General features: G+C 40.4%; 4 protein-coding genes and 1 long non-coding RNA gene across 19 annotated transcripts; 3 read left to right on the top strand and 2 right to left on the bottom strand.

Moving 5' to 3' along the window:
• Positions 1–37,221: 37,221 nt before the first annotated feature.
• Positions 37,222–96,420, top strand: SNX9 (sorting nexin 9). 2 transcript variants are annotated; one of them, XM_068677197.1, is made up of 18 exons: positions 37,222–37,442; positions 53,612–53,698; positions 56,034–56,108; positions 56,844–56,966; positions 68,659–68,842; positions 69,616–69,766; positions 71,164–71,248; positions 72,148–72,273; positions 72,583–72,700; positions 75,337–75,467; positions 76,825–76,928; positions 80,801–80,904; positions 83,560–83,637; positions 88,759–88,835; positions 89,877–89,966; positions 91,339–91,453; positions 92,842–92,933; positions 94,411–96,420. In XM_068677197.1, the coding sequence occupies exons 1-18, from the start codon at positions 37,431–37,433 to the stop codon at positions 94,456–94,458; spliced, it is 1,800 nt and encodes a 599-aa protein (XP_068533298.1). In that variant the 5' UTR covers positions 37,222–37,430; the 3' UTR covers positions 94,459–96,420. The 2 variants fall into 2 exon arrangements, with proteins under 2 accessions (XP_068533298.1, XP_068533297.1); XM_068677196.1 differs by having other exon boundaries at positions 37,223–37,442; positions 69,613–69,766.
• A 2,872-nt stretch (positions 96,421–99,292) lies between these two features.
• Positions 99,293–112,347, bottom strand: LOC137854137 (uncharacterized). Of its 7 annotated transcripts, none has more exons than XR_011094980.1 (6): positions 111,610–111,751; positions 106,371–111,391; positions 103,988–104,185; positions 102,636–102,805; positions 101,660–101,761; positions 99,293–99,424 (listed from the first exon to the last, which is right to left on the bottom strand). It is a non-coding gene; the product is annotated as an uncharacterized lncRNA (long non-coding RNA). The 7 variants fall into 7 exon arrangements; XR_011094978.1 differs by lacking the exon at positions 99,293–99,424 and having other exon boundaries at positions 101,633–101,761; positions 106,371–110,596; positions 111,187–111,391; XR_011094979.1 differs by having other exon boundaries at positions 99,356–101,761; positions 111,187–111,391.
• Positions 105,029–175,954, top strand: SYNJ2 (synaptojanin 2). Of its 6 annotated transcripts, none has more exons than XM_068677188.1 (28): positions 105,029–105,158; positions 119,623–119,709; positions 127,957–128,227; positions 130,428–130,653; positions 139,163–139,246; positions 140,960–141,021; positions 141,261–141,296; positions 143,851–143,947; positions 147,347–147,519; positions 147,927–148,008; positions 148,228–148,377; positions 148,481–148,646; positions 149,239–149,430; positions 151,748–151,832; positions 152,471–152,611; positions 155,159–155,351; positions 156,968–157,126; positions 157,372–157,528; positions 159,573–159,690; positions 161,510–161,728; positions 162,866–162,944; positions 164,995–165,163; positions 165,517–165,669; positions 168,235–168,369; positions 169,473–169,585; positions 170,329–170,437; positions 171,783–171,985; positions 174,795–175,954. In XM_068677188.1, exons 1-28 carry the CDS (start codon positions 105,044–105,046, stop codon positions 175,587–175,589), a joined length of 4,569 nt encoding a protein of 1,522 aa, XP_068533289.1. In that variant the 5' UTR covers positions 105,029–105,043; the 3' UTR covers positions 175,590–175,954. The 6 variants fall into 6 exon arrangements, with proteins under 6 accessions (XP_068533289.1, XP_068533287.1, XP_068533290.1 ...); XM_068677186.1 differs by lacking the exon at positions 105,029–105,158 and adding an exon at positions 111,740–111,874; XM_068677189.1 differs by lacking the exon at positions 105,029–105,158 and adding an exon at positions 111,740–111,874 and having other exon boundaries at positions 141,270–141,296.
• A 2,899-nt stretch (positions 175,955–178,853) lies between these two features.
• SERAC1 (serine active site containing 1) lies at positions 178,854–201,833 on the bottom strand. 3 transcript variants are annotated; one of them, XM_068677193.1, is made up of 17 exons: positions 201,719–201,833; positions 200,514–200,602; positions 199,138–199,174; positions 198,697–198,833; positions 198,310–198,399; positions 196,948–197,079; positions 194,770–194,891; positions 192,854–192,982; positions 191,597–191,710; positions 190,849–191,011; positions 187,817–187,967; positions 186,822–186,963; positions 185,924–186,024; positions 183,789–183,886; positions 182,996–183,178; positions 182,391–182,534; positions 178,854–180,802 (listed from the first exon to the last, which is right to left on the bottom strand). In XM_068677193.1, the coding sequence occupies exons 2-17, from the start codon at positions 200,599–200,601 to the stop codon at positions 180,666–180,668; spliced, it is 1,968 nt and encodes a 655-aa protein (XP_068533294.1). In that variant the 5' UTR covers position 200,602; positions 201,719–201,833; the 3' UTR covers positions 178,854–180,665. The 3 variants fall into 3 exon arrangements, with proteins under 3 accessions (XP_068533294.1, XP_068533295.1, XP_068533296.1); XM_068677194.1 differs by lacking the exon at positions 201,719–201,833 and adding an exon at positions 201,327–201,695; XM_068677195.1 differs by lacking the exon at positions 201,719–201,833 and adding an exon at positions 199,809–199,943.
• GTF2H5 (general transcription factor IIH subunit 5) lies at positions 201,760–205,168 on the top strand. Its single transcript, XM_068677198.1, has 3 exons — positions 201,760–201,863; positions 202,011–202,107; positions 204,781–205,168. Exons 2-3 carry the CDS (start codon positions 202,073–202,075, stop codon positions 204,959–204,961), a joined length of 216 nt encoding a protein of 71 aa, XP_068533299.1. The 5' UTR covers positions 201,760–201,863; positions 202,011–202,072; the 3' UTR covers positions 204,962–205,168.
• Positions 205,169–215,521: the final 10,353 nt, after the last annotated feature.

The following is a 215,521-nucleotide window of genomic DNA, read 5'->3' on the forward strand; positions in this document are numbered from 1 at the left end:
GTTTGTGAAGCACAAGGGGTTTGGTGGCCAAGGTGTTAGATTCAGTCCTGGGATCTATTTCCTGAGCACTCTGCACTGTCAGCAGAGAGAGCAGGAGTGCACAGTGGGTGCACACGGCTTGTCTCTAGGGAATTTCACTTCTGCTTAAAAAATAACGCTGCTTAGAGGTGAGAATATTTATTTGATTCCATGTCCATGTGCAGTTACTGAATGGGTCTCACGCTGAGCGACAATTTTGTTGCAATAAGCAGAAAAGCGGTTGTAGGATTTCTTATGTTCCCCCCTGCTCGGAGCCTTGTCGCGGTGCGGCAGCTGGCTGTGGGTGCTGCTGGCGATGGGAGGGAGGAGCTGCTGGCAGGAACCACAGCTAGAAGAGCTGGGTGGTTGTTCCACCCCCTCCCACCCACCCACCCCAAAATGCTAAGTTTCCCGCTAGGTAGGTCACAGAAAATGAAAAACAAGCTCAGCAGAGCTGACTAACCTCCTCAGTTTCTAGGGTGCAGAAAATACCCAGTGTTTGTGCGTGCTTGGTTTTCATTCTAGATGGAAAGGAAAAAACAACGTTCTGAAAAGTTTCCACAGCTGCTGAAAACTTCATCTGAAAAAAAACCTTGTTTGGAACACAAATGGTGTTTAATCTTAAAATAAATAGTGAGTTTAGGTATTTAGTATTGTATTTAATGACCATGTGACTACCCATCTCTATTGAAATAATACTTTTACTATAGTATATTATATATAATATACTATATAGTGTATTATAACATATATTATATTATATATAATATAGTAAATATACTATATACTATAATATACTATACTAATATCTCAGAATCCTACTGTCATTGTCATATTCACAATGTCAGTCTTTTATTATAGCTACCCTTATGGAAGGAAACATGGTAAAATGCTTTTATTCCCTAGCTACATGAGTTGCAGCTCTTTCTAATATTCTTGTCTTACTCTTGAATATATTTTCTCATATCAAAGATTAGAATCCTCCTCCATTCCTACAGAAATATTCTGTAACACACCATACCTATCTTCATTATTTAATAGTCCTAAAACCAGTTTATACAACTAAATTGAAAAAATAAAAACATTTTCATTTTTTAAATACTTGTGTCACAAACCTTTACTGCACAACAGCAATAAAACTAGTGTCATTGATATAAGACCACCTCCTCCAGATTCCAGGATTTGATACTTGATTTATATTTTATTTGGATTCAGCAGTCAAGACTGATGATTGCATTTTTTCTGACATACATTTCGATATAAGTAAGGAGCACAGTGCTGATTAGAATACATATATAAAAAGTCTTAGATATGTATTTCTCTCAATGACTGTAAGGAAATAACATCAGACTGCATTAGAGAAAATAGAAACATTCCGTAGCTTTTTAGATTTTATCTAATTTTATATGAGTGCTGTCATATTTGTACACACTGATGCTTGTCTGTGGTTACTGGTATTGGTGAGAATGTAAAGAAAGTCAAGTTTAGAGATACTGCAGATGGTTAGTATCGCCTGTACAGGGACAGATGTATTGCGTATGATGAATGATGAAGACTGCGTTGAAGACAAGGGTGACACTCAAGCATACCTGTGACTAATGACTTATTTTTAAGTATGAGTCAGATACCGATTGTTTCTTGCTGATCTGTTGTTTCCTTCTACAGAATTCATATAGTTTAGAGGATAACTCAAAAATAAATGAAATGAAGAGCTTTACAAACCATTCATCAAGGTTATAATTAAGCAGCTTTATATAACTAAGATGACTAAAACGTTTGAGGGCTAACATGCAATAAAGAACGTTCAGTGTATGTAAAATGATGAGTTATTAGTTATTAAGTTGAATCTTACAATTGGCAAGTAATTTGGAAATATAACTATATATGTATCTGTGCGTGAAATCAGAATTTTGGATATTTCTCTTTAGAGTTCTAAAGTTTAGATAAGATGTGGAATTTCCAATGGAAAAATATATTTTGGTGGACAAAATTTCTGTCCCAGTGCAGGCAGCCCTCATGTATGCTTGCAGGACGCTTATTTATTTTGGTTTTACCTTCTGTGGTAAATGTATTTGCGTATGTAAGTGGCAAATAGTGTGCTGGTATATTATTAATCATATGTAGACTATTCTAATTAAATGACTGAGCCATGTTTTCTGAGTAAGATACAGGGCTAAAAGCAGAGTACTCTTCTCTAGTGTAGAAAGTCTGTTTGCTTTATTTAGAAAAACAAAGAATTTCAACATTCTGTGTCTTAAACATTGAATAAGGCATAACACAAATCAGCAATAAAGCAGATTTGGTCTCTCTGGTGCACCCTTTGATGCTCTGCTGACCTTGCAGAGCCAGACACTGTCCCAAGGTACTGTCATGATGTAGGTTTGAGGTGCTTTTCTGATCTCACAGCTTTAGGCAGTGTTTTGCTTCTTGAGTTTCAATGGTAAATCTTTTTCTAATAGACAATGTGATCAGTCAGTTCTGTCCCAAACAAGGAGCAGGAAATTGTTTTCAGTCTTCTTCTCCATCACTTGAGTTGCGTAGTTATGTCTGCAATATGTCACGTGCTTTTGTCTAGGTGGCAGTGACCAATTCCTGGTGTTTCTCTGTTCTGCTTTGTTTTTCTGATTTTATTGTAAGGGGATGCTCTACTAGGAAATTTCTTCTAAGCAACATTTAGCTGTGTTCCTCTTTTGATTTCTAATTACATCTCTCTGTAGGAGGAATCAGCCATAGATGTGGTTTCAGATGTTCAGTTCTTAAGTCAAAGAGTACGTCTGTAGCCTTCAATGGGGCATCAAACATCATGTTTTATATTTCAGACAGGACTTTATATGGTTGTTTTTTATTGTCTTCAGCTTGTGTAGGTCCTTATTAGCTTTTTAGTGAACAGAGGAACTTACAGGTATAGCAGGAATGCAGTTACTTACGACCAAGTGAGCAGATAATTTTTTTTTTATTTTTTTTTTGTAATGCATGAATTTAAAAAGCTTTCCATTTTGTATACATTTCTACGGTTGTATAGGTTTCAAAGATCTGGGAAAAAGCAATATTGTATTATCTCTGACAATGAATTATGTTTTTGAGGGAAGGAGGAAAAAAGCTGCTATACATTTCTGGGCTTTGTAAGTAGTCTTTTTTTTTTTCTTTTTCTGACCATAGTTACCTTTGTTACTTGCACTTAAATGTCACTTGGCACCACTACTCCAGTCAGTGTTTGTAATTGCTTCCTAAACTGGAAATGCACCTATTTGAAGGCTGAGCTAAGTAATAGAAGAACCTATTGTCTCCTTCTCTTCACATCAAGGCCACATGCAATCAGTTTCTCAAGTGAGGCTTGTATTTTTTATTATCCTCTTGCAACAGCAACCTGACAGTCTCCCACAGCCTTACAACACCACTTACTATAGTGTTGCAGGGGTTATTTTGTTCTGGATGCTGGAGTCTGCATGTGTCCTAGCTGGATTTCACAGGGATCCAGCTAACCCAGCTCTCTGAGAGGCTGCCTTGGGCTCAGCATGTTGGCTGCACCCCCATGCAACAGTTTGGTGTCGTCATTCTCCTGTGGTTTCAAGGTCATTATGAGGATGCACACTCATATGCATACATGCAAGTTCAGCATGACTGCATAACTTGATTTTTCCGTAGAAAACAAGTCTAAACTGTCTGTATAATTCTGCTTCATGCTTTGGTTTCCTTTCCATGCAAGTTCACAAAAGCATGGCATTTTAGCCACATGCATCTAATGCTTTCTTTTCTACTCTAAGAAAATATGATATGGCTTAGAGCTGATCTTGGTGTGCTTCTGTGCCTCCCCAGTCTGTCCAGGTTTCAACTCCAATTATTTCTTGAGCTGATTCTGAAAGTCTGCTGAAAGTCTGCTGAAAGCTGCAAGACAGTAGATTACTTTCTCTAAGTGGTTTGGTGGACGACCCAACCTATAAATGATTTAGTACCTGTCTTTCCAGAAGGGATAAATTTAGGTTGTGTTCTATAATTCAGAGAATATTTAACACTTGAGTGAACAGGCATATACAAAAAGAAACACGATTCACTCAGTGTTAAAGCAAATCTGTTGCTTGTAGATATTTTTTTCTTTGATCATTTGCTGGATGTTCAATGATATCAGGACTATAGAGTTATGGACCTAGGATTAGAAGGCAGAGGAACAACAAAAGCAGAGCTGTGTTTAATTGTGTGATTATGCTGGAGCATGTAAAACTTACTGGATAGAAAGAAAAAAAAAAAAGAAAAAATAAACACTGTGAGAGTTCCCCATTTTTTTTTTTCTTACAGAATAACTGCTTATTAGAGTGCAGTTCTGTTCAGTGATGTGCTAGTTCAGTTGTACAGAAAACATAGTGGTTCTTTTCCTGTGAAAACATATTGAATATACCTGTGCTATGAACATGTGTATGCTTATGACAACATCCTAAGATGCATGGTATTTCCATTAGTTAAAGTAAATGTTTGTTTACTGGATTATAAATAACAACCACTGTAAACTTTAAGAAGTAATGTTCCCAGGCAGTAATTGTGCCCACTTGCAACAATATGGGAAGTTTCTACTGCAGTTTTTTGCTAGAATGTTCAGTGAAAAAACACTCTGTGAAGAGGGCCCACACAACACTTGTCCGTGTCTGTAGTCTCTATCTCTTTGTGACTTTATTCTCCAAATGAGAGTTTCAATGGGAATTCAATATATTTGCCATTAAAAGAGAAATAATTACATTTTCAGGATCTGATCTAGACAGTTATGTAGAAGGCATTTCAGGCAAATGAAAAAAAGAGACCACAGAAAACTCACCTCTACTATTCATAACCATTTTTACAACAGTAGTGTATTTAAAATGAGCTTTTGTTTTGTAATGTGTTTTGTCCTGCATCAGCAAGCATTACAACCCCAAAAACATGCCTTGACTAAATTGCAATAACAGAAGAATTCATGAGTTGCTAGCTTATGGTAGTTCTCCAGTGAGTAGGAAAGAGTTTGTAGTCATTCATATGTCAAAATAAATAAATAAATACAGAACCCACTAAGGAACCCACTTCGAAGAGATCAGATTTTATCTGCAGCCTTTCTTCTGAAAGTCTTTTTCTTTTGTGCTGCAAAATTGATTAAGGAATTTTAGTTTTGCCCACTGTATGTAACAGGTATTAGAAAATAGCACACTCAGTATTGGACAAGATCTTGTCAACCAGTGAATTAAAGAGACAAGATTTAGGTAAGATTAACGATTAGGAGAATAAAGAAAAATTGCTTTTCATATGACCTTTCCATTGCTATAAATGCCAAAGTTTGAATCACAGTTGCCTCGGGTTAATTTTTTACGAGAACAATTAAATGAATAGGCTTACACTGATGCCAAGTTAAATTCTTAAAATCTACCATCAGTACTCTGCTGTGGTGAGAGCTGGATGCATGAATGAGCTAGTGAGCAGATTACATTTTGCAGTCCTCTGTAGTTTGTTGTTCTATTGTTGTCCTTGGTAAACTAAGATTTGGAGGTCTGATTTATCTTTTATAATTTACAAGAAAGCAAGAAGCTTTTGTATCTGGTTGGTTTCCCACCTCAAACCTCCCAGTCTCAAAATGGGGGCCATTTGTTCTTATTTAATCCATGTCTTGGGCTCTGAGAAGAAAAGATATATTTGTACTAGGAAGTGAAATGTATTTTTAATTGTTTTTTGTTGTTCCCCCCCTCTGTTTTCCCTGTGAGGAAAGTAAATTAGAGATATGTGGCCTATTAAAGAAGTTAAACTGCCATTAGTACTGCAGTACGTTGTATTTTACAGAAATCAAAAGATTGAGTGAAAGTGTTAAACCTCAAGTTAAATTCAGGAAAAAGTCATTAAGAAGCATTGCTGGAAGGGACCTGGAGAGCATCTACCCTCTCCTCATGTCCCAACACACGCAAATGCCTGTTCTGTAATGCCTGAAAGGATTTTGTTTGTACAGTGTGCAATGCCTTCCCAGCCTCTCCAGGCTTACCCCTTGCACTGCTTCAGTAGCCTCACCATTAGATAAACTTCCTCAGTGTATAAATGGCACGTCCCTTGAGGTAATCCACTCCCATGACCCCGTGTCGTGGCCATTTGGGGTGCACTGGGCAGGCTGCTCTTATCTCTGCATCAGCAGCTGTGTCCTTGCCCTGAGGCAAGTGCTCCGCTGGGCTGCTCTGGTGGGGCTCCAGCTCTGCGGCCAGAAGAGTGCAAGGCCTGTGGAAAGCCTGGCGCCAGACTCAGCTGAGCCCTCACCAGTGCTGAGTGAAGCAGAGCATCTGTCCACATAGCAGAAACCTATCCTTCCCTTACCCATTGGGACACTTGCAGTGCCTGTGCTTTAGAGAGGGATACTTTTGTGAGGTAGGATTTTTGTGCCCCGAGAGGGCAAGTGAGGCTCTGGTTCAGCTCGACGCTCGGCAGAAAAGTGTTTCTGCTGAGAAAGGTGGCATCTCAGTGAGCACGGATGGGAGTGAAGGTCCTCAGAAATCCTGTAAAAATTGCCACAGAAAGACCAGATCTCTGAACCAGCCACTTGGCTGAAGCTATAGATTACACAGGAAAAAATATACGAAGTAGGAAGCATGAAAGAAAAAAAAATATAGCAGCCATTGCTGTGGGAATGTGATGCTTCATATACACCCTACCCCTCATGATCTTTCAGGTTGTGCCGCTTCTTGTAACTGGAAAGAAATTAAAGTCTTCTTGTGAATACAGGACAGTAATACTAAAGGTTTTTTTTATTTTTTTGGGTTTCGTTTTGTAAATGAGAGACTTCAAGGCATGTTTGCACAGTAATTGCAGTGAGTCTAATCTTGGTGCTCAGTCAGTAGAGCCAGTCATCTGGGGGAAGTGTGCTGTGCAGATCCACTGTTGGTGACTAACCCCTAGGACTCAGGAAGCTGGATCACTGAGTGTGTGATCTCAGGCAAGTTGTTTATTGTCATTGTGTTTACTGTACCAGATGCTCTGCAGACTGGTTGGGTTCATTCTGGGAACTAGCATTGTGTTACAAAACAAAGATGCAGTTCCCAGGAAGAAAAGCAATTTAACTTAATCCTCTCTTTCCTCATACACAAAATGTGGCTTCTCACTTTCCTCATGTCCCCTCAGCGAGGAGTTTTTAGTTAAAATCACTTAGTGCAGTGAAAATCACTACCAGCAACTTATAATTTGGGAATTCTAGGGTTCAGGTTTATCATGTTCTGCATTCCCCCAGGTGCTCCAGGGGTAGTGCATGCTGTACTGTGATGTGGTTTAAGTATACACCGAATTACAGAGTCATCGCAGATCAACTATTTTTTACTCAGGCATTTACCATATTTGTTTTGCATGTGGATATGTACATGTACACCTTTACCTCCAGACATTGCAATAACTCTATGTGTGTGTAGACAAACGCGTTTTGACATTAGTAGTCACAGCAGGTCACAGCAAGAAAGTGAGGAAAATTGTTGCCCTACCTGAATTACAGTCAGGCATTAGACTGCCTTCATTCCAGGAGGTTTTATTCTGGTGCCATCCCATCAGGAGACAACATGTGAAAATGTGCACTTCAATACATGTTCATTTTGTTAATGTAAAGTGGCATTATGTTTCTAAAGTGGCAAGTATTCCCTATGGATCACTGCTGAAAGCAAGTCTGTGGTAACCTGGGTCACGATGTGTTAGATGCTATACAGAGATCTAATGGTATCTAAAACATCAGGAGATAAATTTAACAGTCTAATGGTTTACAAATTCTAGTCCTCAGACCATCTGTAATTCTTGGACTTCATGTCAGTAGACTATAAAAAATGAGCTGTTCTTGTTTGCCGTTGTTGCTGCACTGGACTTATATATATGGACACACACACATATCGCGGGCTTCCTTTATTACTGCCTTGATATGAAATATATGGCTGTCACTGCTGTAAAGGGGGTATCAGTCACTTGCAGAAGGGATAGCAGCCATCTTCACAGTCTAGGAACAGAATTGGCAACCTCTGGCTCTGAGGAACTTTTCCAGGTGGTGCTTTTCTGGTGTTTTTGATGTTGCCATCTGCCAAGTCACCTGATTTTACGCTCAGCTGAAACCTATTCCTGCCCTTCCCGCACCTGTGGGGACAGATGCAGTTCAGGTTCAGAAGATATTAGTGCAAATCTGCAGCTCTGTTGGCTTCATTATAGATTTATCTTCTAGATTACTGTGAGTTGCACAGGGGTTCAAACGTGCCAAGATGTTGAAATGCTAAATCGCGTCTCTTCCCCCCCAGCTGCTTCTCCAAGGCATAGGAGGAGTGCTTTTCTGAGGCATATTGCCACCACCCTCCAGATCTTGAAACAGTTCTTGCAGGGTCCTTGATGCTTATGTCACATAGGAAAAAAGGTGGATCCTACGCTCTGATCATAGGGTAGATGATTGTTGTACTCTTGGGGGGAAATTATACAAAAGTGACTTCAGACTCCAGTGCCCCAAGGAGTGATAGCTGCATGCTCTGCCACTTTGTGAGATGAATGCTGGTGTCCTTTAAACTGCTGCCGCCCAGGCTTAGCTGATAATGTCTTCAGAAATTTAGTGCAGTAGAAAAGAGATGGCAGCACGCAGGGATCCAGGCTTCCTCATCCAAGAGGAATGCAGTGCAGATGCTACGTGGTGCCACTGAAGGTCTAATCTCCAGCGTGGAGACCTTGCAATGACACTAGCCTTGGAGCCTTTTAGCCTTTTAGCATTACCAGGGTAGTTCAAAGCACTGACTGTGCAAGCCAGAATCCAGGCCAGTCCTTTTTTAAATAATATATGGGGTTGGAAAAGAAGGGGGAATATTCTGGCTTTTCTTACTTGGGCCGTGGTCGAAATACATCTCTTTGCTGGCATAGATCAACAGTATTCACTAAGGTCTGGCAAACTTGGCTGTTGAGGGAGCTGAGAAGCAGTGATGAAATGGTATTGTCCTAATGCTAGGACTGTCCTTAACAGATGTGGAATAGGAAAAGGAAGAAGGGCAAACCTACTTACAACTGTTTTCTAGGCAGCCTAGATCTAACTATCTCCAATGCAGAGAGTAAGTTTTCAGGTACCAGTAACTGTGGCTCCTTCCACAACTTCATGGTTAGCCAGAGTTGAATGTGTACCTGTGCTGTAGCTATGCTTGTTACTAGCCTTCTGGACCCTTTCTATTACCTCCTAGGAGGATGCAGACCAGTAGGTTTTGTGATCCATGTTTCTGCATGGTACACAGATCTATATCCTCAAAATAGTCTGATTTCTGCACATCACCTTCTGTCCTTTCAAGCCATGTTTCAAGATTATTCAGATATCTTAATGTTTGCTAAACTACACCTTTCAGGGAAGGCCGTCAATCTATATGTCTATTTCCCGTCCATCCTTAAACGTATTGAAACCCAAATGCTGGTTTTCCAGGTTGTAACTTTTGGTTGTAGCATTGGTCTCTAGTGGAGAGGAGTGGATTTTTGTTAGTTTGCTTTGTTTGTTAGATTGTTTGGCTTTTCTTTAAGTGAATCTGTTGTGAAAAGACAGGGAATTGCAAAGAGAGGATGGGCCGTGCCTTCAGTCAGCCAGTGGCAGTGCTACATGCCTATGACAGACATTGGAGAATGAGGACCAGCTGTAGCTACTTGGCTTACTGCAATGCTCCAAATGCCCAAATGAACAAGAAAGGATGTTGACAGCTCAGTAAATTTTATTTCATTCTGAAGCATTGGCTCTACACAAATTAGCTTACTAATTTTTTTTTCTCATCTAACGCAAAGGCTAGGAAACAGCAAACAACTTTTCTAAGTTAAGCTCAATTCAGCAAACTATGGGGAAAAAATAATTTTATTTATTTTTTTCCCGAGTACTAGTGTAAAAGTAATAGTTGTTAGGTAGAAAAGTTTTGATGGAGAGGGCAATTTCCTTCCCCTAGTCATCAGCTAGTAGATCAAATCTGCTCAAAATAAACTGAATTTAAATATATATTTCTTCTGAATTAATTCCCTGTCAGCAGGTTGTGTGGCATCTGCAGTGTCCTAATAAATTGTTTAGTCTAACTCAATCAGGTTTTGCGTGAAAATGTTCCCGGAACTGGTTAATTTATTCGCTTATTAAAGTAATCAGGATATTTTTAATCAGTTGAGATGTCTCTGCACAATTAATAAAATAGGAAATCAGAACATGTTTCCAAAGTAGGCTGAATTACAAATGTGGAACAGAGCAACAGCAATTATCAGGTCATTGATCTGTTTAGACCAGTGACGTTTGTTTGCAATAGCCTGAGGGAAAATGCAAGATATCCTGCCATGAGCAGCCAGGAAATAATCTCTCCTAGGAAGTGTAGGCCTGAGATGAGAAACCTGATCCTTTTCAGCCATTCCATAACATCCAGGATGATGACGTTTGTAACAAACAAAAAACCTGCAAGTATTTATGTTGTTTCCTAGAAATGTCTGGTGCTTTTGATTCCTAAGAAGATCACGGCATCTGTGATACATGTGGTAGGGAATTTCCCTAATTACTGAATACATGTCATTTCCCCAAATATTTTTTTCCTCACTTTTAAAGTCCATATTAAAGCTGATTTTTGTGTCCTTTGTGCCCCCCACCCCCTTGTTTTCTGAGGAAAAGTAAATAGGTGCCTGGCCTGCCCAAGGTTTGTTTGTGGTACTAGCTCCCCACTGGATTCAGGCTCCTGTGTGATTTGCTTACCTGTAGAGCTGGATGTGGAGGCAGTGCTTGAGAAGAGCAGTGCTTGCAGAGCACACACACGTTCCTCAGCTCCTACCCCTCTCAAGCACAGGACCCACTGGGCTGTCTCCAGAAACGGCTCTCTTTAGGACTGGCATTAAGATAAGTCACTTTGAAAAACAAGTGTTCAGCTGTCAATTTCCTTCACCGAGATTTCCAGGAAAACTCCCCCCAAATTCCTAGGCTTCAGAGGTGGGCCTGTGGTATGAAAACCTTTGTGCAGCTGCCCAGCAGTACGAGTAACTGTGGAGCTTTAACCTTTAAAGGGCACCTTTAACTGTACGCTCCTTCAGCAGAGGCTGAGAAAAGATAAATTCTGCTCTCCATAGAGGATTTTTCACCATAACACGGACAGGTGGTTTCTTACATGGCATTTTCACAGTCCTGGCAAAAGCAACAGAAAAGAATGAGCTGGGAGACCAGGTAAACCTCCCCAGCAAGGCCTGGCCATGGGGAGGCTGTTTGCACCATCACCTCCTGTGCCTTACCTGTTCTGTACTGAAGCTGACATCCATTTCATAGAGGTAGGTCAACCATTAGTAAATGATCAACTTACCGCCTGTGAAGTTAAAAAGCACTTTCATAATTTCTAGGAAATGTGGAAAGCTTCCCATTAAGAAACTGTATTTTAGATTTATTTCTCTTATTTTTCTTGTTATCAATATGGATATTTGTGTAAAAGCAGGTGGTTTTTTTGTTGTTGTTGTTGGTTTTGTTGTTTTGTTTTTGGTTTTGTTTTTTTTTTTACTCTTCAGGAGCTTGGGACTATTTCATGTTCTCCACCTGGAGGCAGAGTTTGCCAGTGCTGTTGTTGGGACTGGTTTCTTGCGCAGCAGTTGTCCTCATCCCCGTTCCAGCTGGACTCAGCTCCTGCACTATCATCACATCTATGGTCCAGAACTTTTGCTGCATGCAGGTCAGCTACATACAGCTACTATGTAATGAACAAATGCTTAGGTTTTTTGGAAAATAAGAAAAAAAAATGAAACAAATTTTGAAAAGAATGCATAAGGGTCAATAATTTTACATTTACACAACTGGCCTTTGCAATCTTTGAGGCTATCAGGCAATAGATACAACTTTTGCCTTGTCCCACATTTTCTTATCTTGTTGGTGGATGCTACATGGAGTCAGCAACGGAGTTGCTGAGCAGTCACTGTGTGTCAAACAACATCTGGTTTGGCTGTTTCTGTGCTGTTGGGATCTGTGTTGGGTGAAACTAAGGGTTACTGGGTAAGAGATACAAGAAATGGTTGTATCTTAGAATTAAAGCATCTTTTCCAGACTCCACTTGAAGAAGCTCATGTGTCTGTATTACCTTCCAATAAGTGTGGCAGGACATTCGTAGGGGAGAGTGGTGACTGTTTCAACCTGAATGCTTTACCATGCTGTATCTTCAGTTTCTTGTTATTCTGCACTTCTGTAAAATCAGCCGTGTCTTTGCCTGCTGATGGTAAGCCTCTTTGGGTCTATGCACCTGTTAGATCCCAGAATCAATTAGTTTTTGTGCTTGCTGAGGTCCTCTCATCCCTACTTCAAACTGCTGACAAAGCCACTAAACACGCTTGCTTACTGACACCAGAAAGTGATGGGGTACCATCATTCACACAATTTGTGGGTAACACTGGTTCACCCTGTGACTTCTGGCCCCGTGGTATTTGTGCAGCTGTGGCACAAACCAATATCTGTCACCCAAGCCCTGTGCTTCAGCTTCTGATGTGTTATTTGCTCTTAGGATACGCTTCTGTAAACCCACAGGGGTTTCAGCTCAGGCTACTGTAATTGAGAGAGCATTAATTATGCCAGTGCTTTTCCTTTTCTCTCCCCATGTACATGCTTTTACTGCAATGAGGCATTCTGGTCAGAAGGGCAGGACAGGTTGACAGCCAAGACTGGTCACAGCAGGCTCTGGGAGACCTGCTCCTGCTTTCCTCCAAGGCCAGCAAGAAAGGTTTAGCTGCAAATGGTCACTTGTATCATAAACTGCTCAGAGCAGTTCTGAGAAGGCAAAAATAGATTACCTGAATGTCCAGATTTTCCTACCATTTATGCACAAAGCTGGCTATTACCTAGCATTTTTAATAGAAGCAAGTGTATTCTGCTGTCTGCTGCATAGATATTCAGCTGGAGTAACTCTGCCAAGTCTAGTGAACAAAGTAGTTTTGTCAGAACAAGTAACTTTCTTAGTGAATAAAAGCAGAAGAGTCTCACTCTCAGCAGAAGTTGTTTTAGGTCACATCCCACACTAATGGCACTGTACTGTACCCTGACTACCCAACCTTTTGAGGTAATTCGAGGCTTGATCAAGTCTCTCTGCAGAAAGTATTCCCTAAGCAAATCACCCCCAAAATAACTGTGCTCTGAAATGACTTTACTTTTACCAAGATTGAATTGTGACCTTTTCCTTATCACTTTGCCATGCTCAGTAAGGCGTGCTTGTGGGTTCATTATTTCTTGGCAATTGTTCCAAACCTCCTTTAGGTTCTTATAAAAGACTGTAAGGAAAGCCACATTTGCTCATCTTATAGGAAAAAATCTTCTGGGTTTCATTTTATCTAGGTGATAAATTGTAGACACTAGACAGGACACTAAAAATCCTAAAAAGGATTTGATCATGCTATATATTCTGCACTCTTAAGCTGCAGTTGGTATACATCATATCTCTTTTCTTTGGGGTGTATTTGCAAGAAAGACCATTAGATTTACAAGGCAGGATCAGTATTATATCCCTCTTCCTTTTGTTTTACCTTTGAACCTAGAATTTGTTTCCTTCTGCCAAACTTTTTGCTGTCCTCTCCTGTTTCAGCCTGACCATGTGCAGTTTCTGCCTTCCCAAATGTTAAACTCAGTTGAGTAACTACTGCTTCAGTGCCAACCTGAGCCCTAACAGATTGCAAACCCACTGTGAAGCAGAATGTCTTTCTGCATGGGGCTTTCATATTCCAGATTGCAGATTTTTTCACATAATGATTCCTGTATTTGATATGAGCATATGAATTTATGGGGCAGTGTATAGCAGGATTTGTCAAGTGAAATTCATGGGATTTAATGCATAGAGCCAATTACTGTGGACACACTATTAATTAAATCCTTTCACTGCAGTATAGGCTCTGTGAGGAACAGCTTGCCCCAAACTCTACTTCTGAAACAGACAGTGAGTTATCTCTCCATGTGACATATTAGTCATTGTAAAATCTTTTAATCAGGCTTTTAATCAGCATGCTTTGGCTTTTCTTCACCAAAATGTGCCATCTGAAATGTTACCTAAGACCAAATTATCCTTTCTACAGGAAAAATAAATAAATAAATAAATAATAATGAGGTAAACTGAGGGGACAACAGTCTCTGTCAAGACTGCAGCATGTTTTCTGGCTGGGACAGGAGCTGAAGTTCAGTCACCTCCCTGACAGAGACGTAGCCCTGGGAGTTTCTGAGACCTCATGGAGGACTCTGTTTCTCTAAAGGAGCTTTCCCCATTTCAATTCCCAGATCTGTGCTTGCCTTAGGACTTTTGGTTGTTGTGGTGGGGTTATTACTTTATGGGTGGCAGCTGCTCAAACTCCCTTGCAGAGTTCCTGTGAAGCCTGTGACTTTGAGGCAGTGTCGGCGCAGGGAATTGAGGTAGGCCTTCCAAGGCCGATGTGCTACTTATTGGACTGACTTTCCTTTTCTGACCTCTGCCTGATCTCTTCTGGAGATGAAGGAAGTTAAGTCTTCTCTTCCTGACCCATTTCAGCTGCACTTGCTCCTCCTCAGAGCAAGCCCCTTGCCTTGTGGGCGGAAACAGTAAATTGAACCTGCCCATGGATGGTGGCCTGCACAGATAGGATGTGTGGGGTGCGCATGTGCCAGACTTCTTCCTGATTCCCACCCTTGCTGGGTGCTTCATCGCTGTGGGAGCGATAAGAATGATGAAGCAGTCAGCCAGCCAGCACCCTGGCAAGTGTTCAAGCAGTGCTTAGTGTGGCTGTCTTGGCCAGAACTGCTTAGTTCCCTGTTCCGCCTTCATCCAGGCTGAATAGACGCAGAAAGACACCCCTCAGTTTCAGAACATTTTGGTTCCTTCACTGTCACTTTGAAATATTTTCCCATCTCTTCTATCTGTTAATATTGGCAAGTGCCTATGTTGGCAGGTTCTTGTGTTGCCAGCTTTCGTGCTTTTATCAAACAGCTATTGAGTTGCTCTGCTAAGCTTCAGCTCCTGAAGCCAAAGGATAAATTACAACCTCTAGCCTCGTTTTTTTACAGCTAAGGAGGAAATGTCGCCGTATCAGAATTTAAAAATCTAGAAACTAGAAAGGAAAAGAACTGTTGTTCGTTGTTGTTAATTGTGATTAAAAGCCATGTTGTTATACTGCCAGACATATTATGTGTGAGCCACAGCCTTCACAAATCTACCTGCTAAACTGGCTTAGTTCGCTTGGAAGACTTCTTGCCAATGGTCACAGAATATACATTTTATCATGGCATGTTGCTAGAAGGAAATCTTCCCAACACAGTGACCCAAATCATCATTTTATTTTGTTTTAACCATTCAGGCAGAACTTCTCCTTGTCTCTCATGGTGTAGGTTTGTCAGTGTGCTCATGGGTACGTACAAGGTCCCTAATTTTTATCAAGGCTGCTTTGGGTATTTTCTGAGACAGAGAACTTCCCTTGCTCCGGGTGGTCTCTTATGTCCATGGCAAAGGTTGTCTAGTTGGTCCTACCTGCAGCCCTTTCTGTGACCCTGTCCTTCCCAGGGGGAAGGACAAACAGCTGCCCCCTCCAATTTTCAGTGTCATGCTGAAGCTTCATGTCTATTTTATGCCAGCTACAGGGAGCTGTGTGGTTGGAGCCCAGGAAAATCACTTCCAGAGGTTAAAGATTAGTAGTGGTATATCACTGGTCACAGTCTGAGTCTGCCCCTTGCACTTTGCTCCATTCCTGCTGTGGCAGGCTGCCCTGCGGGGAGAGCTGCTCCTGTTCTCCACAACACTCCCCAGGCTGGTTTCCTGAGGAGAGCTGTTTTGCCGAGTCAAATCCAGCTTTTTTTGGTCCTTTTTTTTCAGTGAGGGAACTAAAGGCAGAGAGGTTAAATGACTAAGTAATGCCAAATCACGAGTCAATACCAGAAGTCAAGCTGAAAACCAGGAGCTCTTGGCTTCTGTTGCTGTTTTCTCTCCTGCTTGAAGAGATGGGAAGTTGTGAGACAAGCACCTCTCAGAGGTACAGTGTGTTGAATAAATATGTGCTTGTGTGCGAGTGAACACAACTCATCTGTCCGTGGCTGGTGCTCGGAGAACCAGTTTGATGTACGTTCCTGTGACTAACTACAGAGCCAGATCCTCTCCTGCTCTGCAGCTGCTTTATACTGCGTGGGGGAGTGTGGTCCCAAAGCTGGCACTGCTGGGCAAAGGGGCTTGTGGTGCTCTGACAGCTTCACTAGGCACCACTGGAGGGCTTGTACCTGGGAAAAAAAGGAAAAAAGACAGAGGACATTTTGGCACCAAAGAAGGCAGTAGGGGAGCAAGCTGTGATGCTCCTCTGAGCCCTGTAAGTGGTGTGAGGACTGAGCAACTCACGAGCACGAAGTTAGAAGACAAGAAGAAGAAAATATCTATTGAATTAATACTGCAATATGAAAATAGCTCCTCTAAAAGTGCTGCATGCTTTTGGTTCGTATTATTAATATTATGAATCCAGAAGGTCTGATGCCAGATTTCAGTCCAGATTGGAGCATTTACAGCTGAGATCAATCCTCTCAATGAGGGAGTTGCTCATGGAAAGAGCAATAGACCTCAAAATGTGGTGAATGGCAATGTTGGAAATCACTTTTTTGCAGTGTTACTTTATGTGCAGATAAAATGCAAAAACATGATTGCTCTACATATTTAACATATGACTAATTTAAATCAGAATAATCTGTCAGATTCTTGATTTAAATAAAGCTGGGTTGTTTGTATTCTTGGTTCTGGCCATACGAGGTGACTAAAAGGTTATTTGTTTATCCTCCTGCCTTTTTCTTCCAAGATACTTTTGACTGTTTCCTGGTTTTGTTTAGTAGAAGCATCCAGTCCTGTCACTGAGCTAGCAGTCACGGACGGTGTCATGCTATATTTATGCTTTACGCAATATTCGTGTCAAAAAGTCTCAGTCTGAGCAGACCCAATGTCAGGAGAAGATGACCCTGAAATAAATGGAGAAGTCCCAGAAAGCTGATCTTTCCCAAAAGTGAGTAATGTCATGCAAATGGAAAATGCTGGTCTTAAACAACTCAAATCCAGCTGAGTGAATCTGATTAAAAACATCAATTTCTGGACATATAAACTAAATAGAATATGAAACATTTTGATTAAGCAAAGATCAGAGGAAACTGTTACTGCCTTCATTATGTTTTTAAATGCATTGGTATCAATTATCTGATGTTTTCAGTATCTACTTAAATAGACTGCAGTATTCAGAAAATATGTTCTAGAACTTCTATCCAAAATTACTTTTGCTTGAATCCAAGCTGGAAATTCCTATCCCTCTTGACTGTCCATCTCAAGATCAAATACAGCTGTTTTTCCTGCAACTCTATTTCTCCTGTCCAGCTGGCTTTCTGTACTGCTTTTTTTTTCTGATCTTGTATAGGTCCATCTGTAGTGTTGTGACTATACATTGCACTCTACATAATCACAGGAGAGTGGCTCTCCAAATCTTTTTATGTTCGTAGTAAAGTATAAAGTCTGAGGATATCTGAGGACACAGCTAGAGGAGAAAAAGGCAAAAGAAGGAAAACAAGTAATTTCAAACACAAAATACGATTACCAGTATATCTTAATTCAATTCATGTCATTGTGGATATACAATTTTGGAAAGAGCTGAAAATGCTTCTTGTATATAGGGTACCATTCTTCTTTGGATTTAGGGTACCCTTATTCCAGTATCTTCAGTATTTGTGTGCCCTCTGTCAGTCTGTACCTGCTTCTTTTCTGTTAAACAAAAAAACATACTTAGTTCTTCCGCTGAAAACAAATGCTAATCCCTAAGGTGTATTCTCCACTTATTTAACATATCAATAATTGTAATCATCTGCTTCTGAAAATGTGTGTAGTATTTACAGCCAAACTATTGGGTATGGGGAGTGACACCAGCTGCAGCACAAATTATTTCAGAAAAGATTGACAGTTCTTTCACAAATAACACAAAGTGCAATATAGATAGCACATTTTCAGGAAGCAGAGCTGCATAAACTACTCCGCTCTGCTAAAATTTGGGCAGGTGGCCTGACAGGGGATTCTGTGAAGCATGCAAGAGGCCAATGTTCTTTCTAGTCATGATGCATTCTGACAAGAAAGATAAAAATTTTGATTTAGGAACCAGTTTTCAGGAAATTCAGTCTCTGGTGAGCAGCTTGGGATACAGAGCAGAAGAGTACAGCAAATCAAAGCAGTATGAAATGTTACATGCTAATACCTATGTGTGGGTTTTAATAATTTATGTTAAAAGCATTCGTGAGAGAGCAGAGAGGGTTTGCTCCTGGATCCATCATGAAGTGGTTTCACAACTCTCCTGAAGAAAGAATAAGAGCTACTTCAGCCTTGACTTCTGTCCAATACTTTTCTGGGGGGCAATGGTGAGGTGGTCCATCGTGCACAGGGCAAGGGAATGTCCTCAGCTGTTTCAGAGGATGGGGGGGGGGGGGAAGTTGCCTCTGACCAAATCTATCTAAATTCATCTGTACTTACTGTCTCCATAGTAAGTTTTACAATCTCTGTAACAATGTAGAGATAACAGTTCAGTCCTAATCCCTCTGGCATATTTACCCTAAGGCAGACAAGGAGTTTAACCTAAATCTAGCATGATATGATTAAAAAAATAACTATATCTCTCCTTTATTTATGTATTTATTTCCACAAGTAAGAAATACAGTTCTGATGAGTGGAGAAGGTAGGAAAAGGAAATTCTTTTTATAAAAAATAGAGTTCTGTTAATCGCAGGATGCCATCCATCTTCTCAGGATGTGTCTGACACTGTATTTCCTTTACTGACTTGTGAAAAGAAATACCTTATCAAACATCCTGAAGTTTGCTCCTGCTTGGTCTAATTATGTAATTTGCTAGCAAGGGTGATTCTGTGATAGATAATTAAATATGCAAAGGTTGTGAAACCCCTTGAAGATCTTTTACAAAATTAGTTTGTAATTATACATAAAAAGAGTTTGAAACAGATGCATACAGATACAGCACGGAAGGTTGATTAAAGGTATGTAAATCATTATGGTGAGATTCAAGATTTGTTAGAGATTGAGTTGTGTTGGTTCATATTCTCACTGCCTCTACTGGATGCGACCTTGCTAGTTGCAGAAAAAAAAAAAAAAGAAAGAAAAAAAAAAGCCCAAGTATCTGTGTTAAATATATTCCTTCTGATGAAAATCTAATTATAATCTAAATTATATAAATTCTTGTTGTGTATAATAATTTCTGCTCCCTGCAAAGTATTTGGCCAGCATCATATCAGATATCAAAGGATGGCTCTTTTAAGATTTTTATGCACAGAGTGCAAAATGCTTTTGAAACCTTTTGTTTGCTTGTTTGTTTGTTTTGGTTATTGCTTACATAAAAGTTGAACCCTTTTGAAAATCTAAGTTTGGGTATATTTGAATAGTTTATGCTACGCTAGAAAAAAATGATCAAATACTTCATGTAGATAATCTGCATGGAGTCAACTCTGCTTTACTCATGTTTGTTGGATCATCTTCAGCACGAGTTTACGAGGACCTTACTGCAAGAATAGGGGACAGCTGACACTGTTCTGTAGATGAAGATCAGCACTGGAAACCCAAGGGACACCAGACCTGCACGTTTGCATTACTCCAGTATGCTCTGCCTCTCAGAGATAGGATCTTTCACTATGTTTTTCAGGCTCCTTCTGGCTTTCTTATCACATTGTCCTCATTTGTGGCTAGAGTTAATAGACTGTTTTGTCTGATAGTGGTGGAGGAAAGATTTGGCAGAGCAGTGTGATTCACTCCATGAAGAAATTTGTCCAGCAAAGTCATTAAATCACTCTCACACACACCCCTAGAAGAAAACATGTGATGCCCCCAGAGCCAAATATCTAGGGAGGATATGTAAATAACAAGCAGTGGAGAATCAATTAAATGACTGCTGGCCCATCAGAGGTAAACAGCCAAGAAAAGGAAGTTGCCTACAACTCAGAGCAAAGCATGTGATGAAATAGCAGCAGGCTCATGACTTAGGAATCCCTGAGCGGGTAATTTCAGCCTTTCCAGGCTGTAGGGGTGAATCACCGAATGTTTGTCTGGGCGGGAGCCTTCAGGTGACTGGAGGATGTTGGCTGGAGTAGAAGTGACCTCAACAAAGAGCTAGCTGGCACAGAGCAGGGGTGTTCCTAAACCAGCTAACCAGGTCAAAGGAGTATGGACAGGGCAACACCCTGCACACAGCTAGGCCTTAATTGCGGCTGCAAGGTTAGAACTAAGGAAACGTTTGTCAAGCCTTAGGAACGCAGCTCTATTACACGTCTGAGACTAGACAGGTGCTGTTAGCATCCACTTCAGCAAATGATAATTATATATGCTGCCTGCAATAGCAAAGTAATTTAAACTGGGATGAAACAAAGTTTTACCTGCAGCAGTGACTGGGTATGAAGCATGAGGGGATTTTCACTTCTTTGCCATTCTAAAGTCCTAATGGTGAGACATTCTTTTTTTTATTTTTCTTTTCTTTCTTTTTTTTTTTTTTTTAAGCTTATGATCAAATTTAGTACCATCTCAAAATCAATAGAGTTGCATTAAGGATAGATTCAGTTGCCTCTGATGACAGAATGCTGTATCCTTCTTAAAACTGTAACATTTGAACAAAAGGTTGAGAAAGTTTGACATGCTCCAGAGTCTTTAAAATGAATATATATACATTTATTTAAATACCTTCAAAAATAAGCTGTTGAAAAAGCAAATAAACAGCTAGCAGCTAATCAGTCTATAACCTACATGAACTACATGAAGCTCAGAAGAATATTCTGAGCTCCAGGAGAATAGGCATCCCCATGGCAAGCAGGGAGAGGACTTGCTTCTTAATGGATTCTTGAGCCCTTCAAGACCTTGTTGCAGAGAGAAGTTCCTGGTGTCTGGGCAGAGCCGCTGCTCATGTGGCACGCCAGCTCTCTTGACAAAGAGGTCTAAGTGAGAAGGACAATGAGGAGAAACTGTGTTAATACATGACAAATCACTGCCCTCACTCACTCTTACAGGAACTGTAAGAAATTGGAAAACATGGGATTTATTCCTATATATCTCCTACAGAGCCATGTAGGAGAGGAGGGTCCACAGACAGCTAAAGCCTAGCTCTGCAGCCTTCTGCAAAACTGGTTGTTCTGAAGGGCAATAAATTTAAATTTTATAAAAGGACGTCTCTGCCTGTTGACAGGCAATGACTGCCTGCTTGCTGTACCAAGACGTGCTCCCCACAACTAAGAGAGGCGGATCCATCCATCCAGCAGCTCTGACTTGTGGTTCGTGTCAGGCTTGATCCAAAGCTTGTCTACGGTCAGTAAGGTCACATGTGTCAGGAACATGACAATCATTTTTACTGATGAAATATTCGAATTAACTAATACTTTATTAAAAGACTTTCACAAGGGGGAGGGTATTTTCTTCTTGTGCCCAAGAAAATATCATTTACAGGCATTAACCTTTTCCTGTTCGTAAAATTAGCACAGTGTAACCTCTATACGCGAATCAAGCTTTACTGAGAGGAAATCTATATGAGATTTCCCAGTGTCAGAGAAAATCTGTGCAAGGCCTTTTTGGCTACAGAAAGGCCCACATAATGTTTAAGCTTTAGAAATCGACATGAAGAGTGCAGACTTGAGCAGAGTGTGGTTTAAAAGTGTCTGAGCGGCGTCAGTGCCAGTACACCAGTGAATGGAGTTAATTCAAGGATTCCTTTCCTCACCAGGCCCTAACAAACATAGCCTCTATAAACAAACACTTAATGTTTCAGCTCTATTTATGCTGTTATGAAAAGCTGGAAAATTAAACATAGGGGGGAAAAAAAGCACAAAGAAGCATTTTACAATTTCCTGAAAATTGAGAAAATGTAAGAAGCTTTATTTTGTCTTCAACTGCTGTTTAAGTGCAAAAAAAAGTAATTTTTTGTAGTCAGAAATTCTCTCTGCTTTAGTAAATCCCAATATACACATTCCAGCAGCTCAGGGAAAGCCAAAAGTGTTTGAAACTTGGCAGAAGGTTTTCCTAATGAACAATTAGCATTTATCTCACAAATAATATTGCTTTGTTTCAGTCTTACACAGGGCAAAAACAAGTCTGAGTTTTGAAAGCCTCCTCAAAAAATCATTACTGTAAACTTGAAAACATCCTTTGCACTTGAGAACAGGGAAAATAGTGTGGGGTGTGCTGGCTGTGCCCCCCTTTAATTCTCCCTCTCTCAGATGACCCTAGACAAAATGATGCTGCCTCCTACCCCAGCACCTGCCCTAGCATTTTTCAGTGGCAAGAGAGGAGCAGATCCAGTCTGGGTCCCTAATCTCTTGTGAGGACAAGTTATCCAAAAAGCCAAAAAGAGGTGACTGGAAGAGCGGAGCTGATACAGGGCACTTTGCAAAGTTGCCGCAATGCCATGGCTGAGCCACTCTCAGTCTTTTAGCACTTTGAATTTAAATACCACCATCACCTTCACAATTTTTTTCTTCCACTTACAAATTTTGCCATCCCTGAGTACATGAAGCCCCACAGAAGCTTTTTATTTGGGAAGTATATCAATCCAACAGTATCATAAAATATTACATGTGCATTAGAATATGTTTCCTTCACAGAGCTGGTTCGTGATTTTCCTAGGTCAGAACCAAGGACCTTGATTTAGAGGTAGACTCCATCCACCTACGTTGACACTCATCAAATCCAGGTAGATATCAGGCTTCACTCTGGTCCACTGACATCTGTTGTGAAAGGTCTTACTCTGGCTGTTGGATAGCAAAAAGTGGTTTGTGGGATCAGCTCCTCCACCCAATAAAACCCTTAATGTCACAGAGAAGACTTCACAGACTGAGTTGTGATTTCCTACATGGGGTCTGCAATTTTGGGTGATGCTTATCCACAAGTCCCTTTTTTTTTTTTTTTTTTTTTTTTTTTTTTTAGCTCTTTCATTCATTCTCTACTTCTTGCAACTAGATTATACCCCAGGAATTAATCTGATATTTTAATATTGTTCTACTTTTGCCTGTTTGATCAGCAGAAATACTGAAACCAGGAGGCTACTGATGGCCATCCCACGTGGGTTCCATGTAACAGTATGTACTGGGCATTTGGGCTGGGCAGTATCACCCTTACTCATATTAATGAGCAATTAAAACACTGACTGGGATGCCTGAGACATGAGCACGTGATCACTGACCTTAGGAAAGGTTGTGAAATCTCTTCTCTGCACCTGGATTAACTAGCAGGAAACTATAATTTAACTGCCCTGCTGAGCAGAGCAAGTTAAAACATCTTAGCAGCTTGAGAGGAAAGGTACTGTAGAGGGGCAGAGGACTGCCAGGATAAAGTTATTAGGTTCCTCATCTTGTGCTGTGGTGTTCTGCAGCCCCAGGAAGGCTCTCTCTAACCCCAGAACAGGAAGCTTCCTCTCAGATGTGAGAAATTCTGAGTCAAGGTCTAATTACTTCTTTCTTTCTTACCTAGCTTCCTGTGGAGCTTTTCCCTCAGATCAAGCATTCTTAAAGCTCATTAATTATTTTTCTTTGGAATATATTATGAAAAAGCTTGCCTGGAAACCATTCACAATACATTTCCCACAAAAAATAACCATTTGCTTGATATGTTTTCGCGTGTCTTTTTGTTTTGTGTTGTTTTTTTTTTTTTTTGTCAGTTTCCCTTTGGAAATCAAAACAAACAAACAAAACCCTTACTAACCAAAAAAACACCACCACAACAAAAATTCTCTGTCCAGCTTGGGAAAACAGGTCAGATGTGGGTTAACATATCCTTAACACCCCCAAACAACCTAATTTTCAATGTTATTTGAAACAGGTTTAACCTATCTCGGAGATCAGGATCAGTCTTTGTCTCTACCCTAGCTAGCTTGCTTTTAAATGTGACCTCCTTTTCTCATCTAGACACACATGCTCTTTGTCTGCTGGGACCACTCTGCTGTAAACCCATCCTGACAGCTACCTTGCTTCCCAGTATCTCCCAGAGGACCAAGACTCTTCCAACTGGTTTCCTCGGACTGAAAAGACTATAATTAGCTGCTTCCCCCTTTTTCCTCTGTTTAAAACTGGCATTATACATTCTTCCTATCTACAGCAATCTCCTCTCCCATCCTGTCCTGCTTAGGAATATATGTGAAAGGAAACACTATGCTGTGGGAGTAAAAGTGTATTGTTTAATGAAGACAAAAATAGCAAATTTTATAGTAAAGAATCAATATTTTCTTCCTTTCCCATTAGGCTGTAACTTACCCTTCTATTACCCAAAATGCATATTACCCTCTTGTTTCTCAAATATTACTTTCTCCACATTTTTCTAGATATTAATTCCTTGTTTGCTTTTGTAAGTTGAATGTAAGCTCTCCTTTATTGCTGTAGTATCTTGCTCTCTCCTATAGCTAAGTACTCACGTATCAAGTTTTCCTCTCTGTTCCTGTCAGTGGAGTGTCTTTTGAAAATGTAGATCCAGAAGCAATACTCCCACATTCAAAGATTTCAACTAAGATTGTGTTTTAAAAGAGCTCTGTGGGCAATTCTGGGGTCTTATAATGGATTTGAAGCTGAGAAGTCTCCAAACTCTTATAAGCAAAGAAACTCTCTTACAAGAGTCCATGTCAATGTCAGAGATATCAATGTTTGTTTAGTGGAAATAATGTCGGTGTTTAGTTTTAAGCTTCCCCAAATAGAAAATACATTTGCTAAAAACATGCTACAAATTTATGAAACTCATCTTAGTTAAAACAAATTATGCAGCAGCTTTTTAGATTTTCCCTGCTCAAATATGCAAGTCTTATAGTGTTCAACTCACCAAAAAACGACTGAAAAGCTATTTTAAGTTATTTCACTTGTCAGTTTATCCAAGTCAAGCTTTGTAATCAAAATGTGACAATTATCAGCATTCTTTTGTGATTCAGTACAAATGTATTCCTTTGTGATTTATTATAAATTTATTCCTTTGTAATTACTACAAAGGAGGAAATCTTTACAAAATAATTTTCTAGCTTTTTGTATAGGCTTTGGCAAGTACACTGTGTTTGAAAATAAATGTGCAGCAGTTCAAATAGCAATTCTGAATTACCATGAAAACATAGCTGTTACTATGTGGGGCTTTTTGGTGATTTTTGTTTTTGTTTTTGTTCTTTATCTGTCTAGCTTGGGATATTTTGTAGGACATGTGTTCACTCTGCTAATGAAAGCAAAAGCCCAAGCAGAATACTGCAGTTTGAGATTTCAAAACAGGAAGGGGGTGAAATAGGAAAAAATCAGTGAAATTCCAGACCTCGGAATAGACCAGAGAGAACATTTTCCAAAACGTCTATGATCTAGATACTTGCAAAAGCATCTTTGAATAATTGAAGACTAGAGGATGGGAATTTTCTTCAGAAGAAAATGTTTCCTCTTTAATAAATTATAAGATGCTGAAATTTTTCATGAGAGAATCTGGGCTGAGTTCATTTCATAGAAAGTAGATTTAAAATAAACAAAACTGTCAATTGTTCAAAAAATCCAATGTTTTCATTTAAAAACAACAGGTTTCCATTATCATAATCCTAAAACCAGAAACTATATAATTGCAGTCACATCTGAGTGATTTGGGCCTCATGTCCTATGTCCAGAAGTGACTCCAGGTCACTACTCCAGTGCAGGCACCTGAAGTATGTGAATCCCTTCTGAACTTAGGGCCTACACAACGACAGTCCTATGTCAGTCTTAGTCTTGAGAACCCCTAAATATTACTGTTCATTTCCACACTTCCTTCCTGTTGGTTATACTTTTTGGTCAGCAAATCCGAAGTCTTCCATTTGCTGAATACCTTTCCACCTAGTCCAAAAAGGTTTCTGAATATTTATATACGCTGATTTCCAAGTTAATTTCCCTATCAGACCCATAGAATAAACACCCATTTAAAGTTTTCTCTTTCAAACTACACAGAAGATCACATGCCAAACAAATCTTACTTATATCCTATCTACTGTGCCGCAGGAGATCTGGTTCCATCTTTTCTGCTGAGACTTTTGCCCTGACAGAGTCTTCAGTCAAACGTGAACTGGCCCAAATACACAGAGATACAGAAGCTGAATTTAAGCCACTTACAAGACAATGGGATGCCTGAGGAACATCATGGTGAATAAACAATGACTGTTTTAACCTTAGATAACTCTGGGAAGGCTTTGTTTGCCTACTGGCTACAATCATGATGTTCCAGGCAGCAGGCTAAAAAGGTGGGAGAGGTGGAGAAGGGCAATTGAGCAATCAATCAAGGACTTGGAGAAAACACTGTCATATGAAGACAGTGAAAAGGTGAGGCATGTTTTCCTCAGCAAATGAGATGGTGAATAAGCATTTCCATATGCTGATGGAAAGATGTCCATCGGGGAATGCATATGGAAAAAGAGAAGCTCCCTATATCATAATCCCAAAAATAAAGTGGATAGCTGGTGAAATTCAGATATCAAAGGCCAAAGGTGATAAGGTGGCAAAGAACAGTCACCTTCTTGGTGAAAGAAAGGAAGTGTTGCAAAATAAACAATGTGGCTTCCCAAATAAAATTAATGGAGGAATTTAATTAATTAATGGTTGCATTTAAGGAATAACTCTTTAACGGGGATCATCTAGGATGTGAGCATTTTCATAGTCTTTTGCCAAACTCATGGACTATACAGGTCTTTTTTTTACTCGTTATCTAAACCCAAGCTTATTCCTGAGTTTTGACGGTCAGGCTCTCTGGTATTGTACCCTATCTATACTAGTAAGCTATGTGTATTCTCTGTATACCCTAGGAAATTAAGTGCTGCTGGGAATGTCCCCAGCCACTGGGGCCAATTGGCATGGCATAGCTCTCATCCGTGCTCATACGTACTCTTAGCCTTCACAGGAACATGGCAGCCTGCAAAATGCCTGTTATGAATGGTCTCTGTAATATTATAATTTTCAAACTCTATCCACAAGTAGGTTAGGAGAGTATTTATTAGCTAAGGCCAAAATTGAGCCAGGGAACAAGCTACTTGTTTACCAGTGTAAATGTCTGCATTTAACCTGCTAGTATGGACAGTCACAGAAGACCAGAGAACCTCTCTGACCTGTGATGATAAAAGGAGCACTGCAGAGGTTTGGTTCTGTTTAATTACTATTGGAACAGCCATATCCTGCAGTGAGTGATGCTCAGAGTGAGAACATGGGTCCAGATCCACAGATTTTGTGACTGTAGTTAGTGTCGTAGTGAGTGAGCATCATAGGGAGCACTTATGATGAAGTTATGGGGAACCCCCATGAGCTGTTCTGCCATAAGAACTGCAGAGTAAAATGTTTTTCTTCTTGCTTGTCTGATGAGACACCTATTTGATTTACACAGGAATACACATGACATCATTTTTAGTGAAGAAAACTTTCTGTGCAAGAGGTAGATCAAGAGCAGCCAAATTGTGGTACAGGAACACAAAGCTGACATCAACAAGCAGAAAAGGCAATGCACTTTCAACTTTTATTTTTAAATGACCTTCAGCCCTTAGTGCAGCCAGGGCACTTCCCCGTGTACTTCTGCCACAGACAGCTGATAATAAGCCTTAGAGAGCAAATTGCAGCAGCAGCATCCCTGCCAGGGCCCAGCCCTGTGCTGATTCAGGTTGTCACTGTGCCAGCAGGAATTTTCATCACATAGCCATTAATCTACTGATGCTTCCAAACACAACAGCATCTTCCCTCCTCACTTGAGCGGCTTACTGAAAGCCAGCAGCAGAATCTGCTGGTTTAGCTTTCCCACAAGACAGGACCATTCACATTACTTTGATGCTGTGAAACCTGGACTCTGCTAAGCGGGTAGGAAAAAGAAATGCCCGTTAGGTTACTCTGAGCCATCTGTTGGCATTCATGTCCCAGAAGCCAACGAGTAAGGACAACAAATATACAGGGCTGGTTATTTCGGAAACAAAATACATTGGTTCATGGGGGTACCTGAAGGAGGCATGCTGTCAGATGAGTGTAGTTGGACACAGCCTGAAGTGTCCCTTCTCGCATCCTTCAGTTAAAGGTAACAAAAGTCAAGATTTCTTTTCAGACAAAACACCCATAGAAAGGACTTACAGGAAAAGAAATGAGAAAACTATCCCAACATACCACAGCCAAGGCTGTAGCACAGCCAGAGGCTTCTGACCAAGCACGGGAGCCAGCAGTGACTGCTGCAGGGCAGGCCGCTGCAGCCCCAGCTGCAGCCATCCCGGCAGTCAGCTGAAGCAAGGGGAACAACAGCATCTACGTGGGCTGGAGGCACTTCTGCTGGTTCAGACCAGCACCTTCCTGCGGCTAAATTAAAGAAGCAGGCCTCTCCGTGTGAAGGAAACATGTCTGCCTGTCACATACACAGGGACTGATCTGTCTGTGTCAGGGAACAGCTCTGGAGCCCAGAGGAACAACTTTTCAGCCCAAGTTCCTCTCTGCCTGTTCTTCATCCTCTTCCAGATCACACGACTGAGAGCCTGGAGAGTTCAAGCATACAAATCATCTGGCCTGGAGGAGAAGCCTGCAGTTATAGCTGCTTTTGTACAAGGAGGCTTCTGAGCAGCTGTAGCCTGAGGGAAAAACAACAAATGGTTGCTGCCAGCTGGGTCAGAGCCGCAGCTCAGCAGGGCCTGGCTGGGGCCAGCCCGGGAGAGGCAGTGGGAGAAGTGGCCTGGAGGATGTGGCCACAGGTGGGATTCAATGTGGGGGACAAAACAGCTCAGCAGGTTAGAAACCCTGTGGAGACCAGCGAGGGAAGGCCCTGATTTTTGTCCTGCGGTACCATGCCAAGGCCTTGACTTACATGCACAGTAATGATCTCAGTTGCAACCAACCCAGCTGCTGAAGTAATATAATGAGGAAAACTTCTCTTGCTATCTGGGAATGAAATAACCAAATACATTCCTTCAGCCTGAAGTACCCAAAATGCCTAGATAAAAATGCAGACAAAGAAGTGTAGCGATGTGATTCATCTAGTGGATGGGGCACAGCCAGGTAGAGAGCTTGTGGTCACGCTGCTCCAAAGCATCTGTCTGGATCATGGGGGAAAAAATAAAGTGAATGCTACAAGTTCATGCTGGAAATCAAAGCCTGGAAATAGAAGATTCACAAGCAAAATTCCAAATAACAGTAGGTTCCATGCCTCACTGCAGTGCCCAAAGGTTTGTTTGTTTTGTGTATGTGTGTGTGTTTTTTTTTTCTTTTTTTAAATGTCAGATTCCAGGCCCATTTCCTCTTTCATTTGTTATAATAACTGTAAAGGAGTATCCTTTCCACTTAACCCTTCTATGACAGCTTGGTCTGTAGCAACATGATCTTAATGTTGCAAAATCTTGGAGTGACATGGCAATGACACGCAAAAGACAGAAAACTTGTGATAAAGAACCTCTTTTGGGTAAGCACATTATGGTAGACAAACAATGATGTGTTATGGTGAAAAATGTACAGGTGGGCTCAAGCAAATTAGAAAGGGTGTTTTGTGCTACAGCGGGTCCTTTTCATCACCAACATTTCTTAGATAAACTCATAGCAGTGGGTTCAAAATTTCATCTGTTAGCTGGATAGCATACAGATTTTATATATCTATTTTTGATATCTATTTGTATATTTATATTTAATAGATAAATTTATATAACAGATAATATTTATATAGATATTTTATATCTATTTTTTATGTCGAGACCAGCTGTGTTCAGTCTTTCTTCTTTTAAACAACACCAAAAAAAAAAAAAAGTAGAGCTTAGCTCTGAAAAAATTGGCTTTGTGTGGCTAACCACAAGCAAGGCACATGACTGAGTGCTACATCTGGTATGTCCCCCTCAAGTTCAAAAACCTTGGACAAGAATATTCTGTAAACTTAAAGAGGAAGTCTCGTTTTACAGAATGCATTTCTTGCTCCTCATTGAAGTAGATGTCAGATTTTTACTACCTACACCCCAAAAATTAGAAACTCTGCAAAAGAAAGCTGCAGAATTTCTCTGTCTCCTTTCTTTAGCCTCATTATAAGAGTCAGATTTCCAGGAAATTTTTGTAGATTTTTGGACACCTGCCTTTAGAGGGTAGGAAAAAATACTTCTAGGGCTGGTTTTATTAATTTGAAGAAAAGAACTATCAGCTAGTGTGAACATCTTGATATTCACATACAGAAAGATATGAAGCACTTAAATCCCTAGGGTATCATTTTTATTTTAGCACTGGTAATAAATGAACTGCTTGACTAGACTTGCTACTAATAGTGGATTTTCAAAAGGATTTGAAAACCTGTTTCTAAAACGTGTCTTGGAAGTGCCAACTGCAAGTTAGATTCTCCTTCTAATGAACTGTCATGTGCCCTGCAACCAAAGAAATTCTTAATTCTTTTTTTGCAAACCCAAATCTGAGGCAATGATTATAAATGATTACTTAGATATTTAAAATTTTCTGATCTGCCCACAGTCGCATAATTCCTCAGTAAAAATGTAAGGTATGCAGCCTACAAAGCCTGTTTTGTGGACGATCATCCACAGGCTTTGCTTTTTCCTCTGTTGTACAATATCTTTACTAGGGTAATGTGGTTTTATTGGCTATAACTTGCAAGACCAATTCACAAAAAGTAGGGTAAAAAGGGACTTCAGGATTCCAAGCTCATTCCTTAAGACAGGAAAAACATCTAGTTATACAATAATGAAATTCATGAAGCCCTTAGTTTATCCCTTTTCTTTATTCCTTTTTGGGGTTGTCTAAGACAGTTTATGCACTAGAGATCTAACATGGGCTGATGTAAGAGAGAAATATATGGGCATTAGAAAGAGGCTTCATAACTCTTCCTCTAGCTGCAGGACATTTTAACCTTACTATAGAAAGCACAGATCGCTCCTGAAAATTAACATTAATTTGCATTTGCTTTCTTTTCTTCTTGACTTGTGTTCATTAAACATGGGCATGAATCCTGGGGGTGTACTGATCAAGAATTTCATTGTCAATTATTTCTCAAGGAAACAACAGGTTACAGCAAGATTTAAGGGGCAATGGACACTAAGGCCTGGTCCAGTCTTTTAGTGATCTCACCATAAAAATGCCACAGCACTGAATTTCCTGTGTATGGAAACACAATCATCTAGAGACCCTGAAATCTCCCGAATTTCCATGATGAAAGCACAAAAAAATATTGTAATGAAGTAATAAGTCTCTTAGGATTGGAAAGACACAGGCAGTCTGAAAACTCAGAATCACATTACCACAAAATGTCTGTCTGTGTCACAGGAAAAGAAGCGTGAAGGCTGCATGCTGGAGGACTGGAGAACAAGTATTAAACCAAGGAAAAAGTACATACAAGACCCATGTTTGTCATGTAGGCAAAATGCTAATTCTTATTTTTATAAAGGAGAACACCTGAATTAGTTTATTTATAGAAAAAAAAAAAAAAACAAAAAACACTAATGACAAACATTTTTCCATAGGGTGTGCAGCTTTATTGATCACTATCACACTGCAGAGCATAGTGATCCTTACTTTGGTTTGATAAGTACTGTATAGTTAAATAGGGCATAAATGAAATACATGTTGAGGTCCCCTAGGCCTGTGTTTGGTGAGCTTCCTACTTTTATGCTCTCTTGCAACCTGCAGCCTAGTGCTACGCTGGCAGGCTCACGGTGTGCCACAGCTCCCCACTGTGAGAGCTCAGAAACCAGAGCAAGAGGGCTTGGATCTCTAACATTAGTCCTGTGACCTTCTGCAGCTTTCTCCTCTAAATCTGTAGTACAATTGGCAGCCTGTGTGTGTGTTGCAAGACAATTTGGGTGCCATCCTTGGCTTTTTAAAGTTAATGGGACCTTTAGATGTCCTCGCAGTCAGTAGGAGCACGGAGCAGAACATGCTCCTCTCCTATCACTTTGCTAGTTGAGCTGCAGGTCTCTGATGTTCCACAGACTTTCCAACATGACAGGAAAAATACGGAAATAGGCCGCAGGCAGTCAGCATTTCTGATAGAGGGAGTCTGTAGTGGTAAGGAGCGATAGCCCTGCTGGTTCCTCACTTTTCATAAAGCTAGCAAACAGCAAATTGGAAACAAGGCATTTGTACATTTTCAATATTCTCTTTACCAACCTGTATTCAAGGTTTTTGAAAAGCTGAGTCCAAAACCTATTGCACTCACCAGTCATTGCGCTGAGACCCAAATGAATACAAAATATTAACAAAAAATCCAAATGCAGACCAAATGAAGTGTGTGATATGTGCACATGTATATATACGTAATATACTAACAATCAGTGTGCAGGCCATAAAGGAGTGCAGGAAGTAAGATTGATATTAGTGTTAGATGTTTCAGGTTACCTATTTTCTTGCTTGCAGAAGAAACCATGACTTTTTAATATTTTTTTTTCAAAGCTTATACTGCTAAATATATATATATATATAACTGATTATTCTGCTATAAGGGCAGAAAAAGAGTAATAGAGCTGGTAAAAATATTTACTAAGTTTACAAAAAAAAAAAAAAAAAAAGAGAGAGCAAAAATGTTTTGCACACTGTTATATAAAGGAGTAGATTATCATGACCAAGCAAATGCAAAACCGTTGCAGTCATTGTCACCCACAAAGACCATGACCTTTGTGATCAGCTTCTCCACCCTCCAAGAACAAAAAAAATCAAGCAATTGACAGTGTCCAAAAGCATATTGCAACAGCATTTTATCTCTGGAACACCCCCCCTTTTTTTATTTTTCAGCGTTTTCAGTGTAACTTTTTCACATCTTCAATAGTCAGCAGTTTTTACAATGGGTTTTTGAAAGGAAAAATTGAGTCCAGGAAGTCCAGCGTGATTTAAAACTGTTGGTTTTCACAAAAATGTGTTTAAAAAAAAAAAAAACAAAAACACACACACACACACCCTCAGAGCACAGGATTTTAGCCTAGCATAGCTTAGTGTTTTCCCTCCAGCATAAAGAAAAGAGTATATTCATACACAATACAAAACCAATCCTGGCTGTGAATGTATTAAAAATATAACTATGTCAAATCTAAACATAATACAAAAATGACCACATAGCATGCCAGAGTTCAAATAATAATGGTGCTCAATTGCCAGCTCTAAGGATACAAAACCCTGAAGTCCAAAGCAAATGCACAAAACACATTTTTTTTTCAGAACTGCTTATTCAAAGAAAATTTTGAGACTGAAAAACTCAGAGGAATTTGGATACGATTCTGGGTGAATTCATCTAAAGCAGCATTTATGAGCTGGGGAAGTCTTAACCTAACATCCTATGGTATTTCAAGATTGGCTGGCTTGCTGTTTTGATAGTGATTTTTCAGCATCAGCTGCAGGGTATGATTTAAACGTGTGTCTGCAATTTCTGGAGCATTGTTTCAAATGGGCACAGAATTCTGGCTGAGAGGCAGTAGTGCTTTGGTGCAGATATACTATATGATTCAAGAGTTTGGAGCCTTTCTGGCCAAAGACTCACCACATAAAACAAAGGAAAATGATCATATCTTTCCTTCAATTGTTTCATTAGATATATTTTTTCATATAAAATGTGCAGAGGATGCCACATTGTACAGAGCAATGCACACAGGGTTCACCAGCTATGATTAGGTTTCATGTATATTTCTGTAGAGTTTCGGGGAGGGGAGGAGAGGGAAGCTAGGAGGAAGCAGTATTTGATCCATATTGCTCTCTGGCAAACTTCTCAGAAACACCAAGGAAATAGTGTTAACCCAACTCCAAAACAGAAACTCTGGTCAACTGAGAGGAAACACAAGGATGCTTGAAGAACCTCCTGGGTCAGGTAGGTGAAAACATGTGCGTGGCTTCTAGAGATGAAAATATCCCACTGTTATTTCTGATTTATAAATTAAGTCATTGTCTAAAGAGTTCATTTCAAGGCTTTGGGGATTTGAAATCTGTACCCCTTTTTAAAACAAAAACAAACAAGAGGTGTATCAGGTGATTAAGGTAAACATCACAATTAAGAAGGAGTGCAAAAAGTTTGAAGTCTTTTTTAATTAATCCCTAGTCACTGTTAGGTTTTCCCAATCAACATAGTTAGAACTGGTTTTCATTCTTGAGTGAACAGCACATAGTGTGGAACTGATTTTATTGTCCACATCCCATTGATAGCCTCTCAACCAGAAAAGAAGAAAAATCACTTCTCACTTCATGAAGCACCTTTGAAAATGAAGGGCTGGAACAATATAGTCTCAGTATGTTTCTTGCAAAGACTTTGACAGTATGTGTGTTTGACACCCTTCTTCATTTGCAAAGTTGATGCCACTTATTCATCCAAAGATAATTAAATTGTTCCATAAAATGAATGCTGAAGAGTGTGAATTTGTCAGTGTCACCTGTCCTCCTGGGGGTCATCCTAATTGCGTTGTCCGGGTGATTGTAAGGGCACAGCCTGTAGCAGGGAGAAATCTAAGGTGCACCACCCCATGGCACTCCTGAGGCCAGTAGATCAGAGACACACAGACCATAGTTCTTTCTCTGGATGGTTTCAGCTTGAAGTTTATCAGAATAACACTATTTTTTCTCTTTATCATTCCCTACCAAGCTTGCATAAGTCAGCAGCTATGAGGACACTGACTTGCAGTGTTCTTGAGGCTACGGGCAGGCCTTGTTCAGCAGAGAACAGTGTTTGGCAAATGTTCTCCATATCCTTTCCCAGAGTCCATCTTTAATTAAAGAAATTTGCATAGCACTGTTGGTAGGAGCTTTTTACTTCATTAGGGTCTGCAGCAGATCACTTCCACTGAACTCTGCAGCAGCAGTTGTTCCTGGAAATTGCTGCAGACAAGTTAACCACAAAAATACAGACTTAGTAGAAAATTATAGAAGGAATAGTAACAAATAAATAAATAAATTAGGCTCTTGGTAAAGAATCTTCTTGTGTTGTTGATGTATTTTTTTCTGAGGTGCAGATATTTAACTATTAAAGCATACTTTAGGGCTTTACTGCAAAGTGCATAATGAGCCAACTGTGTTTGCAAGCTGATAAGCTCCATGCAGAGCGCTCTGTTTCCAGCCTACAAAAATGCTTACGCATCTGAGCAACCCAGCTGAAGTCACCAAGGTTTCTTGTATGTCCAGAGCTAAGCAAACATCTAGCCTTAGTTACCTAGGACTCAGCCTGGTAGCAGAAAATTAGCAGATTTAGAAAGTTTTGGAAATACTAAGTGACCATTGTTGGCAATTCATTGTTATTTGGCCCTTCCCATTAAGCAATAATAAAATTTTCAGCTAGGAAGAGATGCATTTATTTGCAGTCCAAAGTGATTCCTAAGAATGTCTTTGTTAATGCAAAAATTAAGGGCAATTAATTGCAAACAGTGCAGGAAAGAAAACATCAAAACAATATTCTCAGAGCATTCTTTCACCCTGAACTTCAAACTTGTCAAGCAAGAATTATTTTTATGAGCAATTCACAGTGGAAAACTGTAAACTGGAGATTTCAGGCACATAGACAGACTGAATAAATCATGGCTTTGTTCTTTATTCCCCAGAAGGGCAAGCAGTGCTCTGTTAAAACACACCGGTTAGCAGCTGTCAACCAAGCTTTTCTGGCAGTTATCCCGACCACAGGTGAAGAATGACACAGGCCCCAAAAGGTGCAGAAGCCACAAGTTTTTTATAAATCACATACCAAAACATAGCATCAGGTAAATGGATAGAGGGTGCCTCACACACCTGTATCAGTTGGGGAACCCTAAATAAGAAGGAAGTCAGGCCTAATAAGTTGGGCCTCTTGATTTCACACCTCCATCATTTTATAGGATTCAAGGTTCCCTCCTGCAGCCTGCTGCCACACCTTACGCCTGTGAGAATCAGCCTTTAACCCTTCTCCATGTCAGGTTTGGCCCACTTTTAGGAGAAATAACCTAAATCTCCACATTGCTCAACTCTAACCTACCTAGCTAACTTGCTGTTAAACCACTCCGACTCCCTGTCAGCCAGACAAATTTGCTATCCTGGGAGCAAATCCTCAGCAGTGTGGACATGAGTGACTTACTCAAATCAGAAATCAGAACCATTCTCTTCTTTCCTTGCTAGCACTATGGAGATAGCTATGCTTCCTTTAAACTGTGGCAAATTTAGATGCCACTCCTGTCTAGGATCTCTGTCCCAACAGCTCATGCTATGAAGAAGGCCTCCATCCAAGCAGACATAAGCAGTAAATTCTGCTCTTTTACCCAGAAGCTTCTTTTTTTTTCTGGCCCTAAAAATGCTGGAGACAAAATAAATCTGTAATTTCCACTGAACTTGTACTGAGCGCTGCAAAAATCCTCACCAGGTCACCACCAGGACCAACTTCACAATGTGCAATGCTGAAAAGATTGCTAGCAAGAAAGTGGAAGGGTCCCTAAGCATAAAAAAGAAGCAGGGCTCCAGGGAGGTTTGCTCATGAAGAGATGCTGAAGTGGATGAAACATCAGGCTGGGAGGGACCACACAGTGAAACCGGTCCTCAGTGTCATACCTTGTATTAAAGGCTGTATCATAAAAGGTCTTTTGTGGTCCACGGGCAAAGGTTTTAATTTGGATACTGCTGTCATAAGGAATAAAAGGTTGGAACCATTGTACGCATTTAAATGAATTCTGAAAAAGTTAAATGAATTCTGAAAAAGAACTGAAGAAATCGGTTAATTAATTGGTTTGATAGTTTGACAAGGAGTGGCAACCACTCTGGATTCTTCTCAATTCCCTATCCATGGATCTCTTGATGCTGTTTTCCACTCCCAGTAGCTGCCGCACACCAAGGCCCGGCCACACCGGGGGTCCTGGGTGAAGCACCTCTCAGTGACAGCTGCAGAGGGACAGTCACTGTCCTCACTGACGCTTCGCCAGGGGAGTTTTAGGTTAGATGTTAGGAAGAACTTCTTTACTGAAAGGGCTGATAGGCACTGGAACAGGCTGCCCAGGGAGGTGGTGGAGTCACCATCCCTGGAGGTCTTTAAAAGACGTTTAGATGTAGAGCTTAGGGATATGGTTTAGTGGGGACTGTTAGTGTTAGGTCAGAGGTTGGACTCGATGATCTTGAGGTCTCTTCCAACCTAGAAATTCTGTGATTCTGTGATTCTGAAAAATTTTTTATTCTTCAACATTTTTACTCAGAAGCCACTGAGGTACGACGACCCCACGGTCAGGAGCTTCCCGCGGCCCCTGACGGCCGGAGCGGCACCGGGCTTTGAGGCCAAATCCCCCAGAAACGGCCAAAGCCTGCCTCCCCCGGCCGAGGGGGCGGCATCCCAGGAGCCCTCCCCGCTCCGGGGCGGCTCCCTGCGGGGCCAGGCCGGGCACAGCCCCCGCCTCGCCCAGCGCCGGGGCCGGCTGCTCCGCCGCCCTGCGGCCCCCAGGCGGCGGCGGCTGCTGCTGGGGGACGCCGAGGAGGAGCCGCCTGCGCGGCCCAGCGGCGGGCGGGCCGGACACGCCGGGCGAGGCTGAGGGAGGCGAGGCGAGGGGAGCACCGCGGGCCGCGGCGGTGACGGGGGAGCGGCGGCCATGGCCACCAAGGTGAGCGGGACCCGGCGGGGGAAGGGGGGGCCGTGAGGGGCGGCGGGCGGGGGGGTGGCGGCCGCGGCCGGGGCCGGGGCGGCGCTGGCCGGGGAGAGGCCTGGGGTAGGCCGCGGGGCTGGCCCCTGGAGGGGCTGCGGTGTTTTGTCGCTGCCCGGGCCGGGGAGGGAGCTGTGGGGGGGCTGCTGAAAGAGCCCTGGGTTTGCGGCGGGGTTTGGGGGTTCGGCCGGGTCCCTGCCCGCACGGACTCGGGTCCCACACAGCGCGCTGCTTGTGCTGGCTCTGGCCGTCTGAGGAGATGGCTGGGAGTGTTTTGGTGAACTTTCAGATGGGCTGAAGCTGGTTCGGGCTCAAAATCACGCAGTTAATTTTAAAAAAGTACTAATACAGGGAAATTCTTGTTTTACACAGGCTCTAAGATATCGTTGCTGTATTTGTTTAGGATATTCTTAGAGTTTTATCCTTGGTAATTTCCACTGATTTGTGGGATGTGAGCGTGAATAACACGTAAACACCTTAACCTACCTACAGCAGGTAGCACCAAAACACCCAGGAATATATATATATATATATAACACACAGCACCCTGAGCAGACACTGTGCTAAAACAGCTCACAGCTCTTTCACCTGGCTCTGAGCTGCTGCATCCTCACGGGCTCACACGAAGCCGTTTTGCCCTGATATTTGAAAGCTTTCGCTTTGCTTTCCACGGAATAAATTTTTGTGGTCGTTACGGCCTCGCAATAAAAGGTGCGTCATTTCTTACTTATGAACCGGGGCTGTATGGAAATCAGGCTTTTTCATTCCACGTTTTGCAAGTTACAGCAATTTACTTGAGCTTGCGTGTTGAAATTGGGAAGTGATAGTCAAGACTTGGTATTTTTTTTATGTTGATACGCTGGTAACTGAGAGCATTGCTGGAGAGAAGCTTGCTTTATTTTCTGCAGGCTTCACCCATGACTTAGATCCCTCTCAGCTGCTGTGGGTTTTGCTTTGCTGAATTTATTGGAATGTCAGCTATAATAAAGGATACATTTTTGCAGTAGTGTAAGGGGGTGACTGGCTCAATGAATAGCCTTTAGAAACTCTGCCAAGTAACAAGTTACCATTTCACTTGGAAATTAAGTTTTGCTTTTTAAATTGTAAACAAACTTGCCACCTTCTACTTGCTCTCCTTCCAAAATATCTGTGGAATTTAAAAGAAAAAGCTTATTGGAACCGCACAAGGAAATGTTAACAAAATTAAATTGTAACTAGTCACCTGGAGTCTGAGTTTCTGAAACTTTTACCAGCATTAAAAACTATATTAGCTTGTAGGGATAACCAACAACCAGACTGCAGAGGCTATTAGTGCTTCCTGAATTAATTCCTGTTTAAACTAGAATATACCCTCCAAGAAGGAGGGGGAGAATTCAGTCTTAATTTGAACACTTCCCGTGCTGTGAAGTCCAGCCTTTTTTTTTTTTTTTTTTTTTTTAAACCATCAACTCTCTTGCTGTTGACACTGCTTGTTTTGAAGCTAAACCTGCCTAGCTTCCGTTTCCAGTTTTACCCATTTTTATTTATGCCTGCTAGGTTTACAAAGTCTCTTATCAGTGTTGGGGTTTCTGGGGATGGGCAAGGAGAAACTGGGTTTTCTTTCGTAACTTGTTTGTAAACTCCAGCTAGTTTTCTTGCCTCTCTCCTTGATAAACCATGTCAGTTGAGTTCCTAGAGCGCTCCAGTCTGATGTACTCTAGGAACTGAAGCACTGATGTGATTTAATCTCCTCATCTCCTGCTCCTTCCCTGTGCAAGGAAGGGTCGTAGGCCCCACGTCCTCTGAAGGCCGTAGAGGTTGTTGCTGCTGTGAGCTGACCCAGCAGTCCCCACAGCTCCTTCTCCTTCCCTGCACTAGTCCCGTGCTCTCTGTGCAGGAGGTGACTCCAGCAAGGTGACTTATCAGGCCTGTCCTCGAGCTGTTATAAGTTGCTAAAACAGCAAAAGATTACCTGAAGGAGAGCAGCGAGACAGTTTCATCCAGTTCCAGCAAGTAAAGTAGCTAAAAGTTTGCTCAGAGCTGATGAAAAGGTTTGGTGGTGTAAGGTATGTGTGGAGCGGGGCAGATTTTCATGGCGAAAGCTGCAAGTATAGCTGGAAAGTAGGAAACAGAGGATCTGAGGCTTCTCGTGGCAGTTACATCAGCTGGAGCCTTACTGTAACTTACTTGGCAGTGGCCTTTCTGATTCCCTAAAGTCTTTCACAAGGTCACATGCTCTAAAAGCTGAAGCATGTTTTTAAAAAAAAAAAAAAAAAGGATTGTTTACGAGATCCTAACTTCCAAAGTTTTACAGTAACGTAACTGAACCTGACTTTAGAGGTAGGCCATTTCATATCCATGTTTAAGAACTGATGCATCAAGTTGCACGTGTTATTTTGGATGCTTCCGTCAGAAATGGAGCTGAGCTTACAAATTCCTTACTTTTAACTGTGTAATTAAAAGGTGAAAAGCTTCAGAGCTTAAAAGCATGTAATGAAGCTGAAAAACTTTTCAAAACTCAGTCACAAAGAAAATGCAATATCGTAAATGTGTTTCTCTGATGTTTGCTTGGAGAAGTTGCGTTCTGAATGCTTCTGTTTTCCTTCTTGCCTTCCCTGGACTTTCCTCTTTCCCAGCAGAGTTAGCAAAGTCCCAACTCATGTCCTTTCTTTTGGTTTTGAGATTCATTGCATAGGGAGAGCTAGAAATCTCAGGAAGCGTTCTGCTGACTTTGAAATAACATGCTCCCTACCTTGGGCTATTTTTAGAGGCATTTGTTTAAAAGTGCAGGCAAGTCCATTTCTTGATAAGGCCCAAGTTTTGCCCTTTGAGAGGCTGGCGTTTCAGGAGCGGGCACAGGTATCAAAGGAAGTTGGTAGGTGAGTGCACTTTGGTGGTCAGGACAGCTCTTCTGGAACCTGTGCCACTAATTAATGTGCAGTAAGAGGTTTAATCTCAAAGCTGGAGATGAAATAGGAGCTGATAACCTCTAATTTCTAGGAGCTGTGCTATCGAAGCAGGTGAAATTACTTCCATAAGATTGCCGTTCCACACGGAGCAATACACCTGTATCCCACCATGATGCTCTTGGCTGTTCAGTGGTCTTCAGGAACTCAGTTTTGTCTGGTTCTGGTTATAGGACTGGGTCCTTTTTCATGGGAAGAAGACTCTTTAGGTGAAAGCTATTAAGCGGGATATTCCGTTCTTATAAGAAGATGTAGCTTAGCTTTTTTTTTAATACATAATATTTTGTTGTTTAAAGCTTTTTGTCCATCTAATGGCCTTGGAATAGACTTTGTGAATGTCATTAACCAGGTATAATTGAATTCAGCATGGTTCTTCTAATTGTCTTGAGTGGAGCTCACTTTACATATGAGAATTTCAGATAGAAATAAATATCAGTATTTTAGACTTCAGTAATAGGAAGGGTTATCTTTAATTTTTCCATTCCTGTACTCATGTGAGGCTCACCAAAAGAAGCCTCACATTTTCATTTGTGCTGTCGTGAAGCTGTCTGTGTGTTTACTTTATGAATCAGGCAGAAACAATTCTTTGTTCTGATTTGCAGCTGGGAAGTGAAATATCCCTCTGCGCCGAGTGCTCCAAACTACCCAAACTTTGTGCTGTGCAAGTCTGCCTTCTGTGTTGTCGTAACTTTGACAGCAGTAAGTCTCTCCTAGGAAACTGTATTTTGGGAAAATGTTGAGTTAATCAATCTTAATGCTATCTGTGAGTTGGAAAGAACTTAAACTGTGCAGATCACTTCATACCCTAGCCAGCATGTTCCACTGCTCAAATTCAGCAAAGTAAGACTTGATCAACCACAACTTCATTCTGTGCATTTACAAGTGTGGGCTGTGACGGAACAAAACTGATTAGGTTAAATAGTCATTTCAGTTTAATGGTCTTACTTACATTAGAAGTTGTGGGTTTTGTTGTTTTTTTCTGCTAAGCTATAATTAAATAGGTATAAAAATATTTCATTTATTTTTTTTAGGGGCAATGAGAGTACGAGAGTGGGTGAAAATGCTTGGTAATGCAAATTTACTTTAAATATCTGACCTGTTGATATAGTGAGGTGTTAGTATGAGGTCAACCACACAAGAACTGACACTGAGACATTTTATTAAGATGCAGTTTTTCTGTTCTTTTGCCTTTGGCTTTCTGATCTTTTAAAAGTTCAGTGATAAGTGGGTTACTTTACATCCCAGCAATTATTAGTGCAAGGCTTCTTGTTTGACAGCCGGCTGTTGGGCTAGGAAGCGGGCGAGTTGATGGGGCTCTGTATGATGCTATGCTTGGGTAATGATTCCTCTGACTCAATTTTTCAAAGTTATTTTAAGCACCTGGGCATTGAGTCATCAGAGGCTCATTACCAGAGGTCGTCACTTTAAAGTATGATTACAGTAGTGAAGGAGGAGGAAATCTGGTATCAGATGCTATCGTGTTTCATGGTTCATCTGGTTTATATGCTCAGTGATTCAGATTTTCATGCTGGTTGAATTTTTCCATGTATCAGTAATGTTTGAGCAGTAAGTCCTTAAAGTTAACTGGGGCTTGGTGATAAAGTTTCTTTGACTCCATTGTTTCAACGTTTTTCTTTGGGAGTTGTCATCTCTTTCAGAACCTTTGTTTTTAAAGTCTTTGAAAATCTGCTTAAATTAGAACATCCGCACATTCTTCTGTCTATGAAAACTTCCTTATTTGATTAGGGTATCTGGCAAATTTCAAAAATCGAAGTTTACAGAGAGGCAAAGGGAACGTATATGGGAATTTTGCTGTTTTAAGGATATCACTTCCCTCCTATAATGTATTTACCCTCAATTGCAACATTGCTGTTGGAAGCAGGCTTGCGAAAGATTTGCAAAAGCAGGTAGCAGAGCCTGTAAAATAGTGGGAGTGATTTGTTTCAGCCAGCACTGCAGTAAGACAGATTAAATAATCCCAGATATCTAAACGTTAAAATGAATAATCATTGCAGTGTTCTGCATTTAAAGCTGCAACTTTTCTATGTCAAAGCACGTTTTGCAGTTAGAAGGTCATTTAACTCCTCAACTTTTCTGAAAGGGGCAAAAATCAAAGCTTGTGCTTTTACCTCCTTTAGATGTATTCCAGCTTTCTCAGCAATTTGTGATGAAAAAGGAGCTTCCCAAGTAACAGAGTTCAAAAAGCAAGGCGTTCTTGTAATAATTCAACAAGCAAAGCTCAAGTGCTCCTGAGGAGAAAGATCTCAGCATCCTGCTCACTGGAAAATTGAATCGGAGCTCTGAGCCTTATTTTTTCCAAAACAGTAAGAGGAAAAGGGCACGAGACACAAATTTTCTTGTAGGGAGTTGCCTTCGTGCAGGCTGCTCCAGCTGTTCGGGGGCCAAGAGGGGACCTTCAGGACTTTGCGTGGTGTGAAGGTCACACGAGCAGTCCTGGGCACTGCTCGTAAGAGGGTGTGTGCTCCTCGCAGGTCAGAGCAGTGCCTCTGTGTGAGCAGAGGTTTTGTTTTGCTAAGTTGGTTAGTGAAACTTGTATTTTCCTCCTGTATTTCAGAGCAGCTCTTCAGAAGGAGGCAAAGGGCAGAGCTTCCCCTGCCAATAAAAGCAGCTGCTTTACCAGAGGGTTTTCCAGTATGCAAAATGCGGCTGGAAGGAGGAGGGGGCCGCAGGGAGATGCTGGGTGCTGCACCTTAAGGCAGGTCCCGGGGGAGTCTGAGCAAAACAGCTGCTGGTGGGGACGGGCAGCGGTGCCTGACCTGGGGTTTCTGCAAGCGGGACTTGCCCGGGTGAAATCATTCAGGCGCCTCTCTTGTAAAACGTGGGACTCGTGTGCAGCCCAGTGATGGGTGTTTTCTCCCGACTTATCTCTGGGTTGCTGACTTCTGCTCTGACTTGCCATCTGTGCCTCCTTGGCGAAGGAACTGTTGTGCTTGTATTTTGTGCCTTCGCGCGGTATCTCTGTTTATACACAGCAGGTTTTGAACTTGCTCTCCTTTTCCCAGCACTTAGACACTGCAGTTCGCAATGTTCAGAGCAAAAATAGCCTGGCCTCTTCGTTCTAGTTAAACTCAAACGAAATGTTTGATTTCCTGGCTGATAGATAAAAATGGCTAATTTTCAAGTTTAAAAAAAAAAAAAAGCTATAAAAATTCTCTTAGGATGTCTGGTTCTCTCCTCTGTATGAGAGTTTTTCCCCTTTGTCACGCAGGCAGGCGATGAGACTATCACATTTGTTGTCTCTGCCGGCTCTGATGCCGCACTGGCATTCCACGAAGAGCCCGCACAATCGACCTTTCTGCAGCGCTGGGGCCATGACTGATGAGGCAATTCATTTTGTCCCAGAGCTTGATCAGAATCGGATCTGAGAATCAAGCTTACGTGTTTTGTCTCTTCTACTGGATTAAACATCATTTTTCTTTTTTCTTTTTTTTTTTTTAGCGACACAATTCTTTTAGCAGTACTGTCATTTCCTCCCTTAACAGCCCTGTATTTGTCTTCTGGAAATGGAACACGAAATGAAGCATCTTTCTCACTGCAGATACCTAGGCCAGATTTCTGGAAGTTTGTGTACAGGAGCGGAATTGTAACTGCTGTATCAACAGCTCTGCCACCTTCTGTCAAGCTTCCAGGTTTTCTATAAACTTGTAAGGGAGGAGCAGTTTAAGCTTTCTTTTCTGACCTTTTTTCATTTCTTTTACCAGTAACCTGTATAGCGACAGACACAGAGTTTCTGGGGTGTCCACTTCAAATCCATTCCTAGATAATGGAAGATGGTGATCTGTAAAAGAGAAACCTCAAAAGGTGTATGCCTTGCTGCAATGTGGCTCTTTCAGTTGTCACTGAAGGACTGTTTTTAGCAATGCTTCTGTCCAGGCACTTTTATTTTTTATGCAGTGGGATAGGACAGTGCTGCTAGCGTGCTGCTGCATGAAGTAGGTGAGCGATGTCCGCTTTCAGCACTGGCTGTTCTCCAGCTGGGCCTGGTGACTGAGCTCTGCGCACGTGAGCTGCTGCTGAAGGTGACAGGTTCGTAACTCCTGGGCTTTTCTGCAGTGTCAACAGAAAAGCCTAAAATAGCTGTAAGCTGGGGGTATGTTAGAACCTGTAAAACCCAATTTGATTTTTTTTTTTTTGCTTTTTTTGCTTCTTGAAGGACTAAGAGATCACACAACATGTAGTGTCTTGATTAATGTTGGTTACTGAATTAGCAGAGAATTTAGCAGAACTTCCGCGCTGAGGATCCGCTTTGCTGCTTTTTTTTTTTTTTTTTTTTTTTTTTTCTCGGATGTCTTCAGCTAGAATATTCCTGAGCACTGGTTTCCCAGTTGGTGTTATCAGTGTCTGGCCTTTTGGAGTTGTAAGGCTGTTCCATTCTGTGATTTACCTGGAAGCCGAGTTGTATTTGGAGTAGCATCATTTTAGCATGCAGGTTGGGTGCTCTGCAAGTTCTTCATTCGCATCTAGGTTGGCCTGTGCAGCTGGCGCATGGAGATGCACGACCTGTAATAGTGTGGTGAGTCTGCAAAGGCTTGGAGTTCATTAGCCTGCCTTGGTGAAACTTTGTGTCTCTCTAATTATTGGGATAATTACAGTTCTATAATCTCCCCTCACAGAGGAAGCACTCTTGTGTGACAACAGGCTGTCTTCATGAGTAGGTCAGGACGTGACAGATTTACTCGTGAATGCTGCAGGCTTCTCCTCAAAACCTTTGCCTCTTCCTAGCTTTGTTCTTCAGGGACGGGATGGCGAGGGTTTAATGCCAACTATTCCATGGTCTTAGGCTAACACCAGGAGTCACCATGGCAGGCTCCTGAAATACACGGTTAAACTTTGGGTCAGCAAACAGCTGCAAGAGACAGGGTAGTGATTGAATCTGGGCAGAGATTGTAATCACCCTTGAGATAAATGTATCCTGCCTAACATCCGTAAAACAAAGCCGTGCTGCACTCACTCCCGTTGAGCGTACTGGTGTAACTGGAATTAATCTTCTCAGATTGGCAGTTGTTTAGTTGGGGACCTGTTACAGATCTGTATTCAGAAAGGAGCAGATGAGGCAGTGTGGGCATGTGGAACAGGGCACTAAATTGGTTTTGAGAAATACCTTCTGACAGAGTTGGAGCTCCTCACTCCTGGTTAAAGTATTGCAATGCATTGTTACTTGATAACTGGCTTGTAACTAATGTTTTAAACTAGTTTGTTGTTGTTTTTTTTTGTCCTTGTGCAAGTGCTTAACCCAATAGAAGGCTCAGATGTGCTGAACAGGAGTACCTAAGTCAGTATTTGAAAACATCTGTAAATCACATGGGTGTGATTCATGTATTTCTGCACTTGCATTTCCTTTGCACCTGTGCTGCCCGGGTGTGTGCAGATCCTGCTGTCTGGTTCCCCAGTGCCCCATCAGTACATCAGTATGGGCACTGCAAAAGGTAACTGAGAGCTCCTTTTAAAGGAATTTTGTGGTTAAAACTTCAAAGTGCACGATGGCTCTTTTGCAAGTACCCCATCCGAATGCTGCTTTTTAAAACTACTGAGCTGCTTGTAGGTGATCCGCCAGCTTGAAAATCCCGAAGCTTGGCCATGAGTGTGCAAATAAAACCCGCTGTGTTTTGCATTGTTGCTGCTCGTGGCAGTGGTTTTCTACCCACCTGTATTGCGAACTGCAGGGAAAGGAGCTGTAATTCCCTTTAGCAGATCTTAAAATCTTCAAGTCTTATATTCCAGCACTTGTTCAGAGATCTTTAGTCTGATACCTTTGAGTCCTTACAGTGCCTCAGTAGCTTGTAGCCCCAGATGCTTGGGCTGAGCAGTGGGATCCCCGAGGTGTAGGAATCCACCTGAGCTCTCAGCAGGAGCGCTGCCTGTCGTGCTGGCCAGCAGCCTGGTCATGTTGGCGCCAGGTGTGCCGATGTTTGCTCATGGGTAAACAGCTATAAAGAAGTCCAGGGTCTGTACATCAAGAGCGAGGTATGTAACCAGAAGCAAGCAGGACTCATTTAACTGAATGCCAGTCTTCCTCTCTCTCTGAGAGCTGCTGGGAGTATTTGGAGGGGCTTCTTGGGTCCCTCGCCCTCCTGGCCTTCCAAGCTCAGCCATGGGATCCCTAAATTTTGGCTCTGCCAAAGCTGCCTGTACTTCAGCTTGGTCCTTTCACAGAGCTAGTGCTCACTGCAAGGAGTTAAGTGCCTTATTTTTCTCATTGGGAAATGCCCTTGGATGTAAATAACCAGTTTTCCTCGGAAAGAACCCGTGCCAAGAGCCACGAGGAGCTTCCAGGGGTTATCAGCTGTGGGTGTGCCTGGGGAGATTCATAGCAAGCAAAGAGCCTTCTTTAGGAGCTCCGTCTTCCTCAAGTCTGAAGAGCCAGTCTGTCCTCACACAAGGAAGGCATGAGTTGCTGAAGAAGGTTAATAAGCCGTTGTCCTTATGACTAAAGAAAATGTTTTTCAAGTCTTTCTAGCACTTGCAATCTTGCCTAGTCATTTGTTTCTCACAGAAGAACATCAAGAAGTAGCTGTAAGGTATGCATATCGAGCCTTTATTCTAATTTTAAAGAGTTGTTGGTTTAAGCCAGGTGCATTTTGGGGGGAATCAAGTATTTCAGTACTGTCCCTTACCTCATAAACGCTTCAAACTTTGCACCTTGTACCTTTTGGAACCTCTTTATGCTCTGTTAACCTTTCCCTTGGATTACGAGGCAGGTCTTTTAATCCAGTGCCATTATTTAATTACGTATCTGCCTGAAGTCCTGGAGGCACGTGCAGCTTCTGAGGGCGAAGCAGAGTTCCCTGCCCTCTCCTCTGTCTGCAAGCATGTTTTATTAGCAGGATGAAATGATGCAAGTCCTAGTTTCTTTGCTTTTTATCTGTGTTTAATTTGCTCCTAATGTGATTATAGTCAGCGTTGTTACCTCCAAATGACTAGCTGCGGGCTACTGGACTATTTCAGAGTTGAAAAATTGCTCAGAAGAAAGCGAGCCAGCAGGCCGAGAGAACACTTTTCAGTCTGGATTTGCAGAGTAATGGGAGGATCCTGCAGCTGCTGAGGGGACTTAGGGTAACGATAGCAGAAGGCTGTGATCCCTGCTGCTCCAGAAGTGGAGCTCTTCGCTAAACGATGTTTCACTTTTTGGATGAGTTTGTTTTAATTCTGATGTTGTTGAAAGCAAAAAGCCAATTGTGTGAGTAAAGAATTGTAGTGCTCAAGGGAGCTTTTTATTGAACAAGTGAATTTTAGCTTTTAGTTGCTCTTTAAGAAAATTATAGTATGAAACAAATTTGAAGTTTAGTAGGTAGTTTAGTTTCTTCAGCCTGGGTAGGTAGTGAGCACACCTACAAGAACAGCGATGCCTCACATTACACAAGCAATACACATTTTCTCAGTCTCTGTATTAGTTTACATGTTAAAATGATCCTAATCTTTTATTTTCTCTCCTGTAGCCAAGACAGAGAGTAGCTACCTTTCCAGGCTGAGAGGCATAAGCACTTTCAGAGCCATTTGAGGTTTCTGTTTAGGCTGTCCAAATATGCACTTAATCCAGCAGTCTGATACAATTGTGATGGATGGACCAACATGAAGAGGCAATTTTGTTAAATCATGGTGCCAGGTGTTGCAGTTGCTGCAATAACAAACATCTCAGTCCTGGAGTACTCAGGGGCTTTTGGGTGAGCCTGGGTTTTAGGGAAAGAAAAGGGGGGAGAAGGTTAAATATAGCTAAAAGCCACTGTTGGAAATACACTGAGGTGGGAAAAAAGGGATGTTTCCTACTTCATGTTCCTAAAGCATTTTTCTTCTTGTTCCTGAGCTCTTTGGACACTAGTTGTTTTAATTCTTCACCTGCTGAACCTCATTAGGTTCACGTGGTCCCACTTCGCAAGCTTGTCCAGGTCCCTTTGGATGGCATCCCTTCCTTCTGGTGTACTGACTGCACCCCTCAGCTTGGTGTCGTCTGCAGGCTTGCTGAGGGTGCACGATCCCACTGTATGTCACTGCTGAAGGCATCAAACAGCACCAGTCCCAAGATGGACCACTGAGGGACACTACTCATCACCAGCCTCCACCTGGACATGAAACTTTTTTTTTTTTTTCTAGAAACAGCATTGATGGGAAAAGCAATTCTGAAAATATACCTTTTAGTTTCAGCTGGTTTGGGATTTTTAAAGAGTTTTGCTTAAATTAGTAATAAAACTAATCTGCCACTTGCCAACATATTTATTAAAAAGGCTTTCTGTATGCTAATATCTAGTTAAGCTTTATCTCTGATCTCGATTCTTAAATCTAAGATTAATATTAATCTTTCTGTGCGACTGAATAAATGAGTTACTGCTTACAGCTGCTGAATCAGGAGTAGTCCTCGTCTTTTTGCGAGTTTGGTGCGAGAAATTCTAGAGAACGATGAGAGATGAAGAAGCATAGGAAAGAGAAGGAGCCAGTTTATTGGATCTTCTGTGCTTCAAGTCTGCCCACTATCATGGTTATTTAAAATTTAAGGAGTTTAGCTGAGAAGAGTCCTAGCTCAAAAAAAAAAGTCAATGCTTTTTTGAAGACATTTTGCTGGGCTTCCCAATTCATGATTTCTGCTTCTCTAGTGGGTTGCAGATTTCTTTGAAAAGATATATCTGCCCCAGTTTCTTCATAGAAACGAAATAGGGGATTTTTCTATGAATCTGGGAACTGCTGCTACTATCAGCATAGAAAATAGGACACAACACTGGAGGGGAAGCATGAAACTGAAATCTATTGCTCCCATTGCTACTGTGAGGCTGCAGTTGCCTTTAAGACAAGTGGCACCCAGCAGGCTGAACTTGTGAATCCCTGTCCCTTGAGAAGTGCAATACCGAATGGCTGAAGCTCCGAACCATGTGCTATCTGCTAAAAGGAAGGTATGCGTTTATTAGAGGAATTTCATGCTTTGAACCTTTTATGGATATTTTCATTGCACTGTGTGCTGCTGCCAGCTATCCTAGAGAAGATGGCATCTTGTGGTGTAAGTTTCTTAAACATTAACACGTGGCTGAAAACCATGACTGGCATAACAAGATCTCCTCCTAATAGAATGAAATCCTATCCGTGGGGGAACTGTTTTCAAAGATTAGCTCAAATTTTGGGTGGGTATCACTGATGTGCTCCAGTTTTGATGCTGTTCTCAAATTTATGCTGCTGGTGGACTGTGCCTGTGCACATCAGGATTGTCAGACCTGGGGGTAAGCTGCTCTTCTGCCTGAGCTTATGTCTCCCTGCTGATGCACCTTAGAAAAGGCAGAAAGCTTCCTCTTAGGAGAAATAGGAGCAACTGTTCCCACTCCTCCTCCGAGGTGCTGGTCCACTGGGATGCCTGTGGAGACCTCAAACTCACATAGCGCAGTGATAACGCGATCCTTTGTTAGAATTTCATCTTAATGTATCTTGCAGCCAAATTCCCCCCATAACTGATGTTAAGCATCCTGACAGGCTGCCAGCTGCAGTTTCCTAGCCTTATGTCTGTTTGCAGAAATCAGTTGGCAAGTGGTCGTGGTTATTTTTTTCCTCTTGGAAAGCAAGGGGGTGGGAGGAGCAGAAGGTGTGCAAGTCCGACAGATGTAAATAATGGATACAACTCCAAATGTGCAGAGGAACAGCGCTTTGACTAGGCCAGGTACTGCTTTTCAATAGGAAGAAGCTTTGTAGTTTAGACACTATTAGTGCTAATAATGCTTAGACACTGTTACTGTAACTTTAAAAAGCTGGCAATAATTTAATAATTTAACAAAAAGTTATGATTGTACATTAGTGGTCCTTCTGTATTATTTGGGATTGTCTTTGCTGTTTCAGCAGTTCCCATTTTATCGGTGTTCAAAATGTCTCTAAGCAATATCCAATTTATATATTGCAGTACCCAGGAGCTAAAATCTTTTTCTGGTTAAATGCTTTCTTCTCCCCATATACTTGTGCTATTTTGCAATAACCCCACTCTAAGCTACAAATACCGCTTGGATGCAATATCTGCGGCTAGTAAGTAGGAAATGGGTTATTGCCAAACCACACCATTTTCCTCTTTCATGTTTTGGAACTGATTGTCAAAAAATCAGATAGGTGTGGGGCTGCTGCCTCAGTGCAAGGAAATGCCAGAGGAAGGGCTTTTTCCACTGCTAACAATGCACTTGTTAGATGGAGCGAGTCACTTATAAACTCAACCCATTATAATTTTTATAAAAATTATATATAATATAGTCCAGTTTTGTATGGCTATGAATCCTTTCTTCAATTTGTCAAAATGCAGGAAGGCAAAAACTGAGTTTGTACTTTCTTCCCTTTTGCTATTTCTCTTTTAACAACTTCTGAAATTGGAATCTGGAGCAGGTGAATTGGTAGATGTGGCACAAGGGTTTTTATTAAATTCTATGCCTCTCTCTTGGTCTTTCCTTCCATGTGTGCTGAATACTTCCAGATTTCTCTGAATAACTTAATCTCCTTGGAGAATGAAATATTTGCACCTGATGTCTAAGTTGTTAGACACAAATATTCAAGATTTTCAGTCTGGTCAGTACTGTAGGTTGTTGAGCCACTTCTCCTGAAGACTAAAAATCTGGGCATGTCCTGGTGAACTCCTCTTTCTGTCAACGAAGCCTCAACTTGCTACTGTCTTGTACTGCTTGAGGGATGTGAAGAAGGCTGCTTGCCCCGCAGGCCAGATGCCTGAGCTGTGTTCAGGTTGTATAATGGGGTACATATGGGTAACCTGCTGCAAAAATGACATGTTCAACACCTTTACAACTTAATGCTGAGGAGAGAGGGCTGGTGAATGGTGCTTCTTACAGCCCTACCTAAATTGTTCCTGCAGTTCAGAAAGCGTGTTTCTTATCTTCAATGTTACTGCTTTGAGGAGTGAGATGGGCTGCTCGTCCATCTGCAGGGAGGCCTGATTTTCTGCTGGGAGGAAAGCAGTGCTGTGATCCAGAGCAGTTTTCTCCTGTTCATCGTGGTTTTGCATGGCATAATCCGAAAGTGCTGAAAGCCTCCTTTCCAAAGGAAGAAGGATAATGATAGGAAGCACTAAATGTGCTTAGGACACACAATTTTCTGAAATGTTGTGCTTCTCTAGTAGAAAGGACCAAGTGCTTGACTTGTGCGCGTCGCTCCTGATTTGCTTTGTCAGCTGAGCTACAGGATGTGCATTTTCCTCTTTTGTTTTTATTTACGCTGAAGTGAAGTATCTTGACCAGACAGAAATATTTCCCCATGATACTTATGAAATTAAGATGTGGGGAAAGGAAGCTGTGTTTTTTCTGGTTTTATGTCAGAAGGGATGCCTGGAGGGGGATCGTAACAACCTCCAGTTTTGAGGCTTGATGAATCTCTGTCTTCTGGTATCTTTTTTTTTTTTTCTTTTTTTCTTTTTTTCCTATTATATAGTTTGCTTTTAACAGGAAATACTGATTTTACTGTGATATTTATGGCAAAAACGATTTGTTTCACTTTTTTCTTCCCCGACCTCCAAGTGCAAGAAGGCCCTCGTTGCTGTGAGCAGTGTCTGACGTTGTCAGTAATGCTGTCATAAACTTGGTGGTGGTGGTGTTTCTTCTGGCTTATTTCCTGCTGGTAAAATAAATTCATAAATCCAGCTTGTGTAGGAGCTGAGGTAACTAAACCTCATGGTGATGGAGGTGAGGGCATGGTCTTGCTTCTTCCCAGATGTGCTAGGGAAACGGATGTCTTTCCTGAAATAAGCTTTCTGCTGCTTGTAATCCTGTATGAGCTGGTGGGGAGGGGGGTTCTTTCCTTGAGGTCTGTTCTGTGGATTTGGGGCCTGCAAAACCATGATTGTGCTACCAGTTTTAGAGGCCTTGGTATACACCCACAAATCTTTGTAACTTTGTTTTTAGAAATGACTTACCTCCTAAACTTCAAGCTACTAAAGACTTTTTCTTGTTACTGGGTTTCTAGCTTGTTACTTTAGTTGCACAAGTAAAGCTGTTTGTTAGCAGCGTCTGGTAACACCCATACTTTTCCTGCTTGGCCTTCCTGACCAGTCCTCTAGCTTTCTGGTTGCTGCTCTGTGATATGCAGCATTGGCAGCAATGGCATAAAATAAGTATTGATCACTTCTGGCACACCTGGTTGGCCTGACAACTTGAGATATAAATTATAAGGTTTCTATTTATAAGTTCTGTTAGTGTGATGAGTTTTATTTCCAGGAAAGACAAGCATAGATAAACTTTAAACCTGACCAAACAAGACAGCAAGAAACCCTTAATCTAATATGAATCTTCCTTTAAGATTCTAGAGTGAACTATGTGTGATTTTTATCAGATACTCTCTGTGTCAATTTGAAGAGTTTGTAAGAAAATAGTCACTTTTAATTCCCGAGAGCCTTCTCTACTTTAGATTGGAAGGTAATGTAATAGAAGACAATGAAACGATAATTGGGAATATAACCTTACCCCATGCCACAACTCTGTATATAAAGCAGCTCTGTCCTTTAAACAGAAACATTGACAATGTTGTCTAATAACATTTTTTTAATGTTGTGCAATTGCAGTCAGTACACAGTAAAGACTTTTGTGTCTAAATACTTGAAAATTAAGTTGTTCTTTCTGTTTGTGTTTCTCCCCCCTGCCTGTGCCAGTATGTAACAGGCCCGCTCTGTTTGTGCATTTCGTAGAATCACAGTTCCTCCTGATTACTGAGAATCTCAAAACATCACTGTGCGTATTACTATTTGTGTGCAGCAGTGACTACTCACATGTGCAATCACTTCTGATTTCCTCTGTCCGAATTGCTTGCTCCATGAAACAGTCCCCTTTACCCAAATTGGAGTTGGAATGTGTCTCATAGGATAAAATATTAATTGGATTGTTTGCTAGTTAGATGCCTTTCCTTCTTCCCCTTGGAAAAAGCTGTACAGACAATTTTGGACAGGGCAGAGAACAGCAAGCTTGATATTGTGAATCTTCCAGGAAAAAAGTGGTCATCTGTAAGAGCAGTGCAGGAGATTTTTGTCTCATAAAGTTTGCTTTAGTGTTCAGTTTGGAGTTCTAATTTTGGAGATAATAGCTTCCACCGTGCTGAATTGCTCTTCATACATCCAGCCTCTCCCCACCTATATAACAATGCTATTTAACAAGGAGTCTTCTGTGCAATCATCTAAATAACATGGAAGGCTCACTGGTGTGTTCTTTTCACTTACAGGCTCGTGTTATGTATGATTTTGCTGCTGAGCCTGGAAACAACGAGCTGACCGTCAGTGAAGGGGAGATCATCATTATTACCAACCCGGTAAGAAAAATGACATGGAGACAGGGCTTCCGTGCACTGTCCTGACCTAATTCAGCAGGTGAAGGAAAAGCTGTGCTAGGTGACTCTGTGAATCCCTGACCACCTTCCACTGAAGAAGTAGCACACAAACTAAAACCAAAGAATTTTCTAACAGTGTTGTGGAAACAAATGCAATGAGCAGGATTCTGGATGTCAGGGGCCCTCTCAGCCTGTGCCTACATGCTTTGGAATTCTTTGCTCAGCTTTTTTATTCTGTTAAACAGATCTGAGTGCCAAGGCAGAAAGAGCTAATGATAGTGATACCCTTTACATCTGAGTGTTGTCTTTTTTTTTTTTTTTTTGTGCCTAGTGTTCCACATTTTGTGTTTATGTAGTCTTTCACATTTGCCACTTGAATTTAAATAATTCTGACATGCCAGCTCCCTTCAAGTCTTTGCATTTTTTAATTAATGACTTCAGTATTCCAAGTTTCTTTAAAGAACTTGTCACAAAATTTCTAAATACATGTTTCTAAATCTGTGCATTCTTCCATAATCAAAGCAATGTGCACAAGGTACAGGGAAGGAGTGGGGAAAATATTAAGGTAATGCTATCAAGGAAAATTTCAATTATTCTTAAAGTATGTTTGAGCAGTGCTCTTTGATTTATTAATGACAGCATGCTTTTATTCTCCTATATATTTCTTACAATTGAACAACAGAAGTGTTAGTTGAATCTTCTGAATCTTTAGTGATATGGCTCAATGAATAGGCTTTCTTTTTGAAACAAACAAAACCCCCTCATCTGGATGCCAGATTTTGTTTATCTGGTTGCATAGGAAATGTACAGATGAAACAAATTTTTGAAAGAGCATAATCATGTATTACCCTGATACTTTTAATTCCACTGACTTTAAATATTTGAAGCAGATATTTAATGGAATCAGCACCCTCTTGAGTAGGATGCTGTACTGTAGCAGAGGTAACTTTAAATAATTCAGGAGTTTTATGTCATTTCACAATAAACAGTTTACAGCTTTTAAATTAGCTTTTCCTGAAAAAGCTGTTTGTGTGATAAGACAATATGCCTAAAACCAAGTAAAAAATTACTTCATGCTGTCCGTGATTGAACTGCATCATAAATTGCCACAAAGGTTCTAGAACTTTTTTGATAGTCTTTTTTGATAGTCTTTTTTGATATAATAAGTTCATAGAGAGCAATGGAATAAGTCATGAAAATCCATTGTTGGAATGCTAATAAGTGCAGTGGTACAAATGTGACTTCTGGCGTAAGATGTCATTACTCCTATAGATTAACCAAACTAGTTGAATTTTTAATCTGAGATATCTAGTTCTTTGTGTTCATAAGTGTAATCTATTAGGTATATAAGAAAAAGCAATTGAAAGTTTGTTATTTCAATAACTGATTGATCTTTACTATTTAAACTCATAAATACATAGGCAGACTTCTCTTTGTTATGTGCAGAATTAGAGAACTTCTAAGTAAAAAAAAAAAAAAGAAAATTGTGCATAAACAAATATATCAGTTAAAAAGCAAATTAAGAACCTGAAATTCAGTAATTGCTGTCTAGCATATGTGGTTCCAATTCTCAGCTTGACATGTAACTTGAATTAGCTTGACATGTAACTGTTCGAGAAACAGCTGGATTTTATTTTATTTTTAATCAGAACTGGCTTATTCCAGATAACGTCTTGGAATTGACTTTGTTTAACTGCAAAGTTCTGCAAAGGCTTTCTAGTGTGTGTAGAATGTGTTTTAAAATAAAAAAGTCAGTAACAGGTTGCAGCACTGAGGTATGAACTGTTAGCTTTTTCCAAATTGATGGTCTGAGACCTGCCTCTGTGGCATGCGTCTCTGAACTTTGAGATTATCCTTAATGTTCTTGTGTTACAGCTGTCTCTCATCACACACCTTCCATGGGTGAAGTCCAGATTATAGAAATGTTACCAGTAGCTTAATTCCCCAAGTCTCCTTTCTTTCTAATCTGTTATTGAATAAAATGAATGCTTTGGTAACAGCATTCTGATGGCTGTGCACAGAATTGGCTGTGCATAATGCAAAAATGATTGAGTGCTCAAAATTAAACCTTTTTCCATCGTGTTCGTTAAACCTGAAGTCCTCATTGCCATGTGAAACAAGCACTGCCTGTGTTCTGTTTAAATGAGTATCTGCTTATACAGTAGATTTAAGCGAGCTTGTTCATGGTCATATAGTCAGACCTGTCTACTGAATGTTGCATTCTGCATTTGATAGCAAGCCAGTGCTCCTTTCTGAGTTTAAAGCATGCCGTGGGATCCATCTAGCAAAAGTATTTCCGTATTATTATTTTTTTTAGGATGTTGGTGGAGGCTGGTTAGAAGGAAAAAACAGCCAAGGAGAGAGAGGACTTGTTCCAACAGATTATGTTGAGGTAAGTGACTGCATCGCTATGCACTAAGCAGAACTACTGAAGAAGCAATCCTTTGGTTTGCTGATCAGACTCTCAATGCTCAAATGTGAAATGTCCAGTGTTAAAGCTCAGAACATATAATATCATTGAAGCAGCTGTAGCTGACTTCAAAGATCAGTGCAAATGTGTCATCTAAAGCTACTGTGCTTCTTCGTGGTTTCCCAAGAAATGCAACAGGAGGTTAACCACAGCGAATATCAGTGATACACGGAACATGAGCGATGTTGAGTTTGCTTCTGGTTTTGTGCCCCATGATTTTGTTTTCCTGTCTGAAGACGCAGATGTAGAAGTGCAATGAGTAATACAAATTACACTGCTGTTGCTGTGGATGACTTGCCACATGCTCATAAATCTCTAGAATGGAAATGCATTTCTGGGGCTCAGGATATGGGACCCCAAATCCAGGGATTGAGTTCCCAGTCTCCAAGCAGAAATGTTAGCTACCTTGTTAATCCCTTGTTAATTTATAGATAGGTGTCTACTGCCACAAATATGTTATGCTATGATAATGCAAACCAGTTCTCCTTGTCATGGAAATAAATCCTCTAGATTTTCTTCAGTCAACTTCTTGTAAAAGATACTATTGAGTTTGAATTCAGGGTATATGCTGTCATCTTAACATCTAGTGTTAGAAGGTTCTATGTAATTGGATCAATGGAAGCATAAAAAAATCTCTTGCAACTTTTTCCATTTCAGATTATAACCGACAGTACAAAAGATGGACTTAGTTGTGGTAACTCATTAGCTGACCAAGCCTTTTTTGATTCCCTCTCTTCAAATACAGCTCAGACCAACTCGGCTGCAAAAAGCAGTAATCAGGTACGTCTCCATTTTTTTTGGCAACAGTGGTCATGGCAGGTTCTGTTGACATAACTGCTTGCACTTCTCCATTGTGCTGTACCATATTTGTGAACCCTCATACAAGTACTAATTAAAATAATTGTGTTTTCCTTAGGGAACACTTCTGTTGAATATTAATGGTTTGTATGTCTCTTCAGTTACTGTCGCTGCTAGAAAAAGGAGCATTCTACTACTTTCAAAAATAGAGAGCATTTTATTTTTTTTCCTGTCTGCAACCATTTAAATCCGTGGCTGCCTCAATCTCTGTACCCCAGTTGTGTATAAATCACTCCTGGTAACCTCTGTTAATATGCTTACATTTTTAAGAAACTATGCTTTTCCTTTCTTTTCCTTTTCTGTTTTTTCTTTTTAATTTCTACTATAATTGGGTGTTCTACGCATCATCAGCCAGTGATGTATATACACCTTGTTCAGAATTTGGGTAAGGTTTGTTTCTTTGATTAAAAAAAGATAAAGTAATTTCAGGCATTAATTCTGGTTTGTTGAAGAAGAGGCTGACTGTTTTTGCTGGAAGACTGTTTTCTTTTCCTTTTCTCCCTTTTTCCTTTATTCATGGTGTTCTGTCCAGTGTCAATTTATCAAGCAGCAAGTATTCAGTTTCATGTTACATATCCAAGGGCAGACATCATCTTAACACAGGCTGTTTGTTATGGTCTACATAGTACTGCATGTCTTACACGTAGGAACAGTTAAACATGTCAAAGTCCATAGGTCAATAGGAGAATGAAATCTCTATCAGCAGCATGCAAAGGTCTCAGGTGTTAGAAAGTAAATGCTTTAGTCATTGTAGCAGCTGGGAACACACCTAGTTTGTAGAACACTTAAAAATCAGTTATTAGTTTTCTGAGCTGTAACTTGCACCACAGGACTTTGAGATGAAGTGAGATCTCTTGAAAAGTGTGTGTTGACTGTCATGCAGAAATGCCCCGTGTAACAGTTCACTGACTATATTGCATTTAATTTCTTCTGTGTATTGAGCTAGGCAATGCCAGGAGTAATACAAGTCCTCCCTAACTTTTAAATAAAAGTTTCTAACTGTTCTTCAGTGATCATTTGTAGTTCGCCTTGTTGTGACTGTCAAAAATAAAAGGTGGTAGAGTAGGGGGGAGATCCCAGTGGTACTTGTAAGCGCTCTCTGATGAGATCCTCCGGGCAAAGTCACGGGAGGAAAAGTTAAAGCAAAGATGTCTGTTTTGTGGGAAATAAGGAATTAATGTGTCTGTGTAATTTTGGAAGATGAATTTTTAGAGGAGGGAAATGCTTGAAAATGCAGGGATCATAGGCTTGGTAGTTTACTGACTCTGTAATACAAACAAATTTACTGTTTCTTCATAAGATTTGGAAGGGGGTAACTTCAGGTGAACAGCTCGCCCCATCTCTGTCAGTGCATTATTCTTATTTGTCTGATCCCTCTCCATTATTCTTCAAATGCTTCAAGAGACAGTTTGGAGAACCTGTGTACCATGGTGTATTATAATAAAATTATACTGCTAACAGCAATAGGAGAGAGGGGAGTGTGCATCTGGATGCAGGCAAGGTCATGCAAGATGTGGGGGAAACTAATCAATTCTCTCAAGCTAGTATGTCAGGGGTTTCTGTTTTCCTGCTTTTTCATTACAGAAACCATCATGTTGCATGGTCAGGATTTTGTCATGATTTCAGTTTTCTCAAGTTTTTTATTTTAACTGAGTTCAGTAAATTGCTGTTTGTTTTTTTTCATATATATATACACACACACACACACACACATATATATATATATATATATACATATATATATATATTATATATTATGATATATATATTATAATATATTATAATATATAATAATATAATATAATATATAATATTATAATATATATATTATAATATATATAATATATTATATAATATATATATATATATATATATATGTAGATATAGATACATTCGAAAAGCAGTAGGTCTTGCTTTGAAGGTTTTTCAGCTTCTGACATTCATCCGGTAGCCTGTTCCTGTAGTTTATTGGTAATAAGAATTTAATTTGTATACTGAGCAGTTGGCTTCAGCTTTTGGCTATTATGCCTTTCTCCCAGATTGGAGAGCTCTGTAGTTCGTGGTATTTTCTCCCTGCGGAAGTTCTATGGTTAATTGCCCTCATGATTAAGAAGCTCTATCTGTTTGTTTCTTCATGCAAGAAGTTTCTTCTTCCATGAAAGTCTGCCTTCTGCGATCTTTCTGATCTTGTGACTCATCTGTAAAATGAAGATACTGGAATTTTATGCATTCTTCCTGTGTACATCACATGGCTCAAACCAGAGGTTTAATATTGCTGTTCTGGTATAGAAAAGCCTGATACACTAAAAGATTGCATTGGCTCTTGTCGCATTGCATCAGGAGGTCAGAGTTGTTCATCCACTGTGTCCCAGCTTCTTTTTTAGAGCTGTTGCCTGTAAGAATACAGCCTTCTGCTTTCTGGGTGTAGTTGTTCCTCAATGCATTACTCCACGCTCAGTTGTGTTAACATTTGCATTTTTTAACGTGAGTTTGTTCAGACACTCTGGATTCAACTGTTCAGGCACATCTGGATTCAGATGCACAGTTGCAAGTAATTGACTTATTATTTTCAAGTTGATTTAATGAGTGACTGGGTCAATATACAAAGTGCTTCATCTACAAATGCAATTTGCGTGTTCTGGCTATGGAGAGCACAGAAATATGACAAATTAGTTGCTAATGTAAACAGAATTGATGAAGGAACTGCTACAGTAGTAGAAACTAAAATGTTCATAGGTAACAGTCTTGTGCACTGAATAAGAAATGTCAGCATTCCTAACTGCTGACATTTTGTTACCTGCCACTTTGTAGTAACATGGGATTTCAAGCTTATTACAAGATTATATAAAAGCACTTGTAAATGAACAGGGTATTCTTAGGATTTTTCATACTACTGCTGTATTAAAGTCGCTTTAACATACATCTAATCATATAACATTCACGGCTCCCCGATTTTAGTAAGGCAAAAAGACATCTTAATTCTTGAAATGCCTACCGTTCTTCTAACAGTAAGGAAAAACATGGACTGTTACACAGCCTTTCAGTACCAAACCTTATTAAAAATAGTAGATTTATCTAAGTTACCATGTTAGCTTATTTGGTTCCCTTTTTTAAGAGACCTGCTTTTATCAAGTAGCAATGCTGTATATGATACTGACCCTTAAATCATGGCAGTGTTCCCAAATCTGTTTGGGGGGGGGGAACACTCTAACTTGTTCCCTGTATCTATAGCCATCCCCTTTTGCTTTCCAGGCAAACAACAGACCTTTGGTTTCCCACTATGGCCCCTTTTTCTTTTTGGTGTTTAAAAAAACACAACATGTCTGTCTTTCCTTTTCCAAGATGTGTTGTTGTCATTCAGGGAATTATCTCCTGAGAAATAATTAGTAAGCAATACCTCAATGAGCTCTACTGACTTCTTTTTTTTCCGCTGAGAAATATATAATGTCCACAGTAACATTTTGGTTTTGTGCTGTATCTAGGTTTGCCACAAACGTGAAGTGACAATAGAAATGGAGCAGAGGTACTTCCTGAAGAGAAGGGAAGAATTTGGCACAACTTGGCAGTTTATTCTTCCCCAGTTAATTCCTGGAGTCAGCAATGTCTCAGCAATAAATGTCTTGGTAGAACTTGCAGCTGCTCCTTAGGGGAGTCTCAAGCAGATAAGAGACTCACACCCAGATAGCCAGAAAGAGGTGAATGTTTCCAAGAACTATGTGTAGAAAACACTGGGGGAGATGAAAGCAACCAGAGGAAGCACTAAAGCTATTTATATGCAAACAAGGAAAAAAATTGCTGAGTGTGACTATTTTTACTCCTAGAGAAGAAAAGCAGATATGAGATCTTAATGTTACATTTGCCCATCGTGTTTGTGCTTTCATATCTGAAAAGCCTTTGGATAATATTAGTCAACAAAACATAATCTGAGTAACCCCTAGCTGGCAAGGATGGGGGCTGTTACATGGCTCTCCTACTGTCTTGACCTTGTAGCTCTTCAAAGGAAATAAAGGAATGAAAAGTTCTTCTCTGTCAACCCACTGTTCCTCTGAGTGATAATTCAGGCTTGCTAATTTTTAGTCATTTGAAACAACCAGTGAGTGAGTATATCAGCACTCTGTTTTTTTTTTTTTTGTTAGAATTGCATATATACATTAAAGAAAGTTACCTGTGAACTTTTCTGGTGTTAAAATAACACTGGTAATAATGGCACTGGAATCAATTTAACTTACTGTAATACATCAAACCTGAAATTTCTCGATTCCGGTGAAGAACATGTGGTGTTTTTTTTTCTTTGTGTGCTGGATTGTTTCCGGGGGCTGTAGCAACAACAGATATCCTTTTAGGCACTTTTGTTTAATCTTTCTTATTGCAGTTGTGAGCAAAAGTTGTGAACAAAAACAAGCTTGCCATTTTTAAATGGTGTATATCTGACTAAATTACAGTTATGTTGGCCCAAACTAGTTCTCCTTTTTAAGAAGCTAAGCCTTTTTTGTTCTGAGCAGTAGTCTCACTAATGGTATGTAAACAAACCAGCTATATATGTAAGAGCTGTAGATGTGGCTTCACCGTACTTTTAGATATAAAAGTAATCCTTGCAACTAACCATAAGTTGCGTTTGTAGAGGAGTTTGTTCCCTTTTCTTGACGTTGATTTTCTGATCGCTGCCAAGTCCACTTCTGTATACAGATGACTGTACAGCTCTTTCAGTTCTAGGTAAAACAGGTATTCTGCAAGTTAGCTTTTTTGTGAATTGCTGATTTGTCAGTTAATTCCAGAGTGACCTTGGTGAACCCATGTGTAGTATGTCTTCAGATATGTTGTAGGCTAACCAACAAGGGCCCAGGAGTAGGTACAGGAAGCAATTAATAGGAACTTCTTGTTCATCTTGTCTTATCCACTGTAAGTGAAACCACTTGGGATGGTTTCTCTCACAGTTGAAGAGTATGAAAATATACGGACTGCCTTAAGTGCAGAAAGTCCTTTCCCTTCAGAATACCGTGGGACTTCTTTATGGGCAGGACAAATCAGCAATAGTAAAAACCATCTAGTTTGGTGTGCAGGAGCTGAGGCAACTCCTAAGTTATAAGATGTGTAGGACATACATTGTTGAACATGCATAAGGAGGACACTGAGAAGGCTATTCCCACGGTTGTGCTTCACGTCTTCTCCAATTCTTGCAGCTTAATGCAAGTTGTAGTCATTAATTTGTATACCATGCCTGCCCATGAACTGCCATGAAAAGCACTAGATATTAAGAGTTAAGAAGATAAATATAATTACAGTGTTCTTACTAGGAGTGCATGATTCTGCTGCTGTGGAAATTGGCACGTGTGTTACTGTGTTCCTGGAAGAGCGTTTCTATTCTCTGACATTGCTACGTGCGTGCAGTGAGGTACGAGTATTGTTGTGAGAAATGTCTGACGTACTCATGTTTGGTTGAGTCCGGTCTGTCTTGTTAAACCAGTATGCTAAAATATAACATGTGCAGCTAGGATCACCGTGAAAGTTGCACTTGTAATTTTTGATGGACTTTGCAAACATGCTTCCCTAAATAATAAGCCTTAACTCTATGTAAATGTGCATTTTTGCAAGATTTTAAGTGCACACAGAGGTAACTTTACATTAACCATGTCTTGAAGAGTTTAGTGTAAAAGTTGTCTAAAGAAGTACAAGCAAAACTAGTGGGTTAGAACTGTTGGTAAGCCACAAAAATACCCAGTGTTTTATGCTAGTTTGCTGGTTTTCGTGTTTAGTAACTTCCAGTTCCTGTTACAGATGATGACACTACAACATCCTTCATTGCTATGTGTAGTTTGAAATCAATGCGTTTTTCCCCACGTCTAAGTCACTATATTGTAGTCAGACCTGTATCAGGAATTTGTGACCAACTCTTTTTAGCAAAAATACCAGGCAGCTTATGACTTCCATAAAACACTGGAAACGCTGGTTTGCTTGCTCTGGAATTAAATGTATTTACATACTAAAAAATAACTGTCCAAAATAAGACAATGATTATACCTTCCCAAATTATGGAGCTGTCTTTTTTTGAGTGTCCCAGTGGAATAAAGGCTCAGGCAGCAAGTTGTTAAACTATAGATCACTCTTCATCTTCATCATGCACCCATACCATCAGGCAAAATCTGAATATTCCTGAAATAATCTTCTCACAACTTAGTGTTTGCATGGTCTCTCGTAGACTTGTTTTCATTTCATTTCTTGTTTTGTGAGCTAGCCTTGTTGTGTGTGTGGTATGCTGTTGCTGATTTTTAAATCTCTTCTTGCTCGTTAAATGCTTCTTACTTTTAAGGTGATATCTTTAGCATTTGTAATTGAGAGTGGTAACCTGAAAAGTCTTGGCTAGTCACACTCTTCAACTCTCCTCCTCCAGAAAGCACAACACGGGAAACCCATGTTCTGTTACAAAATAAAATAAAATAAAGCCTTGTTTAATCTTTGTAGCCTGACCTTTGGATGTCTAGAGAGCATCAAGGAGGAACAGGGAGTTTTTCTTCTGTTTCTGGCTTTGCTGTGACTGCTACTTGAAAAACTAAGTGAAATTCTTCATCTGTGTATTGAGAAGCCATTAGGGACTGAAATGAAGTCGAGAGAAGACAAGGATAGGGAGGTGACTTGGTTGGCGTTTACATATTCCTGTGTGGGTAACAAAAACAGAAGCGTGACAGAACCTCCCTGAATAAACATGTATGGGATTTTTAGTGACAAAGGTGAAGTTAAGCAGACTTGAGAGGGGGGGGAAAAAATCGACTTCCTCTAAGCAGTGAGGGTGACAACAGACGTGCTTTTTCCCTTGCCTCACCCGATCACTGAGGTGTGGGGTGGTTTTTGCTGTTTTTTCCTCTCTCAAGTCTCAATGATGTATCCTTCTATAAAGTCCACGCTCTGTCACAAACTTTTTTTTTTTTTTTTGAGTTAAATCAGAAGATAATAGATGGAAATCCACCATGAAGCAGCTTCTAGGTTACTTTGTCAGTGAGTAACTTCACAGGTAAAGAAATGGGATTGGAATTGGGAAATGAACAAAAAATGACCTGCTTTGCTCTTCGTGGTATGGTGGTAACCCAGTTCTTCCACCTGGATGCGAGGAGTGGCCTGTGAGTGGCCCTCGGCTACGTATCACGTGTGAGCAGGCCAAGGCCAGCTCCTTTACAGGGACTGCTTTTTGGGAAAGCGGGGGCTGGAAGTGGAGGTGCTGGGTACTGGTTTGCTCTGGAAGGAAGGAAAGGTGACAGGAGCAGCTGAGGAACAAGTATGTTCTTTGGACAGCATTGCTGCTGCCTTGCCAGCTGTGTCTGGGGGTCCTCTCCTGTGTTCATCAGCAGCAATGTTCCTGTATGTGAGCCCAGAAGGGTGGTTGTCCCTTAGCCAAGCCCATTCCCACTTTTTGTTTTTCCTGGAGGATTTCTTTAAGGACAAAATGCATTTAAATGGTGCACTGGAAAAGAGGTCCTTCCTTCAGGGGTTAAAGAGGTGCCCACAATGCCGGGGTAATGATCTACCAGGAAGTAACCCTGGACGTAAAGCAGCATGGGCATGACAGCCACTTCAGTGTCTGCTGATGTGCTCACTTGCTCCATGGTAAATACAGCTAGTGAGCACAGCTGGGGGGTGGCTGCACAGCAGGCTTCTCAGCCTTCAAGTTCCTTCTTGAAGAAAGTAAGTTGACTTTTTTTAGGGTGACTGTCTGTTTACTCTTTGTATGTACCTATTCAGAGGTGCTGTTATCCAAAGAACTTGAGGTTAATAATGTCTGAATATGCCAAACACTTCGCCTTAGTCATGTGCATGGAGACATCTGTAAAACTGGACGATAGCAAAGATATCACTTCTTGTTTCATTTATGATTCACTTGTTGAAGATACTGACTTTCCATCTCCAAGCTGAGGATTTTCCTGTTGTGGTGGAATTCTTCTTCTCATTCACCTATAATTAGATCTGTAACAACACACTAGACTTCTCCCTGCCATCCCCTAGCCCCCCACCAGTAATGATCTGGTTCTGAAGTGAATTTTAATCCTCACTTGAAGGAGGACTCTTAAAATATTTAGCAATGTGTTGCCTCTATTGTCTTTTCCCCAAACAGCTTTTTTTTTGTTCTAGTTTTTCTCCTAGAGCAGTAGGAGTGAGTCAAGCAAGGCTGTAGTAGTATACCCAAGGGAAAATTGGCTGCCTTTAAGGAGTTTATCCTTGAACTTAATCTGTTTATTTGTTTGATGTTACCTTGAGGAGCAGAGATGTAACATTTCATTTGAAGGTTGATTACTTTCTTAACTGTGCATGATGTGGCATTTTCCTTTTGTGCTTTTGCATTGGAGATTGTTTTATGTACTTGGATGTTAGGTGTGCTCTGTCAACCTCTATTGATTGAATAGTTTCTTGCAATGACTTTTTCTCTTTTCTGTGCTGACTAAAGAAAGATCAAAGCATTATCAATTTCAGTTATGGAAAACTAAAGGTGTGAGAACTTGTAATTTAATCACTTATAAAATACTTGCTGGCTTAATTAATGTTTGTTCAACTGGAGCTAAGCCACAGAAATGGTTTCTCTTACGGAGTTTGTCAGCTGCTGAGATCTGCAAAACTGCTGAATGGAGCAGAGATTACCCCTTTAACAAATGTTGTGTCTTCGCACGGGCCTCCGTGGTGTTGTGGGGGACTTTGAGGTAGCAGGCTTTTGGATTGCTTAACCCTTCTCCACACTTACTGATTTTTGGCTTCCACATAGAAGTGTCCACAGCATGTCTCTGTCTGGGCAAACATTTGACAAAACACGAAAGGAGACCTGTAAATGCTCCTTGGGACATATTGTCTATGTCCACATCCCTAACCCATCTCTCACCCTCTTCCCCTGTGCCTTTGAAAGAACTATGGGCCTGTCAGCTGAAAGAAGCTGAGTGAGAACACCATATTCCACACCTTTTATAGCCTGAGAGTGATGTGACTAGGAGAAAGAGCTTACCCCGAGCTTCCTCAGGCACCTCAGAGGTAAAACTCTGATTCGGATAGTTCTTCCTTATAGGCACAGGTGTAAAACATCTCAAAGAGTTGTTTGAGTAATCTACTTCCCCTTGCTGTATAGCATTTAATGTATATCAGCAACTGTCTGCAAGTTCAGTGATGATCACTTCTGACAGTCATTCTTCAGTGCTGTACTCAGTATTAATATTATTGCCTCCCCCTTGTTTTGCAGCAGATCTTAAGGTTTCACTGCCACCCACTCATGTACCAGATTTCACATCAACCACAGAGAAGAGGAAAACTTTACTCAGCCTCTTGGCAATCATCCCACTTCTGGGCTTTCAGTTGCCAGTGATCAGTACAACATCTATTGCAGAAGTGGATGCAAATGAATATTATGTAAACTATTATTTTCTAGATGCTCTAAGTTAGGAGTGGGAACACTTTTCGATGTGGTTGAGTTCCAGCATGTGTCTTCCTTCAGCAAAGATGATGAACTCTGATGACATGTATTTTTTTTCCCATTATGTAAACTGGTATGAGGTGAGCATCATAGGATGAGCAGGCTGGTACCCTGTAAGCTACCAGCAGCTTGTCTGTCTCTGCTGAGAGTAGGCGTCAGCTATCCAAGAATTAGGTAGGCCTCATAAGAGGCCTCAAGAATTAGGTAGGTTTGTTTCTCTCAAGTCTTCTGAATGGCAATTTCCCCTCATCTTGAAATTTTGGGCTTGATTTCCAGGTCCTGGGGACTCTGAGCCTGAAGAACAGGTGCTGTGCAGTATCAACAATGTAGGTCCAAAGCATTATCAAGCGTTATGGGTTTGGTAGTGTCTTTCAAATCTCAGTGTCAGGAGGCTTTGTTTTAGGGGAAACTAAAGCAAGAGCTCACATTGCTAAGGATTACCTCAAAGAACTATTGAAAACTAATGGATCAGCATAACTACAGCTGTGTCTGATAGAAAAGAGTGTTTGTTTCTCTGAGTGGTGGATGAAGTGTGGTGTTCTTATTATCGAAACAGCTTTGGCATTTGGTAGGATCAAGTAGTATAAAAAGAAAGTCACAGGTGCAGCTGTTTAAGTTGCATGCATGTTTTAATGGATTGAATACCTGGAAAAACTTGTAACGTTTACCTTTCGAGCATTTGTTTGTTGCGCAAACAATTTTTTTGCTCTTGTTGCTTATCAGAGAATGTTTCAAACTTGTGTAACACACCAGTTCTTACTCAGAAATTTGCAGAGAAGTGGACTTATTGGTAAGCTGAAATAAGAGTGGAGAATTTCAATGAAGAAAAATGGAATGTAGAATAGCTGCATCTTTTTTTTTTTTTTTGTAAGAAATAAGCATTCAACACTTCTGCAGGATTTGGGGAGAATAAGTTGGCTTTTAGTGGGAGTCTTATTAAATCTTCTGGCAAATGCTCTAAGCTTTGTGTCAATGTTACAGTTTCACATAAGTTGTTAAAGCAATTAATTTATATTAGGCATCACTTCTTTGATGTGCTGCTTCATGATACAGACAATGCACTGGATTTTGTAGGCTTTGAGATTTCTTTTTTTTTTCCTCCCTTACAAAACACAGTTCCTCCCTCTGCTGAACAAGACAAGCTTTGTAGGCTTTGTTTTCTTTCCTTCCCCTTCTCCTCCTCCTTCCTCCTACACTTTGCGTGGGGGGTTTTGATTTGGTTTGTGGGTTTTTTGTTGTTGGTTGGTTTTGGTTGTGTTTTTTTTTCCTATTTCTGCCACCTAGTCTGCTCCAAACACTTAGTGCACAGACTGTATTTAACTACTTGATGCTTTTTCAAAGTGTAGTGTTAAAATGAGGTTGCAGAGCAGGATGCTAAGCTATTAATTCAGTTTACTGACAGGTAGGCCTGAAAAATTAATGCAGCAGTTAGAGACACATCTGCTGTATGCTTTTTCCCTGAGGTTTCCACCTCCACAGCAACACCAGTAGAAGGGCATGTGATTACCTTCACATGCAGATTATGCAGAGGGAGTAGGTCTACACAGAGATGCTAGACTGTTTCACGATAGGTTTCTGTTTCCTTTCCTCATCTTTGCTGTAAATGAGGTAAGCTCTGACAAGGACACTGGGCGAGTTGCTGGCCATAGCTGACACACCAGTAGTGATGGTGTGGGTCATTCGCTTTTAGTAAAGCTACTAATTTGCTTTTGATAATATAAACATTCAGTTCAATACTAATCCTTGACTTCTGACATTTTGGTTCAAGCGTGCTAATTAGCATGTGAACTCTAAGTACATAAAACCATAGACATTGTACTTCTGGTTTTGGTATAAAATAATTACCATGGGTAAGAGTGCTTCTTCACACTGTTGGCTTCAAAGGCTTACGTTCCCTAAGGAGATGTAACAGATGTAACAATTATTGCCATGTACTAGCATCCCATTGCTGGAGAGCTGATCGGTTCTTCCAGGTGCTAGCTGCATTTAAGAGCTATGTAGCTGGGAACATACGATTTGTCTGCTGCTATTGAACCAAACAAGTGTGAAGTGCTCAATGCAAGCTCACAGCCTTATCAGCAGGAGATCAAAGACTGCAGGGAGAAAGTAAGTGGTCTTTATTCACTTCTTCAGCAGTTCCTTCCTTACCTTTTGTCTTCTGTTTAAACAATATAGGCAAACAATGCCAGTGATCCTTGGTCGAGCTGGAATGTTGGGAAGTCTGGGAACTGGGATAATGGAAACTCTGGTGACGGCTGGGCGACGAAACCTGAAAGTGCAGGTGGCCAGAGGAACAGTGCTTTGAATAACTGGGATACAGCAGCAGCATTTGGTCATCCCCAGGCATATCAAGGACCAGGTGTGCTAATAATACTTTTATTTTTAATAGAGTAGGTGGACAGTAGATGTGGGAACTGCCTCATCTTTCGTAACTATAGAACATTTTTTACTTAAATACAACAATAAAAAATAAATACTTTTCCTGGTAGCAAATTACCAAGTGGATAAACTGAATACTAAAATAATGCTTTTCTTTTAATACTTTTAAAATTAATTTCATTTAAAAAAAATCAGATCCACAATAACAAATGTCTCAAACCTGTATGGAAATCTGGCAAGCCAAAAAGTCTTGTGCACAAATGATCTATTCTCAGGCATGTTGTTCAACTTGCATTAACTGGAACTTAAACGCAATTGAATTTGTACCCTCAGGCCTGTGAAGTAGAAGTCTCCAAGTCCTTGATTTTTGGGAAGTATCTAGAAGTAATCTATCTTTCAGAAGGCTCCTCACTTTTTTTGTAGTAAAGACCTAAATTAGAGGAGAACTCATAACTGGGGAATACTAACCTGGAGTATATGAATGTGTAAGACCAGTGATTTATTATTTTTTTTTAACACACCAGCATCTCTCTTTAATGTCTACCTCCCTCCTCCCCTCCAATGGATTTCTAGTGTAGTGTTTTGCAGGATGTATTTGATGAGGATGATGATAACTGAAGAAGAATCAAAAAATACAAGGTTCAACTAGCTCATCAGTATTATTACATTGTTGATTGTGTATGAATGCTGAGGAGGTTGCTTCTGCTTTTTAAAGAGAAAACATTTAACTTTTTTCTTCCCCTACGTTAGCAGCTGCTGATGACGATGATTGGGATGATGACTGGGATGACCCAAAATCATCTTCACCATCTTATCTTGGTTACAAGGAGACTGAGTCGTCAGAGGCTGGGGGTCCTCAGCGTGCAAACTCTCGTGCAGCTGCTATGAAGTTACCACTTAACAAGTAATGGAAAATGCAGGATGAATGTGTATTTAATGAATTGGAATTCGTAGAGTTGTATAAATGTATTCCTATTAAACCTTATTGAAATATGCAGTGTAGATATTAGTTTGGGGGTTAAAATTGGAGGTAGATTCAGCACTGACTATTTGTGATCAGAAAATGCACATTCATGAAAGCCTGAAAGTACATGACAACCTATTTTTGGAAATGTTACACAGGCAAAAGATGCTTTTACAAGTGCTGAATTTCTGGACCCGCTGTTCTTTAAATTTTTAATTATCTTTAGCACTATATGTGCTTAGTGAAAATGAAAGGTGATGGATGGCGTGTGCATACAGCAAGACTAATCAGGCATGCTGCTACAGAACTATTGAGCAATTAGTGTTGCTAGGAGTGGAAAGATTGTTCTGCTGTCTTGTGAGTATCAGCCCAGGTTGATTCTTAAGCCATAGGAAGCTTGATTTTACTTTTGGATTGGCAAATATAGATAAAATCTTACAGTAGCATGAAGTTTGGTCTGTTATATATTATTTTATGTTGCAACTTAATGTTTGTTTATTCTAAAATTATTGTTACTCTGAGAAGTTACCCTGTGGTAATCTTTAAATGAATGAAAGCAGAACAGAAAACAGTTGTACAGTGATGGTCTCCCCAGGTACATAACTAAAATTAATGACTGGTCATGCAGAGATGGTTGATTTTGTTCATCAGTGGATGTTTTATGCAGTCTTGCAAGAGTACCTCTCCATCATTCTGACATCTTCTTGTTGCAAACTCATTTAGTTTGACCGGCATAAACACGCTTTAAGAGCATTATTTGTCTGTAAAGCAAGCCATACTTCTAGTGTTTCTGCAAGCAAACAGTAGGTAGGCAGTACTTCAAGGGCTAAGTATCTTAATTAAAAAAAGAACCACTGTTTGCTTTCTGTAAAGCTTTTTACAGACTTTAAGGACACTATGGTGGTTTTTATGTGGTTTTATTTCGAATTATTTAACTCATGCTTAGAAGTACTTGTTAAATCTACAATGTGTTGTTCTTTTGGATGATTGAATTCAAGTTGTCTGAAACAGCAAGGTTTGCATGTGTGTGCACGCTTGCAGACTGGGCTGCAATGAACAAAGTGGCAAATGCTGCTTCATGTTCTGGTATTATATTTGCTCTGATGGTCTGCAGAGCACATGTAGCTACTTCTGCCCTTCAAGAAGTGGGCTGCATTCTGTAGATAAAAGCTGGCAGTTGGTAGCTCAAACTGTTCTGCTTTTTCAGGGCAAATAGTTGATAATCCATGGTACAGTTTTCTACTCTTGAGAAATGCTAAGCTTTATTCTTAGTGGTTGGGAATTCTGTACGTGTCAAAAGGGAATGCAGAGTAAACTTCTCACTTTGTTTTCATTAGATTTCCTGGATTTGCAAAACCTGGAATGGAACAGTATCTGTTGGCAAAGCAGCTAGCAAAACCGAAAGAGAAGATTCCCATAATTGTAAGCTCTGTGTGTGTGGCTCTTGTTTGGTGGGTTGATGGTTGGTTTTTTATTATTTTTTATTGGGGGGGGGGAGGGGAGGAGGTTGAAGAGGGATGTGAAGGGAAGTGGTGGTGGTTGCTTTTTGCTTTTTTTGCTTCTGTTTTTTCTTTTAAATCTCCCCACCCTTCCATTCTTCCCCATGCTAATTGTTAGGCTTAGGCTAGTCACATGAACGTGGGTTAGGTGAAATGGGTGCTTAACCCATAACTAGAAATACAACCATCATCATGAAACTACAATATTTAAGCATTTTAATGTCACATAGATAACACTTCAGAGTATCACTGAGAAGTTTCGTCAGGGTCTAGTCCTAACTCATTTCTTCTAAGTGTGCTTATATTTTTTTTTTAAATTCTTCTTAGTTTTTCTTACCTGCATTAATTGTGGTTGTGAAAATAAGCCTTTTTGAGGTGAAGGGTGCAGAACAAATTCATTACACTGTCTATCAGCTTTTTAGATAGTTGTCAATTACAGTAGAACTGCATTCAAAAAGGCTTGCAATATTCAGTCATGATGGCCAGGTCATCTTCTGATCTAATAAACAGACTGTTCTAGATATATGCTATTATAATGAAATGTGACTGAAGTAGCAATTTCTACAATTCACTGTTCCTTAATTATATGGGAAAAATTGTAAAATACAGAGAACATGAACACAACTGTGGTGAATTATCTTTGGCTGCAAGAAACTCTTGTGTTTCCTGATTCTCAGGCTCTCACTGAAATCAATGGAGAGAATTAGGAACTTTATTTTCAAAATACTCTTAATTCATACTGAAAGTATTGTTTTCCTTGTTTGCAGCTGGAACAACATAATATGTTGAATTAAATGCAGTAATATTTGCAATTTCTTGCAGATTGGTGATTATGGCCCAATGTGGGTTTATCCTACCTCTACATTTGACTGTGTCGTGGCAGATCCCAAAAAAGGTTCTAAAATGTATGGTCTCAAGAGCTACATTGAGTATCAGCTGACCTGCACTGTAAGTGTATCTGAAACAGGATCATCTCTCTCAGAGATATGGGTCATTTCTACATATAATACAGCTCGTGTTATTTAGTAGCAGGGTTGTAAGTGATAGTTTTTACAAGTTTTCCACTAGGAAAACTTGTAAATATTGTTTTATTTTCTTGTTTTATTTTCTAGCATTTCAAGTTCTTCTGTATCTATAGACTCAAGGCTGTAAATCAGATTTTATTTATATTCCATATATTTACTGTTCTGGTCACACTTGTTTCATGTCACTCTCTCTTGATGCCTGTCAAAATTCAGAGTTGTCTTTCTTTTACAGAACACTAATCGGTCTGTCAACCACAGATACAAGCACTTTGACTGGTTGTATGAGCGTCTCCTGGTTAAATTTGGATTAGCCATTCCAATTCCATCTCTTCCAGACAAGCAAGTAACAGGTAAATGTTTCCCAGCTGTGGGTTCACAGGAAGAGAAATCAGGAGATAACTTCTGTTCAACGTTCAATTATTTCTTACGATTTGTGTTTTTTTCTGTATTATGTTTAAAGAAGATATTAAAAAAAAATACTTTTGCTAAAAAAACACCGCTACTAAACTTAGGTTTTTTATTTAAATAATTTAATTTTAAATTATTTAAAACTGGGCCACTTATTTAAAAACAAACAGTGGATTTAAAGAAAAATCCTTATTATTACAGAAGAGAATACTTACTAGAGAGAAGCGATAACTGCTTATGTTCTGTATTTGCAGTTTGTCTGAAGGAATGATTTTGAGATTTTTGGTGCTGCTTTTCTTTTTAATTTGATTGCAAAGGTGTGCTGTGTTGTAGCACCTTTAAAACAAATCTCCCTGAGGAAAGGGAGCATCCTCCTACAAATTGTTCTTAGCTTGTAAATAAAATGTTGCAGTTGTTCCTCCTACTGATTGATTTTTACAATTGTTTTAGAAAGCATCTTTCATTTGTACAATGCTGTGCTCCAGTTTCTGCTCAAGCTGGATGGGCATCATTCTCTGAAGCCTATGGAAGTCTGTTCTTAGTTCAAGGAAAGTGGGATTGGACAACTTAAATGATCGTGAATTCAGTCACTGCAATTGAATATGCTAATGCCTGTGCAATTTCAATGGTCTCTAGCTCATCTTTCTACAAGGGGGTGTGGGTTTTTGTGAAGAAACAAATGGGCACCTGTACAGAAGGAAAATGCATTACTTCTGCATGTTTCTACTGGTGTGTTTAGTTGTAGGATTTTTATAAAGCCTTTAGGACAGCCAGCTAAAACCAAACGTACGAAAAAGGGCATGTAGCCAACCATGTAGCTGTGAGCATAAAAAATGCAGCATCTCTGTCGTGTTTGAAGAAAGATAAGCATTGATGCAAATGCTGGGATAAATGCCGAGGAAACTGAAAAGTGAGGAAGTGACTTCCTCTCCTCCCCTTTGTTAGCCTCGTGTTTAGAATTCACCAATATCTTTAGACAAACTTGTGCATGTGGAGTAAAAGGAAGCCAGAAGACCTGGTGGGGTCTGTACATTTCATTGTAATTATCTTAGGACTCAGGAGTTTGGCATCTTAACTAAACTTTGCCTGTGGCTTTCTGTCTTTTGGGGTCTGTGGGAGAGGATAACTTCCCTTATTTCTTTTTGAAATGTTACAGGAAACACTGAAAAATGGTGTTTACCTTTCACACTTTTGAGGAGGGTTCTTTCTAGACTGTCTAGAAATGCCTCTTTCTGTCCACTAGTCTTAGCACTGTGAGATTCCAGCTGTCATAGCTCAGAATCATGACTTTGCTGGCAATTATATGCCTAATGACTAGCACAAAACTTCCAAATATTACTTACAGGAATGCTGCTATTTCAGTATAGTTGAAGGGTGGAATGAGGTACGAGTGTGGGTTATGTAATCTCTCTTACATAGTACTTGATATTTTTTTCTAGTTAATTTGCAGGAAATGTACCTATACTTCATTTTTCACTAATGGTGTTCTTTACTTGCTAGTCATGCCAATTTCCATATTTGCAATTGAAAATAAAACCTCACCCTTGTAGAGCTGCTGCCATAGTAACTATACAGTAGAATTACATTGAAAGTATTGAAAGTACATGCATTCAAGTTTTGTCATCTGTGCTGCTATGGAAATTAGAAGAGTTGGTGTGCTGGAAGGATCTCTCATTCCTTTCAAATACATCTTATTCACTCAGTGCTCTAGAAGTCTGATATGGTGCTTTTCTTTTTTTTATTAGAAGTGATTCTCTTAAGACTCTCCTAAACAATTTGTGTTAAACTAACAGGTTCTTGTAAATGCACAGTGCTGAAGCACTACTGGCTTAAAAAATATTTTTGATTAGTGCTAAAATCTAAATGCCAAAAAATCAGTTACTAAGTATTACATGTATGTACTCTAACCAGTTTATACATATGGTTCATTGAGATTTTTTTTAATTACTTTCAAACATTCATGGTAAATGAACAGGTAATAGATAGAATTATGTTTGTTGGAAGTATCATCTTAAAATCTGTTGTTTAAAATTGGACTGCTTACATACAAAGGCTCTGTTAGCTAGGATATGATGTCTTGGGAAGTGGGTAGTTCCTTTTTCTCTGACTCTTATGAAACTGACACTGACCAAGAATTTTTAAGACTGACAGAAAAATGCCTTCATTCTGAGTTTGTGCCTAGCTTTTCTCTTGAGTCATTTGACTATCTAATTTTTCCATCCACATGTTTATTAATCTTTTTTTTCCAAAAAGCTATTTGAACCGTGGGTAAGGATTATGTCCTTTTAGTGTTTCCTGACTATCTTTAAAAGGAGCAGTTCCCAGACTATAATCAATATACTGCACTCTAAGGTTCTGATTTGTCAGCATAATGTAAGTCAAGAACTTACTTCATGTAAGTTCTTCATCAATTTAATAACTCACTAGATGAATTACAGGATCAGTGTGTATAGATATCTATATATCTATATAGATATGCACTAAATGTGTGTGTTATGTTCACATACATAAAAAAAAAAAAAGACAAGCCGGGGTTGTTCAAGTGGAAACGTAACAATTATTGTTCAATGTGTAACAGGGCGCTTTGAAGAAGAATTTATCAAAATGCGCATGGAGAGACTGCAAGCTTGGATGACAAGGATGTGTCGCCATCCTGTTGTCTCAGAAAGTGAAGTTTTCCAGCAATTTCTCAATTTCCGAGATGAAAAGGTAGGAAAGACTAGGATTGAGGTTCTGCTCCCCCCACCCCCCTCCTTGAAATACGAATTTGGCTCCGTAACTGCCTCGTTCGTCTGCCCCCCTGTGGGCAGTAGTGAAGATCTGTAAACTGCTGGGCTTGGTGTATTTAGCTGACTGATTAAAATCAGGCATAAAGTTACTTGTCTGAAATGCTCTATGCCATTCTAACAGATGTGCTCTTGAAAGTAGCTTTGCTGCCAGTCTTTAAGAACAGTTTGTGTCCTCCAGCAGAAAGGAAACACATATAAGAGATCTTTTGGCTGTTTTCCCTAATGCATCTCTGTCAGACTTACTAATTACTGCAGTCCTCTGACTGGTACTGCTTTGCTAACAGAAGCTGTTTCACAGCGGAACTGGCGTGTCTGATCCTGTATTATACTTAAAAACAAACAAAAAAAAAATCCCAAATGCAGTTGTAGATGGAATCAATGGTAATAGGATTATGCTGCAGTCTTATCTGATAAAAGAAGCCCTTTTGATTTCCTCCCTGCCTCCTCCCTTCATTTCTTTATGGGTTTGTTTTTTTGATTTAGTGTTTTCACCTTCAGTAAATAATAGTTTCCTTGTGATTTGAGCTGCAGCTCCATTAATAATTTAGCTATCTACTGATGAGGAAATAAACAGGAAAATTCCATTCTTTTTTCCACAAAATAATTATACTAAATACACAGACATTCTCCTCAAAAAGTAAATGATCCTTGGAGGTTTTTAAGACCAGACTGGATAAAGCCCTCAGGTCACACCTGATCCTTTTTGAGCTGGAGGTTGAACTACAGACCTCCTGAAGTCAATTCCAAACTTGATTATTCCATTAAGTAAAGGTTTAATAACATAATAATTGCAGTCCTAATGAAGTGCTGTTTGGATGGCCAGTGGAGAGTTGTATAATTGTGCTAGTTAATCAGTGGTTCTTAGCGTCTAACTTACAGAGTGATGTAAAAAGAACAGATGTGATACATCTGGAATATTTTTTTTGTCTGTTCCCATTAAGAACTTAATATGACAATTGCATAATAGTCTCATGATCATCTTGAGTAGGTTCTGAAATCAGCACCATCACATGCACATACTGCTGAAAATAATTGTCCTTAAACTGTATTTCAGTAATATACAAAAAGGGTCTGTTTACCCCCAGAATCTAGAAAACAAAATGCACAAGGAGGGGGGAGGGTAACTCTAAGAAACATTGTCCCTACTGAAACTTCAGTTTAAAATGTTTTCATGTATGGGTGGTCTTTGTCCAAGAGATTTCATTCACTGCTTCAGCACATGTCCTTAAAGTTTGGTGAAAAACAGTGGTCAATTTTTAATTTTTTCATTCCTCAAGGAGTGGAAAACTGGAAAGCGGAAGGCAGAAAAAGATGAAACTGTAGGAGTCATGATCTTTTCTACAATGGAACCAGATGCTCCTGACCTGGACATGGTAGAAATGTAAGCTGTTGGTTTGGGTTTTTTTGTTTGTTTGTTTTAAGCTGTTCGATTGTTTCTGTTGGTTGGTTGGTTTTATTTTTTGTTTTTGTTTTTTTTCATGGGTATTATGTGTTTGTATAGGCAACATATACTGATTTAATATAAAACTAAAATAGTAAGTATGCACACATACATTCTTGTATTTGTAAAGGTGTTTATGAAGGCAGAGCTGCAAAACTTCTTGTGTGAGATCTTCCTATAAACTCTCCAAAAGGTGGAATTCTGTGTGATGTCTCTTTGACTTCAGTGGCTGAATACTGATCTTAAAAATATTTATGCATAACTAGTTGATGAGGGATTACTGACAGATCCCATGGAATTATATTTTGTACTGCTGAGGGGCTATATTTTGTTCTTTAATCCTTCAACTGTGAACAGTTCTGAAGTGTGCTAGACCTGTCAGGTAGCTTAGGATAACAGCAAACCATCATGGAAAGCAGTATTTCTGTGTTTAAGAAACAAACAACAATAAACTACTACTTGAGTAGAATACACGCACACTATTATTCTAACGGCTAAAATGCAGGGAAAGCAATTACAAATGAAAAAATATTGAAATGATCAAACCTCATTTTAAATGGGTTACTACATTTTTGGTATTGTCCTGGAAGTGTAAATGGATATATATTTCTCGTGTGTGTGTGTGTAGCATACCTGCACTGTTTGTGTGTAGTTCTCTGTGGCAGACCTTGGGTTCCACTCTCTATGGAAGACTGGGTTTACTCTGCAGCCTTTATTTCACTCCTTCAGGCTTAATCATTTTTCTTAGAAGATATATGTAGTATACGTGACACACTTTCCTTGCTGTTGTGGAACACAAAAACTTGGAAAATGTTTTGGGTCTGAAATAGTGGATAAACTAGTGGGGCAGAAAGAGAAGTGTTTATAGCAGCAAAACAGTGGCATGCCTTCACATGGAAACAGCCCAGCATATGGACTTTATCCAAGTGGTGCAGTGCCTTTTAAGGTACGTGTAGTAGCTGTGCTGTGGCAGTTGTGTACTCATAAAAAGGACAGATGTTTGTAGGTCACTTCCACTTTATTTCAAACTTTTCTGCTTTTCTCAAGTGATGTGCTTTCATTACCCCCGTGGTATGAAAGCTGAGGAGGTGAACCAGAGGGAGGAGTTTGTGCAGAAGGGTACTTCTAGTGTATACCTATAGGCATACAAGTTAAATCCTTGTAAAACTTCATTCAGCGTGCCAGCTTTTTCTGTTGTTCATACACGGGGCTTGGGTGCCTGACACTGAATTGCACTTTAGGTATCTGAACATAAATGGCTTGAATTCCTCCTGATATACCTGAGAGGGAACACTGATCTGAACACTAGCAAGAAGCCCATCACTTCTCTGATGCTGGCTGAGGCTGCCAGTAAGACAGGCTTCATGTAGTGGCATCACTTTGCTGCTTCTAGGCCTGACCCCATCAGTCTTGTTACTGCTTCTGTGGGAAACCCCCATTGCAAAATGGGCGACTCCACCAGAGCCTGCTGGCAGGTGAGCTGTGCTGGAGAATATGACCAGCTTCTGTGCTGATAAGCAGTCCCTGGATGCTGAGGGCAGGCGAGCTGCCTATGGGGAATGCTTGCCAGAGGGTTCTGGCTCCTGGGCTGGGGCAGGCAGCCCGGGGTGGTGCTGGGGGCCTGGCTGCCTGATTTGCTGGGGGGCCGTGGCACCACAGGCATGCACACCACGTTCCAGAGCCTGGGAACCTCTCAGGGTGCTATTGGAAAACGCACGTAGGAACACATACTAGTACAGGTATTGTCATTTGGCTAGTCTGCTCTGTCACTGATCCTATGCTGTTAACAGTAACAAAGAGGTGGTTGTACACCTTAATCAACATTTTTTTAGTTGGGAAGGAATAGTTAAAAGGGGAGCCTCCAAGTTTAAAGGGTAAGGAGGTCCTGATTCGTGTAATGAAAGAAACTTGAAAAGTCTACATAAATGTATCTTAGCTTAACAGATAACCTCATGGTTTCTTTTACTTCAAAGAAAAGAATATTGTGACTGTAACATGCCAATGTTTCCCAAAGTCAGCCCAAAAATAGGGCTGCTTCTGTAATCACTTAAAGTGATGGCATCTTCTGGAAAAACAAGAATGAAAATAATACAGTGAGAACAGCTTGCTGAATCTTTGAAACTAGTCAGCTTTATAGCGTTGTTGGTATAACATTAAGTATTTTGGAGAAAGCTCTTTCCATCTTGATTTTTTTCCTTTTTTTTTTTTCTTTAGTTCAGGCTCCCTCATTTAATAGTTGTTCTAAACTTGTGGTGTTATGCATGAAAAGAGAAAAGCAGCTCATGCATGAGCTTCAGCAGACAGTTTCATAATAATCTTAAACTCTTTGGCCATTGTTTTTTTTCTGTCACCTTACCTTTCTATTTTCTGTACAGGGGTTTTTGTTGCTGTTGTGCCAGGCTGGGAAAAGGAAGATGCAGTGATCTGTCTACTTAGTTTCCCAGAAGATCACTTAGAGCATCTCACTAGTTCTAAGCAAAGTAGATACAGTAGTGATAGTAGTGAAGACTGCATGTAAATCTTGATGCTGCATTGAGGGCCTTGCTGGAGGTCAGTCAGGTGTCGTTTCTTTCTGTGAAACTGCACAATTTCACTTTGTTCACCTGTGTTATTCCATAGTCTATTTGGGTGTGCAGCTGTGGTGTATTTTTGTGTCTTTCCTCCAATGGTTTGTTCTCTTCCCAAAGAGGATAACTTTGAATAAAACACAAAATATTATTTTTATAGTCTCAAAAGCCATAACTTCCATAACTGGGCAAGCCAACTTGATAACAGTTCCTAGGTGAGAATTCTTCAGTGTTGAATAGTTCTTGAATGAGAAGATGCTATTTACTGAAACAACTTTGGCAGTCTTTTGATCATGATACCATTAAAAGAATGATTTGCTACTGGGGAGACTAGGGTAAGACAAGGGCTTCTTGGAAAGTCCAGGTTGTTTCTGTGCAGGTAACTCATCAGGCAGAGTCACCAGCTGAGGGCAGGAGGTGCAGATGGGGCTATGGGAGTTTGGGCTGGAGCTGCTGGGACTCCGACTCTGGGGGTTTGCAACAAGGGTCACCTTGTTGAGAGAGCGAGAGGCCAAGGAGCTGTCTCGTACAGGCTTTGGTTGAGAGCACTTGTAAGATCTGATGTAGTTTGAATAATTCACATTGAAAATTACAAAACGTGTCTAGTTTTCTTTTGTAAAGTTCATGAAGTATTGCTGTGTATTCAGTGCTACATTAAGTGGAAAAGTTTTGGTAGCTGTATGAAAACAGAGGGGTAAAAAGACACATGCAAATAAAGAATTCTCTTTTGAGCATAACTAATGTTTTTTTCCTCTCTAACACAACTGAAAACAGTAGTATTGTCAATACAATATGTAAGCTTAAGTTTATATTTCCCCAGAAGAACTACTGTAAATTTTATTCCTGTCAACGTGGGGTGCTTCTGCTTGTGTTCAGTGCTTTAGGGATGCATTCCCTTCAAATCAGATTTTGCTGCTCTGTTCTTTGATCCCAATGTGGTGGATGTTTAACTACTAGTGTTATTTGTTTGCTTGCTTTGTTTCATCTCCAAGGTAAGAATCAATAGTAAGAATGACAGTCCAGTTCTACACGTTTATCAGAGGGGGAGAAAAATAGAATGAAAAATGCCTGGAAGTGAAGATGGAAATTCTGTCCTCAGTGAAATGACAGTGATTTCATGGAATGTATTTCTTTGATTTTTAAAGCATAGGTGACACTCCTAAATATTTCAGTATTGCGTTTAAAGTTAGAGTAACGCATCTGTTTAAACTGCTTTCTGTTTTTCCTTTTTTCCAAATACTATAGAGAACAGAAATGTGATGCAGTGGGTAGATTCACCAAAGCAATGGATGATGGAGTTAAAGAGCTGCTGACAGTGGGACAAGAGCACTGGAAGAGGTGTACAGGGCGTAAGTATTCCTTCTGTGTTTTCAGTCTTGTTTCTCTGATGTGGGTTTTTTTTATATATGGAATTTGAAACACAGCTTAAAACTAAAGGAAATCCTAAATTATTATGAGAATCGTATGTCTTTCTTGCTGCTTTCAGTGTCTGAAAGTATAAGTTATGTTTTGGTTTGTCTTTTTTCCCATAATAGAAATATCTGGTCCCTGCCCATAGTTTTAAAAACAGTATAAGTTAAATAATTCTAATCATCCATGTAAAATCCTTGCTGTACCTGTTCTATTATGTCATTCATCTGCATTCTAGTGACATGGGCAAAGTAGATCAGTCTCTTTGATCAAGTCATAAAAGGTTACACTTTATTAACACCTTATTCTTGCATGCCAGGAGGAGTAATCTAAAGATGGAAAGAGTTTAAAAAGCAGGAAAAAAAAAAAGGAAAAACAAAAAAAAATCAAGAAACTTGATTATAACTTATCCTTCAGCCCAATTCTTTTTCTTTTTTTTTTTTTTTCTCTCTCCTATCTTGTCTCTTCCTTTCTGCAGATATTTAGGGTTGCAGAACTTCACACCAAGTCCCTATGACTCTGCCTGGGCTCTAATTTCCTAGTCCACAGCAGTATTCAGTGTTTGTGGCCACCACAAGGCAGCTATTGAAAGGAAGCAGGTACTACAGCTGAGGATCATAATAAACACTTCATGGCAGGCTGTAGTGTCTGGCTACCAAAGACCCATCACATAAATCTCCTCAATGTTTCCCCCCACCCCTTTTTGTTTTGTTGCCTCTCCTTTTTAATTCTCACCATAAAAAAAAATAAAATATATATATACATATATATCCCCAGCCTAGGAGTAAGTACATCTCCTGAGCTATCTCTTTGCTACTACCTGATCTTACATTGCAGTTGAATATCTGGGGCTGACCAGAAAGAACAGGAATGTAGGAGCTCAGTTTCTTCTAGCAGTGATTACGTTAGCACCTGCAGGATACTGTTTTAAATTATTTACACTCTCCACTTGATTAAGATTGGAGAGTGTAAATAATGTAAATAATAATGTCTTCTATACATCACTGACCTTTCTGGTTCTAAGGTCAAAGACAGACTAAGCCTTAAATCTCTTATCTCACAGGACGCACAGCTCTAACACTGTACATCTCTCACTTCACAAGGGAATCACTGAGGGGAAAGCAAAAGGCAGGGGAAGGAAGAGGGTCTCAGGAAAGACTAGAAGAATAGTGTTGCTTTGCAGTCACGGTAGAAATGACCAAAACACCATAGTTAAGGGATGGCTGTGACTTGTGCTTACAGTGGGAATTCAGTATTTTGTTCACTGCTAAAATCTCCTTAAACGTATGGCAGTACTGCTTTCTGTATGGAATGATTCTTCCAATAGCCACAGCTAATAATTAGCTTGCCTAAATACAGTAAGTCAAAAGTGATAGTGTTGGCAGTTTTAATTTTTAATATGTTCTTACGGAACAGAAAAAGGAAGACTTGCAAATCTGGACTTGCAAAACTGAAGAATTTCAGTAGTCTCTTAAAAATTGAATTTCCATATCAGCTCTAGTCACAACTCCTAGTCAGAATTATTTTTGGCACTTCCTGAGCAATACTTAGGTGCATTCCATTTGATAATATTTAAATTGACTGACAATGGGAACTTCTAAAATGCAAGTGAGGAAAAAACAGGATGTTCTTCACTGACGTTATCACTGCAGATTCAGTAATGAGTTAATGGCTGATAACAGAGCTTTAGGAGTCTGAATGGTACTTGTTCCATAAGGAAATATTAGTTTTCATAACTCTAGCTCCTGGCAAAGAATTTGATACGAGATGATCAATAAAATCACACTCTTTTTTTTATGTTAGGGTCCCCCTGAAAACCCGATTATGAGATTCTGGAGCAACTGAAAAATGCTATTTACCCAGACAGCATATCCTGTGAACACAGTTGTCTGACAATAAAAAATTACTCTTTTTTTCTACTGACATAGGTAGTTTATAAAACAAACAAACAAAAAAACTGACAACAAACAAGCTGTTTTAGCTCTTCAGATTGTTTTTTAGGCTTCTTAGGTGGTGGTAGTCAAAATGTTAATAATGAACACATACTCAAATCAGTTTATTGACTTCATTGTGAGGATGCAATTTATGCATGCATTTTTAAAATTCACTTTATAAATCAATTTTATAATTCAGATCCCTGCATCAACTTTTATTCCTTGATAATCTTGGTTTCTATCAAATCCATGATTTGAGGAGAGTTTAGGTATTATGGGTCTGTATGATAATCCCCTCTTTAAAATAGTTAGATTTCTGCTTCATGTCACTGTTGCCCTTTTTTTATAGGGGGTGGGGGAGAAGAAATTCTCACTGCCTAAACTGGAAGGCTGAGCTGGGAGTGCAGTGAGATTTTTACAGCATTCACACACTGTTATTCAACTATTTGTGCCTTTTGAGAATCCAATAGCTTTATTCAGTTTTGGAACTTGTGTAGCAGGAAAGGGGGGGAATGAGAATGCAATTGTAAACACTTCACTAGCACAAATGTACTAACTGTTTTCGACATTAGCTTCTATCAAGTTTTGGAAATGCTACAGACTTAATCTTGTGTGTTTTGCTTCTGTTTCCCTCTTTTCCCATCCCTTTATCCCTTTCAGCACTACCTAAGGAATACCAGAAGATTGGAAAAGCACTGCAGAGCCTGGCGGTGGTCTTCAGCACTAGTGGATACCAAGGTAATTATTACAGCTTCATTTGTACTTTACTTTGCAAAAGATATTTAAATTATGTCATGCAACGTTTTTTGGCAAAGGTCTCAATGCTTTCCTCTTTGAATTTAGATGTCAGTTGTGTTTCTGGAAAAATACCAAAACCATGTATATTACAGGGTTTCTTATATTCTAGTCTGTGGTCTTGTTTTGTTTTCTCTCGTTCTGTAATCATGTGGTGGGTTATTAGTGGTAGAGTTTAGTTAGATCTTACTAACGTGTAATCTGCTCACTGACCCGACTGACAAAACATGCTGTAGCATTTTAGTGACCTATATTTCTGTCATATCAAACAAAAAAGGAGAAAATGCAGCCTTGAAAATAGCTGCCACAGAAGTACTTGGTGACACAGCAATTCCACACAAGGATGGAAAACTTTTGTATGCCATTATCTGAAGTGGAGGGTTGACTACTGTAGCCTGTTCTTGTCTTTCACCCTTCTCTCTTTCTTTGAGAGCCCTGAAACAGAGCTTGTCACATTAGGCATGAAAGCTGCGGGAGAGAAATGTAGGGAATCAGTTGCAGTTTCTTTTTGCAAACTTCTCAAAGTTCTAAAATTTAGTCTTTAAACAAAGTTACAATCGTGCTCTGTTATGCTAAATTCTGCCACTGTTTTCTATTTATCTGGAAAACATTTTTCATATCCTAAAGGAAGCGATTTGGGTCTGTTTTCTCTGCGATTCTTAGATCAAATACATTTTTTTTCCTAGATTTAATAGCAAAATTATTCTAAAACATAGCATAGAGGCTTACTCTAATCTTCGTATCTTAGGACTTTTAGTTAAACAGTACCTGTTTTGACTACCTGTCTATCCCTTGCTCTGTACTCTTAAAACTTGTTGCCCCATAATCTATATATTAAAATGCAACTAGTTCTGAAACTCAGGAGCTCTGCTGCTGGAAATGCTGGAAATAGACATTGTACTCCTTGTAGTTTGTTCTCATCTTTGTACTTGCTGAAAATGTTACTTTTGGATGTAAGAACCAAGTAGTGGACTTGCCTGCTTTTCTAACCCATTGTGGGTTAGAAAACTGTAAACTTCAGACAGATCTGTGCATTGAACGGACTGGGCAAGAGACCTAAACTCCTGGATTTAAACTGATGGATGCAACTTTCCTGATCTCAATATTCAAAGGTGGTACTGGACCTTTTTCTTCAAACGAAGTACTATCTAGGCTGAAGATGGGGTGTGTTTTTTTCTGGGCTGTTGTTGAAGAGGATTGTTTCCTTCAGCCATACTTAAAGGCACTGAGTTCCATTTCTCTTAGTAGCTGAATCTCTTCATCCTCTTCTTTGTAATACTGACTCAGATACCCATCTCCCTTGTGCATATGTACCTTTGAGGATTAAGTTCTCAAAGTTTAAGTGTGTAGGTCATTGAAGGTGACAACGATTGATTTGGTTACATGAACGATTTCAGCTACTGGTAGCTGACTTCTAACAATGTATCTGGTATGTCAGGTGGTTCATTTGCACAGTTCGTATGGGACGCATCTGTTGTCCTTACCTCTTTCATCAGTGCTGCCTGCTTGCTCTGCAAAGCCTGGTGTGGTGAATGTCTACTGCCTTCTCCCCGATCTTCAGCCTAAAATGTTTAAGATAGCACTAGTCTAGAAGGGCTTGTTAAACTGACTCTGTTACACAATTTTTATTATGCTGCTGAATGAGTCTTATCAATTTGTTCCCACCCACAGTGCATATAAAAAATTCGGCCCCAGTATTTGTGGAGGTAAGGGTACATTTAAAACTGTTAATGACACATTAAAAGTGTCTCCTTTTATTTCACCATGGGCCTATACACTGCCAAGTCTGTTTTAGGCACGAGTGCTTTTTAAGTGTGATCCTGATCCCAAAAGCATATTGGACAGTTCCAAAACATGACTGGAAGTGTCACACAGCCTAGCACTACATTGCCTATCTTGTTGCATCGTGTGATGCTCTGAGGTTAATGCAGCATGGCTTCTCTTCTGTGGTGCCAAATCTAGGTGAGTTTTCTATACTAAGAAAACATGAATGGCTATGGAATGCCATTCAACCATAGTGAGATCTCCTAATCCTACATCACCCCTGAAGCATTTTCCTGGGCAGTTGCATGCAAGTTTCACGATAATACCAGTTAGCAACAGGCACATCTTTCTTTCTGTGCTGCTTCTGCAGTGAATGATGTCAATCTCAGACGTACTTCTCAGAAAAAATATCTTGCTATGTGTTGTTCCGCAGTACATCAATCATAATCTTTTTTTCTACTCCCTGATTTCTCTTCAAACATGCTTTGGTGGAGAGAGAATGTTTTTTTGGCAAGAGTTTTTTCTGCCAATCTGCTATCCTAATAAAGCCTTGCAGATTATTAGTTCCCTCAGTATGCCTGGTGTATTCCCAAAAAGGTGATTACCACTGCCATTTATCAACCAGTTAAACTGATAAGAGATGCTCCTCAAAACATCTCCCTAAGACTCCTCATACTTCTACGTCTTCCTTCATCTCCCTTCTGTCAGCATGGCAGCTTGTGAAGCAATGAAATGATCAATTTCTCCTTGTGGTTGAGCTAAAATATCTGTAGAATATTATCAGCCATTTTAACTGGTCTTTTTCGAAGTGTCTTTAACTGATGCTTCGAAGCCTTCTCTGTTTCTCTTGGGGATACAGGTAATGCACACTGCTCTATAGTTTTGTTGTAAATGTCAGTAGCATGTTGGTTAGGGCTTTCTGCTTTTCTTGTTGATGAAAGCGCCCCTGACATCCTGGTACAGCCTTGCACTGGGACCCAGCTCAGTCCTTGTGGTTCAAGTTAAGCAGCCCATTCGCAGCTTCACATCTTTTACAGTTCTCTAGAAGGTGAGAAAGTTAGAAATGTGACCTTGTCCAAGTAATCAGATTTTTAGCAAAACCCATGCTGACAACACTTAATGGCAGCAATCTGCTGGTGGAATTCAAGTTGCGTTGATGGGTGAGCATGTGGAGTGTATGCAATAACTTCAAAAAGTGGCGTGGTATAGGGAGTGACTGACTGAGCATGGCATGACTCTGAGGATACATATTAAAACGTGAAGGATGCAGCAAGCAACAGGTGAAATCTGACTCTTTAAGGCTGCCCTGGCGTGACCTGAGAAATAGACTGTAGAAGACCAGGATGCAGCATGAGGAGCTGCAGATACTCATCTACCACTTGTGTGCCTATCTATTGTTGGGATCCGCTGTCTGGAACAGTTTTTACATCAAGGGTACACTTCTGTAGGAGAGTGAACACCTCTGCTAGTAGTAGAAATTCTGAATAAATTCTGTTCCTTCTACAAGCTGACTCTGTGCCCCACTGCCCCACATGAGAGAGATTTGGAGGGTTTAACTAGATTCTTTGCCACTGCAGTCCCATGGGTGAGTTCTGCACACAAGTGGCAAGTTACTTTTTCTACTCAAATACTCTTCTTCCTTCTTTGTATTCAGGTAGGACAAGATATTTTCTTTTTACAGCATTACAACGTGAATAGCAATGTCTAGACCAGTCTTGTTTCTGAATCAAGCTGAAGCCATGCCATGTTTTTGTCCCCAAAACCTAGCAGTTGCCTAAGCAGCACTTAAGCTAAAGTCAAGGTTTTGTGGTTACTTCTGTGTAATTCCAAATTAATGAAATAATTTCTCTACCTGATTGAAATTGATATGTTTTTTTTTTTATAGTTTAACATTGAGAAGATAACTTCCAAATTCTGCAGTTTTTAGGTCTCACAATGAGATTCGTGTTGTTTTTTCTTATCCAGACCGGCTTAAATAGTAGAAAGCCATTTTCTAGTGATATTTGTATTGCTGGATTTACTAGTGCTGAGGATCAGTAGCTTTCTGTCAAAGCTTTTGGCTTCATAAAAACAGTCTAATGGAAAAAATTGATTGAAAGACCTGAAGCAGTATTTAGTCATTACCCTGTTTCCTTTAGGACACGCTAAAAAGAAAGAATCCTATATAATAGATCTTCAGTAGATTATTTTCTTTGTCATAATAAAATAAACTATTCTAATGTTCAAACCACTCATTAAAGAAATCAATGTTTGGTAATTTTCAGTTAAGTCACTGATTAATGTCTATGGAATGAAAACAAAATGTTCTTAAGACTATTAACTGTGCCAAATACCAGAAGATGTCTGAAAGAATAACTTTTTCTTAAGCTAATATTTGGTATCTCAAATTATACCTTCCCCCTTCTCTACCTCAATTTGCGTTCCGTACTGTTGACCACATGCTTTGGACAAGCTAACAAGGACGGAAAAAAATGGTGTTTTGGGAAGGTGAAGTGACATGAAAAAACAAGAATGTAAGGCTTGTTTCCGTCTTTGTCCCATGTAGCCATGTCCTGCTAGCAATACAGTGTTATGAGCACTTGTGGTGTTGTCTAGCTTAGGATTTGTGGTGATGTTTGTATTTTTAGATGTAGCTTGTGGGGCCTTTGCTTTATTTCACGTCACAATAAAAGTTAGAAACTCATTTTCAAAAAGATTCTTACAGAGCTTGAGAATGTTATCCAATAGTTCTCTAAAGGCCGAAAAATTTTGTTGGCAATGAAAAAAAAAGTTATTTGAGCCTCCTTTTCCCTCTCTGGCCTTTTAATAATTATGATCCAGGACTGCTGAAGAGCTTAAGGTTATTTTCACTGCTCCATAGGGCATTGTGGAGAATTTACTGCTTATCAGGTATGAAAATCACTTGTTAAAAACCAGAACAGTGGATCTCTTTGGAGCTTTGGTCTATCTTCTGGTGTCACCCTCCTTGTGTTCCCTTCCTTCCAGTTCTGGTAGGCTTCCTGTTCTCCCCTGTGGGGGAATCCCTGTGTATTTAAACTACATAAAGCTATGAAATGTGGAGCTGAATAGTGTTACTATAGTAGAACATGTTACAAATAGTCCCTTCAGCATTCATTTTGTACAAGGTCTTAGAAGTTTTCCTCCTTTAATGGTATAAAACCAATGTTTTTGCAACCTCTTTATTATTCCCAGTTATAAAATGGTGAGTGGATATTATTATTACAAAATAAGCTGTTTTAGAAACTTGCCTTGAATCAAGATATGACCTTCAGTAATTTGAAAACTGGTGTTTACTTCTAGGGGAATCTGATCTCAATGAAGCAATAACAGAAGCAGGGAAAACCTATGAAGAAATCGCCAGTCTCGTAGCAGATCAGGTATAAGCATTAAGAATACATTGACGTAGTGTGTACAAACATGCCTCCTGTGTGGAGAACTTCTGACTTGTCTGTTTTGCTTTCCTGTTAAAACCTAATAAATGCTAACGCTGCAGACCGCTTAAGTGAAAGTACTGTTAATGCTTTTAAATGCACCCTCATCTTCTCTAGTATGTCTGCCCTGGGGAGAAGTAATGGGGAGGGTATTTTTCTTGGATCAGAAAAATGACATTCTGCTTTCTGAAACACAAAAAGGTTTGCTTTCTCTTTAAATGTCCTTGTTTCCTGATGTCAGTGAACTGTCTTCATAACTGATACAACAGAGTGAGATTTAATCAACGATGGGGTTTCGATTTTTCTCTGCATTGCCCAAATATCTACAGGATCCAGATCTTGCTACTTTTCATTGTCTGGACTTGCAATTGCCTGCTTCAATAACAATATGTCTTAAATAAAACTTGATTTTATGTCAGTGTTCAAGTTATAGATGCGTTTTTACAGTGTGTTAAGCTTAGTCTCTATACTGGGTCTGGCTGGGATGTTAACTCCCCTTCTAATGAGGGGGCAGTGAGAGAGCAGCTGTGGTGGAGTTCAGCTGCCTGGCATGGTAAAACCACCGCAGCCTGCAAAATATAGAGCCTGTCAATTTTGATGTTGAGTAAGTTGTTTTTAACCAGCTTTCCAAGTCAGCAACTAAGATGATGTACCCATGCATGTAGGTGTCCGTATGTGCAAGGACATCATTGCTTGAAATTGCCATTGCTAGGACTGGTAACTCCAATAAAACGTTGAGGTAAAACACCTCACTTCGTAAACCAGTGTTAAAACAAAGATCGGAGGCATCTGCTCTCTGGTGCTCAGTGCCTAACTCCAAAAAGCTTGTATCTCAATAAGGACCTGTTTAACTATAGAAAAATCTGCAATAAGCAGTAGAGATTTTTCTTCCCTCTATTCTTTCCTCCCCTTTTTTGGCATCGTCATTTCTGGGTCTGTGTTATTACTGTCATGGATATTTTTACTAATGTGTACTTTGTTTATTAGCCGAAGAAAGACCTGCACTTTCTGATGGAAACAAATCATGAATATAAAGGATTTCTTGGTTGCTTCCCTGACATCATAGGAGCTCATAAGGTATGTGAGGGTGCCTTTCCTGGAAAGGGTTGGGCAGTGGGAAGATCTGCATGGGGAGCAGCAAAAGTGGTGGTATGGATCACTGCATGTGTGTGACAGCCTGGCCCCTGATTCCAGTCACACGGAAAGTTTCTGTGAGACTGGCGTGTTCATTATTAAAATGTTTGGGGGGTGGGGAGGAGGGGAAGCTAGAACTTGTCTCAAGATTTGAGGATACCTCTACTGTCTGCTATGGTAGAACATTAGAAGCTTCAGGGTTTTCTCCATGAGCGCTTTGCATGCCTACATGGTGAATAGCAGTAGTAAAAATTTCTAGTATTTAGGAATCTTACGTGGTTATTGATAACACAGCATAGTGGTATTGTAGGAAAAAGTGTGTACACTTGCACGTTTTGCTCACTAATACATGATAATCATGGACTGCCTAGAAGTGTCTTAATATTTAAAAAAAAAAATACTTTGTTCCCTGTACTATGAAAGTCATCAAATAGTAAAACAATAAAATTGGCTATTATGTCTAGTTTTGAATATTCTGATTTTCTATTTTTATCCTAGAGTTGTCCTCATGTTCATGTGCTCACTGTTTTATGTTTCAGGAAACTACAAATACTTGAAGTATTAAACACGTACACACAAATATTTTTTCTACTACTGGAAATATTAAATGTATAAAACAACACATTTTTGCAAGACCAAAAACATAAAGCATATCAAATCTATGTGCATTCTTTCTTCAGGACTTTAATGGTCCCCAATGGCACTGAAAACCTTTTGAGGAAAGTAGCATAAATAAAATGCAGAAAAAATGTGCTGAAAACCTGAATCACAAACCTTCTCCTAAGAGATATGTAAACAGATATTTTTGAATATTGTTTGGCATGAAGAGGAAAGTGCAATATAAATATATTGTGAAGGGGAAGGCATTTCTTTTTACCCTTTTTCCTTGTGACATAAGGATTTTCCTGAATCACATTTATATATTGCAATGAATTGTAGTCTCTTGGAAAGCAGGGCATCTTTTAGAGGTGTTTGATAGTTTGAAGCTTTTGGCATATCCTGTGTCAGTCAGCTGAATTTTGCAACCTGCTCCTTTTTTCTGTGTATATATCCTTGTGTACTACTGCCTTTATCGATCTTTATTTCTTGGTGACTGTGTTAATGCCTGCATTTTAAGTCAATTCTTGCAAGTTGTTAAGACTCTTGAAAGCAATACAGCAAAATAACAAACCTTGGGTGAACATATGGGAAGGCTGAATCAGTCATTGCATGCATACAATGTGCAACCTCAAAATGTTGGCCAGTGACGTTTTTGTGACTATAGAGACCTTTCAGTTGGCTACTCTTTTAATCTTCCTGCATTTGCTTTCTACAGGGAGCAATAGAAAGAGTGAAGGAAAGTGACAAATTAGTTGCAACCAGTAAAATAACACCACAAGACAAACAGAATATGGTGAAACGTGTGAGCACCATGGCTTATGCACTACAAGGTAAAACAAATTTTGGGGGTGAACGGCAATATTGTAGACCTGAAGGGCATCTCTTAAGTAATGAACTTTGACAGAGAATCTTTGTTCTACCAAGAAAGATGATAATAGCTAGGTATTATTTTTTATTACGTTTGTTTTCCTAAAATTGCAGTTATTTTACTGTCCTGTCCCCCCTCCTTAAAAAAGTTGCAGTTCCAAAGCATGCATCTTCTGCACTAGTAAAGTGACGTTTGAAATAAAAACGCCCTGGGCTACTAGTTTTTCATTTTGAAATGTCAGTGAGTCTCAAAGAAAAAGCACAGGCCCTGATGCAGGAAGCACTTAAGCACATGCGTAAGTGTTTTTCTGACTCATGGTTTAATCAGATGTGATCCAGTTGAGATTAATATTCTTGTGGATAAGATTTCATTTCCTGGATGTTCTTTGAACTTTTTCTCTTCAGGTTAGAGATGTTGTAAGTGAGATTCAATAGTCTTCAACTGAAAAAATGGGGAGTGAGGAGTCAGGGTGCAGTCCTGCAGGATACCAGGCCCATAACTACATCCTGAGTCTTCAGTGGGATTACTCATTGCTGAGGGAGTTCTGTCTTCTTTAGCTGACTTAAAGCTAAGATTTTAGTATTTTTACAGGACAGAGTCAGAGCAGAACACAAAGCCAAATAAAGAAAAAATAACAAAAATATTCCCCTTTTCTTTCCTTTTCTTCCTGGGCAATGCAAAAGGACTTCACTTAAATGGTAATCATGAGAAAAAACCTCCAGGATTGTTGCAGTCTCAAATATTTCTTCTCCCTCTATTGGTATCTCAAAATATATTCAATTTTTTTTATTTTGACCATAAGCTGTGATCTGACAAGAGATGCAGAAAGTAGTGAAAAGTGTTACAGACCCAGTAATGCAGTTTCTCAGGTTCATACTGAAACAACAGCACTCAAAAATGGGTCAAACACCACTGGCTGTACCTGTTTTGGTTTTTTTTGAACATTTATAGCTCTGCCTTATAACAGCTACAGCCTTGGAAATCTGAGGGCTGCAGTTACCAAATGCTGATTGAAAAACTTCAGAATAGAACAGTTACGTTCAGTAGGACAAAATTGTGCTTGTTTTCTTTACCAAATCTTTGTATGCCAGACTGTTGTAACAAGAACCTGGCTTTATCCAGGAAGTCCCTGAATTTTAGCATGAGTAATTGACACCCTACCAATTTTATGAACAGTTCTATCATAACTTGAGTATTGCAGGCAAAACAGATTGGAAGCATGAGAACAGTAAATACACTGCCAGGGCTGGACACTGAGCTTGTTGCACACTACCCAAACTGAACTGAGTGAAACTGTTCCTAATTATGAACGCTTCTCTTAAATAATTTGCTTTCTGGGTCCAATTACAGCTGAGATGAATCACTTCCACAGTAACCGGATTTATGACTACAACAGTGTCATTCGTCTTTATCTGGAGCAGCAGGCACAGTTTTATGAAACGGTAAGATGTAGTAGTTCAGTGCCATTCTCCTGGCACATACTGTGCTGCTACTTTTATGAGAAATACTCACTGTACTTAATCATCTTTTTGTATGAACCTCTCCCAGAGAGCAGATATTTGAAAAAGAATTGTAAAAGGGGAAGAAAAAAAAAGCCCACATAAAAGAAGAATGAATTGAAAAAATATTTTCTTGTAGATGCTATTCCTATGTGCATGGCTATATGATATTAGCTTGGTGTTTCTGGGTGTGGGTTTGTTCTTTTTTTTTCTTTTTTTTTTTTTTTTCCAATTCCAGTACTAAAGTTACAAAGAACTTGTTCTAGTTCTGTGCACATAGGTTTTTTCAAAACTGAGTTTGGATAATTTGCTGTAAGTAAGATCTGTAGCAATGAATACAGCAATAAACCATTTGGATGAAACTTCTGTCCCATGGGTTAGAAGGACAAAGGGAAACCTCTGAGACTTAAAGTCTGATGCATGGATGTGTTGGGTGAGGGATCAGAGCGGTTTAGTGACTTACGATGACTCAACTCTGAGCACTAAACCTACAACCTTAGTTCTCATTTAACATTGTTCTTATGGCTGTTATTTGTATTTTATTAAATGAAACTTGAGAACAATTTTTCTAATGTGCTAATTCCAATGTGACAGTGAACAGCTAAATCTGTATAGATCCTCGTTTGGTGCCCATGTTGTATGTGGAAATAGCAGCACATCTGCTTCCTGTGTCTCAGTATGCAGGAAAAAAGCTGCAGAGAATTCATACACATTTGTAATGACCATTGGTAATAGATCTTTAACTGGAGGAAGAGCTGCATCAGACTTGGAACCAGGCCAGAAGCCTAGCTTCACTGCTCTGCCCTACCAGTGTTAGTGCCAAGACATGAAGAGGGATGTAGCTTACAAATACGAGAGTTGGAGGAGGAAAAAAGACTACTACTTCAGTTTTCCTCATACCTGAGTGCGCCTGGGATTTTGAACTAGAATGTCTGCAGTAAAACAAATCAGTTATTTTCTTTGTGAGACCAAGTTGAACAGCGGGAGGACTGCTGGCAGCTTGTAAACTTCTTGTATCAAAGACAGGAACACTTTTAAGTCATTACCAACCACATTTATTGATTACATACTTTTGCTGAACAGATGATTGCTTTCCAAGACCAAAGCCATGCATTACCACAAACTAAACAATGCTTTTGGTGACAGCTCTGACATTTGGTCTTTTCAAGAGAAGGCAACAGCAGGTCAGAATTGGAGTACGCTGACTGCACAGCACTCCCTGCTCAGATGCCGTGTTGTATCTGGCAGTGCTAAGAGAGCAGCTGAATGTAGCGTTGTCGATCTTGTACACATTAAGGGTACTGAAAGACTACAATTTTTGGAAGACAAGGGAACAATCTGTTTAATCTCAGCCTGAAATCTTGTTTCTGCATAGGGTGAAGTGACTACATATTAAATATGTTCTGTTTCTTTGTTTCAGATTGCACAGAAGCTGAGGCAGGCACTCAGCCGCTTTCCTGTGATGTAGAGAGTAACGAGTAGCCAACAATGAAGAACAACCCCGAAGTGCTTTTCTGATTTGGGGGCAATGCCAATAAACTTGTTAGCCTTTGCCAGCCAAAAAAAAATAGTTGTGGGGAAAAAATGAATTATTTAAAATGTTTACTTTATCAGCCTCAATCCATAAGATAAGATTCTTTATCTTCAGTGCTCTACCCTTTGTATCATTATTTAAGTAAAAACAGCTAGAAAATGCTGTCAGTTGTAGGGATCTAAATCATCTAACTGGTATGTTGCCATGGACTTCATGAAGACTTGCATCTATCAGATGTTCTTCCAAAAACCCTTCATCAGTGTCAGAATTACAGTTTTAAGTGGGGAAGTAGACAAGCCTCAGAAAATGACTTTACTGCTCATTATGTTCAATTTTGCTTTCTAGCAGTTCAGTAGCTGGGAGGAATTATATTTGTATGTTTCTGGTACATATTGATAATAATCTCCTGAACAAACACTTGTTCTAGGTTTTGCTTCCCATATGCAGCCATGGCAGGGGTCATAATGAGTCCCATTATGACTTCTAGTAAATATCATCCCTAATCCCCTTTCTTCTTTTCCTTATAACTAAACTTTCTTCTTGTGGCACAACACCTCAGAGCTTATGTCAAGGCTCTTTCTTTCTTGCTATGCACTGTGCAAAACGACAAAGTACAAACATAGAGCCATTCAGTATGGTGTGAAAAACAGTTTTCCATGCCAGCATTTTGACACCCACGCAATGTTATGCCATAAGGCACTGGTGTTCCTCAGTGCTGTACCTCTTAGAGAGTTTTAAGTGTTTCAGTGAAGGGGACACTGTCACATATAACACAAACTGATAGGAGTCCCCAAATTCCAACAGAGCTCAGGTTTTCACAAAGCAGTATGGTATGCTATTGGCTTGGGTTTACTTTTGTTACCTCCTGATGCAAACTAAAAGGTGACAAAGGTACTGAAGAATGTCAGTTATCACACAGACTCTGTGCTGTGATCATCGTCTCTTATCAAGTGCCCCGCTGTCATCTTTCTTACTACTGAAATATCACTTGAGGCCTGGGCTTTTTTGACCAAAAACCCCAGCCTCAATCCTGTTCAAGATGGGCACCAACTACAGTAATTCATTTAATGTCATAAGCAATCAGAAAAGCCAAAGTGCAATTTTTGCTAAAAATGTGCCTAGAACGTAAACATTTTAGCAAAAAGCTAACCTTAAAGCAAAGGCATTTTCCCACAAGCCATTCTAAGTGACGGGTACAGTCTGCTGGCTGAATAGTTGCCTTACTCTATTTCGCATTGGTGTTATTTTTGTGTGTTAGAAGGAAAATCTAGGTCTGCCTGAATAACCTGAAACCAAAATAAGCAAGACTTAAGCCTAAGTCCAGATGCTTCTCAGTGTCACGGGTCTTGTTCACGTTTTATAAACCTTGTCTTTTCCCCCTCCCAATTTTAGTTGTTTGCTTCCAAAATTCCATAGCGCAGTGTTGTTTGATACAGCCATTTAAATATGTACAAATTGTAAAGAATGTGTATAAATGTTTTACACCAAATGTAAGATCTGCTTGCATGTAGAAGCAGCTTATATAATAAATTGTTACAATGTGTACAGTAAATTCTGAAATCACTTTTTCAAGCCAGCATTTTTTTTAGCTTTTGTATATTCACTTTTTGGTAAGGATTTCTCTTTGTAACAGATTCTCAATTTGGGAGGGGGAACGGGGGTAAAAGACTTTTTTACCAATCTTTGAATAGCTCCATATGCACTACAGTTGAAGGTTCTTTATCTTGAATAGATTGTTTTGGAATTTAAGTGTAAGTTGTGCGTTCCCAGTGCAGGGAAGCTATGATAGTAGCAACTGTGTCAGAGATGCAACGTTTTGGCAAAAAAAGAAAAACTGTTTAAGGACTTCTAGTAAAAATGAAGTAAATGATAATAAATATTTATGTATACCCACAAGACTATTTTTTTTCTTTTAAATCACCACATTGCTTTTTAACAGGGTGAGGGAGAATGAGCAAAACCTCTTTATAAGCTTTTCATCAGCTTACGGGCACTGGCTAGTGGAAGAATGAAAAGGCATCCATGTGCCTTCCCTAAAGCAGGCACCAGAACATAATGGTGTAATAGTGCTAGTTGGCTGCCAAACAGCAAAAGCTATGCGTGTGTTGTAGGATTTCATTATTCAGGTCAGCCCAGCTCGTGGTTGATGGAGCCCTCCTGACTGCAAATAAGTAGGAGAGCACAGTGCTGCTGTGTATTCCTGGCTTTGTGTCAGCGTGGTGGTGACCCAGAATAGAAATTAGGTTGTCTTCGGTAGTTGTTTTTTTAATTAGACGTGAATAGTGGCATAGTTAAGTTGAGTGATTTGGGAGCAACAGAAAATCTTCACTCTGAAGACGCAGTCATAAAACAAAAACAACTTAGAGTAAGACTCGAGCAGTGCCCTTCAGTATTTCATTTGTCATAGCTGAATAACTAATCTCTGGAGTAGCAAAAAGCCTTAAAACTGTTTCCTGATTTACGCTTTTCCTGAAAGGTGAGACATATCCAAACAGTGACACCACCCCCAATGACTGTAAAACATGTCAAATGCCTTAGCTGTTTGGTTTAATTTTATAATTGTTTATCTGTTACAAAGTTTATCATATAACAACAAAAAATTAGCTGTACAAAAGGAAGTGCTACATGTATTTCTTGTCTGCAGCAACACCTACCATGTCGGGAGTAGACTGTAGCAGTAGATGACTTTTTTTGGAAGAGTACTTACTGTCTATTGCAATTAGAATATTCTTTCATGTTATAATGAGGCTTAGCTTTGCATGAATACTGAAACTTGGGCATTATTGAGCCATTTGTTTTTCAATAACAAAGTTCTTCAGCAAGCATTACCTTATCCCACACTTTATACTGTACGTTATGATGAAATAATATACATGAGTTTTACTGCTACCAATATCGATTTTGTACAGGGCAGCATGATGGTTCAGACTAACAGCCTTGTAAAGAAAGGAGGTGCATCTCCTGGGGTGTAATCTGAAATAACACCACACAGTCTGGGCGGTCCAAAACCACTCCACAGCCTTGTGGTGTGCATCCGTCTGCTGGAAGCAGAGGATGGCAAGCATCTTGCTACTGCAGCTTCTGCCTGCCTCAGTGCTTCATGCTGAGATGGGTGAGCACGTGCCAGGGGAAGGTGAGTTATCTGCAGTTTTAGAGTTTTTTGTTTTCTCCACTGAATGTACTTTCCACATTTTTCTGTAAGTTTTCTTGTATAATTAGTACTAATGGCACTAATAAAATTGCAAACAAGCATGGAACAGTAGAGGTAATGTGTTCAGCAGGAAAAAAAAAAATCTAAAGAATCCTTAATGAAACCAACGTCATAGAATTAGAAACATACAGACTGGATGGAGATCAACCTGTATGCCCCATACTATGACAGTATCAATTACAGCCAGACTATTTTAAAGGACACATGAGTCACAGATGCACACTGTGTATAACAGAGATTCCAGAACATGCCAGCATAGCCCTTTTCAGTAGGCCAGCACGTTACCACTTAGAAAGATTTCCCTTGTATCCATCACTTACCTAAGTTGTGTGTACATAAAATGCTACCTTTAAGCTTTTATTTTTTTCAGCTAGACAATGTTTAATAATACTTACGTATTAGATGTCTTACTATATCCCTTCAGGAATCTTTTTAACGTAAGCCATCCTGTTTTAGTAATTTTTTCCTCATATCAATGTGTATCACCTCTATTCCCAGGGGTGCATGAAACAAACAAAAAGGAGTGTACTTGAAATTTTTCTATGATACGTACGGTGAGATCTGTCCTCTGCCTTGTGCAAGCACTGTTATTACATTCCAGAGTGAGGACTGTAGTTCTCACCTTCTGCCATCTCATCACTTTATGGTATTAACTCCTGTGTTGCTCTGCTACACTGCTGCCTGGCTGGGTGACTTCCATACAGCGTTCAAATACAACAGAGCTTAGTGCATTAAAACAAATGAAACATAACTCCCAGCCATGTTTCCAGTTTATGATACTCAGTTCTGTCTCTCTCTTCAACCCAGACCAACCTGAGATATTTTTTTTTTTAGCTTTAGATAAGTTTATTAATAATTATATTCCAAGTAAGTCAGTAAGTCCATTTTAAGCTTGTTTTATGCCTACCTGGTAGCCATCATGTTTAGAATATGTTCTTTTAAATTTCTTATATCACTTGAATGTGAGAAATCTCTCAAAATTAGTACTAAAACCCTCCTGTATTGTACTTCTATATTCCCTGCTTTTAGTTTGACTGGAAGATTAGTCTGAGGAATTTGACTGTTTACATTGATTCCTCTCAACAAACTCAGATTAGCCTTTTTTTTTCCCTAATGTTTTTATCCTATGGCTGTTTGCACATCAATTGTTTAAGTATTGTTCTAGCATCCTTGGTGTACTGAATTTAAGCTGATGTAATTTATTTGTTTCATAAAGATAAGCAATGTGTTTACTTACTTTTTATTTCTGGGCATTTTAATCTTTCCTAATTGGTCATGTTTTCTTAAACTATCATAGACAGATTGTGGAGACTTTTAAGTACTACGTTTGGGTTACTTTTCAGTTTTGATCCTGCCCCCAAGGCACTGGCCCAGAGGAACAGAGGACACGCAATGTGTCTGTGCACGTATGCAGTGAGGTGCAGTGCTCGTGCTAGGTAAGGAGGCTGAGCAGTCCCAGCGGGCTGACAAGGCTGTGCAGTGAGTGTGGCAAAGAAAGGCATCAACGTGGAAAGCAGAGCTGCCAAATGGGCTAGTAACCAGGCAGGGTCTTTGACCACGTAGCAGAATTGGTAAAAGGGAAGGAGGGCTATGGAAGAGAGTACTTGTCATCAGGCAGCTCAGAAGAGGGTTGGCCACAGCAGTGGAAAAGCATTGCCTGAAGCACTTGGACAGGCAGAGACTGTGACTCTGGAGTAAAATAAATAAATAGTCTGTTTTAGGGTTCTGACATCCTTTTTAGGGATTCCTGAAAAGATTCTCCCAAAGGCAGGCCAGAAGCAGTGAGAGATGGGGCAATGGTTAAGTTACCTTTTAGCTGTACGGGTGCTGCCAGAAATAACTATGCTTTGGAGTCCTGATGCACTTTCAGCCATGATACATTTCTTAGGAAAATTTTGTTGTGTTGCACTACATAGAAGGGGTGTGCTTAAGATGTTGGGATAAAAAAGAAAGGGGTGTCCCTGGTTCTGGAACTGTGGAGAAGGTGGGTTGTGTACACAGAGGGGTGACAACAGAAATGCTGTGTGTATATACATGGCACTTGGTGCGGGGAAGGAGGAGCGTGGCCTGTTACCAAAACCAAAAGTATCCTGGGACAGAAAGGTGCCTGGGGCACCTCCTCACCCTCTCTACCCCTTCAGCTGATGTCTAACTCCAGAGCTCCTGGTGGCTTGTAAGGATAAAGTTTCTGACACAGGCAGAAAGTACCTCTTAAATTGCCTGTCACCGTGTCCACCCACATCCAGCTGCAATTATATGATGCCTCGGTGACTAATGAAGTTGGTCACCCACAGGCACCTCGAAAATAGCAAGGCAGCAGACTGGAGTTTACATGATAGGGGCTGTCAAGAGCATGCTCTTATTCTTTCTGTGCTAAAGGAGAGGATAAAAGGACTGAAAAGGGGACCTTTATAAGTTGAGGGGGTAGCCTTTCATTTGTAATCAATTATAGTAGAAGATCAGTCTGTTCAAAAAAAATGTTACATTTGTGGATGAAACGGGATGTTAAACACATCCTGGTACTTCTAATGCAGAAGCTAAGTATCAGGCTTTCAGATTTGTGATCACATCAAGATAACTAGGTTACTTAAGGTACTCAAGGGTAGTTAAGGTACTCAATGTTGCACTCTATAGCCCTTTGTATAATAGAGTGGTGGCATCTTAGAATCGTGGAGTCATTAAGGTTGGAAAAGACCTTCAAGATCATCTGGTCCAACCATCCCCCTACCACCAATATCACCCACTAAACCATGTCCCTAAGCACCATGTCCAACCTTTCCTTGAACACCCCCAGGGACGGTGACTCCACCACCTCCCTGGGCAACCCATCCCAGTGCCTGACTGCTCTTTCTGAGAGGAAATGTCTTCTAATTTCCAACCTGAACCTCCCCTGGCACAACTTGAGGCCATTCCCTCTAGTGCTACCACTGGGTATCTGCAAGAAGAGGCTGACAATTTCAGGTAGTTGTAGAGAGCAATAAAGGTCTCCTAGGACTATGAATTACCCTAGAAAAATAATCAGGTTAAAATGATTTATGATTAAAATATTTCTGTTTCAAGCCTAGCTCAACAAATCACGAACTCTTTGTAATGTTTGTAAATCTAGATAGAATTAAGAAGAGGTGAACTATCTATGAGCTGAAAAAGGTAAGTAAAATGCATCCCTTTGTTCTGGTTCCTCTTTGCTTAATCCTTTTTTGGGGGAAGAGTACCTCCCTGCTCCCATGTGATCCTTGTGCATTGTCTGCTCATCTAGCCCTTTCTGGACTTGTGAAAATTTCTTGCATGCCTAATGTAAATTGCACTAGATTCACTTCGCTAACATCACTGAGATCCTGTGTCTCATAGGGCAGAAAGATGTCATTGTTAGCACGTTCTCACCATTCTGTGCGGCTGTCTTGAGGGCTTTAGTTAGCCTTAAGGTTCCTTATCATAATACCCACAGTCACTACTGTACTAGGAACCTGAAATATTTACTGGCATTTCTCAAAGTCCCTTGAAATGTCTATATGAGAACCCTCCTCCCCCCACCCACTTTTTTTTTATCTGCCACTATAATTTCTAACGACATGCTGGAAGCACAGACCTTCAGAAGCCCAGAACAAGACCCCCTGTTTATCCCCTGTTCATCTACATGTATTTTACTATTTTTAATGAAATTCTTTCCAAGACAGACCCGGGATCTCATCAAATTTGGTGCATCCAATAACTCAATGATTCACCAAGTTAAACTATTGCCAAAGGGGAAGGCACCTCAGAAGTGAGGGCTGTACGGGGGTCAGGGACAGCTTTCTAACTGATGATTCATTTGTGAGCAGCTGACTAGTATTTCTAAGCTCAGATTTTGTTTAAAAACTAAACAGCTGGAAGAGAAGTAAGAAGTTAAATATAGCATCTGATGCACTGTAGTAGCAAAATACAAACCACGCAACTTGCTGTTGGGGGGAGCTGTGGAGCTTGACCCTTCCCCAGGAGTTTCCCTCTGATCCTGCTCCACAGAACTGCATCGCTCAGGATTCATCGTGCCTACGAAGAAAGATGAGAAGGAAGGAAGCTCTGCGTTTGTCTTCCCTGTTTAAATAGCGACACTTTCCTGGCTGTTCCCCAAATGCACCTACCAAACGTACAGCAAGGACTTTTTTATCTGAGGCAAACCTTTGGGAAGAAGGTAGGAATAGAAAGCTTCTTCCCCAGCTTGAATGTGCTTATGTTTACTTGGCAATAGGTAAACTTTTCTAGTAAGAACTAGTGCCAGGCTAGCTGCTGCTTATAAACACAGCCTTCACTCTTGGCAGAAAGGAGAAGAGGAGGGGATTAAAAAAAAAAAAAAAAAAAAAAAAAAAAAGCATTCATGAAAGTCTCCCAAAATGTAAACCAAATCCACACTCAGTAAAAGGAAGTTGCTAGCTAAAGAATGCTATGGTGCAAAGTAAATCTCCAGCAGGGCTGTGTGGCTGCTATTCTAACGTGGTGCAAATCCAGCATGAGAAAAGGGCAACCTGCAAGGGCTGCACTGGTTTCAGAGGGGATCAAGGGTCAAGAACGGTTCCCAGAAGAGTTCAGAAAAGCTGCGCTTGTAGTTGCTGTCTGGCACCCCTCCTCTCTGAATGAGCTACTGCATTCATTTTGTAATTATCTAGTGTTAGTGTCTGTAATAAAAGTGATTAGTAATAAACCTTTCTCTGGTATGGGGAAAGCCAAGGCGGACGTGTGTCACCTCTGTCTGCTTTCCCTCAGCCCCAGGATGCAGAGGCACCTGAGCTGCCCCACGTGCAGCCAAAGACCTTCCAAAGCCTTTGGGCTCTGCTCTGCGCCCTGTAACAGCAGCTGTGTGAGGTGGCTGCTGGCCAGGTCAGCCTTCTGAGCAGCAGCTGCTAGGACTGAACCAAGCTTTAGTTACCTTATCATTTAGGAGGCATTTTAGGCTCATGGAGCATCTCTGCTTTTATTTGGGCGCACTATGAGCTCTCTGCCTCAGTCTTTCCATGTGGAAAAGCTCTGCACCAGTCCTGGCCCTTCTGTGTAGCTTGCAGTAAATCTCCAGGCTCAGACGAAGTTTATTTCCAATTTCTGGAAGGAGTAAAGAGAGAATTCAGCTGAACTCCTACCAAAAAATATGCAGAGAAAGCTACTCTGAAAGAAAAGCACATGAAAGCTGTTGTTCTTTTTAAAAACCACAGGCAGCAATCGCAGGGATGGCCAAGATGCCTCTCCCCCCATGCACCAGGATCACTACTAACAGAAAGTAAAGACCAGGGGAGCGACTGGACAGAAAGCAGCAGAGCACAAAGCAGGGAGAAGGGAGGGCTAGCAACGAAGAGCAAGGGTAATGGCAGTGGAAGGAGTGGGAAGCTTTTCCAGCCACACTCACAAGTCCCCTTTCCACTCTCCCTTGCTCTAATCATCCTGCTGGGATTATTCTGGCCTGCCCAGGTGCTGTGCTCACCCCTTCCCACCTGGAGTATCGGGAAGTCCTGAACAGTGGCTGGGACCAAAAGCCAGCAACTATCCTGGGAACAGAGCGCAGATCTCAGGGAACAATGGTTTCTCACCCCCCTTCTGCCCTGCAATTTTTGAGCCCCATTCCCTGGAGTAAATGCAGGATAACAGCCTTGATATTAGTTTAGCTGTAATTCCTGCAGCTTTCAATCAGCAAGGTCAGGGAGCCCAAGACTAGCCTACCCACCTAAGTGGGGTAAACACTTCTGCCATGTGTGCTGTGAGCAGTCCTCACACCAGCAGGGATTGCAGGAGGACTACAGACAGTGCAATCCAAGCCTTGTGCACTCTGGGGTAGGAATGGACTGTCCTTAGCCAACCTCAAACTCCCCTTATGCTTTGTATGTTAACAGCAGCCACAGCAAGGGTTAGAAGTACAAGCAAATCTTTCTACAAAAGCAATGCAAAATCTTTTTTACTGGAGCAGAACGGCACACCTAAACAAACAGCTCACGTTGTCAAAAAACAAATACTGACAAGCAAGCCAAATGAAAGCCTCTCTGCTCACTTGTACCACAGTCCGTGGATTTAACTGGTGCATTAGGAATAATACAGCATACCAAAACAGTTGTTCAAATAACTCTAAACCATGGTATTTCCTCAGCACTTCTCTCTTCTGGTCCATTCCCCTCACTCACACGCGCTGTGCTATTTAGCCAGCCCCCCTTCACAGCAGTGCTGACAGAAGCAGCAGATCTTCCTGGAGAACTCCTTCCCTTTGAGGAAAAGCAATGCTACTCACTCTGCACTCACAATGTAGATGCAAATAAACTGCAGGGCTGTGAAGGATCTCGGCTCCTTATCCAGACTGCTCCTTCTCCTACACAGCCTAGCACTTCTCCAGTTTACAGCTGGTGTTGTACTGAGGAACCCCATTGAGGTTGCTGGTTTGAACTGGCTCACGTTCACTGTCACTTCAGACTCCTCAGTCTAAGTCAGTTTGTCATACAGCTGCTGACAAGAAGAGGGACACTTGAGATTTATTGCCCAATGCCATTTTTACAAGCCTTACAGAAATTTACAGAAAATATTTGGGAAAAAAAAAAAAAAAAAAAAAAAACTTAGTCTTTCAGGTAAATGAAAATGTTCTTCTTCCTTCACATTAATGTGTTATTACACTGCCTCTTGCTCCCCTAACTCTCTGGTCTGAAACTCATCCCAAATCTGAAAATTAATGGGCAGGGCTCTCTAAATCATGAGACATAAATACCACACAGCATCTGTTTATAGAATGAAATGAGAGGAACAGGCTTAACTTGAACTTAAAAGCACCACATATGTTGTACTGGAAACAACTAAAATGGAAAAAAATGTTGACACAATGTGATAATAGGAGAGAGAAGCTGCAAGCACAGGACAGTTTGGGTTGTTTTGTGAGGGTGACTGAATACATGGCATTTTTCTGTGTGGCTAATATCTGGTATACAACCAGATCCAGGTCCATTATCAAAGGCACTGTCTAGAAATCCTGTATTATAAGGAATAAGCAGCAAAAAAACTCCTGAACCTTGCACGTCAGGAATGTTTCCCATCAACCTTAGGAATGAGAATTGGGTTTCTGGATTATATGTAAGATTTGGGAAAAATTACCCTAATCACAGAGATAGGAGGCTCCTTTTGTCAGTGGTTGCAGGGTGGTGGTACTGGCTGCTAGATAGCGGCTGTGTTCTGCCATGCTCCTGGCACAGATCACTGCTGCCACATGCTCTGTTTAAAGCAGTTTTAAAGAAAGACCTCGGAGACCTTTCTGAAGAAAAGCGCAGAAGAAGTAAAAGTGCTGATAATATATTCATCCACACAAGAGGAAGTATGAGTCAAAGAACAGCAGTACACTTTTCTGCCTTGCATTCTCCGAAGTGGGTTACTAATTCTTCTGGAAAGCAGCAATCTCCTGCACTCTTGGTACAAATCCATGTCTCACAAGGTAAGCGCTTAGCTTCTAAAAACCTACTGATGTCACGATTTGATCGCATAAAAGCGGTGCTCTCCAAACAGACCATTCTCTTCTCCTTCCTCCCCACCCCTTTTTTTTCCTAAATATTTGAGCAAATCTGAATTTTTTGTCCTATTGGAAAATGCTACAAATGTAACTAGTAAGCAGTGAAAATATATGCAGTTAAAGTGCTCCATTATCCTCACAAGTGTTCAAGCAACTCTCACTAATGCTTATACATTGAAATTCTTCAAATATGTGCTCCCTCAAATGTCCAATTGCACTGAGGGCAGACTGTAAATAAGCTTTAAATAAATTATCGCTAATTAGAATCACATATTGAGCATGGAAGCTCTGTTGCCCTTGCCCTCTCTTCCCAACCCTCGTTTTTAAGTGCCTCATTGGAGGACCCATCTGTTCTTTATACTCCTCTTTTCTGATGTGTAGTCTGTGCATTGCCCCATGGAACAACTCATGGATTGACACTCTTGTGTCAACGTTATTCATTTACATATTAATCTCAGTGAAAGGGAGCAGAAGCTAACATTTTCTCAAGAAATCACATACTGTGTCATGAAAATCATCCCTGCGTATATGAAACCCTGCTGTGACTTGACTGGCTTTATTTTCTCCTCAACTTTTCCAATTTGGTATGACGTGGTTATCTAAAAAAAAATAATAATATACAAGCTTGTTTTCTGCTCTTTTTAATTATTTACATGTACATTAATCTTCTGTATCATAGTCAGCTTCTAGTTGTATCTGTGCCTTTTCTATCCTTGTATTCACCTGCTTGTCTGGCTAGCTGTAACACCTCAACAGACAGTGAAAGTCACGGATTTTAAACCACTAGGAAATCTCTACTCTTCCTTCTTACAAATATGGAAAATTAATAGAAAAGCTCAATTCTTATTTAGGATTTAATTTAGGCATGACTTTGCTGCATTGGGCCAGCATTTTGTCTCCTCCTGTACTCCGAAACACCAGTGTGTGCCATATACTAGAGAAACGCCACACCAGGCAGTCTGCGATTGCATCTTTCTGAAATTTTCTTCATAGTTGGCTCACGGTCAAGAGGAGGGCCTATTATGCCTTATCAAAACTATACACCTTGATATGGGTAATCACAAATCCGCTATCGCTGTTCACGTTCAACAGAAGTGTGCACAATTTGTCAGAAGATAAAAAAGACCTTTTGCTCACCAGAAAAAAGTGCCAACTTACAAGTGACATCTCTGTCCGCATAGATATTGAGCAGTTCACTTTAAATCTGAACTTTCTCTTTTACCAAGCATCTTGGTTTTCCTATAAGGAGTTCCAGAAGTCTAGGCAAGAAGCTGTGGAAAACTTTGTGGCTTCCTAGTCCTTTGAACATGAGAGAGGAGTACCTACAACTAATCACAGGCATGTCAGTCTGGAAGAAAGAACAACATTTCTATCTGGGTGTCTGGTCACTATTACTGCCTGAAAAATGCCGCCTGCCTAATGCTGCTCATCTGCACATAGTTTTGGGATGAAGAACTTTAAGCTTTAAAACAGCTGCTGTTACTGAAAATAGTGCCTTAGGAAAAGGCTGGTCTGTGCAAATGCAGCGCCTGCTTCACTAGAGCTCTGGCTTAGCGCACACAGTTAAACTGCAAGTGGAAGAGGAGGTGAGAAATTCCTCTGACCTCCCACCAACACTTCACGCACAGCTTTTTCATTAGCAGCCTTTACAAAGGGTCAGCACTCCACCAGAGCATCCCTCGGCCACTGCTGGTACAAGTTCAGAGCCTGAATTCACAGCCCAGCCTTCTGCCCATCCAGGACAGCCTGCGGCCGGGGAGGCTGAGTCTAAAGCCAGTTGGCTCCCAGTCCACCACCTTCAGCAGCTGAACCCACGATGTTTGTTCATTTGGCGAGTCTCACCCAAGAAAGGTGCTGTGAGATTTAGTCTACTCACCTAGTTAAAGCTAGGCATATGTTTAAGTGCTCTGCTGAACTGGAAGAGCAGGTCTGCTTTATTAACCCACCCCTCTCCCTTCCAAATAATTGGTTAAAGGGTAACACCGATACAAAAATATTAGTATTAAGTTTCTTTTTCCTGCTGTAAGGATCACAGATTACAGTAGCGAGGAGTAAGGGATCCTTGTTGTGAAAGGCTGTAAACGAGGGGCATGTAGAAAATACTGCTGCTGTCTTAAGTGCAGAAAGTGTCTCTGCATCACTCCTCTTACGCTCCTGGCAAGGTCAAATGTTCCTTGTCAGCTTCTAAACAGACAAATAAAGCATGCTAATTTATCGTGTGTGCTTCCTACACTCCCCAGAGTTATTTTAAAGGAGATGTTGTTGACTTTGCTGAGAAACGGTGACCTAGCTCCAAGCACATCAAACTGTTTCTGTAACAAAGTACCAGATGTCTTTGCACACAAAGTTCTTTACACAGGCAAGACAAGCGTAACCAACGAGAACAGAAACCTCTTCCCTCAATTTCACTGGGAACGTAAGAGGTGACAAAAAAACCCACAGCTACATTCAGAGCAACACTGGAGCGCTTCAGCCTCCAAATTCTTCTCTGTGGCAAATTCAGCTTCAAATAACTCACTCCAGTATCAACCAGAAAATGTGAAAACAATAAAAGGCTTTGCATACTAGCAATGCTAACTTGTTGTTTTTGATGTCATGCAGGAAAAGCTAGGCTGAGATATTTCCCCTATTTCTTCTTTGCTCTGTGTAGTCACAAGTTTCTCGGAAAAAGGCAAAACCCAAAATATTTTCCATGACCTTGCAGGCGCACACATTTCCTGAGGAATTTGTGACCACTAAGGCCATTTGTGACCACATGTCAGGTGGCTGTAAATCTCCAGGAAATGCCCTCACAAATAATCTCTGATATTTGGTTTCAGAGCTTTAAAAAGAATTACCATTGCTTCTTTTTCCACACTGATTTTTGTTGGTTTCCACTGTATTTCAGCATTTTTTGCACAAGAGTCCCCCTGTTTGCATAGATCACTCAATAGCTCATAAAGACAAATGGGTTCATGGACATTCATCTGTTCCATGCCCCAAAGCCTAAAATATGGAGCACACACGGCTCTTCCAGGCACCCTAGCAGACAGCTGGGCATAACACAGCCAGCTCTCCCTGGTTCTGCCCCACTCTGATTTTTAACACCTCTGCTGTTCCCCTTCTGTGCCCTTCTGACCGACGTACACGATCTGTGTCTCTGGACCGATGTTCAAAGCCACCTGCTAACCAGCACGCAGGACTCCTTGTCATTAAGGTGGTTATCCAGGCCTCGTAAACATCCATTTCCATAAGGACCTAGGAGTGGAAGTCATTAAATGCATAGCGTGTTTCAGAGGTAAACAAGGAGCTGGGGAGGTGAAGGGACTGAAAATAAGAGCGAAATGAGTAATGACTTAGAAGAAGATGGGAGTGTTCAGAAATCACAGCTGTCCATAGCAGCTGGGGTAACATCTGAATTTCTAATTACAGCAAAGAACTGGGCTTAAAAATCTGTATAAATACAGTGAATATATTATATTCAACACGCTTTGCCACAGGTGAGTTAACAGGAAGGAAATTTTATCAGCTGAACACTATCCTACCACAGAGGCTACCCTTCTAACATATCAGTGCTGCAATTTAGTTTGATTTGCCTTTCACATAACTGCGGTCAGCAAACAAGAGATCTTAAAAATTCCTCCCTGTCTGATAGGGAGATAGATAGAAGGATTTCCCTCCCTCTCCTGCAGATACACGACTTGCAAACGGAGTTGGAAGGAAAACAGGAAAGCAAAGGAGTGTTACTGCTGTCAAGAGATAATCTACTCTTCAAACACTCCTGCTTTTCCCTGCATGCAGAACAGTTGAGTTAGCCCACTGACCTGTTGCTTCTGTCAGCTAGAGGCAGCAGAGACATCAGGTAAATACTGAGAGGCAATCGTCTATGAGAACATTCAGACAGATAATGATGCAAAATATCTGTGGATGCTCAGAGGTAGAAAAGTGATTTCAAAAAAAAAAAAAAAAGATGAGAATGTGAAGAGGGTCAAAGAAACTGATGCGACGAAACCATCAGAGCAAATGATTAAAGGAAAGAAAAAGTTCACTAAGAAAGGAAGATGAAATGAAAAAAATGCCAAGGAGTTGATAAAGGTTTATGGCCCATGTGAAAACAGCTGTTCTGGGAAAGAGAATGATTTCACCTGGGGGACTCCTCAGCTCAGCGATTAATCAGTTTCTATGTTAGTCACATACAAAAGCTCCACGGCAAAAGACAGCTCAGCTCCAAACATCACCTAAATGGTGAGCCATTAATCTCAATATTTTCACGTAAATATGGATTTTTGTGTTGAATGACGGTTGGTTTGGTTAGATGAAAAGATTTTGTCTGCTATAAAACACAGCAAAGAAAACCTTTGCATGTCCCCTTTGTATATCAGTCAAGCCCCTCACTGTCCTTGGAGGTCTTCAAAAAAAAAAAAAAAAGACATGTTCCTAGGCAACCTGCTCTTGGTGACCCTGCTTGAACAGGGGCGTTGGATTAGGTGGGCACCAGAGGTCCCTTCCAGCCTCAGCCATTCTGTGATGTTTCTAAGGCAACTGACCTGTGAGATATCTAATTAACTGACTTACTGCTTTTTCAGTAATTGTGGCATCACTCCTTTAAAAACACATCTTTCTGTACTTTGGATGTTTTGTACCCAGAACCCTCCAAAAAGGTCTGATCATAGCAGGTTGAAAAGGATTCTGTTAATGAGCTTTGTCACTCATGCTGCTAAGGGTGTCCATTTTTCCACCTTCATCTGAGTTTTCCTCTCACATCTTCATTTCCTCACATACAATTGAGGTACTGAAAACAATATTATCCAGGGTGCACCAGTTCTTTCACTTCTAGTATTTTGTTCAACAACTCTGACAGTATGCTTTTTTATTAATAATCCTTAATTATGTGTTGTTGTGGTTTAACCACAGCAGGCAGCTAAGCACCACCCAGCTGCTCTCTCCCTCCCCAGCTGGGATGTGGTCTCCCACCTTTCTCATTCTCTTGAATGAGAAAGGTAAAAAGTGTGAGAACTTGTGGCTTGAGATAAAGACAGTTCACGAGGTAAAGCAAAAGCTGTGGTGTACAAGCAAAGAAAAACAAGGAATTCATTTGCTCCTTTCCATTGACAGGCAGGTGTTCAGTTCTCCAGGAAAGCAGGGCTCATCGTGTCATGGTTTCTTGGGAAGACAAACGCCATCACTCTGAATGTTCACCCCCTTCTTTACCCCAGCTTTTATTGTTAAACGTGACACCACATGGTGTGGGCCATCCCTCTGGTTATTCTGGATTCCCTGTCCCACTTGTGTATCCTTCCAGCAAGCTCTTTGTGCACTCCCAGCCTCCTCGCTGGCAGGGCAGCATGAGAAGCTGAAAGATCCTTGACCGTGCAATCAGTGCTCTGCAACAACGAAAAACATCCGTATGTTTTCATATGTTATCATCACCAACTTCATAAAAAATCCCAAACACAGCATTCTACACGCCTCTGTGAAGAAAATTAACTTAACTAGGAGAATGATGTGTTCTCGTGAGTTGCTGCAAAAAGCACTACTAACAAAACTGCAAATGAATTACCAACATGGGCAAGAGTGACATGCCAGTGCCCTCAAAGTGATGGTTTGCTTTCATAATGGAGTTTAGAGGATGATGAAGAATCATTCCTCAAGGGCAAAAGAAACATCAAAAGAGACTTGTTGTTATTTTTAAACACAGAAGTGAATGATCCAGGGCAACTTTTTAAAATCATATGATGCAGCTGTCTTTGGCAGCTCTGGTTATTTGAGCGATTCTTTCAGCATTTCATCGAAAGTAAGCACTTTATGAAAAGGGTTCACAGGGAAAGATGTAAAGAGATTCCCGGTGTGATTTTTCCGTAAGTCAGCTGTAAGAAAGCCATCTCTCTTCTGTTTAAAATTGTGTGTGATTAATTTGCACTCTTACATCCTCGGAGACCCCCAGACTTGGGGCAAGCTGCGTGCTCTCACTCACCACGCTTGTTTCATCCATGTATAAACAGGATTACTCTTTCTGATGGAAAGCACATCGGATCGCCTCCCATCCGCACGTCCTTGCATGTGTGTGTGCCTAACCTCCTCGATCTGTTCCTTATGGCTGAACTCCGCAAGCCCTGAGCCCTGCAAACACTTCATCCTCGGCGGTCTCGGCGTGGATTCGTGACAGGAATCCTGCGAAACTAACGAAAAAAAATGGAGTATTTTTACACGAAGGGGCACTGTTTTTGATGGTTGATCACACCAAAGGGGACAAGGGCGCCTTGCGGCCCCCCAAGCCCTGCTGCCAGGGGGCGTTTCTGAGGCGACGGGCGGGCGGGGAGCGCCTCAGCGCCATGGCGGGGCAGGCCCGGCCGCTCCGCTCCGCCCGGCTCGTCCTCCCCGCCCCGGCGGCTCCTACCTGTCCCCGGGGAGGAGGAGGAGGAGCTGCCGGCAGCCGGAGGGACAAAGTTGACTCTCGAAAAGTTTCCGAGGGACCGCGGGTGGGGAGGGGAAGGAAGGGCGATCCCGGGAGCGGCAGCTCTCCGCCGTGCGCCGAGCCCCCATGGCGCTGAGCAAAGGGCTGCGGCTGCTCTGGAAGCAGGAGCCGGGGCCGAGCGCCCTGCTGGAGGCGCGCAGCCGCCGGGACTGCCTGTTGCTGGAGGCCGGCACCGTGGCGGCGCTCAGTAAGTGCGAAAAAAATAAATAAATAAAACGAAAAATAAAGGGGAAGGTGTCGCGGTGGTGCCTGGTTTGGCACGCAGCGCTTACCTGCGCCTGCCGTCGTGGTGCGGAGGGGGGCTGTGGGGCTGTGGGCAGGCGCCCCCAAGGAAAGGGGGGGGCTCAAACACTGATTTTTTTTTGGTAAAAAAACTGTCCCTACGTTGAGCTTGGTGCGATGCCGGTCACGTTGATTGCTGAGGAGAGCTACGCGGCATGAGGGAGCTGAATCAGATCGTCCACGGCAGGCTGCGTGTGGCAGGACACCCGGGCCAAAATGCCCCATTTCCAGCTGTGAGGGGTTATATCAGCGGGGAGAGACAACAGGGGCTGCGGGAAGCCAAATATTTGCGTCAGAACAAGCTCCAGGAGTGCCAATCTTCTGACCTGTCCTGATAAAGATGTTGTTATTGTCACAACCTGCATGCTTTTAATTGCTATGGGAATGCTATGCTGTGTGATACGTTGGGGGTTCACTTTCTTGTTAGATTCATTGGTAGCGGTGGACATTAATGTGCAGAAAAATGTTACATTTTTCTATATGTTTTGCTGTCCAAGTTTAACGAACTGTCAAAGTTACAGTTCTGGTAGTACTGACCAGCATTTTACCCACTTTCCCTGGTCCAAAACGTGTGGACATTAAAACTCTCCATTGACAGCAATGAATTTTGATCTTTTGTTATTCTGATATAAATCCAAAGCAATTCCACCGTCTAAAGCCAATGTGCATGAATAATGCTGACAGACCAGCCTTCATCTAGCAACCACCAAGACATTTGAAAGACCAGTAGTTGGGAAGATTATTTGTAATCTTACTAATTTAAGGAATCACCAACTTGAAATAGATGTTTCTTTCCCACTGTTGCTGTCCTCCATCTAAATAGCCATAGCTAGAAGTGATTGGAGAATTGGTACAGTCTTTTTAAAAATACACATTAATTTGGTACCTGAATTTTGAAGTAATGGTCTGTGTGGTGGCTAGCGTAAAAGCTTGTTTCTCCTGCCTTTTGAAAGTCCAATGTCACCTCTTGAGATAACTGTAATCATCTATGCCTTGACATCCAGCCTACTCCATGTTAATAGCTTTGTTATTTTAATTCATCTGGTTTCTCTTCCTGCCTTGGTTTGTTCTTGTACTGTAGGAAGAGCTAGTTTGTCCAGTCGAGCCTGTTTAATTCATTTCTTCTCTTTATGAAGCAAAGGACCAGAAAAGGAGGGAAAACCCTCAGTAGGTATTGTGATGGTAAATTTACAAGAATTGCAAAGAGGAAACTCTGCAGCCAGGGTGACAACAGAAACAACGCGAATTCTGTTTTGACTGGCTTTGGGTTGTTACTGGCCGTAAAACACCTCAGCAGAAGATTAACATTTCTGAATAGTGATGCAATATGATGGCCACACAATTTTCAGTGAAACAGTATTTTTAAGGACAGTAGGTTTTTTTCCCTTCTCCTTCTCATGATGACACTGTAGGGTAAAACATGCTGTTTTGAATTTAAAAGTAGATTTTGCAACCCTAAGGCTTCAGTCCTGTCCAGAAGGATGGGTGACAGCGTAAACAAATCTTCCAGGAATTCGCTGAAGTAGAACATAAGTGAGTAGCTCCTGTTACAGAAGAAACTTACAGTTGTGAAGATTAAGGAAAAATTGCCGTTGATTTAGAAGCTTTTGCTTACACAAGGGGGAATATAGGTACAAAATGCTGTGCTACTTTCAACACATTACAGTTTTAACACTTCATAGATGAACTGAACTCTATACTAAAGCTATAGTGCTGAAAATATAGTTATTTAACTTTATCATAGCAGGTGAAATGAAATCAACAGCCCCGTGCCTCTCCCGCGGCCTCGGTTGCAGGTAGAGCTGTGTGGTTCCCTGCTGGTGCGGGGGGAAATCAGAGCATGGCCTTGCGGGGCAGGGATGCAAAACCAGGAAGTGGCAGGTATTTACCTACGGACCAGAAAGCCGTTTCTGTGCTGTGTGTACAGTCAGTGTTTACAATTAGTTTTAGCTTGGTAATGATATGTACAAATATGTCACTGAGCGGGGTTTTTGAAATCCAACGTTAATACTTGTGCAAACATATTGTGAATATATTTCTGTGTGCTATCAAAAACAGTGAGCCCTACAGCGTGACTCATTTTACTCTTATGCCAGGATATTTATGCAACTAGTCTCCTTATTATATTTGTATTTCTAAAACTTACTACAATTTTTAAAAAGAAAAAAAAATATGTTTTTTTTTTAAGAAAAAAATCATATATTTTTTTCTGTGGTTTAGTGATGTTCAAAACTTTTCATGTTTGTGGATTCCTACAAATCTTGTAGTAGAGATAATCTACTTGACAGAAGCCTTGCCTTTCTTTATTACGCTGTCAATGTTTCTGTGTTAATATATGTGATATACAACAGGAACCACATGGTCAGGTTCTAGGGACATGATTTAGGGGCTTATCTCTATATTCCTGACTGCCTGCAGACCCCAGGAGTGGCCAGTACAAACCTGGTATTTTTATTTTTATTTTTATTTTTATTTTTATTTTTATTTTTATTTTTATTTTTATTTTTATTTTTATTTTTCTAAGTCCTTTCTTCTTTGGCTGTGAATAAATATACTCACATACAGGTATGAAAACATAATCCCTTACTAGAATCAGTATTTTCAATCTAATATAGAAAGCCGGTGAGCTGAGCTTTCCAAAATGCCCCTTTTTTGATTTCTTTGCAATGTTTTCAAGCAGACAAAAAATACGCTTTCTAGGAAATATATATGGTAAATATATTGCTTAACATTTTGAATATCGAGATTCTCTGAACTGTAACTCTGCCCACAGACTTCTTCCCAACCCTGTATTGCTTGATGTGTATGCTATTACATAATCCAGCCTGACTTGCACAATGCCTACCTGTCTTGGACTGGATGTGGATGGGAAGACTTTAGTAGTGAAAGATTATGAACGTAAATGAAAATACAACAAAGTGCTTTGGGTTTGTCTGAGGATGACAGAAAACAGGAGCTGGAAGCAAGTTAATGATATGAACTCATATAACACCAGACGTGGGATGTATTTCTACGTTACGGTGCTGGACATAGTAACAATTTTTACTTAAGTGTTTTTTTGTACAAAATTTGTTCAGTTATGTATTTATTCCTTCTCATAAAAAATCACACCTCTGTCACCAAAATGCTGAAAGAAGCACAAATAAAGGAAACAAGCTCCTTGATAACCTTGTCATGTCAATCCAATTGGACTCTACAGATACTTAGAAACACTTCAGAGCATGTATGCATGGCTGTACCTACGGCTAAGCAGGTGTCCAAATATTCCCAGAGTCAGGCTAAAGAAAAAGGGGAGAGACAGCATCTGTAAACCAGTCCCAGGCTTTTTTTATTAAAGAGCTCTTTCTGTGGTTTTACGTGGAAGTTGTAGGTGTTCCTGTGCCTGTCCTTAATGTTAGGCTTGGACTGGTGGTACCTCTCTGCCCCCTTCCTGCGGTCGTGGAGCTTCCTGGGCACCACATCTGAGAGCCCTGGTGGCACCTGCTGAAGCCTGGGAGATCAGCCGTAATTAAGGGTTGGATAAAGGGAACTGCATATGCCCAGCCAGTTCCTGCTAGCCATTAAATCGAATTTGCAGCCCGTCTGAGCAGGAAGTCACGCTTGGATAGCAGGTATCTGTCTTCTCATGGTGTTTTCCTTTGGCTCTGAAACATTTTACGCTTGGAAAAAGGTCACTTTCAGCTGAGTTTATTATAACTTGTTTTTATTGAATTATTGTTCACCTTTTGTTTTGCAAGTTAGTAATTTCGCCTAAGATGGTAACCTTATATATAATTTACATCAGGAGATTTTAAATAATTAACATTAAAAAAGCGCTTGAGGAATGCACGCAGCATGCAGTTCTCTAACGCTGTTATGAACACACAACACGGTTGTAATTAGTGCAGAAGGGTGGATTCTCAATTATATGTTTAGTGGAAGGAAAGATTGCTAAAAAGTATTAGTGGGAAGCTTTTAGCGAAGTTTGGTAATTACCAGGTGTACTCTGTAGTACCTGAAGCCATTATTAAGCAATAAACAAATGCACCGTGTATTTGGAAAACTCAGCTTGTAAGTAGACATCTTTGTGGTGAATTTCAATAACTTCTGTAGCACCCAATTCCATTAACAATATATATATACATATATATATATTTCCATCTTTTTTTGTTTGAAAAAGGAAGGATTTTACCTGTGAGTAGAACGTAGTTAGACCTCCATTATTGATCCCAGGTTTTTAAGCAGACGGCACTCGTTGTCTCTGCATTTCAGGGCTTTTATGAAAGCTGTTACAGAATGAAAACTCTGACAATGGAAACTTCAACAGAAGAACACATAAATATTTTTTTTGTTACTGATAAGAAAAGAGCTTTGTCTTGGGACATACCCAGCTGTCAAATGTTGTCACTAAGGCTGTATTTACAATATTGTTCAGCCTTGTCCAATATGTTTTAAATTGTCCCTGTGTGTCAACAATCCTGTAGTATTTTTTCCCCTGAACTCTGCTCTTTGTTCAGTGAAGGCAATAGCATATAGGCTAGCGTTGTTCTGTTTCTAGTCACTCGCTTTCTGATGCTGTCTCTATTGTCCTAGTGTTGCTTGCAAATGGTCTAGGAGATGCGTAAGGCCAGGTTTTGGTGAAACTTGAGATTTCTTTTAGAAAATTTAAAGATTTTAAAATAGTTCTTTTTAATAATAAGCTATGAAACTGGCTCAAGCCACGTGTAATGTCCTTTAAAGTCAGGCTTTGGTCATCCTGTCAGTGTATCACTTTTTATAGTGGTTGTTGGGGATTCTCCCTCCTCCTCCCTCCAGAAAGACCAAGATGGGCTGGGATACGTGTGGATCCACCTAGGGCTCCCCAGCACTTGGAGGGAAGGCACTGTGCTCTGACCTGCCCACCATGAGGGCATGCAGGGAGATGGGGCTGAACTGGGGGGCACGAGGGAGGAACGAGCCCCCCAGGCCTCGAGGGGCCATTTTGGAGGTCGTGCCAGGGGGCACTGTGCCTGACCCCTGCTGCGCGAGGCCTGGGCCCTGGCCCAAGCAGAAGGGCAGTGATCAAAGTGATCTCAGGAGTTTGTGAAGCACCTGGGTGTATAATGGGACTGGAGTCTTCAGTTTCTATAACAGATTGTATTTTTTTTTCCACACAAAATTTGGTCTCTGCACAGTGACATACTGTGGGCTGTCTGCTTGCTGGGTGAGGCCTGAGGAGCGCGCTGCTCTCCAGGGGACACATGGAGGTGGTTGAGGGAAGATCTCTTTGTCTCTTCTTTGGTTTCTGAATCCAAATTGTTTCAGGGAGCAAAATGAACCCCAGAATAAACAACAGGATCTGCTATATGGTAGTATGGTGGCCAGAAAGAGAGGCAGCAGAGCCCAGAGCTTTGCACTGGGAGCCAGCTCCTCTGTTTCAGGCAGCTTCTCTGGTACTGATGCCCTGACCAATGCTGCTGGGCTGGTAAATCCTCCTTTAACTGGTCTGCCCAGGACACAGCCTGTTTCTGTACCGCTGTCGGCAAAACCCAGCTGTTTGTTTGTCTGTGCACTTGGAGAAGTGCCGTGCCAAGAGCTGATGTGCGTGTGATGCTGCTGCCTTGACCAAGGAAACTTTGGTGGCTTCTGTACGTGCCAGTGTCAGGTGCTTCTTGCCATTAGCTGCATGACTTTTGTGTTGCTTATTTCCACAAATTCTGTTCTTTTGGATCCTGTGGTTACCAGGCATGTTAATGGCCAGCTTTCCAACTCGTAATTTTATTTTGAAGAGTATCGTTGTGCTTTCAAGATGTCTCTTAAATGCTTTCAGGTTGTGCAGAGCCTGCAAGTTTGCAAGGTCCTGCATTAGTCTGAGATCTAAATCTCTCACTATTTCTGTCATTCTCTATTTCTTCCTAAAAGTGGAATGTTTGGAGCAAGCATTTAGTGTATGTTTTTTCTTTTTTCTTTCAAACTATAGAGTTTGAAAGAGGGGAACAAATTTAAGAAAAATATCAGTATCTTTTTGTTGTTTTTTTTTTCTAGTTACTGAATATGACAGAGAGAGAGAGAGAGACATTACTTTTTTAACCTCCTTTTGCCTTTTTTTTTAATACATGAGGAAGGCCTGACAATCTTTTTTATTTCTTGGTGAGATGCTCTATCTCAACTGTCCTTGCAGAAGTTTTGTCTGAAGTGAGCTTTCATAGTCTCAGCTCTTAAGAGATGCTCTTACTGAATATTTGAACTGTTGATGTCCAGAGGTTTACATTAAACAATAAAAATCCCTTTATTTGCTTCCTGTTGCTTATGTTTTACTTCACTGGCGTGTGTGGTATCAACATTTTGCTGGGTTTGTGTGATTCACTCAGTGTTTGTAAGGAAGCAAAACAGATTGTGAAAGTCTGGTGGCAAAAATAAAATTGAGAAAAGAATTAACAACTCTTCCTTATTCAACACAGATGCAAAACCAGAGACAAATGAGTTTTCATTTCCTTTGGGGGTTGCCTCTACTAAGGTCTCTACAGGAATTGTGCAAGTAGAAGTGTGCTTGCCTTCACTTCAAAATGTCAGAGAGAGATGAGATACTTATTTCTTTTCCATGCTTCTCACTGAGCTACTTGTCTCTTGATATTTGTAAATAAAAGTCTGCTTCTTTGTTTACTGTCATCCATTGTGAGCAGTTCAGCTTGTCATTTATCGTCCAGGGGGTTTTAAATTTTTTTAACTGCTGAAGTTTGCAAGGAGCACAAGATTTTAAAGTGTTAGCTAACCTCTGAAAGAACCATGTTTCTGTTTATTTGCAGTCAAGAAGTAAATGGATGTTTGAGGGTCACAGTCTTGTTTTACCCATTCATGAGGCTAAATTTGCTCCTCATTAGGAAATATATACAAAATGCAGGCTTACTGGTTCAGGAAGCACTTTATTTTTGCCTTAAGTAGCAGTGTACAAGCTTGGGCCATGTTCTGGCTTAATACTCAGTCAATCTAAGTGTTCAGCTCATGCCCATTGAAGTCAGTTATTGCAGAAATACACAAATCTTACAACAGCATTTGATCCTCTGATTGTATTTATTTATTTTTAAACAGTTCTTACTTGATTGAGATATAAGTTTAGTTCCTCTTAAAATCAACATCCAATTTGCCTATATCAAATTATATTATCTTGCATAAAAAAAAATCTGATTCTGTTTGAAATTAGGCTGGGAGAATCTGGAAACAGAAACCATCTCTTCTTGTACATCAGGAAAAGATGTATTATATTTTAGCTTATGGCCAGACTTTTTGTTGTTGTTGTTGTTGTTGTTGCTCTTGTTTTTGAACCGTGTGAAGTTTAAATGTGTTTATACATTTCTTTATACATTCTGAAACTGGTACCGCATCTGCTAACATCTCCACTGTAGAATTAGGGCATTACTAATAATTATGTGTCCTGGAAAGGTAGTGCGTGCCCTTCTTTTTTCTAGGTTGGTGGGAGGAGAGGCTATACGTTTCTGTCCCATTGCTTTTTAATGTTCTTAAACACTGAAACAACATGTCGTGTTCTCACAGCATTTTAACCCTACCTATGTAATTTTGTTTTCTGACTGAGATCAGCTGGGATGGACTGGTGTAGACTATAGCAATCTTAAGATTTCTTAAGATTTGATAAGGACCAGAACACTAAACTTTGCTGTCTTTTGTTTTGTATTGCAGCTCCAGAAGAAAAGGATGCAATTAAAGGACAATATGAAAAACTCATGGATGCTTACGGCTGTTTAGGAGAGCTTCAGCTTAAATGTGGTAAGTGACCATCTGTATGACTAAGATTATTTCACAGAATCAGAGATAAATCATTATAAAAATGTCCAGACAATGCTGGCATGCTGTAGCACCAAATGGCTGAAGTTGTCCAGTTCCTTAACATTTCAAAGCTAATTGCAACTTGTTATGTGTAGTCTGGAAGAGATCTACTTCTTTTTCTATGCTGTGCCAGAAGCATACTGCCAAGTGATAGTCTAAGCATTTTTGGATTTTTTTTTTTTGCTTTTGTTTTGTCTGACATTCTTAGCTGCCTGAAGATAATTGTTTTTTTCTCTTTTTTTTTTTTTTTAACTGCAATCGTCCAAGGCAAACTATGGTTTCTCACTTTTTTTTTGAAGGATCATATTTAAACAGTGATTAATCATTGCCACCTGAAACTGCAGATTCCTAGTCTTTGCTATAATGCCCATTAATTTTGTAATTCACATGGAAAAAGGTTTGCAGAAGCAGTCCTTGAACTTTAACTAGTAAGCAATATTTATTGTCATTACTTTAATTTTCTATACAATTTGGGAATCTTGATTTAGCAAAGGATTTGCTATTACACTGCCTACAGGAATTTTAATGGAAATAGCATGTTTTAGGCACAGGACTGCAGTCACTGATTCAAAGGTAATAGTACCTTGCACAGCAGACATCAAATCCAGTGATGAAAAGGATACATTAAAATAAAAGGTTAGTGGCATTAAAACATGGTATAGTTCAAACTTTTTCTGCATTCATTATGGAAAGCTGTATAAGACTTGATCTCATAGTCTTAGAGTAAACCTTAATTTTGACTTGGAGGAATGACAAGATTGATTTTCATATAACTTAGTACTTAATCAAGGAATCTGCCGAAGGCAACAGTGCTATAAGCACTGGCTTATTTAGACCAGTACATGTAAGTGTATCTTTTCATAGCTCACCTACCATTTTATGGCTCAAGGAATATGATGCAAGATTGATCTGAAGAGGTGGCTGCAGTCTGAAAGACTTCTGTGTCGTAACTCTAGGCCCGTCTAGTCTTTTAAATGAGTGTGGGCTTTTTGTTTGTTTTGTTTCTTGTGGAATTAATTAGGCATTTCTATGGAGATGTATATCAATTTGTTAATGCAATTAAAAATGGAGGATTTGTGTTTGTTTTTTCTTGGCACTTGGACCTGTTTTTCCTCATAGGAGTCTAATTAATCCTGTTGTAATAGCAAAGGAATGCAGCTATTGAAGTCAAGCTCTTCAAGCTACAAATGAGAGTAGTTTCTTGTACGTGATGTGAACTAAATATATCTGGTTTTAGTCTTCATATTAGAATGAATTATTTCAGTTGGGGTATGGAATATACTCAGCCTTATATTTTCTTCTTTTCTCCTTCTATTTCTGTTTTGCCATGTCCTTGCTTCTTTTTGAACAACGCCTGCTTAACTTCAGCGCCTGTGAAGCATGAGATTTTTCTTCTCTGAGCTCTGTCACTGTACCTTTGTCTTGTCCTACTGTTAAATTACAAGTCCTGGTACAGGACTTCCTTTGGAAAGGATTGTTTAAAATTGTATTGGTAATTGGATAAAAAAAAAGTTTACTGCTGGAGGTCAGCTCCTAATTTTGACTGAGTGAAAAGTCAGGAGGGTCATGCTGTAATGGTAAGCAAAGGTAAGCAAACATTTTCTGCTGCTGAACATGTTTAAAAAAGCACAGATGATTGCCTGCCTGCTATTTGACCAGTAAAGAAGTAGCTCGATTTTTTCACAGTCTCAGTTTTTCCATGTTGCTCGTAAGTATACGCCATCCCTTTAGCTGTTGCTTACAGAAAAGATTAACACTACAAAATATATATATGTAATATAACTTTTGCTTTCTGACGTAATGTATTCTATGCAAACAAGGGCATAATTGGCCAGCTCTTCACTGACCATCAGTTAGCAGATACACTTTGGCCAGAAGTATCACTAGTCTTCTTTTTACAGCTGGAAACCTGCAGATCATAAGTACTAAATTAAGTGAAAATATTTGTATAAGTACATTCCACAGGGATATTAAAAGAGCATATTTGTAGAGCAGAAGGGGAGACTTTTTCAAGACATGAAAGATGTCCCTGAGCACTTCAATTAATCTGTAAATATCGCTACTTAGGAATCCAAATAAATCACATTGTATGCTTGCCAGAATAGATCATGCTTTTCACGAGAAAGTAGATGAAATATGTGAAGCTGACTCACAAAGTTAATGTTTCCCAGCAGTGATAACATTCACTTCTATGTACTTCTGTCTGTTAACATGACTCACTAAGTTCTTCTGCTTTCTTTTGTGAGATGGATGGCAGCAGAATGAATTGTACAGTGTTTCGGAGCTGTATCTCAGCCAAGGTTTTGCTGCCAAAGAAGATCTTGCAGTGGCAAATACATTTTAAGCAAAGTGTTAAGAGCTGACTTTGCAGCATTTGGTTTAAACACTGTGATGTCAGGAAGGGGTTCATATATAAAGCAGTATTTTGACAACATCACTGTGTAGGTTGCGTTGTTTAATACAGCTGCTGTATTTGGGGAGGCGCTTTGAATTAACTTGTCTGTATATACTCTTGCTTTTGTGTATACAATGTGTTTGATGGTCTAAGGGAAGAATTCTCAAAGGCGAAAAGGACAACTAAGTACCTGTTTTCTATTCCTCTTGATCATTTCCTAATATATAATTTTAGTTAGGAGAGGTAGAAAGAGCATTTTTGAGGCTAAAACTGTAGTTTGGAAAATCTTGGTTCTTTTTATGATTCTGCTATAGATTTCCTCAGAGATTTTCAGCCTGTTGCTTAGAATCAGATTATCTGCTTTGCTCTGTGGCTAATTTTGAAGGGAGCTGAGAGGCGTAAATACTTTTGAAAACTGTTTTTCAGTGGACTATAAAGTGAAGTGGAGATATGTGGGGAGTGAAGATGAAATGCAGTGGAAACGGAACATGCTGAGGGAACATAAGGAAATGGTATGGCTGTTGGAATGGAGAAGGAATAAAAATTTGAGTGGATTCATTTATAAAAGGAAAAGGCTGTGGAGTGAAACATTCACGGTTAAAAAGGACAAAATAAGAATTGGATATTGCCTTTTCACTGTAGCTCATAATGGGCAGCTCTGAAGTCATGCCATCAAGTGCAGGGGAAACAATTGGCTGGAGTCATGTAGACAGGTTAAATACAGAAGCTGCAGCTCATTAGGGTAGGTGTGGCGTACCAGAACCACGTTTCCTGTGGCAGGCTTGCTGAACTTCCATTAAGTCAGTTGGCTTCACAAGAGCTTTTAGAAAAGAAGAAAGGATACAAGTTATTTTCGTCTTGTTTCTCTGCCAAATATTCTCCCTCTTCTGCCTCCCTTGCGCAACCCAATGAAAGGGCATTCAGTGCGTATTGCTGTGAACAATACATTTCTAACATTTCTTTGAAAGGGTTCTTTACAGATGGTAGTGGTGATTTGTAGCTGTAGCAGGGCAAAATAATGAGCTTGGTCACAATACATGAACATTTATATCCATATATCTGAGATCAAAATTTGATCCATAAATAAATTTTAAACATTTTTTTTTTTCTTCAGCACTTTGAGTGGATCTTGCTTTTTCATAGGTGTATTGCTATGGAAAGAATGGGCAGTAAGGAGCACTTCACTTCTTGCTCTGATCTCTTTCAGAGATTTCTTTAAAACATTCAAGATAGTATCCCAAGGAAATGAGAGACATTTCTGCAGTTATGATCTTCTATTGCAATTCTTATGTTCCTAAATATAACTTTCATCTATGTGAAAGTTTAGGAAAGCTAATAAAAAGTGGTACTGTACATTAAATTACTTGTAAAAGGTGGTGTTTTGTTTTGATATTTTAAAGAAAAGATATTTGATTTCTAAGGTGAGGACATAGTAAAGAGTCCACAGCTGATACGGTTGTTGGTACAAAGTCAAGGGTAGGAGCCACACCTGGAGCCTCGAGCACTTCACGGGAAAAAGGTGTTCTGGGATGTTTTTCATTGACCTTAGTGCTGGTCCCACTTAGCGTGCACTTTGAAGCTGTCAGCTGAATGCAGCATGCTTTCTGCTACTGTATGGCACGTTGACATCAAGGAAAAATTACCATAAATTTCCTCCCAGTATCCTTAGTTACTTATTTTGTGATAACAGTTGTGGGTTTCTGTTTTAAGAAATAAGACTGGAGTTTCGTCTGTCTCCTGGTCCAGATATGCAGGGAGCTCCTGAGAGTAGGAAGCTTTGGTTTCCCTCCCCATTTTTTTAAAAATCCATTCAGCTATTGATGTTTTGGACAGAACAAACATGAATACCCTGCATGCTGTTTAACTCCTTGCAAAGGCTGTAGCCCCATATGTGCTTCATAATGCTGCTGCCAGGTGGATCTGACTGGACTGTAGGAAGTATTTTTGTAGTGACTGGTGTTAGTATGGGACTTCAAGTGCTACTTGCATAAGAACAGCTTCACTGGAAACTTCAGTGATATTTTTAATGCAATGGTAGTGAGCTGCAGTTTTGAAAAAGTTAAGGCTGCAGGAATTAATGGAACAGTCTTGGCTGTTTTAAGGGGAAATACCTTCTAGCTTTAGGGAATGTCTGGGTATTTCAGTTTTATTTATTTCATTAAAATTGTGATATTTTCAGAGTTAGCTCAGCAAACCCAATTCTTTTAAAAAATCCTCTCTTTCTCATGCTGTGGCCTCACAAATCCTGATACTGTAGGAAATTTCACGTTATGTTGAGAGCAGGAGATTTTTTGTGGGGGAGGGTTTAGGAAGCCGGGAATGCAATTTCTTGCATTCTTTTGTGAGATTTACTGAATAATAAAATTGAATTGTGTAGGAACTAAAAGAATTTTTCAGTGAATTCCTGTCAGCTAAAAATGTTATTTTCCCTCCATTGAATGAACAATTACCAAAGAACTTAGCATGTGCAATTCTTAGAAAATCAATTTTATTTTGCTTCTTACAGAAGTTACTTACACCAGGAACAGCATCTGTCCTGGCTGGAGCAATTTCCCCCTGTAAATTTAATTGCATTTAGGTAGGGTTGTGGTTGATACTTCTGTTTCCATGTTAAGTAGTTATTTTTCAACAGGAAATATTATGGCCTGTTGATGTTTACATACCAGAAAAGAAACCACAGTGACTTTTTAAAGTTTAAATTTAGATGTAAAAGGATTGGTTTGTTTGTTTGATTGTTTTAGTATATCCATGATGATAATCAGACTTTCAGTGACTAACAAATAAGCAGATGCATTTGCGCTATGCCTGGTAACGTTAGGTTTCTGCCATACAAGGGACTGTTCGGAAATATAGCACTTCTGTTTTTCCTTTGAAACAGCATTTTATAGCTGAGAAAATGCCTCAGTGAAACCATGAATGGCCATAGCTTGGTTATCATTTCCATCATAAACTCGTCCAATGCGGTTATCAGGATATTTACAAACATTGGCAGCCTGGGTCAAAGGGAGAAACACAGGGGCAAGAATGTGAGAAGAAGTTTGGGGATTGAAAGAAGAGACCCCTGTGTGTAAACTGAGGTGCTGGCAAGGAAGGCAGCACAGAGGAAAGCAGTATTTTGCTGTGTACGGCTGCATAGCTTAGTGATAAGGAATCTCTTAGGGTTTAATGGAGACATGGTTAGAAGGTGGATAGCTGAATAGTGTTTAGGTAGCATTGACGTTGTCGTGTGATGCTCTAGGAACAGGAAGGGTTGACCAGAGCCCTGTCTCTGCTCAGGGTCCCTTGGTTACATCTAAGGAGTGAATGAAGAAGGGGCAGGACACAGGTTTGAGCACTGTCAGTAGGATGTTGGGATGAGGATGCTCCCTATGCCAAGGGCAACACGTGAGGCCCTTCCTCACCCGGACAGTGCAGGGAGAACCTCAGCTGATTCCCAGGGATGCTGGGGTGAAGGTGGTATCAGGGGAGGGGGCTTGGGGCTCTTCTGAGGCTGTCAGAGACATTTGTGTTAGGCTGGAGCTGTGATGTTGTAGGGTTTTTGCATTCTGGCTGTCGTATAAGCATATCCGGAGTGGTTTAAGCAAATCAAAGGGGTTGAAGATGATCTGAACACCACCTCAGCTCACAGAGCAGTCTAGGAGGACAGAGCAGGCCAGCTTTATTGTAGCTTAAATCCATTTGGATCATTTTCTTGAACTTTTTCTCCCTTTGTCCTTTTTACCCCATTTTATTTTAATGTTCTAGGTCGTAAGTGTGAGGCATAACACTGCGCTCCTTTGCCAGCCTGTCGCAGCTCTAAGGTGTCATGAAAAGTAGGTGAAGGATGAAGGCTTCTCCATAATTTGCTACTGCTTTCCAAGTCCTGCAGGTGGAGTTACTCTGTGGATGTGAGGGGCTACTGCAGGGTGGCAGGGAAGACTGTCACAGCCTCAGAAAGCTGCCGGTCTCCTCACGCATCAGGGACAAAGCGGCAGCTCCTTAGCTGTGATTTCTATTTTTGAGCTCAGTAGCTAGTGGTTTGGGGGAGGAGAGATGCTGGACCTCTGCGTGCATAAATGTGACTCCCTTGCTGAGAGCGAGTAAATAAGTGGAGGAGGTAGTGAAAAGAGTCTGGAGTCTCTGCCAGGGATTAGCAAGCTTCTAGGTAAGGTGATATCAAATCTACGTATAGATTTGCTCATCTTTTCCCTCATGCTGTGCTTTTTTCCTACACTGCCTTCCTAAACTAAGGAATTGCTTTGTTTAGACCCAGTTATTTCCCTCTGGCTACAAGCTCCTTGAAGGACAGAACCACAGATAATGAGCCCACCAGTGCTAAGTTTTAGTATTTATTGGCTATTTGAATGTCAACTTTCCCGCTCCTTCTCTTCTGAATCCTCTAGAACAGGTCGCTGAAGCCAAGGAGAACACAGCAACCCCTTGTTACAGAAAGAAATGTGGTGAACAAAGCTTTCTGATAAACACCACCTACACTGGGCTTTATGCAAAACCAAAGTCAGCAGAACAGAATGAATGAGGTCTAACCTCCCACCCTGTCCTGCTGTCCAGCTCCATGTGCCTACACAAATATTCTGGCCCTGCTGAAAACCACCCCGACTTCAGTTTCTGTAGCCCACCTGCGATCTGGAAGCAAGGGCTCCCCTGCTGATGTTTCAGGAACAAACCAGTTGTTGCGTGAGAGCTGCTCTGTGCTTTTGGACTTTTTCCACCATGGTGTGTTGAAAAGCAGTCCTACAAAGCGTGCCCTGAGGGCACGGTGACAGGCTATTGGCAGGTCAGACCTTGTTTCTGCTTTGGCAAAGCAATAAATCTTGGCTCTCTCCTACCTTTTCCTGCTAACTGGAGTGCCTACAATGGCATTGTGTCTGTATGAGACCAGTTCAAGTGTATCACAGAATGGTTTGGGTTGGAAGGGACCTGAACAATCATCTAATTCCAGCCCCCTTGCCATGGGGAGATTGGGGGAGGAATCAAATAGTTTCTTCCAAGTAAAACTAGTGTTGTAAGAACAGCCGTTCTGCTACTTAATTACTGTATCATTTCAGGGAGAATGAACAGAGGTTGACATCCCTCCGTGTACTAGAAATCTGATGGTGGTGGTGTTCTCAAGCTCCAAAATTTGTCTTTTTGTTCTGGGGCTCTGGAATTCAGCTGCTTTGTGATTTCATGCTTTCCTTCACAACGGCGAGAGCTAGAATTGTTTCTAATGATGCTTGAGGTTGTCGGCTAATTGCATACACTCTACTTTGTGACACAAAAAAGTAAAATCTCAAGAACTGATAATACTGAAACTTTTTGAGTGGCTGAACATGGCTGGTTTAAGAGGAAACCAGGAAGAAAGTTGAGTGCTTTATATTTGTAAAATTCAGAAGTCAGTTGAAAGATACATAGGGAGGGTCACAATTTATCTCATAATTGATCAGAGTTCTTGTCTTTTCCTTGAATCAAATCCAGTGAAAACTGTACGCTCTCCAGGGGGTGAAATCTGATTTTGAGTAGTGATCCAATACAGAGCTCACCCTAAGTGGGGAAAAATGCACTCTAATAGAGCAAAGGATAGAAATGTGAAAATATGTGGATCATTATGCAAATTTTCTCACTTACCTGCAGTCAAGAGGAACTCAGAAATGTCAACGAGCATTGGTGATGTGCTTGTGGTATTCTGTATTCTTTTTCCTGAAGCAGAGATACTGTCCTCTGCTGGAGCCCTGTCAGATTACATATGGCAGGACTGATTGGAAATGACAAAGCCTGTGTCCTCCTGTAACCCTTCTGTAACTATCGCCTTCTAGGTAACGCTCGGCTGCACTTTCTGGTCCTGGTGACAGGCTGTACGTCGGTGGGAAAAATCCTGGACGCTGAAGTTTACAAAATTACTGCAACAGATTTCTGTCCTCTCCAGGAAGAAACAAAGGAAGAGGAGCGCGTCACTGCCTTGAAGAAAATACTGAACTCTGGGATGTTCTATTTCTCCTGGCCTAATGCAGGCTCAAACTTTGACCTGACTGTGCGAGCTCAGAAGCAGGGTGATAACCACTATGAATCTGGTAACTCCTTCTTCTGGTTAGTACTGCATGTTTGTACCAAAGTCTTCTGTCAGCCCCATCCGTATGTTAGTGGTCACACACCCTCAGAGAGAAATGAACAGGTGTATTCCAGGTGTGCCACCTTCCATTTCATTGCCATGTCACTTTACAGGGCCTGTGGCCTTACTGAATTCAAAAAGGTAGCTTCTATTTAACTAAAATTAATCTGACAGTGAAATGCAGTTCTTATAACTGGATTTTTGTGTGTGTGTGTGTGTTTTTAAGAAGAAAGCACAAAGTTTCTTGTTCACAGTGCAGAAATGTTTCTCTATGTGTTGTGAATAGTTTCCCTTGTGGTAATAATTTGCTTTAACAGTTACCTTTTAAAGTAACAGTAACCTGCACTTGAACCATTCATAATCACATCATCTGTAGACATTTATTTTTTATTTTTTAAAAGAGTGTGAGTTTAAAGTCTGCATTTCAATCTCTCAATAATGTGCCCTAGTTTTGTGTTGAAAGCATCAATATTAATATGTTTGCAGCTCAGTGTAAACGTATGTTGCACAGAAGGAAACTCCAGTGACCCACTGCTTTGCGATTCTTACTTTCTTGTGCTTACAAAACAAAGGAAAAGTATTTCTTGTAAATATTATTTAAGTGGAAAAGAAAACACAACTGCTGGGTTTTGTCTCTATTAGGTGGGTTCCCCATTAAAGTAATTCAGTTTGTTTGCTTTACAAGTTCTGGCAGATTTGTTTGTTTGTTTATTTTAAACAAAAAGGTACGCAGGAAACAGCTGTACTGGAAACAAAGGAGGGCTGTATGGTGGTGTAGGTGGGAAATAGCTGCCCAAGTTTAATGTGGGTGTACTGCTAGAATGTGTGATATGTCTTGTGGCCTAAAGTAGGTGAATATTAAATTGTCTAAAAAGTTCATAATGGGTGATAAATAAACATGAGAGGAGCAGTTCAGTCAGGTTAAATAGTCGTTCTACCTTTCTCTTACAAGTGGTAAGATACAGAGTTTTGAGTTTCACTCAGAAGGGAGATAAATAAAACTTGCTTTCAGCTGTGCTAATTACTCGTTCCTCTCAAAAAGTGCTCTAAGCATGTCAAGTCTGACACGTGGCACAAATGAGCGGTGTTCCAGTGTAGAATCTCCTAAGGTGACATCTCTTAACAAAAAAATAACTCTCTTACCTGTCCCATCTTTTGAAATGTTTCATCTCAGAAGATAAGTATTTGAACTTCTCTTTGCTACTTCTGACTAGTCTAGCAGTACCTCATGAAGAGCTTCCACGTTCCTGTGTGTTGTAGAACAGGCACAAATGGTGATAATGTCATATTTAAAGCAAAAAGATGTTCCAAAGAAAATTGTGAGGGATTTATGTGATATGAGGAATGTTAAACTGAGCAGCAGATTCTTGGAAAAAGCACAGTGGAATAAATGGTTACACGATGAAAAGCTTCAGACAGCCTTAATTATAAGCAATGCAACCTGTCTCTTAAATGAACTGCAACAACAACAAAAAAATCTACTGGAATTCGTCTGAGTCCTCACTGGGACTTGCTCTTTGAATAGAGCTAGGAAAAGGAGGTGGAAGAGATACCAAAAATTGTTTTAGAGTTGCTTTTTTTAGTTACATATGTAGTTTAAAAACATAAGATTGACTTGCATCCTGTCAGAGAAATGCTGTACTCTAGAAGAACAATTCTTCAGGGGTTTTCCAGAGATGTAATAAGTCCTGTATAGATCTGCTGTTGAGCAATAAATGATCATAAGAGGGATTTTCTTGGCCCTCATCTGTGACTAAAGTCACATTTTGAAAAATGAGATGAGGAGTAAGTCATAATAGAAGAGACCAGCATTTTAGGTTTCTTGGGTTGTTGATTTTAAAATAAATTGAAGGTTAAAACAGACATTCTTAATTTCAATAGCGCTTTTTGTGACATCTGGAGTTAAAAGAGGCAATGTTTGCATAAGCTGAATTATAAGGCAGTGGGGCAAGGAGAGCAGTTTGGCAGTAGCTGAGCTATTAAAATTTGCCACACTCTTTTCATTGTAGCAGTTCACAAACATTTCCTACTGATATTTACTCATTTCAGATAAGGTATAACTACAACAGAGAAAGGAGCACAAAAGCTTGCTTAAATTAGTGATTGTTGCGGGATGGGACCATGCCTGTCAGTCTTACTTTATTGAGTATGCCATATGTGTGATGTTGAATTTTACAGGAACCAGCTACTGCACGTCCCCTTCAAACACTACCAGGTGAACTGCTCTGACTGGCTGCTGAAAGTGATCTGTGGTGTAGTGGACGTTCGCACTGTTTACGCTTCCCATAAGAAGGCAAAAGCCTGCCTTATCTCTCGGATCAGCTGTGAGCGAGCTGGTGCCCGGTTTCACATTCGAGGGGTCAATGATGATGGACATGTGTCTAACTTCGTTGAGACAGAGCAGGTAAGCAAATGTATCCAATAGCCTTGAATAATTCACTCCACTCTAGTTTAGCTGGGACAGGGTTTCCAACAAGAACTAAAGGAGTTTAGCATTTTTTCCCCCAAGACTATTTAAAATATTATTGCACATCAGATCTATTTATGCCCATTAAGCATTTCTTTGCAATCTGTTCCTTTTCTGTATTTCTGGCCTTTCCATGCACAGCATTTTCATTCATACTCTTGATTTTTTCCTGAATGTGCAAGTCACGGCCATTTGATACTGTGGTGAAATATAAACATGGGTTTTTGAATTACTCAGAGCTGTGGGTGTTAATTCATGTGAAACCAACATGTGTAACAAGGAGGTTCTTGATTACAAGAGACCTGCTTAGAAGTATCAGTCATGAGGCCCATGTGTTAAACAAACGGGTGTTTTAAAAGCTATTCCAGAATAAACGTCATGCTTTTATACATTCTATGTATGTTTTAAAGTAGTGTTTTACTAAAATTTGTCATTCTTCCCATGCTAGAGGACATTGGCAAAATGTTCTCCCAGTGCTCAGATATATCATACCAGGCAGGAGAAAGCTGCCCAGAGACAGAGCTGTGGTCGTTAGGAGGAAAGTCATCTTTGGCCAGTAAAGAAAACAGAGGAAAAACAGAATCTTCTCACAGTCAGGCAAATTTCAGTGCAACTCATTTTGGAATGGACTTTGCTTTATATGCCCCTTTAATTTGTGGGTCAGTTCCCTCAGAGAGAGATGGTATGGCACAGGTTTTGTAATTTTTTGGTAGAAACCTTATTTCCATATGGGTGAAATACACCCAGCAGGCTCCCTTGATTGGCAGAGCAAAGCAAAATAACACAGAGGTTGTTGGTTTTACTGTACATGGTTTAGCTTACTGCTTTGAAAATGAACAAAAAGCACTGGACCTTGGAGAATCTGAAATCTTTTGTGCCAGCTGAAATGAGTGGTTTCCTTTTTGAACAGCAACGGAAATTACTAGCAGTCAGAGCCATCATACTTAATATACAGAAATAGATGTCTCCATAAGTGGAATAGATAAATGGCTGGTAGGAGTTCTCCACAAAGGGCAAGGATCTGCTTATAAAATTTAGTTTTCAGTGTCTTCTGGGCAGCTCTACAAAACCGTGTATGTAGCATAACATATTTTTCTATATTTTTGTGTCTATATATGTGTGTACAGGTACAGTTGAAGTAGATTACTTAGGGGAGGCTGGTAAAACCTGTCTATGTGACATGGTTGAGTGAGGCATAGAGATTCTTAACCTAGCTGTGTCTTTACTTGTTCCAGGAGAGCTTGAGCTGCATCACTGTAGGACTGTCTGATTGCTGAGGTTGATGACCTGTCTCCAGAGTGTCCCTCCTGGAGCACTAGTGTTTCCTCGTGGCATTGAGCGAGTGTAGCAGCTCACGCAGTTCTGTCACTTATACATCTCTTCTTTTCCTGCTTTGCCTGCATTTTCAGTAGGCTGGCCTGGCTGCTTTCTACTTAGTGTTCAGGCTTCCATGACTTGTGTTTTTTGGATGCCAAACTCTTCCCCTGCAGCGTTTGGGTCTCTAATGCCAGCCAGGGAATTCTCTGCTAACAATTCTCTTTTGTGCCTCTGCTCCAAAGAAACTTCAAGTTGACTCCTGCAGCATCTACATCTTTGTAGAAAGTCATTTCAAAACACACTGGGAGATGCAGATAGGTCTGCTCACCAAAAAGTGGAATTTTCCTCTAGGACTTGGAAACAGAAGAAAGGACGTGTGCCATTTAACTAATAACTTCGTACAGTCTGCTATTTTAGTTGAGTGCCTTCTCACGAGCATTAGTGCAAAGTGCATTCCACAGGATCTGAAGAATGTTCTCGCACTGAAATGCAAAGGAAAGAAAATGTTAAAGAAGGTTGTCAGCTTTCTTTTAAGTCAGTCTCACATTTGTGGCCCTACAGTTAACAGTTGTCTAATTATAGGAAGTACTTCTGCAATCCTGCTCACGGGTTGGGTCAAAAGTTGCTCATTCTATTGAACTACATTCTTGGAGTACATTATGTTGCAAATGATTAGCATGAAAAGTAAGTTGGCCTTTGCATCACAGCAGAAACCCTGAGGATTGGCTCCTGGTGAAAGGCAAAGCAGCACTTGGTTGCTAATGCTTCCCTTTGCTGGGGCTGGGTCAAATTCTTCACGGGAGCTGCTGTGCTTTGTTCCAGTTCAGCCAGGGGCTGCTGTGAGGTGGGAGGACTGAAGGCTTTTGAGCTTTGCAATTGGTTAAAAAAAAGAGCAAGAGTGAAATGGTTGTAGGGTGAACGGCTCGAATAGGTTGAAAATTATCACAAGGCTTTTCAATTTTAAAGGATTGTGTTTTCATTTTTTTTTTGGTGTTGCTTTGTTTTTAAAGAAGAAAATAAGTTTGCTGTTGCTAGTGGTGATAAACACTAGCTCTACCAAGCTAAATGTCCTAAGAAAGCAAAGCTGGGCTAACCACCGGGATGCCTGAGATCTAGTTCAAGCTGGCACCCTCTTAGCTGAGGAAGGAAGAGTCCTAGAATAAACTCTCTCCTACTTTCATAGTAGACTACTGACTAATCGCCTATGAGGTAATACCTTGGCTGCATAACATTTTGTTTCCATTTGCTGGGGCCTCTACAGTATAATGGCATGCTGGCTGTGTGCTTTCAGGGATAAATAGCACCCTAGGATTTTGAAAAGCCAGGACTTTTCCCCCCTTTATAGGAATTACTTCTAACATTTTGCTGTTTTTAGAAGAGGGAGAAACAATTAGTCTTATCTCCAGGCAGCTCTTTTATGCATGGATGGTATGCTTTTGTCTCCCACTGAGTTAGCCTTGTGGCATTTCAGCTCTGCAATGAGTCATTTTTTTGTGGGCTCACTTAACTGCTGTGACTCAGAGTGTTTGAGAAGAAGGGGGAAAAAGTTAAATATCTCACTTCACTTTTGCTTTTCAAAATAAAGCACCAAAACAAAGAGAACCAACAACCCTCTACCAGTGGATCTCTTGATCATTTGGCTTGCTTCTTTACAAAGAAAAAAAAAAAAAGAAAGGAAAAAAAAAAAGCAGGAAAGACAAAAATAAAGCATGAAGGGAGGGCTTTTTGGAAATCCCTGTGATGTGTACTTCCAGCTTTGTTGCCAGTTTTAGAAGGGGCTGCCATTCTATTACAAAGTGCAGTGTTGCAGATAAACCTCAAGTAAAGTTGTAAAATCAGTTTCCCAGTGATAAGTTAATAAATTTTTGCTTTGTTCATGTTTGAGAGGTACCTGCTGACAACAAAGTTTTCTTTCCAGGATTTCTCCTTTCCCATCACCTCCGCAATCAATCTGCTGAGTTGAGACTGTATCACATTCTTTGAATTCTTCTCTGCTGATAACCTTGAGAAGGCATGCTTTCCTCATTTAGTTGTGTGCCTGTCACTGTTTACATTTCTTCTCCTTCCCCAGTTATCCTCCAAAGAGTGGGGGTAAGCTCTTAATATCTTAGCAGATGACGTAAGGGGAACAACTCTAATTTAACGAAGATTAATGAATGCTTTCATTTGTTCTCCCCTTCATGGAACTGTTTGATGAAGCATTTAAAATGGAAACCTTGACAGACATCAAAAAGAAATCCCATGAATTGGATTAACTTTCCCTTTATACCAGTTTGAGAAAAAGTGTTGGACACTGATTAAGAAAAATGATCCCCATTTCACAATAACTCTTAGAGCATGTTGGATAGCTCTCCAGGAGAGGAATGGATGCAATCATGTGGTTAATTTATTTTCTGGATCCAGTCTTACTGTGGCCCCAGGCAGGACAAAGAAGATTATTTTGGCAAGTATATCATTGGATCCTGTGGTCTGAGTTAAAGGGACTCATGGAGAGGTATGTTTAGGCCATCTGTTATCCATGCTCTTTGTGAGTTGTGTGGCAGAGCTGGAGATCTCAGAAAAAAAGCCGTGCAAGCATGTGTTGTGTCTGTATTCCTTGAATATGTGATGAATTCTGCCACTAGAAGTTGTGATTGGATAATTGTTTCCTTCTAATGAAGCTGGATGACAGATAGAGGTTGGTGAATATATTATCCTGAGCAATGAACAGGAGCAGCACACTGGGACTAGAACAATGGCTAGATGAAATAGATACTACCTTTGACCAAGAAGCAAACAAGCAGTACCTGTACCTGAAGCATGAGCTGTCATTGTGTACCAGCAGAGGTGCTTGGATCAGAGGGGTGAGGTCTGCCCCTATACAACTGAATATAAAGGGTGAGAAACTTGTCCTCCTCAGTTATCAGCACCCTTTAGGGTCAGAGGAAGAAGCCACAGAAAGAATCTAAGATGGCAGGAGTCAAAAGAAACACATGGCAATTTCTAACACCACAGGTCAGAGGACAGGGAATTTATTATCAAGGCAAAGAGGTCCTCCACATGGGTTAAGCATCCAGTTGCTATTATGTTGTCTGATTGGAAACTGCAAGAAACGTGTCTGAAAATCCATCCAGCTAAATGGATTGGATTGTTCTGTGGGCCAAGCCCTTTGAGATCAATGAAGCAGTCCTCCTTCAGTGTTTTGAGGATCTGATGGGAATGAACTTTCTCCCTGGGACAGGTAGGCAACAGCTTGCTGTCATTTTGGAGGTAAGACAAAAGATAAGAGTCCACAATTGGGTAGTTCTTTGAAGCCTAGGGACAAAGACATAACATTAGCAGTATGTATCAACCCTAATGGCAAAGTGTTGTCCAAAATGTAGGTGATTGTTGTTGAATGCTTAGAGGAAAACCCATGTGATCTTCTTGGATGTATTTTATGTCTGTGACTTAAGGAAAATAGAGGACAGGAAAATTCTGGAAATAAACAATTGTTTAAGAAGGAATAGCTTCTTTTCTTAAAGCACTGTTCGTCTTCTGCCTTAGAATAAGAGAAATGGAACTGCCAGGGCACAGGGCAATAAAGTCAAAATTAGAATGACGAAAAATGCAGAACTGACAGATGTGTGGTTGTAGAAAACAGGGTGAATGATCAAGGGTTGGAAGTATAAGATAAAATAAATTCTATACTTACCCATGCATAAATGCTAGAATTACATAAGCAACAGAGTTGAAATCTTTTATTTATAAGTGTAATTTTAACCTGGATGTATTATCAGTGCTAATTTAAGAGTTTAACAAGTGTGTTTTATTATAGTGTATATAGGTGTTAAGACAGTGTCTGTTCCTGAACTGGGAAGCCTCCTTAGTCTTGGTCTTTGAACCTGCTCAGTTAGGACGTCTGCTGGTGGGGTGGTTCTTGCCACTGTTATTGTTAGGGTCAAGGGGTGTGCATAGCAGAACGCAGTGTCAGGATCAGGGGTCATGTTCCTTGTAGTGGTGAATGAAGGACAATGGATATTGCTGAAATTCAGGGAAGGTTTGCGCAGTTGTAATGCCTGATAAAATGTTTACAGTCTGTTTAGGAAGAAATGACTTGCAAAAATAGTGTTACCCTCCCACTCATTAAAAAAATACTAGGTCTTTTTCCAACTCACTAGCAGCTTTGAAGAAAATAACTTTGGATTCATCTGGGTCACAAGAATGAGGTGAGAGAATTGTGGAAGACCACAGAATTGCTCCAGAGAAAAGAATGAGGAGCCCTGTAAAAAAAAAAAAAAAAAAAAAAAAAAAAAGTGTTAATATGGAGAATTTTCTTGTGAGTGATCTGTACTGAAGAGGCCATGCTCCCAGTTCAAAAACCTCACCTGAATTGCTAAAAGCTACATGTTAATGTGCGTAAATATCTCACTTTTTAACAAATGCCTTATCATCATAGGGGAGTTCTATATTAGACCTCATCCTGACAGAGGACCTCCATCATTCACATTAGGTTGTGGGCATCGTGTTTTTACGTGACAGAAATGATTCACACGTAGTTTGAATAATTTTTTTTTAGTTCTCCAATGGACAGCTTAATAGAGCAGAAAACAGAAGAGGTAATGGGCGAGAAACAGTGAACAGAAAACGTGAATAATAATAGAAACAAACATCTGTTATATCTGACAATGTTGAATCACTGGTAAATGGAACTATGAGCAGAATATAAATTCTATTAATGCGGAAAAGCAGAAATGTTTGGTCAGTATTTTTCTTCTGCATTTGGCATAAAGAAGGCAGGAGATGTACTCACGGTCTATAAACTGTGATGAAATACTTGCCATTAAAATATAGCCCAGGAAGATGTTAAACTTCAGGTATTAAAATTAGAATTCTTGTTATTTTAATCAGTAGGTCTAGAGAATTTGCAGCTGAGACTTTAAAAAGAGATGGCCAAAGAGATATTTGAGCTGTCAAGTTTTCAGTTAGTTATGGAAACCAGGATACTCCAGAAGATTGTAAGGAAACTGAACCTCTGTGGTAAGCTGTTTGAGTGGCCAGATTGTACTTCCTGTGAAGCTTTGCCTTTAGTCTTCATCGTCAAGTGTTAAGATTTTGTTTCAACTCATCACTAAGGTGATTATTGTCAAATTTTGAAGTGAGCCAGTCTTATCTGGTCTTTGTGTAGATTCAAGACCAGATCCTTGCTTAGTATGAGTCAGGAAAATGCTGGGGCTGTCAGCGGAATGGCACAAATTTACTTTACCTTAGAGTTGTCTCCTGAGGGTCCGTGACTGTGCGTGAAATGATGATTCAGTGTTCAGAAGTCACTGACTCACCTTGTGACGGCCTGTCTCAGTGAGGAAATGAAGAGGAAGAAGGTGGGCCTGCTCGCTCCTCCAGCAGTCCTGCAGGATGGTCATGGAGCCAGGAGCTGGCCTTGATAGTCCTTGTGGGTCTCTTCCAGCTCCGGATATTCCAGGATTTTGATTCTGTTGTCTCTTCTGAGCACAGAAATGCAAAGGAAGAGTGTTGCCATGGTAATTAGTTCTTGCATTCAGGTACAGGCAAATTTAAAAAAATTTTGCCATGAGAGTGTGTTTTAGACCCATATTTCTGAAGCTGTGAGGTAGGCCTCGCAAGGAAGCTTCTGTCAGCAACAAATTAATGTGAAGCACCTGCCCTCTCTTCTAGGAGTTGTAGGAGGATGAGATGCAACATAGAAGGGTTCTTAATTCCTTGGTGTGAGGTGAAAAACATAAAATTTTGCAGTACATCTGGGCTACCTGTCATTTGAACACTGTGTTCTTGGCAAAGCCACTTAAACCTTTCATCTTAGTGAAATCGGGGCAATTGTGAGTGCTCTGCAAAAATACTGTGAAGATAATTAGATAAAACTGGTGGCAGGATATTTAAATATTTAAATACCTACCTCTCTAATGTAAGTACATACTTCTTTTCATATGTGTAGCTTTAAAAATTGTACGTTGGGGGTAACATCAAGGTTGAGGTTCAGGTAAATGAACCTCGTTTTTCTTGAGCCACCCAACCAGAACACCTAGTGGCAAATCCCAAAGCACAAGCCCCAGTAAAGTGGTATGGGAGCCCATTTTCATGTTCTTTTCTATTTTTGGGGGATACCAGCCAGCTGGCAGCTGTTGTGCTAAATGATATGATGCAGTTAGAGAAGCAGCTACCTGGGTGACCTGTATGGATACCATGCCTCGCCGGGGCTGCAGAAGACTCGCTGCGATGTAGGAGATAACAGGGATGCGTATCGTGTGTCGCCTGTGGAAAACAGCCAGGATTCCACTGCTAAGTATAGGCCAGGAGAGAGAGCCAGGCTTTGCACAGTTGCTCTGTGGTTATGCCCTGTCTGAAGATAGTACCTTTTGTGCTAAGTTAACATATAATGCAGTGCTTTGCTTGGGGGTGGCAGAGGGGGAAGGTAAAGGGGAAATTGTCTTTGTACTTCATATGAATTTGATTAGAAATCAGTTTGTTAGCTGTGATCATAAAAAAAATATAAAGGGAGAGGTTGAAGTCTGGTCTGGGAATAAAATGGAGAGTTTGGAGCCTCTCACTAGAAACCTTGTTGAAGAGAAATAGATCACATACTGTTCGCTGGATCTCGGGATGGGAGTGGCGAAGCTGCTGGTTTCACTGAGATTTGTTTGGGCACTCTGACATGCAGGACATGCAGTGAAATAAGAAATAGTAAATAAAGCAAGGGATAAGCTTATCCCACACCTGACATTACCCATCACCGGTCACAAGGAGCAATGACATTTTGCAGTTCAATTTTTTGAGGGAGACAGAGGGAGACTATGTCCTGGTCTTCCCGAGTCTCTTCACCGGTAGATCAAATCCATCTTCATCGTGGCTGAAAGATTCCTTCCACATTGCCAGCAGTGGTGTTTTAAATTCTCTCTTATTTCTGGTGAGTAGTGAATTGAATCTGCTGTGATGACATGAAAGCAAATACGGTGTGCTTTGTTCCACTGTGTGTGAGACTATGGAAAAGCGGCTGAGCGGTAAGGGGATACAGTGAGATACACCGTTTACTTTTTTTACCCTTCGTGTTCAGTGTCTTAAGCTGTCACTTGATGAAGGAGACAAAGACTGATAGCTCTAACTGGAGAACTCCTTCCATTTGTTTCATCTTTTTCAGACAATTTACTTGGATGATGACGTCTCTTCCTTTGTGCAGATCAGAGGTTCTGTTCCACTGTTCTGGGAGCAACCAGGGCTTCAGGTAAACAACTAAATCAAAAAGCCTACGTTGCTTACCTCTCTTGCTACTTATAATTTAGAAGTTCCATAAAATTTATGTACTTTTTAAAATAAGATGCAGAGCTCATTCTTTGAAAATGCTGAACTGCTTCATTTTAGGTTTACTTTGTAAGAAATTATTCATGCTTAGGTAAACAAGGAAAAAAAAAAAAAGAAAACAAAGAAACAAACACCAACAGGCAAATAGCTATAGTTATTGAGGTTTAACATTTTCATGTGTTTGTGTGCCTCTGCAGGAAAGTCTATGTCAGGGACTGTGTCTTGATGTCCTAAACTGCAGGTTACAGCAATGCCTTTATAGTATTTTTTTATTTGATTTGGAATAACCTTTCATTCTGAAACGCCTGGTTAGCAGGAACATTCTGCTATTTCGTGATACTGACCTGCAGAATAAAATCGGAGTCTCTATCAATACCAGGAGTACTTTAACTTCAAGTAAAGTATAATGTTTGGATGGTGTGTTTGCTAGATTTTGATCATACAGTAATGATCTGATCTTCTGCAAGGCAAAGCTGTAGTGTTTCATCAGGAGATAAATGCATCAACTGTAGCAAATAAGAGTCATCCTAGCATGCTTCATGTTCTCTGAGCAGAGGGATGAGCAACTAGACTGAGTACGCACATGTGTGCATATGTGTTAGTGGAGAGAAGATGTTATATAACTTTTTTTTCCTTTAGATTCTTCAAAGATCATTTGATACTTTTTTTTATCGTTAAATCTAGCACTTTAGAACCATTCAGGACTACTGGATTTAGTACAAAAGATGACTAGAAGATCTGTGTTCCCTCTGTTAGCACCATCCAGGGCAATACTTTTTTATAAAGGAGGTGTGTCCCTGTGACTGTGCATGCTTCCTTCCAATCTAGTAGCTGTATCCAGGACTGTTGTTCTCTATGTTATGAAGTCAGAGAGTTTTTTCCCCAAATATTTTTGGCTTGTGTGCAGCATCTTCGGTTAAACAGAATTTTCAACTTTTTAGCAAGGACATGATCTGCATTTTTGCTTAATCTGGACTAGAATATGCAGCTTTCATTTATGTTGGTGAATACTAGTAACTCTTACTCCTTGGGTGTGAGTGCGCTGGCACTGGTGGTGAATCTGGTGGTGAAGAATTGCATAAACCAACCTCATGAAAAATAAAGAAAGATGATGGCGTACAGGAAACAATACATGATCTTAAAAACAATTAGCAGTGTAGATTGATGGTACGTGATTTTAACCATCAAGTTTTCAAAGGACTGTTCCAATAATTTTTAGCTTCTGTAAATAACAGAACAATGAAATAATTCAGTACACACAGTCCAAGCAAATGGCATAACTGTAGCCTTGTCTGGTGACTGAAGGGCAGGAAGAGTGCTGGGCACACAGCATATTCGTGTGATACAGTGTGGGATATTTGCTAGAGAAAGTTGGCAAGGGGATATGATTTATTTGGCCATAAAAAAGATGTGTAGATATCCCTTTGCTTAATAATAATCCTGTTTTCACTTGCAACTGTAAATGTTGTCTAATAAAAGCTGTGGCTTTTGTGTTAAGTATATTATGTGTGTGGGTGTATGGAGTCTGTTAGGGGTATCTGGTGCTGTTAAAGAAATGTTTTCTCTGAAGGAAAAAGGGAGACATCTAGTGATTTAGGACTTCAGCAAATTTCTCTTCTTTCTTTCCATTATTTAGGTGGGTTCTCATCATCTAAGGCTTAACAGAGGCCTGGAAGCTAATGCTCCTGCCTTTGACAGGTAAGCTTCATTCAACTTTGGCAATAACACAGCAACCTGGTATTTAACCAAGATTCCACAACTTCATGCCTTCCTAGTAAATCCTCAGAGGTGTGAAACATCCCTTATATGATGTAGCCAATCTCCCAGGTGTTGCAGGATTACGTGGATTTACTTTATTTACTGACTTATTTTTATGCGTTTTCTTTTCCTCCTTCAATGCTAATTGAAACAATCTGGTCTCCTACCTTCTTTCTGAGAAACCTGAGAAATGCTGGGTGGTATGAAAAAGAAAGGCCTGTGTAACCCTTTGTAACATTTCAACAAATGTGAATTTACACTTACAGCATGCAGAGCATGTGTTCTTCTTTACCTCTGTAAGCCAGGCAATTAAAAATTAAACACTGCTTCCAAACCATTCAGGATTTGCTTTTCACTGTTGCACTGCTACACAGAAATAACAGCATGTTATTCTCTAACCAGTGTTGCATGATGCTGTCATGCTGATGGTCTGCTTTACCCAGAGACTGGCTTGTAAACCTTAAGCCATTAAGACTGCGTGGCAGCTGGAAACAGTAAAAAATCCATCTGTCAGCATGATTTCTTGGAATATCTGACTGAAATGCTGTCCTTTAAGGACAAACTCCCATGGACATCAGTGAAAACATTGCCTGAAGGATTTGGCCTCTTGGAATATTTCAGCTTTTAAGTGCCAGGTCATGTGGTTCATTTCTGTTTTGTTCTGGTTTTGGCAAATGAGATCTTACGTCCAAGCTAAAAAGTGCTTTTAGATGAGTCCTCTTAATTCCATGACTCCATGTACTGCAACTTTTACCAAACATGATCTTAGGAACTGCTAATAGTTTTGCAGCACAGAAGGACCCCAGACAGGGACTGGAATCTAAATGGTCTACGTACCATAGCAGTCCCTGCTCCAAAGGGACTTAGTCCGGGTTCTGAAAGCTCTTTTAAGACTCATAAATCCTATTGAATTCAAATGTGTTTGAGGCTAGTGATCTTGCTGTCATCTGGTGCCATGTTAAGTTGCTTTGCCAGTTTCCTGAATCTTCATCTTAGAGGGTTGCATTCCACAGCAGAGATAATCCATGTAAGAAGAAAGCAGTGACTTGTTAGTGTCTTCTTTGTGCTTCCCAACAAACTGGGAGTACCTTAGCAAGGAACAACTCTGTAATGCCATTTAGCTCAGAGTATTTGATCTCCATGACCTCAGTGCAACTGGTGAATGAGTTTCTTCTAAGAAACATGAACGTGAGGATCAGCTCACACTATTCTTTCTTCTCCCTGTACACAGAAAAGCCTATAGTTTAGGTGAAGTTAAGAATCTCTCTGCTTACAGAACTGCAAAAGACAGTCCTTTGGAAATGGACAAAGAACAAGCAACTACTTATATGGAAACAGGCACCGAGACTTAACAGCCTGCTGCAGTGTGTTGGAGTGGGTTTAGCCTGTTAGATTTTCCATCTGATAGGTTAATGTGTTGAGAAGGCACTGTGAGAGGGGAATGGCAATCTTGTTAGTGGATCTTTTTTCATCCCCTCTTCCTGATAAACCCTTGGGGAGTTCTTCTCATAGTACTCAAGCAGATGACCTGAGTGTCAGCAGGTTTGTTCTTCAGAAATAACGTAAGTGGAGAAACACGATCTTATGGTGTGATCCGATGTGTGCAAATGTATAGGAGGAGCTGGCATGCAGAGAACTGGCTGCAGAACCAGAAGCACAAACAAGACCAGAGAATACATTTTCCATGTTTCTTGAAACATGTGCTGCTAACTTTTTCTTTAATTTCTCTATTTCCATGTTTTTTTGTGGCTTATTTCTGGTTATGGGATTTAAAGACACATGCTATAACATGCGTGCTTGCTGACTTTCTGACACTTGGCCACTCATTGTCACTTTGCAGTATACAATAGCTTTTTATTTGTGTGGGATATTTTATTTTTCTTGTCTATTCTTATCCATCTTCCTCTTAAGTATCGGTGTGGTGGTAGTATGTGGCATAAGATGTCTTTAAGATCTAATTGTTTATTAATAAACTAGCACAGCTCCTGTAGCACATGCATACAAAATTGAAAAGAATGTGCTGAGGAGAGAATGGGTGCCTCTGTATCTGGCTAAAAGCTCTTGACTTGGGAGTCTCTAAGTGTCAGGCTGGCGATACATGCTAGACGAAATATCACTTTATGCTTTTCCTGTTTGTGTTTGTCCTGAAGGATCTGGACCAGGCCACTTGGCTAAAGGGACGTTTGGTCTGATCCACTGTAGCAGTACTTCCGTTTAATAACATTCCTCCATAATTAAAAGTAAGCTGCGAGTGACTATTTCAGGGTTGCAGTAGCTCAGAAATACTTGAGCCCTGTCACCTATGAGATGTTCACGCCTCTCTGTCCATTACACTGGAGTCCTAGACCTCATTGCTGCCACTGGCTCTTTGTTGGCTCATCTCTAAGATGCAGGACAATCCCTGTTGTAACATGTTTTCCTCTCTGGTTGTCTTTCCTGTGCAGCCTCCAGGCTGAGAGCCAAGAGGTAGGTGCACACAAGGACAGTATCAAAGCTAACAGTGACATAAAAGATCTGGGGCCTGCTTTCTAAGACGCTTCTTTATTTATAGCACAAAATAGCGTGTTCCTTCATTTCATACTTGCACAACTTGCACTTGAATAATTGATTGCAAGGAAACTGAGGAGGATGTCTATAGCTGCTGTGGCTGAAACCTGCTAGATGGAACAACCAGCGATCTCCAGTTCTGTGGTTTGCAAAAGGTAGCAGGCAATGTTCCATAGTTTTGCTCTGTATGTTCTGTACTTACTGTGGTTACTTTTGCTGTAGGCATATGATGCTTCTGAAAGAGCAGTATGGAAAACAAGTGATTGTTAACCTGTTGGGAAGCAGAGGAGGAGAGGAGGTGCTTAACAGAGCTTTCAAGGTAAAAGCAATTTTTATTTATTTACTTATTTTTGTTAAACTGCTGACTTCTGGAGCCTCCGTGTTCTGTTCCCTTTCTGGACAAGTACATGATGAATACTACATCTGAAGAAATTATGTTCTCTCTTTACTAGATATTAGATACAGGAGAATGATGCTTCATAGTCTCAGGGGCTTGATTTCCAGCATTTTCTTCTTGCTTATTTCCTCATATGTTTGTAGACACTCTCTTCAGCCAGACTTTTTTTTTTTTTTTTTTAATAAACAAACAAACAAAGCCCTAAATGTCCTAAGAAGTAGTGCACATTTGGAAAAATGAATTGTGGTCAGCTTTGTCATAGTATGTAGACACCAATGCAGTGAGCTGTAGTCAGGTGCCTCATGGGATTGTCAGAACTAGCACTGGGATGGGTTGCCCAGGGAGGTGGTGGTGTCACCGTCCCTCGGGCTGTTCAAGGAGAGGTTGGACATGGTGCTTAGGGACATGGTTTAGTGGGTGACATTGGTGGTAGGGGGGTGGTTGGACCAAGTGATCTTGGAGGTTATGATTCGATGATTCTCTGAACTGCTTTGTGGCCAGTCCCTGACCCTACTTTACTAAGAAGAAGCTCTGATTGTAATGGCAAACAGCTCTCTAGTACTGGTTGTGATGGGAATTAACTGCCACAGCACGAAGTCACAGCCTGGTTTATATTGAGAGAGGTTTTCCTTCTCCATAAATGTCCCTAGGCACAACTAATACCTGAAAGCATCTGTGTTGTCTTTTCAGGATGTCAGGCATTGTAGAATTAAAGCTGCACTGAATTTTAGTGCAGGATGGCCAGATTTTTAAAACTAACGTGTGCTTGAAGCTAGGGATTTTCACTCAGTAGGATTTGTGCAAGTGCACAGCTGCCTGCATCTGCCTGGAGGCTGATGGCAGTCTGCCTCCTAAGTGCCTAATTGCTTTAGAAGTCAGACCTAGATACTTTGGAGTATATCTTACAAAGAATAATATGAAGGATGTTTGTAAGTACACACCTATAGTAAGTGTTACATTTATTTATCATTGGTAAAGACTGATACAACAGTTCTGAGTTCAAATGTTTACTCTGTGAAATTACGCAAAATGAAAATTTTTGTTAAGTTATAGTTACTGATTATTTTATCTCTCTGTTGGAACAATGTACTTGACACAAGGAGCATTTTAATGGCAGTTTTTCTGTGTGACCATTTCCTCCTCTTCTGAAAGAGCGAGTAGGAATCACCAGCTTCCCCACTGAAAAATGACTCAATCAAGGTGCCCCCTGTATGGAATACGGCCACAGACAGTGGCTGAAGTTAGTGAGCCAGTGAGGAAGGTACAGAAATGAAGTCGGGTCCTAGCTTCTGATTTCAGCTTTTTACTGAATTTCTGCTTGATGCAGCTAAGCCTCGATAGCCTATTGGTTTTGTTCTCTTTAAAATAGTTGTTATAGTTTATTTTGGAAAAACATTGGAATTTAGTGGTAAGAGATGATAAGTAAAACGTTGAAATAACTATAAGGATACAAACCTGGCATTGCTTGTAAATTTAATACCAATATTTTATCAGATATTTTAGTTCTTAAAAACAGTGTTCTGGTCAGTATCATACAGCCTGAAATTAAGTCAGAAATAGGACATTTCTGGAGTAAACACCTTGCATTCATTCATTTCCTTTAAATAAAGATCTTTAAAAATAAAAATCAATAAAAAATTGTTAAACTTTATACTTTAAAAAAAAAAAAAAAAGAAAGCACTTTCTTGGATGAAAAGGGTTAGATTGACTTCATTGGGAAGTGAAGATTTGCACCAACTGAATCTGACCAACTCATAGTCTTTTCTTTACCTTTGTGATTTAATGAATGAATTATTAGAAAGCATATTTATTTTTTAGTTTGATTTTAAACAGCTTAGTTTAAAAGTAAATAAATTATAGGGAAATCACCAGGAATTAAAACTTTTCTTCTTTCCTGTCATTAGTTTATTTCTTTGTTTCCCCATCTTCCCTTGTATGCTTGTATTTTTTACTCTTCTCCCAAAGGTTGCTGCAATCTTAACATGCCTTATATGAGTTGGTTCCAAATATCAAAATATTCTTGCAATTACTGACAGTGCTACTGAGTTCACATGCTCAGAATGCCTGCACTACCATTAGGTTATGCGACAGAAGCAAATGAAAAAATTGGAAATCCCCAGCTTAACTTCAGTTGTTACACAAATCAACTGTTACCAGGCCAGACATCAATAGTGTTCCCAGTAATGCTGTTCTTCTCACAAGCATCACCCATAACAGATGTAATTATGTTTGCAGTAAAAGCACTGCTGTAGTGTACACCATGATTTACACTGAGGGTAAATGCATTGCCAGTGGCTCTAGCAGTGAGTTGGGGTGTTGACAGAAACAAAACAAATTCCAAAAGTGTTTTCACTTTTGTAAAGTGTAATAAAATATATTTTACATTTTCCTCTCCGAACATCACACAACACCTTTAGATTTGTTTCTGGAGGGAAGGTTAAAGGGATAACTTGATACAATTATACTGGTGTAACTGCTGCCTACACTCTTAACATAATATCAGAGTGGTTTTTGGTCTTAGTGGTCTAAGTGGAAAAAGGATCCATCTCTTGAGATGAGAACATGCAGATGGGAAGAGCATAGACAAAGGTTTATATAGTTAGAGTTAATATAACAATTCTCACTGGCTTTGCCACGAAGAGCAGGATGTATTATTGTTGTATCTGTTACAGATACATTAATGAAATTTGTGGTGATTACGGAAATGCATGTGAGATCATAGAAATAGGAGATGAAATAATGAGGCTATTTATGTCTCTTCTTTCACTTTTGTGGTTTACCACAAAATTTTATAATATGTTTCTTGGGACATAATTTCTCTCTTATTTCCTCCCCAGTCACACTCCACCTAAATCTAGGGCCACATTTTCTCATGTCTTGGCACTTAAGGAACGGTTACAAAATAAACCTGTGCATGGTTATGTTCACATACCTTAAGAAGCTCTGGACATCCTTCCTATCAGGGCCCTTGTCCTGAGTTCGCCCAGATCACCACTGTTTTTGTACAGAGGTAGTAGGCCACTGCTGCAGGGCTGCCACCAGCCAGGGCACAGGCAGCAGCAGTTCTGAGGCAAACTTTGCAGCTACAGTTCGAGTTCCCTTGCAGGAAATTTGGGGTCTAGCAAACCAGTTTACTTTCAGAAAGAAAACAAATAGGGAATTTTCACTGCTGTTTCCATATCTGGTATTTCTAACTTGCGAACTTGTCAAAACTAAAACTGTGGTAAACTGTCGGAGTTTACCAACAATGAAAAGCATGCTGGCATCAGTCCTTATGCTGTGGCTTGAGCAGGATGTGTTCTTCTTTCAATTTTTAAACAGAAACTGCTATGGGCCTCTTCCCATGCAGCAGACACTCCCATGATAAACTTTGACTACCACCAATTTGCAAAAGGTGGGAAAGCTGAAAAACTGGAAAATTTACTGAGGCCTCAACTGAAGTTGCACTGGGAAGACTTCGGCATCTTCGCAAAGGGCGAGAATGTAAGTCCACGGTGAGTGTACCCTGCCTCTGTGTCTAAGCATAGCCAGGCAGCATCACCCCTCCTGGCCTTCCCTGGTTCATCATTGTGTTTGGACCGTGAACATAAATGACAATCTTGAAATATAATCTTGAGATAAAGTGTAGTCTTGGTGCTAAATAGATTATTTATCTGAAATGCATCTGCATTGTTTAGAATGTGGAAAATTGCCAGTACGTGCATTTGCTGACACTGTGTTGCAGACGTAGTCAAGATATGTAATGGAATACACTGTGCTTGCACTGTGAAATTGTGGGTGGGAATAATCAGGCTGAACACTTGATGATCTTGTTCAATCAACTCGTGATTAGATGCTATTTTTAAAAATATACCTTTTTTTTTTTTTTTCCCCTCTCTCCTCTTTTGTTTGGTTACTGAAGTCTGCAGACAGGGACTTTTCGAATGAATTGTTTGGACTGCCTGGATCGTACTAACAGTGTACAGTCCTTCGTTGCACTGGAGGTGAGTTTGTCACAGGACCTTTCTTGATGCCCCATGCTGTGTAAGTTGTCAGTTCCACAGGGAAGACAAGAAAGGGGGCACAAGCCTCAGTGACACAAGTCTTTCTTGCCAGCTCTGTGTTACAGAATGATGTTGGCTGGAATACTTAAACTGAGAATAAAAAGCAAAAACATATTAAAAAAAAAACATTTTGTTTTTGTTTTTCTGCACCAAATCTAGGTCCTGCTTACTCAATTAGAGAGCCTGGGATTGAACTCTAAATCTATAGTTGAGCGCTTTGTGGAATCGTACAAAGCAATGTGGACTCTCAACGGTCATAATCTGAGCAGAGTGTTTACTGGCAGCCGTGCCCTTGAGGGAAAGCACAAGGTAAAGAAAACTGGCAAAGCTGTTCCCTCAGAAGTGACTGTAAGGAAAAACATCTGATTTACTCTACATTGTCACTTGTGCTGTTGCTCTTGGTCTGATGTAGGTTGGGAAACTCAAGGATGGAGCCCGGTCTGTGTCTCGTACCATTCAGTCAAATTTTTTTGATGCAGTAAAGCAGGAAGCCATCAAGCTGCTACTCATGGGTGACTTCTTCAGTGAGGAATATGCAGACAAAGGCAAAATGCTTATGGACCACACTGCGCTGCTGGGTAAGGCCAGTGTAAACCCTCCAGTTTTCTTTGTGTCTGTTTTTGTCTGTCAGATATAAGCAATTGCATCCTTTTGAGAAAATAAAAATAAAATAAACGACTTTAAGGACTTCTGACCAGGCTAGAGAGCCATGACAGTGCTAGTTTTGAAGATGTGATGTGAGACTCTGCTACTCTTCACCTTTACCCCCGCTCTAAATTTCTTACGGCTTGGATTTAAGTCATAAGCTGTGGCATGCTCAATCTCTGTAGGCCAAACTGATAAGGCTAAGGGAGGAAAAATAATTTGTTAGGTCACTGCTGGAAGAAGTGCTGGAAAACATACTAAAAGTGAGTGACCCACCTTTCACAGATACAACTGCTTTGATAGGGTGCCTGGTTTCCAGAAGAGGAATTGATGGCATCAGCCCCAATTATCTTAGAGTTACTGCCATTGCCACTGGAGTCAGTCTTTAGCTTTTGCGTTGTTGCCGCTAGGGTAATGTAATTACTTCACAGTGACTTACATGTCACTGCTGGCTGTATCCTTCCTTTCCTTTTGCAGCACATTTTTGTTTTACATGCCCTTTTTCTCTCTCCCCTCTTCCATCAGTAACTCCGAGTATTTTGAAGGCCATGTCAGAGCGTCAGTTCGAATTCACAAGCTTCAAGCGTGTTCGTGTTGCCATGGGGACCTGGAACGTGAACGGAGGGAAGCAGTTTCGAAGCAACATCCTTGGTACCAGCGAGCTGACAGACTGGCTGCTGGATTCTCCTAAGCTCTCCGGAGTTTCTGAATTTCAGGGTAAGACTTTGTTATAAATGGCTCAGTCTTCAAAATAGGATTATAATCAAAGTTTATAATTTATTAAAGGAATAGAGGTAAGCAAACAGCACTGGGTGCACCAGGAGTCTCCGCTCCACCAGGACGCACACCAGTTACATCAAGTAGCTGATTTTTATGCTCCTAGACTAATACATATTCATTACTACTTCTAAAAAAAAATAGGTTATTATAATTAGCTTCCGGGGTCCAGTCCCTCCTACTGGAGCATGCGCATCAGTCTCCGGTGGTCCCCTGGGGGTCTCTAGGGGTCTTTCATGCTGAAGGCTCGTAGTCTTCCTCTCCAAGTTTTTTTCCTGTCCTTCCCCTTTGTACTCCTTGGCAGCATGTCAAAAGCTTACACAGCGTCCCCTGCAAGTTTTGTCTCCTAGCCATCATTCAGCTTCTTTTTTCTTCTCCTTAATCTCCTGGCCACCTGGCCAGATATCAGGGGCTTGCATAGTGTCCCATTCAGAAGCCATAACAGTCACTAGTTGTTAGCAGTTGTTCTGAAACCCCCAGACATCAGAGACTTCAAAGAAAGAACATACAAACACAAATAGCTGTCTTATTGACACTTCACGAGTAGTTAAAACATTCCTCACAGGCCATTCACAGGGACAGTCACACCTATAGCAGCGCTAAATCAACCACAAAGAAGAAAAAAAAGGTTGTAACTGTTAGAAATAAGAGTTCGGAATAACAAAAGCAAATAGGCTTATGGATTTGAGGAATATTTCTGAAGATTTGATAATTTGACTATAATGAGGGAGAGACTGGGACACTGGGAGGAAAGGGAAGAAATGTTCCATACTGACACGAATCAGATGAACATACATAACAACTTCAAAGTCAAAATGCACAAGAAATACTTGCATTTATAGGAACAGCAAGTTGGGACACCAAATTGGACCAGCTGGTCCTTAGAAAGTCAAGACATCATCTAGGATGGCATTTTCTGTCAACTCTAAGGGATGTATTCAGCTCCACTTGGACTTGTTCAGCCTTCCCTCTGCAGTGGAGTGGTGTGTGGAGGGCTGCTTACAGTCAGAACAATTTGTGGGTCTATAACCTACAGCAGGTCAGAATTCAGAGATCTCTTTCATGCCATCATGGGGTGTATCTGATTATTTTTCATCCTGTGGTCTTTTTTATTCCTTAATTTCTCCATCCTGGGTTCTTCATTTTGAGTGGGAGTATGTACTTAAGCGCCCTCAGAATAATATCTCCTTGGTCTTTATCTGAAGCTAAGAAGGCAGAGTTAGGGTATGACTGTGCAAATGGTTGCATTCGTGGTAATGTCAATGCAGTTCATGCATAAATAGTTAAGTGTTCACAAACAGATGCCCAAAATTATTAATGGGAAGTAAGTAGTTAACATGACAGTGTTACATTAAGCCAGTGTTAAGCCAATAAGCAAGGCTAGCTGGCATCTGCTAGTTTGATACTCGTACCTGTACAGAGTAGTCGTATATTATACTTCCCTTTCGGGTCTTATTTTCTGAGGCTGGTCTGACTTCAGTTCCTATGGTTTTCTACCACTCACGTGTTCATGTTGAATTAAGTTACTGTTATCTTGGGCGTATGGCTGTTTAAACAAACAAAATCTAAACCAAACAAAACATCCCACAACCCATCAAGCAATGGACAGACCTGATGTGTCAACAGATATGCTTCATACTATTATATGAGAGCATTTCATCTTTGGTGTTTTACGTGGCAATATCCACACATTTGGGCCAGGGAAGGCAGACTGTTCTCTAGAGTGACCTAACCCAGGAAAATAAGGAGAAACTTTGAAGGCTTCCTTAAAATCACAGATAAATTTACTAAATACATTGAGAGGGAAGGGACATACTGGGGCATGGGCAGTAAGTTCAGTTACTTAGGAATCAGTGTCAAAAAAGAAAAGGAAAAGGATAAGTAAGTTAGGTGAAAAGTGGGTGAAAAATGGTGGGTGGTGAGATGTTGGGTCTTTGGTATGTGTGGGGTGAGGGAGAAAGAACAGTGAATATTTTCTCATCTTAACACTGCTACAATATAATGCTCCGTTCTGAACCGCTTCCTGCGAGAGAGAGATGGAGACCAACTGGTGGGAGAAAGGCAGCAAAAAAAATTCAGAGGAACTGCAGGGGTTGTTTGTGAGATTAGATTAAAGGAGCAATGAATATGTATAAGCTTGGCAGGGAATACACAAGATAGAACTACAGGAATGATCTCTGACAGAAATTAGAAAACAAGTCATTAGAAGAAACAACAAAATAGTAACTCTTGTGTGACTTTTCCCCCTTCTCAACAGATGATGAGAGCAGCCCTCCTGACATATTTGCAGTTGGATTTGAAGAGATGGTTGAATTAAGTGCAGGGAATATTGTGAATGCCAGGTAGGTTAAAAAAAAAAAAAGAAAAAAAAAAAGCCCCCTGTTCTTCAAAAGAACCATCCAACAAAAGCCTCCGGAGTTGCGCTTTGTCTGGTCAGGTACACAGAATACTTCCTTCCAAGTCTGTTGCATGTTATCATAGCTAGAAATATGTTTAACAAATGGCACTGGGACTGTGCTGGAAGTGCTATTTCAGCCTCCATATAGTAGGGCATGCTGGTTTTTAAGTCTTTTAAATCTTTGCGTTGGCAGAAAAGGATTCTGATGTTTGACATTGTTTTAACACTTGCCCTTAGACCCCTGTCTAGTATTGGAAAAATGTGCTTGGTGACTCTAAACATAATTGACATTCGTGTGGGAATTCTAAAATGAACAAAATGTCCCTGTGGCTAATTGTATTTGTGAAAATTATTGCTCAAGGAGCTAAAGGCAAAGCCTGAGCTTGGCATGCCAGCATATACAGTAGGTTGTGATCCATGAGCTGTCTCTGACATACATCCTACAGCACTTCCAGCTCCGGAGTCAGCATGTGTAGAGCCTAATGGGTTGTCTGTAAAACCTAGAGTACAGTTAATCTGCTCATTTCATTGATTGTACGTGGTTTCTTTTGATTCCATTAAATGATTTTTTGTTTGTTCCAGTACAACGAACAAAAAGATGTGGGGAGAACAGCTTCAAAAGGCAATTTCCAGGACTCATCGCTACATTCAGCTGACATCAGCACAACTTGTTGGTGTTTGTCTTTTCATCTTCGTACGGCCCTTTCATGTCCCCTTCATCAGGTAATAAAAAATAATTAATGAAGTCTGCATCTTCACTAATGTCTGCTGTTGCAATTTGGCCTAAGAGGGCAGAAGTGACTTTTCAGCTTGACAAGAATTGTACAGACCCAAATTCCAGTGTGGGAGAGACTTGTTTCCAGGTAGTATGTTTGGCTGGGCATGCTCTAGGTGTGCACTTAGGGTTTACTGTCTTCTTTGGGAAAAGAATGACCTGACCCAAGAGTGTTCTGAGCATCAGGTGAAGGTACGTGCCTGTTTCTGCCTGAAGAGCAAGCTTTTACTTTCTAGCCCTCTCCTTATTGCTTCTGTGCAGAAACAAGTCTGCTTCCAGACTTGAAAAGAATGATGGAAAAGGTGGAAAGAGGCGGTGAAGGGAGAGAGCTAATTTTGCCGGCTGACATGTTACAGAATTGAGAGCTACAAGAGCCCATTAAGTGTTTGTCTCTACCAGAGTTCACATGAAACAGAACTGTGTGCCTACTTAGAAGGGTGCAGAGATGCTTGTCCTCAGCTTGCTAGCACTGATGTCCCTGGAGCCTGACCAAACTCCTCTTGCCCCTAGAAGATTCTCATTTTTATTGAAGAGGAAAGGTAAGAGTACCAAGCCACAGGGATTTGTGCATAAAATGCCTTTGCCACGGGCAAGAATTATTCACTAACTGAGAATTGGTAGGAAATGAGTAATTAGCCAGATCTGTCCTAAGGCATCTATCTGTCCTGAAGTCTAGAGTGATCTAAACAGCGCTTTCCATTCCACATTAGGAGCACTGCATTTTGTGATTAAAATTTCAAGAGATGCCCTCTCTTCCCACTAATCTCATATCTACGGAAAAGATCAGTGCAGAGCTTGTGCAACAGCAAGTGCTTGCTGTAGGCTAGGTAGGGTAATGCCATCCTGGTAAACCTAATGGTCTTGCATGGCTGCATTCACAGTTATATTTCTTCAATTTCTTCAAATTTCTTCAATTGCTACATTGTGAGTGTAATCAAACCTAACCTGTGTGGTTCTGTAGCTCTTTCATGTCCGGAAAAGGAAAACAAAAATGATCAGAAGTGCAAAAAAAAAGCTTCTGTACTTACAGAGATTGAAGAGATTCAGGCAGAAGTTGGAGAGTAGAGAATTAAAATGAGAGAATGGCAGGAGTTTATACAGCACTGAAAGGACTGGGGAGATACAAGCAGTTGAACGTACAGTGGGTTATCTCAACGTAACCTTTGCCATGAATGGAAGTCAGATAAATATCAGTCAGCAATTGGATAGGCAGGCAGCAGGAAGGGAGAACTCCTTAGAGTGAAAAGACTGAACACTTGCTTCTTCCAGAGCACTCGAAACCCAACTTTTCATAGAAAATCTTCATGGTCCTCTTTTGCCTCCCTGAGGGTGTCTTCTGGTGGTTTTCTGCAGTCAGGAAAGACAGGAAAATAAAGAGGAAAAAGAGAAAGGAGGGTAGAAAAGACAGGGAAAAGAGATACAAAAGATGGGGGGAAAAAGATGAAAACAAAGAAAGCACAAAGAGCCTGTAACATCTTGCATCATTCAATCATCAGTCAATGCCTGACAGCAATGACTTAGGGTTTTTCCCCCTGCCCCTTGCTTAAAGCCAGTAATACTCTAGTCTAGAGCTACTTGACTTCTATCTGGAAAGTAAAATTTTCTCAATGGGAAGAACGTATACATGGTGCTGGGGTTGATTTACAACTGTGATCTCATCATTTGCTTATCTGATCAGACAGGCATGGTTTATTCTTCAAGTAGGCTGTCTGTCTGAGAGAAATTATCCTACAAGCAGGTGGCCTGCTTTGCCAAGCAGGTCACCTTTCTCCAGTAAAGAGTCTAAGTGTATGCTAATCATGACAGTGAAGTACTGTGTAATTAGCAACGTGGAAGACCTAAGCAATTTGTCATCAAAACAGAACTCATCTTAGGAGTTAGGTATAAACAGTTGTATCCAATAATCACTGATTTTATTGTATCTGATTTAGCAAATTATGGGTTTTGATCTGCTGCTTTTTAATTGACTGAAAAATGTGGCACCAGCTGTAAAGTTGGGTTTCAACACGTAGGTACACCAGTTGAATTGTTAACTGTCTGAAAATGGATTCCCATCTGGTCAAAATTGTAAAGGGGAATGTGATGGTAAAATTAGTTAATGTCACTAAGATCCTGATAAAGATAAACTTGAAATGTATATCTTGCAGAAGTTCCAACCCACAATTTCAGAAATAATATTTTGCTGTATTGTTTGAGAAGAGGGTTGGGTAATATAATTTCAAGTAGTTTTATTTCTAGGCTATTATATTATACTTTATTTGAAACTTAAGTACATGAACATCATCAAAAAACGTCACAGTCTGAAAGTTGTGCCAAACATCAGAAAGCTTTCCGTTCAGCTCTCAGTTCATGGAGGGAAGGGACATCGTACTGTAAACAGGCTTTAACTTGCTGTTGTAGTGCTGTTGTAGTAAAAGTTAATTGAATGTTTGTCCCTGCAGCCATTTACTCTCCTCTCCTCTCTCTCTCTCTCCCCCCCTCCCTTTTTTATACAGGGATGTGGCAATAGACACTGTGAAGACAGGAATGGGAGGAAAGGCTGGAAATAAAGGGGCAGTGAGCATTCGTTTTCAGTTCTACAGTACCAGTTTCTGCTTTATATGCAGTCACTTAACTGCTGGGCAGACTCAAGTGAAGGAGAGGAACGAAGACTATAAAGAAATCACGCAGAAACTCAGCTTCCCAATGGTAAGAGTCAGTGTACATATGCTGAAAACATGGGAGGTAAAGGCTGTATCCTTACATTGTGAATGTTGGTCTTATGCTGTCTTTGCTGTCTTAGCACCCAATATGGCACTCCCTTTACAAAAGTTTTACACCTCTCAAAAAACACAGGTGCTGCAGTGCTTGGAAAGTCCTGGCCTTTGGAGAGTTATCAAGCTGATCTTTCAGGACAGTGAGGCTTAACTGACATTTGTAAGGCCTCGTGGATGATATCTAGGTGACTGGTAGAGGCAGAGAGCCTGGTATTGGGAGCTCTTGCTGGCACTAGTTAGTAGGGGTTCCTAACAGACCATCCGTGCAGCTCAGTGCATCGGTGCTTTAGCTGCTCCTGCTTGGGTATGGTGGACGAGTTCTGGGTCACTGATAGGGGTACACTCCATTCTCTTCATTTCATCCTCTGGAGTATGTCGCTGTCAAGGAACTGCTGGCATTTTGCAGTGTGGCAAGTAGACACTTTTGGTCTGTATGGATAATTTTTCCTCTGAATGGTGTCAAATCGATGACTCTAGTGTTTTATTTCACACTTACCTCCTCAGGCCATCAGTTAACCCATGGGATGTGCTTCTTTGCCTCCCTTAATGTTGGTTGCTGTCATTTCCACAGTGTTTTCTTTTCTAGACCCCTTGGGAGAGGTCCTAAACCAGGGAGGGAATGGACCAGTTTGTGTATTCTGGGTAGTCAGTAGAGAAGGGCATTTAGGTTGCAAAGCATAAAATTTTAACTCCCTGTGGTTTGCAAGGTTTAGAGTCCTGGCACATGCAGCATATTAATTAGTTGTGTTTTATGTAAGAAACAATACTGACAGTTTGGAAGTCCTGCATAGAATATCTGTTCTACATGGTCATAAAGTTGTGCTTATGGTAGTTTTTCCTTGTAATCCCTCATTAACTGTTTTATGTCCTCTGCCCTTACAATAGCTAAATGTACCTCGTGTGTATAATACATATAAAGAGTGCCCTCTAGTGCTATGACAGCTACAGCTCTGAAACGTTTCCTTTAGGAATCCCCGGGTTTTAGGAGGTTTATAGATTGAAAGAAAATGACTGGATATAAAACAGGATGGTAAACTTAGGACTGGAGTGAATTTTTATTAATACTTTATTCTAGTACATTTTCAAAACTATGGCATGTGCACCTAAAATCAAATTTGGAGTTTGTTTTTAATTAAGATCTTTGTTGCTGAATATGCCTTGGTCCATGTAGCAAGCACATTTTGTGTTTTATTTAGAATAAATAAATATATACATGTGAAATGTGCTAGGAAAACAAACAGATTTTTTTATGTATATTCATGATAGCTAAACTGTGAATTTAAAACTGATGTCCCAGTTTAGACATACCTTCAGAAAACAGGGGGCAGAATCTGATACTCTTGTTTACAAAATTCATCTCAGTAGGATGCAAAAGTGAAGTAACTAGTCCTTTCTGAGACGAATTTTAATACGTAGAATATGATAAGTATGTGGTTCAGTTTGTAGTAATCCAGAGAGACTGAGTTGTACATTTCACTTTAAAAATTGTTTTTCTTGAACGTGATTTAACATAAATAACATTAACCATGTTATTTAACTATAAACTAGGGACGGAATGTGTTCTCACATGACTATGTCTTCTGGTGTGGTGATTTTAACTATCGCATTGATCTGACATATGAGGAAGTCTTTTATTTTCTCAAACGTCAAGATTGGAAAACGCTTCTGGAATTTGATCAACTGCAACAGCAAAAATCCAGTGGAAAAGTAAGGCAGCACGTCTCATTTGCTTATGTTTTAAAGTTGTTATTTTTTTGAATACCTGCATGTTGGCTTGTTCTAATTCCATGAGAGAAAGAAAAAGACACATTTTCAGACATTCGTTTATAGTACATGAATGTAGCCATTTGTTTAAAAGTCAGGATGTTGTTTGTTCACAAGGAAATTGATAGATTACAATGTCACCTACCTCATCTGTGACTTAATCAAAGAGATGTTATTTCTCTTCATAGATTTTTAAAGACTTCCATGAAGGGACTATCAATTTTGGACCAACATATAAATACGACGTTGGCTCAGAGGCTTACGATACAAGTGATAAGTGCAGAACCCCAGCCTGGACTGACCGAGTTCTTTGGTGGAGAAAGAAACTGCCTTTTGAAAAAACAGGTGCGTAGGGTCTTTTCTCCTTCCTTATTTGAAAATTGTTTCAATTTTCATCCAGAAGCCATGTAAGGAAGAGGGAGTTTGTGAACTCTGGGCTTTGAGAGCCGTCTTCAGATGTGTCTCCTAGGCCTAGTCAAATTGCTGTGGCCTTACTAAAGCAGCTGTTATTTCAGCTTCACTGGAGTAACTTGCAGAGATAGAGAGCCCTTTATTCTTGAGTGTGTGAACAAAGACTTCACGATACAGGCTGAAAAGGTGCTAGGAGCTAGCTGAGGAACTGAAAACAACCAGGCTGTGGCAATCTAGAATTACTGTGTTGCTTTTCAACAGAATTATTACTCCACATAAAGTTCCCATGCTATAAAGGCTAGATTCATAGTTTGTCTTGTCCTCAATAGTTGTGTAAGCACTTTTCTGTAACTTCTTGTGCCTTGGTAACTCCTAGGAACATTTCTGCTAGTTTCTGAAGTGGGGGGAGATTTCATTAATCGGTGCTTATAAAGTACTTGGAGATCATATGTGGCCAGCACATCAGATGTGCCATATGCAATTTTCATTTCTTATTCAGAAGATACAATAGCAAAGTGAGAAAGTATTTCTTTGTGTGTCCAGGGACAGTTTTCATAACTGCTCTCTCAGTCTATAGGTACATCTGTGTCCAAGTATTCATAAAGTCTGCACAACTTCATATTAAAAATGTTATCACTGGAGAAGTAATTTGGTTTGTGCCTGCAGATGTGATTTTTTTTCACATGTCAGGGAGCTACTGCCTGTAACCCAAGTCATACCATGAGCACTTCTAATTAAGCATAAAAACTACAAAGCAATATGGAGAATACATGTTGATATTATGTAGAGTTATTCACACTTATTTAATAAAAAAAAAAAAAGTAAAACAAGGAGCTTAAACCGTTTACAGAGGTGTAAGGAGGCATAATGAAGTTAAAACAATAAGTGAGCATCCCTCTTGTGCAGGCTGTTCTTATTTTAGGAGAAAGAAAACCCTTCAGCATTTTCAAAGCTTGTTCTTTATTTTGCATGGCAAGACCAGCCCCTGGGAGGACTTCAGTTAATGGAATGCACACAGAGTGTGGGACCCATCCAGCTGCTCTGCAAGAGCCCACACCATGGAGTGGGGGCAGATTCCTTGCTTTGGAGCTTGTAAGCCTCCTGCAGGCAGCTCACGTGGGGATATGACTGTTCAACTGCCTGCCCAGCCCTGCTAGGGTTTTCTAATCAGTTTGTCACCAGAGTTTTCCTTTCTGCTGGTGGCAAAGCTCTTCTGCCTCTCAGCTCCAATTCTTTTCCCTTGCTTTTTTTTTTCTTTTTCTTTTTAGCTGTAGGCTAGAGGACTGTTTGCTTTCTAAAAGGAAAGTGCAGCCCCAATGTGAGTGATTAGGGAGAAATGCCATATTCCACGTTAACTCATTTTCAACTCCTCAGGCAAGAAATACAGTTATCCATTAGCCCAAACAGTGACCTAAAACCTTTTATTGTCATTGACAGCAGTGTAATACCTCACTGCAGCATAATGTCTGGAGCACTTGCTGTCACCTTAGTGCATTGCAAAGAAAGTATTTTTAGTTTGGATTTGCATGAGGTTGCTTTTTCCTTTTTTCTTCACTGCTTGTGTACTGTTCAGGTATGCAGCATGTTTCACAAATACCGTGTCTGTTTCCATGCTCAGTAAGAGGCCAGGAGGAAAAATACTGATATGACCCCAATTGTGCAGGTAATTGACTGAGGGGCGTTCAGATTACCATTTTGCAAGTGTCTTAATCTAGTGATCACCTGTCTATTTTATACTCCTTGTCCTTTCTGTATTTTGTTTTCTATTTCCTAACTTATAAATCTTTTGGGATACAAGCTCTTCTTTGAATGGCATACGCTGGAACAACTAGGGTAAAAAAAACAAAAACAAAAACACAACAACAAAAAATATACCTCCCACTGCTAGGGTATACAAAGTGCTTCCTAATAAAATACCTCTTCACTGTTAGTAAAAACAGCTTTAAGTGTGTTTGAAATTCTGTTTTGTGCTGCACAGCTGGAGAGATCAATCTTCTAGACAGTGATCTGAGTGCAGATACCAAAGTCAGGCACACGTGGACCCCTGGAGCCTTGATGTACTATGGGAGAGCGGAGCTACAAGCCTCTGACCACAGGTAAAGCCCTAAGCAAATAATCAGAAGTGCCCCAAGGCTGGAGTGTGTCCTACCCAATAGTACCTTCAGAGTGAGGGATGGAGTCTGATTCTAACATGCTTATTATCTGTTCACTGTCCTGTTTGCTTGGACTTCTCTTTTGGTGTTTTTTTTTTTTTTTTTTACCATGGTGGAAAGTATCTGTGGTTCTGTATTTATTTCTGCTCTAATCTCAGCAAGGGTTGGTTAAGTTGCAGCAACAGAGTAGTAGTGTTAAGCTTCTGGTCTTCCCTTAGAAATGGAGGTTGCAGAAGGAGGTGAAAACAAAGACCAGTGCCTCTGGCTGGTCTGTATCTCATTAGCTTCTCTTTAGGGATATGAATGACCTTTCTTTGGTAAACTTGTTACTGCTTCACTTCTGTGAAACAAATTCTCAAATAAATACACCTTGCAAGTGCCCTAGCGTTCAGAATAATCTTTGTCATGGCCCTTCTAGCCCTCTGGAAGTCCTGCGATATTGTTCCTCCCAGCAGTGCTCGGTGACCCACCGTAACCAGCTCTGTGCTCCTCATGGCACTCCTGCATGCGAGGGCTGTTCTGTATTCCTCCAGCAGTGAAAGAACACGCCTCTCGCAATCAATTTCTCGGTGTCAAGGCTTTGACATTGCTGTGTTCGGCAAAGCACGGTGGAACTGCTGCTCTCATTATATAGGACCCTGAGGATGCAATCTGTGAAACACGGCTCTTGTACATTGGTTTTCTATCTCAGCAAACTTGACCGCAAAAAGTGCTTTTTAATTACAGTCAGCAGGTTTGTTTTCCCAAGGTTTGTGCTGGAAGAAAAAGGCTCAGCTACATCTTTGTGACATATGGAAATGCACTGTGATTCACTGTGTTTGTAGAAATAGCTAACTTTCCTATATACCTTTTTTTTTTTTTTTTTTTTAATAATGAATGGTGTAAAGCTGAGCCAGAGGAGGTTCAGACCAGATATAAGGGAAAATTTCTTTACAGTGAGGGTTGTCAAACACTGGAACAGGCTTCCTACCGAGGTGGTGGTTGCCCTATTCCTGGCAGTACTCAAGAGGCATTTGGATGATGCCCTCAATAATCTGCTTTAACTTCTGGTAAGCCCTGAAGTGATCAGGCAGTTGAAAGTCCCTTCCAACTGAACTCTACTGTACTCTACTCTACTCCCATATTATACACACAAAGAATTTTGTCCTTAGATTTTGGAAGACAGACATCTTTATGTGGCCATGTCTAGCAGAAAATAATGCATTGCCTTCCTGTTCTGCGGGTGCTTTGGGAAACATCTGTTTAAGAATGAGCAAAATATCCTGATATTTTTTGTCTAGGAGTTACACAGAAGTGCTACAGACAATTGTTACTTGAATTTGTCTGTAGTGTGTCCTTACTGTTACACTCAGCTTGTGCAGGACTGGTGAATATAATTAATTGTACTCGAGGCATGGTTTTTTGCTGCACGAAAAATGAAACAGTCCATCAGACTCCATACTTCTGGGCTGTATTGCCAGCTGCAGTGCTTTCTTGCTGTCAGACCTTAAGTAATTTGTTCTGCCTCTCTTTCTGTGTAGAAGATAAACAATAATCGCTTCCTTCTAAGGTATACCAGGCTTAATTAGATATTTGTAATGAACTTTGACATTGTGGAGTTAAAAATGAGCACAGATACATAGAGTTAAACTATATAATGCTTGTCCTTCACACAACCAAATTTTTGCATGTCCTACAGTTTAACATTGTCTTTAACGTTATTTAAGCATCTCCTATTGGGTGATGTTAATTTTAAATAAACATTTTCCTTTGTTTCATATAGGCCTGTGCTAGCTATTGTAGAAGTGGAAGTTCAGGAGGTTAATCAAGCTGCTCGTGAGAGTGTTTTCCAGGAAGTGTCATCTTTCCAGGGACCGCTGGATGCCACAGTAGTGGTAAATCTGCTGTCACCAACGCCGGAAGAGAAAAACGATTTTCCTGAGGATTTGCGTACAGAGCTCATGCAAATGTTTGAGGATTATGGCACTATTGTTCTGGTCAGGTAAATGTGGGATCTGAGATGGCATATCATCGTCGTTCAAAAACACAGACCAGCAATTCCCTTTTTGGCCCAACAGAATTAATTTTGCATTAGAAAGTAGTATGTGGAATTCCTTTACTGTGTGTTGAATTATTCATTAGAAATTAAACACACGTGTTTTGAGTATCTTTTACCTCTCATCAGCCCATTAAAGAAAAAGTCTACCAGCACTCCTGTCTGAATGGAAGAGAACTTCATTCAGCATAGCACTGCAAAGCAGAGGCTTTGATGTGAGTCATCACCTTTAGACTCAGGCCTCATTTACGGGCACTGCTTCTGCTGGCCTTGCTTCACTTCCCCTGAAGAGGTCTGCTGCCTTCCAGCACTCTTTCACGCTCACTAGGATTTCCTGGCTGGCTCTCATTTCTTCTGGGGGTTGTTTTGCCTGTTTTGGGTTGTTTTTGAAGAGTATGGAGGATGCCTCATCCTGCAGAACACCGCAGAGCAGTTTAGTTTTGTTCTGGTTGATTCAGTACAGGGCTCCAGCATAGTTATGGGACTTCTATTTTTGAGATACACAGGCAAAGCTGGACAAGATCTGAAAGGTAACCTGGAAAACAAGACCCACTTATTGATAGAGAAAAATGATGACCATTGGGTATTATGAAGTACTAAATGTAAGTCGAGGGTCCAAAAGCAGCCTCACAGGAACAGCAGCACCACTTGCTTGTGAAGGAATGGAGCAAGAAAAGCAGATTCTTTGGGTTCTGTTTTTGTTTTAAATTGCTTGACAGCTTGATGGGATACTAATCCTTGGGGACACTGCATGCTCTCTGAAGTGAGAGAGATGCAGAGCCAAGGAAGGTAGTACAGAGGGAGTATGGTTAGCAGCCTAGATATTCTATCAATATCTGCTGAGGTGTTAGCACTGCTGCTTCAGGGACAACCTGGTAAAGGGCGTGATGCTGGGGTCACACAGGAGAGGATGGGGGAAGAGGAAGAGCTCAGCTGGAATTCATAGGTCACTTGCTCTTCCTTAAAAAATTGTGAGTAAAACACAGTGAAAACCAAAGAAATCACTGTACTGTGGTTGCATTTAAGGCTTTCACTTGTGAAGTGAAATGTGCTGTTTACTCTCCTCTGCCTTTTTTTTACTAGGATCAGTGGAGGTCAAATGCTGGTGACGTTTGAGGACAGCCAGTCAGCGCTTCGTGTTATGGATATAGATGGTGTCAAGGTAAGACCACCTCAAATCGTAATTTCCTACAAGATTTCTCAGAAGTGGTTACCTAGAATGAGATAGTTTCTAGCTAAATCGAGTGACGTTATTTTAAAGAAGCATAGTGCTTACAAAGTCCTTAGCTTTCACAGCTGCTGAGGCTTTTAATGAAATATTTATTTCAGGAGGGCAGGAAATGACTTTTCTTGGAGCTCGCAAGCAGTGCTTAGGAACTGGGCTGTGATAACACTGCAGAATACATGGACTTGGTCGCTGTTTTGGCACTTGAAGCAGTTCTCTAGAGGTTATGTGACTCGATACTGTTGCCAAAGCATCCTCACGATTATTGTTTAGAGATTTTTGTTTCTCTTAAGTGTCCGAAATAAACTTCTCCCAAGCTGGAACGAGGTGATTCATTGCCCTCCACGGTAAACTCAGCACTAGCTGTAAGCGTTTACCTTGTCGGCCCCTGCTCTTCCTTCCCACACACAGACACTACAATTCATCAGCCCCCTCATTCATGCTGCCTGTGTGTGGGGCTGCACTGTAAACTTAACACTGAAGTAATGGATTTAACCCTTTGTTCTTCTTTCATATTTGGAGTTTCATCTTTGAATTGGGCCCATTTAATCAGTTAATCTATAGCACAGAATCAAACACAGTTGTACATGTACAACATGTCAAGAGACTCAGAACCTGAGACAGGAACTTTCCAAATGAATGTGGCTGCCAAAGCTGCTGTTTTAGATACACCTTACCCCAAAACGTCATGAAGCAACACATATCACAGAATCACAGAATCACAGAATTTCTAGGTTGGAAGAGACCTCAAGATCATCGAGTCCAACCTCTGACCTAACACTAACAGTCCCCACTAAACCATATCCCTAAGCTCTACATCTAAACGTCTTTTGAAGACTTCCAGGGATGGTGACTCCACCACCTCCCTGGGCAGCCCGTTCCAGTGCCTAACAACCCTTTCAGTAAAGAAATTCTTCCTAACATCTAACCTAAAACTCCCCTGGCGTAACTTTAGCCCATTCCCCCTCGTCCTGTCACCAGGCACATGGGAGAACAGGCCAACCCCCACCTCGCTACAGCCTCCTTTAATGTACTTATACAGAGCAATAAGGTCACCCCTGAGCCTCCTCTTCTCCAGGCTGAACAAGCCCAGCTCCTTCAGCCGCTCCTCATAGGACTTGCTCTCCAGGCCCCTCACCAGCTTCGTCGCCCTTCTTTGGACCCGCTCAAGCACCTCGATGTCCTTCTTGTAGCGAGGGGCCCAAAACTGAACACAGTACTCGAGGTGCGGCCTCACCAGAGCCGAGTACAGGAGGACGATCACCTCCCTAGCCCTGCTGGTCACACTGTTTCTGATACAAGCCAGGATGCCGTTGGCCTTCTTGGCCACCTGAGCACACTGCTGGCTCATATTCAGCCGACTGTCCACCATCACTCCCAGGTCCTTCTCTGCCTGGCAGCTCTCCAACCATTCCTCTCCCAGCCTGTAGTTCTGCTTGGGGTTATTGCGCCCCAGGTGCAGGACCCGGCACTTGGCCTTGTTGAACTTCATACAGTTGACCTCAGCCCATCGGTGCAGCCTATCCAGATCGAAGCAGCTACAATCTTAATCTGTTCAATAATATACTTTACATATACACAAACCATCGTATCTGGGATTTCTGAGGAGAGTCTCTCTCCTTACAGATTGGAGCAGGCAGCAAGTTTCTGTGTGTTTCAAAGCTACCGACTCAGAAATGGAAGCCTCCCACACCATTATTACTATCACAGTATCATTTTGATGATAGCTGATGTTTCACCTATTTCTCAAGTAATTCCCTAATGCAGCAGCACGGCTTTTGAGCTTTGAAGCTAATTTTCTTTCAAGAATATTGTTATTACAGTCTGAAAACTTGGTTATAGGGGTAGGAAGTGTGCTTCCTTTTCGTTTATCTTCTGAGATGGAGCTTTAGTTATATCAGTTTCTGTCAGCAGTTGCTTATTTTGTTCAGGTGTACTTATTTTGTGAAATTGCTTGGAAAAGGGGAAACAATTTTGTCTGTTTTAGGTCAGAGGCAGAACAGTGAAGATCCGACCCAAGACCAAAGACTGGCTAAAGGGACTTCAGGAGGAAATTGCTCGAAAACGGGAAAGCATTGTCCCCATGTCCCCCACTGCAAACTCCTGTCTTCTGGAAGAAAATTTTGACTTCTCAAGTTTGGACTATGACTCAGAAGGTGAGAAGCAGGTTCCTAAGCTGAGCTGTGAGAAATTGCTTTGGTGACTTTGATTGCACAGAGCAGGTACAGCAGAAGTGCAATCAGGATCTTCATTTGCAATAAAACCACACTTCTTAAAAAGAAGATTGTAATGAAAGCCATGCTTAGGATTGTCCTAACAATTTAGTGTTATAAACTATGTTAGCAAATCCTACGTGTGGTACAGTTGTCTGCGTAGAAACAAAATGTAGTGAAGTGCAGGTTACGAAAAAAGCTTGCCCAACCTGTATATTAAATTAATTTGTTGATAATAGGGAGAGATGGAGAATGTATTTGCTCATTGAATCTGTGGATTTTATGTTTTAATTCAGGTGATATAGTGGAGGATGAAGACGATTATTTAGATGATGCTTTGTGTCAACAGTTGGAAGCAGACTCAGCAGAAGATTTGCCTGATGGCTCTGGACACTTTGCATCCGCAGCTTTTTCAAGCAAATCTGGACAAAATCCACAGCTGTACAAAGGTAAATTATGTACATTCCTTAAAGTAAGACCTGAATGCTTTTTGTTTGTTCTCCTCTTGTCTGTATTCCCCTGTTCATTTATATTTTGACTGTAAGTCCTTCAAAGATAATGATCATCTTTTTGATACATGTCTGTACGGTGCTCAACCCCTATCAAGTGTGTGACTGTAACTGAGGCCCTCAGGCAACAAGAACAATACAAATAAAAAAGCTTAGATTCTTCTCTTCAGCCCAGGGCAAAGTAGTAATGTTTACAAATGCTGGTTTCCTTTTAGAGTCATGAGAAAGTAAGTCTTTTTATCCATTTGGTGCTGTAATACAGCACCAGGGCTGTACAAAATACAAAATCATCTGTACTTTATTTTCTTATTGGTGAGGGACAAAGCAAAATCAAGTGAAAGGATTGCTGTTGATTTGGTGATGGGCTTTGCTCTGCCCTTTAAGCAATAGATGTGGCAGTGCAGTCTGGAGTAAGCTGGACTCTCCAGGATGTTTTGTTCAAACTGACTTCAAAAGAAGCCTAAAATTACTCCTTTGCTTCTGTTTTTATTTCTGAAGAAGTCAAGGTTCACGCTGCAGGCATATTCATTCTTCTGGTGCTTTGCAAATGTGTTGCCCTTTTTATCTGGTCACCTGGCTTGTTTGCATATTACTACGAAATTACATGGCAAAGGGAAGTTAATGCTCTGAAGAGAACACTGATACAAACTGCAGCAGGAACTAGCCACAGCAGCAGTTTCATTACGCTGGGGTGCGATCAGGACATGCTCTACCGGCCAAGCACAGACAAGATGGATCACACATTAAACCCTTCCCCAGTGATTCAGGAGCTGTCCTTCTGCACTCTCACAGAAGCGAGCTTTACAGCATTAACCTGCAAACTTTCATACCTTCAAAGGGTGAGTCAGAAGCAGAGTTCACAAAGATTAAATAAAACTGCTCAGTTGACACCGACAGATGTCCCAAGCCGTCCCGGTGATGTACAGCTCTCCTGCCCACCTTCAGTCACGTGCTGCGTGCAACGGGAACAGACCCAGAAACATAGCCCCGAGCCAAGGAGTGATCTGTTGTTATTAAACACAGCGCAAACAATCACTTTGTGTTACGGGATGAGTTGCCCTCCAAGCACCTCTGGCCTGCTCTGTGATGATTCATTACGCCACAGAGCACTGCAGTGATTCTTTTCACCCACGCTAACTCTTCTCCACCAAAGATATCAAAAAGTAAATAGAGGCTGTAAAGTATGGTTTGAAGGAGGTCAAGGTGGGGGTCACGATCTCCCACAAGTCAAAATATGATACACTCAGTCCATCTTGGAAGTCTCTGCAGTTTCAGGTGCCTCCATAAAGCTTCCAGTTCTACTCCAGTGTCTCGTAATCAAAGGTATGGTGATTGTAGAGCTGGTCTTAGATGCAGATGGAAACCGAGGACAGGAGCACAGTGGTGTGTGTGTGTGTTTCAGAGGTCAGAGAATGGCCTCACAAAACTGATGTTCCCGGGAGCCACTGCCAAAAAGCAGCAGTCTTTTAAGGGGGGGGGGATCGAATGGCGATGGCTTTTTTGTCTTCTGCTCAGTGTTACTGCCAGAATTTCAAGCTGTGCCTTTGGGTGTCTGCATGACTCCCTGGATCCTACTGGGGAGGCCGTATCTGCTGCTTAGAAGTCCAGAAAATGCAGAGGGAAGAGGGGGGCAGGCTGGGCAGATCACAGGCTGCGTCTCTGCGCCTGCCAGCCGGTGCTGAGTGGGAGCAGGAAGCTGTGAGGCAGCTCAGCACTCCCCGCAGAGCATGGCTTTTTGAAAAACAGGAATTTTTGTACAAATGCCTAAAGCGTGAGGGACTGCTGCTTCTCAGCTCCTTCCCCATCCTCTCCAAATCACAGGGACAAAACGAAACCCAGTGGATTTATGGATTTATGGCCCTAGGGACCATATCTGCATGGCTGGACAGGGGAGGGAGGTGAGAGAACCCTCAGTGCAGCCGACTGGGAGAACAAGCAATCCCTGCTCCTCTCCTCCAGCTGTCAGAGGGGCTTAGGTGGGATGAAAAGGCAGTAGTCTGATCAGTGAAGGTGCAGTCGAGGGCTGTCATGTTGAGGCAGGTGTTCCTGTTATGAAACAGTGCTGGGAAGCAGAGATGTGATGAGTGAGCGATTCTGACAGGCTTTTCTCTGGCATGAAAACAGTTCTGAGCGAGGAAAGCTGCCTGATCTTCAGAGGGAACCTCAGTGTTCAGGAAGGAGGAGCAGGGAACTGAGCATGAGGAGCCTTCTCGTGGCTGCATGTCACAGTTTGACTGGTACCAGTTGCTGAAATCTGCCTCTGAAAAGCTGCCAGTGTAACGAGGTGACCAGTAACCCTGAAATCGAACGCGGGCAGTCGTTTTGTCAGTGGCAATGCTGATAAATGTTGGAAAAGGAGAAAGAGAAACAAACGTTTGACAAAAGGGTAGGTGGTTCTTGAAATGGGAGACATTTGGGGGAGCAAAACAGTACAAAAGGAGCCTCCCAGGTTTGGTGCCTTTCCTCTGTCAAGTATCTGATAGACCTGTTCTGTAATTTCCCCAGACGACACAGCCCTGGCTGACCTGAAGCAGGAGCTGGAGCGAGGCGGGGAGCGCCACCACCGCTCTCCCAGCAGGTCCCTCTCCGTTCCCAACCGGCCTCGGCCGCTCCAGCCGCCGCAGAGACCACCTCCTCCTGGTGAGTGCCACTTTCTTAACAGGGTGATTTTCCCAACTGAACAGGTTTTTGCCTGCCATTGCGGGGTGACAAAGCAAGTAAAGTTGTTCTGAAAAGTCAGGCTGTCCATACGCTCCCTTCCCCGTCTGTTTCAGTCCGACTACGGCTTCAGCTAGCACTGGGGGAAAGCCTGTCCTCAGGACAACAGATGCTTCACAAAGAAAGGCCCTTGTGCTAAATTTAGTGAGGATGGAGTGCCCTTTCTAACTCATCACTCAGCCAGCTGACCAGCCACTTTGCCACAATAAAAATAGTACCATTATTTATCCCTGCTGGCTTCAAAAGTTATGTTTTTTTATAGTTCTTTTGTTTCTGACTTACTTGTAATCTTCTTTCTAAAAGCTTTGACAAAATTCTTGTTCTGCACAAGCATCTGTCCTTTTCTGCTCAGCAAGCGATTCCTGCTTGTTGTTGTGTTCAGTGAGGCACGAGGAGAGTGGTGCCGTTTACCCAAGCTCTGCTCACCTGAGGGGCCATCAGTGCTCTACGGCTCCTGTTTTTATGGATGCATCTGGATGAGTGATGGTTGCTAGATCAGCATAATCATGCTGGCCTTCTGCATGACACAAGCTATGCACTGCCTTTTTTTTTTTTTTTCATCCACAAAGCCTCTCTTCTTTACATATTTTCCAGTCTTAATTTAAAAGTTCTGTCAGACTCGCTGGTATCAGTACTTCTGTGCCTGGAAGGCAGCGTTAATGCCCAGCTGAGGTACCCAAATTGTTAAACGAAAGCAAAGCTAACGAGGAAATTGCCTCCTGAGACAGTTCAAGATTTCATCGCTTTATTTTTTCACCTGAGACTAAACCAGTAGCAGTTGCAGCCCATGACTCCTCCTAGATCAAAGTGTTTTGCTCTTGGCACCAAGCCAGAGGGACTCAAGCTCCTTGGTGTCCCTCAGGAAGGTCTTGCCTAAATGTGCCCGTTGCCTGGAGGAGCAGGAGGCTGACAGCATCTCCTTCATTTCCCAAAAACCCCTTCAAAGAGCATGGGGTTTGCGCCATAGCAGGTACAATGTTGTACCAGCTGCTGAATCTAACAGGCCGTTTTTGTTCCTCTTTCAGCTGGATCATCAGGCAAAAAGTCCTCCTCGGATGGCTCCCTCTCCTCAGGAACCCACGGCACCTGCTCCATCTTGGCAACAGCAAAGCTGCTGCCTGGAGCCCCACAGCAGCCGGTGAGCCCTGCCCCTCTGCGGCCACGTGGCACCATCCCCACCTCCCCATCCACACAGGCACCGAGCATCACCCACACGATGTGCCTGTCATCATACAGGGAAGGAAATGGATTGCTTGCCTGAGCTAGAAAGGCCAAGAGGAATGTGTTGTGCTGTCAGACCAGACTGCAGGACCTGCTGCACCCCAGAAAAAAATGTATTAAGCTGACAAGGATTAGAAAGGCCAAAACGGGGGAGAGAAAACAGTGCACAACCAGGGCACTCTTGGTTTATCTTAGCATCTGTCAGAAAGCAACACCTAACTTGAATTTTGAGCACCGTGATAATGTGCTTTAAGTCTTTTCTTACCTCTTTTGGATGGGCTACGCTAGTGCCTAGCACGTGGGAAAAGTTCCCCATCGTCAGTAAGGCTGCCAGCCTGCTCAGCAGGGAAACCACGACCTGAACGTGGAAGCAGCTGCCCCCTCTCTTCTTAGGTGGAAACCCTTACACATTGAGCAAGGGATGGCTGAGGGGCCAGCTGTGGCCATCAGCCATCCGTGTATCTCCTCAGCAGCTAACCAAGACCTAATACCTTCCAAAAAACTCCCCACTGTTTCCACAGTATTCATAGATTGTTAAATAGCCACTGGCAAAACCAGAACTTTACAGGTGTGTAAGCTTAGCTGTAAGGTTACAGGTGTACCAGAAAGAACAGTTCTTTCCAGATGACTCATTCTTTTTTTTTTTTTTTTTTTTTAAAGCCTAAAGTCCGGACTGGGATAAGCAAACCTTACAACGTCAAGCAGATCAAAACCACCACAGCTGAGGAAGCAGAAGAAGCTATTAGATGTCTTATGGAAGCTAAAGGAGGTGAGCACAGCTTCGTAACGGACTTCCAAAACTCTTTAAATAAAGAAGTCTGTAGGTGTGTTTATCTTTCCCCTGTCATAGCCCAGATGCATTTATTTCTGTTCAGCAGCTCAGCTGAACACTGACACACACGTTCTTGTAAGATTGTGCTCAGTGTTATCTGTCAGGTTTGATAACGCTAGCCTTTTTTTTTCCTAGATGAGTTGTGTATTTTCTTGTAGAACCTGTTACTAGGAGCAGTTGGGTTATTTATGTCCAGATCCAGTCTGAAAAACTGAAAGATAAAGATGGGATCTTCCTCGGCTGCTTGTGTTACCTGCGAGTTGCATAAGAGATAGTTGCCGCTCCATTTATTGAATGCTCACTATTCCAAGCAGAATTTACAGAGCATGTACAGCTGTGGGGGAAATAACCTGGGTTCTACTCACAGTTGAACAGGAATCAGAGTCGTTACCTAGATAGAAGCTTGTGCCACTTTTAGCTTAAGTATCTGCAGAAAGGCTACTTCATGTATTAGGATCTGTACCAACGCCCTGGAGATAAAAGGGCAAATTAGAACAGGAAACGAGGTAGAGCTTCGTTTCTGAAGCTCCAGCCCTGTGAGCACACCCTCCAGGGCTGGAAGTAGCCTTGTTTTTGCTGATGCATATAAAAGAAAGAATGCAGGAGGTTGCTATGAGAGTTTGCAAGGCTCTCTGTTTACAAGAAAAAATTGTCCCTTTTTGTTCGTACATACAGCTAATGCAGCCTGGAACAATCCCATTTAATTAGAAATAGCTTTAAGGCATTTTGATGTTGGTTCCTCAGAGAGCGCCGTGCCTTTATCTCTGAAGTCAGATACACGCCCTGTTAAGTCTGAAATTCACATGAAGGGTTTCACTCAGCTTGTGTAAGGAAACTCACCTGGTCAGCATCACTTTCACTTGCCTGTGCTCTACCACCAGGCAGCATTCACAGTTCTCCACCAAGTGACCTCCAAGAGGTGCTCTGTGCTGTTATCTTTTTGATCCAGATCAGGAAACACGGGCAAAAGGAGACTCAGGCCTTGAGCCCAGTAGGGCAGCACCCCCAGGCAGGGTTTATCCGCTTGGCCAAATGGTGACACAGCGCTGCTGTGCTGGCATGAAGCATTTCCAACAAGGAAGGTTTTCCTTAACTGCTCTTTACAAACATAAACATTCTAGAGCCAGGCTTGCCAAGGTCCAGTTATTTCTAAACCCTACATTCCCTTCCTGAGCACTGTTCCCTTCAGGCATGCACGTTTTGGAAAACATGTTTGTGAAAGAAATCATCTTGATGCTATGTTTCTGATCAGGCCAAGCCAGTAACTGGTTTTGCTTTTCAGGATTACAGGAAGATGCGCCGAAGCCTGCTCCAGCTAGAAACCAAATGTTGACCAAAGCCGAACCTCTCCCCGGCATCACAAAATCACCGTCCTTTCCAGGGGCGCAGGCAGGACCAGCGCTTGTGCCCCACCGCCCGCCACCCAAAGTTCCAACCACAAAGAAGCCAGCCCCACTGCAAAGGACTGGAGTCAAGATGGAAAATGTGAGTTGCAGCCAAAGTCATCCAGCCTTCGTTACACAGGGCGAAGATGGCGAAAGGGGCGGGCTGTTAAAGTTTTTAGGAACCCTGTTATATAAAGTGTACCCCGTGCTTAGTCAATGGGCACTGAAATGGTTTCGTGCATTGCAGGCTTTAAGGGCATAACAACATACGGGGCAGTCAGAAAGGAAAGGAGCCTGAGTTCCCTACTTAGCTTTTTGGTTTGTTGGTCTCTTCTCTTAGATTTTGTTACTTGTCTTCTGTTTTGTCGCAACACTGTTAAGGTGAGTGGAACGGAATGTAAAAATGGCTCGTCTCCAATACTCTGCTTCCCCTCCAGATTTGGAGGGGAATGCTATCTCCAGATTGCATCATGATCATTTCACAGAATCACAGACTGGTTTGGGCTGGAAGGGACCTTAAGGACCACCCAGTGCCACCCCCCTGCTATGGGCAGGGACACCTCCCACCAGCCCAGGTTGCCCAAAGCCCCATCCAGCCTGGCCTTGAGCACCTCCAGGGATGGGGCACCCACAGCTCCTCTGGGCAGCCTGTGCCAGGGTCTCACTGCCCTCACAGTGAAGAGTTTCTTCCTTACATCTGATCTCCATCTACCCTTTTTTAGTTTAAAGCCCTTCTCCCTTGTCCTACCCCTACACCTCCTGCCAGAGTCCCTCCCCAGCTTTCCTGCAGGCCCCCTCTAGGCACTAGCAGGCTGCTGTGAGGCCTTCCTGAAGCCTTCTCTTCTCCAGGCTGAACATCCCCACCTCTTCCAGCCTCTCTTCACAGGAGGTGCTGCAGCCCTCAGATCATCTTTGTGGCCCTCCCCTGGACTCATTCTAATAGCTCTGTGTCCTTCTTGTGCTGGGGGCCCCACAGCTGAACGCAGGGCTCCAGGAGGGGTCTCACACAAGCAGCACCTGTTCCTAAGGACCACCCTTATCACTGATCTCCACCTGGACACCGAGCCGCTGGCCACAACTTTGAGTGCAAGCACCCAGCCAGTTCCTTACCCAGGGGGTGGTTCAGCTGTCAATTCCCCGTCTCTCGCCTTCAGGGACAAACATCATGTGAGACAGCGACAAGTGCTTTGCATCAGTCCGATCAGATGTCAGGTGCTCTTCCTCTGTCCACCAACACTGTAACCCTATCGTGGAAGGCCACCAGATCTGTCAGACAAGTTACTTCTAGGCCAATGCACCAAAAAATGCCATAATCTCATTTGGGAGCCATCTCCCAGAATGCTTTTTCTCTTCCTGTATTCCTACTCTGATTATGAAGCATCAGAACCATCTTCACAGCACACGTATCTAGTTGTTCTAGTAAAATTAGGAAGAAAGACTTCCTTGCTGTACAAATAATTAGTATTTCAGTCAATCTCAACAGTTCTATTTTTTATTTCTGCTATCTAAAGACTGCAGTTCAAGTCAGAGACAAAACTGCTTAGAAATCTCTGATTTTTTTTCAATACCAGCACTCTTCGGCTGAGTATTAAATTCAAGCACCGAGCCTAGCTGCCTTACTAACAGGCAGAGCAGGGGTATACATCTGCAGGATAGAGCTCTGTCATGAATCCCGAATAGCGAGAGGCAGCTGATGTGCAGGGTTTAAGACTCATCCCTTCTTTTATCAGTGTTTGCTTTTAATCACACCATGAGTGTTCCACTCGGTATCGTGGCAGCTTCCTGATCCATAGACAGTTCTGCGTCCTGCTCAGAGACATCCAACTTTTCTCACATGCCTTATAATGGGATTCAGCATTTCACTTTGGATTCTACTCAAGAGTTGAAGTTCTTAAAAATACTCACCCGTAGGCGTGGGTTTTTAATCTGTCAGGTCTCTACAGTGGCTGTATTTCTTCACCTCCTAGGGCTGCTGAAATGATTGTTTAATAGTGAAAGCCATTTAAGTTCCAGAGCAGCACAAATGTAACCTTTCAGATCCTGCCTTTGACAGAACCTCAGCAAGCTTTGTTTCAGGTTGGTAGGAATCCTGCCTTACCTTCCTTTGCCAAGCCATTCACCCCTCTGTAATGGAGTTTGTGCCATCTCCACTGAGCAAAATCAAAAAGAAAAAAGACACCAGTGTGTGCTTTTTCCTTAATCATTCAATAACAAGGAGTGATCCAGTTGTTTTCTATTTATCTTGTACCCACTCCCAGGGCACTCCTGCAGAGTGCTACCTTGGTGTTAGTTATATGAAATCTCTTGCAGGAATTTCTCTATTTCAGTTTGACTCTGGTATCAGGCTTACACGTTCCTCCATCCGCGTCCTGTACGTGAACACCTCTCTCCAACCCACCACTATTTCTATCGTTCAAACAGCCACGCACTCAGAAGCATGTGTTATTGCAGACAGAAATGACAGGGGCTGTGGCATGACACGAGCTGATGGCCCCCCGTTAATACAGCCCCCCCCATGCATTCTTGCTTAAATAATATGAGTCAGCAGGGGGATGTAACAAATAACTCCTCAGAACTGTGTCAGTTTGGCCTGGAGCTAAATCCTGACAATGAAAGAGAGATGGTCACAGAGAGATATTTCTCATACAGGGAGCGAACAGGCTGTAGGATCCTTGTCCTCACACATCACTCTGTGCATGAACACTGGTCCAAGGCACGATGGCTGAGGCAGAGCTAAGCAGGTAGAGTTTCAAATCGTGCTGCCAAGCCTCCTCTTTGTACTGCTTTTTTTCTTCCAGAACTGTCAGCTTTTCTCGGTAACACCATAAATAAAACTTGCGCTCCAAGTGACTCACAGTTCAAGGTACCATTTTTGTTCTCAAACTTCTGGTTCCTTTCTCCCCCCTCAGGCCACGTCTACAGACGAGCACTGTGACCACCAGGCAGCACAGAACCCTTTTGGCTCGACAGAGCCCTGTCTCGAAGCCGCAGCTATTCTCAGTCCGACCAAGATTACTCCAGTCCCCAAGCCCAGAACAGCACAGCCTGGGAAGCCTCAGGAGAGCAGCGAAAAGCAGCTCCCTTCGCCAAGCACAGCCGAGGCCAGCGCACTGCCTGCGCAGGGCACAGCCTTTGTCCCGAAGGTGCCACCGCGAAGAAAGAAATCGGCTCCTGCAGCTCTTCACCTGCAAGTTCTGCAGAGCAGCGACAACCCGCTTCTGCGAGGGCTGATGTTCAACTCCAACAACAACAACCCTGGGCTCTGCCCCCAGCCTCAGGACTCCGCTGTCCTCCACGCTGCCCCCTCGCAGTCCGCCCTCCTAGCCCCTACGTTCGCTGCCAGCCCAGAAATCACCACAGCGAAACAGCTGGCACCAAACACTGAACGGATCGCCAACCTTCGGGGTCCTCCTCCTCTGCCAGGCCAGCATGCACAGCTCCCAGACAGCAGCTCCCTTGCAAAGAACACCGGTCTTTTGGACCTGGACTCTTCCTGCCACCTTTCCCTACAGGCAGCATCAACGACTTCTTCAGCACAAACTCCAGAGAACTTAAAACTCCCCGGCTCAAAAGATTTCAGCCACTGGGTTACGTTCAGTGATGACGAAGACAGTGGTGTGCCGTCGGAAGGGTTTGACAAACTGCTCATCTCAGAGCAAAGCAAAAATGCCTTGGTGAACACAAATAATAATTTAGAATTGTAAAGTTTGTCCCCTTAATGTTAATCCCCATAATTATGATGCAAAATAAAAACCTTTTGCACAAAGCTCCATTAAGGAAATGCCATCTGTCCGTGCTACATTTCATTGCTGTGTTTGAAGACAAAGGTACTGCCCCTGGAGGGAAGTGTACAGAGCAGCCTAACGTCACCTACAGTTTGTTTGAGAAGTTCTTTATTTTAAGTTATTTCTCTTTATTAATCCATCTTAAGGTGTTTTATTTCAGCTATGAGTCATGTGTTAGAACATGTAATGATATATGGAAAAAAAAAGATATTAAGAAAAACATTTTCCTGTACAATATATATTAACCTATTGCTGTCACCTAAAATAAAGCACCCTTATCTTGACTAGCTAGACCGCTACAGTTATTCTGGAACAAACGTCCCTAGGGGGAATGCACAGCAGCAGAACTTAGAGCAGTAACCCCGCTACTGTTCTGCTGAGTTTCCACTGGGAAAAGCTTAGACATTGTCTTCTGGTGATAACTGCAGCCGTGACGACCCCCAGTACTTACCTTGCTCACTCAGTCCTGTGTTGGAAACAGGATGTGAGTGCTATGAGCATGGGAAGCAGAACTATGAGCGGTGTTGCCCAGACATCAGCCCTGCAGCCTGTTTATTCTGTACCTGGGAAGAATCTGCCACCTGCTGCATGAACCTCAGCAGCTTTTCTTGAGGTTTTGGTAAGGACACCCCCGGTGCTAAATTGTCTGTCAGCTGCTGGAGCTGTGCAGGCTCTTACCTCGCCTGTGCAGTACAGCTGGAGAGCAGAGGGGCCGTTTGTTTGAAACAGGCAGTGAGAAATGATTGCAACGTCTCGTGGTGATTTGTTAATTTAATAATAAAAGATCTTGATGCTTCGCCTAAGGAGAATGTTTTAAAGCAGTAGGTATGGCTAAAACAAAAAAAAAAAAAACAAACAAAAAACTCTTGTTTTCAGGTTTTCTGCAGAAAAGCTGTATTAAAAGAAAGTTCTGAGCTTTTTTTTTCCCTGCAGGAAAATTATATGACTTGCTCTCAGTTGCTTGGAAACTGGGATTCAGCCACTTCCCTACTATTAATACCTCGCTATCTCACTGCCGTGACCAAATTTTGAACACACAGCATCCTATAAGAGAGGATGCTGCCTCTGAGCACCTGCCTTCCTCCTCTCTCTTGCTCCCCAACACCGATAAAACCCAGAGCTAAGCTCCTTACAGACGTGCCCTTTTAGCACAGCAGCCAGCTGGTGAATCACGAAGCGGCAGGACAGTCAGCTCCCTACAATACGACACAGCCCCTTACCCTCCTCATCCTCCCCTTAAAACATAGCAATTATTTACGGGTACAGTTCAGTATGAAACACTAAGAGCAATAAAAAAGAAAGAGTACCTTATATGACCACAGCCAGCATCTTCTGCAAAAATAATTAGCAGCTCGAGGACAGCCAATTTACATGGTAATGAAAGTGTTAGCAGGAAAGCCAATTAAAGTGGATTTACACAAGTCAAATAAAATCTACTTCATTACTCTCTTTGACTAAGGAAAATATCTGCCCTTTACCATTTTCCCTTACGTCTGTGTATGTGGCAAGCTGCCCGTTAGACTACAAATCCCTGTTTTCCACCACCAGTGACAGCACACGCTGTTCAATCACAGCAAACCAAGGGAAAGTGACAGTCCAGGTGAAAAGGATGGAGCAAAGAATGAAGAATCTGCTCCCTCACTGCATTACCCCTCACACTGTGCCCAGTACCTCAGCCAGGAGCTTTTCAGAGGCAGCTGCTTGTGACCTGGGCTCTGCTTTTAACATCCAGGACAAGGGAAGCAGGGCCAGGCTCACTGCATTTGGGAAACCATCAGGCTGCAGGAGGGGGGGATTCTTTCCTGCTTGTTCTGGACTAAGCCCAGCCCCACCACAACATGAACAAAGGCCAAGTGACCAACATTGTCCGTACCTGCTCCCCTTTTCTTCTCTTGAGATTTGTTTTCATCAGCTTCCTGCTTGCATCACGCTACGGAAGTGCCATTTCCAGCAGGCGCGCGATTTCTGGGAAATCACCTCCTTTTCTGGAGGCAGCACAGCAGCGCTGATTTTTGTAAAAGATACGGAGAATAAAAAACCTCCACAACAATCGGTGCAGTCACACACACAGAAACTTGGGAAGTAAAGAAAAGTGGGAGCTTCACTCAAGTTTCATTTGTTCTCCATCTCACAGCATTAATGTTACCCATGACATTCTCAGTAGCTGTTAGCACAGCCACTGCTCAAACTGCAACCAGCAGAGACCAATGTAAATTTTTTATACTGTTGGTCAGTGTTGATTTAATTAGTAAATGCATATTTTGCAGCAAGAGCAGTGTCTCATTTTGGAACAGCAGAGCAGTAAGATAGGGTGGGTAAGAAATCTTCCTTCAGCACGTATACTGTTAATGCAAAGCATCTTTCTCAACTTTCCTTCAGGGATAAAACAACAACTGTATTTTACCAGCTGCAAATAGCCAGCCAGCTCCTTATAGTCTGATGGGCTTTGTAGGTAGGTGATCACTGAAACAACAGCGAAAAAAGGGAACCAAAACCGAAGTATTTTTTTTAGAATTTCCACTCTAATAAAGCTGTATTTTTATTGTTCCTTTTTTGGGTCCAAATTTGACATTTTCACCAGAGTGAAAAGTTGTCCTTTCCTTGATAGCTACACTGCCTAGCACCACAAAGCACAAATCACCGTTTGCACTACTGTAAAAACAGCAATTAAAACTTGATTACTGTTGCTACCAGAAATACCAGCATAGGTACACAACAGTGCCGGACAACCCCAAGCAGGAGAGCTGACAAATTCCCGTCAACGTTCCCTTCCTGCCTTCCCATTTGTGTCTCAGCGCAGACAGCTCCCACACACCTCCTAGCCACACCTGCAGCTGGGTGGGATTAAGGACAGTGTTTGAGGTGTAAGACTGCCCAAAGGCTCCATGTTCTGAATTAACGCGACACCAGAGGAGCACAAGAGCTTACGTGTCTAACGGGAAGTGAACAAGAACACTGCAGCAGACCCATATGGCTCTAGGGCCAGTACGTGATTTAGGAGGCACTTTTGCAAAACCTAAAGCACAACTGCAAACCTGCTCAGCCTGGCAAAACCCCAATGGCAAACTGTACCCCTCAATGCTCTTTCCTTTAGACAAAGGGTAAGCATTACCTTGCTCCAGCACGAGACAATCACTGAGAAATACTGCAGGTCTTTAATAAACATGAACACGAAGCAGAGCCATGTTTTCACGGATCGTTCACCTTTAATACATTTTGTGGCATGTCCAATACATTTTTAAAAACACAATTTAGTTACTATACGTGGAAGAAACACCCTGAAAGTTAGTTTTAAAAGTTGCACATATATACACACAATAACAAAAAGGAGAAAGTTGTCTCACAAGTTCCAGTTACAAAACAGAGATGCATTACTCAACAAGATTAATGTTATGTCATTGATCTGAGTCCCTCGAAGCCACAGAACTCTATTAAAATCAATACAAGACTTGTCAGACTGAGCACAGTTATTAGAAGTCCTGTCTATTGACAATGAATTCAACGTACCTCTTACTTTGTGAATACAAAGTGTGCTGATATATTTACACTCTGAAGTCTGAACCACGGTGTAAACAGGATAAACCTCTAGAAATTAGGGAAGATTGGTACATTTTCTATTTGAAATACTGCCACCTAGCGATCTTTCCTGTATCTTGTTTAGGGGGAAAAATGCTTTTTTTTGTTGCTAGTACAGTCCTGCACCTTCTCTGTACTACTGTGAGCTGTGAATTTTACGGTGCAGCTGCAGCAGGTCACAGCTCAACTTCCAAAGATGTGTTTTCAAATACAGCATCCTCCTGGACCAGAGTGCTCGGAAGTGAGAAGAGCTGAGGGGGCCTCAGAACCTGGCAGGACTGCAATGGCTGCTGACCCCTGCGCCGAGCCCACGCAGAACTGCAAGGAGCATTGCACACCTGACAGCTTTCAGGGCCGTAATTCCTAGGCCAGGAATATCAGATCCATCACATAAATGCTACGAGATGTCTTCAGCCTGTCATCAATGCAGGCCTTTGCAACAACTCGTCAGCCAGGGGAGCACAGCCTAATCATAGCCTATGCTCATCTTCAGAGAGAGTTGGGGGTGGAAGGGAAGGAAGGAAGGGGACCACAGTTCTGCTAGCTTCTCTTAACTATGTTGCAAACTAGCTGTGCCTTTAAAAAAGTGGCTGAGCAGTGCCATTTTTCTCTAAAAATAATTATTTCTCATCAGTACTGTTAAGGTATCCTTAACATAAAGTCAAATAAGACACCACTAATTCTTTCGCTGTATCTACACCAGTAAACAGTTGGGCCTCCCAAAACCAAACGTTTGGGATCCTCTGCATTTTCACCAAGGCAAATTACAAAAACACCTGTACTTGGGCCACTAACCAAAATGCTGCCTTCACGCACTTGGATAAATGTCCTCAGGCTTCTGTCACTCTATTAACATGGGCAGTAAACCAAAGCTTGAAGACAGCCACGTGCGTCTTCCCCCTTTTTACTCAACAAATAGCTATCTCAATTAATTGTTTCTGATTCTCAATGTAAGACTTTAGTCCCAGATAAATACTGACTTTAATGAGACTGCCTGCCTTCAGAGCAACCTTTCCTGGCTAAAAGGAGATGCACAGGCACCCTCCACAGTCCAGTTATTACTCCAGAGGGACATCTGTATACTGAGTGAAACTTATCTTCCACTGCCTCCCCATCCCTCCTCAGCCAGATTGCTGGAGAATTTGCACATATTTTGTCAACAGACCATGGTTACTTGAAGCCACTCGCTTTCTTTTTGCCAGGTTTATGGGAGTGTCTTTCAGTTTGTATTTCTTTTGACTGTATTTTAGAAATAAAGTTAGAGAGGTCTCTAAGTTGGAGACGTACTAAAAATTGTTTTAGCAGCAGATACTACTGACACACCATCTCTGGGGTTGTGCAGATCTTCTAACAAGTGTTAGGAGAACTTACTGTGGTACACCAAATAGTGGAAATAAACAGACAAGGATGGCAAAAACCTCAGTCTCCGAGGTCTGTGGCTAAAACGTCCTGAATGAACTTCAGCGTCCGCTGGTACAGGAAAGCATTCTTATTCTTTGGCTTACAAATATTAAGGTGATTTACATCCACTGGAATAAGGTCTCCAATACCTAACCCTTGAAGAGAAAAAAAAAAAGAGAAAAAAAAAGATGAAGAAAAATCTACCAAAGTTTGTAAGATCACCTAGACTGAAAAGCACATGTTGCGTTAGCATTTTCTCTCTCAAAAGCAATTTCGCTTGCCTTGTTTAACTAGCTTGGCTCAGTTATTTTTTAAACGTGCTAAAAGCATCAACACATGCTGTCAATAACCTGGTAGGCTGTACATTGCTGCAAAAGCCACACTGGTAAACTATTAGGTCTGGAGTTCTTCTGTATTTATCAGGAACTCAGAGATGTACATTCCTCCATACAGACAACTTTGAAGAATCAAAGCTTCATTTAGCAGCACCCGACCACTGGTTAAGTCCTAACTGCACTTTAAGCACTGACACGAACAGGGACAGGGTTTAACCCAGGGTACCCGCATTCTGAAAAAGTCTAAATCAGTGCTGTTTTTTACATCACTACTAATTGCCCTTATTCCTTAAGAAATACTGTGATGTGGAGACTAAAAAGAGAACTAGAGTGAAGCTGAAATATGCCACAGATCACTACACACATTTCCAAGGAGATTAAAAGCTTGCCTTACTTGGCTGTAGAATACAAGCACTCCATTTCCACTGACAGATCTTGGGGCACACTATTGCATTTACTCTTTCCTGACAGCTATCGCTACTAGTTTACATTTCACTTAGGTTGCTGTAACTGCCACATTCCAGTTTATTATCTATTCATTCAATTTCCTGTGAAATCCTTCATTTTGCTTGGAACTGTGCATTTCAAGCCACACAAAATTACTCTGGAGCAGAATCAAGGTTTGCTTCCACGTGCACAAACACGTATGTAAGAAACACTGAGTATATGGCTCATCAGCCTGATTTCTGAAAAAAAAAAAAAAAAAGAGTGGGGTATCACTGAACTATCATGAACCCTAAAAATACTTTGGAGAGAGCTCACATGCTGCACTGTAACATCTCTAGAAGAGAAGTATACTATAAAATCATTAAGCACACAGTGCTTATTTGTGCATTCTTTTTTTTTTTTTTTCTTTTTTTTTTTTCCTACTGAAGGCAAAACTGGAGAGAAATCTTCAGGAGGCAAACTATGTTAAACCACATTAATTAACCACCTTAAATATGGAAGATAAAGGCTTCTTAACAATGAAAAGCAAGTTAGTGACTTTTTATTCCTATAAACAGTTTGCTGATTTTCATTGCTATTTTTTAAAGGAGAAAATAGCTGGAATTTTCAGGAGCTTCTGAAACACTCTTCAGCCTCCCTGTGCAAGGATAAACAACAGTTACTCATTATCATAAAAGAAAGGACTACACCAGTGTAACACTAGACCTGCTTTTTGCAGTAAGCAAGCTTTACTGGCACTTGGAACAAAAATCAAACAATTGGTATTGTAAGACACAAACACGGATTCCCTCTGATCTCAGCTGGAAGATTATAGTTTAAATTCAGCCAAAAGCTTAAACAAATAAACAAAAACCACAACGAAACATAACACGTGTATTTTTCTAGGTCTTTCTCCCTTAGAATCCTTCCTCATAATAAATGCCACATGAATATGTACAAAAGTAAAGAAAAGTTGACTTACTTGCTGATTCTAGCGGTACGACATGCAGTTTTATCATGCTGCCTATGTGTGTGGGTAAGGTTTCGGCAAAACTCAGCACTGGAAATTTCTCATCTTTGGCAAAAGACAGGAAGTCATCGTTCAGCTCTTTAAGGGCAGGTGAATCTGAAAAAGAGTAACAATTTTTGCAGTGGTATCTTGAACAGAAGATTAGAACTTTTGTCTGAAAGACTCCATTCCCAACCAGATATTCTGGAAAAAATAAAGACTCCAGTAAAAGGAGTAGCTTTTTTTTTTTTTAATTTCTTTTTCCAGAAATCATATGCAACACACTGTTTACTCCTGGATTGCATGTAATCTATTTAGGATTCTGAAACTTAGCACGTTACCTTGCTAAATGAACTAAACTATTCTTCTATAAACTTGCTCTGACTCCCTTTCCCCTCCCCCACATCTGCCATCAAAAAAAAAAGTTACTCTTGTCAATTCAACACAAACATAAACATAAGGAGGGTGTTTGTTGGGTTTAATCCATTTTTTTCTGATAGCATGATAAAAAAATTGATAAACATCATGAACAGATTAGCACAGATCCCTGCTGTTAAATGGAAGCAAAGTGAGCATACCCTTGCTGAGTTCTTTAACCTCCACAGAAGGAAAGAGAAGATATCTGGCATTTATGGAATATTCAGCCAGCTGGGACCCATGGTGAGGTACGCTATAAAATATGATTCCTCTTGTGTTGTTTACAATTTTACCCATTTCTGGATTCTTGGAAGCATCCACCAGCATCTTTTTGACTAGAAGACCTGGCAACAGAAACTGAATTAATGCAGGAATTTAAACCACCATGAAAATAATGATCATGTTATATTATCCATGAAGCAACTAAAGCATATTCTTGCCTCAGTTGATTAGTCCTTGGTTTGTCAAATCTGTAAGATTAAGTCAGAAACAACGACTGAGACATTAAAATGAAATGTCAACGAATGACGCAAATCCATTTCTACCAACTTTTACGATTCGCTTTAAGTCTGCTAATGACATTTAATGTATGCCAGATCATGGAGAAAAATTTGCCTCTGAATTGCCACTTATGTGGATTTCAACTCATTAATTTTGTGTTTTTAAATCAACACAGTACAAACAACAGGAGAAAAATCCATTTGGAATGTGTGTGCTACTGAATATAATGCAACAGGAAATCAGAAATCTATTCTGCATTTTTAGATCTTTGTAATTTTTTTTTTTACCTAAAGTTTTTTTACATAAACTTAGTTTAGGTAAAAATCTAGGTTTTAAACCTAGTTTCACCTAAACTATTCAGAATAATTGCCTTTCAGACTGAATTTGGTTACCAGCTTATTCTGAAATGTAACAGCAGATATGTACATTCTATCAGACAGGCAATATACTCACCACCCATGCTGTGTGACACCCATACTAGGGGTCTGTCTCCAATCCCAGCAGCTCTGAGCTTCTCAAGAAGCTCATTGCTCCTGTACGCAATTGACTTCCTGTAAAGAATAAACAAACAAGAGCACAATGAAGAAGTTGAATGGCAATGTTAAGCAGAATAAATTTTCAGTGCTGCAGGTTTATGAAAGTGAATTCAGTAGATAAAACATTAATTACTTAATTATTATTACTACATTGAAAACTAAAATTGTCAAAAACTTCTGCAATGTCAGCTTCATAGGGACGATAGGAATTTAAATACATTCAACTTCTTGGTCTTGCCAGAAAGTGTTATTTTAATTTCATTCACTTCCTATAGCTTTAGTTCTGCAAATCTCTTTTAAATATTTTAAAAGCAAGTATTTACACAGTTTTACAGAATTATGTTTTAATTTTACAAAAGCATCATCAATGCATAATAAAATTTATCCTCTGAACCAAGAATATGCCTAATATCTGACAAAAATGTACTTTGCTAAACAATGCTCAAATTGTGGAGCAAAGTTATTCAGGAAATTAATAACTAATCGCATGATCAACCATTACATTTAAAAAAAATCAAAGATGATGTCTGTAATACTTTTCCAAATAATTATCTCTAAATTCTTTGTATTAGAACAGGTTAAAACCATAATGATCTCCACTTTATAACTGATGAAAAGGATAAGTAAGCTACGTGTTAAAGGTTGAAAATGAATCTTCTGTGATAGAACCACAACAAAACTGATCCCAATCCCCAACCTAAGCTTGAAAGGGTGAAATCATCACTCCTTCCGTGCATGATTACTGTTACACTATGCAAGAAAGACACTTTGATAATGGAAACATCAGGATATGGGGGCAACCACTGTGCAAAGCCTAATTCACTTCATCTCTACTGGTTCTCAGCATTCTCACTAGAAGTAGCTCTAAGATAACACATACAAGGACACACAGTTGTGTTTTTTCAGCTAAGTAATAGGCTTTAGGATAGCTGAGGGACTTAAAAACCTCAGTAAAAACTATGTATTTGTTACTGTCACTCTTCTGCCTGATTTCAAACAGAGTTATTAACAGCCACATCTTCCTTATTTTTTCCTACTTATGTGTTTACTTCCATTCAATAATTGCATCATTTTGTTGTGTATCATTAGGGAGGAGGGTATTAACAAGTGCCAAGCTCTCAAGCTCTTACACACATGGTGCTTTTTTTCTCCCCTTCACAAAACGTAATTAATTTTCAGATTCTTAATTTGTCAGCAATCACACACGTGCTTTTATGGAAGTCCATGAGTTGAATCTAGTTACACACTGATGTATCTGCATAACAGATTGAAGGATTCAGATTAGGATTTGATTCAAAGATCACTGAAGTCAATTACTAAGTCTCAAATCCATTCAAACCAAATCATCTTTACAGGCTCAAAGTATTTTTATTTTTTTGATGTAACATGTTCGGAGGTAGTGTCTTCCTCTAATCTATCTGGTTCCTGGTCAGTAAAATACAATTCCTCTGTCAAGGGCAGTGGTTTTATTACACTATCCGACCAAACCTCAGCGTGAGTTTGAGATTTAATCAATTATTTCTTAATTTGTGTCTAAAACTTAATTTCTTAAAACAATCCTAGTTTTATAATGTCTAAAACACTCTTAATTTAAAACAGTCTTAAAACAGTTGCTGCATTTCATCTGTCGAAGACTTATTGGAATCTCTTTCCAGGAAATAACATTTCTTGAATAAAATAATATGCTTTGTTTTACCATGAGTAAAAGTCACAGTACAGCAAACTGAAAGACAGTTGGGTCATTTATAAGTTTAAGAAATACTCGCCTTAACATGCAAAACTGATGTTCTATTTACATCTAATAGAATGGTTTAGTGTCTGCTCTAAACATGAAGCAGAACAGGCTGTCAGAAATTAGGAAGTTGCAGCAGTTTAAATCATGTGGTTAAAAAGCTCACATAAACATGACTGTACCCTAGTTTTTTCTAAGCTTGATTTTCAAATACAGCAGGAAAAGTTAATTTTACTGTTTCACCCTAGGTGAAACAAAGGATTAGCTTTCTAGGTCTCCCTCTGGATCCCCCTCCAACCTGCAGACATTTCATTTGTTACCTGTGAGGCTCAACAGGACATTTTGCTTTCCAGTCACTCAAACGTGTGTCATATTCCACAGATATGATTCTAAGGGTGGGACAGTCTGAAGCCAGCCATGTCTAAATTAAAGAAAAAACACCACCAAAAGGAGCTTATAAATGAAGTACTGAAACTCTTGCAAGCACTTTATAAGCAACGGAGCAAAGTTGTTATTATGAGGACAGCATCAAGCAAGATTTCTGCTCTTCATTAAAACCCAAACACATCTTACAGCTACACTATTATTCTTTTATTGCATTCTGGCAAACTCTAGCCAGCTCCTTAGCCAAAAGTAGGCAGAGGATGGAGATGGATTACTAACTTGTGCATTCCTGGCTCCATCTCCTGGGTGACACAAAAATTACAAAGACTACTAAAGAATGATTAGTTCAAGTCTTAAAGAGGTACTTTGGTGGTTATACCAACGTGAGTTGCTTGAAGCAGTATTGACTTATTTACCAATCACATTTATGCAGCAATCTGCACACACTGAAACACTCACACACTGACATAAAGAAAACATAGTTAACTTGTTTAAAGATGTAATTTTATGTATCTTTCCAAGCAGTAACATTCCATCAAAAAGAATGAGAGCATGAGGTAGGTGGACATCGCCTCCTGTTTCACCAGCAGAATGATGTTGACACCCCTAACTTTAGCAGGGATTTTCCTTTGCAAGAACAACCTGCTCAAGACTTCAGCTTGCTAACAAAAACATATGAGGAACTCAAAAAGTGCTACTTGCATAACAGATTAAAAGTCATTTGATTCAAAATAGACAACTGCCAGACAGCATAATTCTAGATCATCTGGATCATTTCTCCTTAAAGAGAAAACACCAACTTAATGTGAAAATGTGTCTCTTTTTTTCTTTTACCTTTGGCCAGCACTGGCTGTACTCCTCTTCCACTTCTGAAGCCTTTTTATCCAAAGGCTGATCAACGTCTTGCTGTCGCCAGGTTTTAAATGCTGCTCCCAAAAGACCGTGAACAAAAAGGATATCTGCTCTGATGGGCTGACTGATACAGAAAGGAACTATTAAAGAGATGTGTGGTACATATTCTTTCAGCAAATTAAATTTACACAAAACATTTAACCTAAGGGGTACCAAAATGCTATTTCTAACACCATACACGATTACCTGTCTTATGGACAACACGTCATGACATTTCATGACATTTTAAAGAGGATACTCAGATCAAGACAAACAGGAATCCACCCAGAAGAGAGATCTAGAAAGAGGTATGGAAAGTACCAAACTCTTATTTCATATATTTCCATAATGAAAAATGCCATTCTCTGCACCTACTATTGATGCAGCTTCCTAGTTCCTGGTTTGTCATCAAATTAGACTTTCACTAACTGACTCCCCTGTCTTCAGTGAATAGCACCAATGACCCAGGGAATAATAGTTACTAAGTGACATACCACGTTGGAGACTGCTTCAGTCCCAGATAAACAATCACTACTAAAAGAAGCTGATGAACAATCACTATTAAAAGAAGGTGAGGCTTCTTTTACTGCAGCTTAGGCCAACGTGCAGCTGCCAGGAGAATAATTGCAGGGCACTGTGTCTCAGAAGACAGCCAGTGCAAAGGTTAAACGTATGCAAAGCAATAATTCATCTCATGATTCATGTCTGGATTTTCCAAGCAACACAATAATACTCCTCTCACAGCTATGGGCTGCTCTAAAGCACTTCCATTGTTCTCTTATTTGAGGATCTAAATCAAAGTCACCTCAACCCACTAAAAAGCCAGAGGAGCAAGTGACAGGAGTACAGCTGCATTCTGACTCAACTCTTCTGAAGTTTTAACCGAATGTTATAGCGAGTAACTAAAAGTCCAGCACGCACAATTCCTTCTGCTTTACCTGCTACGATATTGTGGATGTAAGATGTAAACACCATCTGGATACTTCTCTTGTACTGTGTCCCTGTCTAGATTAGCCAAGGCTCTGGATGCATGAGAAGACTGAATGACATGTGGGGATTTCATTACTTCAGCAAGCACAGAAACCCAACCTACATGGAAAATATAAAGCAGCAGGTTAACTAATTAGAAACATCAGCCAGACAAGAGAACTCAGAAACATCATCCTTCAATAGCAGTAATCGTGAAAACAGACATTAGAGCATAAGAATGGTAACATCACATCAAATTATTTCAACCCACTTCTCTTTACTACGGGAAAGCCAGCACTAGGTAAGTGGAAACGCTACTATTAAAAATCCAGAGTGGTGAGGAGGCAACGTATTTTACTACTATTCAGCTTATGATCAGAAGCAGAACCTCCTCTCAGAAGGAAAATAAAGTGCATCAGCAGGTCAGCACAGTAGTCACAGAGAGAGAACAGATCTCAACTCTCTTTTTGCAGGTAAGATGCAAGAAAGACAGCAAACAGAAATGTCCTCAAGAGAAAATGAAACTTGAATCACAGGAAAAAGAAAACAACCCACCAGAATCATGGCAGGTGGATAAACTGATGCTTGCTGTGAACAGCCATTTCTAATTTTAAATACCAGAGTGTGTAAAATTTGTTTAGGGAATTAAAGGGTTTTATTATTTACTATTCTAACACTAACATACTATTTATATTTGTCAAACGTAAGAGAATAAGTGACAGAAACCTTTGAATACATTCCTCAAAGTTTTAAGTCATAGCTAACTCCAGAAAAAACAGACACTTTATAGTATCTCACCTAACAAAACTTACAGTTTCTTAGATACGGATGAGGATGTTCATAGACTACTGAGAAATGCAAAGGAATATCTTTTACACAACCACACGCACAAATACAGCATTTAAATGTTTTAAGAGAAAACTGAGTCAGATTGATTGTATGGATCTGTGATGAATGAGGAAAAAAACATTAAAACCTAGGCAGACAAAAACCAACAAAGTATTCAGAGCACACATCCACACAAAATGGGAAAAGGGTGAAAATTTGACATGAAATTTTTTCGTGAAGAAAAATTTCCCAAATTAAAAATAAGCTTGCTCCTAGAGTGGACTGAAGAATATTTTAAGTGCTGCCAAGGATGTTGCAGAAAACATCCTCAGCAGGGGATAAGTGGGTAGGGGTTAGGCTGCAAACTGAAACAGCTGTGAGAACATGATGCACAAGCAGCAGGACATGAAGGAGCCCACAGGCACCAGAAGTTACACAGGCTCATCTCTGCCTCCTACCACTGTAACAGTTCTGGTTTCTCACACTCCAACTACCTCACAGAGAGACAGCAACACTGCTCCTGGCAGTCCCCAGGTTCCCCTGCTCTTTCTCTGCCTCTGCTTTCCTCTCCACCACGGTGTAGCCTCAGCATGAGGACCAAGCAGACTGGGACAATCACCTCTCGTGACCTGCTGACAACTCCTCATTTGATGCAGCCCATGACCCTGTTGGCTTTTGAGGCTGCAAGCACCCACTGCTGCTTCACATCAAGCTTTTCATCCACCAGTACTCCCAAGTCCTTCACCACGGGGCAGAGGTTCTTCCTTCCCATGCATCACCCAGCAACAAATGGCAAGTCTTACTGGTTCATCAGCAGCAGCATCCAGCTGCTCATCTCTGGAGTCCAGTTCTGTCTAAAATTCTGTTTATACTAACAGCTTTGTCCCACAGACCTCCTTACTTTTCTGTTTTGATCTCTTCCTCTATAAATATGGTTTCATCAGTCACCACAGTAACATAAGAATGGTCCTACAGCTCACAACAAAGGCCTTTGCAGTCCCAGCTGTCCTCTAAGACAGCAGTAATGGCAGTTGTGGAAAGATAAAAGAACAATAAAAGGACAAGTAGATAGTGCTGATTTTCCACTAAAACTTTTCAGCTTTCTGCAGTCAGCTCGGGGTTTTCTGACATATAGACAGTATCTCTGCATTTTTCTTTCCATTAATTTTTCTAATCAATTTTTCAAAGCTCTGCAAGTCTTCAGCAACCGCAATATTTTGTATCAAGTTTGAGTTTGGTTATATGTTATATGGAAAAAAAATTCTATTTTAAATTATCAGAAGTTAAAACAAATAATGTAAGAGAATCTTTGGTCCAGCATTACAAGAAACAGCAGATGATCGTTCCCCCTTTGCCTTCTCTACCCCCATGAGCACTTTACAAATCTTCTCCTTCATTTTTTTTTTCCAGGCAAAGTGTCTTTGTCATTTGTTCTTTACACCACAGACATTGAAAATTTTCAGTCATCCTCATCATCTTTCCTTGTACCTCTGCTACTTCTCCTTTTTGCAAAAATGCACACTGTGGTTAACAGGTAGATCCCAGCCTGGATGCATACAAAAAGCAGAATATTTATGTTTCCCATTTTTCTTTTTATTCTTTCCTATCAAAACATTGGGAATTATTTGTTTGGTACAGAACAAGAAGGAAGAACTTCACTCTAATCTCTAGGGGTTATTAATAGAAGGGGCCTCAGAGCAAAGCTTACCAGAAGTTACTTGCCTAACAAAAGCAAGGGAGAGTGGGAAGCCACGTTTTACTTTATTCCAAAATGTGAGGACTACAAGCTGGTCCTTCATGAGACCAAAACACGGTCATTTAAAATGTAGTATCTAAAAGGTAGATGATCTCAGAGTAGGAAATTCAAAAGACTTCTGCCAGTAACCTGAACCAAACATCAAAAGCGTCCACATTTTCACCATTCATTAAAGACCTCTGCAGCACTGACATCTATTGGCTAGACAGCATACAGAAGTTTTTAAATCAACAGTCTAAACTATCTGGATGGTTTATGTAAAAACAAACAAACAAGAGAGACACACACACAAAACATATATAGAAGACACACCATTAACACAGTCCTTTGCATTTCACAATAGTGCTGAATCCACTGAAAAATTTAGAATAGAGACACAGCACTCAGGCTGCTTGCACTTGCTTTCCTTCCTTTTACCTGCACGTACTATGGATGAATGAAGGCGTTCATCCAAAGCCATATTTCCAATAATACGAATTATGTTCCTCTGTATTTTTGCAGAATCTTTACGTAGTTGGTATATCCTCTGTAGCAGCTGAAGGCCTCCTTGAGCTTCAATTTTGTCACAGTGAGAAGAAACCTGGCATCATGTAACAAATACAACAATAAGTAGATGCTCTGCAAAAGGTTCTCTGTGATGCTTTTAATACAGGAAATAGGGAGCTTTTAGGAGCTGATGTCATACACAGTCCTTACTACATAAAAATTCTTATTAATCTAGCATTTATAATGTCGTAGTCAAAAAGGGAGTAAATATTTTAATATGTTAAATTACAAGCATGCCTTCTACAGATTGACAACCTGAAAGATGCTGAGCATCATTGCTCTACTCTCTGCATCTGTGGGAGACGAGATCACTGTCCACTTGGCAGTTGAAGTAAAGTTCAAGAGTCTGAGCAGAGCAGTCGTCTGCATTTGTTAAAGCACTAAGTCAGCAGGACTTACAGACGCATGCAGGCATATTACAGGGGAACTTTTCCAGGCTAATTAGAAATAATAACAGAACTTACATATAACTTACACACGATTCGTATCAGTCTCAGTTGCCTGAAAGCTCTTAGAAATAGATGAGGGGTAGGAGACAAGAAAGTAACTCCTTCCCAGTACATGGGAGTCTTAGAAAGGAGTGTTTGTAAATGTAAATTTTCAGTTGTAGAAATATTACCTTAGAATGTTGCACTAAAGCTTGCAAGCAGAAGAGTTCTACTGTCTCTGAAGGAACTTTACTCAGTGTCTCACAATATGGAAGTCCATTTCCCCCAAAACACCATAAGCCTCCCTGAAATGAGAATCAGTGAAAATGATAACACATTCCAAATGGTTACATAAAATGAGCATTTCTAAAGTAAAATGTTAAGTGTGTAATGATCTATAGAAATTGCTACAGAGTGCTCTGCGTATATGCATTTTTTAAATGTGCAAATTATACAGCAGCATGCCATAAAAATGTCTATTTTTAAATGAAAATATTAAATAGATTTTCAATCAGAAGCCTCTATAGTCTATTAACTTCAAAACATACAATAAAGGGAGAAAAATGTAGGATTTTTATTCACGTTAATGAATGTCATCTTTTGTTTGCTTAATGGTAAGGAAGAGAGATTCAGACTTCAGCTAGACTTCCATAGTTGCAAGAATGAGAAGAGGAGGAAAATAAGGTCTTCAACACTTAGCATAGTCTCAGAAGCCCAGTCTGTCTCAATCACACAGTAGGAAGACCAGCATAACTTTGAGAAAGAACAATTTTAAGAAAAGGTTGGATGTAGCACTCAGGGACATGGTTTAGTGGATAATGTTAGTGGTAGGGGGACAGTTGGACCAGATGATCTTGGAGGTCTTTTCCAACTTTAATGATTCTATGATTTTTTAGGACAGTGTGATTATGCAAAATGTTTCCAAGTGTGGCCTTACCAGAGATTTTTTTGTAGCAAGAGCCCTTGCTGTGTAAACAACAACAGAATCTCAGTGTAAAAATATGACATATTGTTTGTATCATAGGAAATAAAGAGTTCTTGCACTCTGAAATCTCTAAATAAACCCTGTTAGACCACATTATTACAATACGACAGTTGAATCTTCTTAGCAATAAAAGAAGAACAGTAAGATGAAATGTGAAACATCACTTTATGAATACTGCAAGGGGAAGGAAGTATTCTGGATAAAATGCTGAAATACCTGCTTCACGAGAAGGCGTGTAGATAAAGATATCTCTTACTAGACCAACTAGTGCAGCTGGGAAAAATAAACAACCTTTCAAACACACTGACTGTACATAGAAGAGATTTTACTAAGTAGTAACGTCACAATGTCTCTGTATTTCTCTTCCTCTTACAATGCTCAAAAATAAGGAAATAGGTTTGTATCTTTGAGCTCTGCAGGAACAAAGAAACCAAATAGTTCTGTTCTGCAGATGGAAACTCACCCTTTGTGCAGCAAGAGTCTGACTGCTTTCACGTAAAGCAAGAGATGTGAAGTACTGAACACATGGATCAAGATCGGTCTGAGGTAAAGACACTAATAACAAGCGAAGCTGATCTTCTATGAGATAATCCTGTGAGAAGTAAACACAAAGTAACCGTTAATTCTGTCCAAAGCATGAAACAAAACATGATACAGAAGAACAAAAAGATCTTAAATAATTCAAGCAGCTAAATTAATATGGCCTGGACTTCAGTGCTCTGCAACTTGGGTTTAATAGTTATACTCCTGTAAAAACTTTGAAGAATGGTAATTCTAAAACCAGCCAATTGATTGATGAAAAGTAAGATTTAAGCTTCATACTTTGGTGGCCTTTTTCTATTAAGTGTGGAAGGGAAAAAGAAAGTATGGGATGCTCTTGGCACAATAAGCTTAAAAGTTCACCCATACCTACACAGTAATTTTGATGCTGCTGTGTAAATTACTAGTCAAAACTACAGGCACTACTACTATTTTAACCTTCAAAATATTCATACAGGTACTTCATTCCATTGTAGGTGACAGGAGAACAGACTCAAATAATTTTATTTGCACACAAAGAACTTCTAGTTACTCTAATTCTTGCTACAGAGATGGAGATCTGTCTGATGTGCAGAGCAACACTTGCTGACAGAATGATTTCCTTCAACTACCTAAGTAACAGATTGGTATCTGTAACTCCAATCACCCAGCAATCATACTGCTGTAAAAATAAAGCATATACACAACCATATACTAGTATAACCTAGTACCTCAGGACTGATAGGTACAGATCCACCATCATGTAATGTTACAGAAATAATAAAGGAAAAAAGTCACTACCAATCAAAGCTGATTTACAGAGTTTTATTGTCTAAGATGTACAGGTATTCTATGACAGTGATGGTTTTATGATTCTCTTCTATGACAGTTCTTATCTTAGGCTTTGTGTGCCAATTCTGTGTATTTAAGAAGCTGACCTGATGCCAGGATTGCTCAAACCATCATATATATACATACTTAGTGATTAATATAAAACCAAAGCAAGGTCAAATCTATGCAATAGATATGTAGTCAATAGCTGGGAAAAAAAGAGGTGGGCCTATAGCATGCCTAGATATAAAGAAAACAAGTCAGGTAGGCATTACTGTACGTAAAAAGAATGGGGAAGAACCATATCTCCAACTCAGAATCTCTGAGAGCATTCAGGAATTTAAGATAGGTAATTTAAAGCTGTTCTAGACGTTACAAATTTGCTTAACTGATTAATCTGAGTCACTGTATCACGGTACAAAGCATTTCTGCAGCTAAAAATCACACTAACTGAATTTTCTGTTGGAATACCAATCAATTAGATCTAACAAGAACTGTGATAACACCTGCACTTGGCAGCCATGTGGTACACTCAAAACGGTTTCCATACCTACACAGCCAAGGTTACAGCTGCGTGCCAGAGCACTATTCAGAGCACCACACTAGCACAGAGAGGACGCAAGGTCCTCCAGGAGTGCTCTCTAGACGTATGATTCTGTTAGAATCAACAAGGCAACCTAAGATAACTTAATATAACATGGCTTTGCATTGCCTGTCAGGTACAGACAGGCAGAGCATGCATCAGACTTGTGACTGGAACCAGCTTCATTGCTGCTGAACATGTAATTCAGACATACCGTCAAAGAAAATTATTGATCAAACCCCTATTCCTAGCTTGTTGCATCACACCATTCACTAATACAGATATACTCCAGGGGCGTACCACTATATTATAGTTTTGTATTTTGGTCTTCATTTCAGTACCAATTTTCTCCTCCAGAGGAACTCCACTCAGTATGGTCACAAACAATGCAAGTCCTATAAACAAACACGTAAGCAAAAATCAATACCTACATTTCATTTACTTACATTCTTCGTTTTTGGCAGTGATGGTGGAGGCAGAAAAAAGCGAAGATCGACATCTTTGGATCGAGCCAAACCTATAGCAGTCCTCTGATCACAGGCTTGAGCAACAGTACCATACTGATAATCTGTAGTAAAAGAACTTCAGTGTTAGGGTTAAAACTGACTGTAAAGATGTCATTTGGTTTTAAATGTGGTTTCTGATCCACTTCGTAACTGTACTTGAAAACAGAGTAACGTATCTACAAACTACTTGAATAACCTCTGATTTTGGAGTCACAACTTCCAAAAGGTGAAACAGCAGTTGTTAGACCAGCACTATGCTGAAACAAAATACACCTGAGCACTAATTGTTTATGATACACCAGTTGGATAAAGATGCTCAGCTATAAGTACAAAACATGCAAAAGCAAATGTTCAGTATTGCCACCGTGAAAAAAAAAAAAAAAAGTAAGGACTACAAATTCAAGCTGAAAATCCCAGACTTGAGTGAAAATTTGAAAGGCATCAGGTTTTTTTTCTGCATACAGTATGAAATATCTAAGTAGTAAATTCAAATGCTTCCAAGACATAGGCATATAACTTTAAATGATATAAAAAGCTGTTTCAATACAATTGTTAAAGTAATAAAATGGGGTAACCTTAGAAAATGCAAGGTGCAGTTTTAAGTAGCCCTTCCTTACTGAAGATACAGGACAAACTTTCAGTCATGCTGCTGAGGGGAAACAACGTAACCAGTAACTAGCATTCCTTTCCAAACCCTACCTACTTTACTGCTGGAGAAATTGAAAGGTACAAACTGAAATTAAGTGGCATAATGAAGGAAAATATATTAAAGTGTATCGACACTTTAAAAAAGAAGCACATACTTTAAAACTCAATCTTCACTGGAATAGGTTTTGGAATATCAGATTTAAAAAAAAGCCATTTTGCTCATGAGGTAGTTGACAAAAATGATTTTGGTTTGCTACACATCCAAATTCTAGAGCAATGAATGCTACAGAGAAAAAAAATACAACAAAGGGCAATTAGATTCCTGTGTACTGGCCATCTTGTACATTGAATGATACAGGAGACCTTCAAGAGAAAGGATTCTGAGATAAATCTGCTAACAGGTAAGTCTTCTTCCATAAACACAAGACAGTCATACTAAATTAGTATCTCCTAGCTTTCAAATGTTTCCAAGCAGAGCTTTTTGATGTACAGTTTGGCGTAATTAATTAGAATTGAAAGAGACAGTCTGGAACAAGATAGATCCCATTTTGTGGAATTGCACAGCAAGAGTGAAAGTTCCTCAACCAAATGGATTACCACACTAATCAGAGGTAAGATTACAGAATCATCTAGTTTATCCAGACTAGTCGTGGAACAGGGAGGGACACACTTATATAACCTCTGCTTGGGGTTCCAAGGATATTTGCTGCTAAAGGAACAGAGAGACTTAAGAATCTGAAGTTCTACGCCAGGCTTTAGAGGGTGGTTTACATGTTAGGAAAGTGGATAACAATGGGGAAAAGAACATTAAAGAAAGGCAGATTTCCCTATTTAACCATAAGTTATGATATATAATCTAATTGATAATACTAAAACATTAAATCAAAGTAAACAACAAGAACTCTGTGGATTATGCTTGCGAAGAGTTAGGAATCCTTAGGACTTCTTACTACTAAAGCAACAATAATGACTAGGATAGAAAATGGTTTACATATAATGCTAGCACATGCAAGCCCTCTACCTCTAGTTTGTCATTACTACCTTGCTATGATGGCCTATCAGCTCCTACCCAAATTTTAGTAACTGAAATCTTAAAACCCTTTACTACAGGGACATGCAATGATCTCTGCCAGAACTAATGTCCTAGTTAGCAGTCCCAACAGAAAGACCCAAGAACTAACAAACCGGAACCGCTCTCCACCACCAAGGCAATGTCATTCTAACTGGTGATAGCATCTCACGGGTGGGGAAACAGAGAGAGGCCTGCGCTGCCGATACATACTTTGTATGAGGGTATTAGGAAAAAAAATTGCTTCACATGTAAATAAAAACACATTCTAGACCAAATTACAGAAGGTATTACCCTCCTCGCAGCTACCAGCCTTTTTTGGTGTTGGCAGCTGATTTGCAGGAGCTAACTGAGACTCGTTGAGTTTCTGAGCTGAATTAAACTACATCAGCATACATTACCATGCCAGTGAGTGTTCTTCGCCAGATCTTGTACAGCCTGCAGTCGGACCTCTTTGTTTTCTGACTGAGTCCTTCTCAAGAGGAGCCATAAGGCACACTCATGATCTTCTCCATCAAATGTACTGAAGTGTTCTTTACCGGAAAAGGAATTAAAACAAAATTATTATTATTAAATAGCATTTTAACAGCCACATTTCTATTCATTGAATAAAAACATCTGTTCCTTCTAATATTTCAATACTAGCTGTTAACAATAATTTGTAATATTTTAACATTAAACTGGTACAATAAATGATGACAGAATGACGATAGTAAAATGCTGATCTTTAAATTATAATAGGATGTTTTTAATTCGGTTTAATGTCATCAACTTGGTATTCTGTGTATCTGCTACATACACGTACTGGCTGGCACTTACCAACCAGATTTACCAGCTTCCAGTAAGAGCTGAAAACGGTGAGCAGCTCTGAGGCTCTGACCTTGAACAATTAATTTCATAGCACTATACTGGAGGTACTTATCGTTATAACCATTTAACAGGTAGTTACATGAGAATAGATAGTATGCCTCAGGAGCAATTTCTTAATTAGAATTGAATTTCTTATTTTAAATTACTCCTAAAAAACAGTGACACATGCCTTTATAAAAAGACCATGCTGCTTTTAGTTAATGTTGGCAATTCAGATGAAAGAATACCATGCTTTTTGAAAAGGAAATTTTAGCAATTATTTCAACTCCAAAACACCTTCCACAGAATCACAGAATCGTTAGTGTTGGAAGGGACCTTAAAGATCATCTAATTCCAACCCCCCTCCCACCAGCCCAGGTTGCCCAAAGCCCCATCCAGCCTGGCCTTGAACACCTCCAGGGATGGGGCATCCACAGCTTCTCTGGGCAGCCTGTGCCAGGGCCTGAACCACCCTTACAATATAGAATTTCTTCCTAACACCTAATCTTAATTTACTGTCTTTCAGTTAAAAACTGTTACCCTTTGTTCTATCACTACACTCCCTGAAAAAATATCCTCTGGTATATGACATGTGGGTATCAAATATTAACTTGGCATCGTAAGCTTCACATCTCTTCTGAAACAGAAAAGCAATCTCAAATTTCTTCTACAAATCTCTTCTTGATCATCACTTTTACTTACTTAAAGAAAAAGAATGGTTTCAGTACATATAAAATCAATATTATGTATTTATACAGGAAGTTATATTAAAAGCTATTAAATAATATTTCCACTGTTCCAAACACAATATAAAATGCTAAGTTTTTAAGAAAAAATATTTTACCTTCTAAAAGGCTTACATTTTACCATTCAAAATCAATATTCATGGATAAAGCTGTGCCTTTAATACCTACCATTAAAAGGTCTCCAGAAGAGTTTAGCTTCTGCTTCTAGAATTTTCCTCACTGCTTTATGGATTTCTTTTCTGGCATGGTATGTGATCCCTACAAGAGTATTTTCAGGTTACTTGAAGTTTGAAGGACAGTTGTCTCACATTATTTCTCATAAATATATATATGCATACATACATGTAGCTATAAAGTACATTATATATAAGTGCATATAGGACTATATTAAAAAAAACAGCTGGCAGCTTAAAAAACATTAGGTGACATTGTGAAGGATATTATTTTTGTAACAGATCTCAAGAAATATATCTTCCTTGATATAAAGGTGAATTCCAGAAATATTCTATTCTCTTAAACTTTTATTTTTAGATTCCGAACAATTACATATCTTACCTTGATATTCACTTGGATTTAGAGAAGATGTTCGTATATATACATGGGATTTTAGTTTTTCTTGATGTATAGCTTGAGTATCGATTTGGAGTAATTTCTTTAAGGACAGAACTTCATATGTAATGAATACAAAACCTCTTTAAATAAAAGAGAACTGTACATGAATATTATTTAAAAAAGAAAAACCACTGCAAAAATGTTAGCATTTTAGTATAAGTCATTCTTTCTTCAAAAAGACCAGATTTTACCAAATACATGAATCTATAAATTATTTCAACTCAGCACAGCATAGAAAAAATGAAATAAAATAATAATTACCAGAGAATATGCTTCAAAACTATATTCTATCATTACATAATAGTCACATTTTTTGGAAGTAACATGAATTAAAATTTTAACTGTATACATAAGTTACATATAAACTTGTTAGTTACAACTTACCCTAGTACAAGTGATCCAGTTACCTTTGCAACTTTTCCTTGAAAAACGAAAAAAATCACATCAAAGTCATGCGTATCATCTCGATACAAATAGTTAGCATTTGACTACCAAACAGTAAGAATTTCAGTAATTAACAGTAAGCTTTTTAATGTTTTTCTGTTTCTCTATGGCTTTCGGGAAATCTCTACCTGAATTTAAAAATAATGAAAATATGATTCAGTTAGAATTTCCTGCTCGCCTAAACTCGGCAATAAAATGCATCTTATCAGTGCTATGTACTTTGAATGCTATTACCTATTCATTGTCTAGGTACAGGAATTAACAGTAAAAATTCTGTCTATATCACTAGCATTCACTTGAGACTCCATGTTATTTTAAATTCACTTTTCCTTACATTACTTGAGTGTTTCTTCACTATATGTGAAAAGGCCTGCAGAATCACCCTAAGAAAATATGTATTTCAAATAATTCCATTGGGAAAAAAATTATAAAGGAAAGAGTTGAATAAATGCATGCCCCTTGCAGCAATTTCCCTTTAACTCCAAAGATTCCTGTCAGATTTGAAGTATTTGTCCTGGACAGAGTTCAGCTGATTATCTGGATGTAAGGATCTCAATCCAGAACAACTCTATTAATAACAGTAGCAGCAAACCCAACAGAACATATCTCACCTATCATGAAAAACTGATTTTCTTCAGCAAGAACTGGGAGGTTTGTCCCATACCCACTCTCAGCAGGTTCTGCCTTTGCAACGCTTTAAGAATTTTGGCATGCAGACAAGAGGCAGCTACATGCTGAAGAAATAACTGTCAGAGAGGGTTGAAGAGAGAGAAAATAAATAAATAAATGCAGTGCTTCCTGTCAAGCAGAAATGGAAACGTCCTATCTTTCAGTGCTGGAAAATAAACTTTAGAGTTGTAAGAATTGTAGTTCTATACAGAAGGCACCAAAGAAAGCAGAACTTAGCAGGGAAGATTGTAGAACTAAAATCAGTAAATAAGGAGAAAGAAACAAATGACATTGAAATGTTTATTCAAGGGGTTGCCCTGTGACTAACAGTTCATAGATACAATGGTTTCATTGCACTGTAGGTTAAGAAAAAAAGAAAGAAAGAAAAAAAAAAACATGAAAAATTAAGTTTAAGACTGTAATTTGGGGAAACTCTCATCATCCATGTAACCTACTGGTATCGTTATTGCTATGGAAAGCGAGGTTAGAAGCAGACATCCAGTTCAGGCAAATAAAAGCTTCCGATCATAAATTATGCAGAGCTTTAGATCTTTTTGTAGCATTTAATTATGCATAGCGGTATGCCAATACAGATTTCTTCCCTTTTTATTAGCACCTGTGAACAATACTTACAAAACTGTACTTACTTATGTCATTCCAGGGTAAGGTTTTTTGGGTGGGTGGACCAGAGGTTATCTGTCTACAGCAAAATATACAGTAAGCAGCCACTGACATTCTGTTAAAAATAATAATAATTTTTAAAAAATAATTATTGAGTTGAGAATTACAACAGAAAACCTGTCGTAGTTTCCCCCCCCCAATTTTTTTTACAGCAAAGGTCACAATAATAAAGATTGTAATAAACAGCAAAGGTCATAAACCAAATTTATGTCATATTGCTCCACATAAAACACTCTAATTAAACTTGTCTATAAACTCCTGAATTTAACAGGCTGCACTTCAATCACGGAAGTCTACAGCAGTGTTTCATGCAATTATGTGTTACTGTTGATATTAGTAAGTATGCTTCCCCAATTAACTTCTCTTTTCCTACTTCTTAGTAACTCTCTCTTAAATACCAGATATGGTCACATCTCCATGAAGACAGCACTCAGTATAACACACATTAACACAGCTCAGTAACCGACTGGTTTTAAAGGCCTGATTTAATCGATTCTGTCTTGACACATCTATTACTTTGAGTCAAAATGCAGTCCAAATCTATTATTTTGACTTCCTAGGCTCCAAGAACATAGTTTTGCCATTAAAGGGCAAATCAGACTAACATTTATGTGTTTATTTTGCTGACAGAACACACTTCAAGAATACAAAAACTCCACAGTTAATGAAGGCTTCGTTTTAACCTCCGTGCAGGGAGCTCCTGTGGAAGCATAGTTGTGAAGCATTAAGAAACAGGGCAATTTAGGCCTTTACGTTTTATCTATAGAAGAAAAACTTACCTAAAGTTACAAAAAGATACAGGTTTACTTTGGCTACCGACAACAACGACCAAATTGTGCGTGTTGCTTCTGCTGGAGGCTTTGCCTAAATCCCTAATAGTCTGAATGAATTTTCAGTGCAAGAATTGCCCTGAAATCCACCGGGAACATTAAACATTTACAACAATCGCAAAACACAAGACTCTTGCTGCGAAATTAACATTTTATGAGGCGAAATCTGAGCGTTCGCATCGACGCGCTTGCGCTGACGGCGAAATACTACGCGAATCTGCCCAAACAGGCTTAAACCACGCCGCTACCGATATTTAGCACATTTAGCAAACGATTATGTTGAAAATACGGATGTTCATATATCAAATACAGCCTGTATCGCCCCCCCCTCCCCCCGCTACCTTCCGCCGGCCCCGCCGCTCCCCCGGCGCAGCGCCGTGACGCCAGGAGCCGCCCGCCCGCCCCTCACAGCCCCGGGGTGAGGCGAGGCCCGGCGCCTGCGCAGTGCGCGCGCGGCCGGAGCGGCGGGGACGTGCGCGCCTGAGGGTGCGTGCGGGGCGGGGGCGGGGGCGCGCGGGGGCTGGGGGCGCGCACCCCTCAGAGCCGCCTCGCTCAGGGCGGGCGGGTGGCGGGGTGCCGGGTGAGACCGCGGCTCCTTTCTCCGTCTCCATCTCCTTGTCTTTGTCCCTCCAGGCCGGCCCTGCCTGCGTGAGCCCAGCCCGTGCCTCCCGGGAGCCGTGCGAGAGCCTGCGAGGATGGTGAACGTGCTGAAGGGCGTGCTGATCGAGTGGTGAGGGCGCCGCGCCCTGCCGAGGGGTTTTCCTCACGGGGTTTTGTTATTTTCCGCATAAACGCGGCCTTTCCGCTGTTGTTTCTCCACCGTCACACGTTCCTTACACGTAGTGTGCGGTGGTTTGGTGCCTGGGCCGTGTGTCGTCCCTTTAGTGATTCTGGAGGGGAAATTATATCATTTTCCACCCTTATTTTCGTTAATTCCAGCCCAAATTCCACGCAGGGCTGGTGTGTGGCTCTGTAGGCCGTGCTCTAGAAGTAGCCGTCGTGTAACGTGTACCAGTCAGCTGTTGATACACGCACAGGGCATCTGTTTGCAGGCGGTCTGGGCTAAGGAGCTGGTAATTGCTTGCCTCCACGTTAAAGGAGGGTTGTGGAGGCATCACCTATCATTACATGGCATAATATGTCTGCTGTATGCTTAAATCGTAAACATATTTACAGGATATCACTGCAAAAGGGCAGAAGCAACGCTTGCTGTGTTAACTTCCAGGCTGACTGGATACGGGCCAGCTCACGTCCGGATATCTCATGGCTGTGTGTGAGCAGCTTCAGGCCTGAATTCTACCATAACAAAAAGCTTATCTGCTCAAATTTGTCCCCACTGTGGGATGTTGACAAACCTGAACACAGGAAAGCATTTATATGACTATGTAGGTGCTTCAGTAAAGGTGCCCAAAGCAGAATTGCTGACTGACTAAGCAAGAAGTTGTAATACCCCAGGCAGTTGTTGTGTGTTGCACCTTATTTGTTTTTCGCATACTGAAAGATCTGTCTTGTACAGCCTCATGGTCACTTTCCTGTTAGTATTAGAATGGAACTTAATCATCCTCCCTGGAAGGGAAAGGAATCTTGTATCTGATAACAAACCTACGCTGTTTGTTATTACGGTTTCAACAGGCCCTTGGGAAACCAATCTTTGTGTTGGATGTTTCTTGTTTTCTCCCCCAGCATTGCATAAGGGTAGCCAGTGACTGGGCACAAAGTTCCATCCTAGAAGAAAATGCAAGATTCTTGCAAAACTGTCCTCTTGTTTACACTTCAGATATAAATTTTTTACAACCCAAATTTTTGAGGGTATTCAAGAAAACAAGTAGGCAGAGAGTTGGGAAAAAAAAAGATGCTTCTGAATGTTTAAATCACACAAACAAAACAGTGAAATGCTGATACTGTGTAGGTCTTTCTCTATATTATTCCAGTATATAGCTAAGCTGTTCTTTGGACAAAATATCAAGGGTTATAACCTTCAAATACTGAACAAGATCAGTGTTTGTCCTGTAGTATACTTCTACTGGCACTGATTACAGCTCTGAATGTTGATTATGTAAAAATCAGTCTGTGTATTGCCTAACATCAGCAGACTGGTCATACCAATTAGAACAAGTGCCATCTAGTACTAGTAGCATGTTGGTAAGATACAGCTGAATGAAACGAGCAAAAAGAAACCTCCCTGCACCCGTCAAAAAGGGGGTGTGGAAGAAGGCTGGGAACCACATATTTCTAGTATCTGATTTTTCTTAAATCTTTTGTCATCTTTTACTTCTCTTCTTACATGCCAGAACACATAAGGAATAACTGTGCTAAAGAAGATGGAGATTACAGACTTTCACATTCTCCTTGCCTCAAAATTATTTTGTACTTTACGGACTTATCTTGTTTTAATCATACTTGTACAAGTTTGAGGCTAATATTAAAGATTGCTTTTTGAGTTGCTGGTGGCTGAGCATGGAGAGGGGTTTGGTTTCATAGTGTATGGCTTTATTGTCATATCTATCTTAGGTGAGGGAATGTTGGTCCTTATACTGCATTTAAAAGAGACAATTAACCAAGGAATTCTTTTGAGATGGTGTTGCCAATTACTACTTTGTCAAAACAATCACATTCATAACTTTAAAGTGTTCTGAGCTACCCAACTGCAATTTCCTGCATGTATTCATGCACCAGTTATTGCAACCCAATACCAAGTGTTACCAAATCCCATGCTTTTCCTGTTTAAAAAAAAATACTGAAAATAATATTATGTCTCATTTCTTCAAAATTGCAGTGGATCAAAGCTTTTATTTGGAAGTTACTTTTTCTTTATCTAGCTGCTCAGTATAATGCAGCCATCTCAGTTATGTAATTTGCATACTTCTGAAATGTTCTCTCCTATGTACTTAAATTTAACTTCCAAGGTGATATGAAAAAGAAGAGACTGTTAGTTGGTGTGGTAAATGTACACAGTTCATATACGACCACATGACCACTTGCTTTCTGTGCTATTCTATTTCAATGTGTTTGTTCTGCTGGGTTTATGTAAGTTTAAACTCATTTAAGTTTAAATGTAAGTTTAAACTCGCCTTGTTAAGGTGAGGCTTTTTTTTTTTTAAGCTACTTTTGTAATAGCAATGTAGTGGCACTTCTCTGCTAATCAAGCAGCCCATTCTTTTTCAACATGGTTATAAATTATGTTTTTATCTCTACAGTAACCAAAACAATTTTATTTCCAGGGAAACAACTGTTTCAAAAGCTTCATAATCTTATTTTAAGATTGTGCACAGCTCTCGACGCTAGTGTTATTTCCCAAACAACTTTTGAAGTGTCTTAAAAGGGTGTGGGCTTTTGTTTGGTTTTAGCTGTATCTTACATGTATTACAGTGAGGCACAATCTGATGTGTGTTTGTCTCTACAGCGACCCAGCAATGAAGCAGTTTCTGCTCTACTTGGATGAGTCAAATGCGCTGGGAAAGAAGTTCATCATACAAGACCTGGATGAAACTCATGTCTTTGTTTTAGCTGAGTTGGTTAACTTCCTCCAGGAGAGAGTGGGCGAGCTGATGGACCAGAACTCTTTTCCTATTACTCAGAAATAAAAAGGCTGGAGAAATGAGATTACTGCCAGTTTGGGAATAGCGAATTTCAATAACTTGGGTTGTTACTGTTTTAATAGATAAATTGTGGTTAGTAAGTTCTACCTGAAAGTGGCTATTCTAGAAAATTGATAATTTTCAAAATATTCTTGAATTTTGTTTCTCACTTTGAAAGATTATGGTATCTTTATTAAAATCCATAAAATGATATACTTGAGGTTTTGCATAGAGTGTTTTTTTGATGCATGCTTTCCCTTTTTCCTTTAGGATTATCTTGTTAAATGGTATGACCCAAAAATTAGAGTGGTGTTTCAGTTTTGGAATGCTATATGAACTTTCCTGACAAGTTATATTCCTGTGGAATTGATGAAATCTGGTTGTAGTGTGACTGATAGAATGTAAAGAATATCTGTTAAAGTATCTGTGCTTGATGGAACATCCCTGTAAGTTGAAGGTACGGTCAAAAGAAATCGGATATTGTTTTAACTTAATGAGTTTTATACATCAAACATTTCTGACAAACATTTTACAGATACCTCATAATAATTGTCTAGTTTTACTAAGGCTATGGTTTCTGTGTTCTGGGTTTGGGGAGTTCTGGTGGGAATTTAGGGTTTTGTCAGGTAGAGGCAAAATCTGTTAGCCTGCATCATGACATATGAGTTGTAAACTGATTAGTTCCATCAACAATAGCAAGTGAAAAGGGGAACGTAAATTGGAAACCAGTCCTTTAGATGTCACTGCTTGTATTTTTTTTCACTGAAGCTACTACCTAATCGCAAGAAGCTATGTGAACAGGAAGGGGAAAATAAAGAATTCATTGCTCTATTTACAAAAAAAAAAAAAGATTCTGTTTTTTTTTGTTTGGTTGTTTTTTTTTTTTTTGGTTCAGTTGGTATGTTTCTCCTCTGTTGCTTGTTTGATAAAACCTACAAAGAAAAGGCCTCATTTTTTTTATGCTGATAGTTTGCATCTGTAACTCACTAATTTAAACACTGGCTTATTCAGTAAGTCAGCTAGTGCATGATGATAAAACCTGCAAAGATTTCTGGCTACAAATATGGCAGATACAGGTTACAGAAACAAGAATAATGCATTATATTTTTTCTTTCTTACCCTGCTTCCTATTCAGAATATCCAAATGTATTGGATTTATGAATGATCATCTATAATTGAAAGCCTTCTAGGACATTGCTTCAAAAGAAAGTGTGGTTTTCAGAGCTGCTCATCAATGTTGGAGAGATGCCATCTTCCCTTTCAGGGAAAAAACAATTGTAAATAGAATGGCTTTTTTAAGTAATAGTGGTTGTTGTTTTTTTTAATCTGACTCTCACACCATTGCATTTTTGGTTATCCAGTCGATAGCAAGGTGTTTTTCTTCTTTCATATGAGAATTTTGAAGCTTCAGGAGAAAAATTTTGTTAGATGTTTTTGATCAAAAAGCTTTCTAAAGAAGGTTCCGTAAAATTGCATATATTTAGGCTTCCATGGAACAATGAATAATCCTGTAGATAATCCTGTAGAATTGAGCTGTTTGTAATTCCTGGAATTGTCATTCCTTCCCCTTCTTTCCCCCACCTCTCTGTACAGAACAATGGATTTGGGTCCAGATTGTTTCCTATTTTACAAGTGAATGCTTCCCCGCTCATGTAGATCAAGAAGCAGTTTTTATTGAAATAAAAAGTTGAAAATTGATAGCTATACAAATGAGGAAGTGGTCTTGAAGAGAGAATATGAAGAGTATGAAGAGAGAGTTTATGGTTCCTAAACTCTTTCTTGGAACTACTCAGATACTGACCCCATAACTGTAATTTTGTAGAATGTTCTTTAGGTGCTTATCAATAGTGTGTCTTAACATTTTATGATAATTTAATACAGTTTTTTAAGTGTCTTATCCTTTCTTTGAAATCCTACTTTATTCTCTATCCAGATTTCAATGAAAGGTAACTGATCCTTCTCGTCAAATTACATTGAAAAATAACGTTAGAATTACACCTATTAAACTTGTCTATTTAGCATGGATAGTGCTACAGTTGTATTGTGACTTTTCATTTTGAGTCTGGTAAAGTTGTTGCAGTTCTTGTCTTTTCTCATGGTTAATTGTACAACATTGTTATTGCATATATTTTTGGTTACATTTCCAGAAATAATTGGCATGTGTAATACAGAAGGATAAAAATTCTACCCTGTATAAACATTTATGCCTGCATTCTTATACCTTTTTTTTTTTTTTTTTTTTTCCCTGAGTAAACAGGTGTAGGATTTTTAACTTCTAAACCTCACGGTGAAGAATTTCCTCCATATGTCCAATATAAACCTAATCTAATCTTTTACTTTAAAGCCATTACCCCATGGCCTATCACTTCACTCCCCCTCCCCAGCTTTCCTGTAGGCCCCCTTTACGTACTGAAAGGCTGCTGTAAAGTCTCCCCGGAGCCTTCTCTTCTCCAGGCTGAACAACCTCAACTCCCTTAGCAAGTCTTCTAAATGCTAATTTAACATTTCTATCCATATCTAGTGACGTTTTTGTTTTGTTTTGTGTTTTGCTGGTATCCAGCCTAGGGTCAGGCCCTGCCTGAGCCTTGGAAATGGAGCTCAAATGACAGACTTCTTTGTTGCTTCCTGGTGAAGCAGCACACTTTATCTTGATGAGCTTTCACTGCTAGGGGTTGAGGTGGTGCTCAGCATCCTGCCTTCAGTCTGAGTTGAAAGCACCTAGAAAAAGGAATTGGAAAACAAGATTTATGAGGAGCAGCTGAGGGAACCGGGATTGCTTAGTCTGGAGAAAAGTAGGCTTAGGGGAGACTTCATTGCTCCCTACAACTACCTGAAAGGAGGTTGTAGGGAGGTGAGTGTCAGTCTCTTTTCTCAGGTGTCAAGTGACAAGATGCAAGGAAATGACCTCAGGGTGCACCAGGGGAAGTTTGGACTGGATGGCAGAAAGAATTTCTTTGTGGAGAGGCTGGCCAAGCATTCAGACCGGCTGCCCAGGGAAGTGGTAGAGTCCCCATCCCTGAAGGCATTTACATGTAAGAGATGTGTGGATGTGGCACTTAGGGGCATGCTTCAGTGGTGGACTTAGTAGTGTTAAGGTGATGGTTGGACTTGATTTTTAAGGTGTTTTCCAACCTAAAGGATTCTATGATCTAGCCTAATGGAGAAATAGCACGGTAGGGCTATCACCTAAGGGATGCTTACTTGAACTTCATTTGTTACCTTCTAATTACTTATACTTAGAAGTTCTAAAAAACCTTGTAAATTCACTTGGTTGTGTTTTTTGATGCGAACAGTTGCTTTTGAGTAGTAATTAACTTTAAACAGATTGATCAATATCACTTTCACAAACAGAAATGCAGATTGTAATTAATTTCTTTGCATGGTATGAACACATAAGACCCCTTTTCTTCCCTCTAGTGCAACAGTAAGCCAAGGGAGACTAATTGTCCAGTGCAGTAACGGAGAAAAAAAAATCCTTAAAGAGAATGGATGTAGGCTTAAAAATAAACTGTTAAAAGGAATCTGAGAGAATGCTTCAGCAAATTATTCCATTTTACCTGAGAGAACCCAGATTGAGGGGCTTTGCAGCTAAGCCGTCAGTGTTACTTCATTAAAAGGTAAACATCTGAATCCATGTGTAATGGAGAAGGATGAGCCTTTTATTTGATTTAATGTGCTTCCATGTATAATGATAGTTTGGTTTTTGTTCCGTGTAGCACAGTGCTAAAAGCCACATGGCTACTATGTGGTGTGCTGTACAAAAATTTTATCCAAGCTCTGTACATTAAGAAAAAAATTTACAATTTTTGCAGAATTGCAGGGTATATTCTAAGGCATATCTTCTGAGTCTTTTTTTTTTTTTATTCTTAAATGCAGAATAGTGACAGATTTTACTGTTTTTTTTCTCATTCATGTTAGCTCTGTGGGGCCACCTCAAGTATGTGAGAATAAACTAGAGAATGTGTTTTATTCATTGACAAGATTGTTTACCGTGACTTGTAGATAATGGGATTTCGTGGCACCATTGAAATAGCTTATTTTAACTTTTCTTAGTTGTCATCATCACCATAAGTGTCCAATTTCAGTCAGCCCCGAGGCTGAGCCTGCAGAAGTAAATCTCTAAAAAACTAATCTAAAAATATATTGATATAATCTGTACATGTAAAAATACATATACAATCAGAGGCAGAGAGGTAATTTTTGCTTTTCCAAACAGACAATAAGCCATTGAAGAAAAACAGTAAGCTTTTTGTAATAAATCTTTTTGCATTTCCCAATTCCAAAGCAGGTTCTGATCTTCTCTCCCCACTAACTAGTTCGTTATCCCACAGATGATCCCATTAAAGGTGGCAGAGTTCACTGTGAAATGAGGCATTACTCAGTGTGGCAGAATTGGGTCTCCCTGTCTGTTCTGTAGTTCAGACTTTGGCAAAGCTGACAAAATTAAGATACAATAAATCGGAGAAGTTTATAATGATAGATGAACAAATTTGCCCCAAATTAAGTCATCTTAAAGACATTATCTTTGGTTTTATGACTTAGAACTGATGAGGAAAGGAAAAGGAATAGGCACTCGGATAGAAATAAAATGCGGAGTCTTTTTTCCTGTGTAAAAGAATTAATATTTTACCCATCTTTGTCTCACATCAGAAGAGGTTTGGGATTGAAGGTTTAACAATTCAAAGGCAGACCAGTAAGGGGAGCTCTTACCAATATTTTAAACTGCTCTTTATAAAATTGCTGCAGCATAGGTAATGGTAGGTCACAGCTTTATTGTACTTTGAAACATTAATATCTTTCGCTCTGCATATGCTTTAAGCTAGAGATGGACAATTTTAACTACAAAGGATCCCACTAGGAAGATATTTATAGCCAGGGAGTTTGGAATGCAGTCCCTAACTCTGAAATTTGTTCGATGTCTAGTTATCTAATGTTTTCTTTCTATGCTTAGGTGCAGAATCCTGCCACGTTATAATGATGTCTGAAAGTTGGTCTTCCTTTCAGGCTACTGGTCCGAGTGCCTCCGCACCACTTGCCTGCCTTTGGAGCTGCTCTGTATTGTTACATCATTTTTAGCGAGTGTATATCAGATGAAGACATTGCTGATCCAGTCAGAAGTACCTTCTACGAAGTTTTTTTATTTCCTCACATACAAAATGCATGTGATTTTAGGGTAGCTGTCTTTTTTTTTGGTGTGCGTACTTACATAAGCTATTTAACCATACTGTATTGCAGTCTGCACTGGGGTTTTCTGTATCCCCAGGGTGTTGCTAGTAGTACATCAAAATGAGGCATGGAACATTTTCCCTGATTTCCCCCCAAAGTAAACAGCTTTATTGAGTTTGGCTTACCTTTATATACAAGTGAGGGGGAAAAAAAGGTCACTTATGTTCCCTAAAAACCAGCAGCAAGTACGACAACAAAAACTTTGAAAAATATCTACTGATTGAGTTTTAATATGAGGAGGAAAAAACAACAACAACAAAAACTAATATCTTGGACACTAGTGGTTGTATTTTTCATGTAGGAAAAAGTGGTAATTTTCTATGTCCTACTTGTATAGCAGTAATAAGCAGATGAATTGCAGAATAGAAACTGATTATAAAATTGCTATTCAATAAACATTTTTTAAGTGAAAAATGCAGAGTGTTGCTAGCTCTTAGCTTGTTGTGCTTGAGCAATCTAGGTGTTAGTGACAACAGCAAGTATAAAGTTCCAGGAAGAAATGTCATTTTAAAATTAATAGCTGTATTTTACTAAAAGAAAGACTAATAATACATATGCAGGAATGAATTTGAACACGTGGAAGAAAATCCACCCAAAACTGAAACACTGACAGGTAATTGATCGCCTGTTTAACTAGTCTCCTGGGAAGAAAACAGCAAGCAAAATTTCTGGATGACTATAGATTGAAGGGGCTGACAGCTAGATCTACAGTTGTTCATTTTTCCATAACAGCAAAGACGGACCCAGTTGTAAATTACAGGGAGTTGGGAATAATGCCTGTCTTTGTAGCAGTGAAGAGATGACTTGCAGACAAGAAAAGTGTTGCAAATTTGTGCAATGTTGGCATAGCTCGTAGTGACAGGTAAACTTACTAAGCAAACCTCTGTGATCTGTCAGCAGTGTTAGTTGTATTCCTGCTGTCTTGAAGGTAGAGGGTGAGAGCAGGATGAAAGAAAAAGGAGGAAGAAAAAAGGCTTGCAACTGGCATTTCCTGTTAATTCTGAAATTGCACAGGATCACAAGGAGCATAAGAAAAAAAAATGGAGATTACACTCAAAAAATAATTCCGTATCAAAACAAACAAACAAAAGCTTGCAATTAACTAGAATTTAATTGGTTTACAGAAGGTCCTGTATCTATCATCAGAGCCAACACATCATGATGACCGTGACAGCATGTTTTCTTCATGCTAGGACTATTATTCTGTTTCTGTCCTAGATGGGACTGCTTTTCTAAGTGGAATGATAATGTAGTTTTGCTCCATATTAATCTCTGGTTTCTCCTACAGTGGCAACTTTATTGAGTGTTAAATATGTTTTACCTGCATGTGGTGTGCGTGTATGACTAGGTATATAGGTATCCTAGAACTTAGGGATTCAGCAGCAGTGAGTAACCTTGCAATAATGACAGCCTTCTCTCAGTATCATCAACCAGTTTGAAATGAAGATATGAGAGAAAAATCATCTTTCTTTAGCTGTATTGTGAAGCATGCTCCCTGCATTTGATTTTGCTTACTGGTTGGTCTGAACTGAGACTAATCATATCATTTAATTTTGGGAAAGTTTTAAAGGCTGTATAAAATCAAGAAAAGGGAGGCCTGGTTCCTCAGTATTCAAAGGGTACTTGAAATGGACATTGTCAAACGCAGCCAATGTGACAGAGGACTCTGACATCTTTGTGATGATGACCAGGTTGCCATTTGGGAAAAGGCAGTTGCAAACAACGTTTGAGAAGACCAGGAGAGTAGGGATGAAGTGCAAGCAAAGCTCAACATATGAACAAATCTGTGTGGAGGATCAGAGAACGTGAAGATTTGTGATCTTGTAAATGTTTTCCATTTTGGCTTTGAATAGCTTTTATTTTTTTATTTTTTTTTTATTTTTTATGTCATAGAAACATAGAAAAATTAAGGTTGGAAAAGACCTTCAAGATATCTGGTCCAACCATCACCCTACTACCAATGTCACCCACTAAACCATGTCCCTATGTGCCAGGTCCAACCTTTCCTTGAACACCCCCAGGGACAGTGACTCCACCACCCCCCGAACAACACGTTCCAATGCCTGACTGCTCTTTCTGAGAAGAAATGTCTCCTACTTGTTTTAATTGCTGCAGAGCAGTGCTTACACAGAGTCAAGGACTTTTCAGTGAGGGACTTCTCACCATGTCCTGCCAGTGAGGAGGCTAGGGATTGCAGCAGGAGTTGGGAGGGGACAGACCCAGGACCACTGACCCCAACTGGCCAAAGGAGTATTCTGTACCATATGGCCTCATGTAAAGAGATTTCTGCCTGCTTAGTCTCCTGTGTGACAATAAGAGTGAGAAGAAGCTGTAGGGGGTGGGAAGGAGAGATTCTGAGGGTGTATTTTTTTCAGAAGGTGGTTCCTAAAGTTGTTTTCTCCAAGTATTAAAAATCTTGTCAATATGTAGAATTACTCTACTTCGTTTCTTTCTTTAAATGTACTATAAAACAAAAAACTGTGAAGGTGCTGGAGAGAAATTTGGTTATTTATATTGCTAAGCACAAGAAGCAATAGTGAAGGAGCCATTCATGTAGTGGAATCATTCATTATCATCATAGTTACAATGGAGATCATAACCAAACACATCATAGGAGCAAAGACTATACAGAGATATAAATGGCATAAATTCAAGACAAGTAGTCAGACGTTGGCAACATTTCACCTTTGCTCAAGCTTGAGATTAATCACTTGTGCCAGTATTTCAAAGTTTCTACTAGTCAGGGTGCTTGCCTTGGGACATCTGGGGCAGAATCATACGTTAAATTTGCTGGAAACTTGTATGCAGCATAATCATGCAGTGCGTTCTCCTACTGTTAAATCTACAGATTGAATTTATTTTATCCATAGAGTTAAAGGGCTTAAATAATCATGTTCATTTATAGAACTACACACAGCAAATGTAGACATCATGCTGTAACTATTTTATTTATTACGAACTGATATTTGAGTTTGCAACCATCTCTGTATTTGTTTTCTCTACTATGCAGGGTGATAGTACAGAGGATAGTTATTTTGGGCTTTGGTGATAAACTGTTGTTATAACTGTGGTGCTTAACACCTTTCGATATCTTATATGAGTATTTTGATGACTTCTCTCTTACTCTTCCATATTTTTAATGAATTCTGGTTTTGTACTTCAGTGTTGTCAACATTGAATTTGGGAAAAAAGGATTGGTTAAGTTTTGCTGTGCCATCTTCTTGGACTACTTGTGAGATCACACTTTGAAATGATAAGAAGTTTTGCAGAATCTGTAAATATGATATGGTTTTCTGTCGATTTAAGCTTAAAAAACATACAAATTTGTCAGCCATGAAAGCACTTGTCTGAGAAGGGTAGGGACCTTAGAATCACTTCAATCAGCTGCTATTTATTTTAATACTTTAATGTGGGCTTTGCTGAGAAAGTTATTAATATAACTTTTTTTTTTTTTAACATTCAAAGGTCTTACTTTCAACTAGGGTTTCATAATACTAAACTTAGTGCTAAGCTGACGTAGCAAATGGAATAGGCAAAAAATAGATGGTGTCTACTTAATAGAGTAATATATAGACAGAATCATGTCTGTCTCTCCTGGCCCTTCTCTGTGTGCATTTCAGGTTTAATTTATATTTCTTCAGTACCAGTGATCACAACTGTATGCAGTATTTTAGGTGATGTCTTCACAGTACCAGTGCGACAGCATTTATATTCCAGATTTCTCTTGGAAAAAAACTCCATTGATACTCCCCTGGGAGTATTGTCCTTTTTGTCGATCTCTTCAGATTGATGCCTCATGGATATTCTGTTATTGACGGGCCGGGCAGATACAATTTTTTCTTGTCTTTTCAGCTGATGCTTTCAGTTTAAAATTAACACATTAAAGTCGTTAAATTCATAGTTTTGAACTCTGTACTCCTATTCCATACCTTTTTTATTAGTCTGCTTCTACGTGCCATCTATTTTTTTCTGATACATATTCTGATTCTAATCTGTTTTGTTTCTCCTCAGGTTGGTCTCATCAGCAAATTTTATTGGCATACTCATGTTTTTGCTCTAAGGTCAACTAACAACTATTAAGCTGAACAGTATTTTGGTTGATTGTTCAGGGACTCTAGCATCTCTTCAGTCTGCTTTCTTTTGAGCACAATCCACTACCATCCTTACTAGTTTCTCTTCCTTGCCATCTGTACTAATCCTCATCTCTTAAATTTAATTAAACTCACCATTTCAAATGCTGAGTTAAGATATATACATGAATATATCTACTTTGTTTAGTAGAAACAAACATACAAAGGCTGCAGTTCTATGCAAATCAGTGTATATTGCGTCTTTTTCCCGTTTACTAAAGTGTCTTGTTCTTCCCTGCAAAATGTTTTTCAAATCCTTATGTGCCATTTAAACCAGATAAATAATTCTGAATTTGCCCTCATTGTTCCCTTTCCTGAATACAGGTACAATGTCTTATCTTATATGTACTAGGGTTGGCACACTTGATTTAAAAACAAACAAACAAACAAAACAAACAAACAAACAAAAAAACTGTTGCTCCTCATAATGCATCAGTTCTTTCAGTATCCTGGGATGGTATCTTGTTTTCCCTGTTCCAGTTACATTAAGCTCCTCAAAGAGGGAAAAAAATGCACGTGGAAGGATGGAACTGCTTCTACAATAAAAATGCAGCAGGAGGAAACAGGAGCAAATGCCAGTCAACTCTGGTTAATTGGCAGTCAGTGTGGCTATTCTCAGCTACTGAGAAAATCCTTCCTCTTTTGGGGGACCTGCCCAGGCAGGCTGACCTGTTTCCTTCTCTGATCCATTCATTCCCCTCTGATAGAGGGAAAAATGTGAGGTTAGTTACATCAAATGGAAAGTGCCTTTTAGAGTCAGTGTATAAAACAAAAAAAAATGAGTTTTCATGTGGAAAAATTATGAGTAATTTGTGTTTGAAACAGTGAGCAAGACTGTCTGTGAAACTCTTCAGTGCATTTCTATAAACATTACAGTTTTTGTCTTCTGTTTTTGCTTTGGAAGCTGAGGCCATTTCTTAACTGCAAGGATACTCCTGGTTTCCAGTCCTTCAAATCAAGGACTTTATTTGAGCTTGCTGTTACTCTGTTTCCGCATGTGCTGTAGTCCCTCCCTGATCTGGAATCAGGACTTGTTGACTGCCACATGCAGAGGAAAAAATATGGGGCATTGCTCCCCTGTTGCAAGGTTTAAACATAAACTCTGGTTGTTGTTCCAGAGACTCGTGCGCATCTGTGTGAATTTGATTTTGGAAAATGAAGGTATTATGTTGATGGCATGAGCTCCAGGGATGATGAGATAGTCAAGCTT

This window comes from Anas acuta, chromosome 3 (assembly GCF_963932015.1).
Source record: "Anas acuta chromosome 3, bAnaAcu1.1, whole genome shotgun sequence".
Taxonomy (NCBI): domain Eukaryota; kingdom Metazoa; phylum Chordata; class Aves; order Anseriformes; family Anatidae; genus Anas; species Anas acuta.

Bases quoted from the DNA above. Each gene is read 5' to 3' on its own strand.
- SYNJ2 (XM_068677186.1), top strand. From the start codon at position 111,754: ATGGCGCTGAGCAAAGGGCTGCGGCTGCTCTGGAAGCAGGAGCCGGGG. The intron at 119,710-127,956 runs GTAAGTGACCAT...ATCGCCTTCTAG, and splicing joins AGAGCTTCAGCTTAAATGTG to GTAACGCTCGGCTGCACTTT. The intron at 161,729-162,865 runs GTAAATGTGGGA...TTTTTTTACTAG, and splicing joins GGCACTATTGTTCTGGTCAG to GATCAGTGGAGGTCAAATGC.
- SERAC1 (XM_068677193.1), bottom strand. From the start codon at position 200,601: ATGTCAGTGGCTGCTTACTGTATATTTTGCTGTAGACAGATAACCTCT. The intron at 192,983-194,769 runs GTAAGTAAATGA...TACTTCTCACAG, and splicing joins CACTGCCAAAAACGAAGAAT to GATTATCTCATAGAAGATCA. The intron at 186,964-187,816 runs GTAAAGCAGAAG...TTTCTGTATCAG, and splicing joins CATCCACAATATCGTAGCAG to TCAGCCCATCAGAGCAGATA.
- SNX9 (XM_068677196.1), top strand. The intron at 56,967-68,658 runs GTACGTCTCCAT...TAAACAATATAG, and splicing joins CTGCAAAAAGCAGTAATCAG to GCAAACAATGCCAGTGATCC. The intron at 72,701-75,336 runs GTAAATGTTTCC...AATGTGTAACAG, and splicing joins TCCAGACAAGCAAGTAACAG to GGCGCTTTGAAGAAGAATTT.
- GTF2H5 (XM_068677198.1), top strand. From the start codon at position 202,073: ATGGTGAACGTGCTGAAGGGCGTGCTGATCGAGTG. The intron at 202,108-204,780 runs GTGAGGGCGCCG...TTGTCTCTACAG, and splicing joins AAGGGCGTGCTGATCGAGTG to CGACCCAGCAATGAAGCAGT.